General features: G+C 41.7%; 16 protein-coding genes and 1 non-coding gene across 31 annotated transcripts in view; 9 read left to right on the forward strand and 8 right to left on the reverse strand.

The window, feature by feature from the left end:
• Positions 1-3,747: 3,747 nt before the first annotated feature.
• Positions 3,748-17,392, forward strand: LOC122760167 (inactive phospholipase C-like protein 2; the record flags this gene model as incomplete). Its single annotated transcript, XM_044015247.1, has 11 exons — positions 3,748-3,855; positions 3,942-4,091; positions 4,353-4,513; positions 4,890-5,343; positions 5,428-6,645; positions 7,455-7,704; positions 8,175-8,461; positions 9,136-9,339; positions 11,566-11,641; positions 16,620-16,729; positions 16,873-17,392. Coding segments are annotated over 11 exons (3,195 nt in total), but the record flags the coding sequence as incomplete, so codon positions are not given.
• A 1,250-nt stretch (positions 17,393-18,642) lies between these two features.
• On the reverse strand, positions 18,643-37,251 carry tbc1d5 (TBC1 domain family, member 5). Of its 5 annotated transcripts, XM_044015237.1 has the most exons (24): positions 37,172-37,251; positions 31,110-31,161; positions 30,718-30,836; positions 29,985-30,039; positions 29,705-29,813; positions 29,382-29,471; positions 28,958-29,032; positions 28,517-28,584; positions 28,335-28,437; positions 27,827-27,915; positions 27,629-27,679; positions 27,454-27,523; positions 26,721-26,893; positions 26,483-26,625; positions 25,687-25,793; positions 24,151-24,236; positions 23,404-23,711; positions 22,894-22,956; positions 21,827-22,035; positions 21,538-21,637; positions 21,290-21,369; positions 20,880-21,164; positions 19,629-19,952; positions 18,643-19,559 (listed from the first exon to the last, which is right to left on the reverse strand). In XM_044015237.1, the coding sequence occupies exons 3-23, from the start codon at positions 30,815-30,817 to the stop codon at positions 19,638-19,640; spliced, it is 2,679 nt and encodes an 892-aa protein (XP_043871172.1). In that variant the 5' UTR covers positions 30,818-30,836; positions 31,110-31,161; positions 37,172-37,251; the 3' UTR covers positions 18,643-19,559; positions 19,629-19,637. The 5 variants fall into 5 exon arrangements, with proteins under 5 accessions (XP_043871172.1, XP_043871173.1, XP_043871174.1 ...); XM_044015238.1 differs by having other exon boundaries at positions 18,643-19,952; positions 30,718-30,831; XM_044015239.1 differs by having other exon boundaries at positions 18,643-19,952; positions 22,894-22,950.
• A 2,084-nt stretch (positions 37,252-39,335) lies between these two features.
• Positions 39,336-52,342, reverse strand: satb1a (SATB homeobox 1a). Of its 3 annotated transcripts, none has more exons than XM_044015230.1 (11): positions 52,175-52,342; positions 50,903-51,117; positions 50,404-50,580; positions 50,177-50,303; positions 49,184-49,307; positions 47,898-48,009; positions 46,909-47,447; positions 45,264-45,461; positions 44,503-44,658; positions 42,824-43,009; positions 39,336-41,676 (listed from the first exon to the last, which is right to left on the reverse strand). In XM_044015230.1, the coding sequence occupies exons 1-11, from the start codon at positions 52,222-52,224 to the stop codon at positions 40,858-40,860; spliced, it is 2,703 nt and encodes a 900-aa protein (XP_043871165.1). In that variant the 5' UTR covers positions 52,225-52,342; the 3' UTR covers positions 39,336-40,857. The 3 variants fall into 3 exon arrangements, with proteins under 3 accessions (XP_043871165.1, XP_043871167.1, XP_043871166.1); XM_044015232.1 differs by lacking the exon at positions 52,175-52,342 and adding an exon at positions 51,678-52,164; XM_044015231.1 differs by lacking the exon at positions 52,175-52,342 and adding an exon at positions 51,638-52,164.
• An 8,180-nt stretch (positions 52,343-60,522) lies between these two features.
• On the forward strand, positions 60,523-111,424 carry kcnh8 (potassium voltage-gated channel, subfamily H (eag-related), member 8). The gene is made up of 16 exons (XM_044015229.1): positions 60,523-60,710; positions 74,728-74,961; positions 78,574-78,705; positions 81,716-81,843; positions 82,523-82,760; positions 83,957-84,114; positions 87,801-88,005; positions 90,993-91,202; positions 93,784-93,983; positions 97,193-97,442; positions 100,336-100,550; positions 101,861-101,899; positions 103,394-103,665; positions 104,519-104,634; positions 104,900-104,979; positions 109,281-111,424. Exons 1-16 carry the CDS (start codon positions 60,635-60,637, stop codon positions 109,848-109,850), a joined length of 3,123 nt encoding a protein of 1,040 aa, XP_043871164.1. The 5' UTR covers positions 60,523-60,634; the 3' UTR covers positions 109,851-111,424.
• Positions 111,425-117,076: 5,652 nt separating this feature from the next.
• Positions 117,077-123,403, reverse strand: LOC122760161 (polypeptide N-acetylgalactosaminyltransferase 15-like). The gene is made up of 10 exons (XM_044015233.1): positions 122,274-123,403; positions 122,030-122,196; positions 120,979-121,183; positions 120,268-120,435; positions 119,896-120,013; positions 118,928-119,122; positions 118,697-118,828; positions 117,753-117,854; positions 117,527-117,658; positions 117,077-117,429 (listed from the first exon to the last, which is right to left on the reverse strand). Exons 1-10 carry the CDS (start codon positions 122,759-122,761, stop codon positions 117,253-117,255), a joined length of 1,884 nt encoding a protein of 627 aa, XP_043871168.1. The 5' UTR covers positions 122,762-123,403; the 3' UTR covers positions 117,077-117,252.
• Positions 123,404-126,779: 3,376 nt separating this feature from the next.
• On the forward strand, positions 126,780-133,619 carry gpnmb (glycoprotein (transmembrane) nmb). 2 transcript variants are annotated; one of them, XM_044015227.1, is made up of 12 exons: positions 126,780-127,032; positions 128,242-128,397; positions 128,481-128,642; positions 129,151-129,324; positions 129,414-129,575; positions 129,695-130,018; positions 130,185-130,244; positions 130,343-130,543; positions 131,416-131,521; positions 132,317-132,537; positions 132,887-132,977; positions 133,075-133,619. In XM_044015227.1, the coding sequence occupies exons 1-12, from the start codon at positions 126,963-126,965 to the stop codon at positions 133,220-133,222; spliced, it is 1,875 nt and encodes a 624-aa protein (XP_043871162.1). In that variant the 5' UTR covers positions 126,780-126,962; the 3' UTR covers positions 133,223-133,619. The 2 variants fall into 2 exon arrangements, with proteins under 2 accessions (XP_043871162.1, XP_043871163.1); XM_044015228.1 differs by having other exon boundaries at positions 128,481-128,621.
• A 4,028-nt stretch (positions 133,620-137,647) lies between these two features.
• igf2bp3 (insulin-like growth factor 2 mRNA binding protein 3) lies at positions 137,648-155,198 on the reverse strand. Of its 2 annotated transcripts, XM_044015248.1 has the most exons (16): positions 154,446-155,198; positions 153,468-153,528; positions 148,066-148,114; positions 145,194-145,245; positions 144,905-144,968; positions 144,057-144,335; positions 143,802-143,936; positions 142,960-143,082; positions 142,710-142,845; positions 141,454-141,582; positions 141,214-141,282; positions 139,678-139,797; positions 139,515-139,589; positions 139,244-139,375; positions 138,824-138,937; positions 137,648-138,104 (listed from the first exon to the last, which is right to left on the reverse strand). In XM_044015248.1, exons 1-16 carry the CDS (start codon positions 154,618-154,620, stop codon positions 137,985-137,987), a joined length of 1,833 nt encoding a protein of 610 aa, XP_043871183.1. In that variant the 5' UTR covers positions 154,621-155,198; the 3' UTR covers positions 137,648-137,984. The 2 variants fall into 2 exon arrangements, with proteins under 2 accessions (XP_043871183.1, XP_043871184.1); XM_044015249.1 differs by lacking the exon at positions 141,214-141,282 and having other exon boundaries at positions 154,446-155,197.
• A 7,500-nt stretch (positions 155,199-162,698) lies between these two features.
• Positions 162,699-169,558, reverse strand: tra2a (transformer 2 alpha homolog). 2 transcript variants are annotated; one of them, XM_044015241.1, is made up of 9 exons: positions 169,386-169,558; positions 167,105-167,238; positions 166,789-166,954; positions 165,728-165,781; positions 164,335-164,523; positions 163,788-163,903; positions 163,438-163,587; positions 163,277-163,347; positions 162,699-163,122 (listed from the first exon to the last, which is right to left on the reverse strand). In XM_044015241.1, exons 1-9 carry the CDS (start codon positions 169,419-169,421, stop codon positions 163,112-163,114), a joined length of 927 nt encoding a protein of 308 aa, XP_043871176.1. In that variant the 5' UTR covers positions 169,422-169,558; the 3' UTR covers positions 162,699-163,111. The 2 variants fall into 2 exon arrangements, with proteins under 2 accessions (XP_043871176.1, XP_043871177.1); XM_044015242.1 differs by having other exon boundaries at positions 167,105-167,921; positions 169,386-169,449.
• Positions 169,559-170,666: 1,108 nt separating this feature from the next.
• Positions 170,667-176,690, reverse strand: ccdc126 (coiled-coil domain containing 126). Its single transcript, XM_044015259.1, has 3 exons — positions 176,351-176,690; positions 173,157-173,788; positions 170,667-172,720 (listed from the first exon to the last, which is right to left on the reverse strand). Exons 2-3 carry the CDS (start codon positions 173,386-173,388, stop codon positions 172,512-172,514), a joined length of 441 nt encoding a protein of 146 aa, XP_043871194.1. The 5' UTR covers positions 173,389-173,788; positions 176,351-176,690; the 3' UTR covers positions 170,667-172,511.
• A 1,335-nt stretch (positions 176,691-178,025) lies between these two features.
• Positions 178,026-180,672, forward strand: fam221a (family with sequence similarity 221 member A). Its single transcript, XM_044015257.1, has 6 exons — positions 178,026-178,144; positions 178,362-178,535; positions 178,849-179,039; positions 179,140-179,213; positions 179,297-179,429; positions 180,440-180,672. The coding sequence occupies exons 1-6, from the start codon at positions 178,080-178,082 to the stop codon at positions 180,469-180,471; spliced, it is 669 nt and encodes a 222-aa protein (XP_043871192.1). The 5' UTR covers positions 178,026-178,079; the 3' UTR covers positions 180,472-180,672.
• Positions 180,673-189,098: 8,426 nt separating this feature from the next.
• On the forward strand, positions 189,099-191,162 carry npy (neuropeptide Y). The gene is made up of 4 exons (XM_044015235.1): positions 189,099-189,149; positions 189,422-189,609; positions 190,634-190,723; positions 190,813-191,162. Exons 2-4 carry the CDS (start codon positions 189,422-189,424, stop codon positions 190,832-190,834), a joined length of 300 nt encoding a protein of 99 aa, XP_043871170.1. The 5' UTR covers positions 189,099-189,149; the 3' UTR covers positions 190,835-191,162.
• A 1,934-nt stretch (positions 191,163-193,096) lies between these two features.
• pals2b (protein associated with LIN7 2, MAGUK p55 family member b) lies at positions 193,097-220,361 on the forward strand. 5 transcript variants are annotated; one of them, XM_044015250.1, is made up of 14 exons: positions 193,138-193,202; positions 200,356-200,408; positions 203,057-203,308; positions 209,458-209,579; positions 210,227-210,379; positions 212,525-212,677; positions 212,899-213,126; positions 214,762-214,893; positions 214,981-215,077; positions 216,251-216,319; positions 216,414-216,575; positions 216,802-217,004; positions 217,165-217,293; positions 219,057-220,361. In XM_044015250.1, the coding sequence occupies exons 3-14, from the start codon at positions 203,176-203,178 to the stop codon at positions 219,231-219,233; spliced, it is 1,758 nt and encodes a 585-aa protein (XP_043871185.1). In that variant the 5' UTR covers positions 193,138-193,202; positions 200,356-200,408; positions 203,057-203,175; the 3' UTR covers positions 219,234-220,361. The 5 variants fall into 5 exon arrangements, with proteins under 5 accessions (XP_043871188.1, XP_043871185.1, XP_043871186.1 ...); XM_044015251.1 differs by having other exon boundaries at positions 209,458-209,561; XM_044015254.1 differs by lacking the exon at positions 203,057-203,308.
• A 2,591-nt stretch (positions 220,362-222,952) lies between these two features.
• Positions 222,953-223,024, forward strand: trnae-cuc. Its single transcript has one exon. It is a non-coding gene; the product is annotated as a tRNA-Glu (tRNA).
• A 7,169-nt stretch (positions 223,025-230,193) lies between these two features.
• On the reverse strand, positions 230,194-244,440 carry ago2 (argonaute RISC catalytic component 2). 2 transcript variants are annotated; one of them, XM_044015244.1, is made up of 20 exons: positions 244,171-244,440; positions 242,003-242,050; positions 240,580-240,760; positions 240,363-240,483; positions 240,045-240,226; positions 239,610-239,746; positions 239,387-239,521; positions 238,748-238,835; positions 238,240-238,387; positions 238,013-238,132; positions 237,425-237,547; positions 237,199-237,332; positions 236,436-236,620; positions 235,629-235,788; positions 235,422-235,512; positions 234,584-234,778; positions 234,324-234,461; positions 233,914-234,015; positions 233,581-233,780; positions 230,194-233,462 (listed from the first exon to the last, which is right to left on the reverse strand). In XM_044015244.1, the coding sequence occupies exons 1-20, from the start codon at positions 244,187-244,189 to the stop codon at positions 233,354-233,356; spliced, it is 2,616 nt and encodes an 871-aa protein (XP_043871179.1). In that variant the 5' UTR covers positions 244,190-244,440; the 3' UTR covers positions 230,194-233,353. The 2 variants fall into 2 exon arrangements, with proteins under 2 accessions (XP_043871179.1, XP_043871180.1); XM_044015245.1 differs by having other exon boundaries at positions 234,324-234,458; positions 244,171-244,439.
• Positions 244,441-245,605: 1,165 nt separating this feature from the next.
• On the forward strand, positions 245,606-248,383 carry dlx5a (distal-less homeobox 5a). The gene is made up of 3 exons (XM_044015246.1): positions 245,606-247,137; positions 247,512-247,696; positions 247,866-248,383. Exons 1-3 carry the CDS (start codon positions 246,777-246,779, stop codon positions 248,178-248,180), a joined length of 861 nt encoding a protein of 286 aa, XP_043871181.1. The 5' UTR covers positions 245,606-246,776; the 3' UTR covers positions 248,181-248,383.
• Positions 248,384-252,540: 4,157 nt separating this feature from the next.
• dlx6a (distal-less homeobox 6a) lies at positions 252,541-255,379 on the reverse strand. Its single transcript, XM_044015256.1, has 3 exons — positions 254,425-255,379; positions 253,558-253,751; positions 252,541-253,403 (listed from the first exon to the last, which is right to left on the reverse strand). The coding sequence occupies exons 1-3, from the start codon at positions 254,729-254,731 to the stop codon at positions 253,164-253,166; spliced, it is 741 nt and encodes a 246-aa protein (XP_043871191.1). The 5' UTR covers positions 254,732-255,379; the 3' UTR covers positions 252,541-253,163.
• A 30,934-nt stretch (positions 255,380-286,313) lies between these two features.
• Positions 286,314-288,358, forward strand: part of sem1 (SEM1 26S proteasome subunit) — a 2,659-nt gene continuing 614 nt past the window's right edge. The window contains exons 1-2 of the mRNA XM_044015226.1: positions 286,314-286,467; positions 286,932-287,025. Of these exons, the coding sequence (XP_043871161.1) occupies positions 286,392-286,467; positions 286,932-287,025 (170 nt within the window). The 5' untranslated portion in view covers positions 286,314-286,391. The remainder of the gene's footprint in view (positions 286,468-286,931; positions 287,026-288,358) is intronic.

Here is a 288,358-nt window from a genome sequence, read left to right on the forward strand (position 1 = left end):
ATCTCATCCATGAGGACATCCTGATTAGAGCTTGTACGTGGTGGGATCATAATCACGTATATATATATAAATATATATATAGATATATATATATATCTATATATATAGATATATATATATCAAAACGATGTGATATCAGACATAAAAAGCAGAGAAGCAGTGGACTGTGACGAGGTTTTCTACCAGCTGTGCACTTTTTTTTTCTTTTTTCTCCTCTGCTCAACCCTGATGGTGCATTGCCTTGCTTGTTCTTCCAGTATACATCAACCCACACTTTCCAGTAAATCACCTCCTCCACTTTCTGCACCCCAATTCCACCAGTCAAGTGGTTTTGAGCTCCTGGGTGAAAAACTGTTGGAAATAAACCATCTTTGTCATTAATCGTCCAGCATCTGCTGTCAAACACACACACACACACACACACACACACACACACACACACACACACACACACACACAGGGCCATTGGCGACATAGCTCAGCCTTCCTCCCTCAAATGTAACTCCTTCTATTCTTTCTTCTCTCTCGCCTAACAACTGCATTCTCACCTCCCTCTGTCTGTTGTACTTAGAGTGGCAAAGGTGAAGCATACAAATGTGCTACCGGTTTGTTGCATTTGTATAAACAGATGTTCATCTAACAAACTATTAATGCATGCAGACTGGCTCATAGAGGCTGGTGCCTGCAGGCAAATACCAAGGAAAGATATTGCAGAGGCAAAACATGAGGGAAGATAGGACTGTATGGTCTGTATTTATTTTTCTTCCTCTCTCCTACTTAAAAAAACAAACAAAAAACTATCTTGCTTATCTATTTCCTCCTCTCGAATTTCAAATTTCTTTAATGTTCTCTGTCATCGTGCCTGTCACACAGTTCACTCGAAGTTCTTTTGTTTAGATATATTATGTAATAATAGGTCGGGACCCACAGATGACACACTGTTGTAGATTAGGTTTTCTTTCTTTCTTTCTTTCTTTCTTTCTTTCTTTCTTTCTTTCTCGTCAGTACTGTCACTTCACTCAACACAGGAAGCTCACTGTGACGGGCCGACAGGCTGCTTCCTGTTTTGTAGAACAGTGGCGGTTTTGGAGACTCATCTCACTCTGCGTGAGAAAAACAAAAGTAAACCTCTGTGATGGAGACTTTTACAGTACAGCACAGTCGAAGTGGAATGATTCTGAGTCAGAGTCTGAAGTGATGAAGACTGCGTCTGAAGACTGCGTCTCAGTTATCAGTTATTTACGTTGAAGGTTAGCAGAGGTTGAACGCGCGGGACGGCCACCACACTTTAGATAATTGCACTTGAACTTTTCCATTAATCAGGGATGTTTGTTTGTGGTCATGCTCACATGTAATCGTATAAACTCCTTATGTCACACACACTCCTGGTGACAATGTGCCTAATATATAGCACTATTTAACATATAACAGATCAAAGATTATTGACTAAAACTTATTTTAAACATCTGTTATTTTTATTATTAGAATTGTTTTGGCCACTGTATGTATTTAAAATCTAATATGTTTATCGTGGACCCTAGAAAGACTAGCTGCGCCTCAGGGCAAAACTAATGCAGATCCTTATAAACAAACAAACATAAAAATGCTGTGAATGCTAATGTGTCGCTGCGTTCTTTTGAACAAATGCATCTATATATGAGTTATGTCAATGAGTTCTGGTGTGACGCCTCACTGGACAACCAGCTGTGCAACATTTAACATTTACCTTTAGGAGGAGGTAAAAGAATGAGACCCACATTTTTGCTTGTAAGATTTTCACCCCCCTGCTGCTGTGGAGTGTTAAATTTAGACGTGTTACTGCCACTCTTCAGTGACAAGTTTTTTTTAATTACAGCACAACATCAGTTAGCGCAATAATAAGTCAGTTTCTATTTCTATTTCCAGTTCGATAACCTGCAACCCGAAATAAAAGGGTCTAACACTGACTCTCGCGGGCTCTAGATTTCTCATGCATGCATATTTAATGGTAGGATATGAAGGAGGTTGTAGCTTAATATGTCTTCTTCCTCCTATGCTGACAACCCCCCACCATTCACTATCATGCCTGAGGGCGTTGGGTGGGGGGGGGAGTATTTTTGGAGCTCCACCTCCCTCAGTCACCATGCCAGCTCAAAAAACAACAACTTGTCGGCACAAGAAACACTTGTCTCTCGTAATGAGGCAATGGAGGACTTGAAGATGCCGCTCTGTCCCTCTGAGAGGAACCTTTTCATCCTCTGTAAATTATGCCTCCTCTTTCACATGTTCATTCATATTCTTTGGATGAAACGCAGACACAGCTCAGGTCATTTTCCTCAGAGTTTCTGCCTTTCATATCCCCTGGATTTCTGTCATCTCTGTAGTCCCCCCTTGTCTCCGCTTGCATAAAAGATCCAAGTGCGTTTGAGTTCATTATACGAACACTTTGAAATAAATCAGAGTTATGCTGATGAGTGGGGAGTATAGAAGGACTCGTCCGCCGCTGATGAATATTTGCAGATGTCCAGTTTAAATCAGTCCAACCTCATTCATTCTCTCTTTTCTTAAATAAATCTACTGTATTTGATCCACTGAACGACAGATATGTGCTTGTTTTTCTAAGTTCCAGCAGGAATCCACTTATATATGTGATTCTCGTCTCGTAGAACTGCGCAGGGAAGATGATTTAACATACTGTATGTACAACCATGTGTGACATCAATAGCTCCTCTGTGGGAGTCGACCACATGCAGCCTTCGCTCCCTACACATATCTATAAGCCTTGGGCACCAATAATCCATTTGCACTTTTACTTGTTGTCCTTCTTCAGACATCAATAGGTCAGCTCACTGACCGCTGCTTACAGGGAGCTCCACGAAAGACGCTAAGCGGGCCAAATTTTCCTGCCACTAACACATTTTCATCAAGGGCAGACTTAGATATAATTAAATATCTTCACATAAACAAGACAAAACAAGCAATTTGAAAATGATCCCTGGGCTCTGAAGATGAACTGCATGTTGCACGAGAATAAACAGGGTAAAGAGATAAAAAAAAGGAGCCCTTGTTCTTTCTGTATTGTTCTTCCTGTATACGTATATATTACTGTATATTATACAGACTGTGAGTGAGGCATTAGTATGTTGAGTATGTGGGTGTTTGCATCTTCAGTCTCTCGACTTGAGATTGAATCGGCTGCACTGATGTTACTCTGCTATAGATAAAGATTCAATGAAGTCCTTGATTTGATTTCACCGGGACTCTTATATATCCATAATTGAATAACACTGCCCACGTGTATATATGCTCTTATCTATTAGTATGCGTTTCTCCGTGGGGGTGACATCTGACTGGTCAATAAATCAGATGGGCGAGCTCAGATAAGTCGGCCGTGTGTGTCCGTCCGCGTTGCTGTGAAAGGGGCAGAGTCAGGCAGGTATGATTGATGGTATAACGTTGAAGGGCAAGGGCATGCAGAGGCTTTTAGTCTGTCATCATGAAAACAATAACTGATTGGGGGGTGGGGGGGAGCTCTACGTGGTAGACCAAATAATCTGTGTTTATATATGGTTATATAAGCGGCTACGCCTTTTAATCCTTTGAGATCCATTCAGAAAAAATGTTTGCCATGCTTAAGCAAAGACTCTTCTTTTCCGAGGGATCACTGTCTCCCTGTCTCTTTCATCTCATTTAGTTACTTTTCCTTACACACACACACACACACACACGGCGCTCTTCTTCTTTTTATACATTTCTCATTCTCCTCCTCATCAGGACGGGTCACGCGTGGGTCGGGAGAGGAAGAAGACCGTGTCCTTCAGCAGCAGTCTGTCAGAGAAGAAGATCAGCAGTGCCGCTGACTGCATTCACTCCATGGTGGGTCAGCTCCACAGTGTGACCCTTTTAATGTGAAATATAAGAAGTGAAGTTGACTGACGCGATGATCCCAAACTTGCTTCCAGGTTGAGGGAAGTGAGCTGAAGAAAATCCGTCCAAACTCGCGTGTTTACCAGCGCTATTACATGCTGGACGCAGGTCTCCAGGCTCTGTGCTGGGAGCCGTCCAAGAAGGAGTCAGACAAAGCCCGGATCTCTCTTTCCTCCATAAGAGAGGTCAGTGGATAATTCACTTTACTCCTACATATTGCACTTTTAAACGCTGTCATCTTTATGAATTTTATTCTGGCGATTGTGTATCCCAAGGGGAAATGAATAAAAATGAATTCATAAATGGTGTTTGGTGTTGGTTTGACCTCATTGATTCATTTAGAATTAGGCCACGGAAACGTCATCTTCAACCTCAAACCATATGGAAGACAACCTGATGGAGATTCATTCAGTAATTCCTTAATTTTTGTCATCCAAAAATTGTAGGTACGGACGGGCCGTAACACAGAAACCTTTCGTACCAGCGGGGTTTATGAGCAGATATCAGAGGACTGTGCATTCTCCATCATCTATGGAGATCTGTACGAAAACCTGGACCTGGTGGCCAACTCTGCTGAAGTGGCGAACATTTGGGTGACCGGACTAAGGTGCGACAAAGTAAAGGAGCTCTACACTCCTATCCTACAATTAACTGTGGTTCAACAAAGGTGCAACTATGCACTGGAGGCTCATCGAGCTTATCTGGTTTGTCATCTTGTGTCAGTACAGTAATATATCGTGGGTCTTTACTTTTTTATCTAGTATAGATTGTATTATGGTGAACTGTAAGTTCTTGGTGGACTAAATTCTCTTTATAGTCCCATAAGACCATTTTTTTATTATGAAAGGCCATGCACTTAAAGTTAAGTTGTCTTGAAACAGATTTGGCTTATGTGCTTTACTGACTGTGAATGTCATATAAAGACTTGTGGTGAAAATGGAAATGTTTTTGCATTACCAGTGTTTTTATTATTCTGCCTCCAGGTATCTGATGCAGTATGGGAAACATGCCCTGGACATGCTCTCCAGCAGTCAGGACAGTCTAAGACTCGGCTGGTTAGAGCAGCTGTTCTCCTCTGCCGCTGATTCGGACGGACAGGGTGGTGTCGAGGAGGGAATTCGCTTGCAGTCGGCCATCAAGTTGATACAGCGCGTGAACCCCGGGGTGAGCGGCAGCAAAGTGGAGCACAGGTTTAAAGAGCTACAAAGGGTTCGGCTTATGCTGGATAATGGGGCTGGACTCAAAGACCACGCGGAAACCAAAAGATCTCCGGGAAGAAAAGAGCGGGTCACCAAGCAGGAGTTCATCGAGGTCTTTCACGACTTTGGCACACGTCCGGAGATCTACTTTCTGTTGGTGCAGTTCTCAAGCAACAAGGAGTTCCTGGACGCCAAAGACCTGATGCGGTTCCTTGAAGCTGAGCAGGGCATGACTCAAGTGAGTACCACAGATTGGCCACTCGTATGAAATGAGACAGATTAAACAAGTCTTCATTACTCAGTCTCTCACTGTGTCTTCCAGGTGAGCGAGGAGACAAGTCTGAAGCTCATCCAGTCCCATGAGCCATCAGAGGAGGGTCGGCAGCAGGGATACCTGTCTTTGGACGGCTTCACCAGCTACCTTACTTCAGCAGAGTGCCGCCTCTTTGACAGGGAGCACGACATCGTGTGTCAGGACATGTCCCAGCCTTTGTCCCACTACTTCATCAACTCCTCCCACAACACCTACCTCATCGAGGATCAGTTCAAAGGTCCCTCGGACATCTCCGGCTACATCCGGGCCCTTAAGATGGGCTGTCGATGTGTGGAAGTGGACGTTTGGGACGGTCCTGATGAGGAGCCAGTGGTGTGCACAGGTCACACCCTTTCCCCACCACTGACCCTGCGCTGCGTGTTGGAGGCAATTGGAAAGTTTGCATTTGTGGCTTCAGGCTATCCTTTAATCATATGTATTGAGAACCACTGTTCATCTGGACAGCAGAAGAAAATGTGGGAGTATCTCACGGGCGTACTCGGGGAGAAGTTATACACAACTCCCCCAAATGAAGGGGACGCCTACCTACCATCGCCACATGCCTTAAGGCATAAAATTCTACTGAAGGGTAAAAAGTTGGGTCCAGGTTCTGATGGTGAGGATGGGGAGGTAAGTGAGGAGGATGAAGGTGCAGAGATGTGTCAAAGGTTGAAGACAGCTAACAGTGGATTGGCAGCTCTTGCAGGAAGTGAGAAGGACACGTTGCAGAAAAGCGTCCCTTCCACAGCTCACTGTAATCCTCCTCATCCGCCCTCCAAGCGGTTCCAACTATTGAAGGAGATGTCTGACCTAGTAACTCTTTGTCACTCTGTGAGCTTTGTTGATTTTCCAACATCAACAAAAACCCAAAAACCTTGGGAACTGTGTTCCTTTCACGAGTCCCTGGCCGTGCGTCTCGCTGGCGACAGCCCCGGTCACTTTGTCAATCACAACAAGCATTTCCTGTCGCGGGTTTACCCCAACCCCATGCGAATTGACTCGAGCAACATGAACCCTCAAGACCTGTGGAAGTGCGGCTGCCAAATTGTGTCTATGAATTTTCAGACAGCAGGTCTGATGATGGACCTGAACACTGCTTGGTTCCGGCAGAACGGGAACTGTGGTTACGTTCTGCGGCCAGCCATCATGCGGCAGGAGGTGTCTTATTTCAGCGCCGACACGAGAGACACGGTGCCTGGTGTGTCTCCACAGCTGCTTCACGTGAAGGTGGCGTTGGGGGGACGGGGTGAAGTGATGTTTAGATTGATGAGTGTGTCAGTCCAGGCAAAAATAACTGGGGTAATTTCTAGAAACCTCAAATGGTTCATGAAGGTATTAAAGGTCCAGTGTGTAAGAATTAGACTGTAGATAGACGGAGGACTCCTCCAATCACCACTTCATAAGTGTGTCAAGGAACTATGGTGGCCTTCACACACCATAAAGGATTTCATTCTACTTTTGTGTAAGCTGCTGTACAAACATGCAAGATGCAAGATGGCAGCCTGTGTAAAGTTCATGTAAAGGGCTAATTCAAAGGCCTCAAAATTCTAACTATTTTTACTTTAAACAGCAGTTAAACACCTATCAAAAAATATAGCAATGGGACAATCGCTTAGAGTGTTTTTAAGGAATTAAAATAGCTTTTAGATTTTTCAGCTGCTTAAATGTGAATATGTTCTGGTTTCTTTGCTCCAATATAACAAAGAAATCATTAAAACAGGATAGTTTTTGGTTATTGGACAAGACAAGACATTTGAGAACATCATCCTTTCTATGTTTGAGAAAGACTGATCAACATTTTCTAACATTTTATGGACCAAATGACTACTCGATTAATCGATTACACCATGACTTCACCATGGCAACATCATCTAGAGCCTCACCAATATCACTCTGTTATAGCTGGAGCAGTCGTCTAAACGCACAATTATGTTCTAATAGCCAACAATTCATCATCATCATTATTATTATTATTATTATTATTATTGTTATTATTATTATTAATAACGAGCCAACATGATGTTCTAATCTCTCAGGTGATAAGTGGCCAGAACCTGCCAAGGCCAAGGGGCTCTGGGGCCAAAGGGGACGTGGTAGACCCATATGTGTATGTGGAGATCCATGGCATCCCAGCAGACTGCACAGAGCGCCGCACCAGGACAGTGATGCACAACGGAGACAACCCTATCTTTGACGAGAGCTTCGAGTTCCAGATCAATCTGCCGGAGCTCGCTATGGTTCGCTTTGTTGTGCTGGATGACGACTTCATAGGGGATGATTTTATAGGTGAGGGTCTGACATCAAAGAGGTTTATGTTAATGTAACAGAGTGCACAGGATTGGATTAGAAAAGAGGTTCCCAACCCCCGCTGGGGTCCCGAAAGCTCCCCAGGGGTTTGCAAAGCTGTTTTGATGTTACAGGTGTAGTTTATTTGTGTTTCATATATATATCTATATATATATATATATATGAATCTGAATTTATTTTAAGTTAATTTATTAAAATATATGTTGTTTTTACCTACAAGGGGTGAACACCCGCAGTAAACTAGCAGAGAAACCTGAATTACCAGGTCTTGAATCACAGTTTTTCAAAGTTAAATAGCTCTCAATATATACGATCCAAAAAATATCTGTACCTCAGTAAAAAGGTTGGAAATGACTAGATTTGACTTTTATATTCTGTTACAGCACAGTTTTTCCATACTCCTTTGAAACCGTTTTTGAACTTTAGTGTGATGTTTTCCTACCTCACAGGTCAGTACACCATCTCTTTGGAGTCTCTTCAGCCAGGCTACCGACACGTACCACTGCAGTCCCTGACGGGAGAGGAGCTTCCACACTCCAGGCTGTTCGTCCACGTGGCCCTCACCAATCGTAGAGGAGGAGGAAAGCCTCACAAACGTGGCCTGTCCGTGCGGAAAGCCCGCAAGGGCAGGAGCTACACGGCCCTGAGGGACCTGGGCGTTCGGGCGGTGGACGAGGTTTTCAAGACGGTTGCTCCACTGGTGAAGGAAGCCACCGATCTGAGGGAAAACATGCAGGTGAGGATGCGATCAGAAAGAGAATAAAGAGGACAGAGAAAATTGTCTGCAATAATATAATACTGAATAACTTTGGCCTTGGGGGTTGTTACAGTGGATTCTTTTGGCATTTACAATTTCAATTACAGTTGAATAAAACAGATACAATGTAATTTTGCTTGACAGTAATTTACAAATGATGGGATTAGAGATGAACAGGGTAGAATATCTCCACTGTCGTGACATGACTATTGTAACCTCACCTGTCACAAGGAAAGTGGTAATTTGGTGTGTGGGTGCTTCTGTCACCCGGAGGAAATAAAGTAGTAATTATAATGAATGTTCACTCACAGTGTGGTGAGACTGTTGGCATCCACATCTCTGGACTTCTCTCATTTCAGTCCAAACTACTGCAACAGCACAGCTGCAGGAGAACAAATCAGTGGCTGAAACAAAAGACAAATAGCTCCACCACACTAGCTTTTGATTAGGTGTGTGTTTATGTGTGTGTGTGTGTGTGTGAGAGAGGGGAGAGAATTCCAGGCTAAAACAGAGGAGAAGAGAAAATGGTTTTGCTATTATTCAGCATCTCTCTGAACTGTTTTCCATCAGGCCGCGGAATCAGAGAGTGGAAGAAAGGACAAGTTGTGTTCATGTTTGAATTTAAATCTGTTTTTTTTCCCCTTCTTAACCAGAGCTCTGTGGCAGTGTTTAGGGAGCTGTGTGGAGTGTCAGCAGTGGCTAACCTCATGCAGTGCGTTCTGGCTCTGAGCTCCAGGGTGTCAGGACCAGACGGGACGCCTTTGCTGTTGTTTGACCTACGTGAGCAGTACCCCACCCTGGAGCCCCAGGGGCCCCTGCCTGATGTCCTCCGCCGCGTCGTCTCCACCTACGAAATGGTGAGGAGGGAACACACTCAACACATATATGCTTCATTGTTGCGTTTGTAAAGTGAGGGTACGTAGTTCCTTAACGAGGAAATCAAAAGGAAGGAAGGACCTAACAAAGGCAAAAGAGTGATAAATCAGTTGGCCACCTCCCATCTCCTGTGTACTTGACCCAACAATGAAAATCCACCTTCGAGACAAAAGCTTCCTTTTTTTTTAATAATATGTTCTCAAACACAATAGAGGCTCTCATTGTTATGTGGCAGACAACATGCCCGTTTGTTTTGGCTGTAACGCGGCTCATAAACACAGGGGCAGCATCCTCACCTTGGCCTAAATCCACTGCCCGTTTCCAGCCAAATGAAGTGCAGACATCCACTGACCTAGGTAGGAGGAAGCAAATGTTAATTTATGTAATGCTAGCTAAAAATGCATCTCCCTCGAGGAAAAACTCCCCGCCATGTAAACAAACAAAGCAAACAAACAAAGTGAGAACAAGGGCGATGGGAGTCAATAGGTGTGTTAAAGTAAAGTCAATAAAGCTGTGAGAGGATGTAAGTTTGCTGGGTTTTGCCGGCGAGGATGCGATGTCACTTTTTCATGTCTCACAATCCTCTCCTCATTCATCTCTCTCTCCCTTTTGTTGACCATTGTTAGTATTTTCCGCTCAGCTGCGTTCAAGAGTGTTTCTGTGGTAAACAACATTACACCTCTGTTGTTTTGTCACTTGTCCGGCTCCTGCAGTGCCTTTTCAAATAATGTATTGTTCAAAGTGCACGTCTACATATTTCATTTTAGATTATATTCTCCAGTAGTCTCCTGGGCAGGATGATAGCGCGCCGGCATGAAGTGCAAAGTAAGTCATACAAAGAGCATATACAATGAGTTAGGGAGGGTGCTGGTGAACACACGGTGGCGCTTCAACTCAAAGGAATACTTCACCGATTTGCATTTAGCTTTGTATTACTAGAATAGGGGTAGTATTTTTGAAAAATTGTGCTTCCTAACCTGAGTTGAGAAATATCTTCCTTCTTTTCTTTGTCATGTGCCCACCAGTGACACTTGTCCTGTTAGCCTAACTGTTAGCAAAGTTGGCGGACACTGTTTACATTGTGGGAATGAGGTCCCGCCCCCTTACGAGTGGGTACTAAAAAGTGCGGAATTAGCGTTGCAGTTTCAGTCCTCGGGCCAAATGTGACCAAGTGTGTGCCCTTGTTCACATGTGCAGCCACTTCCGTCTTTAAGCCTCACCCTGGTGCTGAATACTATTAGCATTGATTTGAATGTCGTTCAGCTTAACGGACTCCACACCTTAATCCTGATGCCTGGAGGCAGAGGCTAACAACAGGCATGGGAAATGGGAAGCAGAGTGTGTGTGTGTGTGTTGTTGTGAGGACCAACAATCGTATAAATCATACAGAGTGAGGACATTCTGGCTGGTCCTCATATCTTTAACGGGCTTTAAGACCTGGTTTTAGGTTAGGGTTAGAGTAAAGGTTAGGATTAGGCACTTAGTTTGGGATGGTTAGGTTAAGGAAATAGGGAATGCATTATGTCTGTGAAGCTCACACGTGTGTGTGTGTGTGTGTGAGGTATTCCTTATGTTGTTGGGAACCTAAATCTGTTTACACAGTCCTCATAATATAAACTACTACATTTTAAAGTGAAGACGTGTTTTAAAGTTAGTCTGAGTTAAGGATTAGGTTAAGGTTAGGAGTTAGGCCAGTAGTAATTAGGATTAAGGTTAGATTTAGAGTAAGTCTCCAGGAAATCAATGTAAATCAATGTAATGTCCTCTGAAGTCATGGAAACCTGTGTGTGTGTGTGTGTGTGTGTGTGTGTGCGCGCGCTCCTACATTTGAAAGAAGCGCTGCCACATAAGTCTCTGTAAGTGTCCTCACATACGTGTGTATTTGCATAAGTGTGTGTATCGACTGTGCAATTTATGGCTGATTCTGCCTTCAGCGCACACTCCATTGGCTATTTCCATCATTTTAACAACCGCCAGTGTGTGTGGGACAATGTTTAATTTACCGGTGAGATTTACACGGGTCCGCTTTATCTGTGGAGAACAGCGCTCATTTACAGCAGACAATAAAATCAGACTACATCCTGAGTGTGCTCACCACTGGGGTTTTATGCACAAAAACAAGACGCTTAAATGAGCAAAAAAGTGTTGTTGTGAGCCACAACTGTGTTGTGTGTATTTCATGCTAATGGGTGTTTCCCTGTCTGCAGATGGTCCAGGCCAGCAGAGCTGTGGTGGAGCTTTCTGATGGAATCTACAACAGAATCCTGCAAATTCAGACAACAGGTGTGTGTATAGGATCTAAAGGATATTTCCTGGCAGAGACTCCGACCTTGCCATGGAGACCAAAACCTGGTCCTTTATGAGGCAAAACTCATTTTCTGAGCTACGGATTAAGTGTAGCTTGAGATTCAAATGAAGGTTAAATGGTTATGGTTGGGGATAACGCTTTGTTCAATCTGTCCAAATGAAAGGAAGCCAATGAAGCAAAGCTGCGCATGTGTGATTTGCAGAAGCTGCGATGTCGAGCATGTGTTCTGACGTGTGAGTGCCTGCGACAACTCCTACACAGCCTCTCAACAACACTGTTTTCCAAAGTGCAGTGGCCGCTTTTGTTCATAACACTTCTACTTTCCTTCCCTTAGAATGATTTCACTCTCCTCTCCTCCCCCGCCACATATTCTCCTGCCTTATTGGCCTTAATCACTGCTCCGTCTCTTTAGCACGGGACGCCGCGTCTGACCTGCTGATATGACCTCTGTGATCTTTGGCAGGGGTTTGTTTACTTCAGCGTGGCCCCGTAGGCCGTGACAGACAGTAGTGATAACCCCACAAACATGCGTCACATTGAGTCTCCGTCTGTCACGCAGAGACGGCACGATTGACAGCAGTGTCTCGGTGCAAATGTAAATTACCTTCATGTTATTTATGTTGTCTAGGTACTGGCCATCCAAGGTGTTATGTGTAAGAAGTGTATACTGCGGTTAGGAAAGTGTGTTCAACTGGTGCAGCTCATATGTTCACAAAGTGCATTTTCATTTGTGGGTGGCAAACTCACTCACTCTGTTTATGTTTTGGTTTGGTGGTTTGGTTTGTTACACACACCCACCACCGAAAACACAGCTCGTAGCACTTCATCACACAGGATGCCAGCACGGAGCAGCTCACTGCGAGTGTCAGAAATGCCGAATTTAAAACCAAACCGAAGCGTCTCAGCCAGAGGAGCAGCTGATCGAGGCTCCGCAGCATCTCGCCTTAAAATAGAGACCGCTGAGAGCGGAGACTAAGTTGATGCCAGTGTGGATACGGACACACTTTTCAAATCAGATCCAATTGAACTTGTGTACGTCTGCTTTAAGTCTCTGCCTGGTGTTAACACTTCAAATAAACCAAATAGGTTTTCAAGACATCACATCTTGTCCTCACTGAACTACTCCAGGGGCCACAGCTGACCAAATAATCTACGACCCCGGAACATCTGTTGGAGCAGCCGAGGCTGCAGAAGAGGCCGACGGCTGCTGAGACCGCGCGTTATATCGCGGATCTTTCATCTTACATGTGGTCACGTGTTTGCTGTATTAGTAAACACGGTGAGTTTTCAGAGTCACCCTGCTCTCAGTACATTCGTCTGATGATAGAACGCCGCTGCAGAGCCCGAGGCCCCGTCTCATGATCATAACTCTTCCTGTGTGCAGTGTAAAGATGGCGATCAGGTGATCCCATGGCCACCTCTGTCTGGGTGGAGGTGGAGGGGGGTGGGGAGGGCAGCGAGGGGAAGCAAGCATAAACAGGTTGGAGGGAGTCATGGGGAGGCTGAGATGGCAAGAGATGGATGTCTGCAAGCGACGATACAGAGAGCCGTGGGAAGACGAATGGCAGAGATGGATGGCTTGAGGCGACGCTGAGAGGAAGAGAAGAACACGAGGGGAGAAGAAAGAGGGGAAAACACTTCACGACCAGTTCAGTGTGTGTCAAAGGACGACCATGTGCGGAGAGGCGGCGTCGGTGTTTTCTGTGAAAAGCACAAGCTACACTCGTGGTTATCCACATTTGTCTTTTCTAAATTGTTTTTTTTTTTTGGCAGAACAGTGCACTTGTGAAACTTCTCTTGGACCATGTATGGGTATTTTGTTCAGCTATATTCAGAAGTACTGCAGTCATCTCGCTTTACTTACCCAGAATGGCTCGTCTTCATCAGTTGTGACTGAAGACTGTTTACAAAAAAGAAAAGACCCACTGTGAAGAATCTGACCGGCACCATGTCAGTTTCTGCACCCGCAGACTCACAGTCGTTACTTACCAATCACACTGCTGTCCACTTTACAGAGAGAACGTTGAATGACGTTATGTAAATCAAGTGAGAAGTGCGCTCATGTTCCTTGGCTTTCACTTTCACACAAAGAGTAAGAAGAGCTGCGTCTGCTATAGGCTGGGATATGGGATTCTTTGTGTTAGAGCTGCCAGAGTCTGCAGGGGTGGAGTATAAACGCCTGTCTATAACACTTATCCTCGCGGGGAGAACTTAAGTCGACGTCAGCTGACATCGTGCATGAGGCAGGCAGAGGCCTTGAACTGAACCGTGTGGAGTTTAGACCTCATGAGATGCTGCTTCTCACTGAGAGTCAGATCTCCCCCCCCTCACAGTTGCTTAGAGTCCAGAAAGAGGAGTGGTGATGCACTTCCTGTTACGTCCTGATGTGGAGGGTAAATTGTCCTCCTGGTGGTCAGAGTTCTAATTCTGTGTGTGTGTGTGTGTGTGTGTGTGTGTGTGTGTGTGTACACAGTCTCAGTGTTGGCCTGGAAATAATGTGGTCTCCATTGGCTTCACTTGGTTTCACAGGAAAACACACACACACACACACACACACACACACACATACTCTACATTGGCACGTAGGCTTTGAGTTGCTTAGCAACCCGCATGGTAAAGGTTATTATGCAGGCAACTTCTGTAGGTGTGTGTAGATGAGGAATGGTAACCACACACGTGTGTGTGTGTGAGTGTGTGTGTGTGTCCATGTCTCGCAAATGGTGTCACATGATGAACTGGTGAGTGATGACATCACGTCCAGTCTTCCAGTGTTGACTTTCTCCTCCGTGTGCGTCTGTGACGTCCGCGCGTAACTCGCCATGCTTTTAATCCCCAGGTTCTCGTCGATGGCTGAAAGTCATGTGTGCCCTGTGTTAGCCCACTTCCGGGTTACCATGGTAACAGCGGGACGGCAGCCCTGGAGCGGCCAGAGGAAGCGAGACACACAACTCAATTCATGGCGCACACTCCACATAGCCGGCGGCCTGACTTTGATGATGGATCTTTTGTCGTCTGTCACTCGGATTTTTCATCCTTTCGGGGTTTTTTGTTTCTTGTGTGTTCCGTCGTCTCTCTGTGATCACTGGTACTAGTTACTAACTTGTTGTATAATACAGAGCAGAAACACTACATTCATGCATTTTCAGAGTGCTATCATGCATGAATACAGAATTCACTCGTATAAGGACTAACTATAAAGTCCTAAAAATAATTTGCAAACACAAAAAGTTGACCCGCTTTTCTCTGATAGTTGTTTTCTTAACTTTTTTTCACCAATTTTGACTAATATTTGTTGAATTAGGTTATATTTGTAACATAGACCTTATATTGAAAGGAAGGACATGGTCTACCACAGTAAGAATAAATCGAATTGGCACAATAGGTTGCAAAAACAACACTGTTTGAATGGAAGTCTGTGGAAAAATGTGTCATTAACTCAGCAAACAAAAGTAATTCTGAGGAGTTAATGTTGTCAATCACGAGTTTGAGGTCTTCTCTACTAGAACACGATGTCAGCGTTGTAAGTTATGTTCCCATTAAGAGTGAAAGAGATTCATATATAGTTTATGAGTGGACGCCAGTGTGACTAGGAGCCTGGTTGAAGTTGACATCTGTGAACTTTGTTTTGCCAAAGTTAACAAAACACCGGCAACATTGCTCATCTTGAAGACTTCAACCGGGAGTTCAGACTCTTATGGTTGCCGCCTGATTTGCACTCGCTCTCCGGGGAACGCAGTTTTGTCGTTTGTTTACCCTCTCCTTCTCTTGGCCTTTTCCAGAACATGTTTCCTCTAGTGTGCGCATTTGATGTCTCACAAGATATAAATAGTTTGTGGACTTTGAAAAACTGGAGACATCAGGGAAAGGCCCATGTGTTTGTTGGTCAGGGGTGAGAATCACACGGTGCCTCGCGACACGACAGTTCTGGGATCATCACATTATTGCACGACCACCACACAGCGATACATCGCGGTATCTGTCTCACTGGAGAAAAGAAAACGTGAACGTGAAAGGTTAAAAGTGCACGATTTCTCACGAGGAAGGACGGCGATATATCACTCAATCGATGGTGGCTGTTCAGGGATCTGCAACCCATGGCTCTGGAGCCACATGTGGTTCTCTCGCCCCTCTACAATGGCTCCTTGTAGCTTAGACAAATACATAAGGGCTACTTTTTTTCAAATGGAAAAACCTCTTATTTAGAAGATGAAGGCAATAAAAAAAAGAAGGTATTTTTTAATGTTACATAAACTAAAAATTGCATCACACATCTGCAGTGCGCTGCCTCCTCGTGCCGACAGGCGGGAGGAGGCGAACCTAGTCTTGGATTTGAACTGAACACGGCTGATGAACTCTTATCAGTGTCCACGTTCAAAAGCCCGGACATTGAACTGGAAGATGGCGCCCATCAGAAGGCTGCATGAGATTTTTCTTTTTTTTTTTACTCAAACCTAACAAACCCGTTTGAAACACAGAATGTCATTCCTGACACGAATAAGTGTGTGTTTGGAGCAGGTTTACTCACGCATGAATGTCATAAACTCTAAATATCACTTGCCTTTTAAAGCTATCAGGCTGCAGCTATGTTTTATTTATTTCCAAAATGGGCAACTTTTTGTTTTATTTATTTCCATAAATAAGGAAAGGACATATAACTATAACTAAATAAAACATTATACACTCCTGTAATATCCTAATTTGAAGCTCCAGATTAATTTGATTTGGTGGGAGATTGGGCAAAAATGGCTGTTTTGATGGTAAAGGTTACAGAACCCTGTGTCGAATGTGAGAGTTGACCATTTTTAAGTGACGACATTATCTATACAATCAAATTGAACATCCAGGATTTACAGCAGCTCAGAGTAACGCCAGCATGTTCCTCCACTGTATGTTAGCAGGATTAAGCGCTGATCTGCTGTGGTTGTGTGTGTGTGTGTGTGTGCTTGACTCTAGCGATGGAGTTTCATGAGAATCTGCAGAGCCTGGCGGTGAAGGAAGGGCTGAAAGGTCGCAAAGTCAGTCGAGCGCTGGAAAGCTTCAGCTGGAACATCACCATCCTTAAGGTCAGCAAAACAAAACAGAAAAACCCCGCCTCATAAAACCCAAGTAGCCATAAGTGTACGCCATTTCATCGACCTCCTTCGTCTCTTACCCTCTGTCCCCGTGTCTCTCCCTGCGACCTCATTTCCGCCACTTTCACATCCAGGGCCAGGCCGACCTCCTAAAGCACGCACAGTCCGAGGTCCGGGAGAACATGGAGCAGGTCCATGACGCGGCTCTGACTGGAAACCTCAGCAAGGACAACTCTGGAGTGACACGAGTCCGCTCCCAAACGCGACGAGGCCAGGACGACAAAACCGCCACAAGTGCTAGAGGAAACTAGAGGAGAGTGGAGATGGAACTTCACGTCTCGCCGCCTTCACTGTAGCTGCTGTGACAACCCTCTCCTCGTGTCACCGCTTTGTTCCCCACAGATGAGCGTGCCAGAGTGGGAGATGATTGCTGTGTTTCTGGATGTGGAAAAGCAGAGTTGAATGCAAGTCTTCAAATGTTGACCACCGTCTGTCACTGAGCCCAGGAGAGCAGCTGACATCACAGCAACGACAATGACAATGTGTCGTTCGATTTAAAGCCAAGGTTCTGCTGTACTGTATTAAACTGTAGGTACAACAAACAAGAAAACCCGCACAAAGGAAGTGCAATGTTGTTGAGGTGTGTAAAAAAAAGCTCCAGTGCCAAGCAATATCAAGTATGGAGACATTAGTGGTAGGCCTTGTAAGTCTCTCATCAAGTCACCTTAAGGTTCTTTTTTCTGTCACTACAAAAGCTCCTCCCCCTCCACACTCTCTCGATATATTGTCGTACATGCAGTAATCTATATTTTTCTATTTCCCAGAAGCCTTTGTTGTAAATATAAACTGCCATAACGATCAACTCCATGACTCTAAATGTGTACTGGACCGTTTTTTTGTTGCAAGCGATTCATCAATGTACAGTATTTTTTATTATGTAACGTTTGATTTTTTTTTCTTTTTTTTTTGCTGTGAAGCGTATTTTACTTAAGTTATTGATCCCAATTGAAAACATTCCAAAAAAAACGACGAGCTGGGGCCGATCAGACTCGACATGTCAGTGGCAGCAGTACATGATTATCTTAGGCAACAGTCGGGATGGAAATATGTGAGAAATAAAGTAGTTTTTAAACGACCGATGCTTGTGTGTGTGTGTGTGTGTGTGCTACTGTTTTGCAAGAGCTTAACTCGTAAGGGCTTTCATGCAGACTGACACATGACATGAGCTGTGCGTATGGCACCGAGGTAACAGCTGGGGACATTTATCTACCCTAGATGGAGAAGCAAGTCCTATATGTGAAGTGGATAAAAGCCTCCAGTAAGCTTTCACTTAAAGCCTCACTAGAATAGACGGATGATTAAAGACAGAGCGCCAAGACTTCACACAGAATACATCTTGGAATGAAGAGCATGTGATATTCCCTGAGCTCCTGAGCAGCTTTAGACAATGTCTTGATATTATTTAATCAACCGTTACTCGGGTCAACACCTTTAACAACTCCTTTGACGTCAGTACAAGTAAAAATAGTACATTTGGTGTTGTATTGTGATAAACCAGTTATTTTAACCAGGTTTGAGTGGAAATTAAAGGTCAAGTGACTTAAACAGGTTACAAAAAACAAACCAAACTTAACCCTTTAACACCGAGCGCATCGCAGGCGACACGTTTGTACAAGCGCACTTTAAATTACCATAATTATGCGACAGTTTGTGCCATCGGAAAAATAGATTCTAGCCCTTTTACGGTTAAAATAAGGAAAAGAAAGGTCCAGACTTAGGTGTTAAAGGGTTAACATAGGACTAAAAGTTTCTTTTTCTTACTTCGGCATAATCAGTTCCCTAGTCTGAATAAATTGTAAAGTGTTTTTTTTATCACGTCTTAAAAGCAAACAAACACATTAACCTTGTGTAGCAAGAGCGATGTCATTTTATTGGTCTAGGGTTATGGCAGCTATGGAGGGACATTCTTTGTGTGTGTGTGTGCTGCTGTATACTGGTTTCCACAGGACACAAGAACAATCTCAGTTGTAATGTGAGAAACGAGAAGAGTCAGTTATCACACTAAAAATCTACAACGTCCTCCAAATCATTTTTAAAAACAAAAAGGGAAAAAACAACAACAAAAAAAACAGACTTACTTGATCATTTTTACTATTTTATCCAGGAAACTAAATTTCTATGGGTTAAAATAGTTTTAAAAGAAATCCGAATAATAATAATAATAAAAAAGCTAACAACATTAAGGTCACAGAGTCAGGTTTTGTTTGGCTGAGAGATGATTAATGGTCAGAGGCACTGGTTTAGGAGGAGAAGGCTGCACTCGATGACTGACAAGACAGACAGGAGAAGCCATTCTGGTTTTTTTTTTGTTTGAGTGTCAGAGAAGACTGCTTCCTCTGTGAGGACACGGACGGACAAAATAACACAGACACAGGCGTGGCCTGGTCTCCGCATCCACAACAAACCAAGTATCACTCTCTCAGTCAGTACAGCAGGCTCAGGGACAGGGAGTCTGGTCCCCGACTGTAAAATGCAGTTTGAGTTCCAGCTTCTCAGTTATCGTAGTACGGTGGCACCCTCTATTGGCGGAGCGGTGCACTACAAGTAAATATGAGACAGGACTAATGGGGAGACAAGCATTAGGCAGATGAGATGGCGTAGAAGCATCAGCACAGGGGACAGTTAAAGAGACAGAGTGAAAGGGATTTGTGACTCGAAGCGTCACGGTTCACATGTGCAATTTTCTTGCCGACAGCAGCTCCAGTGGGTGTTCCACCAAATACTGCAGCCTCCCCCCACTGATCCCAAGTCAGTTTTCTTTCATCTCACCCTCAGAGAGGGACATGATAAAGGGTTAAGAGGAGGAAGGGGAGGAGGAGGAGAGTGGTGATTCGTTTATTCACAGGTCATTAGGGTTGACGATGGTGAAGTCGGAGTCTTTGCTGTGGGTGGAGCCCTCGTCTGGGCTCGATGAGCCCGAGGTGACGCCAGCCATCAGTGGGTCGTGAAAGGTAACGGCTGCACCCTCGGGTTCAATTCTCACGAGGCCACGTGCTCGCCGAATTGGAGGGGTTTGCTCAGCTGCAGCCCTTCCTCCTGCTTCTCCTCCTCCCATTCCTCTTCCTCCTCCCTCAGGAGCCTGCAGGTCTCCATCCTGGGATACAAGGATGTAATCGTCCCAGTTTTTACCCTCTGAGCCGAGAGAGGATGCCACCTACAAAAGAGGTGAACATAAGTGAAAGCTGTCTGCATAAATCAAGGCTGTGTCATCGTTGTCTGCCGCTCGTTGGAGTCAAACGCAAAGAAAAAGGTCAGTAAGCAGCAGCTCTCTGTTGAATAAGACACCACATTTACCTACATGCATGTCTGTGGTGTTAACCCAAAGAGGAAGCCGAGAGTTACTTTTGTGAGGAAGAGGATGCGTGACGCTGGGGAGCTGCTGTGGAAGAAGAGACTGGAGATATAAAAGCTCATTGCTATAATGGAGATGAGGTCATCTCAGGTGACTCAGGTTCGGCATATCGAAGGATGCATTCACACCAGCTCTTCTTAATCCAACCCTGGCACGTTTGCTCAGAAAGTCTGTTTCGTTTGGGGAGGCGTGAATGGACCGTGATGCGCACCAAAGAAGCAAACTCTGGTCCGACCTACAAACGCAGGTCTCGCAGGGCGTTGTGTCCTTGAGTGTCGAAAAGGCGGCTTAAACATAACATGTATTATTAATGTTTTTATTGTAGGTAAACACAATCAAAACATACGCACATGTAGATTGCCCATCTGTAAATATGGATGCAGTGCCGCCTCAGGCGACGACGGGAATATTATTCAAAAGGTTTGGTTCGTTTCACTAAAGTGTAGTGGGAAAGCAAACTAGGACCGGCTGAATGTTGCAACCCCCAATCGTACATGTCTCGCTGTCTATTAGGCGTGAAAAGGAGCTAAGCATCATTCAGTACTTGACTGGATGACAATTAGTATAACTCCCACGCTGAGTCTTTCAAAAACCTCAAAGGAGATGAGAGGGTTTAGCGACCACTAAAATCCAATAGCAGTATTGGAAAAAACAGCTCTTTTGAGGTGACATTTCAAGGACAAAATATACATATATGCAAGTATCATGTTGACTTTAAAGCATATTAACCTGCTGCTCAGGTGGGGTCATGATCTGCTCCTCCTCTTCTTTCTCGTCTGTGCTAATGCTGCCGTCCAGATCAGAGTCCCTTGTCTGCCGGCTGTTTCCTCTCTGTTGATGGTCACCGTGGTGATTATTGATGGTCAGAGCGGCCTCAGCTGCTGCTGCTGCTGCTGCCGCCGCCGCCGCCGCCGCGGAGGTGTAGTGATCGTCAGCAATGGTGATCTCCTCGTTCTCCTCAGACTCCAGCTGACTTTGGTTGAAGCGCAGCTCGCCCTTCAGAATGTCTTTAATCTGAGCCGCAACAGAGAACCAGAGAAGGCGCACGTGTAACAAAAGAATGATGATGAAATAATAATAATTAAAAAAAAACAATCAAAATCAGCGACTGCGTGCATGTGCACACAGATGCCGCTCACCTGTTTGAGTCCAGCTAACGACACCAGGACCTCGTCCTCTTTCTCCAAGTGTTCCTCAAGAATTACTTCCTGGATTTTACCTGCGGATACATTATTAATGAGATGTGTAATCAAGCACACAATTGTCCTCTGATCCAACATTAAAACATCTCTGAACTGTTTGAATACAAAATGTGATGTAACAACAAAATAGTCGATATACAATCAATTAGTTCCTAAGTGACTGTAGAAGACTATGGGTTACTCACAAATGTGTGTGTTCATCATCTTAGCACAGTATTTGCTCATGGCCTCCAGGTCGTTGATCTGTCCCTGCAGGAAAGACACCTGGGCCTCCAGCTCCTCGTCCTGATGACAACACATACATCAGATTAGAGGGGTTCACACGGGAGGAATAAAGGGCAAAGAGAGGAATAAAAAATACCCACGGAGCAGAGATTAGTGTTCAAACTTTAAGAGACGGCGAGAGGACGCCTGGCCGACAGAGTAAGAGAGACATAAAAGTATGGAGACAGTCTGACAAAGAGAAGCGCTCACCGTCTCCTTCTTGCCCATGGTCTTGCTGTGGGAGCGAGAGCGAGTGATGTGAAAGAAGGACTCTTTCTTGGTGGCAGAGAGGGGCGGAGAGGAAGTGCTGACATCACTGCCTCTGGAGGGAGGAAGGGGCGGGGAGGCAGTGGACTGACCCCTCCCACCGGAGAGACTTTCTATGCTGGGAGATGAGCTGACCGTCCGGGAGCTTTGTCCTGAGAGAGGGACGAAAAGTAAGGGTGTAATAACTATGATCTGAACCCTTTCAGCATGAGTATGCACATTCATTCGGAATTTAAAAAGTTGTCACATAAGAATGAAAACAATGTCTTTAAATAACGCATGAATATTCTAATAAACAGAGAAGCAATCCATTTTTTTTTTTAAAGAGTTTCCATTTCACAAATGTAAAATGTGTAGGCAGTACACAATGTAATCATTAAATAAAGTCCAACCCACAGAGCAGCAGTGGGAGCACTCATTGGCTGCTGCTGCTGCTTTGTGAATGCTGTTGATTAATCCGTCATTTAAATGCAAATTCAAGCAACTCATTTATACAATCATTTTTGCAATTAACATTTTAAGTGATAATTATTCATTTAAAAAAATATACAACTCTATACATATTTTTGAGTCCATAGAGAAACAAGGTAACAATTTCTGTATAAAAGTAAATTCTAACGTGTAAAAACACACACATGGCAAACTTAACCACTGTGACATCAAGACCATGCAAGCACAAAGCAACACACTGCTGACCACAGACATCACATCACATCCACGAGGTCTTATTGGTTGCATTTGCACTGAGGTAAGCTGTTGTCGCCCTCTGCTGGTCACCCTACAGCATTGCAACACAAGCTGTGTTCATGTGCTGTAGATTTTATTAGTATATTTTTATTTTTAAAGCATGCCTCACTAACAGTGAATCACAGAGCAACAAGAAATGACCAAACAGTGGACGACAAAGTTTGCGTGCAGGCGTGAGACGGCAGTGAAACAAACATCGACGAATGGGGGGGTTGGGGTGGGGGGGGTGTCATCACACAGGCAGTTGTCATGGCAGCGGTTACCTTGTGTGTCAGTGTGAGTCTGGGCTGAGAGAGAGACCTGAGACACTCCACCTGAAACTGTTTCTAACACAAAGGAGAGTCAAAGCTGAAGCTGAACTGGAGGCGCACAATTATTAAGACGTCAAAAACATAATGAGATGGCGACTTTGAAGCATTTTCACATTTTCTTTAGGACTATATAGGAGAAATATGCTGCGTCTCAATTAGTAGAGTCACTGCAAACCAGGGATGTTATAAATCTTGATCTTGAAAGAGGGAGAAAAGAGAGCGCTTGTTTGGGTGACACTTATCTCCCTGCTGATGCAAACATGGCAGAATTCTTGTAAAAAAAACAGACTTCGATTACATTTTTTTAACGGATTGTCTGTACTTGTGTCAACGTGAACACGCAGCTAATTTACCAGCTACACAACTGCCAATCCTAATGAGGGGATAAGTAGCTGGTCATCTGGACGTTACGCTACAAAAAGCTGAAAACCATTTCCTTCCTGTGAGCGTCCTTTCACTCACCTTTGCTGAGGTGGACAGGCATGCTCTCAGACTTGAGGAGGCGATAGTGCTGATTCTGTGTGTGGCTCTGGACCGGAGCATGTCCTGATGGCGGCTCTGCCAGCGGGTGAGACAGGGTGGGCACAGGGGCCGAGGCAGGGGACGTAGATGGGGAGGAGGAGGAGGAGGAGTGCACCTCGCTGTTGATTGGTGAGACGCCGCCAGACCCACCTAATATGGCTGGAGCGATGAGCTTCCTGCCGAAGCTCAGCAGGCTGCTGGAAACCTTGTTGATGTTGAGGGGAGCTGCTTTTGTTCCTGAAGTGGAGCTGGAGGAAAAACAAAAAACATTTAATTTCAGATGAAGGCAATGAAATAGTTCCAAGTTAAGTTATGTAGTAAACACACAAATCAATTTTAGGGTTTAAGAATATGAACACAATGCTTATTAATTGTATTTGCACTCTGAATGCAGTGTTCTGCTGTACTTACAACTGCTGCCATATACAGTAAATAGTTATGTATTGACTCACTAAACCATTAAACCCAACAGAGCATGAGAATAAAAAGGAAGTGTTGGCTTTCGTGTTCCATTTAAAAACACATGGTCAGACAGTGGAGAAAACACAGGCCCTAATATTTTCGCATATTTTAAAGCTATATTTCTAATTATTCCACTCTGATCTGAATGGTAGACAATATTCTTGAGTTTTCAACACTTTGGTACTTTTTTTTTTAAATGTTTTAGTTATATTATTATTTTTTTACCGTGTCTTGTTCATCAGGTCAGCTCCCCTTGTTTTATAGTAATCCAGGTTCTGCTGAAACTGGTAGTTCACAGGTCGTGGGTTGTTCTACAAGACAAACAGATGAATTACTTTTTTGTGTCACATACACCTGCTGCTGTCCACGACAACACAGTGAACAGTCAACCTAAACACCTGTGCTGTGTCATTGTCATTCACAGCCAGACAATGACACGCTAATTGAGACACAGCATACTGCTCGTCCATCTCAGCACCTTCCTAGAGTGTCAGCTAAGGAAAGTAGTGGACATGAATGAGGTGTTTCATGGTTTATGGGTCAGTGAATTTGGAGGAGGAACAGAGGATAGTTTGCAGTGAGTCTTTTGCTCAGGTCAAAGAACCAATAACATTGAATATGACATGAATATCTGATGAAATTAGACTTGTGTGAGAGCACAAAAGAAAGTCAAGATGAAACAGGAGCGAGACAGAACATGTGATCCTTAGCAACAATCAATATTTTGGCTCCTATATCCTATTGGTTTTTTGTTCAGAAATAAAACTGAAAACTTAGTATTTGTTTCACACTAACAAAGCTGGAAGCTAATGCCATATCAGCATCTAGTTGTGTTTCTCATTCATCCATGTCATAGACTAGGTGGTCCGAGTGCAGTCAGACCTGAGGAAAGCTCTTAGATGTGCACAAAAACCTTAAACAAGCTTCCTACTTCTACTGTATGAGCCACCATGTTTTCATTGACAACAATGTAACATAAATGGTGGTGAGACAGCACATCACAAACTGTGACAGTCCCTTTTATCAGATTCACTCTTCACAATTGTAAGGGTTCTTCTCTGGGTCAGGCCACGCCCATCCACAAGATTTAATGGAAATCTGTCTTGTAGTTTTTTGAGTAATCCATCTATAAATGCAAGGAACATCAGTCTGTCTATTATTTGCATAACTGTCCCATGGGTTGCTTGACAGGCTTAAACTCTGCAGGTGACTTACTGAGAGCACCAGTGTGTGCAGCGCCGACTTTGACGTTTTTTGGATAAGAAATGCAAGAGATTTTGGTAAAAAAGAAATGCAACAGGTATATTGCTTCACTAGCCACTTTCACTGCCTCTCCCACATTGTGCGGCCTGCTCAGTTCAGAGTCAGGACAAAGATTTTCTTGTTCATTAATTTACTGTGAAAACCACTGAAATGTTAGAAACTCAACCATCTGCTGCAGATTTTAACTTGTTGGTGTAAGCTACGTGGGTTCCAGCCCACTCCTTTCTTTAAGTGTTTGTTAAGCATAATGAGTCCAAAGTCATGCACCAGTTCAATGTTTATATTCATTTCCCTTTTTTCTTGCAACATTTCTTCCTCCCACTTCTTCATTTTATCATCTGGCTGCTTAGGCCTAGTGAAAGTACTTACAGTATGAATGCTGCGACATTCAGAGAAAAGAGAAGTACCAAACAATGTCACTAAACAAAAGGACTTGTCAGCTGTGGACATTAAGTCAATGCCACTTTTTGAATTGATTATGTGAGTGCGGCTACTTACTTTAGGATCTCGGAGGAAGAGAGCCTTTTGAAGCAGAGCGTTGATGTCTCCTAATGGAGGGTAGTGCATTAGCAGGCCAAGGCAGGTCTGGAAGTTACTTGCAATGACTGAAACGGGAAAGTACACAAATGCAGCATTAGTATGCTGACATCTAGGGCTGAACGATTTTTGAATAAATATCTAATTGCGATATGAAAAAAAAACACATATAAAATGATTACTGTGTACCAAATGAAGTGTGGTGCAATTGAACTGTGTCGGATGGTGACAGATTCTTGAATTAATATTGTAAACTACGCTGATCCAGGTCTGACACCACTGTCTCTTGAAAAAATAGGCAGGACACATTATAGCAGTTTGGAGACAAACTTTCCACTGAAATACTATTTTATCACCTGGATCATAAAATGAATTGTTCCATCATTGTAGCACTACAGCCTTCAGAGGAACCTTCCGAGGGGCATCTTTCTGACAAATGGCTTCCTCTTTTGTTTCAAGGACACAGAGCAGCTCTAAAATCCTGCAGATTTTGTTTTGTGTTCAATCCCGGCAACCTGGTACATGTATTGAGGTTTTTCTCTCAAAAGTATTCTTAGGTAGTAGAAAGTGCAGACGTGGGATCCACTTTCTTACAAAAAAGATGACTGTATGTACATTATGTATGAAAGAATATTAAGTAACATTACTCCATCTGATATAATTTATCTTCTAGTAATCTGTTTCTTATGAGGTTGTATGCCAGTACAAAGAAAACAAAATGCTTCATGGAATTATTTCAGTAAGAAATGGATCATACGAGCATCTCGGATGTAGAGCAGCATGGCCACAAAAACGTAGTCCACCAGGTCCAGAGTGATGCTGTCGGCAAACAGGGCATCCCACACCACCAGCAAGTCCTGGAGCGGAAACTCTCGACCAAACAGCAGACGTACCCACCGGCTAATGGACATGAAGACAGAAGAGGAGTGTGTTTGTGTACAGTTGAGGGACAAGAAAAGAAACCGGAGTAGAGAAGAAGATCTGTGGATACTGACATGCCGTAGATCTGTGGCGCAATCTCCAGCCGGTTGAGGTGCATGTGCAGTTCCACGTCGTGTTTCTTCACCAGCTGGTCCTGGATGCGGTTGACTTTGGCCACTATGGCGACAGATGGCCCCGAATCCTGGGGCCGAGCAAATGGGATGCTGGTCAGCATCTCTTCCTTTCCCTTTGGGGAGAACATCAATATGCAATTAGCATAGAGTCTCGTTTATAGAGTTAAATTTGGAGCAGCTGCAGCATTTGATTACAACTTCCTGAAAAAAAAAAAAGAAGACGCAATAGGGACAGTTTCTTTTACAGAAAGTTAACTCCACATTATCATTAAGATATTTATGAAATCAAATCCTTTATGATACTTTTTATGGTCAGCATTTCGTTGCAATAACACCATTAGTTCTAATTAAACTTAAAAAAAACACATGCTTTTGAAACCAAATGTATCCATCATAGAAACTATTGCATATGTCAGAATTATTGCAGGCAAGAGCAGAGGAAGAAGTTGAAGCTGCTACTTGACACATTTTATAATGGTTGCTGTACTATGGTAACCACAGTTGTCTTCGAAGCAACCAGGGGGTTGCATCTTTAAGGAATAAGCACTAACAACCTTTTTAATGCATAATGTCACATCTTCCATGATTCAGCAATCAACTGTTATTGTGTTGTGATGCAAAAATGACCACAATTTCAATGTGAAACAGCGGCTGCTGTTCAGACTGAACTGACCTTCCTCACTTCTCTCTCAAAGCTGGAGAACCACGGCTCAGCCGTCTCCATTAGCAGTGAGAACATGGCACTAAAGACAAAGGAGAGAGAGCATGCGTGTCAATGATGAGACCAAATAATAAGAATACAAAGAAGTAAGGAAAAATCAGCTATCTGAACTTAGCACAATACTCACTAGGCATCATGCTCAAGGTAAACTGGATCTAACAGACACTTCATCTCCTCACTGCAGAGAAAAGGAAACATTAGATTGATGTTTCTCCAAATGAACTCGGAGACATTTTGACTGAAGCGCAAACTATTGAAGCACGGACGGTCTGACTGTGTTTACAGACAGACGAGGCTTCCAGTTTGGTGGCCGTGAGAAACTGACCTGGGGCTGGCCGTCTCACTAGCATGCTGGAAGGCTTGATGGTCACAGTGCAGCACGAACACTATGGGAGCGAGCAACTCGTGCATCCCCTGCAGATGTACAGGAGGAAACAGAGGCAGGGGCAGCGTGAGGCGCGAGAGGCCAGCGGGAGATGAAAAAATATGGTTCATTTTCAGTCAGTCTTTCTTTAATGCTGATGCACGAGGTATCTAATCCACGTTGGCAGGTTTAATTTAGATATTGTTTGCCACTGCCCGGCCATATGTCATTTCCAGTTTGTTAAACGATGCTGTACTTGCCGACAATTCATTCACTGGCACCTGTTACAGACACTGATAATGATTAGGTGACAAAGGCATTTTGTCCTTCTGACTGAAGTCACAAACCTCTCACACACACACACACACACATATCTATAAACTATCACCACCCATGTGGATTAAAGGATCATTCAAACTTTTACATTCAAGGTTTGTGGAAGTGTTTTTGGGGGGGATTGTGTTCATACCTGTTTATACAGTAACTGTTCATTTTCACGGGCATAACAGAAGAGAATGTCCGTCAGCTTAGTCCTCACGTCCTCATCCTGGAAGTAACGTATCTCAGGAAACCTTAAGGAGATGGTGAAATGGTTAAAATCACGCCGACAGCTGAAAACAACTAAATGATAAGAAATACAATAATACTCACGTTCTTAACACATCCTGTTTAACCATTCCCTTCAGCTCTTTATCCTGGAAGAACTTGTTCCACAGGCTCTGGACGGAAGAGGAAAAGATAAGAGAGTTAAAATCAGAAACCAAACAAACTTTATCCTTTACTCTACTTTTAAAGTTAACTTAAATTAGCAATTGAGAAGAATCAGAATGAGAATATAATTCTCTTTCTCTCTGTTTTGTAAGTTTAGCTGTCCAAATCCAAGCCATCAAAAATAAATAAAAGAATGTATGATTTATTCATTATTAACACCAACATCAATTCTATTGGCTTTATCGTCACTGAAAAAGTTAGTTTGTATAATTACTGTAATGGTTCAGAATCTGAAGTGAAAAATCAAGACGAAACTTTACCGACAATAAAACAACTGACGGACAAATACAAAGATGAAGACACACAAACACAAACACGTACCCCCTCATCCTGGGACAGTGGGTTGTTGACCATCAGGTCCTGCTGGCCTGCAGCATTGCGAGGGTTGGTGATGTGCTGAGACACACGCACACAAAGAAAAAGCAGAGTATGCTGATTTTAATTAAAGCACAGGGCAGTGATCACATTTCATTTGTCAAGGGCAGGACCACACTGTGACCTTCTTTTCCTGAAGTGTGGCAGAGTAGAAGGACATCAATGTTTTGTTTTGCTGTATGTAGTGACTTACTAATGCTAAAAACATTCTAAATTCAATAAAAATCCAAATTCACACTTGAACATCACATCTACAAAGACAATTCAGGTAATTACATACACAACAGTGACTCACAAAATAACAACAAAGCAAAGGAAAATGAATTTTCTCATGACGCCAACAGCGCTGGCCACAGAGTGGCGCTCTCACCATCTCTTTGATCTTTTCATACTGGGCTCGGAGCTGATTGGTCTTGTTGATCCACTGCCCTTTATCTTCAGGAAGAGCCTCCAGGTACAACTGCAGGCAAACGGCACACGCACAAGTCATTTCACAGGATTTCTGTATTTAATGTCGCTGAGAAGTGACAAATATGCAGAAAATTGACACTTTCTAAACTAAACTCTCAGTTGCTGTTTCTTCCAAAAAAATGTCTTCAAGCTGCCAGGAATGCCGTCTTTTCTGAGGCAGGGAAATTGGCAAAGCCCTTTTAATCAAACTCAATGGGAGTGCTTGATCCAATTGGCAGTTACCTTCCAGCATACGCTCCGAAAGCGGCTGCTCCTCAGTCGACCGCTGATGCCTGCCTGCCGGATCCTGGCCAGGTAATTACTGTTGAGGAACAAGTCGTCCCATTCTTTCCTGCGCAGGAGAGGAGAGGCAGAGGACCAGGAGATTTATGAGCTTCTCAACTCAAATTGGCCACAGTATCGCATCTAATGCATCATCCAGCAGTAAACCGTCAGGCTGAGATTTGAGTTGGGCCATGAGTTTGTGGTGCACTCACACAGGAAAATACAACAAAGCACTCACCTGTACGACAGAAAGGTTGACTGCGATTGTGAGTAACTGCTGTCAAGTGATCCTCCTGTTAAAACAGACACAGGATCATGGAAAAAAACAAAAAACGTTGACAACTGCCATAGTAAGAATCGACCTGTGTACTGCCTTCTAATGACCCATTGTTTATTTTGGAGTGTAGTTGTCATGTCATGCAGAACATGCAAAAGAGCCACAAGCAGGAAGAGTGACTGAAGAGAGTGGTTCTCTTTTGTCATTATTGGTGGTAATCTAAGTCTAATTTGGCCTGCAGGTGAACACACGTTTAAGTCAGCGAGCTGTCTATCAACATTAGTTCGAGGAGGAGACCGTTCCACAGGGACACTCCGTATGAATATTCATCAGTTACACAACATGTCAGCCCACAAAATTATCTCTCTCACGGGTTAACATAAATACACCTCAACCCCGGGGCATTGCAAGCCAACACTCTGACTCACATCTCACCATTCAGTTCACAAAATGTCATGACATATCGCATACTTCAAACCTATTGTGAAAGTCTTTTTATACTGTGTTAAAGAGCCTGTCTTGCTCAAGTGTTCACAAATAGAAAATACTCAAAAGGTGTTTGAGTATTTTCTTCTGTGAGCTTTAACCTCCACCTGCAGAGAATTTCATCCGTCCTTTACTTTGTGAATGAAGCTCTTGACAGAAAATAACCTTGTTAAATCCTGTGAAATGTCAATAATGAAAGGTGACATACTGCTGCGGTTCTTGTTGAAATTTTGTAGTGGGTCAAACCCCGTCTCCTGCTGCTCATCTGTCTGGAGCGGGTGGCGAGTCTCGAAATTAGGATGCTGCATGGCCACCAGCCAGCCTGACCTTGGCAGTGAGATGTACAAAAAGAGAGAAATAAACAATTATTGAAACGCAGGTTAATTAAAAAAATAGGGAAAAAAATAAACAGCTATCCAAATAACTTGATTTGTGTCACTTCTGAAATCTCATCCCAGATTAGTCAAAATAATCTTCAGTCAAATCAGAGACTCCATGTTTAAGTCCTCTTGTGTAACAGTGCTGTTCTTTAGCTGATCTCTGACCTTTCCATTGAGTGGTGCTGTTATCTGTGGTTTAACTGTTATCCCAGGCACTTACTCTCACAGCCTTGTGATTCTCCAAAGCCAAGACTCAAAAGAAAACGATGACACTGCAAGAAGAAGAAACAATGAAAGTAAGTTCTGGTGGGGAAAAAAAACCCAATTGTCTAACAGGGTAAAATACTTCCTGTTATGAGTCAGGAGGAGAAAAATGGTTGTAGTTAATAGTAGATAGTAGGTGGTAAATCCACCATTTTGACATCAAATTCTACACATGATAACAAACATCAGAGTGACTGACTGAGTGACTAGTAAATTAATGATTTACGACGGACTTCGGTTAAACTTTTGGTGACTTTTTACTATGTGCCGACAGTTTACTCGAATGCCGTTAACAGAACTTAACGGCATCAAATAAAACAGACTCTGAATATAGTCCTCGAATAATGGCTTCAATTAACAAGAAGCAGTCTAGCTGCCTGATGCTCCACAATCCTTGCTGTGATGTGTTAAACGCAAGTAGTCATGCTAATTAGGTCATTAAGCAGGCAAATGAGCGCATTAGTTAAATATTCTGATGCCGATAGACGTGTCTTCACATAACACAAACAGTACAGTGTAACTGGAAATGCATGAGCTAAGGAACTATTGACATTTTCTCCTCATATAATCTAGCAAATGTTCAATTTCTTCATTTCTCAGTTTTAAAAACCAATGGCATCCAACAGAATGTTAAACCAACCAATGAGTCCAAACTCCACAGCAGTGAACCCTGTCAACAAACAGGACTTCTAATAATATGACAAATTGCTTGTTTACAATTGTTTTGACAGTTAGACGTCACTGTCGTCTGTGAGAAATCCAAATATAGACCCCGAAAGAGTCAGTTGATGAAATCAGTTTGTTGATTGACAGGTTTTATCGACTGCTCTGTCTTTTTCCACACACAATCATGTGGTTTGAGATGCTCCAAATTAATTATTTGCTTTTTTTTTAACTGTCAAAGTAAAAAGTATCTTACGAGACATATATGAAGACGACACATTTACTTCTCTGAGAAAACATCATGATGAAAATGTATTGGACACATTATTGCAGGCCTTTAAATTTACATTACACCAAAGGTGTATACGTGACAAATTATAATGATTCCCAATGAATTATCCATGATAATGAATATCCAATTGAACAACAAAACAGAGCACGGTTCCTGTAATAAATCCACCGTTATCTGCAGGTCTCTGTTATTCATCACGATCACAACATCACCGGGGAAATTCTGAGCCGGGTCCTTCCTGCAAACAATTGCTGAGGACTCTCTCTGCAAAACAATTCCAGTTAACTAGTTCTGCCTCCATCCTTTATCTGGCTTGGGATTATTCCACTGTTCATGACAATGGCTAGCCTAACACACAAGCCAAGGGAACGGCGATTACAAGTTGTGAAAATAACACAACAAAGGCGTCTCTTAAACCTATTAACCATGTGAATGGATCAACGCTCCATAAATCAGCTGCACATGCCATCAAAATAGAAATTATTTCATATGAATAATGTATGTGCCTGTTTTCTTTGGAAACATCTGTTCCCCTCAAAGACTAATGCTCTCCCTTAAGTCAGTGTGGTTTTCCTCGTTTCCCCACACACAAAACGCCACACCATTAAACAATCAGAAATAATCCACAACTGTAAGGAAAAACAAAGGAATCTGTGTTAATTTGAACATCCAAAAATAGCTTGAATAGTCATAATAAAGTCAAATCTGAAAGTAGTGTGTTTACCTTACACATTTAACGACAAATTATATGATTTGACAAAAATGGGAAGACTCTTTTCCCTAACATCAAAGTCCCCCCCCCCTTTTCAAAAATGAAATGGCATTGTAAACATTCTGATCATTCAGTTTGCTTAGAGGAGCTCTGTCCTTTGAATTTTTATGAAAGCTGAAAGACAATGTGAGTAAAAGACTTGAGGCCTCGCCATGTTTTTAGCACAGTCTTGCCTCAAGCAAGTCTTCTCTTGGCCTTCTGTTGCCTTTATTACTTCCTCCCGGAGTCAAACGTGGAATGACATCCTAACTTTTCCATAGCACACAATAATCAAGGCAAATTAGCTTCTGCATAATTTACTGCACAGCACCTGGAGACACCTCAATAATTCAAATCACGAATCTTTCATGAAATAATCAAATCAATACATAATGAAATGCATAAATAAATCAGCAGACAAATAACACTGTGTCCATCTGTTCTGTATGTGTTCCTGGGATTTACAACCATCAATTCATGCTGCTAAATCTAAAAACATGAACGCAACTCAACCATTTTTCGTTTTAAAATGAATGCCTCGAATGTGCTTTCAAAGGGAAAAATGTCAATAATTCTGGATTGTGTACAGCACTTTGAAAGTGTATCAGTGTCAAGTCATGGCCTCACTCTTAGGAATCGACCTAAGAGTTGCAATCAATTTATAATAGTTAAGTTAAAATTAAGGATGTGCATGAATATTCTATAAATTGATCACTTAAGGTGACTATATGTACTTAACAATGTTCAATTAATGACTGCATTGATTGTCTTTTTCTTTCTTATCCAATGACCACCTAATTTAGTGTTCATAAATTACCAGAGCACACAAAAAGGAAACAAAAATAAATAAATAAATAAGAATTCTGAGATTAAAGTCAAATTTCAAGCCAGAAATCTGACTTTAAACTCAGAATTCTGACTGCATTATGGCTTTTTCTTTTTATATATGTTCACACATAGCCCTAGTCTTCTTCTGTAGTCAACTGCATGTGTTTGCAGAAGTGATGAAATGTACAAGGTTTCTTAAATGCATCTTGAATCTGCTTTTCCTATCTCAACAATAGAAATACAAATATTTGACAGATAATCCCCAGTGAAAATATGTAATATGCATGGTTTAATTTTCAACAGCCATAACAACTGATCTAATGAGTCTCAGGCATCTTCAACTGAATCTAGAAGAAACTTCTCTGTGTCACCCTCAACATTTAATCCAATCAGGAGCCGGGCACCCATATAAGTGCTGCCTGCTGCTCCTGCACCCTACTTGTGTGTTCACTACTGGTGTGTAAGTACGATGGGTTAAATGTAGAGGTCAAACTCACAATCACTAGTGGGTGTGTGCGCACAAATAACTAATTCCTATTCGAACAATTGTGAAACTAAACTCAGACTAGTCAGTTCTACTTACTGTTTTGCTTTCCATCACTGTTCAAAACAAGTCAAGACTTCTAAGAATTCACTATTAATAACAGCCATCATGTGAACCTTTATTTCCACTTCACCATAACCAGAGTGATCTAACGCAAAATGGAACTACCAAAAAGGAAATGGCACAAAGGCTCTTTAGAGGATGAGGATTCAAACAGGATCCAACAACCCACAGATGAGAGGAGCCTTCACTTGCAGCTACAGCCGCAAGCGGCAGATTGCCATTTAGTCAAAGTAAAAACACCCCAGATAAACAAACTCACATGCCTCTACTTCAGCACACAGTGAGAACCCAGGAGCCTCCAGAGTCACATGCTTCACAAGAGGCTGAGAACACGGTTAGTATGACCTTAACTTTGGCAAAACACCGTGAAGTTGCAGGGTCTTGACTGATTCACTTAGCAAACACTTGACTAGAACCGTAAATGACAGACATCCATCCGTGTACAAGAGCCTGAGCAGTGCTTCACAACTTTGGTGGTGAGGACATGCGAGTCACAAGATAAATCTCAAGAGTGAAATATTTGTCCTCTAATATTAGCTTGTGAATTAATGATATCAACCCCTGGGGGCTCACAATGCAATGTGGAGCTGCTGAGGACTCACTTATTATTTTGCCTTGTACTGATGGGTGGAGGTAGTTCTACTTTTAACAGGTCACAAGCTACAATGGTTGGGAATGCCTGCAGTGAAAGAAGAACAAGGAAGAGACATTTTAACTTCCAGTACTTCATTCAGAATAACCACAGCTCTGACCTCTGACGTATTTCCTCTTACTGCGATTGCGGCTGTAAATGCAAATGTATCCCTTTTTAAGTTGGGATGGGACAAGATTTGCTTTTATCACGCAAGTCGACTGTGGTGAATTTCAATGATGCAGATAATCATGAAAGGGGAAAATCATTCATATTTCATGCGAGTACCTTGAAAAAGGTGATGAACATTCAGTCTTCAAGACTTATTTTTAAATACCAAAAAAGGGGAGCCACGTCTTTTCAGTTATTCCAGGATTTTTACAATTTATAATAATCCTATTTAATTAAGATTCTTACTTTTACTTTAAAATGCTCATATGGATCCTTGAAACCTGTTTTAGTAACACACGTATTTTTTTTTTTAAGAAAAATAGTAACATCAGCACATCTTAAGCTTTCAGAAAATGTGCACAAATATTCATCTGTATTTGTGGACATTTAATGAAAGCTTGAAGTTATAAAAGCGACACAATGTAGGAATTCAACCTACAAATAATGTCTCCAAATCTATTTTGATTAGAGCTGAAACGATGAATTGATTATTAATCAATTACTAAATGAATCGACAACTATTTTGATAATCGATTAATCAGTTTGAAGCTTTTTCATGTTTAAAACAAGATTTATGATTGTTTAAGCTTCTTAAATGTGAATATTTTCTTAATTTCTTTGCTCTGGATAACAAAGAAATCATTAAAATTCAATAATTTGGGGTTGTGGACAAAACAAGACATTTGAGAACCTCATCATTTCCAGGTCTGACAAACACCAATCAACATTTTTTAAGGTTTTCTGATACTTTATGGACCAAATCGAGAAAATAATTGACAGATTAGTCAATTATGAAAATAATCGTTATTTGCAGCTCTTATATTTCGATGCAGCAGTACATCAATTTACAACAGGGTGAAGGTCACCTCCTGAGCAGGTCTGCATCACCTGCATTGTTACTTCTGGTTTTCGGGTCCTTGTCACAAAAAGAGCTACAACATTCTACTTTAAGGCATGTGCTGTTTTTTGGGGGTTAACTTTCATTTCAATCATATTTGTATAAAATGCTATAAAATAGGCTATTGTACCACGTCCTGATTCAAAGTTCACTGGCTTGTCAACACATGCACACGTAACCTTGACATATATTTTTTTGTGATAGTTGTAAAACACGGTCTCGTGACAGACTTAAGGCTCTGCCCATACAAACATATACATATACATTCTAATTTTTTTGTACAGTTAATCTTCATGTTATTGCACTTTGGCAAGAAGCTGGAGTGGTCAGGAAACTGTGACAGTAAGTGTACAAATGATATAAGCATAAACACAAATCATGACGTTATCTACATGCTACCAGGACATATGCTGAGGTTAGCGTGAATATATCTGTTGCTGAAAGCATACAAATACAGAGGAAGACAAATTAATGTTATGAAATATATTGGGGTTGGAGTTTTGAGGCCTGGAAAGTCCCCCCCCTATTGGAACTTCAAAATACATCACTAGGACTGTGTTTTAATGAACTCCACAGATAAATGCCACAATTATCCTGATAGTGGAAAAAAGAAATCGTCCATATTACCAACCCTCTGCACTCCTTTACCCACATTATTGCATCTGTCGGACAGGAAGGTGTCACAACGGGTAGAGGACACAATGTACTAGCAAAACCACTGCTAAAGTCTATGGTTGCCCATTATAAGTCATAACCAGCACTGGCAATAACAAGTGTGGTGCATCACGAATGACAGGAAGGCGAGGATTATCGACGCAGTCAGGGCAAAACGCCAGACAAACAGCTCAGTTTACCCTATTGTGTCCCATGTCAGTTAGTAAATACCGTCCACGAAGTCCAAACTACCTAAATAAAACTCACAGTTACGAGTCGCACGCGTCGGTATGAAGACTGGATACGACTAACGAATCAGGTAAGCTAAAGTTAGCCTGACTGTTAGCTACGGACGGGCCTGTCGTTACTTCCGATTCACGCGCGCAACTGCTGTAAAAACAAAAAACAAAAAAACAAAACACGCACGAGACAGAGTGTGACACGCAGCTGGACCGAGCCGTGACAGGTGGTGCAGACTGTCCCGTCAACAGTACCGGGGTGTCAAAGTGTTCTTTTTAGGTACCTGTTCAGTTCACGCAGGACTCCTCATTCTGCAGTGTAGTTCTCTCTGCTGATTTGTAAACAGTAGTGGGTCAGGCGGATGTGCTGAAGACCAGCTGACTGGTCACGTGACTGTGACTCTGTCTCACTCTGTCTGTCTGCAGGTAGCTGATCTGCAGTTTACTTAGAGTCAAACTCCACAGAAACAAAGGCGTGTCCATAGCAAAAAACTTAGAAGAAACAAAGATTATAATAAAATAAACTAAAGGAATTTAGGTCAGTGACCATATGATGCATGTACAGTGTACAATTCACATCATTTTAACACAATGTAAGCAAACCGTATACAGTGTTACGTCATTGCTTTTGTCAAAATTATTGTTTGTAACCTGTCTCCTAAATGTCTAATATTTACTATGACATGTGATCTTCATGGGTTCTATCTGGTTAAATAAAGGTTAATTAAAATAAAAATAAAAATAAATACAAACAGACATGCAAATCTCTCCACAGTCAGCAAAACCTTTGGTGGATTAATGGTCTAGTGTTATAGAGTTCATTGGAAATTGGATATGGTAACCATAAGAATGTATAAAAAAAAAAAATCCTCCTTCTTGGAATGCAAAAGCCACCATAGTTCCTAGAAAGGGAACAGTGAATAGAGAAGTTGTCCATTTCTTTAAAATCTGTTGCCTCACCATTGGATCTTATGAATATGAATAAGACTACTCAATGAATAAGACTATTTCCTATACTACTTTGAGATGTTTTATTATGGCATAACAGATAGGCACACCAGTAAGAAGCAGTCTTATGTCAAGAAAATAGTTATATGTGCACATGGTAGTGCAACAATGATATCACTAACGTAACATGGGTCAGATAGTGTGATCATTCATTAATCCTCCCATGTTTTGCTCTCTTTTACCATCTCATGGTGGCAGATCAGTGACATGGACGTCCCTTGCAGCTGATATCTGGGCTTGGTGTTCTTTCCCAAGTTCATGTCCTTCCTCCTCATCCACAGCCTGACGCTGCCCTTCTTTCTTCTTTGCCTCCTCAGCAAGTTCTTTGGTTGTTTTCTTTGTGAATAATGGACACTTGCTATCAGTATTTAAACGGTTCTCATATTACTTCTGTGCTTTACTTTTTGTTTTAAATACAGGGCTGTGATATAGTACTTGTACCCGGGACTGTTTCTTACCGTCATATTGCTTTGTAAAGAATCCTAATACTTCTCCCACCCCTGCTTTAAGAGTCTCCTTATGTTGCAAAACAAAATCGTTTTTTCCTGTACAGAAAGGGTAACATGAAAGTGTACCTTGTTGTCAGATGTACACTACACTACACTCTTGACCCCTAGCTCTGCTCAGGTACTGATCCCATCAGACACAGGGTTGACACAAGTCCAGATTTCTATCTGAGACAAACTAGCACAAATGATAGCTGCACACAAATGTGTGGATTTCTGTCTCTTAAATTACAAAGGATGAATAATAAAACATGTGAAGGAGGGTCAGATTGTGAAGAAAATTGATGCAGAAAAAAGAACACAAAGAGAAAGACTGGCGATGCAGTGGGGATTGTGCACAAATGGGCCCGAAAACAATTCTAACTGCATCGTTAGAGTACACTATTGTGGCAGACCGTACCACTGAGGAGAAATAAAACACATCATGTATAAACAAGAAGACTGAAGGAGCTCTTCAACGTGAGAGTTAATTAAGACTTTTTTATGGAGCCTTAATTGCAGCAATTTCTGAGGTCAGACAAGTCAAATTTATCTGCAGAGTGCTTTTAACTCACATCTTCACAAGCAAGTGCTTCCCACAGACAAAACAAAAGACGCACACAAAATAAACAACAATCTAAAGCTGAGAAGCAGGACAGTCATAAGGGGAGAGGGCATGAGTCCATATGAAAATAGAATATGCAGTGGTGACATTAAATAGCATTAATGAGTCAAATGTGTGCATTGGTAGTGTTGTGTGCTTTGTGGTTGTGTGGTGATGAGGGTTAACACAAAGCAGTCGTAATGATAATCATCACCATTACCATTGCCATCATCATCCCAGGCATGGCATTTCAAGAGCACCATTATCATCATTATTATAGCTAATATTACTGATGATGAGGCGTTCGTGGCCTCTTGTTGGCCCTAACTAAGGTATTGTCATGGAAACAGATGACAGAAAAGAGTACAGCTTTATTGCGTTATTCCATAAAGCTATTCTGACCAAATGGGGCTTGAATGCTGAGAGAGTCGGGGGCAGAAAGAGCAGTCAAGAGCAGAAACAAAGGAAGAAAGAAAAGTGACATAAGGTGGAAAACGCAGTGGAGACGCAGATCCACTGGTACGGAGAGTCCAAGTGATCAGCACAGAGGAATACTCTCTGATCGCTGGAGACAATGACGACAATTCACCCACACAGATGCACTTATTCAAGAGGAAATCACCAGCGCTTGGTGTATAACAGTAATGGACAGTAAACACGAGAACTGCTGTTTAAGAATAATCCACAACAGGACAATGTTGTTCATAAAATACCAGCTTCATGCTTCAAAAATGTACTTTCCAGTCTTTGTAGCACTCTGAAATTCAGTTTAAAACAAAACAATTTGCGGCTACTGCTGCTGCTGCTTGGTAAGAACACAACATTCCTATCTGCCATGCAGGATACAGGAAATGGCATGATGCCCTCTCAGCCAGCTCAACCGGATTCCATCACATGAGGTTTACACCTTGAGCTTCCTGGTGAGAGACATCACGTGTGTCACAGTTTGCGCTGGTGAGAAAATGTGTCACTTTCTAGATCCGAGTAATGTCTGCCAAACAAAAGGAAGACGGGAAAAGTCAGTAAGCTGCATTATTTTTGAAGGCTTGGCCTCAAAACACACACATCTTTATTCATCGCACTCACACTGTGAACACATTTAAGTGACACAAAGAAAGTTTTTTTTTTTTGCTAATAATAGAGTGGACATTTTGTTTTTAAATGTTTTTTAAAACTGCACAACCTCAGTCTTAAAGCACAGTGTGTGATGCAAAGAAATTCACTATCTTTGCGTTGTCTGCTTTTTGCTTAGCATTATCATATTTTGAGAGACTTACAAATACATGCATCCTTAGAAATAAACTGTGAAGTGTTCAAATTTTTTTTTTAATAACTCCAACATAAACATAACTTGCAATGTTGACCATATAGTAACAAACTGGCAGTACCACATTCTGCAAGGCATTTCTGGTAAGAAGTTATCTAACTTTACATCAGCCAACCATACACAATTATTCTTTTTTTTTTTAATTTTCATCTTTTTTAAACAGTGAGGATCATTCTATTGTTTCCTATGAATCCATGATGTTTTTTTTCCACAATAGCTGTATTTACAGGAAAGTCCCAGTTGCTTTCTTTCTCAAGTGTTTCAGGGTAGGATAACAGTGTAAAGGCGGGGTAAGGAAATACAAAGTCTCTGGTATAAAAAACATATAATGAGTTAACTTTACACCCTTTCTCAGCCTGTTTAGTGCTTCAAACACACCAAAACCTCTGAACACTGCGAGGCAGTTATTATTAGCCAGTTTGACCAAACAATGTGGAGTATGCATAACGATGCTCGCGGGGGAGATGTGGCTCACCCACACTTTTGGATGTATTTGGGTTACATGCTCTCCCATCTGTCCTTTATACGTGCCATCGTCCAACTGTGTCAAATCACATTCCTCACTTGAGACTTCTCGTCACTGTCCCCACTGTGTTCCTGCTCCTGTTCCTCTATAGACTTGTCTGCCTGGAGGTGGTTCGAGTCTGTACTGCCGTGCTGATTGTCCCGGCTGTGTTCAGAGGGAGAACACGGTCGACACTCGGAACACAAATAACTCTTACTCTGTCCTTGGTCCTGGCTGTTGAAGTAGTTGCGGATGATGTGTTTAGGCAGGCCCAGCTGAGCCGACAGAGTATGGATGGCCTCGTCATCTGGGTTTAGGCCTACGTCCTGGATGAAGCTCTGCAGGATTCCCAGGGCTTCACAGGACACTCCTAACCCCTCACCTTGCACCTCGTCCCAACCTTCAGCCTCATTGTTTTCCGCCTCTGAACACACCCTTGCGCTATCTTGGCTCACGTTCTTCTCACTGGGCCACTTGACAGACTGCGTCTCCTTAACCCTGCTCTCTTCGCTGTCTCCGGTGTTCTCACTTATGCTTTCCTGACCCACAATTCCATCCCTCACCTGCTCCTTGCTTTCCATGCACTCATTCTTCACTCCTCCAGGACAACCCCAGTCCCCTCCTCTCAAACTCCCCCCCTCTTCACGCCCTCCCTCAGCCCCGTCCTGACTGTCCCCTCTCTCACCACTACCACTGCTCCTGCTCTGTAAACATACTCTCCAGTTGAGCCCAACCTCGTCTGACTCGGCTGGCGATTCAATACATGGTTGCCGTGGAGATAGGTGCGACCCTGTCTCAGGCTGCAGGGGCTGATGGGGTTGAAGGTGGTGTTGCTGTGGCAGAGGGGATTTGTGTTGGTACTGAAGACAGGAAAAGAAATTAAGACAATTACAGTAAAAAGGTACACTTGCTCTTTTGGATTTTTATGTTTTCAACTAATTAAATACAGCTACTACTGTCCCGTGAAGTCATTTCAAAAGGCTTTAAAAATAGGGAACATCTTTGGTACTTCTATTTGTATGAACTAAAAGAATACACCATTGCTTAAAGAAATGTCCTGCTTTCATCTTTTGTGGTTTTCTAATAGAATCCCATCTAAAAGATTTTAGATGCCGCAAAAAAAGTTCGTTTTTTCTAGTGTTCTACTAAGTTTCATTGTTTTCAATGCCAGTACTTCTTAATTTGACTTTTATTTACAAGATCTCACAAGATGCTGGTACTCTGTTTAGGTCCGATTCCTTATTATGGCTCAGGATAATCATTTCCCAGGATGCACTACTGTACATGACATTCATGCGAGATTCTAGTGTTTGTTGACTTCTTGCCACATTTGTGTCCTGTGTCCTGGACACAGCATAATAACAGGACACTAAATAAAAGGTTTTGAAGTTTAAATCATTGTTGGAATTGTTTGTAACACAAATAACATGGACTAAATAATAAAATAAATAGATGTGAACAAGCACTAACATCTTCTTGTATCTTTTATGTACTGAAATGTTTTAGTAATACCTGCACACATACACGCCTCATATGGATTACTGGAGTACTGGCACTTATTTTTTCCCAAACGCTGTCTGCTTATTTTCACACACAGCATGCAGCTATTGTTACATGTTAACTGTGCATCACACGCTATAATCAAGCCATCAATCAATGCCATAGCTATGGAAACGAAAGAAAAGCAACTATTCATCATGCGTCATTGCTTAAATGCGGTAATTGTCATTTGTCTGGCATCTTTGGCATTTGTTAGGTATCGTAACTGTACTGTGTTTCCATTGCATATGTAAGATTTTCACCAAATAAGGTCACCATAAGCACTCATGACATGGCCAGCCTGCCATCAAAGTTATTTATCTTGTTTTCTTTTCTGATTGTTTATAGCTTTTGTTATAGCTTTAACATACAAGAGCCTCTTTTTTTTTTTTTTCCCTGGAAACATCTCTCAGCAAAAACACTGCTACGAACAGTCACCGTGTTACGATTATCTTGTGCTTGTCTCACCAGTGTACTGTCATTGCCAAGCAGCATGAGCTGTGCTGCTGGGCTGCCGCTCTCCTGTTCATAGATGAAGTCTCGCTCAGTCTGGGACAGGCTGAGAAATCGGCGGATCATGCACAGGTTCTCCCACAGGGTCCGGTTGTCTGGAGCGGGGTCTTCCTTCCAGCGCAGCAGCTCACACAGCCAGCCCTGCAGGAGACGAGACACTCATGAGCCGACCACATAACCCACTGTGTAGGACAAGGACGGAACATTCTGTCCTTAAACCAGAGGTCAAGATGCTTTGTCACATTTGTATTCCTGAGGAAAGCTGAGCAAAGAGCCTGCTGATATTTGGATAGCTCCTGTGTCATCAGCTAAAATCCATTAGCCATGCTAGTCAAGTAAATCCTTTCACTGTATCTATTCTATCGCGACTAATTTATGTTATGTAACTCATAACAATATCTTGATCAATATCTGTCAGTTGATCCCACAATAAGTTAAGAGAATCTAAACTCACCATGAGGCACAATTATATTGGGTAGTTTGTTTGGTATTATAGCAAAAATAGCACTTTTTTCCCCATTTGTTCACAATAGGCAGACATTACTAAACTAAACCTCTTGTCTGTTCCTTGTTTGCTACAGTGAAAGATGATCTGATGGAAAAGCTGTAAGATAATGTTAAAATGGGTGGGTTTTTTTTCCACTGGAACTGGAAGTCTTTATGCGTCAGGAAGGAGGAAACAAACACACACATTCACATGCGCACGCACGCACACACACGAGCAGATGCGTGCACATCTGGCTGTGGCCCAACTCTAGCACACAATGCCATCCAGATGCACAGTGCAGATAGAAGAGAGAGATTCACCGTGGCTCTGCCTGCCAAACAACCGGGTCGTACAGAGAGATACATGTAGAGAGAGAGAGAGGGAGAGAGCGAGAGAGAGAGAGAGAATTAGAACCCAGAGAAACACAAAGGTTAAAAAAATGGAGGCCAATGAAGGGATGGAAAAAGAACCTCAGGGCTTTTGGACCACCTGTCTGTGCTGGCATGACCGCTGAGTGACCTCTACACATCATGAGGATTAGAAACAAGAGAGTGATGACGATACACGGAGAGAGAGAGAGAGAGAGAGAGAGAGAAAGAAAGAAAGAAAGAAAGAAAGAAATGTAAATTGGAGACATGTACGAGGGGAAGAGAAAATGAGACATCTAAAATCCGCCCATTCCATGAAGGAAAATTATCTCCAAAACAAAGGCAATAACAAGCTTATGAAGCAGCCATAAAAATGAGAACAATAAACAGTCAAATCATACTTGTGTGTATGTGCATGAATGCATTTGTGTGCCGGTGTTTTTGTGCGATTGCATGTACAGTATGTCTATGTGCACAAACAAGTGGTGTGCATGTGTGTAGGTGTGTGTGTGCGTGTGTGTGTGTGTGTGTGTGGTGGCTATTAAAGCAATAATTTAGGACACAATAGCAGTGTGATGCACTGATAGTGCTCTGCAGAGTACAGCTGCTGGTTGATTGTCTGGGCTTGCCTCCACACACTATAGCCATCCTTGCTTTAAGTGCAGAGACGGACTCATCATGGGCGCTAATTTTGAGCAATCAAGCAGCGTAATGATCGGGAACAAAACGTGTGTGTTTAATACCGGACATTCACACATTCAGATTCACACCAGCAGTACCTGACTCTTGGAGACGGCCACCTTTGCAAACAGGGCCTGAGACACCTTGGCTCTCTTCATCTCGTGCTGGATCTCCCCGTAGATCGAGGAGCTGACATTGAGATCACAAGTGTCTGTCCTCAAGCCCCTGTCTGCTGTGACCGGGGACAGTCTCGCCTAAAAAAAATAAAAAATAAAGACAGACATGAAAACACAAAGAAGAAGAAGATAGGCAGAGCGAAAGATTGGGGTTTAAATGCAAGACACATTAAACTTACATTAGACTGTTTATAAAAATGGATGTAGTCTTCCACTTTGAAAAGTGAAGCCTCAAAAGTAGAACAGAGGAAGCATATGAATCCAAGTCCATGGGGAAATTAGCCCATTTCTCACTTGATTTATGTCAGTTGACATTTTTTTCTGAGGGGTAAATGGTCTCAAGTGCTACTTTAAGGTCTTCTCCTCTAGAACATAATGTCAATTTTGTAAAATATATTCCCACTCAGAGGGAAATAGACGATAAAGCACAGCACGTGTGATTGACAGCTAGTATAGTGTCAATCAAACTGCAAATGTCAAGGCTTGACAACAGGAGTTTGCTTTGCAGCTGGAAGACTCTCTATTTTATGTAAGTCGTTTATGTAACACTAAAGATGCCAGTATTTGGCCACAATAGTGGCTGTTAAAATAAATAAATATATTATTTAGCAACAGTTCTTCCACGTTACTTCTTCCCTCCTGCTCATTAAGGACAAACACATTCTTAAAGTCTGTTGCCTGACCTGTGTGGATCTTGGCGGTGTATTGCTGCAGCTGGGAGTAAATCCAGTCAGGCTCCTCTCTTTCTCCTCCTGGTAAACGCGCTCCCTCTCTGCCTCGGGGAGTTGCAAGAAGTTGTACATGGCCCTCAGGTTAACCAACAGAGACTGGGAGGCGTGTTTTGGGTCCTCCTCCTTACGTAAGATCTCTGACAGCAGGCCCTACCAAAGCCAAACACAAGCATAAAAATCAACACCTACACAGTACGCACAAAAGAAACATTATCATATACACATGTATATGAATAAAGAATGATACATGCACATATTCTCTAATTCATTCCGGCTGTAAATTGGTTTCAGGCAAATCATGACATGATTCAGTATTTTACATTACAAAACAGTGTTAAAAGCACTATATTTTAGGTGCATCTTGACATTTTTAACATACAACTCCTGAACACAATGTTTCCCCATCATCTTTATATAAAGATCAATGATTCAAAGTTCTTATATAGCTGAGTGAATTTCTCTCTGCTCATCCTAAGAGCTAGCATTACTCTGTGTGTTTCCGTCCATGCAGGAAAGGCTTTAAACTTATATAGCTTCCTTCCTGTGAGGAAATCAAGATTACATGGAGCTTCATCTTTGAATATAATATGCAAACCCTGCCTTCCAAGTGGATGCAGGGAAGCTTTATGTGAATTGTCAAATGACAAATGGTCCTCTTACATCTAAATGGCATCTTGGCATCATGCCCGACTTGTACGCTTGGCACCTTGGATTTGGCAACAAGGAAACATGGGGGTGGATAATAACTGATGACCATAATAATAATAACAATGGGCTTAGCCCATCCTTTGAGCTCCATTTCTGTGGGTGTGGTGGTGAATGGTCGATGATGGACACAGATAATGAAGCATTTTAGTGTTCTGATGGTGGAGAGAGATAAAGGATTTCGGAACAAGAGAACCAAAAGGCAGAGGGAGGGAGAGATTAGGAGAAAAAGAAGAAGATGTACTGGCAATAAAAAGATAGATTTTAAATGAACAGAACGGCTGCCAGAGTGAAAGGTGGTGAAGATGGAGAGATAGTGAGATGGAGGAAGAGGTGGAGAAGGAGACAGAATTTCTCCAGGGGGTTGTGATTATTTGGCCCAGCAGCTGCTTCATCGCTGGCACCAGCTTTGGTGCTGCAGAGAGCTGGCAGACACACACACACACACACACACACAAGCATGGCAGTAGGGGAACACTGCGGCAAAGGCCATGCCACTGTGCCAACCCCCACACACATATAATCATAGAGCACATTCATGAACTGCTGCAACACAAGAAAACACTTTCAGTAGATCATAATCAGAAGACGATTTCTGTGAAGGTTCTCAGTCGTCCAGGTGTATCGTCTGAGTGTAGATCACACGCAGACGACAGCAGGTACCTGGACTTTTCCACCAGTCAGTCAGAACGGAAGACGCCTCAATGAGATGTAAACATCAACTCAAGCAAGTCCAGTATATCTACATATCTATAGATCTATATCTACTCAGGCTGTGTACGGGGGGCGACAGTAACTCAGTGGTAGATGTGAATGGCAACACTGTAGTGTACAGCAGCTTTGAGTGGTCATACCATTTACTCTTGAAAATCAGAAATCAATAACCACATACCTGGGTCCTATTAAAAGCAACCCGGGCAAAAACGGCTTGGGAGATGCCTGCTCTCTTCAGTTCCTCCCTCACACACTGGTAGATGTCGTTCGGTATGTCACACTGACCCACAGAGGAGGCTGCCGGTGTCTGGCTTTGAGGCTCAGCTGCAGAACCTCCAGAAACTGGGCAGCTCTGTGCCTGCTGAGGAGCGTGGGAATCGGAGGCCTTGAAGACGACCTTAGCAGGAGCTCTCATCACGGGAAGGTGGTTGAGATACTGTTGCGGTGACGACGAGAGACCTTGGCCTGCTAGCATGCGGCTAACGGCATACTGCTGGTGGAGAAACTGGGCCATGACCAGCTGCTGGTTGACCATTTCGGAGCTGAGAGGCTGAGTTAACAGCCCCGGGGGCCGCAGAACACAGGGTGAGCCAGCACACAGGTTGGCTACTTCTCCTTGAGGAAAAAGATGGCCTGAGCTCTGCGCAGGTGGGCTACCTGTGATTGGCTGTTGGGTGAGGGTAATATTTGCAGACGGCTCAAGACAGCTGTCGGGCTCTGATGAGAGAAAAAGGAACGCAAAGGGAGATATAGAAGGATCATTTTCACAGCAGCCATTTTGAAATGTTTTGATAGGAAAAGCACGGACATTACTGCTCACATGCCATTTACTCTCCCTGACACTAAAGAAGCTAAATGCAACTCAGCTATCATTAATATGATTATTTGCACCTGCGATTTCCCTACTGTGACTTGTCAAAATGGCTGCCTTGCAAAGAGCCAGTTATTAACCCAATAAATAATAACAGAACATTTATACTATACTATACTATATCAGTCCAGAAAAAAATATTCCTATTTATGTTATATCTGCTGTAAATTAAGTTAGCAGCAAAACACAACCAGAAGCATCTTTTATGCATTTCCCCAACAATGTCATTTTTGTATAATTTGTGGAATTAATATGGACATGGCTGTATCACAGACCCTTGACGTTTGCAGGCTCACCTTCGAAGCATTTGTTCTTCTTGAAGTGCCTGTACCACTGACCAAATTCTTGACACTTGGCAGCCGAGGCGTTTGCATAGGAGGCACAATTTATAATGGACGATATCATGCTCTGTAAAAGAGGGAGAAAGGCAGGAGGAATTCATTACCGTTTTTCGGAGCTGCTGCCTCAGTGTCTCAGCTGTTCACACATCTGATATTAATGATCTCAGATCTGTGTTATTAAAAAAGACCCCCAGGTAAATAGGATAATAAAGACGGATGAGTGTGTCGGTGTGTGAGCTGTTTGTGTGTCTGTGCGCAAATGCATAGAGTGTGTATGCGTTTGTATGTGTTCCTTTTTTGCATCATCAAAACACTAGAGGTCATCAGAGACTATGCCTTACTGCCACCAACTCTCTCTCTCTCTCTCACACACACACAAACCTTAACCATCACAACTAAATATCCTTAACGCTAACCTAAACCCAGTTCTAACCCTAAAACCAGGTCTTAACCCCCCCCAAAAGGCCTTTAAAGAAATGAGGACTAGCCAAAATGTCCTCACTTCCTATGATTTATAAATGGTTTGGTCCTCACAAAGCTACACATCCAAGAACACACACACACACTTTTCCCCCAAAGACCGTCCTGTGCAATCTTTACATCTGATTACACCTATCATCTTCTCATATTTATTTTAATTTGCTTCTAGCAAACAAGAGGGAATAAAGAGGGAGACGGTGGAGGAGAGAAGGGGGGAGGAAGTGCCTGACTCCAGATCTTAACCCTGCACAGAAGGGAAGAATCTAAAGAAGTGATCGGGAGCACTTCCCCCTTATCATGCTGTAGATGTCCTCATCACCCTCAGGCTAAATAACAGAGAGAGACAACGCTGATTATTCATATTATTCACAAAGAGAGGCCTTCCCCAAATTCTGCAAGACTCATGTCTGAATTTGTTTAAATCAACGCACAAATACTGAAGAAGATCAAGTTTGGATGTTACCGCTGAAAGGCTGCAGAAAAAGCTAAACACCAGTGTAAGCAACGGAGAGACAGACAGACAGATTGAGAGGCAGATAGATTGGCTGTATGCAGAATCAAGACAAGACAGAGTGGGTTTTTAAGAGATAGCCATCTCTCATTATCTGTCCCTCACTCCCTCAACCTGCCCCCACACCTTATCTATCTCCACATCTGGACTTGTTGTCCATTTAGTGGACCACACACTTATACTGTGTGTGAGTTCTATTGTGTGCAGTGTATGCTCCTGTGCTGTGTGTGAGTGTGTGTGTGTCTCATACCTGGGACAGAGGACACTTTTGAGCCAGTGTGCTCTGGTTCATTTCCTTAAGGAGCTCCTTCAGGGCGTTTCTCACTGTGGTGTGAGTCCACTGCTCGGGTGGCAGGTCTTCTAGTTTGCGGCAGCTACACAAAGAGTAAAGTCAAAATAATTGTTGCGGGTATTCCAGAAATTTTGCCCTGCACTTCTATTCTTTTATGACTTTTAAAAACTCAAAATCCTCTATGAATCTTGGAACGCTGGATCCCTTAAGTCCCATGATGAGATTTCTGAAAGCTCCCTACAGAAGACAGTATATTAGTGTGGACTGTTGTGTGAACAATGTGTAGAAAATAACCTGAACAAGTTTCCAACGCCATGTTTGAATGTCTTGAAAGGAAGACATGTGTGCACAGTTTTTTTGTTTTGTTTTAAAGATTCATGTATTCATTATAAATGAAAGAAGGCTTATTTCCATTCATGGCCCCACTGTTGTGCCTCATGATTCACTGTCACACCATCATTAATTCACCTATGGGACTTGTTCTCCTCTACTAATAATCTAATAATGAATCTCTATCATACTAACGCCAAACCACAGATATGGCACAGCTACTGTATAAGAAAACTCTTTTTACACGCTGAAGAGGAAATCATTTTTATCATCTTGCAACATTATAACGCTCATCAATATTCATTCCAACAAACATAAAAAGTCTATCATAAAATGTAATTCAATAACATTAATATGCTGTATTAAAAAAGACGAAGATGACGGCGATAGTGAACAGTCGTATCGCTCTTTGCTGGAGTGATAAAATCAATTTTGCTTGGGTTTGATTTGGTCCATGCCCTTTGGTTATTTAATTAATTCACTGATTCATTGATTTGTTCAAACTAGGAATGATGGCTTGCTGTTGAATCCTTTCAGCAGCAGCGTTCTGAGAAACGCTAAACTGTCCAAGACAGTCAGTCACACTCAAGACTTCCATTCAGGAGAAATATTCGCTCCTACCAGTGCAGCTGAATTTTAAGGGTGATGACATGGTGAATGTCCTGCAGCATGTCAGCCACTGTGGCATCAGGAGCATCTGTCACAAAAGACAGAGGCACAGGATTCCACCTGCCAACCTGGATCAGACCTGGACACACAAACACACACACAGAGTGGAAACCTTAACTTTAAGATGAACTTTAATCATGTCCCTGCCTTTCTTTTTGCATGTGTGTTCGCACATGTACCTTCAGCCTGTGCCGCAGAGCTGTGAGAGTAGCCCAGAGCGACCAGGGCCATCTCGATGAGCTGGTTAAACAGCAGATCTTTCCTGATCAACACGAACTCTGCATGTCCATCTTTCTTGTCTCCCTCCAACTGGTTTTCACCGTTCTCCACCACACAGAACACTGGCAGCAGGCTCCCTGACGTAACGGAGACAAATGATTTCATACAGCACAGCATACATTCAAGAATCCACCTCATGACATTATTTTTTTTAAACTTCAGAAATTGCCTAACTTAAAGCTGCAGTGCGTTGTTGTTGTTGTTAATCTTATCACAGTTTTGTGTGGAGCTGATTTTCGTCATTATGTGAACTAAATTGACAACAGTTTGAATCAAACTGACATGCTTATATTTGCAAAAGTTACGCACTACAGTTTAAATCAAAAACTGAATAAAAAAGTATTGGGCTCCACTTTTGTATTTGACCCCTGAACCTTTCACCACATCCGTCCATTTTACCTTTGCTGTGCCAGCTCCTGCCCTGTTTCTGGGCTAGGCAAGGGTTGACGGCCACAGGACTGCCCCCCTCCTGCCTTCTCTCCTGGGCCGAAGGTCCTGCTTCATTTTGTTCCGGTCGAGCCAGCTTGGCAGGAGTTGGCCTGGGGACTACAACTGGATCACTGCCCTTACGTTTCTTGGCTCCATTACACAGGGAGTCCATCTGTGGCCTCGCACTGATACAGAGACACAGTTGCTTCAAAATCAAATATGCCAGGTATCCGCTAAAAAAAGCAGCTTCACGGTGGTCAACAGTTACTCTACGGTGACCTTTTATTTAATCCAAAGATGTGAAGCGAAACTTGGGGTTTGTATTAACTTGCATAGAGATAAAGATGTTTATATTTGATAGAAAAAACTGGAATGGACACAGTCAGATCAACAAATTGTTGCCTTTCTGGTGCATGGTTCAAGCCTTTCAGGAGGGGAATCTGTATGATATATCTGTGTGATAAGGCAAGCCTGTATTACACCACCTATTACTTTTGCACTGATTTGAGAAGCGTTCTTATTAAAATAAATGTTTTCCTTAAACAAGAATTCAATGGGTTAAATGGGTTCATCATTTCTGGACAGTAGCCTGAATGTACAGCCTTACAGATGTGTAACATCTGTCTACAGTCATTCACATGTCTGTGTCTAACAAGAAAAATGATATAGAACACAGATTCGACCTGCAAGTAAACACACACACACTCTGATCTGACGGATATCCGGAGCAGAATTAGTTGGTGACCTTCAGACAGATGCAGCGATAAGCATATTAACCCTCCGAGTCCAGTAAAAGTCCACAGTCAGTGCCACAGCACAGTTTCTCATAATAAAGCTGCTGTCATCTCCAGGCGCGCGCGCTGCTTCTAAAAGTGACAGTGATTCAGTTCATCCTCAGCCGCGCTGATGGTCCCACGTCCGATTCTGACGCCGAAGTTTGATCGAAGCGAAACCAACCTGTTTCAGCCGACGCCAAAGAGCATCCTCGCGCTGCCATCACACATCAGCAACCTCTTTCCCACAGACACAAACCATATCCACATGTTACACGCGCTCCCATTGAGATCAGAATGAGGAACAGACCTGTTTGTCTCGACGGTTGAATCCTGACAGTGCGTCCTTTTTTTATTTTATATTTTTTTTTTACTACAGTGATCTGTACAGTCTGTTTAACATCAACATAATGTCGTGTTTACTGTCCCGGCAGTAAGTCCCCTGTCGTTCACGAGCGCGCGTGCGTACCTGTCGGTGTAACGGTGCCAGGTCAGTGTAAGTTCAGAGGGACCGAACATCCAGAGAGCAGCGGTACATGCTGCTGCTGCTCCTGCCGTGGTTCATCATCAAAGCCCGCAGAGAACAATGCTGGAGGAACATTCCCCATCAGATACAAGGCTTCTGCACTGACACCCGTATTACAGCGGTTGTTACACTTCAAAGCCCTGTGCGCACGCGGAGGGAGAGAGAGAGAGAGAGAGAGAGAGAGGGAGGGAGGGAGAGACCCTCCCCACTCTCACTGACTCATAAATAGGCTACAGACCCAGCTGCATTAGCATATGGTGTAATAATGAATTCACCAGCGCGCTCCGTAAATGTATTAAATGTGACAATTGCGCATAAATCTATTTATTATTTTCTGCCGCATGCTGTGCACGCACTCATTATTGTCTTTAGGGTATTGGAGTTCTCCATGGTAACAAAGTGGAGCAGGACAAGGTGGAAGGGGCTGACTGACGTTAACTTTTCAACAGTAACGTTTCATACTATACGGTACTATACTATAGTGTCTTAGTATAGTGTCTTTATTATTTTGCACAACACTTTTTGAAGTTGGATTGTATATAATATACTATACAATACATACAATACACTACTGGACTGTACAATACAATACTATACTATACACTACTGTGCTGTACTATACTATACATTACACTACTGGGCTGTACTATACTATACTATACTGCACTGTACTGTATTATACTGTACTACACTATACTGTGCACTACCGTGCTGTATTATACTATTCTATACTGCACTGCACTATACTATTCTATTGTCTTATTTACTATTCTGTAAGCACTTTGGTCCAATGTGGTTCTTTAACAAATAAAGCTGGATTGAATATACTATACTATACTATAGTACATTACTGTGCTGTACTACTGTTCTGTACTGTGTGTACAATACTATACTATTCTATACTGTAGTATACTATAGGGCTGTACTGTGCTGTACTATTCTATACTGTACTGTAGTACTATACTATACAATACACTACTGTGCTGTACTATACTATACTAGGGATTGAGCCCACAATCTTCTGTTTGGAAAATTATCTGAAAACAGTGATTATGTGGCCTTTTGAAGCAAAAAGTAAAAAAATGAAACAAAACAAAACAAGATTTAGCATTTTGTCGTATCCAGTCACCTGTATGATGAGCACTGTGACAGTGTCTCTCTGCATTTCTGAGACTCGGTCACACTGTCCACGGTTTCCTGTGAATCCTTCCAGTCTGCTATGGTGGAGATCTAGAACAAACAAATAAACCAGAAACACTACATCAAACAAACCTTCTACCTTCATGTCAGGCCATATATCAAACTCTTAAAACTAAGTGTCTGTCCTCTGTATGAGGATGGGTGAACACGTGTGTGTTTCAGCTGTACAGCCTGGACCTGTGGGGACTGGATGACACTGTGGGCATGAACCATCTGTCCATTGAGATACTGGACTAGTGGGACTGTGGGACCTGTTGCTGAGGAGTGGCCTGTTGTCATTGCTACCTGAAATTGAAAAGTGATACGACCATATTACTGTCTGTCATGTGCTTAACGTTAACATGAAACTATTATTAAACATTTGATACAGTCACTGGGACGGTAATCAAGCTGCACTCCATTAACAGCACATTAAAACTAGAACATTTATGAAGAAATTATGAATGTGTCTGCTTCTTGTCGCAGACACATTATTGCATATTAACAATTTTATTTTTATACAGTAGTAAATTTAAAAAAAAAGAACCCACATGATTACAAAGTACTTTGGCACCGACAATGACACCAAATTTCAAAAGCCATTTTTGGGATTTATATGGCATTTTGGATCATAATGTATGCTTGAACATTATTTATTTTCATTACATTGCAGTGAACTGTGACAGACAACACAAAAATTGATCTATAAAAGATACCTGCTGTTTTGGAGACGACGTGCTGACCTGTGGATCCACCAGGTCCAGCTTTGTCCATTGCTTTTTCTGGACCTGGGACCAGTTCTCCCATTGTGGCATCCTGGCAAAGAACAAAGAGAATAATCCTGTTCTCCTTTCTTTCAGTGTCCTCTCAACTTTCTGTCTCTGGTTTGAAACTTCAAACAATATCAGCATGTCGTCCGTTTATCCTTTGAAAAGTGACTTTAATGTACTTGTTGGTACTTGGACCCCATAGAGGTAAAAAAGACATTTTCATAAAATAATTTGATTTGATTTAATGCATTTCATTTAAGTTTTTTCTACATTCATTTTCAATGGGAAAATAAAGAAAATAATTCAAAAACCAGGAACTGACAAACTACCACACAGCTGTGGCATTGTGGTTGTACTTTTGACATCTCCTATATTTATTTCATCAGTTTTGTCTTATTAAAATCAGATTGTGTCCGTGACATGGCATAATTTTTCTGGTATTTCGCCAGGAAAAAGGAAATTATTATATTATTTCAAAGGTTAATTGAAAAATATGTTTCACTCCTAGTCATAGCAACCCCTACTGGTGATAGGAAATTACATATTTTCTTTTGTACAAAGAACTTACATGCTGTAAGTTACTATTATTATTATTATTATTATTATTATTATTATTATTATTATTATTATTATTGTTACTGGTATAACAACAATTATTATTCTGACTAGTATGTAAAAACTGACATTGACATCACATAAAGATCAAAGGGTTGTTCTAATCGTATTCTTCTTATTATTGTTGTTATTGTATTATTGTATATTATTGTTTTTCTTCCAGCCCCCACATTGGGTACATGGACCACATCATAACTGCTAATGATCATTTAACTGCTTAAGTTGCAGTGAAAATATCTCAGTTTTGCAGCGCTAAAAGTACCCAACGCCCATGAAAGAATAAAAATGATTTGACACAGCTGAATCAATTAGCATCAAAAACAGCATGTCCTCTGTCCTGTTTGTAGAAGCATCACGTTGTCAGCGCACCTTCACCAATTAGTCCTGAATTGCAACATACAATGTGTGTTGCAGGACTGTGAGAGAAAGGAAGAGGGAGAGGTCTGTGTTTTCCACAGCAAAGTTGTGGGTGGATGTTGAGCAGCAGCAGCAGCAGCAACAGGAGTGTGTGTGTGTGTTCAGGGAGCAAGAGCATGCTCTACTACCCTTGACTAATTAAACAAAGTGAATTAACTATCTCCCCAGCCACAGCGAGTTATGGCTGGTTACACATTATTCATGGTGACTAATTCACAGAGAGAGATGTCACTCAGTTGGATGGAAATGTACAAATATATGTATATATATATATGCATATATGTGTGTGTGTGTGTGTGTGTATTTGTTTTTTAGGACCTTTTCTGGCATAAATACTCGCCATGTCAGGACCACATGGAAACCAAAACCTGGTCCTGGCAGTGTGTTTAAGTGCAGAGGTGGAAAGTAATGAATTACATTTACCTGCATTACTGTAACTGAGTAGGTCTTTTGTGTACTTGTAATTTTAACTATGTTTAAAATCACATCCATTAAAATGCATTTAAATTAAAAAATTAAAAAGGTGAACAATGAGGACAGGGGAACGATGAGGACAGATGAGGACATGGGAACGATGAGGACAGGTGAACGATGAGGACGGATGAGGACATGGGAACGATGAGGACAGGTGAACGATGATGACAGATGAGGACATGGGAACGATGAGGACAGGTGAATGATGAGGACAGGTGAATTGGCGTTAATTAAGGTCCCTGAGTGAGTGACATTTGTGACCTTTGACCCATGTTGGATTTACATATTCTATTTTGAACGACAACCTTGTTAAAAAAGTAACTAAGTAACTTTTACTCTGAGTACATTTTAAATTTTAAATAAGTTACTTGTTTACTTTAACTTGAGCACATATTTAGTACTTTTACTTGAGTAGAATATTTCTGTGTTCTTTCCACCTCTGTTTAAGTGCTATCTTTGTGTAAGTACCTTTAAGTGTTTATATTCTCACCCTAGTCTCACCCTGTCACACTCTGCTGTGCTATTTTATCAGTGGCTTGATACATCGTCGATGAGGCTGTTCTGCTGAATGATAATTAAGGCCATTACACACTCACAGAGCACGGTGCTCGTGCTGCACACGGCTCCCTCAATCAGAGCCTTATCTCGGGGGACACCCCACTACTCACACAGTCGTGTATCTCACCAAATTAGGTTAGATTTTCCTTCTAACTCATTGGCCATGGATGCGATGTGGTTATTATGAACTCATGATGTAGTTAGTGACGACTGTGTGCACCGTGTATCTCTCTTTGCCTCATGCATGATGTTTGATGTTTGCTCAAACACACACAAACACTACAGTCGTACGCAAATGATCACAAAATTCACACTTTCATCTCCCGCAGAAAAACACGAGAACTACTTCTAACATTTAATCAAGTAGGATTATGAATGCAGTTCTTACAGTGTTGTTGAAACTCTCCCTGCAAATATATCCAATCCAATTTTATTTATAAAGCACAGGGTGGACCAAAGTGCAGTACACAATACAAATAAGACAATAAATAAGAGGGCTAATGAGGGCTAAAAGACACACATAAAAGCCAATAAAAGAAAATAAGCTAAAGCATACATAAGAAACAACTCACTCTGGGTTAAAAGGTGACAAAAATAAATGCGTGATGCCTGATGCCTGCCTGATGTAAAACTTCAGGCTTGATTTTGGGACAACTAAGAGGAGCTGATGTGCAGATCTTAGTGACCTTGAGGGGGAACATAAGGCTGGAGCAGATCACAAAGATAGGGAGAGGCAAGATTATGAGGGCATTTATAGGCAAATAAAATAATCCGGTAATGCACAGAGAAGACAGTATCGTTGTGATGTGCCTCCGACAGTAGACAGTAGGCGAGCAGCAGCGTTTCTATTATATTTATCCATCCATTTTCTATCCCTTTATCCTCCACATGAGGCCAATCTTAACCCTGGAGTTAAGGTAGTTTTGAGTTGTGACACATGGATAAGAAGTCACAAAGTTTTGCCTCTGACAAAAGCGATTTTGAGTTTGATGGCCACCAGATTTCACTCCAGGTGGTGGGTTTTTGTTTCGTCGGTTGGTTTGAAATAAAAGGAGTAGAATTTGGAGGAGCTGTGTTCAAAGAGCATCTCTAATGGAACTGCTTGTGCAGTGTGTTTTGTGAGTGATAGTGTGTGTATATAAGAGACTATGTGGCTGTGTTTATAGTCCACATGCAATATGAGTCATTAGCTTTGTCAAACTGTGTGTGTGTGTGTGTAAAATTAACTTATACCCTATCTTTTTACAGCCATGCCCATTTCCTGTACAGCACCAGAGGGCATCGTAAAAATCATTACGTTCAAATGTTAGCACAGTGTAGCCTTTGCAAGCCAGCGAGGGAGTTTTAAAGCACAAATGCACCGCAGTACGTTACACATATACACTCACATGAGAGCAGATCTGATTAGAGTCCAACTATGTGACTGTTTATCATGAGAGCAAATAACACAGTGGAGAGACAGTGGAGTTAAAATGACATTAGAGAAGCAGTTTTCAGGCAGATTCCATCACATGTACATCACGTGTATTTTTATTCTGTGTTTAATCCCAGTGGGATTAAAACCTGGCAAAATAAAGGTTAATACATAAATATTATAATGCACATTACCTGTAGGTAAAAATGCAGACGTATTGCAGTTATGCATGACTATTCAAATCCATTGAATACATTCAAAATAGGTATGGAATTGTGCATTTCTTTTAGCTTTGCATGTCCATTTAAGATTGAATCATTCAAACTCTGATGTCCCCTAGTGGTGCCATTAAAAAAAGACATCAGATACAGAGAATGCATTGTAAATGGCCGGGGAAAACACATTCAGTCCACTGCACTGAATTTTATTACAAAAATATCAAACTAAAGCTGACATCCATAATGCTGCATTACTGGCTTTTTTCCCCTCACTCCTGTCTTTATTTTCTCCTTCTGTTCTTGTGAAGTGAAGATATTATTGATTTACAGTTTCTTAACTGGTAACGTAACTATAATGACACTGTAAGAATTACACATTGTGTAGTTGACTATGACTGTGAATTATTTCTTGCTTTTGCAACAAGAAAGTCTTTGTTTAATTTAATTCCAATTTAAATTCAATGTTATGCTTAATTTCTTGTGAAAACAAATCTTCTGAAAAAAAATTGTTCTTTTTATTTCTGATTCATTGCTAGCATAATTAAAAAGTAGTAGGAAGAGTTATTTTTCGGAGCTTATAAGTAATTATCACAAGTCATTTCAGAGCCAGCTGCGCGAGGTTACATTTGTACAGCAAAGAAATATTATTAAATATTAAATATAATAATATAAATATCATTTTGCATTAGGAAAGCCATTAACAGAGCTAGTGGTGGCCAGTGAGACTGCCTCAATATGTCTAGAAACTGAAAGTACAACTGCAACGGCTGTGTGTGAGCGTCTACATAGGATGTATAGTGTCCTTATGCATCCGAGCTGGTACGAAACCTGACGTGCCACATCATCCTTGTATGAGTTGACAATGTTTAAAAGAGCGTCCTGTGATGTCTCCGATTGCACTTGAAACCCCCATAAATGTTTAATATCATCAGGTGACTGTGCAGAACAGAGTGGACGCTCAGCCACCGAGCAAGTCCAGAGATTAAATCATGAAAAGACCATCAATGAATAGCTATTTCAATAGCAGAGAAGCAGATCGTTGACCCACTCATTCCAAACCAGTGCAAAAGTGTATAACTGCCCTAAATGAACAGGAAATGCCTCTTTTTATTTGAGAGTAACGCATCCTATTTTTTTTAAAAAAGGAATGCCTTTCATTTTAGTAATATAGAAAATGTCTACTATTTCCAATAACTCATGTCATGTGACCTACTAAATCCAAAACCTATGCCAAATAGGACTCAAGAGGTAATAACTGACTTAAAACACTGTATTAAGACAACAAAACAGGACAAACCTTTTTTTTTATCAGATTCTTAACACTTAAATTGATATATGAATATTAAATAAACAATACTTAACATGCATCCTGTACATCCTGTCAATGATGGACAAATCATTCATGTCGTTTCAGAGACAGACAGTCAAAGTTATTTGTATTATGCTGATTGTCATGCTGGCAGTTGGAAGAGACGTGTCACTGTAACAGAGAACAGTGAACTTTGACACTAAAACTAGTTGTTTTTTCCCGGAAATAACAGAGAACCGGGAGGTTTGACGCCTAATGTAATGACATAGAGACTACGATGGACAACAAGAGATACAACAAAAGGTCAACGTTGGGGTCTTTAAAAGTTTCTGGATCATCAGACTGAGGACATTGTTGTTGCAGTGTCCACATGAGGGCGTTATTGTGCCATTTTACAGTTTTGAGGACACTGTCATGACACCTATGCACGTCATGCCTCATTTTCGCCATTGGGTGACGCTAAAAATCTAGTCAGCTGCCTAAATACGCAGATTAATGTATGGCAACGAGAGAGGGGGTGGGGGGGAGAGAGGGGGGCGAGAGGGAGAAAGAGGAAGGAAGCAATATGTCTTGCAATGATTTCATTTTCTTTCATTTTTGTTTATTTACCCAGAAAATCCTCTCCCCTTCTTTCTCTGCCCCTCACCTCATTCTTTCTTTCACTTTCTTTTGCATAATGCCTGAACAAACCTTTTCTCTATGTTTCACTTATTACTTTTTCCTCCCACAAAGCACTTGCACAGCTGCACTTCATTGTAAACTATATTGCTGAACTTTTTTTTGTCTAAGTGTTTACATTATGCAGAGAGTGATGGAACAGGGGCGATGTCAGTGTGTTAAGAATCTGTTTCCCGTCTTCACTGGTTTTAATGGGATTTCCATCTGTGGCTGTGTTGGCGGCTTTTGTTCTGCTGTGTAATTGCACCTCCGTGAATCCTGAGATAAGGACGCAGTTCGCTGCCCAGACAAAGACAGATGTTGCAGCTGTAGAAAGACGCATGTTAACGTTCTGTTTCTGACTTTTTCTTTACTGTGTCTTCCTCCACACTGACAAACTCTCCCATTCGACCACAGTTGTTGTTGAGAGTGACTGATGCCTCCCACCATTGCGCGCTGAGGAGAGACGATCATTGAATCCAGCGGCACAATAATGGCCCCGCTGACAGAGTCTCAGGCTCTCACGGTCGTCCCCGGCTATCACCTGAACTGCACCTGTGGGCTTCATCTCCCTCTTGTCATTGACACACGCAACACAAGCGCCTGGCGCGCGGGTGCGCGCAGCGCGCGGGCGCACTCGCCGTCGACTTGGGATCGCGTTGTGCTGAGTTGACCGAATAGCTGCTCGTTCATAAAGGTTCCGCGGATTCAGTGGGAGCACCTCACACATTTGGACGACTTTCACCCTCTCTTCAGTAACTTTGATGGGGACTTCGACATTAAGCAGGGAAAATGCCTGTGATGAAGGGATTATTAGCGCCACAGAACACGTTTCTGGACACTATAGCCACACGCTTTGATGGCACTCGTAAGTTTGATTTAAATTTTTTTTCCAATTCTCTTTTTTGTTTTGTTTTGTATTCTGTTCTGTTGACACAACCCCTATGTCCTAGAGATCATTTATTGAATTAGTCTAACACCTGTAAAGCATCCAATCAAGCACAAAGACGTTCATGCTTTTTCATGTTTGTTGTCCTTGATGCACGTGCGTAGTCTTTCAAATAAAAGGGGTTTGAAACACCAGTCTGAAGGACAGGTTTCATGTGTTTCAGGACCAGACAGTTGTGGAAAGTCGGAGCACTCACACAGCAAATATATGTGCTGAGACTGTCGCTGTCCACGGTGCTGAAAACCAGCTCAGAACCACAGACCGCTCTCTCTCGCTCTCTCACGCACACACACACACACACGCTGTTATGTATTGAAAATCTGTGTGCTCATCTCCAACTTCTCTGACTTGACCACACGTTATTTCTTACTGAAGTTCACAGAAGACTCGTTCTCCCGTTGCTCTGAAACTAGCAGGTGCATTTATCAAAATTAATTGGTCAGTGGCTGCGTTACAGCATGTGCCCCAGGAACACTGAGGGAGCCTGGGGTTTCTAAAAGACAACTTTTGTCTGATTTCTCTTCTTTTATATAGTGTTTATCTTGTATAATAGGTGACATTTGCTCCATGTGAGCCATCCTGCTAAGATGTTCACGCCATCCTTTCTGCTATCCTGTTGGTTTATGTCTAATTTGGGGGTTGATATCACATATTTCATGTATGATACCAACATCAGCCCAATACAGTCTTTCTTTGTTCAGTGTTTTTCTTACTTTATCTTACAAATAAGACCATATATCTCAAGATCATTGCACCCCTCACTGCACTTCTTTTGCAGTTATCAGATTCAGTGATTTTGACCAGTATTGTACTAAATCTGAAACTGAATATTGTATCGATTCATTACACAGATTTGTGTTATTTATTATATCTTGGATTCAGAAAGTAACCATGAAAAAAACTGCATTAAATAAGAGGTCTTAGTCATTGCTTAATGTTTTCCAATTCCACCTAATATTTCTTTTAGAATCTTTGAAATTGTGGCACTAAAGTCTTTTTTATCCTCTGTTGTTGTTCACTTGGTGAACATACATCATCTGTTGTAATTCCTTATTATAGAGCCAGTGGTTGATGTACAGAATCTGTACCCCACTCATACTCCCAATACATCTCCTGCTCTATGTTTATACCATTCGGGGGAAACACAATAACAACCACAAACATCCATCTTCGGGTCAAGTGCCAGTGATATATGAGGAGGAGCAGCCTATATGTCGAGGAGCAACACACATTAGTTGTCTGGACGGAGTCCCTGTTCTAATGCAAAGGGATTACAGTGGCACTTTAACCAGCCCCAGAGAATGAACCGCTGTCCTTGAGTTGGTGAGGTAGAAGAAATTAATGTTGGATTTGGACTGCAAGATGGGGAAGACTGGGGGCAGTGGAGCCTGACGGGACGAATTGCATCTGATGGCTTGGCCAGCAGCAGATGTAAGGGAAGTGCCTTGGTGGCAGGTCGGGCCTCAAACAACATGCGATAAATGGATAAAAGTGAAAGAAAGAAAGAAAGAAAGACAGACAGAAAGTTACTGGATTTAAACTGGGAGAAAAGCACACACATTTGAACTCTGATGTTCTGACCGAGGCCTATTCAAATAAACTGAGGTGTCACACAGCGAGTGCAGTGCAGTGTAGTATCAGTTTCATTAACAGCTGTGGACAGGAAATGGAAACTCTGCTTGCACATTTACGTAGTTCAGATAAGGATATAAAATGTTTAGGGCCACATGGTTGGTGTAGTGGTTAGCACTCAAATTTGCACTGCATATTTGGGGATTAAACAAATTGGACGCTCTAAATTGACCGTAAGTGCGAGAATTACCTGTCCAGGTTGTACCCCACCTTTCACCCTATGTCAGCTGAGATTGGCACCAGCACCCGTCATGTGGAGGATATAGCGGTAGAAGATCGATGGATAAAATGTTTATGGCTTTAAAAGATAATTTTTTGTGTGTTTGGAGGAACTAGCAGCTTTTGAGTTACTCATAATTCCTTGGAGAGGGAGCCAGAAAATATCCATAATATTATTATTTAAAATGTTAAAATATTCCTAGAGCATCCCACATCTGACTTGGGTCAAGATGCTGAAAAAAGTATCATCGTTCAGCTCAGTTCCTGCTGATCCAAAAGTGTATTATGTGTCTCACTCTGCTTTGTCAACTTCGCTGAGACAAAATAAAACCTCCGATGACTGTGTTGGTTTGGCGCGTCCCTGTTTGCTGCATCTAAACTAACACCGTCACCTCATCACCCATCCATCTCTGGAGCTGCACTTGTGGCGTGAATCACATGTTGTCATGTAGTCATGTAGTCTATACTAATACGAATATTTAACTAAAGCGTGACGAAAAAAAATGTAATGTATCCCAAATCAAATCAAAATCACACTAGCTTTTAGAAAAATCATGATTGGTCTCCTCAGTGTCAGAATATATGAATTTCCAGCAATGGTAAACTGGTGTAATGATGGAATGAAGCTACAGGACTGTTTTGAATGAGTTGTGTTGTGTTGGCGGCAATCGCCTCTGGAAGACCGGTCAGAACTAGTGGGTGTTTGTCACGGGAATTGTTTAATGGTCACACACACACACACACACACACACACACACACACACACACACGCCACTCAGTTAGTGGACTGAACACTTTGAAAGTTGGAGTAATTTCTTTGAAAATAAATGTACAGGGACAGAAGAGTGACATTACAGTTACTGTAAGTTTACTGTAACTTTGGGGTAGTAATCAAAAAAGAATTTTTGTTAAAAACAAACAATGTTGCGTGTGATTGTATGAAACAAGATTAGCTTTCTCTAGCTCTGCTATTTGGTTGAATGGTTGAAGACCCTGCCACAGGGTCCATTCTCCTTTACCATAACTAGTTGAAAACTGGGTACAATTAGAGCTGCAACTAACGATTACTTATTTTCTCGATTAATTGTTTGGTCCAAACAAAACTGAAAACCTTGAAAAAATGTTGATCGGTGTTCGTCAAACCTGGAAATAATGATGTTCTCAAATGTCTTGTTTTGTCCACAAACCAAAATGATTCACTTTTAATGATTTCTTTATTATCCAGAGCAAAGAAATGAAGAAAATATTCACATTTAAGAAGCTTAAACAATGGGAAATCTTGTTTTAATCATGAAAAAAGCTTTGAACCGATTAATCGATTATTTTGATAATGGATTAAAAGTTGTTGATTAATTTAGTAATCGAGTAATAATCGATTACTCGATTATTTGTTGATGTGAAGCTCTAGGTACAATCATTTAAAATAAACAGACATTGTATTATTTCTGCTAAAGCAAAATGTTATAGTTGTGTAGTTATGTTCTCTTTGTCTTAAAGCCCACATAGACCGGAAGCTCCAATTAACGCTGCGTTTGTGTGTTTATCTGCGTCATTACCTCGTTTATGAAACCCTAAAGTTTCAGAACAAACAGTTCAGCCACTGCTGAGAAAATAGTGTTGTATTGTTTTCCTGGGCTCTGCGAAGCGGATCGGCACTTCCTTAATTTGATGTCGTCATCAAAAATCCTCACCACACTTGCGTACATTCAACCGCAGAAGAAGAAGAACTACTCTCGTTGTAGCTGCTGAGATGCAGAGCATCCACCGTGCCAGAGAGGGAGCTGTGTATCTGAGAGCTGGCCTATCTATTACGTCACTTCCAGGTACCTGGCCAATCACAGGACAGTGGGAAAGCTCTCATTAGCTGGCCAATCACAACACAGTCCACATTCTGGGCGTGTGGTTTTGGTCTGAAACAGCGCGGCTGACGAGAGCGTCAGTGAGGAGATACTTTGATCAGCTCGTTTGCAGCGATTAGGAGGTTTTTAATCATGAAAACAAGTTCATATATGTAAGTAGACCTCCATAACTAACATATATGTGTGATTCAAGCATTCTATGTCACCTTTAAAGGACAGTGTCCTTGACGTCTGCAGTATTGGCGTCAAAAGAACATGGACTAAAGTAGTCCCATATACTTAATACTCATTATTGCAGTATCATCACCACTTCAAAAAAAACCCTGATGCCTTTTATTGAGGACATAGCAACCATAATGGGTCGTCCTTCTTGCCAAATGAAGCAGCAGACGCCATGTAAAGTCTCTCAGTGTGCGCTCCCCACCCTGAACCGCTCTTTTAGAGCGCTATTTTCTCGCTCTCAGCGCACGCTACTTTCAGGCAGGTAATTACTGTCACAATCACTGACACAAAGACTTGGAACAGCTGTGTGTTGAGTTAGTACAGGGCGTCGGTGGTAGTGTTTAAGTGTGTATGTGAATAAAGGAGAGAGTGTGTGTAAAGAGAGATAGTGAGCGAGGTGGAAAAAGGGAAATGTGTCTGGTTGATGTCACAGAACTTAATCTGTGTGTGTGTGTGTGTGTGTGTGAGTGCTCAGCTGTCTGTCTTTGAACATAAGGGAAGTAAAGCAGAAGTTTCCTCTCCTCTGATTAACTTTCTTTAATTGCGGCGTGTCTAATTAAGCTGTTAAGTAGATGTCAGGTGAATGTTTAAGAACTCATCAGAGTATCGCACATAATGAAGAAAAAAAGCTGCTACTATCAGATTCTGCCGCCTCAGGGAAGACGGTGGATATAATGCAGTTGTCCCTAAGGCTCAGTCGCACCAACAACCTATGACCTGCAGAGAGACCCAGGGAACTAATTACCGATTTCAAAAGACCACACAGCACATGCTGACGCGCGTATGTTTGAACACGATTTATTTAAGTAGAGATTTCATTTATCTATCAGGAGGACATCAACAACTTTAATTCCCTTGCATATATCTTAGTATGTTGCCCTCTTGTAATGTAATGTGTAGATATAATTATGGTAACTTTTGACAGAGCAGGTCTGACGGTGTCCCTGGCCAGAGAATGAAAGAAGTAATGAGTGCAGTTATGAGACTGTGAAGGAGTAATCAATCATCATTGACTGTAGTGCTGCAGGGTGCAGAGGGGCTCTCACTTACTGGCAGCACATTGCCACTGCTGTTCCCATTTTTCTCCAAAGCCCTCTTAATAATGAGACTGTTTTATTTTAGGGTGAAAATAAACAGAAAGGATGGTGCTGTGCTGGATCCTGGTGAGAACAAATAATGGTATACTATCTTAAGAACATAGGGTATCTGTGAGGTTCAGTACTATACATCACAATGGGATGGGACCAAAATGACCAAACTCTAAGTAGTGCAATCATAAGTGCCATGTCTTTGCTCAGTCAGGTCTGATAGTGTTGCTCGACAGAGCCCGACGCATTAAAAATATCATCAAACAGAGGCAGAATAATAACCTCATCAACAACAACATTAAAAAAGTGATGTATTATGTCGCTTTAGAGCAAACTTGTAAGCAAACAGTTGCATGTGAAACAGACTTTGTTTGTCCTGCAATTACGTGGATGTAAATCCAACACTCACTGTTTTCTTGGACTAAAAATAGCTGCTTGCTGATCCACTTCAGGACAAATGTGTGCCTCAAGAAAGCAGCTTTAACTCATTCAAACCATTCGTTACCAACCACGTTACAATATCATCTCTTGCATGTCAAAGGTAGACTTACTTCTTCTGACACCGTTTTGGGACAGACCATTAAAAGAATAAATAACAGTAATAGGAGAGAGAAGCCATGATTGTTTCCGATTAGAATAATATGTAAGGGTTTTTGTCATTTATTGTTTTTCTTTTACAAAGTGTGCAGTTCAGAGGACGCAGGCAGCATCATCAGCACAGACTCAGCAGGCAAATCCTCTGATTGAGGGAACGAGGCCGCGATCGCCGCTGTGTATTTAAAGACGGCAAACGCCTCGTCTGTTCCACCAAACTTTTGGGTCGCTGTGTGCGTGAGGGCTTTCCGCCGTCACCCGTGGATGTTCTGCCTTGTTACCGCATCTAATGAGCGACATTCCTCCCCTAATCACTGTCTCTAATGGACTGTCCAAAACAATCGACAAATGGGGTTCCTACAACAGAAGTCTGGGCCAAGTCAGCCATTTTTAGACTCAATTAATTTTTCAAAATGAAGGATTGGTGAAGGAGTGAGGCAGAGGCTTGGGCAGAAATTTTGAGCCAGCAGAGAGGGAAGCAGACAATGTAGAGTGAATTTTTCTTTTTTTCTTTTTTTTCCATGAGGCTGAGAGAGAGAGAGAAACGGGGAGGGAGAGAGGCTGGGCAATTACAGGAATGTAATGCCTGGTGTAACGTTTCAGTTGGTGTGAGCCTGAGGGACTGTATGATAAAGAGCCACGGAGGTGCTAATGGCCGTAGATTTATCTAATGATTTCCCGTCTTCAGTTGTAGAGTGCGTGAGAGGATAACCGCCATTGACACTGACCGTGTGAGTGTGCGTTCTGACTTAACGTCAAAAACATAATTGATTCACAGCCTGACCTGGAGATTCATTTACACACAAATCTCAATTTAATGTGTTCACTTACAACATATTACGAAGGCATACTCTTCAGTTTGTAACCTTGGTTGCCATGGTGTGCATCAGTGGTAACTATGGAAACTCTATCTGGAGTGACTTTGCTGAGGTTTTGTGCCTGCTCTGCACTTTCCTAGAGGCCTGCATGTATTTTTTTTTTTGGCAAAAACGAAAGATGGTGAGCGCTCTCTCCATCCTCTCTACTTATACCAATTCTATTAACCCCATCTCTCCATCTTTCATCTGCCCACTTCTCACAGCTCTGTCTCGCTTACCTTCAACTTCTCACGTCACCGTTTTTGCCTTTAGTCCCTTCCGCACCCTCATCACTCTGCCTCTGTGCATTTCTCAGCCTCCTCTTCCCCTCACCTGTCCATACCTGTCCTCATCGTTCACTTTCTTACCTGCATTGTCATTCATCTTTTTCTTTGCCTGCCACGTCTGCTGCTCTCTCTCTCTCTCTCTTTCTGTGTGTGTGTGTGTGTGTGTGTGTGTGTGTCTCCATTGCTTCCTCATGCTTTTTCACCTATCATGAGAGCCAGAAATAGCTCTGGGGTTGCTCTGAGTGGTGGCATGGGGCTGTCGAGCAGTTTTGAATACTTGCGTGGAACTCTTGTGAGGCTGTTTAAAACTGGGACAAAGCACTGTGCGTGTGTGTGTGTGTGTGTGTGTGTGTGTGTGTTTTCCTTCTTGTATTCATTCCCTATTTAGGACCTTTTCTGGCCATAAACACTGACCTTGTCAGGACCAGTAGTAGAGGCCCAAACCTGGTCTTAATATGGCACAACTGCTTTATATTTTAAGGGAAATAACTGAGTTTAGGGCCAACATTTAGGGATAAGGCCTTGTGGAGACTGTCCAAATGAATGGAAGTCAATGCAAGTCTTAAAATGAATAGAAATATGAGAATGTGTGCAAAAGATACTCCTTTAATTTCTATGCACAGTCCTTTTTTTGAAGAGTGTACAGAAGGAAACCACCTGATGATGTAGTTTGTGCTGCTTTTGAGTTCTCTCTGACCTATCTGTTATCATTGCATTACACTCCAGCGTCATCTTTTCATTGAAATGCAGAACTACCACGGTTTTCCTGATGTAGTCTTCCAAGCAATCCTTGGAAAATGATTTATAATCCTGGATGGGCCATGGTTAAGATTTGCTAATGTTCTACTTTATTTATTGTGCAAACATTTGCTTCAGCCAAAACGAGACCAGTGATGCTATGCTGTGAGGTCTGTGAGGCTGAGGTGATATATTTCACTGACAGAAGGAGTATATATATATATATATAGATATATATATATATATATAAATACATATATCTGAGATCACTCTGGTGAATAGGATTTATCCTCTGTGGAACATGAATGGATATCTGTGCCCGACTTTCATCGCAATCAATCCATGATGTTCAAAAATCAACAAACCACTGCACACATGGGAAATTACAAGCAAATACAACTAAGTAAAGTCCTTTCAGTGTGCGGTGGTTTCTCACTTTTGAAGTTTATACTCTATATTTTTGTCCCTATGACCAACAGGCTCCTGTATATTTTTTTGGGCTATGTTGATAGGCTGTAAGTTGATAGGATATTTCTGTTTGAGACACTTGGTTAACTAAGCAAAACCGATTTTATATATGACAAAACATCAGCTGGGACGCAAGTGACGACTTTGAGTTACGAACAATTCCACCTTGGTTTCTCATTTTGCATGATGACAGTTGGTTATCTGTAAGTAAAATGCTTTATGAGAGGAGGAAATAGTTTTCTCATGGTGTTGTTTTGATGGTTTGATTACATTCACAAGAATCTTTTATTAATAGCTCACAAATTCTTTACAGTGCTTTCATTCACCGCCAATTACAAGTCACGCAAGTTCACGTGTATTGCGTAAGAAGAAGGCTGTGTAACCATCTCTCTCTCTCTCTCTCTCTCTCTCACATTCACTTGCTCTCTTTCTTCTCTCCCTGCCCTCTTTCCTCTTTTGTCCTTCCCCTCTCTTTCTCTGTCTCTGTCTTTCCTCATATCTCTCTCTCCCTCTCTCTCTTCTCCGTGTCCCTGTGGGGTTTCTCCAGTAGCTGTCATGCAGCAGTGTGAGCACGAAGGGGGATGATCTATGGGCTTCTACACCGGAGCAATTAGCCAAAAAGAAATTCAGAATGGAGAATAAGATACTGTGGAGATACAGGAGGTGCTGGTGAGGTTGAGACAGAGGGAGCACATTCAGAGCAGATCTGAAGTTAGAGGCGAGAGAAGGAGACAAAGGGAATACGTGTGGTGTGGAGATGAAACTGAGGGACAGTTTCAGCACTGGAACCATTCAGAGATTTTCTTAAGCAGATGTTCAGGCTGAGATGATGAGAGACGGACAGCGTGATGGTCTCGGTAATTATAGACAAAGAGTGGAGGAAATACAAGATGGATTGTCTGGTAGAATTCCAAGGGCAGAGAGAAGATGAAGAATAATTAGTTGGAAAGATCCAAAACTGTGGGAGGGACACAAAGAACAGCTGGGAGGGAATGATGGAGGGAGCGAAAGGTTGGTGGGGAGGCAGGGAATCTGGGAAAGAGGGGTAGAGCAAAGGGCATTGGGAGTGAGTGAGAGAAAAGGAGGGAAACAAAGCTAGGAGACAAAGGTAGGAAAAGTGTGGAGGGGTGGGCAGAGGCAAGGGTATAATGTTGACGCATTAGCAAAAGAGGGAGGGAAGGAACTGTAGAAAGTAGGACAGGAGGAGGGTGGTACTTCCAGAAAAGGTGGAGGAACAGAAACATTTGTGAGAGAACAAAGCAAAACACACAGAACAAAAGGTCAGGCAAATGGTAATTAAGTTTTGTGTCAGCCTAAAACACGTGTCAACCACTTACATTCATAGTAACCGAGATGGTGTGTGAAAAATGACCTACATCTATAATAAAAACAGCATTTATCAGTCCTAAAAACAACAAACAGCTGCAGTAAACAAGTATTTCTCACTCACTCACTCACTCACTCACTCACAAACTCATCTATTAATGCAATTAACAATAATTGCCTGTCTGCTCCAAACCAACGAGAAAAGCATCCACATATGGTAGGACCCCGTCACTGAGAAGCTGACTGAGGAAAAAAAGGTTTTTAGGGCTTTTCAAATGTGTGTTTACTACGTTGTTATTTGCACATCAGGCGCACACCACATGCAGTAATAACAGTCATCCAGCCATTCATTGTTGGCCATGCTGACAAGACATTGATTCGCTTTGGTCTGAGTCTGTAATTTTAAAGCCAGTGTCCATGGACGTGGACTAAAAGAGGCATCATATGTCCCACAGAGTATCGAGCTACTTAACAAACTCTAAAAGTCACCGACACTCCTATGTTATGTTTTTTATGCCCTCAATGCGAGACAGTTTCCCCTTGCATTTAATTAATTCCAATCCAGACTCCTGAAAAGTCAGCCTTCTCTCTTTGGCCAGGTCACCCCTGATAAAGAGATGTCTATCTTAAGGGACTTCCTTGTTAGATAAAAAATAAATCTCAGAGTTACCATAAGTGATGTTGGCTTTTGGCCATTCATCATTCATGGTTCCCAAACGTCTCACAGTCCCGTAACTGTCAAAAAATAAATAAAATCTCTCAAAGTCAATTATTTCTCACCAAATAGATCTATTTAAAAAATGACCAGCATGTTCAACGAGCAACACCAGTTCACTTATTTTCTGACTGTATGCCAGTTTCAAAATGTAATCAGGCTGTTTGCAAATCTTCTCTTTTTTTTTTTTGGTTTGGTTTGGGTTTTTTTGTCTTCGCAATTATTTACACACAAAAACCCAAAGCTCATGACCTGAGAGGACCTCCTCTCCACGGAGCTCTCACTCCTGATTGGATGAAGCGCTGCGGGATCCTCAAACTGTTTCTCCCACATTTACAGTCGGAGCTGTGAGACTTCGAGACACGTGTCAATGAGCAAACGCTAGCTGTCAGAATATATAAATATATGATGATAATAATAATAATACTAGTCTGATACAGTCTTTAACATCTTTTAAACAACTTAGATGTTACTGTAATATGACATGTGTGCAAATACACTCATCTATGCAGCCTACTGATAACCAGCCAGTGCTCTTACTGCATTCTCAGGTCCTGGTCACATGACAGTGGCAGCAGACAATGCTCTTCACAGCATGTCGCCTTTGTTTAGTGAAGCATTCATGCCTTATTAAGGGTTTACTGGTTGTATCAGATTTGCCCTCCTTTTAAAGTCATAGTTTTAGAACATTGGACCCTCTGTCTGGAAGAGTAATATTTGCACTTTCATATGTTTAAATATATAAGTTCTCTGGTGCTTATTTTATGCTCGTGTGTCCTGTAATGAAGCGACAACCTCACAGACGAGGACAGATGATGCCTTTAGCTTGACCACTGGTGAACCTCTGACATCTGTCACTCAGTCTGGATCATGTGCAAACATCAGAGAGCATCTAGCATGTGTGCAAATGAACCACCGCGTCCACCACGAAACAGCATTTGTGTGTGTGTGTGTGTGTGTTCCTTTCGTAAACAGTAGATTTCTGTCCGCAGCAGCCTCTCTCGTGCTGCTGTGAGAGCAGCCACCATGTGAGCTGCAGGTTTTAGCTCCAGGTTCCTCAGCAGTCCTGTCACTCTCTCTCTTGCTTACCCCCGAGCCTGAGGGGCCTCACATCTGACAGCCGGTCCCAGCGCCGACACCCGCTCCGACCATCTGTTTGGGCCACACAGTCAGAGAACTACTGCTGACGAGAGCTTCTCGCGGGTGTTTTTTTTTCTGCTTTGTGAGCGAATATTGCCGTCACTGCACGAGTTCATACTTATGTCCATCATTCATGCTGCTAAGAGCAAGAGTGGAGCCACCAGGTTAACTCAAATCTGTGTATGTGGGATTGTTGTTCATTTCAGTTGCACTCATTGTTTTTGAGTATGTATTTAAATCCATAAATAAATAATAAAAACAACTGTTTCTTATCTGGCTTACACAATTTAAGGGTTTTCTTTACGGATTGTCTGACTGCTATTTAGTGATGTAACTGTACTTCATTTAAGGACATTATATCTTAGCTAGTAGAATTAAAGTTGTATTTTTTTAATAAACTGACATTATATGATTGTGTGTGACTTGTACTGGGATTAGACAGTGGTTTTTACTTTACTGATGATGATGTGTTGCAATAATATTTTGTATATTATTGCAACAATATTATTGCGGTTTATTGCGGTATCTTACCCTATTATACATGTGGAAACATTGCTATGATTGTCTCTTATAAAATAGTTTTGCATGTGTGTCTGTGCTTAAGTGTTTAAGTCTGGCAATAAACCAAACTGAATTAATAAATCACAATTTTTTTAACTATTACATGAAACTAGAATGCCCTATCTGCTGTTCAGAGCAACATATTCAGATTTTATGGAGCACCAGCAGGCATGCAGGAGAAATTGTTGATTGCTGCATGAGATTACAAAAAAGGAACATGTCGCTTCTGTCTTCTGAGGGACACATGCAAAGGTGTCGCTGTGTCGCATTGTATTCCCGTGTTTTCATCAGCGATGTTGTCCCTCAGCAAAGCCTGGTGTACAACATAAAACAATTAAACACTGCGGCTGTTGGGGAAAGGAATTGTTGATGCAGAAAATTGAGTTTTGAAAATGAAATGTAAGTGAAGCGCCTCTCTGAAATGCACGACGCCTCAAACAGTGATTATAAGACGCTCATGTCACTTTGTCGTTATTCATTTATTGTGATTTTTCACATCGTCTCAGAATGTATTGGGTAGGATTTGTAAATGCTACATGTACCTTTTAAATGTGTGTGTGTGTGTTTGGACTCGTTTGAACAGGCTTGATGGCTTATCAAATTACAGCAGACACACACACACACACACACACACATAGATAATCTGCCTAACCACAACAGTCCACTGTCTCACGTAATGGACATCACACTGTAAACCGTCTCTGAGTCATTCTGTGCTCTGTGTTTGTGTGACATAATAGATGGACTCAGGTATAAACAGCTGGTCTGCTTCAACCTGTGTATCTACAACTAGACACAAATAGGCTAATTAGCTGTGATAGATTTCTGTTTTCACCGACATCACTGGAGCGCGAACCCCCATTGATTCCCCCCCACTCTTGCTTTTTAAATTTGCTCTTTGTTAAAATTACCTCTCAACACAAAACCCCCCTCTCTTTGCTGTGGCTCTCACTAAATGTGTTTGTGAATTCAGGGTCAGTTGATGACACAGGGAATGAGTTTCAAGAGTCAAATTTCATTAATTCACTAACAAACAGTGGTTTATTTAGGTAAATGATCGTCATGTTGCAGCTCACACTGGCCTTTATCTACCAGAGCTGCAGATTCAGTCTGCGTTTTGTATCTATGTGTTAAAAGTCACTTCACAGCAGCAATTCAGTCCCTTTGGTTCCATTTTTCAAAAGTGGGCAACAGGAGAAGTTGAAGAAAGTACAGGACATACAGTCTTGTATAAATGACCTAAAATCAGTAAATGACTTTTATAATGTTACTTAAGTAAAAGTCTTAAAGTATATGGCATTTGCTGTACTTAATATTTTCTGATATAAAAATGTACTTAAGTTTTAGAAGTAAAAGCATTAAAAAGGTGAGGGGTAAATATTGAGTCATGGTGGTGGTAGGGTGAGTTGTCTTTCAACTGGAAGGCTGGGGTTCAATTCCTGGCCCTGGTAGTCTATATGTGTCCTTGAGCGTGTGAATAGTGTAAAGCAGCACATTAAGATTAGATAAGCTCTATATAAATACAGACCATTACCAACTCTTCTTCTTCTGATTTTATCAGAAGAATTATAAATAACAAATTAAAGTACAGGTACATGAAATTTGTACTTAAGTAACAAAGTATTTGTACTGTGTTACATTACAACGCTGAGTAAATATTGAAAAACATGTCTTCCCATCAGCTGTATAGACACTTTGGCCTCTTTCAGCTCACTGTTTTTGGTTTCCTGCAAACCATGCAAACAGATGGTGTCAGCAGAAAGCTCTGGTAAACCCACTGTATGCTGCTCAGCAGTCACAGACAAAGACAAGCAACTTTAGTGACTCCATAATGAATATGGTGGAGCAGTGAACAGTGACAGAGCCAGATGTGTGTGTATGTTTCTCTGGAGGCTTCGAGATGTTTTTTTTCCTCAGACCTGACTGTTGTGAAACTTGAGTGTTTGGATTTGAATGTTACAGCTTGTACCTGAATGTATGTAATGCTAATATTGAAGGAGTATTATAGGAGTTTTATTTATTTATTTATTCCTTGCTTTACATTTGCAATTCTATAGGTCTGATTGAGGCCTCATGGCGGAGTAGTGGTTAGCGCTGTTTCCTTGCAGGGCCTTAAAACAAGGGTTTTAAATCTTATCGCAGTCAGTGTGAAGTTTAGCCGTGTATTACTTCTAATATTTAATCTATTCCACAATAACCTCACAAGGTCTTCCCCCTCTTTCTCCTGCAGACAGCAACTTCATCCTGGCCAATGCTCAGGTGTCGAAGGGCTTTCCCATAGTCTACTGTTCCGATGGCTTCTGTGAGCTCACTGGATTTTCTCGAGCTGAAGTCATGCAGAAGAGCTGCGCTTGCAAATTCCTTTATGGGCCCGAGACAAGTGAAAGCATCATCCTTAGCATCGACGAGGCCTTGGAGGAGCGCAAGGAATTTAAGGACGAGATCATGTTCTACAAAAAGACAGGTGAGACTATTAGTGGAATATTAGTGGCACAGAAGGAAATCTTTTTTTGTTGGTGCTGGTATTTCTCCTAAGTTTGAAATGTAATTATCTGGTTCTTTTGTTGTTATGCCTGTTAATGTTACCAAACTGTTTTCCAGACCTTGAAAAGTCTGGAATTGTGTGTGAAAAGAACGTTTGGCTCATAGTAGAATTTTAGACATTTTAAAATACGTGAAAACTATTGTGAAAATATTGTGAAAACTAATAAACAAAAAACTTGATGTGATTTCAAAGGTTTAGTGAGTTAAAATTTTAAGATAAAAGGAGTTGAAAAGATTGTTAATTCTATATACATTAATTCGTGCTTTTATAGTTCTGACTGCTGTGTGTGAAATGTATGCACTTTTGTGATGTTTTTAAAACATTTTTGACAGTAAAATATAAGTTAATGTAAATTCTGCATTCATTCATGCTTTTATTAAAATGAAAAATGTGCTTTTCTGCTAAACACAACAGGAAAAATCTTAACAACAAAGTAGGCACACGAGTATAAAGTCAATGTCTTAAAAAAAAAAAGTTTTTTGTTAAGCCCAAACGTCCCCCAATTGGGGTCCTAGAGAGGCTCTGGGTAAAAATATTTTGAAATACTACACTAAACACCAAAGAATACAGTGATGTGGCACATCAAATTAAACAGCACAATATACAGCTCAAATAACAACTAAATGAATCACTACATCAAACACCTTACAGCACTGCTGTGTCAACCCACTTATGCCATTATTCAGCAGCCTGTCCCAGTCACATTTAGCTGATTCTGATTGGCTGACAGTGCTGTCAATCTCATTTTGGCAACGACAGCTATTGTACTGTGACACAACTCAGTCCTGCCACCTTGTGTTTGATTTTGGAATGGGAAATATATAGAAGTCTATTTGAAACAGTGAAACAAATCCATAAACTGTTATTATTGAACATTAATAGTGATATAAAAGTGAAATAAGTCGTTTTATACATGAGAAAATACAAATGAGGTGCCTAAATAAGTTTTCCACTTAATTACACAATGATTTCATTGTTCGACGGAAACAACAGTGTCATCATGTCAAAAGACAACGCTTAGTTTTAAACTCATCCGATCCCAATATGCCCAAATAGCAATGTGAAAATAAAAATGCATTACAAACGAGAGCTGGGGTCTAAGGAGGCTAAAGATCTAGTCATTCAGTGTTTTTACACAGTTAGTTCCAGCACACAACATCGCTTAGCCCAGACCTGTACAACTGAAGCAACCCCAGATCATAACACTGCCCACACAGGCTTGTACAGAAGGTGGTAAGCAAAATATTAGAGCATGTGACTCTTTCATTGTCAGGCGGTGCACAGTATATTGTCTAATTAATGACAAGACATTATGATGACTCTCTTCCCTCTGAATTTGAATCAAATACCCTGCTGTATGTATTCCCACATAAAGATGGTTGCATGTTTGTAGAAAAGTGAAAGAAATGATCAACTTTTTTTTTGTTTTTCTAGGAATTGGTGCATTCTCATTAAAAGGTGATTAAACAGAGCCTTCGGTCACAAAAGTCCCTCCCTTGTTATTAATCTCCGAGACACTTTCAACATTTCATAGCTAACTCCTTAACCCTGTCTCCATTAAATCCCATGTGCCTAACAGCTAGCCGTGGTGTGGTGTGTGCCTCATTGATTAGCCAGCTGGCCAGTGAGCAAAATGGAGTCCAAAATAATGAGCACATCACACACCACTTTTGGAAGGGGCCATGTGTCCTTGATATGCTGTTTATGGCAGTTCTCAACTTCTGTGCTTTCTTGTCTTGTTGTTTTTGGTCAGATTCAGTAGTTTGAATCAACACAAAAGGAGACAAACATCATTTCATGAAGTCTGTCGTTTGTGTTCGGTGCTGAACGAAAACGTATTTGGCTGTGTGTCATACTATTTGTGCAGACTGAGTGGTAAAAGCCTCAACATGAACTGTTCACTGACAAAAACACTCTCGCTGTAAGGTCCATTCTGCTGTTGTGGTGCTTTTATTTTGTTACATAATCTTCCTGAGCAGATGTTGCCCCTGTTGTCATGGAAATGATAAAGCCAAAGGTTCATTTTTCTGTGCTTTTAGAGGAATTCTCTACCAGTGCAAGGCAAGAAAATTGAACGTTTTGATATGCGAGCTTGGAAATGGGATTATCGGTTGCTGATAAATGACTGCATCCGGTTTAAGCGCAGTGTCTCATTTTTCATCATTAGATGGTAGCGCCCTATACAGTAGCTTCATGAACAGGTTAATGGTTAGGAAGGCTCCCGTTGTAAATCCCGCCTTCCATTGGCCATTCAGTCGTTTCTGTAGTCAAGGAAACAGCTAACACTACCTCTACTTGAATCACACAAAAAGTTGATTGGGTCGTGTGCAGGGATTAAGAGTTAAGAGTGCTCACAGTGTTCAAAACCATGTGTGTCAAGGGTGTGATAGCATGACATAATGATTATGTTGTCCAGAACAGATTAAATACAAATGGGTGGTATTGTGTTGCAATAGGGATTTTTATTATTATTAATTATGCGTCATACTCTTCTGAAGTGATAAATTCATCGAGGAGTGATGTTGAGCCGATTTAGTAGATTCCGCAGACAGGTCAGAGATGCGTGGATCTAACTTTCTCATTACATCACAGCTGTGACATGTCGTCTCCACTCTGTGTCTTTCTGTATTGTCTTTTCTTTTCTCACACTTCTCTTCTTCCCTTCTGTTCTCGACCACTTTCCCCCTTGTTCCCTTTCACCTCCCCCTGTCTCTCGATGGCAGGATAATTTTCTTTTCTCCCTGTTTTTTTTTTTTTTCTTCATTTCAAACCCACTCCTGCTCAGTATTGCCTGTGCCAGTTGGCCTTTCTGTCTTCCATGCTTAGCTGATTGACTCTGTCCTCCACTTGTCTGCCTGAGGAAAAAAATAAATAAAACCCAGCAGAAAGCTGCGTGTTCGCAATCAGGAATGCTCCTTCCTCTCAGTGTGTGCCTGATGGCGCTGCCTTGTCTTGCACACACGTACACACAAATACACACACGCACGCACGGAGACAAACACTGTAATTGACTCATCACCAGGCGAGGAATATTTAGTGAGTGGTAGTGATGGGAGGGAACTCCATGGGAAATCCCTCTTAATCAGCAATTCATCTCTCATCACTGAATAGATTAGAATGAAAGGTAGTATGATACTACCTCTGCTTTTATAATACAAACGTATGAGGTAGACCAATTCACAGACTTTCCTATTGGATGTGGATAAACCAAGCACGAGCGCAGGACTGCTGGTGCAGACAATCACATGCTCACAGACACTGCCCTCTAGTTCCTCTCTGGAAATCTATCTATTTAGCAGCAGATTGAACCTCAAAGATAGGTTCATCTCTTGCTGCGCTTGGGGAACAAGGACTTTGACTATTTAAAGGATCCGCTTCTCCCACAGGGACTTTCAGCTGGGGATAGGCATACTAATAGTGTGGGAGTCTGTCTATTTCTCGACACACTGGTGTACGCACAAACACATTGTAAATCCATTCTCAGTACAATCAAAGTTGGTGTTTAATAGGAGTGTTTTTTTCTTCCTGCAGCTGTGCTGTTCTGGTGTCTGCTGGACATCGTGCCAATTAAGAACGAGAAAGGAGACGTGGTGCTCTTTCTGGCTTCATTTAAAGACATCACAGACACTAAAGCTAAGGCTATCCAAGAGGACAAGAAGGAAGGTCAGTATATATGTGTGTGTGTGTGTGTGAAACGCAACGATTTAGACCATATTCCGACACACACACACACATTCGTAATGTCATTGTGGAAGCAGTCGAGTGGTGTTAGAATATCCATTGAAAGAGTGAGTGTTGTATTTCCATGACAATGTTGCGCGATAGTGTTGACCTGTTGTAAATGCTGTGTGGATAGATGATAATTGTGCCATGTTAGGATTCACACTTACACATAAGTGTGACATCTGTCATAAACTCAGTCACATATTTACATACGGGAAATTAGTGAGCTTTTTCAGGATGTTCTAAAATGTTTGTTGCCACATACACAGTCTCCAAACATTACAACTGTTGGTTTGCGACTGACGTGATGCTGCACCCACACCTGCTGCCACCATTCCATGTGTTTTTGGTAATTGTCACTGTCTTCCTCCTCGTCTCCCTCCTCCTTTGCTTTTAGACTATATAACAGTTATTGTGCTGCTCTCATATGTCCCAAAATCCAGAGAAATACCCAGTACCTGTGACTTGTATGACACCCTTTTAGAACCTACAAGACTGGTATTAAAGACACCAATTAAAGAATTGTAGCATCACTTCAAGTATCTGTTCTTGTGAATGTCGGTAAGGCCGTGGCTCACTCATTCATCCATCAACCAATTTGGAATGATTGTTAAAATGTGTAGACAAAACAGATCAACTGTTTACAGCCCACTTTAGAACACAGCTAATATCTCACAGATTAGTGGATCCTTTTGAAGCAAAAGGCACCGGAGCGACAACATCTCTGATGCCCGTGTCGGAACTTCACCTCCTGTTTGCCCTTCGCCTTTTAATCGTATATTCATGATTGTAAATTCAAACTAAAGGAAATGAAGTTGCAGTATTAGCGTTCAAAATCAATTTCCTCAAAGGATGAGCTTAAGGGCAACATCTAAGCTGGAGCCAAAAGCAACTTACAAAGCAAGAGAGAAGGTCACTCACTGTGTGTGTGTGTGTGTGTGTTTGTTTGTGTGTGTGTCAGCAAAGTGACTTTACTCATCTAAGACCTGCTGCCTCTTCATTTACTTACTTACTCGTCACAGTGAAAAGAAGTAACCTTTTTCTTTTGCAAAAGACTGTTCCCCAGAGTATACAATACGTAAATGGCTTATTCTAAGGCTACAGACACCATACAGTTATTATTTCATGTATAGATATTTGTACTAATTGGAAGTACTTTCATTTTTCCGCCAGTTAACCCTCCTAAATGTTACATACTGGGTCTTTAAGCGAGTTAGTACGATGGAGTATTAAGGCCAAACTGAAGTGAATAAAGTAATAATATTAGAGATATAGAGAATTTTTATCATTATTTAATTAAATGTATTATTATTATTATTATTATTATTATCATTATTACTGTTAATAAATAAATAAATAGATCGACCACTACCAAGCATTTCCTTCTCCACAAAAGAGATGATTTCCTCCAAGCCTGTGTGACTGTTTCCTCGAAACAGACTCAGCTTCTTGCACAATCTTTTCAAAGTCCTGATGAAGTATTTCCTTATTTGTGAAACCCAAACCAAAGTATAACTTCACAAAATGCTCCGCGTTCCTCATCTTGACACAGATCGCAGCTGATCATCTGAGATTTTGCTTGAATAATACATAACGACTTTATTCTCATAATATTTTGACTTCATTCTCGGAAAAATGGTTTTATTCAGTTTAGCAGTTTAACACTTACTCTGTAAATAAGTGAGCTAATAAGTGCTTAAGTGAACTTAATTTCTTAAAAACACCAAAGTACAAGAGTTACAATGGTGATGCAAATGTGAACACCAGGAAATAGGCACTGTATGACATCAATGGGGTCCTCCATCCATGCTGAGGACGTCTTTGAAAGACGGACAGACGCGGACGTGACCCGGATAACGCTCTGTCCTGCGCACCGATGAGACAATGAAGAGGGAAACCCTGTCTCTTGCATCAACAGCCTCTTCACTGACTCAATCCTGTCTCATCTTTTTTTACCGTCTTTATCTTTCTTTCCTTTTCTTTTACTTGTTTCCTGGTGTCCTTTCCTTTCCTTCCTCTCTTCATCTCCTATGTCTCCTCCTCCTGCGTTGACACTATTCCCATCTCCCCCTATATAACCTACATGTTTTTGTCCTTCCCCCTTTAAATACAACAACACCCACTCCCCTATGGCCCATAACCCCCACACACACACACACACACACACACCCATGAATGGCTATAAATGCAGAGGGAAATTCATTAGATCTAAAAATAAGTGTGTCTCTGTCTCTGTGCTTTTGCCGGATCACATCCCCCCCAAGGCTCCAGCACATTATGGATGGGCCCTGTCTGTTCACCTCATCTGGGGTCCGTACACTCGCATGCTGGCAACACTCGGCGCCGAATGCACATACTTTCCGATGGAAGTTCAGCGGCATTTATCACACCTATTCTTCAGCTCTGTTACTGGCTGTGTAACCGTTTGCCCTCAGGCCAGTATGGCCTTAGTCTTTTTTTTTTTTACTGTGGCTTCACAGCAGTGAGAGTAGGGCTCAAAAACCCACGAGCAATAAAGCGCCTTCTGCAATTACTCCTCAATCTGAACACATCGCCCCTGCACTAACTGTCTGCCTGTATCTATGATGACGACACTTAAAGTGCACAAAACCCAAACAGAAATAATCAGTCATAAATGCTTCGCTCCCTCTGCATGGACTAATTAAAGTTGAAAACTGTGGTGTGGTGCAATAGTCCATACACACACACACACAACCATGCCAGTAAATACGGAGTTTTTTTAAAACCTTGAAATTGTGCCTTTTGTTTAGAACAGACACTTTCCTCCTGTTGCATATTCACGAGTCGGGATTCAGGACATGAATATTATGTATTTCATCAAGCATAATGACTGATTCAGTCATCAGGAGTTGACCTTGGGGGGTAAAGTGTTGAAGGGGGTATGTACCTACTTGTGTGTGTGTGTTTGTGTGTGTGTGTGTGTTTACAGAGAGACGGCGCGGCAGGGGGAAAACAGGCTCTCACTTCAGCTCGTCTCGTCTCCGGAGCAGCACGGTGCTCTACCACATCTCTGGTCACCTCCACAGCAGAGAGAAGAGCAAGATTAAACTCAACAAGGTACCATCAAATACACCGAGCGACAAGGGAGGATATAAAGTGATGTAAGGCGGGTGAGGGTGGACTGTAAAACACAGGGAGAGAGGTAATAACTGTTGTTAAACTAGCCATAAAATCAAATGACAGGTGAGGAGAAATAATCTGTTTTGGTGAGAACAGACTCTCGGGGGTAAGGGCTATAACATGTATCTCCAATAAGCACTCAGTGAGGAGTGTCACTTATTATGAAGCCCCTGTTTTAGACTTATTTATTCTCAAGCCACACAACAACAATAACAACAACAACTGTGCAGTGACTGAAGAAAGACGCCAAACAAAATTCATTTACATCCACAAAATCCAGATTCTCACCATATGTTACCTGTTCTTAAATTCCCTAATAGCATTCTACATATTCTTCAAAAACCTCGAAAGAAGCCAAGAAGAGGTCACCGAGCTTAAATCAAAGCAGTGAGGTTGTGTGTTGTATGAGATTAATTTGTACATATAGTGAAAATTAGCATTTAGTCAATATACTTGTCACTGGGAACAGGATGTGTTGTTACTGAACGAGACAGCTAATTAGGTCCAGTGATGTATGAAGTTGCATACCCTATGGAATAAATACATCACAGTGTCTCACAGCTGCATTACGTAAGTACTGTATATGTGACCGTTACCTCTGTCTGTCTCGGTTCAGAATGTGTTCGGGGATCCACCTGCTCTGCCCGAGTACAAGGTAGCAGACGCCAAGAAGTCCAAATTCATCTTACTGCACTACAGCACGTTCAAGGCCGGCTGGGATTGGCTGATTCTGCTGGCCACGTTCTACGTCGCTGTGACGGTGCCGTACAACGTGTGCTTCATCGGCGACGACGACGACCTCACCCGCAGCACGACTGTCAGCGACATCGCTGTGGAGATTCTATTCATCATAGGTGCATTGCTCATGCATTTTGGGTTTCAATGACATTTATGGTTAGAGTTAGCTAAAATTTTGATCAATTTGGATTGATCTAAATTTAACGGCATATGTTATATAGATATGTATATATATATATATATACACATATGTACACATATGTATATATATATATATATATATATATATATATATATATATATATATATATATATATATATATATATATATATATATATATATATATGTACACACAGAGTCACACTTATTCCTGAATTTACTACGTGTTTGTGTAGTCTGCTTTGTTTTAATTAACACTGAATCTAACAGGGGAAGCTCATTTCCATATCCTAGTTATTTATACATACATTCTTACATAAATTCTGTAAACGAACAACTAGAACCATCAAACGCGATGTACATGTAAAACTGAAAAGCTAAAATTTCATTTGTACATGTACAAATGAAAATGGGTCCGCACACATCCACCGCTCTATTGACTCCCACAGAAGCTGAGCTTCCCTGGAAGTGACGATTTTGCTGCATTAGTCCATAGACAACAGTTGAAGCTGAGCTTCAAGTGGTTTTAATGCAGAGACTGCTACAGGAATACGAAAATCACGTAAGACGATCCGTCGTCCGTGATATACTAGTGACACGTTCGAATCGCGTTCTGCCGCATGTTTAAGATTGACATGAAAATATAACACAGTACATATTTGACGACATTTTCTAGGAAGCTGAGGTTCCCTTGCTGTCTTAGACCAATCACTACTGGAATCTTTGTATCTATAAATACGAGGAGTGTCTGTCTCTGCTAATTGTATAACTGTCTAAATGAGTCGCTCGACAGGCTCAAACTTGGCAGCTGACTTAGTCAGGGCACCAGTGTGTGCAGTGCCGACTTTGTCGTTGTTTGGATAAGAAATGCATGAGATATCAGTAAAAACTTGAGTTTGGGATACTGCCCTAGTTTAGATTCATTTCAGTGTGTCAGCAACAGGTGGAGAATTACCACATGATGACAAGAGACGACAAGGGAACTATGACGGGCACCAAAATCATTATATACACTTAATCTCTGATGATATATCATTGTCATTTTATAAATGACTTTAAATGATATAGTGTGTGTGTGTTGAGACTTAAATGCAACAACCAGACTCTGACCTCTTTTTTTTTTTCTTGTCTGTTTTTCCATTTTCCCGTCAGACATTGTTTTCAATTTCCGCACCTCTTACGTCAGCAAGTCGGGCCAAGTGATCTTTGATGCCCGGCAGATCTGCATCCACTACCTGACCACGTGGTTCATCATTGACCTGGTGGCCGCCTTGCCCTTTGACCTGCTCTATGGCTTCAAAGTCAGCGTCGTGAGTAACTATTGGCTCATTTCAACACCACCACCACCGCCGCTCCCCCGCAGAGACTGAATCTCATAATCAATCAATCTAATTGTAACCCAACATGGAAGGACAAGGGGAATATTAAAAAGAAAGGAAAAGCATAAGTATGACCTAATTGAACATGACCTTGAGTATTATTGTAAAGAAATGTATGATTGATGCCGTGTACAGTAGCAGAACTCCTCTGTGTAATCCTGTCATCACGGCGGTATGTTGTGCATGTGCAGCACATTTAACTTTTTCATAAGAGCAGATCTCATAGATTCCTTCCAGCGCTGCATTGCCTGCTTTGATTCTTTGTATCGATTCCACATACCGTACCGTATACGAGTGCTGTGAAAACAATCAAACCTGTGTCATTAAAACCATTTCCTGCTCTGCCTGTGTCAAATATATGACCCCCTTAAGAATAGTAGAGTGGAGGAGGAAGCAGAGATGTGGAGCAGTTAGGTGGACCATGTTGTCTTGCACTACACTATAGGGAGGCTTTGATTGCTTGCTTATGGAAGTTTTTTCTTCTAATTTGGAGAAAGTGTCACAATGATTGTCCCTCACGCTGTTGTTACACAGAAAGGTCCTCATTTTAAAGTGTTCAGTGTGGAGCTTCTTTTCACCTCCATGAGGAATTCTGAGTAATTACTAAAACACTGCCGTGTTAACGTGTGTCAAGGTGATCCCACAACACCCCCACTCCCCACTATCCAGTTACAATAAGCATTTATCCATGAGTCAAACTGCTAAACATCCAGGTTTCTGAAACTTTTCAGGATACTTTCTGGTTCATTCTGAGCCACGCAGCGATCGTTCGCAGCCCTTTTCTCGCTGTACTAGCACGATAGCTGTTGTTGTTGGACCAATTGCCTGCGTCATTTGTGACGTACAATCACTTCCTGTGCGCAGTGTGACAGGTTGCCTGAGAGACACAGAGCGAGTCACAGGGAGCTGAGTGAACCTAGTGTGACGACAGACACCGGTACACGTTTAGATGGACATGTGAGACATGAAAGAGTGGACAAAACAAAGAAAGGATACTGATAAATCATTCTAATAAACACCTTATTTTTTTCCACATAAGGAATTGGACAGAAATGTAGAAAAAAGAAAAAAAAAATATGACCTAATTTTTTATTTTATTTTTTTACCTTTTATATGCTATAAGGAATGGTGATGGGCTGAGTGCAGCTCCAGGCAGCTTCAGGTGAAGGTGCCTTTTTAGTTTCAGACTCTATTAATGGAAATGCAACACAATCCCAGTAGGGTTTGGTTTGGACATGGTCGTAGGACTACTGGGTCACAAGTTCGCCTGCTGCTGCCGGGAGAGCAGGAATGACCGGTTACTGCCGAGGATTGCGTGAAAACATTCGCACTGATGTCACCTTTCAGGCCTGCAGCCATTTATCACCAAAATGGCCACAGCATAGTAGTTTCCCTCCTCTTTTTTATTTATTATGTCTACTTTATCTTGAATCTTTTTTCTTTATTTCTTTTTTTTTTCAGTGTTATGTTAAATTAATATATATATATTTTTTTTAATCTTTCATGATTGTCAAATGTACTTTTGCCTGAAGTGTTTTCTTGTTGTTGATTCATTTAGTTGAGAACTAAATTCAAATTAAATTAAATAAACTTTGGACAAAATACATTAATCTCAGCAACAGAAAAGATACTTTGCTCTACCTTAAGCTACTATCTCATTTCCATCTGTAGTCTCTGGGCAGATGAACCTGAAATATAAAACACACACCCACACACTAACAGGTTTGCGCAGCTGCTCTTCTTAGGACGCTGCATTTGGACACCCTAACCAAATCGCTATCCCTCCCAAAATCAGTGTTTATGCCAGAAAAGGTCCTAAATTTGTGCAGATTTTCAGATTAAGAAGGAGTTTATTCCATTCTTGTTTTGACTGAAAAAACAACAACCCATGATTGTGCTTAAGTAGCTCTTCAAACCACTACTATCAAACTTCCTTGGCTACCGTTTTCCCCAGGCCTGGACGCCTACTTTGCAAATAATAATGAAAAAGGCCAGTCGAGTTGTTGTGATTGGCTTGACGGGTTAAAAGTGGGGCTGCGGGGAGAGAAATACTGTAATTGTGTAAAGGAAAGTAAGCAATCACACAGCGCCATGTAAATTTCACACCCGATGATCAAGGGGAAATGAAAATCTGAATGGTTGTGGAAGCAGGGGCAGTTAAGGGAGAGAGAGGCAGGTGGTGCATATGCCTTTCTGCGTAGCTGCTGGAGAAGAATGTGGTGTTGCTCAGGACTCTTTCTCTCTCTCCCTCCATAGGTAGGATGTGTGGTGGTGATAGATGATAGAGAAAAGATGGAGCTTCTCCCCAGGGCTCAGCAGGAGACTTCATTACTGCTCATGCTGCAGCGGCTCTCCATTTCTCACAGCGAGGGTGTGGAAAAACCCACCATAAAACATACTGTAGACATTGCAGGAGCAGCTCTGATAAAGACTGTCCACATATCACATGCTTTTACTCTCGCTAGTAAAAAAAACCACAGCGTGATGTCTTTCACTGACAAACGCACTCGTTTTCTCCCTCCTCTTCGTTGCTTATGTCCCACATCCCCTCTTATATACTGCACCTTTTCTGTGGGATTGGTGCCCCATCCTGTCACGGTGTACTTAAATACATTCTCAAGGAAAGGTAACATACCCACTTTGTCTTACATCCAACTAATGTGTAGTGCATATACAGTGTGTGTGTGTGTGTGTTCAGGGGCATATGTATATGTGAGCATATTGCTAGTGGGGATACATGGCAGCAAGTCCCACATGGTTGTTGGTGGAGAACATTGCCTGAGGAGCAAGTGCACAATGGATGACATTCACATCTACAGCACATGTTTGTGAGGAACGTGTGAAAGTAACTGCGCGTGTGTGTGTGTGTGTGTACTCTAAGTGAGTAGAGTTGAGGAGGCACAGGGCTCGTGGCTAAGGTAGTTAAATATGTGACGGAGAGAGTGTGCGACGAGTTGAGAAATACTGTCGTATGAGTTTAAGACAAGACAAACACACCTGCCAGCATTTGGCGGATTACTCTAATTGGCAGTTCTGTATTCAAGGCTCCTTCATTAGGAGATATTTCAATGGACCGTATCGTTGGCACGTTTACAAGCATGTGTAATAATAGAATACGGAAGCATCCTCTAATGTCTGAAGCACGATCAAGAGCTTTTTTTTTGCCACTTCACAGTGGTTTGTATAAGAATACTTGTGGGGATGAAGGTGATTTATCAGCGTTCCACTGAGATTAGGGAGATGAATTCAGTCTGCTCCTCATGGTTTCTGTTCCTGTCTGCTCTCCCTCCCTCTCTTTCTCTCACTCTCTCTCTCTCTCTCTCTCTGTGTATGCCTCTAGCGCAACACCAGCAAATCACAAGAAATGAAAAGGGGGTTTATATCATCGTGGTAACTGCTTAGCAAGGAAAGAAACACACGTTGCCTTCAGGAGATGCAGTTGTGCGGAGAGATGAAGTGGTGATAGTGATGACTAATGTCAGTTTCAGTGTAGGTTCAACACATGAAAAACTGTGACACCCACCACGAATGCCCTTTATGAAAAGCAAAAACATAGATGTTTGACTCCTGAAAATGAAATCAGTTTTGAGTGACGTCCTGGTGCTTTCTTCCCGCAGGTGTCTGTGGTCCACTTGCTAAAAACGGTGCGTCTGCTCCGTTTGCTGCGGCTTCTCCAGAAGATGGATCGTTACTCTCAGCACGGCACGGTGGTCCTCACCCTGCTGATGTCCATGTTTGCCCTGCTGGCTCACTGGATGGCCTGCATCTGGTACATCATTGGCAAGATGGAGATGGAGGCCAATACCTACAACTGGGATATCGGTGAGTATTTGGGAGGGAAAATGACGGAGTAGAGTGAAGACCTTTCCAACTCTCTTGCTGCTGATGATGGCATTCTTCCTTTCAGCTCAGTGCGGTGATACTGAGCACATACTGCTGCATTCAGGAGGCATGTAAAGTCAGGTGCTGTCAGAGTTTAGATGTGCTCTACACGGGATGATGTGAAGGTTTTGTTAGACTCCTCTGAAAGCAGACTGTGATTTGCTTCATTTTGCTGCTTATTGCCTTGATGTGAAAATATAGACCGGTAGTGTGTCATTGTTAGCATGACATTGAATTTGATGAATCGTGACAAAACACAATGCGACTGCAGATATTCAGACTAAATAAAGAATTCCCTACAAGAGTACAAGTACAGGTCTCTCTCTGTAACATTAACAGCCCGTTATCCATAAATAACTAGGAGTAAATGGTTGCTGTAAATAAATGAGGAAAAAAAATATGAAGAATTTATCCTAAAAAATTCTTAGTCTATTTCTGGGTCTCGATGAAGAACACATGAAGTGAAGTGTTGCAACAGGTCGACTTTGTTACAGGGTGCTAACAAAAAGTGGAAAACCACAGCTTCAATCACAGATTGGTATTTTAAATCAGTTGAAATTAAAGAATAATGGGACAGAGTCACATAAATCTCACCACAGCAGCAGGTAGTGGTCGTCCTTATTTCATTCTGACTCTGTATGGTGGTTAAATTTGCTTAATTGAACATGTTGACTTTTTTGTATTGGCTGAGCAGAGATGAGGGATTGTGTATGTTTTCATTCAATCTACATTTCTCTTTCTCGCCGAGGGAGCCAAACTCTTTGTCACGCTCAGTGCACAATCAATATGAAGGAAACAGTGGACTGAGAAATCTGTGGAATAAATGGCTCAACGATTGTGGCTCACACTAAAAGCTGTACGGCTAAAGTATTAGGCATTAATAGTTTAAAAAAATAAAGTCACTTTTCCCATTTCTTGATCATATAAATCTAACATGTTTTGCGCAGAAGCGAAGGAAAATTGAAGCTGCTGCTTCTTTTCAGCAAGCAAGTGTCGTGTGTTTTTGTTGCGGCTCTTGTTTCCACCCATAGTTACATTGAAACAGGGTTTCAAAACCATCGCACGCACAATAAATCACTTCGCACAAGTATCGACGTGTCGTTCGGGCGTTAAAGCACCGACCGCGGTCACATGACAGTCCTCTCTGAAAAGACACCACATGCAGCGGAGTTTGAAGGACCAAATACTGATTCAAGAGGTCCTTGCCTGTAGCTATGTAACAGACTCATCGTGCTGTCATATCACAGAGTGGGTGTCAGAGGCAGTGCTGCATTTTTGCTTGGTTCTCTCACTGTTTCAGTGTATTTTTTGCAGCAAAATTAACTTTATTATTTCCTCATCGATTCATTTATTCTTATGTTGATTGTTAAAATTACACTTCATCAGTTGTGTGTGTGTGTGTGTGTGCGTGCAAATGTGGGCATGACTGTTGTGATTCTTCTTGTAATTAATGATGCCGCCCTCAGGCTTCCCCCTCAGCCTCCAGGTCCCTCATATAATGAGGCCCCCTGGGCTGATCTCTGGTCAGTATCGATGAGCACGCGTTGCTTGCAGTTACCTCGCCCTGTTGTCTTCATAACTGGTTCTGGGTCAGCATTGACTGGGTCACAAGAACGATGCAGATTTTCCTCCTTTTACCAATTACCGCATTTCAGTGTCATAAAACAACGGGTCAGTGCGCGAGGCAGGATTAATGTGTTGTATCCTAATTATGCGATTCTGATGCTGAAGCCGCGCAGCTATGAGGGACTTCCATCCAATTACCATTCATCAGTGTCTGCGGGCGATTCTCCTGGGATCTGCTACACATCTCCACACTGTACTGACCAGAGATTAGTTCTGGTTCCCATGCGAAGGATCAGTCTGTTGCAGCCATTGTTCTGGCTATAGCATGGAGGGGAGACGGGCCTTTTCCCTGTGCTGTCTGTGTTTGTCTGGATTGTTTCAGATATTTCAGATGCTCAATTTTAAATAATGTACAAATAAATGTCTATTATCGTTGTCAATTAAGTAACACAGACACACACAGTGCTGATTAAAACTATCAGCTCCACATGAGCCTCTCTGTGTTTCTCACTGTAGTGTTGATTAGCCTGTGTCGCCCAGCAATATTGGGATTAGCTTTATATCAAGACAGAAGCAGGCAACAGAAACATTGCACTAGTAAAGCAAGGCTGCTACCAGCTGGTTTGAGTATGAATGGTGTTGTAATGTAACAAAGTACAAATACTTTTTTACATTACATTACGTAACTGTACTATACTTTATATTTCGAGCAACTTTTGCTTTTACTCAACTACATTTTCTCTAACTATCTTTGTTACTTGGTACGACCAAATATTGTCGGAAGAAGAGTTGGTAATGGTCTGTATTTATATAGAGCTTTTCTAGTCTTGATGAGCTAGAAAACTACAGTTTTGCCATTCACACATCTTTCACATTCATTCAAGTGTCTTGCTCAACGACACATATAGACTGGCAGAGACAGAAATTTAACCCACAACATTCCCTACCACTGATCTAAATCCTCGCTTTTTTAATACTTCTAAAAATTAAGTACATTTGATATCAGAAGATGACTTTTGATACTTAAGTACAGTAAATGTCCTATACTTTAAGACTTTTACTTAAGTAATATTATAAAACGTGACTTCAACTTCTACCAAAGTCATTTTCTGGGAAGAAACTTCTCACAAACACTCACAAAAAATAGCAGAAGTGGATTCTGCTGCTCAAATTCACCGTCATTCAACAGCTTGACACATTCTGCCCCTGTGCTGCTGGTGTATACACACAAATGCTTCCCCAGTCAGGTCTAATAGTATCACTTAACAGCCATTTTCCATGATTTGCCCCTTGGTGACTGTGCTGCTGTGACAGCCACCTTCATCCTTCACTATATCTCCACTCTCATCTCTCAAATCCAGGGTGGCTCCACGAGCTGGGGAAGCGTCTGGACGCTCCGTACTTTACCATAGGAGCCAACAACGGGAGCAGCAGTGGACCCTCTGTCCGGAGTGTTTACGTCGCTTCACTTTACTTCACCCTCAGCAGTCTGACCAGCGTGGGGTTCGGCAACGTGTCGGCCAACACCGATGCTGAAAAGATCTTCTCTATTTGTGTGATGCTCATAGGAGGTATACGAAACACGCGCATGTTTGATCTGATTTCTTTTGCACCAAAGTGAATCTCTCCTCGCCTCTCTCACCCTGTTTTCTGTCCCTCTTCACTGTCAGGAATTGGACTGAATTAGTCATTGTTAAAAAAAAACAAAACATCAGTTTAGAAAACATGCCACCATCTTGAAAACCATCCAAATAAAGGCAAAAATCCTTAAAGAATCATAAAAATATGCCAATTCAAACACATTTTCCCATCAATTTGATTCACCCAGGAGGAAAGCATGAGCAGAAGTGGCTTAAGGAGAAGTGGACAACAGTCTCATTATATAATGTTCTTGCAGTACATTGATTTTTGCAGAATCACTGCATTGTTATTGTTATTATGGACAATGTGTTGTATAGTCTCGTGAGCTATCCTGTGATTTCCACCCTGTTAATAATGTACTTTAAAGTGTAAAGTGTTCTTTGCAGTATACGGTTTGATCCGGCTTAAACTGGATCTTCTACACAATAGGTGTGTTTTTACGGATGAAGAGCAGTCTCTGTTTTAGGATTTTCCCTGTGGACAGTTCTCTCTCGGCTTCAGCAATAAACGTTAAATGTCCTTGACTGCCTTGGGGCAGCAACAGTCCCAGAGACACACACACGCGGAGCGGTTGGTGCAGCTATTCTTAAACCACTGTGTTGACTTCATTTAGACAACCTAAACAAAGCCTTAGCCCTGACCTTAACTATAACCAGTTAATGCTTCACCCTTACTTTAACCTAACAACAATTAAAATCTTAGGCCTTGAGTTCCTCAGATGAGGTTCTGGGACTACTGGTGCTCACAAGGTCAGTGTTTATGCCAGAGAAGGTCCCCACACACACACACACACACACAGCACACACATCCATATTGTCCCTTGTGGGTCAGTGTGAAATGAAAACTTACACACAGCACCTGTTCATATTTATAGCCGTTCAAAGGTCAAATGCAGTGAGTTTGTGGAGGAAATTGGATTATTACCTTATTAGAGTAAATTCAACAGCAAAACACCCTTTACCCTGCTGTATTTGCTACATTTGATTGAAATAAACAAGTGCTGTGATTGAAAGGTGGGACTGTCTGAAAACTGGAGTCGGTAAACAGTCGCTCCAGACGTGCCTTCAGTGTCTCGGTGCCTTCATGTCTCGAGTTGTGCAACACTGGCAGGAGAAAACTGAATGAGATCAGGAGAATATATTATCTGTGTGGGCATGCAAAGGGCAGGGATATGTCACTCCAATCAGATCAGCTCCTCTCAGTTCAGACATCAGTGTTCTCCCCTGGGAGGTGCAAGACATGAATGTAAACATACCATTTGCTTTTTGTTTCTGTTTAATCGCTCACATAAATTGACAGCTCCCTGTGAGACGCGCGCGTCATCATATTTACAGGAGTGCGATTATCTGTGGCGGCTGCGACCGAGCTTCTCCGTCATTGTTGCGGAGATTTAATCAGACAAAAGTGGATTCCTTCATGCCGACTATACAGCTTGGAACCAGTGATGGAAATGTTGTTTCCCATCAGCAGTTACAACGTTACCGCAATTACAAAGTCCTTTGACATTGCGTTAAATCATGACCACCTGACAAAAGCAAAGAGTATTTGTAAGTTACCAACATAAAATAATAATAATAAAAAAACCATGTGATTCTTTTTGCATTAGTTTTTTTAGTCGAGACCTTCTTTAAATCTAATGCTTTTTCAAGTTTCCTGGCTCACAGCATTTTCATTTTCTATTGAAATGCAAGGAATTCTCCTGATTATTATTTTTCTCTCCAATGAATCACGTTTTTGAGGCCTTTCCCATACCACAAAACTCACAGATTATTGCGATCGCATAAATACTGGTGGAAATTTACGTGTGAAAGTTGTTTGGTGAAAAAGCGTGGGAAAATTGGATGTGGGAGGGGCTTACGAAAATGAAAATCAGCTTTCATCAGGTGACTTTTTGTCGTGTTTCACGTACATGAACGAAGGTTGGTACACATGTTAATCATGTCGGGACGGTCTAAAAAGTCAATGAGGACTTTGCCGTAAGTCCGACAGGAAGGCCGCATTCTTGGCCTGATTTCCGATTTTGATATTTAAATTTAAAACGATATTTAAATTCAGCTTCCCTCTCCGATTATATCCCCTTTGTCTCTCTGAAAACATTGTCTTTTGCTGAATGTTATTTGCACCGAATCAGACCAAAAGTGTAAAGTTACTCATTAGAAAAGTAATCTAAGTAGGCTAAAGTGTTATTAATAACAAGATACTCCAACACTGCCCATTAGTGTATGCTACTACTGTTTTGGTGACGTCTATTTGGGTGTGACAGCACAAAAACAAAGCATGCAAATCCCAATCATCCATTACTGTTGACCTGCTGTCCGCCAAAGCCTCTGCTGTCCCTTTGCATTCACAATGAGACATTTTTTGCAGATAGTCTTCCGCCATTAGAACATCATCCAAATGGTCTTTTCCTTGTCTAGGCAAAACCATTATCAGTCTGAACACTTTCATTCTACTTCATCTCTCTGTCTCTAATTCATCTCTTCCTCTTCCTCTTCCTCCTCTCACCTGCAGCACTGATGCATGCCTTGGTCTTTGGTAACGTGACCGCCATTATCCAGAGGATGTACTCACGCTGGTCCCAGTACCACACCAGAACCAAAGACCTCAAGGACTTCATACGTGTCCATCATCTGCCGCAGAGCCTCAAGCAGCGGATGTTGGAGTACTTCCAGACGACTTGGTCAGTCAACAACGGCATCGACAGTAATGAGGTATAGAAAACGAGGGCAATCGATTTCAGTTTGAAGTGTTTTACACACACACACACACACACACACACACACACACAGTGAATGTGACCACTTTCCCATGTGGTGCCACTGTGCACATTTAAGCTGGAATAAATCCTCCTGCTCTGTTTTCATTTAACATATTTTGAAACCCAACAGCTCAGCCATATAGAGATCAATATTACATTTAAAAAGGTCACCTATCGGTCCCTCATCACGCATCAACCACAGTTAGACTGGTCATAAGAGCGATAATGTGATCAATACTACATGTTCCCCCGACAGGGTAAGAGCATGTTGTTTTCCTCAGCACTGACTGACAAGGACAGAACACAAAGGACAAATATATATATGAAAAAAGAATTGACAAGCAGCAGACAGAGACTTCACTTCTCTGTCTCGCATTGTCGTGTTGTGGACAACAGGTTTTTGGGGACTCAGCGGTTTTAAATCCACAGACCTTTTTCTAGTGAATTCATGTCAAATTCATGTTACGTGACATGTACAATGTGGGGTTACAACATTAAGGATAATGAGAGGAGGCCACAAGGCTGTCTCTTTTTTTTCCAAAAAATCAAGTTTCAATGAATACTATGTAAGATGCCATTCTTTCAAAGACACTTCAATATTGCCTTCCCCCCACCTACACACACACACACACACAAGTGATGACATTATTCATTATTACACTTACTATTAGTCATGCGAGGTTGACCAGGTGCAGCCACACATTTTGTTCCTTACTTCTTCATCTATGGCGCAGAACCCAAAGTACTTCCACACACCGCTGTTCAGATTGCTGTGGTTGTCAGGGGGACGCTTTAGTTTGCCCGTGTGCTCAGTTTTCACAGCAAATCCTTCAGTGAAGAAGTTAACCCTGCTTTTGAGAAACAGCATGACATCACTGTCTTGCTTTTCTGATGGATTCAAAGTGGATTTAAGGCCAAGCTTCACTGAGTGCGCCTTCTGCTGGCCCAAGTGCTAATTACCTCAGATTCACTCAAATGGGTTTTTTAAGGTTCAAGATTGGAACCAACCAATGGGTCATTTGGGCGTTTGGTCTGGAAATTATAGCAGTGTCTACTGCTTTATCCTCCACATGAGGGTCGCAGGGTCACTGGTGCCAATCCCAGCTGACATGGGGCGAAAGATGGAGTAGGACTCCCTGGACACAGGTCGCCAGTCCATCACAGGGCAAACACATAGAGACAAACAATCATCCACTCACATATTACGGTCAATTTAGTGTCCAATTAACCTCTGTATGTTTTTGGACTGCGGGGGGAAACCGGAGAACCCGGAGGAAACCCACACACACAGAGGGAGAACATACAGAAAGCATTATCACATTAAAGTGTGACCACATAGTCCTTGTTCTTGAAAAAAAAAAGACTGATTTCTATGAATTTAAAGTGTATTGGAAACATTTGGCATTTTAATGCAGAAATGTTACAACCTTTAACTTCTTTTTGCGAGATTTAGGTACAAGCTGAAAAGACTCAAAAGACAAACTTTGTATAAAATACATGAAAGGATAGAGATATTATGTCCCTAAAAATTATTATAATTATTAAACACATTATGTATAATATAATAAAGGTATTAGCTTATACGCATGCATAATATTAATTGTAAGGCATGCTCATTTTTGACAAGCTTGGAATTTAACTCCATGCACATCACATATATTTATGTCACATGGAAAGTAGGTACATCTATAAACGTTAATATAAACAGAAAAAGTGGAGACGGAGCTAAATTTGAGGACAGATTTGAGAGAAAACACATACACGGAGGCAAAAGAGGACCTTTCCTTAACAAGCACAGGGGAGCCGGGCACTAGTCTAATAGCAGCTCGTCCCTCCAGGCTGCGAGTCCCTGCGAGACAGCTGTCAGAGCCCAGACCAGCGCTCAGATGAGATGATGATGATGATGATGATGATGAATTTCAGACAGATGAATTATAGATGGGCCTGTTGATTAAAGCCAGCCTGGCTCTGATGGCTCATTGATCGACTCTTGTGTGCTGGTGAGCCCCAGATCTTTGTCCTGAAGGAGACGGGCAGATAAATGACAACTGTGCTTGGTTGCTTATGTTTTGTACCTGTATATATATCCAGGTTATGCATGTTTAGTCTGGACGGCTGGACATCACTTATTCATGTCCGTGACAGATGCTATGGGCTGAAATACAGTATGTGCCATCAGAAACTGAATGGGAATCATTTATATTTGAATTTGTATTGTTTAATTTGAATCCTTGCGTTGGAAAAATTCTATATATTTTCACATTCAGTTCTCAATCAGACATTTTTGAGCACATAACTGACCGTGCTGTGCCGAGGGGAAGTGAGCCGGGCCCATAGTGGAAAGAGGCCAATAGTAGTCAGGTGTTGGCACCATGGATGTATTATAATATATCCAAGGTGCTGATTGGCTGAAGAGGAGACCTGTGTATCTGCACTCAATTGCTCTTCCTTTACTAGTACCCGGATGTCTGTCACACCTCTGAACACATTTACACCTATGGTCAGTTGTGTAAAGAGTGACCAATTGACCTAATCCCCCATATTGCATGTTTTTGGACTGTGGGAGGAAACCGGAGAAACCCCCCCCACACACACACACACACTCAGGGAGAACATGCTAACTCCATTGTTCCAACCGGGCCTTGAACCCGGGTCTTCACGCTGCGAGGACAAGAGTATGTAGACAGATGTTATGGGTTATATCAGTGACTCATGGTGTTTGTTTGTTTTTGAGTATGTTTCTGACAATCTATCCTATTGTTTGTGAGTGTTCTATATTTGTTTTTAGGTGTGTTATTCACCATATTCAGCATGGCACACACAAAACCAAACATGGTATTTTTGTTCATTGGCTGAAGGGAAAGTAAATACTATAATATTAAAGAACGTTCAGTTCTTTCTGGAGGTGGCTTTCCAACTGTTATTGATTCTGGGCTGTAAAGACAAACCTGACTTGACGTGACATTAGTGTTTCCCGTAGCGCAGTAGCTTAGAATCTAATCAAAAAGCCGCCAAGGCTGGAAATTTAATCACCCAGTTGCAGCATGGGATATTTTCACAGTTGTCATGCTTGCCTCACTCTCGTCTGCCTCCTCTCTTTCTCTCCGTCTCGTTCTCTGCCTCACACTCCCTCTCTCATCACCATCATCACCGTCCCCACAGCTGCTGAAGGACTTCCCAGACGAGCTGCGATCTGACATCACCATGCACCTTAACAAGGAGATCCTGGAGCTGTCCATGTTTGCCTCCGCCAGTCGTGGCTGCCTGCGCTCCCTGTCTCTGCACACAAAAACCTCCTTCTGCACTCCGGGAGAATACCTCCTCCGACAGGGCGACGCACTCCAGGCCATCTTCTTTGTCTGCTCGGGTTCCATGGAGGTGCTGAAAGGTGGCATGGTGCTGGCCATCCTGGGTACGATAAAGGGGATGGGGAAATGAGTTTAATTATTTTTTCATGATTACATCTACAAAGAAAACCAGGCCTGTGTCGCTCATTGTTATAAATCCTGCAAATGAGCTCATTGTTTATGAAAAAGGAGCTTGACAGTGTCCTCAAGGCTACAGCTCATCTTTATAGCCTCATGTTATTAAACTGCCATAACATATGGTCAACCAGCAAGAAACTAACACACTTATCTATGGCTGTGCAGATATCATTTTTAAAGGAATGCTCGATAATGAGTGACTCAACCATTTTTAAGTCCAGTGGAGTTGATTGGTGTTTATTACAGTATATAATGAACCACAAATTAATTCAGCAGTCCAGGATCATCCAATGCCCCTATATGGGTTAAACCACTTTATTTTCCAGCTCACTGTGGTCGGGTCTGTTCCATAGCATTGTAATTCAGTCCTGCCCACTTTAATTTGTGTTGTCCAGTCCAGTCCATTTCATCAGTTCAATTCACTAGAGTCAGGTCATTTCAGCTCCATCTCGTCAAGGGCATTTGAACGCCGCACGTGCAAACTCTAGTCTTCTTTCTGGGTATAGTTAACATCAGTGAGTACGTGGTGCGAGTCCAAATTTGTAGGCGTTAAATCGCTGTTTGCAAATCATTACGACTAATAATGCAGTATCGGCTGTATCAGTGTTCTTCATCACGCGCACGATGATAACACGGAGTAAAGGAGAAGAGAAAAAATAAAGAACTGTTAATTCATTGATAAAGGAATTAGGTTGCAAAAATGTTTTTGTAAATTTGGTGTCTTTATTCATGAATAATGTTAATCATTTTTGTAGTCGCCGGTGCTGTAGGAAAGGGAAAATAAATTCAATTATAAAAGATGCATAAAAGAAATGTCTGCAGTATAAGCCTTTTGGCAAATATTAAGATGAAGTTAAAGAAACTCTCAGAAACTAACTTAACACATGTATCCAAACATTGTGTGTGTGTGTGTGTGTGTGTGTCTCAGCAGCTGCAGTCAAATGCTCCTGCAGAGGTGTGTTTTTGGACATGTGTGTATAAAGTCGCTGGAGTTGTTTACTGATGCACAAAATTGTGTGTGTGTGTGTGTGTGTGGGTGGGTGCATATGTGTGTGTAGGCTTGACAGGCACAGAGCATTGTCTCTGTACTTGTTTGCTGACTGTGCAGAAGGTCAGGCTGACACTGAGTGTCTGACTGAAGAAGGAAAAATGCTTCTCTCTCTCCCGGTGTCTGTGTCTCTGTGTGTGTGTGTGTGTTTCTCTCTCTCTTTCTCTCTGTCGCCTTCTTTTCTTGTCACAACACAAGTCTGCAGTGACAGCCCAGTGCCACATAATGGGGAGTGATAAAAAGTAGAAAGTGTTCACAAACCAGTTGTTGCCCCCACCCCAAAAAAAACCTCGTTGACACCAACCAAATAACGTTTCAGGCCCAAACCTTCTTCAGATATATGAAGAATTGTCCATTTCAATCCTGCCCACTGCCCAGTGTTTATTTAATTTGGACGCAGAAGCCAAAGGAGAATGGCCACGAGAGAGTGAGAGGTTGAGGTGAAACACCGTTTGGTGGAAGCTTTGAGTGTTGAATCTGAGAAAAAAAATGAGAGGTGTTGAAGGGAGGACTGGAGTAAAAAAAAGAAAAGGAAGCAAGTACAGTTATATGTGGATGAGAGAAAAGAGGGGAAGATGAGCTTGAACTAAGGAACAGGAAAACAAAACAACTGAGCTGAGTTAAGGTGAAGTGGAGAAGGAAATTACTTAATGAGAAGATGGAAAGGGGGGGAGGAGGAGGATGACAATTAAGTACAGAAAAACCGAATGAAAAAGGCACAGAGAAACTTAAAAAGGGAAGGAAGGAACAGTTAAAGTAGTAGAAGGAAAGGTAGAGGAAACAAACAAGGGAAGGGATGAAGAATGGAAGAGAGGTAAACATGGGGAGACGAGGGAGGAAAAAAAAGGAAGGAAGCAGGGAATAGGAGTGTGAGCTAAAAGATCAATAAAAGATGCAGGGAATAAGAATGGGAGGGGGGCGAGTGGACTGAGAGAAATAAGTACAGTCACGACTGCTGCTCCATCAGCTGTGCGTTAATTGCGCAGCGTTCACCGGTCACAGTGACCATAATGAATATTTTATCACAGCTTAAGCATCATTAACACTATAACGGGATCTTAGCCTCGTCCTCATCTTTATCAAGAGGCCAGGAAACAGCTGTCACCACTGCTCCACACAAACCATCAAATGTATTAAAAGCACAGAGAGTATTAACAAGGTTTCATAAATAACCATCATAACCATAAACGGTACTACTAAAACCCCCCTCAGTCTTTACTCACAGAATCATTAGTGATTTGTTTTCTGTTCAAAACATTGCTTATTTTGTGGTCTAAGCAGTCAATACATTCAGAGTAGACTAACAAATTGCTTTGCTCTTCTTTGTTCTTATATAAGGCGAAAGAAACATTAGTCTTAAGCAGTCTAGGGGGATAAGCCTGAATTGTTATGAATTTAAATGGCGGTGAAATTACAGTTCCACTTTAAAATCACCTTCAGTGGCAGTGGTTAGAAGATAACTGTTGAGCACATCAATATTTCATAAATCAACAATCCATAATTTATTAACAATATTAATTATGTTCAACTATTTATGAGAACTTTGGGTTTAAGAGGTTGTAAATATATTTATATACATATATATGTATATATTTATTTATACATATATATGTATAGATATATAGATATACAGTATGTATAACGTTTTGTCTGTGTTTCCTTTTTCATGAAATTTCATAATCGGCACATCCCTCAGTAAATGGAGAATCTAATGTTGTACGGAATGTCTCACCTCCCCGTGTCCATATCTCTCGCTCTCTCTCTCTGGACAGGTAAAGGAGACCTGATTGGGGCCAATGTGTCCTTAGATGACCGGGTGATCAAAACCAATGCGGACGTGAAAGCTCTGACCTACTGTGACCTGCAGTGCATCAGTCTGAAGGGCTTGTACGAGGTGCTGGACCTTTACCCCGAATACTCCCACCAGTTTGTCCAGGACATCCAGCAGGACCTCACGTACAACCTGAGGGAGGGACAAGAGACACACGTGAGTCTGAGGGTTTCACGTCCGAGTGTTGATCAGAAAATCTGAATATCATGAAAAGTTCTCCTCAATTATATAACGTTACAGTACAGTGTGTAACTCTTGGTGAATTTAGTTGTTGTCGATGTTATTATTCTGCCTCTGTTCAGTGTCTTGTAAACAGAAACAATGTACAGATGTCTCAGTGTTGTTACTGTACTTAAGTACAAAATTCATGTATCTGTACTTGACTAATTTATATTTCTAGCAAATTTTACATTTACTCTAACTATATTTGTTACTGCTTTCTACCAACTAAATTAGAAGAAGAATTGACTTGAATTGAATTGAATTGAATTGGTAACGGTCTGTATTTATATAGAGCTTGTCTAGTCTTGATGAACTGCTTTACACTATAATTCAAGTGTCTTGCTCAAGGACACATATAGACGTGCAGAGCCAGAAATTTAACCCATATCCTTCCAGTTGAAAGACAATTCGCCCTACCACTGAGCTACCATGGCTCGATCCTAATTCCTCTCTTTTTAAATACGTTTACGTCTAAAACGTAAGTGCATTTTATATCAGAAAATGACTTTTGATACTTAAAGGAATACTTCACCGATTTGCATTTAGCTTTGAATTACTAGAATAGGGGTAGTATTTTTGAAAAATTCAGCTTTGTCGAAAATCTGTAAATCAAAGTCGATTTTTTTTTTTTTTACGTGCCCACCAGTGACACTTGGTCTGAGCCTTGAAACTGCAACACTAATTCCGCACTTTTAGAGCCACTCGTAGGGGGACGGGACCCCATTCCCAGAATGTAAACAGTGTCCGCCATCTTTGCTAACAGTTACGCTAATAGGACCAAGTGTCACTGGTGGGCACGTAACAAAGAAAAGAATGAATATGTTTCTCTAACTCAGGGGAAACTGAGGTTACAGTAAAAGTACAGTAAACTTTGTACTGTATAGAAGACTGCACACACGAGCTGCTGATGCTCATGTGCAGAAGGAGAACCCAAATTACGGCAGGAGCTCAGAGTGTGTTTGTTGTTGCTGAGGAGTCGGAGATTACTGTGGTGTATTTTCAACACAGCACAGGAGTATCAGTGTATTAAGGTGAATTATATGTCAGTATTGCATTACCACACGCTACACAATCATGTGTTATTGTTTTCTGCCCACTCTAGAAAATAAAAAAACAAAACAAAACTGCAGAGTCTTGTGAAAAAAGCTCTACTGTAAATTCAAACTTGGAAAAGAAAGGCCACATCTTGACTGCTCTTTGCTGCTCTTCAATTGCTGTGAGTTTCTTCTCTGGCTTCCTTTCAGGTGAAAGCCAGACTGTCCACAACTGCACTGGATACACAGGTAATAAAGCACGAGCACACACACAAACACTGCCTGAGGGTTTCTACTTCAATTTACTCAAAAGACTTGGCTGATGGGCCACATCCTAACCTTTTAATCGGCACATAATAAATAAAGGACGAAACTCAAATTAGCATTAAGCTACAGATCAATTTTTCCGTTCTGTGAAAAGTGTGCAGGATGAGCCCCAGCAGCGGCCCTCCATCACTGATAATGGACTCAATCACTCTCCAAGACATAATGATTCTGATAAGAAGGATGGTTTTATTTCTTTGGTCGGAAGGTTGAAGTGGGAGAGAGATCAATTCTGCATAAAAGGAGGGCTGTGACATTCTCCGCATGCTGTTCTGTCACTGCTGACAATCTGCACAAATAACACAAATATAATAATCTGTACTCAGATGTTTTACAGCAAAATCAATTCACCCGCTGGACTGCATTGACCCTCACCTGTTGGATCATAGGCCACTGATCAATAGGTTATTGTCGGCCTTATTTCCTCTTATAATTATATCCTCATCGCTCAGTTGATCAGCATCCGTGTAATTTAACCGTACAGCAGAGTTTTGATAAATGAGGACACATGACTCCGTGTTTATTTGAGCACATGCCAGAGTTCACTGCTTTTGCCTTTATTACACCGCAGGTCATATTTGCAGCATTTTCCTGGGGCCTTTTATTTCACGCTTTAGCACAGAACGTAACACAGACGACACGTTTGCACAAGTGCATTACTGCATTACTGCAAATATGCGATGGTTCGTGCTGTCGGAAAAATTCCAGCAGTCTCTGGGTCAAAGCCACCAAGTGGTTATTACGGTAATTTCACTCCTACTGTTTCGGAAAGCTGGCAAATCAGCATCTTTGTTACCAGAGAGGAGAGAGTTGGAAAAACACCTGTACATAAGTTTCAATTTTTTGGCCTGTTTTTGCACATTGAGACAACTACAGTGTTTTTTCTTAATACAACTTTTTGTTTTTCTTCATTTTAAATTCTCAGTACACTATTTTAACATGCTCTAAATTGTAAATACCTGCCAGATACTGAAAGTTATTCTGGCACTCACTCACAGGATAAAGGATTTTGGCCTTTATAAGGTTAAAAAAGCAAAAAGACTTCCAGACAGACATTTTGAGGCTTAAAGGGTTAAGTCCTCCTTGGACTTAGTGTTTACTAAGGCATTAGTGTTTATTCCAGGGTCTTGTAGGTCTATTAATGAGCAAATACAGCTTCAGCATCTCAAAAGACAGCAGAAAAAGGGGGAGGATAGAAATATAGGCTAGAAATGTTGGCTGTGGCACAAAATGCAGAATTCTTTCAAAGTAAATTGCCACTGTCATCGTCAAGGCCGATGCTTCAGATGATTCAGCTCAACATGAATAGGTTTTTATCTCATCTTTGCTCTCAGCTTTTTCAAAGTTATGTAATCTCAGTTTTGGAAAATGTCCTGAAAAGACGGGTGAATGTTGCTGCTGCTGCTGCTGTGTCTCCAGTCAGGATTGAGGAGGAATGGGCAAGTGTTGCAGGGTTATCCATCCATCATCGAGGCTCGGGAGGAATATGAAGAGGACGAGGAAGAGGAGGAAGACAAAGCCACGTTTATGTCTCTGTCGTCGGAGCAGAACCGAGCTGCGAACCTCAGGGACGCCGGTGGGAAGTCTCTGCTGAGCTGCCAGAGGACCACGGGACCGGACTGCAGGACTTCACGGAGGAACATCCAGGAAATGACTCCCGTCAAATTAGACCCTTCCAACCTCAGCCCCAGGTGAGTTCGATCAACATTGATTCGTCCGTCTGCCTGTGTAGGCTTGTATCTCTGCGACTGTGTGTACCATGTCTATTTTTGTCATCGTTGAGGACATTACCTGTGACACAGACTTGGGCTGAGTGAGGAACCATATTTGTTTACTAAAACAAGTTTGACTTTCTCTATCCTCTACGATGTGCCATGGGTTTGATCTGATGGCAACTTGAGTTTACTTAAAGAAAATACTTCACCGATTTACATTTAGCTTTGTATTACTAGAATAGGGATAGTATTTTTGAAAAATTGTGCTTCCCAATCTCAGTTTCCCCATAGTTGAGAAATATCTTCATTCTTTTCTTTGTTACGTGCCCACCAGTGACACTTAGTCCTGTTAGCGTAACTGTTAGCAAAGATGGCGGACACTGTTTACATTCTGGGAATGGGGTCCCGCCCTCCTACTAGTGGCTCTAAAAAGTGTGGAATTAGCATTGCAGTTTCAAGCCTCGGCCCAAGTGTCACTGGTGGGCATGTAACAAAGACAAGAATGAAGATATTTCTCAACTCAGGGGAAACTGAGATTGGGAAGCACAATTTTTCAAAAATGCTAGCCCTGTTGTAGTAATACAAAGCTAAATGCAAATCGGTGACATGTGGCCTCCTCCCACAGATCCCACACTCGGGTTACTCGATCAGAAGAGGGAAATCGCATGCGCTGCCATACACAAAAACAAAGTCACAGAGTGACTCGTGTGGAGCTGACAGGCTTAATCAGCGTTGTGTGAACTCATGTGGCGACGGTTTGAACGTAGCGGACATGAAAAGAAAAGATTTAGAAAAGAAAATATCTCATTAATATTTCCTCCCCTTGCAGGATCGTGGATGGCAATGAAGACAGTGAGCGCACAGAGAGTTCACTAGCCTTCTCCTTCCCCACCACCCGCGGCTGTCCTGTCAGTGAACCGACCAGTGCCTCAGCATCTGCCACAGGTCCTCCCACCCCACATCACACATCACACTTTGCCTCTCAAATTATGACCCAATAAATCCAACTACCAAAACCCTGAGTCATGAGAAGTGTTCACATCCAGAGCCCTGCAGACCTGTTGTGTAATGAGGGTGATTAATGTGAATTTGCACTCTCTGTCGATGCCGAGCCGTATTTATCAGCTCCTTCGATGCAGTAACAGCTGGGTGCAAATTTGTTCTTGTTCAACGTTTGAGGTGATTTGTAACTCCCTAATTTGTGTCACAGATATGCTGCAGATCAGCACGGCTGAGTTGGCAGCGAAAGCAGAAGAGACCAGGGGACAACTGCGGCATCTTGACCAGCAGGTAGGATTAATAATATGGTTTCCTTACAGTGACAGACACACAGACAGACGAGCTCTGTCAGCATGTCTGGTGAAGGACAGGTAATGAAGGAGCAGGATTGCTGTGCCTTGTCACTACTGGCATTCTCAAGCACACTGTATGGATGTGTAATACTCCTCAGGGGTCTGTGACCCAGCTTGAAATGGTCAACTCATACACGGTGTATCCTGTGGTTTTGATTGGCGCGTCGTTCAATTGACATTAGACTTGTTGGACGGAGCTTTTGCGTCCTCCCACTGAGCCACAGTTTGCAGGACGCTCAGATAAAGGACAGAGGGAAGTGTGAAAGACGGTGGTGCAGCACCTTAAGGGTTGCACACGCTCGACTCTGGTGTCCTTTCTCTGGCTCTGTGGGTTACAGGAGACTCTCGCCGCATGATCTTGAAGGTTGATAATCCTGACTTGCATCCATGCGCCCAGATCGCCATAGGAGATCTGCTCTTCACAAACACGTACACACATGATAAATGACGTCCTTCTATAGTATGTGGCACATGCAGGGTTGAACCAAAAATAGGTTTGTTGGCAGAAAGGGATTTATCGTCGCAGAAAACTCATAAATTCATTTAAATCTGTGCTCAGTCATTCTCTAATGCACAGACAGCCAGGCGGTTATTTATAGTGGTCAGTACTGTACTTTATGCTGTTTATAGCACCATGGGGGAACGAGCTAAAACATTTCCTATTTTTGCTGGATCACCTGAATGAAGATAATGTTAGTTATCCATTCAGTAATTCTTTAACAAAAACAGTTACCACCTTGTTTGTGTCAGATACTGAAACCTGAGTATACCTACCGATATTAGTCATTTTTAAAAACATCCTTCATCATCATTGTGTAACAAATATTGTTCTCCCAAAAAGAAGTAATGCAAAGCCCAACCATGACTCAGCTAAAATGCTTTTGCTGATTTTGATTTACATTTTTACAGCCTGTGCATAGTGAAGCATGCAACATAGATAGGATTTCTTTGACTGTATATTTACATGTTTATCTGTCCAATATCCGAGTTTTTAAAATCAAAGCTTATCGAAGAAAAAGCAAACACTTTTCCTGCTGAGTCATGACTGCACATCTAAACAGAAAACTATCAGTTACAGGTTGAACCGCGAGATATGACCATTTGAACCAAAAGTGCTGATTCCCTCCCTTTTTTTTAATGAAGTACAAATTGTGTGAAAGCAGCAGTGAACCAGCTCTGCCTTGACCTGTGACCTCTTACTCTTGCCCCTTGACTTTAAGGTTGTGTCGAGGCAGCAGAAAGTGTTTATTCTAGTGGGATATGAACGTATGAATTGCAACAAAGGGACTGACGAGAGGATGAACACAGTGATCTTTGCACCGTGTACATGGACACTGTAAAGTACAGCTGTACAGGGGGAGCTGCCTGGAACAATGGACGCATTTCCTGTATGTGCTCAGTAGTTACTGTTTAATACTCACTCATTAATTACTAACTAATCAGTAATTAAACTTACGAGAAGAGGCATCTAAAGAGACACTACGTGATACAAATTACTCACGTTAGTATGGCACCAGCATACAAACAACATTCCTAGATGCTATACTAAATCCTACAAACTGGCCTTAATTTTAAACTGAAGTTATTTTTTTTGTATTCCCAATTGTGCAAACTCATTCTACAACTGAAAGCGATGAAATTCAATGTAAATTATTTCCATTTTGGCAGTTAGAAATGTCAAAAGGGACTTTATTCTTTATTATGTTGTCTATGTCTAAGACGGTTGTCTGTTCTGGTTTAATTTGTCTTCTTATAAAGTTTTTGCTATATTATTTTCTCCATCAAATGCATTTTTCTTGATTCTTTCATACCACTGTTGTATTGTAGGTGTACAAAATATAAGTATGGTCATCATTTTCATAGCAACAAACAGAGAAATGGGAGTATATGCTTCCTTCTATTGAGGATGTTGGGGAACACTATTCAAAATGTCCTTTACTGAAGTGATTTTAGAACTGTTCTACTTTTGTTTAAGTTAATATGAGAATAAAGCATCATTCACCGCGTTAGCTGCTGGGTTGTGGTCATGTGTTGTCTGATGCTTCTCTGCGAGGTGTTGGTGGCGGAATCATGTTGACAGCGTGTCAGATTGGACTGTACTGTCACTCTTGGCTTTTCTATTTTTATCAGAGCCAGAGTTTAGACCCAGACATTTACTAGCCACAGAGAAGACAGAGATTGTAAAATATTTTTGCCAAGGTGTCACATGAAATACGAGTAAATGTCCATTTGCACTATGAAGTGAACTTTCACATTATGTACATATTGTTTTACGTGAAGCTTGGTCACCCCTTGACGTATTCACACAGTGGTCAAAGTAGCTCCCACCTGGAGCCATGTGTCCTGCTGAGGGCGGATGCACGTCCAGCAGCAGTGATGTGTGATGAATGGTCATGAGCGATTTGACTGGCAGAAGCAGATGGCATGTTGGCAGCGATTCATGATCGTGGCCTCTGTGGACATGCCATGTGCAGAGAGCCACTAATCAAGCCCCCATCCCCCCCACCTCATCTGTGTAGTGACCAATTATAGCAGCATGATGTCGTATGAAAAACAGCACAAGTATTTTGACCTAAAAATGACTGACCTGAAAATGCAAAATTATTTTTATATCCTGGGGCGTTTTGTTCTTGGTTAATAGTGAATGAGTTCCTTCCTTTAAAGTTTGTCTTAATTGCGTAACCAAAACGTTCACGTACAAGGCGGAGACTCCACAAAACAGGACAGAGAAGAGTTTTATAGACATTAAATGTACCTGAGACTCTAAGGTAGTGGCACCTCTGAAACATTTCCATAAAATCTCAATTTGTTTGCATCTTCATGACCAAAGAAATGAAATATTGGGGGTGTTTTTTATGAAAAAAGCAGGACCCATTAACTGAACTAAAGCTAAGATAATCAGATTTAGTATCAGTGTGTAAAAGTCCTAAAATGTTACGAAGCATGCCCCAAACTTTAAATTGTCTTTTTTTTTTTTTTCATCAGTCAAACCTTCATTTATTTCCATTTGGAAGAAGCCAAACAACTTGAATAAATGCCTCCATTTTCCATTAATTTATATTTAAAAGTGCAGCCTCATCTACAAGATTATAGATAATGGAGCGGTCGGGTTTAAATGTGCCTTATTATTCTGAGTGGTACATGAAAAGAACAGTATCTGACACATCTCTCATATTCTTTGCAGTGCAATTACTGCAGGTCGGCCACCACTGACACTTCCCCTGAGATCGAACCACTGTCAGGGATATGATGGAAGGGTGCAATCTTTCCCAAAAATGTATAACTCACTGTATCAGCACCGACTCGTTCAATGCATATTATTGTATTATATTTAGTTTAGTTTTCTATGACAGACTGCACTGAGGGGACCCCACAATGGGTAACTCCTACCGGGGGATACAGAGGACATTGATTTCAATGCAAGAGGTGGTGACTGAGTCAAACTCTGCCTCAAGCAACAGCAGTGATATTGCATCTTCAGTCTTAAAGCTGGAAGAGCCTCAGACCTAAAGAGTGTTCAGAGTGTGGATCATTGCCTCACTTGCTCTTGGACAGAGCATATTTTGCAATTGGCCTGAAGGCTCGGCTGAGTTTTTCCTCATGGACGCAAACATGTGCACTCTGACAGGAGATTCTCCTGTGCATATAATAATTATATCCACCCCAAATTACCTTTGTAATAGTTTATTCCACATATTGTTCTTCCTTAGGCCCCTTTTCCACCAGAAACGTTTATTAGCAGCAGCTTATTTACCTTGGATGCCTTATGTTAGTAAGTACAAATGAAGCTTTAAGCTGTTTGCCTCAAGCATATTAGAGAGCTCAACTCTTTTATAACTGCACCTCCAATTTGTTTCTTTCTCCAATTAATTAGACTTGACATCAACACAGCTCTTTATTCTGACCTATGACCACAAACCATTGATTATTTTCACATTTTGATGGGGCATTTGTATTTTAACTGGTGCAGCTTTCCAGACAGAGGTCCAGGAAATATACACTAGTCCAATTTCAATGTGCTGTGACATGCAGCCGATCATATCACACTGGATGCATGAGCAGAGAGCGTCTGCATCGATACATGCCTGCTGCCCGTGTGATACATGCTTTTCAGGTGTGTCTCAACCTTTAACCACAGTTTAAGTGTCCTCTTTTTTATTTCAAAGTAAAGAAGAGAAGTGCAATCTGGGCACAAGTGCTTTAAACTTACTAATACTTGTTTGTGTGTTTGGTCTGCAGGTCAGCACTCTGGGGAGGGAAGTGGCTGACCTTGGACGAGTAATGAAGAGAATGGCTGAACTCATGGAGACCCTCATGTCATCAGTGCCACCGTCCTCCACAGGCTGCCCCGCGCACTTCTTGCAGGCCCACGGCGGCGCCTGCCTGCCCCACCTGAACCCTCCTCAGACTTACCCTCCTCCTCAGACTGCCTCCACCTGGACAGACACGCCCGTGTCGTTACCCACTTCCCCGCTCACAGTCCCACACCAACATGGTGCGATATGCAACATGGACTCCCTCACGCACAGACCGCAGGAACTCCAGCTGAGGTACACCACTAACCGCAGCTCAACTCCACCCCCAACGCCCAACTCATCAACTGTGCACCTGCAGCCCTACATGCCTTCCTCTTCTCCCAGCTCACTGGAGACTTCCCAGCACAAAGGCAGGGCTTGTGGCTCAATCAGGTCAAGGGTACAAAGTCCACCTCCGCAGGACGGGGGAGATGAGGGACCTCATCCGAGCTCTGGCTGTTCTCCTCAAACTGAACTAGGGGGAAGCTGTCACGCGCCGGCTAAGGGTTTGTAGCAGCCCTCCATTTGAACTCTGCAGAGCTTTTACAAGGACAGTTTTTGGAATAGGTTCCTGAACTGATCATCTGATCAACCCCTTCATATCACTGCAGGACATTTGCAGGGATGCAACTCAGATTCCTTTTTATTTTAAAGGCACGCAATTAAAAATCCAGTTGCATGACAAAGACGTATAGAAGGTTTAGGTGTGATAGCTTTACCTTTATATAGAAACATAGTGTTTTTAGACGACATACAGAGGTTTGGGTCAAACGCGGAGCTGCATGATAGCAGTTCAGCTCACCTCCAACCTACAACCCACCCACCTCGAGGCTCATTCAGAGAGCAACGTGCCATAATGGAGGACAAGAGGGATACAGTGGAGAGAGTCCTTTTTCTGTCCTCTCTTTTCTTGCCTCTGGCTGTAGATGGTTCAAGGAGGGCTGCGATGGTGGAGAGGAAGAGGCAGCATCGAAAAACATAGAGGGGAGGGTTTGGGGTCGTTAACAACTGCCCCATCTGTGCCATTTCGTCTCCTTTTTACCACTCGCCCCTTGCTCAGTCAACCCATGCCTGATGCACTGGATTGCTTGTGACCAGTGCGTGGCTGGTCAGGGCAGCACAGCATGGTGTGAGGAGAGAGATGGGCCGGCGTATTGTATGCTCTTCACCACTGGCCCGCAGGAAAGAGGCGTGGGGGAGGAAGAAGTTGGATATGGAAGTGGCGGTGGTGGTGACAGGTGGGGTGTATGTTACGCCTGGGGCAGCACAGCCTCTGCTCTTGTCTGTCACACTGAGCCCAGGGAGAGTTTCTCCCCTCTGTGTTTCTCCGTTCCACTCTTTCTCTCCATAGACCTGCCACTCCTCTCTTCCTCCCTCTCTCTGCATGCCTTTCCAAGCCTTTTGAGTAGTGCCTGTAGACTCACATTAACATGCTGCATGTCACCCTGTGGAAATCCAGCTTGCCATTTATGTTATCTATTTAGTGGAAACACACTTCAGCCTTTTAATAGCTGATGCTCACATTTACTGATGCATATTTATTGGACACGGGCTTAGTATAAACTAGGAACAAGTTAATTTTAGGAACAAGGTAGTCGCCCCTGTTGTGAAGTGGCCTGGAGCAAACCACCTATAATATTCATAATCCATGATGCAGGCCACCCAGGGTAACTAGCTCTTGAGATGTGTTTTCTCAGCAGAGCAAAAGGCAATATTCCCACATAAAAGCACAATAAGGAAATGGAGATGCTTTTATATTTCTATGAATGTATCAATACTAAAGATGTATTTTTTTACCTCAAAGAATGCAAGGGTATGGGGCGGCGATAAATGAGGCTGCCGTATCTGAGGTTATGGCAGCAGTGTTTGCTGGTACTAGCCAATGCAATCCTCAACCAGGACAAAGGTCAGAACTCTTGGCCCAAACAGATCTACTGTTCTCTTTTGAATTCACGTAGGTTTGACTCCTCCTTCTCTGCAAATGGAATGTACTGTAATCAAACTTCTTTTTTTTTTCCCTTAACGTTTTGATATTTATTAGATATGAAAGCGACATGTTATGCTAATAAACAACAACTATGACTGTTATGTGCCGACATCTTGTCTTTGTTCGTAGAGACATTAACATTGTTATCACAGATTGTCTCATCCAGACAGTTAAACGAGTGTATTAACAATTTGAAATGAAGAAAGAGTTTTATTGAGGAAAAACACTGCAGTGGTACATGGACACCAGATTTTGTACGTTAAATTTTAAATTTAAGTATAAAACTTGAATAAAAGTTTGTTTGAGTTTTTGTCTCAATGTCCAAAAACAGGCCAAAAAATGCAAACTATGTATAGGCGTTTTTCCAATTCTAATTTTCACTTCAAACAGGCACGGTTGATTATGAGAGGGACATGAATCTTTGAAAAATATAGACAGATAATAGTTAGAGTTTGCTGCTGCCACGGCCGTGTTTCAAGGTCACAAACAATCAGAGTCGTAATGAATTTGCAGACACAAAATCCTTGAAGGATCTGGAACTAGCACAGCTATATTGTTTGGTTAATAACAAAAAAAAAAGAATTATTCATATCCAGCTTCTCCACTGGCACACATAGATGCCAGCAGCTGCCACAGTTGTCAAAATCTCATGTGATTTATGTGACTGATGTGCAGAGTATACTGTGCACTCAAAAAAACCAACACATTTAAAATCTGCAGATCTCTGTCATGCAAGACTCCAGCTTGTCCACACTCTGTTTATAATAGTATTGTGTGTTTGTTTTGTGTGTGTGTGTGTGGGTGTGTGGGTGTGTTTCCTTTGTTATCCGCTGCTACGGTTCATCTGTGGTGAAAGTGAGCCAGTCGTCATGTCCCACTGGTGTCGTAGCCGGGGGATGAAAACTGAGTAAGTATGCGTGCAGAGGATCACATTGACACACCTGTCATGGGTCCAGCTGCTCTCACCTGCGGAGCTACAGGCTACTTTGTGTGTTAGGAAGCAAAGGGAGGTGCTTTTCCTTTATGTATGATGGAAATAAAGTGTTGTTTTTTGCGTGTGTCTCTTAATACTTTAAGAGAGACAGGCTGTACATGAATATACAAACGCATACACTCACAATATTCCCCACAGACTCGTGCTTGTGTGTTTTACTGAGTGGCTCCTTTCAGGTGGGTGAGGGCGTGTTTGAGAATGATGTTTGTTTTTTTTGTTTTTTTGTTTTTTTGGTGTGTATTCAGCAGCGCCTCCATCACATCTGTGGAAATGCTGTTATTTAGCTGCAGGTCTTCAGGATCCATCCATATTTAATGGTGTACAGACAATCCCAGTCTGGGCTGTTTATGCATCTTTTTTATCCACTTGCTAGCAAACTCATCTTTTATTCACTCCCCCACTTTATCAGTCATTAGCAAACTCAGGCCCACCTGCCTGCATCCTTTTTAACACACACACACACACACACACACACACACACACTCGTCTTTCCACTCAGGATTTTCGATTAAAGTTGTACTCGTGAGGAAAAGAGAGAACAGGGGAACACAGAAATGCTAAGAGGAGCAGGTGAGCGTCAAAAGAACCAGAATGTGGACAGATTTTTATACCTGAACGTGCATTTTTATGATTAATACACACTTAACTCAAGAGTTTCACAGTTGCTCTCTTGATGTGGGTCACATTTGTTTAAATCGCTCCGTTCACGCCGTGTGATGACGATGGGCCTGACACAAATAAAGCAACTATTGAACCCTGCCCACTCTTTTCACCTCAACACACACACACACACACACACACACACTCTTTTCCGCTCGCTTCCATTCAAATGAGCACTTTGTCCCCGTGTGAAAGGAGCCTCTTCTCTCGTCCTCCACCACAGAACTTCTCTCTACGGTGATAAAAAAATCTGTCCATTTCTGCAGACATTATTAATGAGATATGGCAAAAGCTGCCAGCTGTGTTGTGCTTTTTCCATTCAGCCTTTTCCTCTTTAGCACTGGCTGCCCGGTGCCCCAAGAAAAGTAGTCAAGCTATGTCCTGAACCAAAGACATATCATTTTTGGGGGTTTCTTTTTAAATATGTGTGTGGTCTGACTTGTGCGCTTGTGTGTGTGTGTGCCACTGGTTGTGTGAACCTCTATGGGTACCAGGAGGTGCAATGCATATGTAAGAGTTGGCGTCCGAATGTAAAAATGTCTCCAAATAAGGGCTTTACATTTATCTATCACACTCTGTGGGAGGCTGCTGAATTATTTCTGCCTTCAACTGTTGCAGAGTGCTCCGGCATGTTCTAAGCAGCAGACCGGAGGATCCCCATCATGTCCACTAAAGCTCTGAGTCAGTAGCTGTCAAACGTCGTGTTGATACAACGGTGATGTTGAAAACAGTCTGCACTGAAGCGCTTCTTCTGACACTTACAGAAGACGATAAAAGGAATGTTATCCTTTAAAGCGCTGCTAGGCAGTTAGACATGATGTACCTTTCCCTTCGACAACCTTTTTTTGTTCTTTTTAACCATCGTATCAAAGACTATTTCATAACAGGAGATGTCGAATAAAATATTAAACCACCTGGTGATATTAGGCAGTATCAGCATGAGCTCCTTTCTGACACAAGCTGAGATGTAAACGTAAATCAAATCAACATTTTATTTGTAAAGCACCGAATCACAACATAGATTACCTTAAGAGCGACAGCAACAGCAACTTTGACTGAAAGTCAACACAAACCCCCAGTCAGGTCTGATAGTTTTGCTGCTAGGGTTTGTACATTATTTCCTTTCAGGCCTGACACATTTATGTAAATCGATTATTTTGGGATTAACATTTTTACAACCACTTTATTTTAAGATTAGCTGAGTTTGACTCTCTCGGGCTACATATTTTATGTTTATTTTCTGACCTGCGTTGTGTTTTTCCCCCTTGATTTAAGCAATTTTGTCAGACAAAAGCCAAAAAGACTGGACGCTTCTTTGAGGTCATGGCAATTGATTGAACAAAGCTTCTGGAAATAAAGGCCATTCTGTTCATAAACGCTCATGAAAGGTTCACTTTAAATGTGGTTATTTAAAACACGTAGAAGCAAAAGTGGGGCCACACTGGGGTGGAGTAGTAGAAGACTCGGATTCGTGAAGCCACTCCCAGGTTGAGGGCCTTTCAGTAAAGCATTTGCATGTTGCAGATTTTGGGATTATGCAAATTGGACACCCTAATTTGACCCTGTGTCAACTGGGATTGGCACCAGCGCCCTCTTGTGGAGGATAAAAGTACGTATATTAATATTATTATATTATTTACATTGAGTTTCACCGTTTCAAGCGTCTGTGGATAACTCTAGGCTGACAGGACATGCACTGGACTGTGCAGGAGAAGACAATTGTATGTCACATGACGCCTAATCAGCATCATTGTCACGGTGCTGAACACATCCAGTTACCCACTGTCACTATTGTGAATTCACTGTAAAATGACGCAACATCCAAGCCTCTACAACTTCAGTGAAGGGTCATAGGTCGTATGTAATTCATTCATGTAAGCAAAAAAACATGAATGAATGAAAACATATGCATGTACAAAGAGATATACTACAGTGAAAACTGTGCTTGATCTTGATTTTAAACCTCATACGATATCATTTTTCATTTTACACAAGAGCGATGTGTTTTTAACCCAAACGAGTACTTTTAACTGACAGTATTTAATGTAACAATAACGTTATCCAGAATTTAAAAGGTGCTAAAGTGCCTGTGCCACTAGAAACTGCCTGACACGTTTCTTCTCTTTTTTTTCGTCATCCTAATTGCTGCTGCAAGCCAAGTCTTTGTCACATTTCAATGTACTTAATCTTTGCTCAGTGTCAGCGCTGGTTCCCAAGGCTTATCCACACAGACCTAATTGCACAACAAGCACACATTACAAATCACTGGAAACAACAGTGTCTGAGTAAAATAGACTCCGGGCTCTTTCAGGGAATGCACACAGTAAGTACAGCCACCACTGTCGCGGCTGAAATAGCCCCATGGATCTTCATGAAGAGGCTACAGCCTACTTCCTGCACCACAGCGGCTGACATCCGTCTGAGTCACTGTGGAAGATGTGCGTCTTTATGTGTGTATTGAATGGGGGCTGGCAGGAAAGAAGAAAAAGCAGAGATATAGTTGTTCACACTATACATATATATATATATATATATATATATATATATATATATACACATATGTATATATATACATACATATATTTACTAATTGAGTTAAAGTAATGGCACATCTTTCACCTTTCTAACGTTTATTGTCCGGTTTGCATTGGTGATTATCGTCACGTTAGAAAATCCCTCTCCTGCCGTGCATCTCCACTTTATCCCTTCTCTCCACTTAGTGTTTGAGTGTGCAAACTGTGACCTCTCGTCACTGACCCACCATGTTGCCTTTCTTCAACAACAGCTACCTAGATAGAGGTTATGTAACTTCCGAGAAGAAGAAGAAAACATGCTAATCAACAAATGTCGCCCCTTGACCTATGCCTCGCAGCTGCAGACTTATGACTGGTTTTCATTGAAAAGGTTCTGTGTACTTGACTGGACTAAGTGCATCATGGGTTAAAAGGGACACTACTGTACTGTGTGATGGAATATAGGCAGTTATTAGCACTCAGTGCCTCGAGGCCGAGAGAGAGTTACATGAGGAAAGGATCAGGGTTTTCCCTGCCTGACACTCACCATCCTAACCTATGTATAAATGTAAATATTTATTACCCTATGAATTAGAATGATGGACTTGCTGGATGGAGGTTAATGTCGGCTTCAGACGGCATCATACTTATTACAGCCACAGTGTTTAAAGCATCACGGTATTGACTTTAACCACAGGAGATGTGTAGCAACACATCTTTATGGATGTTTATCATAAGGTTAGTGTGTGCAAAAAAAAAAAGGTTAACAGATCTATGAGTCTGTTGGGGCCTGATCTGTGGATTTTGAAAGCAAACAGCTCCCTCTGCTGTTAGCAGCTGATAAAGGTATTTTATTTATAATATGTCATGTATAGTATTTCTATTTTTTGGAGGTATTCGTTATAGTTTTAGTCTTAGTTTTCATCAGAAGCCGGTGAGAAAACATAGTTTTATTTGTGAAATGACTAATAAAGGATCTTGAATCTCGAATAAACAAAAGTAGTTGGAGTTGTTGGCAACTAATCAGTGTTTAATCAGAGTTAATTAATCAAATCTACATGTGTTTCACACTAGGAGGAGACAGATTTGCTTTCATGGGACTATGTGTGTGTGTTCTTGTATTTATATCTTTGTGAGGACCAAAAAAAAATGTAGAAATCATATGTAGTGAGAACATTTGGCTGATCCTCATTTCTTTAAAGGGCTTTTGGGGGGTTAAGACCTGGTTAGAACTGGGTTTGTGTTAAGGTGAGGGTAAAGGTTAGGATTATCCACTTAGTTGTGATGGATAAGGGTTAGGGTATAGGGAATGCATTATATCTAAGGGGGTCCTCACTATGAATGAAGTGTGTGTGTGGGTGTGTGTCTTAGATATGTCCGAAAGTCTCCATAATGCCCAGAAAATGCACCATGATCTAATACTTGACTCATAGAATTGGTGGTTTGCAATTCTGTCTCCTGTCACTCAAACTTTTTTTTTTGAAATGGGCAAAAACATGAATTGGAACAAATGAATGAATTAAAGATAATGGATTTTTCATAATATATATAATATATACATGTGATAAAATACACAACAAAGTCACTGAAGCTAATATCATTTAAATTGTATTTACAATCCTTAAAACAGGAACAAAGATTTTTCTGAAAAAAAGGGATCACATTTTGTACATACTTTCAGTGAGGGCAGAGGGAATCATGGTAAATATAAGATAATACCCCATCTGCCTATAGGATTCACAGTCTTTGTCTAGTTTCTATATCAGGCACCTTGAGGTGCCACCAGCTGCTCAAAGTGCCACTGTTGTCTGGGGTGATGGGTGCACGGGCGGAGGAAGAGATCCCCCGTGCTGCTGTGGGCATCCACCTCCTGTGGGACTCCTTCATTCACTGCTTCCACACATAACTGAGACCGCTGGTGAATGAGTTGGCCCCTCAGCTAAAGCAGGAGAAACAGTGTGTGTTAGTGACAGATCTCTTTACATGCAGTATATGCTGTATATTAAAAAAATAAAATAAATAAATAAATGCCTTACCTTAATGAATTTCCACTTAAGTGTGCCGGTGGTGGGACAGGGAGAGAGGACAACCCTCTCTCCTCTGGTGTCCAAACACAAAGACCCCATCGGACCCCAGCGCACTTCACCCTCAGAGTTGAGATCGTAATGCTGCAACGAACGGCAGGAGAGAACGTCTGTATCGCTGCAAGTCGCCTCACTCTGCACTACACTTTCACCACTGACACTCTGTCGTCATGGTTACCTGACTGCCCGTCCCACTGCACGGTGCCGTGTTCATGGGTCCGCCGCGTGGTTCCTGTCCTTGATGGTAGTCTGCGCAGCTGCCGGTGCCGACGTTATACAGCTTCAGACAGGCACAAGCACGACACATCAGTGAGTGTGTTCTTGTATTATTTAGCACACTTGTCAGGACCAGTAGTCCTTATGGAGACCAAAACCTGGTCCTAATATGGCAGGACCTCATTTATGAGGAAGTGATTGAGTTTAGGGCTAACATTTGAATTCTGGTTAGGGATAAGATCTTGAGTAGGCTGTCCAAATGAGAAATAGGAACAGATCACTTTTTGCAGACTTTTTGAGTATTTTCCTCGTCTTCGCTACCATTTTCCAAGATTAGATTGTGTTAAAAAAACACATCTATTCTGCACTTGTGGACAAAATCTCACTACGCCCAGAGTGAACCACTGCCGAATTAAAACGCTGATCATAAAAACTGAAGGAGTTACAGGAGGAGAACTTTTATCCTCTTATTCAACATGACCAGGTCTCTTAATAAAGTAAGAATTAAGTAGTCCCTGTACAATAACATTCAAAGGACATAAAACACAGGGGGAAAAAAACAAACTTAAAAATACATTTAAAAAACACAACATCTCACATTCACGGGGCAATAAAAACCGAGAGAACAGCCGTTGTGCCAACAGCTCACACTGGAGAGGAAGTGCGTCGTAAGAGGAGCTTTTAAAAAAACAGGAAGTGCAAGAGGTCTAATATTAAACAGGCAAGTCATTCCTCTGAGCTTCAGCCTAGTTTTTTTGGTACATTCACAAGCAGCTGATCAGCAGATCGGAGAGACCGCAATGGAGCATAAAGCACTGAAGCAGGTCAGAGATGTAGCGTGGAGTAAGGCCATGCACACATGCAAGTCTCCAGTGTGTGTGTGTGTGTGTGTGTGTGTGTGTGTGTCTCTCCTGACAGTGCAGGTCTGTCCTGTGGGATGTAGAGTTGTGGGTAAACCGTGGTCAGGTACCAGTGGAAGTTCCTGCAGCCAAGATTGCTCTTCAGTCGCAGGCGCTCTGTGATGTTCGGGCTCTCAGACTGCACATAGAACATTTTCATCAGGCTCATGTATGAACAAAACTCACAAACACAAACACACACAAACACACACACACACACACACACACACACACACACCTGTCGGATGAAATGAGCCAGGGTGTTTCTCCTGTAGAAGATCTTCCTGTACGCGTCCATCCACGTGTCTGCAACGCGGATCTTGTTCCTCTGAAGTAGCTCCTGGTCTGGGAAGCGGTACGGCACGTGGTGGTGACTGAGGTGAGCCACGCGAGAGCAGGGAACCACCTCCATGGAGCCACTGCAGGACCACACCTACAATAACAGGATAGCAGTAAAAACAGCTCAACAAATGTGTTGTTTTTATTTACACTGGCCCTTTAAATTTAATAACTGGTGAGACACTCAAGGAAAAAAAACACTCCCACAGTGTGTAGGATTTAGGGGCATCTAGGGGTGAAACTGCATATTGCAACCAACTTGAATACTGTCAAAACAACAGTTTGATGATAAGTTCATTCAAACACAGTCACAAATGTCAGCGCTTGTAAAGTTCCAACTGCATAACAAATATCCTGCTCCTATGACGACGAACATCCCACATCTTTACAGTCATAGCAGTTTTTTCTTTTTCCAATATCCGACTCGTACTAGACTGACACAGATACTGTATGTCGTATCAGCTCATCCCAAATAGATAAAATATTTGTTAGTATTAAGTATTTGTAGGGAAGAACTCCTGAGAACCAGAGAGAGTGACATGTTGCTTTGCAGACCATAGTATCTCCTTTTTGCATGTTTTTCTGACCAAAGTCAGTGGTTTCACAACATTTTGCTCTCACACTAGTGCATTCACCGACTGGCCAGGACATTTCCAGACCTGCAACGTCAGATTTCCATTTGCAAAAAGCATCATGTCCCGGCACAACATTCCTGAAGCCCTGACAGAAGGCAACTGAATCATCCAGTGTTAGTCACCCCGAACATGCTGTATGTTACTTAGCATGAATCTCTCATCTCTGTCATCCCAGGAGTGTGTGAGAAGTGGAGGACTTAAAAGTTCATGATAAATAGTTTTTCTACATTACCCTGATTGACAGCTCGATTTGTTCAGCCCCCCACAAAAGCATCCCGGGGTCATAGGCTCCCGTCCTTTGGAAGAAATGTCTGTCAACGGCCAAAACCTCACCTCCTAAAACAGGAGACCTGTCACGGGGAGAGAACGGTGCACTTGGCCCATAAATTTGAAGTTTATGTTCAAGCCTGTTTATACATTCTATAACAATTCTTTTTGTTAATAGTTTTCTATATTGTACTTTTTACATATTATGTGGAAATGCATGTTTATTATTTATAATCTTTATCTTTACTGTCTTTGCTGCTGTGGCTAACAAAGGACTATTTTATTCACGTTTTTGTCTCTTTATTATTATTAATAATTATTAGAATTGTAAACTTACTTTAGAGGTTGCACAGCTGAGTCTGGGTCCTGGTCTTGAAGCGGGGACTTGGATTCCCAGTAGAAGTCAAGTTTCCAATCAAACACTCCTCTCACCGGCCACCGGGTGGCATTGTACTGAAAAGTCTTCCAGTCTATGACATCTATGATGGGGGAGACCACTCTGGTCCTGCACAGAGAACATCCATTTCATTCATTTTAATACACCTTTTGTTATTATAGCACACCAATATGCTCTGGTTCACATACCAAGAAGCCATGTGTGTGTGTGTGACATGACGCTCAGAGGAAATGAATTGAAAAGATTAGAGGAGACAGACAGATAGATAGAGAGAAGAAAGGAATAGCAGAGTGGTCAGATATGTGGATGCAGAATCAGGGTGAAGAGTTCAGCCTGATTACTGGCGGTAATTAAATCCACGCTGCAGGCAGGCTGTGGCACAAGATTAGAGCGCAATCATGAGAGCTGAGCAGTGGATACACATACACAGCATATTTACACCCCTGCTTTACTGCTGAATGAAGACGTGGTCAGGAGTGATATCTCTCACACTTCTCACAAGTGTCAAGCAGTGGTTTGGATTGTGCCATGTTTTTCATTACAAAACTCAGGCTCATCTCATATTGTTTTGTTTATCATTTCAAATCAGAGAAATGTCAGTGCTATTTTTTGTTCTTCTTGTTATAGGTCATTGGTTGGAGAAAAGAGTACCGGTCCTGGGCCACTCTCTCCAGCAGTGGTTCCAGCCAGCCTTTCTGGCATTCACAGTGGGAGTCCATGAAGACCAGCACCGCCCCTGCAGCCCTGGTAGCGCCCAAAGCGCGGCACCCACTGACACCCAGGCGCTTGGTGCTGCGAATCAAACGCACCCCGTCCAGATGGGACACATACTCACTCAGCACACTCTTCAGGTGACCTGAGAAGTGACAAGATAAGAACAATGGGTCAGCAGGGATGGATGGATGTCAGGGCATTTTTTAAGAATAATATTAAGATGCAGAGAAACATAACCATGTTTTTATAATTATTAGGTCAGACAGGTTTTTACTCATACTAATATAGCACCCACTAAACATCTCAGATGTTTTATCATCCAGCAAGAATACTCAGGTCTGATGATGCTGGGTTTTTTTAACAGTACCCAATGTTGCCCAAAAACCTATGCACCAAATGTGTGCACCACCGTGCCCAGCAGCATCAGAGATGCATGTTCTGTTAATATTGAAACAATGTCAGCGACACAGGAGGAAGTTGCCTTTCTGAATCTGCCTTTTACATATTTCAAAATAATATGTGCAGGAGGATTTGTTACTGTACTTAAGAACAACATTCATGTATCTGTACTTTAATTTGTTATTTACATTTCTATTGCAACTTATACTACATTTCCTCTATCTTTGTTACTCATTACTACTAAATAAAATCAGAAGAAGAAGAGTTATAGTATTGCCATTCACACACTTCAACATGGGGTTAAGTGTGTTGTTCAAGGACACATAGACTAGCAGAGCCAGGAATTGAACCCACAACCTTTCAATTGAAAGACAACTCGCCCTGCCACTGAGCTACCATGGCTCAATCCTAACTCCTCACTTTATTAATACTTTTACTTCTAAAACCCAAGTACATTGTATATCAGAAAATGACTATTTGATACTTAAGTACAGTAAATGTCATCAACTTTAAGACTTATATACTAATATTACAAAAAGTGAATTCAACTTCTACCAAAGTCATTTTCTCAAGCGTCCATTTGAGGTACCTTGCTGGCTCAGGTCGTCCACCAGCAGAACCTCGTGCAGATACTGTTTGGGTGCAGTGTGGAGGACACTGTGCACGGTGCGCAGGAGCGTGGACCAAGCCTCGTCATGGAAACAGATAACGACACTTGCCGATGGAAGCGACTCGCTGTACTGTTCCCCCAAACACCTGTTGGATTGAAGACAAACACACAGTCTCAGCAGGGCTTTGATGAATTGGGTTGGTACATATTTCACCATTTTTACCCGGGGTGGCGCGCCTCGGGGAGCCTCCGGTGCAGTGAAATCTTCTCGCTGACCACCTCGTTGAACCCGTGCTTCATCACTGCCGCCTGCTCCGTTTCTTTCTCCAAACCCTCGAGGAGAAATCGCTCCTCTTTGTCCATGTCTCCGTCAGTTGCGCTGTTATCCTTGTTCGCTCCTCGCGCGAGAAGCACCTTGTAAGTTCCCTTCTTCAGCGGCGGGCTCCTGTTGTCCTGCGTGGATGCCACGAGTAAAAGCTGGTCTTCTTGTAGTGATTTCAGTGGCGGGAGATCCCGGGAGTCCACCATGACCTCCAGGTCCAGTGGACTGGAGAACCGCAGCAGCAGCGGCCCATCAGGATTGTGACGACTGTGCGTCTTGTCGCGGTTTAAAAGGACCGACAGCGTCAGTGTGACGAGGGCGAAGCCAAGAAGCAGCAGCCAGAGACAGAGCATCCTCCTCCGGACAACAGCTCTGCCCCACGACCTCATACTGGAGAGTACAGAGAAGAAGAGTGCTTCCTCTGCTTCCTTGGACCTAAATGTTGACTACATGTCACCATGGATTATCCAGGAAACATAAAAGAAAGAGGGCGCATCTGGTCAGACGCGCAGTGGAGCGACTGACAACGACAAAACCCTCAACTTCCAAAGGTGCGCAGACTTTTATCCAGCAGCTCATCCCGAGGTCCTAAAGCCAGCTGCGCAAATCTGAGCTCACAAACAGCTGGAAAAACAAAACACCTGACGCATCCACCTGCGTCTCCACCTGCTCCAAGATCTAAGCGAGCTCACAGTCCTGTGATGACATTTCTGCGACAATTTAGACGAATTTGGGGAAAATAACCCAGATTCCAACTCCCCTGTGACGCACAGATCATTACAGCAAACAAACAGGTTTAAAGCTGCATTTCTATCAAAGTGAGTTATATAAATAGTTCTTACAAGAGCTTTTATGTAGAAATGGCAGGAAAACTATATTTTTTCCCAACAGCTGCAAGAGTGTGTTATAAATAACAGCACATTGCTGTGGAATGAGACAGTGTTTTATATTTCCTCCAATTTCTCTGTCATGCGTCACACATCAAATACGCGCGCGCTCTCTCGCTCTCTCTCTCTGTCTCTGTCTCTGTCTCTCTCGGTCTCTTTGTCTCTGTGTCCAGCTGGCGGTGAACCTCCTTGTCTTATGACCGTCTGTCGATGTCTGGAAGCCTGGCGGTCCCAGCTTCGAACTCCGAGGATCTCCGGAGCAGATCTTGGCAACGTCGAGCGCTCAGAGCTGACACGGAGTGTCTCAGGTTTTTCTGGGAAAGTATAATTTGGAGCAGTGGCGCTGCACAGACTTCAGGGGAACAGCGGCTCATGTGGAAAAAAGGGCACCCAAACTACTAAATTTTGTATTAATAATAATAATAATAATAATAATAATAATAATAATAATAATAATAATAATAATAACACTCATTAGCGAGTGTATCTTAAAGCACTATAAAGCAAGATAAAAGTATGACCATGAAAACATTAGAACAGCAACAAAAAACAGTTCACTGTCTCACAGAAATTCATATTTAAATGCCATTTTGGGACATTATACATGTTTTAATTGAGCATTGATGTTGTATATGGGCTGCATATACAATCCAGTGATTTTGACCCGTATCGGACCAATCCTGATTCCCATCCCTATAGTCCAGATCTGTTTTATTTTCATAGTTTCACTGTCTTTTATTGCATTTTCCTTGATTTGGCCTCCAGACAACACACAGTAGCTGATATTCCAGATTCACTACATTTTTGTCTTATAACGCAGAGGTCCCTTTTCTCTTCAGAGTCAAGGTTGAATTTGGAGACAAATTAGATCCAGCAGCTGCAGGAAAGTCCAAATTCTTTTCGTGAGCTTGACCAAATAAAAGGTTAACACTAATATTTCTTGGCCAAATCACCCCTGAATACTTTCTTCCAGGACAGAGTGGAGCTTTGAGTCATTCTGGCTGCATTTTAGATGACTGCACCATGTCCTGGTGTGGTAGTGTGACGGTCCTTGTGTTTGACTGAGTGGGTTGTGTTTGTAGCTCACTGATTTCCTCCCATCACACACAAAAAGACACTCTCCTCCCCTCAGATCAGAATGACAGAGCAGAGTGTCTTCTAAAGACGATGATTACAGCGTGCGGTGCAGAGGACAGGGGTGGGGGAGGGTCACCTGGAGGATGAAAGAACTAAAGGGGACAAGAAAGACAACAAGGGGGAGAGGGTGGAAAAGAAAGAGAGGATTCAAAGTTCAAAGACATGAGTTGACCGGCTTTTGACTTTGTGCTTTTGTGTGAAAATCATTGTAAGATGGTTAAAAAGGAAAGGTTTTCATGTTTTTCCAGAGCTGCACCCTGAACACTCCCATATGTTCCATCCTACAGCCAAAACACACACACACACACTGGACTGAGGTCTCCTCCGCCAGCACATTTTCAGACACCAAAAGAACATGGACACACATATGCACACAAACACACACAGAGAGAGAGAAGGTCCAGGACACTTTCCCGGGAATGTGCCTGCATTCCACCATCTGACCAGAAGCCAGGGAGTAATGAGAAGGCACGACAAGCACTCGCATGCACTCAGTCCCTCTCTCTCTCTTCTTTTTCCTCGTACAGCACCATGTTGACTTTGATTCATTTGGACAGTCTTATCCCTATAACTTTAACCACAACCAGTTAATGCCTAACCCCTAACCTTAACCTAACCACAATTCAAATCTCAGCTCTAAACTTAACCATTGTGTCTCATTAGGGCCAGGTTCTGGTCCCCAGGAGAACTACTGGTCCTGACATGGTCAATGTTTATGTCAGGGGAGGTTCTAAAGAGGGCACAGATGCTCTTGCACACACATTCTTGTACAGCAGTCTTAGTGCAGACAATTCCTTATGCCTTTACATAAACCCTAACAATCAGACATGTCTCCCCTTAAAACCAAAGTTTAACCCTCAAAAAGCCCCTTAAAGTTGTGTGAAGCAGACAAAATGTCTAGATAGATAGATAGATAGATAGATAGATAGATAGATGGATAGATGGATAGATAGATAGATAGATAGATGTTGGAATTTGAATTTGGCAAATAACACAACATGCCTTCCGCTCATAAACCATCAGAACGAGTCATGAACCTTCTCTCAGCATGACACAGACTGTGTGAGGAGCAGGCAGCAGCGCAGAGGTGCTGCCCTCTACAGGACAATGACCAGCACTGCGCTTCACTCATATTTCTTTTCCTTTTTTTCATAATTTCATGATAATGTACCATATAATATCTTTAGCCGTGGTTTGTGTGCTGTACTTTTGCTCAGTTGCCATGGAGACGGAGTGATTGGGCTTTAAACTGACACGTTCAACAATTCCACTCGTGTTTCCACTCACGTGACGTGAAAACAATTTAGTGACAGTAGAAAAAAGAACATCAGATCTTTATTTGATCTCTGCTCTTTTACTACATATACATACAAATCGGGATGTGATATAATACACTGTGTGGCTTTGTAAACACTGTATTATCATAGTGAATGAGTCATTCAGATTTTATTGATTATCCTGTAACTGCATGTGCGTAAAGACCATGCTCACCTCCTGTATTTGCCACATCTTGGCTGCAGTCTTTTATCAGTTTATAGCATGAATTTAATCTGAATGTGTGCCTAAAAAAAACAAAAAAGTCATTGATATTCAAACTTGATATCAATTTGTGAATTAGACACTCGTGATTTGACGCTCATCACGACACGTTTTCTTTTAAAAGAAATTTTAAAACTTAATTTTTGAACAAATATTTTTTTATTATTATTATGGGAGCCATTTGATACAGATGTCAAACTTCCCTCGTGACAGCAGAAGATCCGCGCAAGTGATGCCTTTCGTCACATGATTAATTGTGGGTCGAACTGAACAGTCGAGCAGGAGCGGCACCATGGGCATCATGCGCTCTCCTTCTGCTTTTGTGCGGCACTTGGCACAACTGCGCAGAGCTGCGTCTCACTGTGACGCAGCAGAAACTGGCACAACATCCTTATTATTATTATAATAATAATAAGAAGACAAAAAAACATGATTTATGACATCAATATTGTCATCATTATTTTAACATCTATAGTTGCATATTTCAGTAGAGGCAATTGACAATTTTATTTAACCCAACAAAGCATTTAATATAAAAGATAATCTGTTTTCAAAAGTCACATTATTTGATCATGAAACTGGCGCACGTGATTTAAAACAGTCAGTGTTTATGAAAGCAGGTGATCCACAGGTAAATAACTTTAGATTATGACATGAATAAACGCCTTTTCATATTAAAAGATGCACATTTCTTTATGTATCAAAGTGCAGTTGGGGTAAAAAGGGGAAGGTTATGTGTGTGCGTGCGTGTCATTTCATCTCTCATGAGATTCAGGAAACTAATGAGGGATGAGATGCGTCTCGTTATAGGAAACATCACATGTTTGTGCGCTCAGCGCAGCCAGATTAAATTACTGGACATCAGGACAGGACAGAGGACAGTCGTCCACGAGCTGGACGAACAGACAGAGGGGAACACGCTCCGTGGGTGCAGGATTTGGAAGTGTGGAAAGACAACGCTGTTTTTTTGTTGTTGTTTTTTTTTTATTTTGAGATTTGCATTTTTACCTCTGCTGAACAGTGGAAAATGGAAGCCCTGTCGTGTATTTTTCTTTTGGCCTTTGTCTTCTTTGTTAACCAGGTCGATGGACGCAGACGTAAGTTGTGCAAACATGTTTTAAACTTCAGCTAAATGACATGATAGAGATGATGTAGATATATTAAATGCAGACTCATTTGCTAAATGCTTGAATTTCATCATTCACCCAAAACATCACAAGACTGTTTCAGTCAAATTATTTGTTTGACTGAAATATCTGAGTGCAGCCGTTTCTAAATATAAGAATACAAAACTGATGATTCTTTTTGGCATTTAACTTTTTTCCTTCACTGTTCTGTTATCTGTCCTGTCAACAGCTCCACTGCACTCACAGTCCCATGAGTTTAATTAAGGCGTGTGCTCTGACTGTGTGTCATTCTCCAGTCTGACTGAATATCACTGAATATCACACATTCTCCCATAAAACAGGGACAAAATAATAAGACAGAGTATAAAAAGTCTGGCACTTATAAACACAGAAAACAAGAATGTTCGTTCAGTACAACACCTCAGGAAAATCTCTCTTTTTAATCACACTATTGGTGAAAAGAATTTAACATTTTGGTGGCGCTAAAGGTGTAGGATAACACGTCTTTAGAGGTGTACACATACACCTACAATATGACCAAGGAATCTACATTGATGTCCAACAGAACAAAATAAAACATTTCCATTTTCACTTCATGAACATGTGAAGGTCAAACTACATATTTGATATTTAAGGTGTCTCCGCTTGTGGCATAATCTGATTATCTGTGCAGAGTTCTGCTCACACGAGAATGTACTTTTTCCTTTTTTCCCTTAATCCAATTAAATATGGAATTTGTTGTTAACATCTACTGTTCATATGTGAACAGAAGACATTTTTGTTTTCAGTCCGTCTAAATCAAGAGGGAAAGACATGTACAGGTATGTCCATGATGGATGGATGGATAAAATTCACTGGATTAGCTATAACTACATAACAATACATCCAACCATAAAAACTTATGGCAATTATCATCACCTTGACTGCACATGAGGAAAGCTTGAGCAATCATAGGTTTTAATTTTCCACAGGGATTTTCACGGCAGGGGTGTTGAAACAGTGAAGGCAAAGAAGGCATTTGCCCGGAGGGTCGGCTCAGGCTGGAGTTACACATTTGTCAAAAATCCCCTTACGAGTCCCAACACACTACCCTGCTGCCAATAAAGGCCTTGAAAGTCTTTTAAAATGTTTCATGGCCCGGGAGTCTTGTAATGTGGTCCGGTCTCACTCTCTCTCCAGCATACAGTGAAATGTTCCCTCACAAACACGACGTGGCAGGGAAGTTTCCTTTTCCAATTCCACCAATCCCTGGCTGGGATCCAGACACCAACCCATGGGACGATTACCTCTACCCACCACTGAACCCCAAACCAAACCAGCTCATGCACCGGAAAGGTGAGCAGGGTGATTTTCATTCTTCCTCAGACATATACAGTGTGACATCATGTTAATCAGAAACATTATATACCTCTTGGCAGGTAAACCCAAGGTTCGTCTGACCAGCGACAGTCCGGCTCTGAACGGCTCGTCTATCTCCTTCACTGCCAAACTGGAGTATCCTCCGTGCCAGAAGGAGGATGCAAATGGGGACCTTGTCTGGGATGATCACTGTGAAGATGGTATGGAGCTGGAGGCCTCAGGTGCTGCCAAGAAAGCCAGGCCAGGCCACACCCCCAAACACCGCCCAAAACACATGACATCAGGCTGCATCAGTGTCTGCAACATGCACACAATAAAAAAAACAACAACACACAAACCAATCACATGAGTATAGGAAAATAGCAAACTTACTTAAACTTAATTTGCAGGAGATTTGATTTTGCACATTGACAGATATCACCCTATATAACTGTATTAATACATTAGGGACTACACACTTTACATCAAACCAATATCTGGCAAGTAATTCAATCACATCAACATATGACATTGTCTGTTAAACGTATTGAATCAAGGCATAAATTGTCCTAAGAACTTAGTAAACATGGTAAATATTGTGTTTGACACATTTGACCGAAAACTTCCTGCTACGGCTGCAAACACGGCTGGAGAATGTTCACATTTGACTCATTCTTCATATAAGATGTGATTTAAGTGCATATTCTCAAAGAATAAACTCTTAACTTTGCTGTCTTATGTCGGCTACAGCTAACGGACAGGTCCGTTCTGGTTATGTGTACAACTGGACCTCCTGGTTGGACGACTATGGCTTCGGAAAGTGCACGGACGCAACAAAATGCAACGTCTTCCCCGACGGGAAGCCCTTCCCTCAGAGCAACGACTGGAGACGCAAGAGCTACGTCTACGTGTGGCACACGATGGGTGAGATGTGCACACGAGGCAGAAACAAGACAAGGATGTGTGGTTTGTCTTTCCTCTTCACTAAATGTCACCCATGTGTTTCATCTCAGGCCAGTACTACGAGACATGCGACGGCTCGTCCTCTACTTTGACCATCAACACCACCAACATCCCACTGGGGGCAGAAGTCATGGAGGTGTTGGTCTACAGGAAACGTGAGCGCAGGAAGTACAGCCCCCTCAGCACAGACAACACTGTCTTCTTCGTCACAGGTGGGCGACCAAAACAACACGCTCATATTTTAAATCCGACACTACAACTAATCATAATTATGTTACAATTGTGGGAATCGCTAACCCTAGGAAAAACTCATCATCTATCACTGCCTCAGATAAGATCCCCGTGGCGGTCACCATCTCCCAGAAGGCCGCGGTCAACCAGTCAGAGAACGTCTTCTTCCGAGGCGAGGACGTGGTCTTCAAGGTTCAGCTCCACGACCCCAGTGGCTACCTGAAGACCGCCGAGGCCATCGACTACATCTGGGACTTCAGAGACGGCAATCAGCTGGTGACCCACCGCGACGTGACCACGCACACCTACAGCGCTCTGGGGACCATGACCGTGAAGCTGGTGGTGGAGGCAGCGTTTCCCGCGGAATGTCCACCAGCTGCTGCCACCACGACTCCAAAGAGCTCCAAGTCATCACTTCCTACAGGTGCTGGGCGGGGACAGTTACTTTATGGAGGGCATATGGTCAAAAACACCCATTTTCATTCATTATTTTGCCCCTTTAAACGGCAGTTTTTAAACGTACTTCCAGGTGTCAGTAGGTGTCTTTGATACTTGTATCCTGTGTATATTCCTGTCTTGTCTTACTCCAGAAGCTCCCACTCCTCCACCCAGGACTCATGCAGCCACGGTCAAGCTGCAGACCACACCAGGTGAGGTTCCACCGTGTGATTTTGATAGTTGTACGTATGGATAATCCACGTCTCGACGCACACACTTTATCGCCGCTCCCATTCGTTTCCTGTTTCAGCTCGACCCAGCACGAGGCAGCCCCTCCCCTCCTCCACTGCCTCACCAGGTTTGCCTACTACGGAGCCCCTCCCCCCTGCCAGCACGCCCTCAGAGTTTGACCCCACCACCCTGCCCTGGCTCCAGGGCACCAGGCGCCTCAACAATAACCAGTGTTTCCGCTTCGCCTATGGAGTCTTCATGGGTAACATCACTATTATCGGTAGGTTGGAGGCTGTCGTGTCCCTTTCACAGTCAGACTTTGACCAGTTTAGGACAGCGGACGCACAGTTCCAGAGATGGTCACTGTGTGTCCATTAGCAGCGGAAAATCTGACCAATTTTCTGAAGAGGAACCTGTTGTTGGAATCTGTGAAATATTAGCATGTTTGCACTCAGAACTAAGATGGCGAACACAGCAAACATGAAACTTAATTTAATTAAACCACTGCAGTACATATACATACGCATAAATATGGCTTAAAACTGTATTGTGGAACATTTAAATATAATCAAACATCCGTTTTATTTAAACCATTGCATTGCTTTGCGTTTCTTAGTATAGCGACAGAGTAAGATGGAGTACGGGGCGTAAGAAGCGCCAACGAAACCTGGTCATTCACCAGCTGCTTGCCTCCACCCACCTCTGCACTGCTGGTGTATACACACAAATGCTCCCTCAGTCAGGTCTGATAGTATTGTTTAACAGAAATAATGTTACAGAATAATAAAGTCAAAATGAACAATCACCAAAAGCGACGCACTGCAGCTTTAAAGGTGGGGTTAGAGACATGATGACAAAAAAAGAAGACAAGCGACTTTGTTGTCTTGCCGTTACAACAAACTGCTCCTCAACCAGTTTCACTCACTCACCCTGAACTGACCAATAAACTTCAGTGTTAGTGGTACCTTTGGCCACTAGAGGGACCTCAAGACTTAATGAGATGTTCCACAAGAGACAGCTTGATACAGTTTTTTTTGTGTGTGACATGTTTCAAAGGTTATCGTACAAACACAACATTAAACTACTACTAATAATAATAATCTTCTCTCTATCACTACACTGACACTAAAAGCATTCATCTGTTCTCCTCAGAGCCAAAGCACAAACTCAACAGCCAACCAAACAGTCGCATTGTGGACGTGTTGGCTGCCAGAGTGACCAAAACGGACATCAGCTTCTTGGTGAAATGTCTGGGCGCGTGAGTGTATAATCATTTGATTATGTATACTATTTCACTATCACTTAAACGTGTATAGGCTACAACGTGTTTGGCAGTTCGATCCCCGTGGTTCGTCAAACCCACCCACCGGGAATGGAGGGAAGCCTAAAAAAAGGACAGGAAATCAGAGATTAATAACCTAGCCGTGTCGTAATACACATCGCCACATACTGTAATAAATACAGTGTATGGTGTCCAGTGTCAACCATCCAAAGCAATGTACTGTACACAAGAGAGGTGAAGAAGAGAGTGCAGACAGGGTGTCAGGGGTGATGTGTGACAGAAGGACAGCAGCAAAAGTGCCATGATGTACAACTTGGAGACGGTGGCACTGTCTAAAAGACATGAGGCAGAGATGGAGACGCTGAGATTGTCAATGAGGGTGACAAGGATGGACAGACGCAGAAATGAACATATTTGAGGGACAGCTCAGGTTGAACGGTTAGGAAATAAGGTAAGAGAGGTGAGGCTGAAAGAATAATCTTTTTACTCCACCTCCCTCTTTAACAATTCTTCTTAAGGTTTTACTTGACTACTTCATAATGATTTCTTACAATTCTGTCTCTGTGTTATTTGAATTCATTTAATTCTAAATAAGTTGTTGAATGTTGCCGTACAGCAGCAGAGTCTGCATTTATGTGTCGTATTGTTTGCATTTTGCTTCAGCTGTGGTCCATTTTGGAAGCTGTGAAAATGAAGGCATATTTCACAGATGTAACATAGTCACTTGTTGCGATGGCCCATTGATATTATGTGATGTCTGGTCATCCTCAGCATCCCAACTTCAGCCTGCACCATCGTGTCAGACCCCACCTGCACTCACGTGCGTAACATCATGTGTGACGACGTGCCGCCATCCCCAGAATGCCAAGTGCGCCTGAGGCGAACCTTTCTGGAACCTGGGACTTACTGCGTCAACATCACCCTGGAGGACTCCAGCAGCCTGGCCCTCGCCAGCACCACCGTCACCATCAACAAGTCCCAGGATGCACCTGGTTAGTTCCACATTACACATTACATTGCAAAAAATGTTCCTTTAACTATTGTTCTTCCATCGTCCGAGGAAATTTATGTTTTTGGGCAATCTTTGTTTGTTAGCAGTACAACTCTTAAAGTATAGGGCGGATTTGGATGAAATTTTTTGGGGACGCACAGTCGATTTTTCACCGATGTTGGTGTAGCTCTGGACAGGAATCCAATTTGAGGATTGAGCGACTACTAACTTTGCAAAATAGTAAAGTGTAAATACACTGTGGGAAGTTTTGTGCCTTCTCTCGCCTCATTTTTTTATTTTCAAATGTAGTTTCATAAATTCATTCAGATCAATGTTGTCTGTACATGCAGTCTCCAAGACTTCTCACACCACAGAGGTGGTGCTCTCCTCCAGTGCTGTGCTCGTGGCTGTCTTTGCTTTCCTCGCCTATCTGATCTACAAGTGAGTGGTCGTCCAACTAAACAGTCCATCACCCTGCAGCATAAGCACAAGAAGTCCTAATGATGACAGTGTGTTTTTGTGTTTCTGTCTCTCCCAGGCGTAACAAGGTTTACCGACCCGTTCGTAGATCACTAGTGGAGGACGCCTGCAGCCACGCTGGAGACCGCATGGTCCGCCTGAGGGAGGCACTATTCCCCCCCTGTGAGGAGAGCCGTCACCTCCTGATGGAGAGGCGCCCTGTGTAGGCTTCATGGAGCTACACCAAAGTTCTTCTGCCACAAAGGCCAACATTACAGATGAAAATTAAAAAAATTATGACTGATGAAGTTATGATGGCAGGAACAGATTTGCATCTATTGAGAATTATTAGCAATATAGTACTTATTTCATGTCTTTGTTTGTGTTGTCTGCATGAAATGGCTAATGCTACAGCAGATCATGATTGGGAGGCTATTGGAGGATATCAACCGTGAAGTCAGGAAATTAATCAAAAGTGCAAATATTGTGCCAAGCATCCCGTAACAAAACCGTACTTTATGATCAAATAATACTGTGGTCTACAGTTGAGTATGAAGTCATTAAAATAAAAAGCTTTAAAACTTGACACAGTGACCTAAATAAAGATTGTGACATACTAACGGACATACTGTATTTGTGTATTATTGTACCAAACAGTCAGTCATCATCTAACCACTTTATCCTCCACCAGAGGGTCGCGGGGGGTGCTGTGCCAATCTCAGCTACATCGGGCGATAGGCAGGGTACACCCTGGACAGTTCGCCAGTCCATCACAGGGCCACACACAACTAGAGACAAACAACCATTCACTCTCACACTCACTCCCATGGTCAATTTAGAGTGTCCAATTTACCTACTCCCCACATTGCATGTTTTTGGACTGTGGGAGGAAGCCAGAGTACCCGGAGAGAACCCACGCACACACGGGAAGAACATGCAAACTCCATGCAGAAAGGCCCTTGTTTCAACTGGGGCTCGAACCCGGGTCTTCTCGCTGCAAGGCGAGAGTGCTAACCACTACACCACCGTGTGGCCTATACAAATAGTACTCTTCTTTTTTTAAAAAGTGAAGTTGGACAGAAGCAACAGCAGCAAAAGGGAACTCAATTTGAATGGAATGGTCTACAGGAAAATTTGCTTAAGCCATTAGATTCACATATCTACACATTTACTTGAAGACTTGGTCTCAATCTCTAGTTTAAGAACTAGAACATGTCAATTTTGTAAGTTATATTCCCATTTAGAGTCAAATAGAACCGTGTCTCCCAACTCTGGCCTGCATGTTTTAGATGCTGCTGCTGCTCCAACACACTTGATTGAGATGAACAGCTCGTTATCAGGCTTCTGCAGAGCTCAGTGACGAGCTGACCATTTGAATCAGGTGTGTCTGAGCAGGGCAGCATCTAAAACATGCAGGGCAGGGGCAGTGCTCCCTGAGGACCAGTGCTGGGGAAACAGTGAAATAGACGATATTGAAGAGCTGGCAATTTCCACAAGGTGCCTGGTTAAACCTTTGGTTTCCAAAACTAACGTCCATCCATCATCTACCGCTTAATCCTCCACATGAGGGTCACTGTGCCAATCTCAGCTGACATAGGGCGACAGGCAGGGTACAGACACCCTGGACAGTACGCCAGTCCATCACAGAGACACAGAGACGGACAACCATCCACTCTCACGCCTTCAGTCAATTTAGAGCGTCCAATTTGCCTAATCCCCACACTGCATGTTTTTGGACTGTGGAAGGAAACCGGAGAAGCTGGAGAACCCCAACTGGAAGACAACATCCATGTTTACATTCAAGTCTATACTTGGGTGACCTGTTGCATGAAAAACAAGCGTCTGCGTCGTCCAAGGAGCTCAAGAGCGACAGTCATGATCTCAGACTGTTGAAGTTGTGCGACCTGGGGATCACCGTCAAGACATCCTGCCTACTCCGGCTTTAATGCACCTTCCTGGCACACACAGTCAAAAACCCACATTTAAAGACATCGTTTCACCTCTTTGCAAAAATAACACAATGCAGTTTAATTTTTTTTTGTTTTTTTTATTCAGAGGCATTTGACAAGTGGAGCTGTGTGTGAGGGGAGGTGAAGGGGCACAAGCATGGTTGCAGAGGTGGGGGAGGAGCAAAATATCATGCTGAAGTTAGATCACGTTTCTCAAAAAAAAAAACAAAAAAAACTCCAAGACCCGGTCCCTCAAATTTGTCCCAATCCAGGAGGATGTTCCACATTACACAGCCAAGAAATGCTAACAGAAGAAAACAGCTACCAAGTCAGCGAGTGAGTGTAGCAACTATGAAAGTCAAAAGGGGAAAGAAAAGACAGGACTTGTAACTAATTTGGAAGTCTTACAAACCAAAAACAAAAAGGCAGGCCCTATTTTTAAAAGGAAAAAAAAGATTGTATTTTTTTTTTATCATTTTAACTATTGAATGCAAAATCAAACACGTGATTTGACCCTTTTCACAAAAAACCCAAGCAAAAGTTCAAATACATGTAAGCCACACCACCAAAAATAGAAAGCAGAAAGAAATACCATTTGCGGATTTCAATTAAGCCAAAAAGAAAGGAGTATATATATATATAAAACACTGGCAAAAAGAATTTTGATCACTTTCAATTATTCTCAAATCTACAGAGTACATGATTTCAGTTTTAAGTTTCCATTCATATGTGGGGACCCATAAAGGAGAGAGAGGGGGGGCTAAACTCTAACAAATAGAAGAATGCCTCTACTTCAAATATGTGTCTAAAGAGGTAGATCAAAACAAACTGGGGCAGGGGAGGAAGAGGAGGAGGAAAGGGGAGCGGTAAGGGAGCAGGGAGGGTGGTTTGGCAGAAGAAAGCAGGTGGTGTCGGGGATCAATTTAAGTATCACTTGTGCCCCTCAGTTAAGCGTGGTGTTAGGATGGCGCGCCCATGTCTAAAGAAGTGTTCGAGGGGGACTGAGGTATCAGTGCGCGCTGGCGCTCAGTGGGGGCAGAGCGGGGGGGCGCCTAGTGCCACAACAACCCTCCCCCACCCCCTCAGCTGAGGTAGACGGCGTTCTACTGTGGAAGCATCGATACGCTCAAGTACTTTTACCACAATCAGTATATTTACATTCGGCGTAGAAAGACAAATGCAATTAATTGTGTTAAGTGTTGGATTTCCGTCCTCTAGTCTTACCCATTGGTCTGGGTTCATTTAGGATTTGGTGCCTTTTCTGGCTTATTTTTCCCCTGTATTAACAAATTGAAATATCACATTGCATTTTGTGGGCTACAGAGGAAGGTCATTTTTGTTTACATCATTCATTTCCCTAAAGCGCAAAAGAAAAAGCAAACAAACGAGAAAAAAAACAAAAGCATCTATCAGTGCGACTCCCCCTACCTTCACTACGCAGTGAACGATGTTAACACCGACTCGGCTACAAGAGCCACTTCGAACTGACAAAGCTTGTTCTATGAAAATAAACCTAGTCAGGCCTGGACTTGTTTGCTTGAGACATTAATTTCAAGAAGATGGCAGAAGGTCTGCACGGAGCAGACAACAGACGGACAACTCTGCTGACTCTGGGGCAACTACGGCCCGGACCATCCCAGGTCCACGCTGCAGAGTCCACACAGCCCTCATAGGAAGGCGAAAATTAAAGTACCATTACCAATAACAATGTCAATCCCAAAACTAAATGGCATTGCTGCGTTTTTGAACGGTTGGCATTATTTGCATGTCTTAGTTGTTTTGTTTTTTTCTCCAGAAGATGGTGGACCCTCAGGGGGGAAAAAAAAACTGAGGCAATTTTTCTCTTGATACTCCTGTCAGCCACCAGCTGAGGGGGCGCCAACTCTTGCTCCAGCGCTGCTATGTACAAATAGACTTTATGTACAGGGTCATCTTTAAGTCACACATACACATGTACAATGCCACCTAAAGCACCAGAGTTGAAAGCAAGGTCAGTTGGCAGCTGACCACATTTTAAATTTTCTTAAAAAAATAAAAATGTTCAAAGACTATCAGCTTTATAAAGTATACAAAATACCACAAAAGCAAAATAAAAAAAGAAAGGAACATTTTTTTTTCATATATATATAATCATTTTTCTCTTCTGAGGTACTAGATCCTGAGGTAGTTAAGTAAAATGCATATTAAATTGGTTTTCCTGGGCAGCAGCAGTTCGACACCATTTCTTTTCGTGTCCGTCGTGACGCTGCCCTCACCTCTAAATATATATTCATCTATGTATATAGGTCTATCTATAAAATGCATCCGAATTTATAAAATGCCACTATCATTACAAAGGCAGGATGCCCAGTATAATCCACCCTTTTAAGGGTCCTATCCTGAAACGTCAATCTTTCCCCTAAACATGGCCCACCCCATTGGAGCCAGCCCTCCCCCCAATAAACCTCTGTTAGTCCAACCTGGACCTTGATCGCAATGCCTTTTCCTTTCCACAGAAAACTCATTAGAAAGCTTCTTCAACCAATTAAACGCCATCGAAAAAAATAATAATTAAACGTCAACTAAATTTCAAGTCAACCAAAAACATCTCGTCAGGTTTGAAGTACCACACCAAGGGGGTGATAGGAGGGGGGGGCGGGGGGATCCTTATTTCTTCTTTGTGTTTCTAGTGAGGAAAAAAAATAAACATTTGTTTTCTTTTAAACAAAAGGGGGGGGGAGGAGGAGAGCAGTCGAGGGGGTTGTGTGCATGTGAGGGCAGGTGACGACGTTGGGAGCCCTCAGAAGTACTTTTTTTTTTTTACAGAGACGCAGAGATGAGGTGGGTGGAGGTTAAGAGGCGTGGCGTCTCTCAGCAGCCACACTTGAAAGTTCATCAAGTAAGACAAGGAGGGGTTGGATGTTTGGTTGGCGAGAACCTTTTTGACCCCTGAGATGAGCATTGCGACCCCTTGTCTTTTCCTCCTGGACTCTGCTGCATCTGTCCATCTGTTGAGTCTTCTGGCATATTCGGTCACCGTTCCTCTGGGTCCGCTGGAACTTTACTTCCTGCGAGGCACTGGAGTTTGGGCTCCAGATGAGGGCTTGTGTGGCTGCTGCTGCTGCTGCTGCTGTTGCCTCCTCACCTGGGCGAGAATCTCCTGAATCTTCCTCTGGGCCAGCTGCACGGAATAGAGAAGATGTTTAGACCACAGCACAGTGTAATCAAATAAAGAGGTCGTCATCGATCACGTAACATACCATCACTTCTCTGTATATGAAATGAACACCTACTAACACTATTGCAAGATCTTTTGACCTTCTCATAAAATGTAGTCCTGAGAAAATGTTTAGTATTGTATGATTTTGGCCTGTGGAAAATTAAAGACACACAGTGTGAAACAACCATGGCAGTTTATTTGGATCATGGCTCCTAAACAGTGGTCCCACCTATTGTAGGCACTTCAAAGACAGCAGTTTCCCAATCTTGAGACAAAAGATAGACTTAGAAATCAGAAATATAATATGACCTCAAAGTGTGTGTCCTGCTATGATCTACTGACTAGCCAATGAAAAATAAAACATGAAACACAATGTTGATATGTGGGATAAGCTGGCAACAGTTTGCAAAAAGTGTTTTTTCTTTGCACACAAACAGAACGAATGCCAGAACGTGATTCATCTTCTGACTTTTACCACTGGTGCATACTAACGACATTGTAGGCATCACACAGACTGTATTAATCATACTTGATGTCTGAGCCAACTTTCATTACAAACATGTCACACAATGTAAGATTTCAGCAAGATTATAAGACCATTATAAACTGCAATTTGTAGAACTAGACCTGGTCTAAAATCAGATTCCAGACAATCAAGGTTTTAATCTGTCAAGGCCCACCTGGCACGCAAAGAAGTGTCCGCTAATCTTGACTATGACCTGGTCGTTCTCGTCAGGCGTCTGGTCCCTGGGCACCACCACATCTGCACACGACATGTTCTGCAGATCATTCACCTGTAACAGATGAAGAGGGTGTGGAGTTATTGAAAGAAGCGTCTGGTTAATGCCAAGTTGGCTTTAACAATAAGACATTGTCTGCAGAGATCGTTGTATGCTATATTCTTCATTGGAAAACAAGCATGTCAACACAGCCAGCACAAGGGCACGCGGGGGCAAGAAGTGCTTAACGGGTCAGACTGCTCAACAAAGCGGGCTTTCTGACTTTTTTTTTTTTTTTTAAATCTTTAAGTGGTGCACTACAAGTTTCAAATCTCCTTGTGCAACAAAGACAATGACGAACGAATCAGCGCAGGTGCTTACAGTTTTTCCGCCCTTCCCGATGACGCGTCCAGCAGCAAATGATGGGACCTTGATGTGAGCCTCCAGCTTCACTTCTTCCTTAGGTCCAAAGAAATTCTCTTCCTTCAGCTTGCTAAATATGCGACACTGAGCCTGCGGATAATGGAGTAAAGATTACTCATAGTGCAATTTTTTAAAAGAATACAAACCCCAGTAAAAAAGGGACCCCTTCAAATATAGCTTCAATATTTTAATAATATTTAAAATGGTAAACTGCATTGAAAGTAAGCACCTTAAACTGAGCCTCTGGTGGTCCGACAATGATTACCATCCTTAGTTTGGAGTCCATTCCTTCTGCAGGGGCAATCTGAGGGAAGACACACAGCTAGCTTTAAAAAAAAAAAAACTTCACACTTTTCCAAGATTCACAACTCCGCCGCCTGTCCGTCACTGACCTTAATTGAGGCTCCGGCAAAGTGCGACAGCTGTTTGATGTGTTGACCCTGTTTTCCGATGATGGCTCCGACTGCAAGTGCAGGGATGAACAGGTGAACCGTCTCAGACTCAGGGTGTCCCTGCAGGGTACAAAGACTTTAGTGCGTCTGTGACCAGAAGACAAGACACCTGCTGGCTCAACCACAGCCACCGCCGCACAGACTGTGAGCTACATTAACGCTCCAGTTTTATCATCATGTCAAATGGTGATGAAAACACACCATGTTACCCGAGTGCTTTTAATGCCGTTCACATTTAAACGGAGTTAGGTTTGTCATTGCAAGCCATTCAAAACGGCTCAACTCTCTCTTTTTTGTAACATGCATCACTTAAGTAGATCCATCGAGTCGTGTGTGGCGTCTTCATTTCAACTTTGTGTTCTTGCCTTGTTGCAAACTGCTACAGCACATTACAAGAGGGAGCAGGGTGTGCAATTGATTTTGGACGGAGCCCAATATTGTTTGCACCGTGTCAAGAGTACAGCGTGCCAACAACTTGTTTGGATGCTTCCAAATTTTATTGAGAGGCTACGTGCCAAGGAAGTTTTGATTTGAAAAACATGCATCTACTAAAAAACACGTAATGCTTCATAGTTTATGAAAAATAAATGGTGAAGCTACTGCTGCCCACTAGTTTCTCTCGATTCTTAGACCCTGCAAAACATTTCTTTTTCATACCCACAGTAAATGAACCAGTGGGTGTGTTGTTCATAAAATGAGGTCTGGTCAGGTGGATCGTTGGCACATTGCTATCTTGAGGCAGCAGAAAGCCACTGCTGCTCCATTGACCAACAAACACCTGGTCTAAAACCAATGGCGCAGTATGTTCATGCTTATTAAACGGTGCATTAGATGCTCTCTGCTCGTTACACGCACAGGAACCTGCTTCATTGCTCCTCCTCCCTTCCCTCATCAGAGGGGCAGACTGAATGTCGTTCATTATCCTGTGCAGTCTAATAGAGTTGTTGATGGGACAGAGGATCAGTAGATGGCGGAGGCAGACGGTCCACGGGCCAAGGACCACATACCTCAATGAAAGGTTCTTCCTGCAGCCAGTAGATGATCCACCTGTGCACCTTCGCCTCGTGCACAAGCAGATCATTTCCTCAGCAGATGTTTCTTTACTTCACCAGGTTCCTGCATTCGCAGTTCAATAGCAATGTGCCAGATACAGACCGTACTTGGTTTTTGCAGGGAATGACAAGCAAATCGCTGGCTTAATAAGTGTTGAGCCCAAAACACACCTACAAGTAATTCAGATACCGCCCTGTTGTGCCTTGTGCCGAGACTACATGGACACGTACTAATGCATTTGTGCCATGCACTATAGGTCATTTAGATAGATTGCACCATGTTAACTGCTCAATCAAGGGTCTGCCTTACAAGTTAAAGATCAATGGGCAACAGTAGAAGACCTTTGCTGTAGCAAAACCTGAACCCTTATCCCGCAGCGAGCAGCCACAAGCCGTGCAAAGCACTTTGAGACGGGCGACTTACAGCAGGGGGCCGGCTGCTCGCCGGCGGCATAGAAGCCCAAAATGGCCCCTCACCCCCATAAGGACTGCACTAAAAAACAAACAAAAGAAATAAAAAAAGAAAACATTGAACTCAGCCACTTAAGACAGGTTTCAATCAGCTGCAGTCGTCACCATCCTGTAGCAAGAATTCTGACGTAGTGAGATAAAGACTGTAAATACGGCCACTGCTGGGTTTGTATTGTGAGGATACAACACTTACTCCAAATGAGCCTCCACCGTGTGCTCCAGGGGGTGGCATGCTGGACATGGAGGGACCCATGCCTGGTGCTCCACTGGGGAACAAACCCAAGGCATTCAGATTCAAGCCTGGAATCAGATTGGACTGGAGCTAGAAAGGGAAATGAGAATAAACTAACGTCTTTATGCTTATTCATCAAAACCAGTTTACCATTTTTTGAAATGAAAATGAGATGGAAGACATTTTTGTAGTTATTATTTTGCATCAACAATTTTAAGGGTCTAATAAAATAAAATATTGAACACTGTCCCACGTTTTATGGATAAACATTTGCTAAAAACATTCATTGCTAATGCTTCTTCTAACAGCCAGAAGATGAATGTACATCCTGTTCCACTTTCCCTCTAATGCTGAGCAGTGCCAACACTGATAAAAACCTGTCATTTAAACCAGGAATGATTGCTGATAAAATACATTCCCACTGGGTCACTAAAATTCTTTTAAACCCAAGATTAAACAGGTTTTTAAACCAGTGGGAACAGGCTACTTATAATCCATTTCTTGTAGCCTCCTCCTAATATAAGCAACAGCACCTAGTGATATGATAACAAACTCAAAAAAAGTGGGCATTCTGAAGAGCCAGGGCATGGAATCCCTTTGAGAACAATCTTATCCAAGTCCTGACTAAACACAGCAGACAAAACTGAAGATTATTCAGAGATCTCAGAACATCAGTGCGATTTTATTTGTAATGGGTGGAAGGCCCAGATGGGGAACATATTTGACCGATTGAATTTCCACTCAAATTCTTGACTTTTCCGTATAATGTAACCATGTAAACACGCACTCTGTGTAACAGACTTTAATTTTCTAGGAACGCTTCCAACACCCTCTAGTTCAAAGCAGCCACTATTGTTTGCAACATGGTTATTCCCCTGTCTTAATTTTATTAAAAGCTTTAACTAGAGTGAATGAAAAGGAGCGGAGATTATCACACAGTGTACAACGGGGAAAGCGTCGTGTTTTTTAAAATCCATTCTTTTCACTTGTGTCTTTCTGACAGTGATTCAGGATATGAAAGTGTTGCAATGGCAGCAGTTTTTCCAGATCACAGCTGAGGACGTTAGTCTGCAGATCCGTTTCCTTCCTAAAAACTGCTTTTGGCCATCATGTTGTATCATGTTTTTGTTTTCTGTGACTAATGATACAGATTTTTAAAAAAAGTCAACAGAACATTTCTACATGCAAAACGTGCTAAAAAGACATAAAAGGCTTACGTTCATAGCAGCCATGTCGCTCTCGTACGATTCTGCGATCTTCTTCATCACCTCCTCCTGAGCTCTTGAACACGCTTCGACTGAGCCCTTCAGTGTGATGGTCCGCTCGGGGTTGTACAGGGTCAGGTCCTGCAGACTTCACATAGCAACAGTCAGGTGGGTCATGGGAACAACTGTGATGGGGTCCGAAATGTCAACCCACTGCAAATATAACGTTAAAAATACACGTGGCGGCGGCCACAACACTTACGGTGAGATTGTAATCTTGGTCCCCGTGTCCTGCTCAATCTTCTTGAGGTTGCGTCCTTCCTTCCCAATTAATCTTCCTACAAAGTTGTTGTGTGCAAGGACCTTCAGTGGTATCTCTTCAGTACTACACAAGACAGACCATGTCAAGACAAATGCCCCACATTCAGAAAACACTTTGCCTATTAAAACGTCTGTTTATCTTCCCATTTTGAGCTATTTTCAATCTTTCAATACGTGTATTATTTATAAACACACCTTACTAATAATGTGACTAACCACACACTTCTGATGCATTATATTACCCTTTATGTTATGGCTGGGCGATAATTCAACAACATATCCTCATACAATTTTGTTCAGACCTTTTCACGGCAGATATTTATCAACATGAAACAGTTTTTAACCACAGGGTCAGGCTATTGTATAAGTGTAACTTAGAAATACAATACAATAAAAAATGTTTTATTTTAAAACCCTGGACGTGTTCCCATTACATGCTTAGGATATAGTTATATTGTATTGTATCCTATAGTTCCACTGTATTGCTACAGTGACAATGTAAGAATTTTGAAAAGTACTGTATAACAATATAACATGTATGCACACAGTACCAACACTCTGAAACCATACATAATTGCAGTGTTTGCTTTGACACAGTATGTTTTTCTATTTAACACAACTGGTTTCTTCCACTTTCACTCAGAAGCACAACAGTCGTGTCTCAACGGTTTATTGCAATAATTTCAAATGTATGCCGATTTACATTTACATTTTTAAGCCACATCGTTGTGCCCTATTTTAGTTTGCAGTGAAAAAATAACCAGCCCAGAAAAAACAACTTACAACTTAGTGTCAATGGCTTCCTTCTGCATGATTTCCATGATGGTTCTGCAAGCGTTCGCACAACCTTCTGGGGTGGAGTGAATCGTGATGGGCTTCTCTGCTGCACCTGCATTTTCTTTCCTGTGGATATCAATTCTGGAACAAAGAAATAGATAAAGAAAAGAATTATTAATACAAGAGATAAATGCCACACTCAAAAAGGGAAACCGCTCACTTGCAGTGCCTCAGTGTAATTCCTGACCTCCAAGTACGTACTTTGAATGCGTCTGTTTGGTGATGTTGCGGATGGTGGCGCCCTCCTTGCCGATTATTGCGCCCACAAACTGCGTTGGGACCAGAATGCGCAGAGGGATGTCCGACTGCACTTTGGGCCGGGCACCCATACCTGGAGAGCTGGAACGAGGAGGTCCGCGTGCGTTAAAGCCTCTCCTGTTCATTCCTGAAGGACCCTCTGGTGAAGCGGTTTCATCTGGGATATAGGACACTTTCAAGGCGTAGTTCTCCATCATAGATCCATTCAGCTTCTCCATAGACCTGGGGAGCAGAAAACTCTTCATTCTCAGAGAGTTCAGAGACAGTTTCGAGGCAAGCATCCAGTTTGACGCCTGTATTATCTCTTCATCAGTGGATGCATCCAAGAAATGACGACACTTGAATGAATCAAAACTGTTTCTCAAGTACAGAGACAATAACGTTCCTCTCCAACCACAAGATCGCTCGCACACTCTGCATCGTTAGTTTCCAAGGTTTTTTGATTCCTTGTGAATCCAGTGTGTCTGAAAACTTATTCGACCACTTGTGCAAAGGTGCAATACGATTCATGTACACCAGGGGGCACCAAATGGCTAATTTAACCCTCTCACAACACACGCACACACTCCCCCCCTCCCATCTCGTTGCATGTCAAATTCAACTGGACTGGTTTTTGGGGAGGAGGAAATCAGGTGCATTGTGTGCGCACTGCACGCAGGAAGTTAGAGAATTAATTTTCCACCAGAGAATTCTGGGTAATGTGAAACACTTGAGCAAATCCAAGACATGAGTGGAACGTCAACACTGTGAAAACATAGTATATGTGGACGTGTGTGTGTGTATAAACTCACAGCCTGGCCTGGTCCTTGGTTCCATATCGAACATTAACGACTGCAGTCTCTGTGTCAGTGTTGACTGTGGGAGCAAACACGAGAGTCAATTCACCACTGTGTGTTTCTTTTGTACAAGAACAGAAACAAATTAACTACTTCATTCTTTCAGTTTGTATATAAACCAAATAAAACCAGATTGTACGGGTGTAATAAAATTTTGCAAAGAAATTTCTGAATCCTCTAAAACGGTGTGTACTGGGATGCTGTGGTGCAATTAGACTTTAAGCTGTTTTGGAAGAGTCTGTACCTTGTTCACAGCTCTCTACTGCACCATACTGAGCAAGCATTCCGTCCAAAACCTAAGGAGAAAGGGACAAAAAATAAAACTAGAATTATTGGGAGAAGTTTGAAAGCTTTTTGTCCAAAACGTGGTGGTGAGCAGAAGCTCATCTCATCTGTGGGAACCAGCCCAGCTCACTGCCAGGACACACTCCATTAACTCTCAATCCCACAGTTCAATGTTGAGTTGCATGGATACATTTTCTGCCTTCTTGTGAAAACCCATCTACCTCAAATTATGAGCTCCAGCTGCTTTTACAACAACTTTTAGAAAATTTGCTTAAATTTAATTTAAGCAGCCAGCTATAATTAGTTTGATTCAACACCACACCAGTGCATCCTAAACTAAAATTGAGACTACAAAGCTATGATGCTTTTGTTTGACTTTATACAACATGACAAAAACAATTAAAAATCCCTGCATGTTGAAATCCTATATACAAACGGGGTGAACTGCCAGAAATGATTAAAACACATCCCAAAAGGAAAGCCCCTCTAAAGCTGGTCGCCAGCCCAAATCTGGAAACCACAGATCTCGTTTCATAGCCGTGATCGAATGTAGGCGAGAGAGGGAGCGAGCAGTCTAAGCTAAGCTAAGCTAAAACCTCTGACCCTGCTCACTTGAAACCAAGGCCACACCCCCAAGAGCTCAACCCCACTTTCTAGCCAACAAGACAGAGTCCCTGCCCCCCCTACTCCACCAACCACCCGTCCTCCCGCCTCCCTGCCAGCTCCACTCTCCATTATTGGCTGGTGCAGCACCAATATGAGTTGCCTGAGACCAAGAACAGTAGGCTGCTCGGCCTGTCCATCTGCTGGGCCCGGCCAATGGAAATCCAGGCCATTCAGGAAAGGGTGGGGTACATTCCAGCAGGAAGCAGTGACTGGGGGAGGGGTACGAGTTCATGCTACACATTCTGTGAATCGGAGCACATGGAAGGGAAAGGGAAACAGCTCAGGCCCACCCACCCACAGCTTGTGAATATGCCACTATTCCTCCGCCACTATTCTTTCACTCTCTGAAAAGGCAAACACAGCGTGACCCATTGTCTTATCTACCTGATAAGATACATGCAAGGCCTTTGCATCAAAAGATCCCATTCTGCTCTGTTCCACCATCCTCCACACCCCTCCCCCCTCCACGTGGGGGGGAAGAGAGAAACCGCTATGTCACCTTTAGAGAACATACTAGGAACATGGGTGGATCTGGAGCTGCAGTTGTGCGTAGGCTACCGTTACAAAAACACGGAGCCTCGTCTGTAGCAATTTCATCACAGTGTAGTGAATCAGGCTGAAATCTAAAGCCATGTATGAAAGTAAAAAAAATAAAAAAATTAGAACAATGAACAACAGTGCAGTTCACCAAGAAAATCCTCATTATGCCTCTATAGTCTTTATGGAGCAGAAAATTAGACTCTACACTACAAGCACACACCATCACAGCAGAGAAAAAAAAAAAGAAATCACATAAAGATGTATTACCGACATGATTCCACATGCAAGGATCAAGTCTAACACATTTAAAAAAAAAAGGCAGTGTGTACGAGAGGGGTTTTAAATTAATCGCTTATCACATGCTGAGAAAGAAAAAGGCATGTACCGCACGCACACACACACACACACAACTGTTGCTCAACACATGTTTTTTGGCCTTGAAATCTGACCATGTTACAGCTCACCATTTCTCCTCATATTTATCTTTACAAGACGGCATTTCACCTCTTTAACCCTTTAAAAGACGGCGAGGCAGGTGGACAGCGTTTGAGCCCTCACACTGACACAGAGCTGAAGCAGTAAAAGTGACGCTCGGTGTCAGAGGCCACAGCCGCAGCCTTGTGAAAATGTGGACAGATTTTAACACTTTCTGGAGATTTTAGCCACAGAAAATTCTAATAATTAATGCAGTTAAACTGCAACTAAAAAGGTTATGATTTTTTTTTGGAACACGTTTTTGAGGCACTTAAGAGCCATTTTACTTTAGAATTTTGCAATACTTACAAGGGACTTGTCAAGTTGAATGCGATAAAGATAAATGGCATAACAAAGAACTGTTATAACGTTAAGTTATGTTGGTAGTTTTAATATTTGCATTCAGGATATTTTAGGAGGGAATTTATAACTGGCATTTTTGGCCACTAGATTACAAATTAGACATTAAAAATGAATTTCTAACACATTTACAATTGTGTGTGTCAAAATACACAAGTGTTGATTTTGTTTTGCCCACACTACACATCATGATAACTGAAGATCCAAAATACATTAAATGCTTTACCATTTCCAGACAGTGCATATTGCTTAGAAACAAGTTAAAATATAATTAATTTAATAGACATCCAGCACAAAACAAAAAAAATAAATCCTATCTAATATGACTGGTTTGGTATTTAGGATCGTCAAAGTGACTTTAGTGCTGAAAGTCACCATGATAAGACAATTAAATCAAAAGAGTCCAAGGAATAAAGACAGCAAACCGCTTTTTTTAAATACTTGACAGCACCTGGAGATGAGCAACAGTGAGCTGACAAAATCTTCACACAAACACTCAAGCGTCTTGTTTATTAAAGAACTCTCCTGCGCAAGAAACTGCAAAAAAAAAAAACAAACTCAGCCTTGCAATATTCATTGTTCAATTCCCACTGACAGGAACAATCGTTTCTACCAATTGTGTTTCTACCCACTGGTCTGAGCTGCAACGGTTTTCAAACAAAGCACAAAGATGCTCTTGCTGCACAAACTCGAAGGGCAGCCAGGTGACTCCAGAAGCCTCAACGAGAGCCCAGTTGGTCTGACCCACGGTGCCCCACCCTGGAAGCAGTTAGCAGCTTGTTAGCACTCACCTCCCACTGCATGTGAGGCGGGATGTTCCTGATCTGCAGTTTACAGCTCCTAGAGAGGGAATAACGGAAGAAGAGGGGCGGGGAGAGAATAGGAGGAGGAAGAGAAAGGAAGAAATTGATGAAGGTAGATGGGAAGAGAGGTGGGGGGAGAGGAGGAGAGACCATTAGCAGCAGAAAACACCAGGCACAATGACACACATGAGGAAAAAGGCATTTCATATATAAAAAGCAAGCAAGCTCTTGTTCCCTCTGCTATATAAAGAGACTGACTCGGGTAGAAAAGCTGCACTTATGACTTCTGCGTTAATCCCATTCCCTAACTCAGCAGGCAGCAGGTGCACAGAAAGAACCTGGGAGGATGTGAAGGAGAAACATTTGGGCAAAGGGACGACGATGGAGAATCACCACTGAGCTCAATCGATTCAAGGGTAATCAAAACATTTAAAAAAACTAAGCCATAACAAAAAAAGAAAAGCACACCACGCCCTTTGTCCCAGTTCACCAATTGTGTCACACAGAATATGAAAAATGAGATGGGTTAGAGAAACACGAAAGAGGAGCTGTTTGAGGCATTAAGAAGGGTGTGAATAGGAGGGGGAAATAGGATGAGAAAAGGCAAAACTACACTAATCATTATCGACATGTGTCCATGAGGTTTCTGCCACTGCAAGACTGAAAGCCACTCAAAATACACTTATCCAGGAGCATCCAGCTGTTATCAAAAACACAGGTGTGTGTGTGTGTGTGTGTGTGTGTGTGTGTGGTGGTGCCACAGAAAGGGAATCTCCACTAGCTGCATCACACCAAAATAGTCAGATTTAAAATTAAAATGGTGTGCACCTTCAAAAGACAACGAGTGTGCGACAGAAGTCATTGGACCATTTCATCCTTTTGGAGGAAGTCACATTTTAGTGAAATTTAGTGCGAGTGTAATGGTTGTGTGTGTGTGGAGGGCAGGCAGATAATGGAAGTTGAGGATCATTGAGTCAGAGTTTGACAAGTGTCCGTCTACATGTGTCTGCCTATTGACACGCACAAGATTGAAACACCAAAAATGTACTCATGGTTTGGAGTTGCAGCCTGTAGATTCACACACACAGTGAAATCAAAAGTTGACCCCTACCTATCCCACCCCCCACCACCACCACCAGCTGTACACTCGATCTGCACATACGTGATACATATGCAGCATGTGGGGCTAAGTACAGTGAGATTGTGCAGACACCATTTTGTGAGTAAAAACCTCAATGTATAGTCAAGTTACACACACTCTTCAGGCTTCACAGAGCTGTTAAATGACATTAAAAAAAAAATGCAGCTCATCTACATGAACAAACTGCTCCACTCACAAGGCTTTTTGTCACACAACAACATGCAGCATTAATAAACTCATTCTTCTCTCAATGAGAGAAAATCCAAGACAGGATGTGATTTATTTATTTTTTTTAAATTACACACAAGCTTGTCATGGCTGTAAGATGCACTGCACGCATATGCAATAAGGGCCACACATTCCACAGCTTAGCCACTACGACCATAGCCTAACTAACGGCAGGTCAACATATTTATTTTGAGACATTCGGAAAGTAGTCCATTCTAAAAATTGTGAAGACAATTCCCAAATAATTCCCAGTCCCCTTTCCCCGTGCACTGCATTGTGGTGGGAACGCCGTATGAAATGTGCAACTGCACCAAGTACTTCCACTCGGATTAACCTATAGCACCACACAGCACACAGAAGAAGTCAGCCAGGATATGGGATGGGGGTTGGGAAGGTATACATTCTCTGGTCCCAGCCTTTGAATTGGCGGTCGGTGGGGGGAGAGTAGCACGAGAGGGTGTGGTATTGGGGCTAGCCCTGTTTCAGGCAAGGGTAACAAGGGCCCTCTCTGGCTCGTGCATGGGGGTGGGGCCCTGTTGCCATGGACACGGACAAGTCCACTGACAGGAACATGTAGAGTGGGGTTAAAAGCGGGAGGGGGGGTGGGTGACTAGGGTTGGCTCATCATGTGATGGCCAAGAGGAGGCTCCTTATTTACTTAAAAAGAAGAAAAAAAAATGGACCAACAATCTGCACTTTTGTGCCTCTTCTCTTCCTCCACCACCCCGCTGAGACCCACCGGCCTACACCGTCCACACTCAGTGGGTGTAACGACACGTATGCACATCCAGGAAAACAAGAGTCCCAAGTTAAGGACCACAACCCTGCACCACATCTGTATTCATCTCAGTTTCCTAATCTGCTCATACTGAAGCAATCTACGTCAAAACCACCATGGACAGTGTGTTTCAAATAGGGGCAATACGGAAAATTTAGTTTTGGTCCCGAGTGAAAGTTGAAGAAGTTAATTGTGGTTAATAGATCATTTTTAGGTGTTGCACTTTAAATGTACAGAGTTTAAATGTATTGATATATACTGAAATTTTGTCATATTGATACTGAGGAAAACACCACTATATATATATATATATATATGGCCATTTTCCTATGGGCCAGCCCTGGTTACACACATGATCAATACTCAACGCCCATTCACAGCCATTACTATTCAGCATGCAGAGGACCTGAATGAATGAACTCCAATCTGGTTTCCGGCACTGTCTTATATGCACACTGTGTGTCCAATAAGCTACATCAAAATACTTTTGGATAAACTGGTTCAGGATTATCTCAGAAATCCAGTGAATTTAATTTCAAGTTACAAAAAAAAAAAAAAAAGAAAAAGATTCTTCTACAAGGACTGTTAGTAATCTTGTGTGTATGCATACTTTCCTCACCACACACAAACTACATTTTAAGTGCATTTAAATTAAAGCAAAAGCACAACACCAAGCCAAGCGGGAGAGGAGAGTTACAGAACCCTTGTCTGTAGTTTGGGTAAAACAAGCAGCCACATTCTTAATTCCCTGGCCCCCAAATCCACATTTTTGCAGGTGGGGCCCCAGAGTGACCCCCTGACCCAGACTGGTTGTATTAAGAAGCAAGGGCGATTTCTACAAACAATACTGATATGAGCCAAACTTGTCTCAATTTTTACGTTTTTTTTCTACAGTTGATAAAAGACACACACACACACTCACTCCCACACATGATGCCACCCCTCCTTTCACTCCACAATCTTTCCTTGTGTACATATTACTAACAGGTGTGAGCATGTAAGGATGGGCAATACACATTTTTATAACGTATATAAAAAAGCTGAATTATCAAACCGTATGATTTCAGCTCACACAATATTACTGCTGCATCTCAGTGTGATGTATGTAGTTTTATCACTTAAATTAAATATTGAGGGTTTTTTTCCACTGGCTCAAATAAAATGTTTTTCGTAGCCGAGAAGAAGCAACAAACAATTCCAAGACATTTGTAAAAAAGCTAGATTAAAAGTTAAGGTGCATGAAATGTGTGTACATACACATTTTAACAGTAAAAAAGGCATACAAGACTAATGTATATACTAAAAACACCTACAAGCATAACACATTGCCATGAACACAGACATTTAAATTTGAGATTAAAACAAAATCAGACAAAGAAATTGTAGACAATCCACAAAATGACTTGTTTTCCTTTAAATCGACAATCAAAAATGCATCCATGGTAAAGATGTTTTTAATTACTTGTTATTAATGCACACAGTTAAGACCCACTAGTGAACGCAGCAGATGTTGGATTTTTCTTTTTTTAAACCACAGAGGGAAGTTATGGGAGGTAAAGTGCTTCAAAATATTTAACTGCAAGGATGTGATTTGGCCAATATGAAAATCTACACTTCAGAGCATGTCACCCTACTCTGTCCTTTCTTCACGAGCCCCACACAGCCACCACAACCCTAATCCTAGTCTGTGCTGCAACACTTCCTCTTCCTGAGGGGTTCAAAGGTTAAACCGTGGTGATTGGCCAAGCCCCCAGCTGATATTTGCAGGCTGGAATGCAAAGTAGTACCACAGTATGTGTATGTGTCCATACTACAGAGAATAATGTTCCCATTGACTGCTGCCATGTTCCATGTTGCAAAGGGAAGGGCACGTTTTACTTTTTTGTAAGTGAAGTGAGGCTGAAACTCGACTCTGTTGCAGCCATGGCCAACACAGCACACTGCACTTACACACAGCAACGTCACCAAAAACGTCGTGTGACCAGGAAAATGTGGAGAAAAAGTGTCAAGATTTGACGCAAAAATTGCCCACGTAGCTCACCTGGTATGTTTATTCACGCTACTATTTATACATCAGAACGACCAGCTTGCCAGGTGGAAAATACAATTCACGTGAATGCGTCAAAAACACACTCTGCCACATTTAACCACTTTCTACGTGAATTTAAATCACGTAGGTTTGTTTTTGTTTAAAAAGAAAAAAAAAAACACGTATCATATTGTCTTCATAATTCCAAACGTGGATTCTTACATTGCGTACAAATGCAATTATTCAATCACAATGTAATTTAGAAACGATTACATCAATTACCAAGCGTGAGCTTTTTTAAAAAAAAAATTTTTTAATTTAATCCGAAAACGGAATTAATTATGGGGAAGAAATTGCGTCACCGCCTAAAATCCGCACATAGCGCCTAAAATAAAGCATTTTACGTGCTCGCAGATGACGCACATCCCACGAAAAACACATTTGCAGTACACTATGATGGAAAGAATTGAGTGGAGTGTGTGGCTGCGGGGGTCTAACTCTGAAACTAAGGTTTTCCGTGACTTGGGCCCCAAAACCTCCCCATTCCACTCGCGTTTTGGGAGTCCATCTCATGCAACAGCAGCACAATGTGCAGAGACGAGAGGAGGGCGGAAGCGCAGGGCAGGCAGGGAGAATACGGGCAGATCTTTCTCAAATGGACGACTCTCCAGCACCAGCAGGCCTGCACGCCTCACACACACAGCCTGCTCCCAGGCTCCAGCACACCCTGCTCCAACCCAACCGCCCTGATATTGAAGCTTAATAATACCAACTACTGTACGAATGTGGGTTAGACTAAAAAAAATAATAAATAAGTATAAATAAAAACCACACAAGTGGGTGGACGAGCTACAAGATACAGGCATGTGCTAGTTCAGGCTTATTGGACGACGGTATAAAAAGAACCACACACACACACACACACACACACACACAAGTCATGGCGAGAGGAGGAGGAGACCACCACCATACGCCCCCTTCATTGACCTCAGTGCATTCACACACATACACAAAACGACCTTAATTCTTAATTTAAACAAAAATGACTTCCACTACTGCATTAACGCAACATAATAACACATGACGTGGTTTAGCAGCTCTGAAAACAAAAGGATTTCTCGCAGAAACTGTCCAAAGTACAGAGAGGAGGAGGAAGACGAAGACAAACTGCAGTTGAAACCAAGCAATGCTATATAAAATAAAGCTCGACCTACCTTTGACGTTTAGGGACCGAGTGTTCAACTTCGAGAAGTTGCCCGTGGAGTTCAACTCTCCCTAGAAACACAGAAACGCAGCCATTTTACTTATTTTTATTTTTTTGCATGAATCCCACCCCTGACCTCACAGACTGGCCTCCACTTCCTCCATGTTTGATTTAAAGCTCAAGAGTTCACCATACGAGGCGAATTCAGTGTGTTTTAGCAAGAGTGTTACGTTAGCATTAACCTCGCGAGCTCCATGTGTAAAACAAAAAGACCCGTGCCAGTTTAGCTACAGTGTAACACGTCTTGCGTGGACAGGATGGAGAGGAGTAACGGACCATGAGACGAGGTGAATGTACAAAAGCAAACGGTGGTGGGGCCCAGATAGTTGGCCTACATTAGGGCAGCATAATTAAACCACCTGGGGTGTCAGCATGGGTGGAAATGGCTCCACAATGTAGCGAGTTGGTGGCTTCAAGGGAAGGCCTTCACTCCACTAAAGAAACCGGGGGAAAGAGGGTAAGTCCAATTGAGAACTGGACTACCCGAGCTTGTTCCCGTGCCAAAAGTGAACTGTGTGATGGAGCCCACACTGAGGCTCACTCCGCGACACACACACACACTGTACTGCTGCCCTGAAGTGGACACAAACCTGCACCAGTGTTCACATCCTCATGCTCGTTGTTTACTCGTCCATTTTCTCGGGCTGGACACAGTGGAATCACAATAGCATTTATTCACTCAGCCATGTCTCTGAGCCCCACTGTGTCAAAAGGCCAAGAAACGGTTGTGTGAGAGGGAGAATTGCTCTGGATACACCCCCACCCAACAAGACTGCATACATTTCTCATAACGGGCCATTTTTTTAAGTATGAGAAATTACACACAGCGTAGCAGAAAGTACGTCTGTTCAAATGCCACTTTGTGTTTCTTTTGTAATTTATTTATTATTTAAAAAATTAAAAAAAAACACCCCAAAAAATCTCTCACCTGAAAGTAGATCGATGGCCTTCATTGCAGCCTTCTCGTCCGGGCAATCCACAAACGCATAGCCACTTTTGAGAAGAAATGGACCACTGTGCGGAATCTTCCGCTGCTCAAAGATACTTTCGAAGTCCTCTTCAGTCGCTTCTGCGCTCACGTTGCCAATGTATAGCTTATTCATGTTGTGTGCCGTGAAGAGACAATCTTTACGCCGAGGGAGAGGCGGTTAGTTGCGCTCACGGATGTGCACTGTTTTGGAGTAGCCCAAATCGCCTCTACTACTACGGAGTGACCGTGGCGTGCTTCCCGGTCGTTCAAGCCACAGATAGATTTAAACTGGCAGCCTCACAGTGCGTTTGCGCTGCGCTCCCTCGCCCCTCCGTCTCTATCGCGCAATGAATAAATGCTCAATTATTAATCTCCGAACGATGGCGGGCTGGGTGAAAAAGGAGGAGAAACTACTTTGTGTCTTCCTCCCAAACCCCTTGGCAAAGAGACAGAGAGTGTCACACACGGTAAGGCTGGCGCCCGCCTCTTAGTCCGGAGCCTAGAATAAGAAGAAGAAGAAGAAGAAGAAAAAAGGGGGGAGAGGGAGAAAAAAAAATCCTCTGCTACTCCGGTTTTTTGAATGAGCCACGTGTTCAAACTACAAATCAGCCCACACGTGAGGAATCCCAATTGCTCAATTAAGTGTTTGGGATTGGGGAAAATTGCACGGGAATCTGGGGTGGGGACAGCGGAGGGGAGTGGAGAGAAAAGGGAGGGAAGAGTGGATTGGTATTGGGGGCTAGCGAGCTGTGTGCGTAAAGGGATTCCGTGAGAACCCAGTGTGCCTTTACTAGAATCACATTCGTGTGCCTTTCTCTGCAAACACTCGCCTCTGATTGGTCAGTTGGGGAATAGTAAAAATGGCAGCGCGCTCACGCACGCCCATAGGAGGAAGACGCTGATATTGCGGGGGTTTGTGCGCCGTTCTGATGACACAGGAGGCAAAAAAAAGAAGGGGTAGTGCTATCCATACATAATATTGCACTGTGTTGTTTAATTGCTCATTTAATGAGTCAAATATTGAGCAGGGAGGGCCCTTACACAACCCACCCTCCCCGTGTGTCCCTCTTTGGGCCCTCGCGCAATGTGGGAATGACACGTAGCCTACACCGCCATCCATCCACATGGCGGCATCCATCTTCCCTGAGTGGAGCCATGATACACCCCCTTCTCTGATCCACGACTCAAAGTCCAACAGCAAGGCTCAACTTAAGCATTATCACATAAAAATACTATTGAGGAGGGGGAGGTCATTGTCTGTGAGTGACGAGTGTTTCCATTTTGTTTCATTACAACTTCCAGAGCCCTGTGGTGTGAAGGAGGAAGTGCTGGCCATGTGGAGCGAGGGCACATGGCAAAAAGCCTTGCTGCTCTACCTCCGGTATGGATTTCCATTTTCTAAACAGAGAGAGGGGTCTCCTGCTCCATAGTGCCTCTAGTGTCCAATAAGGAGGGATTGTCCTGTTGTGTCACGTGTGGAATATTCCTCAAAATGGCCATAAGGGCCTGTGTAAATCATAGTTGAAGGCCTGTGGTTCATGCGTAGGTCACAGCAGCAAACACTAATGGGTGGATCCGTCTGTACCTGATAGGGTTCATGGGGTAAAGGTCGATCACAGAGCCGTGTTTTTTAAAAACACACAGATTTAAGGCCAACTCACATGACATAACTCATATGACATCATTAAAGTATCCCATTATATTATGACCCAGAAAATACAACAAGAAAAATGACTTCACGTTAAATCCACTTTATTTGTATAGAGGCAAATCAAATAAATCAAATATGTATATATACATATATATATATATATATATATATATATGTATATATGTATGTATATATATATACATATATATATATACATATACATACATACATACATACATATGTATGTACAACAGAGGGGGAAAACATTTTTTTAAGAGGAAATATCAATAACATTTATTCATTTTATCAAATTTCTACCCAAGTGTATGTACATTATGTCAGTAAACTTCAAAATCCAGCTTTAACCCAGCACGTTCACACTGAGGTTTAAGGCTACACACGTGTGCACATGTGACTGTATAATCTGACTTACTGTACGTACACTACAGTATTCCACTGTCTTCTGCATCATACTGTACGTGGCTCTAAAGGGGGCATTTAACTAATGTGGATTACGACAGCTGAGTCGTCCATGATGACATACAAGTGTCAAAATCTGTAGCAATGCGAATGAATAAAAGTTACAGAACATACATGATTTATGGTAACTAGCTTCTATCCCTGTGTTAGGTTTTTCTAGTGTCATTTTTTTAGGTTAGCTTTCTGTATTTCATAAACAAAATTGTATGTATTTATAGAAAATGCGTATGTTTTACTTCACTGCTTCACACACTAATGTAAATACAATGTGTGTGTATATGTATTGCTACTGTCCACTGCTCTTATTAAACATCTGTGTTTAATTTCTTTGTTCACTTTCTTTCACTTTATTTTATCAGTTTTGTATAAAGTACAAGTACAAGTTTACTTGAGTAAAAGTACAAGTATCTTACCTAGAAAATAACTTTGGTGGAAGTTATTTTTAAATATTATTTAAGTAAAAGTCTTAAAGTATATGACATTTACTGTAGTTAAGTATCAAAAGTAAAAATATTAAAAACGTGAGGAGTTAGGATTGAGCCATGGGTTCAATTCCAGGCCCTGCTAGTCTACATGTGTCCTTGAGCAAGACACTTAACCCCATGTGGGAATGGGTGAATGACAAAACTATAGTGTATAGCAGTTCATCAAGACTAGAAAAGCTCTATATAAATACAGACCATTACCGACTCTTCTTCTTATTATTTTATTTGGTAGTAACAAGTAACAAAGATAGTTAGAGGAAATGTAGTGGAGTGAAAGTAAAAGTTGCCAGAAATATAAATAATAAAGTAAAGTACTACAGATATGTGAATGTTTGTACTTCAGTACGGTAACAAAGTAATTGTACTTCACATTACAACACTGATATATAAATATTTAGTTGTGTCTTTTGTCCTTACATGTCTTCGTCTGTCTGTCTGTCTGTCTTCTATGTGTAAGTACAATTACAGCAGTCTTGCACTTGCAGTGCAGAGTGAAATTATAGCAGTGTGTCCCTGCAATATCTACACACATACACACACACACTGGCTTATACATGTGTGTGTGTGTGCATGCTCCTGTAAAGAGGTTACAGAGGGAGTGTTGGTTTAGTGGGCCCTTCAGCCACTGGCTCACTCTGGGCCATGAGTGTGTGTGTGTGTGTAAGTGGGTTCACCTCTCTTGCTGCTGAGCAAACACACCGCCGCCTCTGATTGGTCGGGTACTCTCAGCCAATCAGAAGGCTGCAGCCCGGACCCGTACCGCTGCAGCTGGCTCGGCCTCAGCGCGCTCGTTCATTGGCTCCTCGGTTCCGTTATTCTATATGAATCAGCGCGCCAACTGTGCGTCTCCACACACGTTCTCTGTGCTGCGCTTTTGTTCCAGGACGTAAAGATGGAACGAAACACGAGCTGGGGAACAAATCCGCGCCTCCTCTCGCAACCACTGCCAGTTTGATCCTGCGTTTACATCCATGCACTACAAATGTACATACACAAGATTAATAAATAATACAAAAAAAGCACATTTGTGTCTTTAAATCCGCTTTATGTGAACTTGTAATGGTTTTATAATTTCCTTGAAGGCAGTGTGTCAAAAATAACTTCGATTCATAAATGTTTATGTATATAAATGATTAATTCAATCCTTTCTGGCACATTTGGGCTCCTACAATTTTTCAAAACCATATTTAGTTGACTTTTAATGATTTCCTGCTGCAAATGGAATAACAAAAGGCGCTCACACATGTGTGAATACAGAGTCTTATAGGACGTATATAGAGGCAGCAGTCATGTCAGGAGTGCACGGCTGGCTCTGTCGGTTTCAATGAGCTGATGCATGGCTGCAGCCTCTGGCCGTGTGTGTGTGTGTGTGCAGGAAGGAGCAGTAGTGAATGTATTGCTGAGGAATGTACAGAAAGTCTCCGCGCGCCCCGCCCCCTACCAGTCTTTGGACGCGCGCGCTATGGACAAATTCCATAGGGGGCGAAGTGACATAAAGTTTCTGAGCAGACTGTGTGCAATATGTTGGGGAAGATTTATGCAGTTAAACACCAGAGCAGAGGAAGAGCCGACAACTGTTAAAACACAGCCAGGGACAGAGCGGGGGGGAGGGGGGGTTAGAGAGAAAAGCAGGGGGAGGCAGATTGTTTAAGTAAAACGCAGCTTATAGCCCAAACTTTGCACTGTTGGCCTCTCTCCATGATAGAATCCACGCCGCAAAGCGCAAGGCTCTTTTTTTCCCCTCTTTTGTTTTTTTTGTTTTTTAACAAAAAACCCATACAACCATTCAAGGGGATTCTAACCTCCGGTGAGACTGCTTTTCATTTATTTTATTTATTATTAGGGGATAACAAGTAAGTTGTCGTGTAAGTTGTTTTCTTTCCACTTGAGTTGTTGTCCATGAAACCCACCGACTGACCGCCTCGGACACAGCAGGCAGGGGAGGACTGTGGTGTGTGTGTGTGTGTGTGTGTGCGCGCGCCATGTTGAGGAGAATCTGGAGCCTTTAACAGTAAACATTAACTGATGCAAACTTGTTTCCACGACGCTCTTATAATGCAAGTTTCTGTTCATACACACATTTGTTTAGCGTGCACTCAAAGTGCTTTCATGCAGGCATTTTGTCCTCTCCTCCACATATTACCTCCTGTGACATGACACCCTTCATCTCATCAGAAAATGGCGGTTTGTGCCTCTTCAAAACATTTCCCATTTTAACTGTAAATAACGACTTTAATCTTGCTGGCTAAATTATCATACATTCCAGTGGATTTCTGTGTTATTTTTAATAGAACAATACCAATTTATAAACTAGCTTTTCTTATTTCCTTGTCCTTTTTCCACAAAAAGTCAAATCCTGGAAATGAGTATGGTGAGTTAAGGTCACCCGTGAAAGAAAAGATGATTTAAATGCAAATACTGTTGTTGTTGTTTTTTAAAGAGAAGAAGTAATTTACTACCTGTTTTGCTGTTTACGTCAGCCAAACTCGTGTAGTACGTCCGTAGCTTAACAAAGTAAACTGGTCATTTAATACAAACTCATCTATACATAAAGCAGGGTATGAAAGGAAAGTGGACAAAAAATAATGACTCTTTTGCTTTTTGATAAATGCAGATTTTTGTAACAAACATGATTTCAGTTTATATGGTTAAAAGCACATGTACGCAGCATATAGTGATGGAAGTGGCTCTTTTTCACCAGGATCACATGATCGTTTGCAGACTTGTGTTCCACTGCATTGCAATGTTTCTGCATATATAACCTTGTCTCTGCTGTAGGACAATATCTCCTCTGGCTCATGTTACTCGCTGGTCTCAGGACCTTAATTGATAAGTTTCACTGTAGGCCTTGTGTTGAGAAAATGCTCGTCTCAACACCTCAAAAGCAACCAGCTCGGTCTCTGTTTGTTTCTTTTTAAAGTTGAAAAACGATTTCAGTGTGTCCACACTTGTAATTTTACATTAATATAATATGTTTACATTTGGTAATTATTTAATTCATGTTAATACCTGCTTGAGGTAAAAGTGCTGTATCTTATTATCTGTCAATTTGACTGTGGACTAATTTCGAAACCCCTGAGTTAAAAAAATAAAAATAAATAGCAACCTCTCAGTGTTGTGACCAAGTAATCAACTTTTCTGTTGCTGCTTGTGTCTAATTCATAGCTTTACATACAGTTTTAAGGTTGATCAATTTTTTTTATGAAGTGGAGACAAATGTGCTCACAGTTTTAAAGAAATAAACACATTTAGGGCACAGAATATACATATTTATTATCAAATTTGGGCACATATAAATTCATAAAATAATTCCACCTCCAAAAGGTGTCTTCAGTAAAATCAGTAAATCACAGGTAAGCCCAAACTAAAACAATTAAAAACATGTGTCCAAGGAAATTCCGACTTGTTAATATGATAATCAACGCGTGGAGATCGACTAACGAACAGTCGGTCATTTATTTTACTCCACACGATTATTATTATTATTGCTTAGATGGAAAGAACAGGAGTTGTAGAATTCAGCCCCCCACCGGCCATCTTGTGTGCACACCATATACAAAACAAGAACATGCTTTTTGCCTGATAACCTTCAGACCTTGTCCTGTACGACCTCTTGAATTGTGTTCACACAATTAAAGCCACAGGTTACAGGTGTTCAGCTCCCTAAAATAAATCATTGACCAGTAATGCAGTAAAAAACTATGATACAAGTTGTTAACAGAGACAAGATGGTGGCGGTATATCTTATGTAGATTTGACTTGACTAGATTGTATTGGGTTGTGTTGTAGGACACAAAAGACGGCTTCCTCTAAGGAAACAGCTCAAAGTACTCCTGATATTGTTCTCCCTCTGAGGCAGAAAATAATTTACATGTATCGGTCTGTCTGAATATCTGAGTCCCAAGTTCTTCAGTTGAGTTATCGCTGCAGGGGATCAGCCCTAAGAATACCCATTCTGTCCCCTACTGGTCAGATAGCCCCTGCCGTGACACCCGTGTCATTGTGCCATTTCAATGAAGAGCAGGAAAATTCATCCGCTAACAACAAAGTCTCACATCCACCTAAAGATCAGGAGAATTATCAGTGTTTTCTTCACTCCGTACACCTGCTCTGTACAAAGAGAACTGCTGATATCAGGCAACAGAAACACAAATTTACTTTTTTACAACAAACCAATATAGCCAAGCCTTTATGAGGCCCTAAGCTGAATTTGATTTGATCCCACCACCTTGACGTAGTCGGTGCTTGACTGTTACTGACACAAAAGTAACACTCTGAATTGCATTAATTGTAGTTGTGGTATTTCCACCAAACCAGTGTCACTCTTGTTTTGTTTTTTTTAACCTTAGAAGGAAGTGAAATCACAAAAGTGGCCTAGTATTGTATTTGCACTTTCATATTCAAAGTGAAGCACTGGATGTGATTTTACTGAACTTAAATTAAACAAGTAAGCCAGTTTAATGACTTTGGCTTTTAAAACTTAGAACAGATGTGCACTAAATGACCAATCGCCAACTCCAAAATTCAACCAAATAACTGGAACTCAACACTATCTGAATAAACCGTTTGCTTATGCCTTGGTCTGGCTCGGCAATACAGGCTGAATGTGTTCCAATTTGAAAAACTCAAGGTGAACTAGAGCACAACTTCAATTCCTATTTCTAGAAAAAGACTCGCACTTGAAAACTTTGCTTTACAAAAATAGTGGCTACAAAGGAACCTTCTAAGGAATTATCTTGGAATTCAGAGGGAATGATGGCAAAACTTCGAAGGGCCCAACATGTCAATAGTGATTATGAACCCCATCCAAATGAGTGCCGCCTTATTGAGGTCAAGGTTTACTGAAATAGACCCCCACATCTTTTTTTTTTTTTTCAATTAGCAACTCAGCTTGAAGATTCTCTTCCCTCCATTAATTTACCTTTTTTTGGGGACAACCCCAGATTTTGGTTCCCTCTTCATGCACAGGGTTAGGTTGATGCAGGGAAACAGGGAGAGTGGAAACATTGTCTCACAAAGAACAACCTTTGCCTTGTTTTGTTGTATAGTAATAAAGTATAAATTATCGCTTTAAAATCAGGAAATGTTCTAGTAATTTCTATGTTGAAGTGAGCGACATTGCAGTCACATAAGAGTTTCTGTATTTTCTGTATTCTGTAAATGTGGACCGAGAGTCAAAATGGTCTGCTGTGTAAACTGTGTATGTTATACAATTGAAGCATCGCAATAAAATAAGAAATCCCTCTTTTCTTGTCTTCATTGGTGACGCCTGACTCGGAGAAACTTAACATTTACAGTCAGTTTTGGTTTCACAAGGTGGTTCCCATTAACTTATCACGAAACATCTCAGTGCTGGTCTTGTTTTGTGAAACTCTCACTTCTTATCTTCACTCGACTTTGATTCCCACCTTTTCCAGACAAACTTCAATTTCATGCACATTAAGTCAGACAAAAGCCTTAAATACTTTGTTTTCATTCGTCTGTATTTCCATATAAAGAAACAATAAAAAAGAAGCAAACATTATACTATAGAAAAACTTAAATGAAGACTCCATTAATAAAAACAGAAATAAGTGAATGTGAGCAGAGAACCAGTACATAATGAAAGAACCCTTTATTTTTACAGCCCCATTTTACCTGCTACTTACCAATTAACTCCACTTAAACCAAGCAATCTTCACTGTATATACACACACACATTGTTAAATTTATGTAATTAATGCAAATTATAACATTAACTGTCCACACCAGAATAGGAAAATGTTAACGGTGGTCAATGCAAACGTCTCAAAAAGAAGAAAATGTATCATTGCCACAGAAAACTCAGATTGAATCCAACAGTTCTTTGCTCACATTCAAAGTGGATGTATCAAACACGTCTAAAAACTTAAGACATCATCTAGTGCATGTAAACAAGAACTATCTCAAACTTAAAAGAGTTTCTGCTGATACAGACGCCTTGATGTGTCACACACCAAGTACTGAAGGGAAGCTCAAGACTTAGAATCTTAGTATCGTCCTGTGAAAAGAAGATATAAAGTTCATATTAGCACAGGAATGAGCCAGTGAAACACGAAGATACTGTGTGTATCATACAGTGATACTGAAAATAGTCTTATTAGCAACAGTCTGAGGAAGACGCAGTAGATTGCGGTTGTTCTCTTCACACTTACGTGGGCTATAGGAACGAGACCGTGAGCGAGACCTGTATCGACTGTAGTAGGGCGATGGCGAGCGTCTGCGACTGCAAAGAAAGAAAAAAATAATAATAATACCTTTTAACTCTCAAGTAAGAATAAAACATGAATTCTGTACTCAGAAAATGATCACTCACCTGTACCTATAATCATACTCATCATATCTGTCATAACGGTCATAGCCACGATCATAGTAGGAGTCTCTTCCCCTCCTGCTTGAGCTGCTGCTCCCACCGCCGCTGCCACCACCACCGCCGCCGCTGCCGCTGCCACCACCGCCTCCATTACTGTTGAAATGAGAGGCCATACTTTTCAGGATCAAATCACAAATGTGTGCTAAGGAAAACACACTATAGACACACAAATGAAATTCTGATGTCTGGGCATTGCATTGCATTATAAATCATTACTCCTCAATGTAATCAAATGTACATTTATGTGAAGCCAACGAAATGCCACACAGGAAACGGACGTGTGTTGAACTTACTGAGTTGGTCGGCCCATGTAGATCCCTGGTGTGGGGGTGTGAGCACGTTTGGTGATGGAATAATCCACTCTGATGCGCCTGCCGTCCAGCTCCATACCGTTGGCTCGCTCCATTGCCTGGGGAACAAGATGAAGAAGCTTTAAGACTATTCCAAAAAAAATACTCAACTTCCAAAAGCCCACCAACATTACACTCAGTAACTAACCCTTGCTATGAGCTGCGCGGCTGCAAGCTGGGGGAATTTGTGGCAAGGCAGACACCTAGTGGCCTTGGCATGTAATCACACCTCTTTTTTTTAATATGGGGAGAGACCTGTAAGACCTTTGAACTTGCATGTAAAACTATGAAAATCCAAACAATATCTATATGTAATAACCAAACATGAAAGTAGCTATTGCATTGTAACTGCAATAGTCAGAAAAAGTTCCAAAGGGCAAAAAGAAATCAGTAAATATTTCAGACACCAATGAAAATAATAAATTATTACTATGAGATCAGGAGTTGAGCTCATTAATCATAATAAGAAGATAGCAAACACTTCCCATACCTCTTTGGAATCTTCCAGTCTCTCGAAATATACAAATGCAAAGCCACGGGAGCGACCCGTACGCTGGTCGTACACCACGTTGACCCCAGCCAGAGGACCGTAACGCGAAAACACCTCCCTCAGGTCACGCTCTGTGGTGTACAGGCTCAAGCCAAAAACCCCCAAACATGTGCTGGGGTCAGGATTTGCCTGGAAAGGTCAACAAATAAGGGTCAGAGCTGGCTTACCACATCTACCCATCTAATGTTAAGCATTAAAATGTATTTGTTTTAGGAAGCAAAACATAAAATAGACTTTATCAGTAGGTCTTGAAGAAGAAAACAGAAAAGGAGCACAGCGCAGTAAACCACTAAGGAAATACTATATCTAACAATTCATTAAGAACATTTAAAAATGTCCATATTTATACATTTGCAAGAAGCTGGGAGTTAAAACTTCCCTCTTAGCATTTACAGTTGTACCAGTACAAGAGTCAGTAGATTAAATATGACAGCTTTAATAACCCCTTAACCCACTTAAAAAACAAAAGATACCACAGGGGGCATGTGTACACAGTGCAAACTCTTTATCTCTCTTATCTGCTTGCTTTGGAAATCTCACGCAATTGCTGTTTGCATCATCATGTGGACCTCTTAGTAGTGTGCCATGAACATTACTGTACAAAACTATGGTCAAACATGGTGTGGCAAGAAAACATTCATGAAACATATGACTGAAAATGAAATGCATGAACTTAACTAGTACTATAGCCATACACACCCCAACAAAGAAAGAGATCGAAAGATGAGCAAACATACGGAGACAAACAAATGGTTTCATCTCACACTAGTAAAACCAAGTATCTCATAAATGCGTATGAACGGATTCTCTATTTAAGCATTCTCTATGTCCTATTTGATACCATGTGTTGGTAAAATAAATAAGTGAAACGCATCAGCTTTTATTTACTAGACAAAGTATAGATTCATGGTTTCCAAATTAAGTTATTCAAAAATGAGGTTTCATCAAAACATTAAAGATGTATTTGTCTCTGAAAACTTTAGGAAAAATGAAACTACTTATATTATCATATGACCCTATATGCTAGTGCTAGTGATTTTAACAACACAGACACAACAAACACACACATGCACTAAGTATAAATGCCAAAAATATCAATGTTCATAACAATGATAACATGTATTTTAAAACACACACACACACATGTTGACACTCTGCCCAAATGTCAATGTTGCATAATTGATCAAATGTAGATTTTATATCAATCCAAATGACTACATTTTGTAATTTCAGAATATACAAAGTATAGTAACAACCATCACCTTTGTAAAATGGGGGCCTCACCTTAGACTCACTCACAAATATTACTCAATACTTCAGAAGGTCCACATACCCTAACATCAGCATCACCGCCATGGCTGCTTACTTCTTTTGTGAAGCCATGGCTCTGTTGATATAATGAAAGGAGGGAGGGGGGGTTGTTAATGAAAGGGGTTATTAAATGTCATGTCAAAGTGGTTTCCCACAGCATTAACCACAAACATCTGAAAAGAGTCCTACTCACAAATATTACAATGAGAAATGCATTTGAATGTGACATAAAAGAAAAGACTGACTTAATTCATTATTGCCGTCATCTCTTTAACAGTGCATTACAAAAACATTGATGCATGCATTGCACAAGTTCTTTGGTTTTAGATAAAAAAAATTACAACTATTTTTCAAGCACAGACAAGGTAAATCAACTCATTTTCTCCTCTCAGTTCATCTCCGACTGTGTACTGTGTTTTGGCTACAAGACACTTCAGGGTATTCAGCGCCTAGAACTTGACCTCTGCCTGTAAGCTGCTGCAGGCCTAGTCATGCCTGTCTTTAGCACAAAATCTTATCTGCTGCCTCTTTTTGCTTTTTGCACATCATTCTAATAAATATTCAAACCCTAGTGTTTTGGTCACATCTGAACCAACAAAATGAATGGAGCAAATGGCTCCATGTCGGCATATCTCACTAAATTAGATCAGCACCAGAGGTGTTCCCACATACACAGGTGCCGGACTTCTGCAACACCTGTGTATGTGGCCACCCATACTTGTTGGTCACATGTACAAGACCCATGTTTGTGCAGATGGTTGATGTTGCATCTCCCCAGCAGCTACCACAAGTTTGTTTCAGTCCTTGCCAAAACCATAAATATGTTTCCCCACTTAAAAGACATGTCTTTCTTAAAAGAAAATATAGAATAATTCCCCAACATTTTCTGAAGTAATGTTGGTATGTAATGCAGTAAATGCCTGTGTTCCCACTAGTTACAGGCTAGGATGATTTACAACCCAATCTCTGAATGTGACCATATTCAGAGTGTCAGAATCATCATCTTAAACATCTTATTATAAATATTTGTGAGCATGCATACATAAAGGGGCCTTCGGTGTGTAAAGAACTTGTCTAACTCACCCTGCTGCCAGTTTGGCGGCGGCGGTTTGACATAGGGGAATTGCTCTGGCTCCTCCTGCGGCGGGACTCAGGGCTGTAGGAACGAGAACGGGATTTCCTCCGGTGGGAGTAGGACCGAGAGCGTGAGCGGCTGTAACGGCGATATGAGTGCCGCCGAGAACGAGACCTGAAGAGAATGGAGCAGAGGAGGACATGCACAGACAGATGAAAGTTGAAAGTAAAGAATTTCAAAGCAGACAACCACCACGTGAAAACCAATTATTGGTTATTTGTTTGTATGTGTGACAAGGTAATATCAAAATAATAGACAACATACCTAGACTTTGACCAAGAGCGGGATCTAGACTCAGAGCGTTTGGATGCCCGGGATGGGCTTGGGGAGCCGGACCTGCTCTCCGACTTGACCCGAGCTGGACTCCCATGATCTGATTTAGATGGGGACCGTGACCCCTATCGCCACAGCAGCATGTTAACAACGTTCTTATGAACAAATGTATTTATTTGCTTTTACACAAACACAATCAAGCACAAAGTGAGATGTGGTAGAGTATGCTGTACACATATAGTTCACCTGTCTAAAATATATGTACTGTGAAGAAAGGGGTTAGTAAGCTTACAACCTCAAAAATGTAGTGTCTAGCATACAGTGCAACAATATATTAACTACATATAACAAATGCACATGAAAGGCCTATTTCAATGTCAACCTGAGAAATCCAAGGAAAAACTAAAACATGCATGTTTATGTTACAGAAAGGGAGAATAGTAAAGAAAAAACATGAGTAACACAAACAGTGTATTTACTTAACCTAGAGACACATTCATTCTTCCAGATTCTTTACACGCTACTCCTTTCTCTCAGGATTTCTATCCTTCTTCATTCTTCTTTTTTCAGTTTTCTCATTTTCTGATTCCAGGTCAGTTTTTCCTCTCGTCACCCAAATTGAAACCGGTTTTCATTTTAGCCATTACACTGCAAGCGCTTCTATCTGACACCATTCTTCCGTCACATTTTCCTCCCTTTTGCACTTCTATGTTCTGCTCTGTACATGTTTTCATTAGCCTTCTTTTATCTTGAAATTTTTCTTCATCATTCTTGGATAAAACTCTTCAAATCCTTCACGATCAATAACCTTAATGAAAAAAGAACATTCAATAAAATTAAGGTTATAGATTTGAGAAAAGAGAAGAAAATCGTATATGAAATGCAGTACAGTAGTAATTTTTTATGTGTGTAAATTAGCAAGTTACAACAATGTAAGTTATCTATAAATAATTCACAAGTAGAAAATTTAAGATTGTGTGTTTTAGCTGTGTTTCAGATTGTTAATTCAGACCATGAAAGCGGGGAAGAAAGAGTGGCTTATGGCTACATGTATATAATAGGGCTGAACAATTTGATGAGAATATCAATTTTTTTTTTTCTGACAGATATTGCACAGTGAAATATCACAAGGATGAGGACTTAAATACATCATTAGCAACATGTATTAAATACATTCTTACATGACCAATTAACTATAGAGGAAATTATTGTAGCCTGTGCAATTGTCAACTGCATGCTTTTCAAATTGTGATTTTGATTTGAAAATAATTAACTGTTCAACCCTACTACATAATTAAATGCTGCGGAATACAAAAACCCAGGTGTCCACTAATCAATGAATAAGAGGCCGTCTTAAAATGCAACAGATTTAACTGAAAATACATAGAGTTGGGCTACACAATATGTTGAAAATGTATAGTTAGTGCGATATCAATAACATATCTCAAAATATAAACACATGCATCAAGACATCTTGAAGTGCGATAAATGTAGATTGTGGGGTTTTTTTGGCCAATATAATTTGAACATCATTTTCGATATGGCAGCAGTACAAGTGTTGTTCTCAATAATTAAAAAAAAGCTTTCTGATTTTACAGCTTCTTAAACGTGAATTATTATTTGCTTTTTGGTCCATATAATAAAGAAATCATTTCCAAGTTTGGCAAACAACAACCAAGATTTTTCAACATTTTATGACATTTTACATACCAAACAAGCACTTGATTAATTGAGAAAATGATGAAAATAATCGTAAATTGCAGCCCTACGTTTTTAAGTAGAAATAATGCATTTCTGTTGAATATCGTTGTGTGGTGTCTTGATGAACAGACAACCCACGGCAGAGTGACATTAACTTTTTGATTATTTATCGCAATCCATGGGAGTTTTCAACTGCGTTATCGCATATCGCATGTTTTCCTAATACCGTGCAGCCCACATATTGACATTTTATCACGATCATACCGAGCTAAAAGTCTCAAGCTTGCTTGCTAATGCTGAATGGGTTTGATGGAAAAAGTCGTGCTAGCAGAAGGATAAACTATTACATGAATCATTTCAGTGTCTTTATCTGCTAGAGGTTAATACAGAACACCTCTCTGCCTCTTAAACATAAACAGCTGCCATGTAACGTGGGGTATTACGCTAGCAATGTAGCATTAGCTCAAATTAACATCAGCTAGCAGGGATTTCTGCTGTACTGTTAACAGAAGCCACACGGAAGACAAGAAAAGAGTCGTGAGAACGGGACATATTTGGTGTTCTAACTTACCCGTGCCCTGCCATTTCCGTTCTCAGTGTCACTCATTGTTCGGTATAACAACGTTCAAGACAGAAATAAACTGCCTTGACGGGTTTTAAAGTGTATTTCACTTCAGCTGGTTGTTTGCTAAAAGATGGCGCGTGAGCTGGTTTGTATATGCTGCAGAATATGACATCATTTCCCCTCTCCTTACCACGCCCCTTTCCCGCATAACCCGGAATTACCATTACAGATATCTGTGACGTCATTTCGAAAGGCCTAAACTGTTTCAAATATCCGTAATTCGGTTTTACCCGGCAAAATGACGTCACTTTTGCCATTCATGTGTATGGGGTTTGTCGTTATACACAATTCAGTTGCGGATATTTGTAGATATCTCTAATTCCAGTTTCAGATAACTACAACTTCCCTCTGACAATCTGAAAAACGACAATGCAGATAACTTCAAATGAGGATAATTAAAGATGATCTAAAACTAGAATTGGGACTAGTCATAATGAGGGTGTAGATCAAATGTATCACTCCATGATACATTTAAAACTATATTTATCCTACGGCAAATGACAGTGATAAACTCATACACATCAACGGATATCTAAAATGTTCAATTAAGAACGGAAATGTGCCCTACTGTAATACATACTGTATATTCAGATTAAGTGGGGAAACAGCTACAAGTTAAGCTTTTCCACATGGAAGAAGCTATTGTTATTCAAATGAAACATTTAGATGTTGACCCTTGTTGACAATTAATCAACTTTAACCTCTCTCTAAAACAATAGTGTTGCAGACAAAACTGATGAGCTGCCTTTTCTGTGACAACAAATCAAATTGTATATACTCACCACTTAAAGAAATCTCATCTGCAACTTTGGTTGACAACTGTCAAGAAGCAGAACATAACTAGAAGCCTTGAGGAAAAGTATAATGATGTTGAAGTAAGTGAATAATTAATTACAAGAGAAACCAGTCAGGGCATAGTGTCAATACAAATGCACAAAAGTTAATATATATTTTTTATGGACCATAATGTACGCCCAAGAAAAAAAATATCAAAATTAATGATTTACTTGTTGAACTGTGTTAAGTATGTATATCAAAAGCTTATCCCTTCATTATCTCTCTCTCACTCACACACACACACACCGAAACGTGACATGAATAGATGAATAGAAGCACAACATTGCAAAATTCTCCCGAACCTCTCCAACAAATACTCTTCCTTTCACAATTCATTTGTAGACACCAAGTTAGAGAGTGATATAAACAGTGATTTGGGGGGAAGGACAATTTTCCTTTAGCTCAATTTATTAGTAAAGCTATTTCACAGCAGCCGACTGGTCCACCATCAAGTACAAGTATGGCATCACTCAGTGTAAACACAGTCAAACCAGTTTTAAAAACAACAGTAAAATAAAGTTCTGCTTCATGGACTCCACATACCATTCACGTTGTAATATGTCAGCAAAAGTATGGAGCAAAGTACATGGTAACCTATTACTATTAGTTTATATTCTAATCACATTCTCTTCATGTTTTAGTTTCAATTACTTATATATCTGTAATTAATACAATTCTCAAATAATTCATGAAAGTATTGCTCTCGTTTGTGGCAAGAGAAAGTCCTTATGATGAAGAGCATCGGGATAGGGTGCTGTTTCTTACTCTAGAAACTCAGCAGAGCCAAGAGAATCAATATGTCAGAGCCTAAAGTATCCATATACTCAAGAGTGATGAGCTTGGCATTTTATAGAAAATCTCTGTTGAGTCACAGTGCATCATGAACCCTGAACATGTGTAAGCCGTAAGTCATCATTAAGTCATTTTAAGAGCACTACAGGGCTAAAAACAAACCACACAGTCAACATACAATCAATCTGTTTCACGTGTGCATTTAAGGCTACGTTCAGATCACCAGGCTGAAATGTCTCATAAAGTGACTCACGTCTGATATTTGTCCGGGCTGTGTGGACACAAAATCTGATCAAAAATTTAAAATCAAATTTGTGTCACGTCTGATATGTGGCCATGTGACATGAGTGACAGTGGTCAAGGGTGCTTTTAAGCCTTTAGCATCAGCAGCTTGGTATTTCCAAACAATCATCAATCATCTGGAGCAAAATCCCATCCACAAATTCAGCGCGACATGTTCTGTTTCTGACCAATGCATAAATATGATGTGTTTTTTTCCTGTTGATGGTGAAAAACAGTGGGAAAAAAGGGCAGTTACGTGCTCATGAAAGTCAGTACTTGTGAATGTGAACCGTCAAATCTGACATGTAATGAACTTGATGTAAATCAAATGGGATGTGAAAAATATGGCTAGTAATGTGAACATAGCCCAACAAGTCTCACCTCTGTGTAACAGCTGAGACAAAACACACACACACACACGATCATGTTAACATTGGCAGATAGGCATCGTTCCATCAAGTTCTGCAATTATCCCGAATATTCTCACGGCAACTGTAAATACACATACTAGACTCCAATGGAAGTGCAAACAGCATTCTTTGGATTATCTCTTGCAGGTGAAGACAGTTTTGTTTTTGCTTAAAATCACTACAAGCTGAAGCTTTAAGTAAAGTAGACTCTTCTTCATAGAGTATTTTAGCAACTGCACCAGCAAATAAGTGAAATGTTCCTCACAATCGTGACTGTACTATCAAGTATGTCAGCATACTTCAGCAAATGTCAGCATTTTGATATGTTGAAGCAGTGTTGTAAAAGGTTTTACAATGTAGGTAGAGTGTGTGAAGCCATTTTATGTGATAAAAGCAAATGAGACTCAGTCTCAGTTCCGCGAGTGTTATACCTCTTTGCGCTCACTTAACCATCTCCGCGACTCAGAGTAAAACAACGCTAATAAAATATGCGATAAAAATATAAAAATGAATAGTCTTAGTAAAAATAATAATAATATTAATAAATATCAGCATATGATAGGATAGAGCATGGAAAAGTCCTCTCGCTTCCCTCTGAGCTGGCTGAACATTTTTGTTAAGCTTACCAAATCTAAAGAGGATGTTCACACGTCTCTCTATTGCTTTCCATTTGTCCGATGTCGTTGCATCAGTGACAAATGCCTGAAAAGTGTGACAAGCTAAAAACAAAAACACTATACATCTATAAAAACTATGCTCCTTGATGCTGTCGAGGCCTGTGCGGGGCATGAGGGTGAAGGCGGGATGTCCCTGGGTGGCTGGCGGCGAGGTCGCCCCCCCCCGCTGTTTGGGAAGTGTTAGTGGAGGAGGCGTTGACCACCAGTTCAATTTTCCCCTCCAGTTTGACCAGTCGTGTTAGGATGTCATCCAGCAACACAGCAATAGTCCTCTTCAGATCAGCTGGGTGTGTGTGTGTGTGTGTGTGTGTGTGTGTGTGTGTGTGAACAAGGACAAGAAAGAAAAATAAACACACAATGTTAATACAGGAGTAAAAGACATCTTGTAATGAACTAAATTGTATTTATTTATTAATTTGCACTGGTTGTATAACACTGCACACACTGCAACCATCTACAATTTCCAAAAACACAACATAGGTTTTAAGTTTGCAACTCTTGCAATATATAATCAGTACTTATTTTATCTTTTGGCATTTTTTATACATTTCTCTACATTTTAATAGTTACAGTCATTTACAGTGCTTTTACCCTTCTATCTCCTACTTCGTTGCTGGACACTTCTATCTGTCTATCTATGTTATATGAGCTGGACAGTGGTAAGTAACCTCCATATACATGTATTACATTTCTAACCTGACTTATTTTCAAATACATACCATAACCAGCCATGGAGGTTCCCTGCGGTCCACCATTCTGGTTCTCCTCAGTCAGAACCTTGACATATCGCCGACTGAGCTCCAGGATCTGCTCGCGAAGCTCAGCACTGCTCTGATGTCGTGGCTGCTGCACGGTGTATCGCAACAGCATGAAACCCCATACCAGTCCAAATATCAGCAGCAGCACGCCCAGCTTCTGGGACATGTTCCTCCGCAGGAGTGCCCCCAGCATGGTACAGGGGAGGGGAGATGGAGAGGCCTGGTCTAAAGCTCCTGTCTCTTGATGAAGACTGTGACTGTTTGTCTTTTGCAGCAGTCTGATTTTCTTCAGGTCAGAGATTAAAGTCCACTGGAACACGTTCCATGAGCAAGTAAGGATTCAACTTGCAACTGTGCCGGATCCACATACAGTCAAAGACGTCTCTCGAACCACAAGAACATCCTGCAAGTGCCAAGAGGCGGGGTAATGCTGAACAGCAGCAGATGCCAGGAAGTGGAAACAGAAAGAAGTTGACGCCCTCAGACACCAAGAGTCAGGGGTTTTTGGAAAGGTGCTTTGGTTTCAAGACGTCTAACTCCAAGTCACAAATGTAGACTGGGTGTCCAGGCAGGGCCTTTGCAGACATGGTTGACTGTGTTGAAAATTAAACAAAGAGAGAAGAGAAAAGAGAAAATTAGCTACAAGATAGAAGCACTCATATTATTGTCCATTTGTTATACCATTATAAGAACCAGACATTACAAGAAATGACAAAAATAATAATTTTATACAGCACTTTTAAAACAAAGTAAAAATCCAACATCAAGACATCAGTCCATTAAAAATCAATCAGGTCTCTTTATTCACTTTATAAGGCTCGGTGATAAATCAATAATAAGTGTCACACTATATAAAAAATATAGATATGTACATCTTTGAGTCCTGCTGTGGAATGAAATACTGAACTACTGGCAATCACCATTATTGGCAGGAGCGGGTGAATACATTAAAACTAATTCCTGCAGTTTTGTAGCTATCAAAAAACCTTCACAATGGTCTGTGGTTGTACAAATAACCCAGAGAGTGCACTGTGACCATGCAGGCAAAATTAGAAGATCATTTCTCAGTTTTCTCAACTTGTCAACAAGTTCATACTCTGTTGCACTCTCTCTTGGGCGTGGAGTATCACCTCCTATTGAGGTCTGAGAGGCAACAATGACCGAGGGAATAAATTATGAAAAGACCTAGGTAACAGAATATGTTTCGCAATGCCTTCCAGTGTGTGTCTTGTCAACACACACAAAAAAAGCACACAACCCTAAATTGACCTGGGAATTTGCTACAAGGCGCCTCAAACAGGTCAGGTAGCAAAATTGAACATTTGAAAACACTGTCGGCTAGGTACACAGCTCAATCACTGGTGGTGCATCTTTAAGCTTTTAGTCTAAATAGGCAGCTGACTAATGGTTGTGTCCAGGAAAAATAAAACAAAATGACACGAGAGAAGTGGGATCACAGACATAACTCTGCAGACAATATATAATACACAGCCTCATCCACAATCCTGCACAGATAACACTTTAGGCTGGAGATCTAGTCTCACTGTGTAAGATGCCATAATATAAGATAAAGCAATAACGCTGTCAGCCAATGAATGATTTGTTGAATGATTTGCTGTGCATCGCAAATGCCAGTCAACAGTTAACTTGTGGTATTCCTCTCTGTGGAAAGACACACAGTTTAGGCAACAACATATTAAGTCAGTGAATGAGAAGAAGACTGCTTTGATGTGTGCTTAAGGGGTTAGTGACAGCGATAAGGCACTCAGTCAATAAATAAGGTTTGGAGGTTAAATATTTACTGCAACAAGAGTAGACACATGATGGGAGCCGATAAGATCATCTGCAGAGCAGAGTCTTTTGATATAATCACAAATTAAACTGTTAGGTTTTATCATATCTCATGACTCTGCACCAGTCAGCCCTAGTTGGTCGGCATGGCGAGTTGGCATAGAAATCTGTTAACGTGCGAGGGTAACAAACCCAATCAGACCTAAGTTGCAGTCAATAAAACACAACTTTTTTGAGCCAATTCGGGACCCAATCGCGTCGTGTGTACCGATTACCGACCCAACTGCAAACACATGTTGCCAACAGCCAACGAAAAAGAGTGGGTGGGACACAGGAAATGGCGTCATAAGTTAGATGGAGACAACAGGGAGTGGGAATATCAAAACAATGATGGCGATGTTTGTTTCCCCTTTAAACTGTCACTCTCGCAATAGTTTAATACGTTTCGTTGGCTTTAGGGAGACATGATATTGGACTTTTTGCTGATATTTGATATTCTGATATATCAGGCGTGCTTGGGCTGATTACAGATATGTTTTTCCCTGTTAGGTCATTTAGTCTCTTCTGTAGTGAAATTAATATCAAAATTGTGCCTACTCATGTCACAGCAGATGTAGACATACATTTTATTCATCAAGAAAAATAAATAAACGTTACAAAAATAGTTGTAGAGGGTGCCAGCATAGAATTCAAGGAGGGATATAACCTACTGTTGTAGTCATTAGTTAAATCTGCAGATCTTGGTGTGTTTGCCAGTATCGTATAATACATTTGAAAGCCAATATTTGCTGATATTGTTACCCCAGCTGTAGGAGACACATAAAGACACACGAATATGAAACCAACCAACACTACTAGATAAGGACGATGCATCTTCTAGCCCTCATCAAAACGATAAAATGTCACTGTTTAATACCAAAATCATACACAAAATCTCCTAAAAACTTGAACACAATTGTATAACAATACACTGGGTTGGACTGTTTGCATTTTGTGTTTGCACTGTATTGCACTTCTACATTTTAATTAAAACTAATGCACAATTTAACATGGCAACTAGGTAATGGAAGACTTGTCAAATAAACTTTTTGGAAGAGATTTGACAGCATGTGTCGGGTCTCTGAGATAACATGAACCCACTGTACACGTGTTTTCACTTTACAGGTGATGTAAGGGAAAACATGACAGTGCCGGCACCTGCTCGAGCTCAACTCTAACTGTTTTTTAACTCCACTGACATGTTAGCTACACATGCTAGCTCGGCCACACTCAAAACCGGGAAGCCAAAAGGCAGCAACTCCTCCACACATGCAACAATTCCCATCGAACGGGACAAAAATAGACAAAAAGAGCAGGCCATTTACCAGGGAGGGTGTTGGTAACTGAAGCTCTCCTGTGGCGGTAGCACGGTATGTTGTGTGAGACTGAGCTCCGGCTGCTTCCTCTGGCTGACACTGAATGACGCCTGTTGTTGGGCTGTTGTAGCGGTCGCTGGGAGTAACAGCGCGGCTGCCTCCACTGAAGCACAAAAGATGAAGTCAGTTGCCGTGCTCCATGTTCACGCGGCTGCTCCACCTCTCCCCGCACCGGCCCTCCACGTACATAATCCACGGGACCACAGCAGCAGGAGAAAGTCAGCAGCTAGAATGCCATGCATACATCTGTTCAGACTGTCATGGTTTCCACGAACGTCTACTGCGTGCGTTGTCACTGTGGCATTGTGGGATATGTAGTCCTACCACTCATGAGTTCACCCCAGTTTTGATGCTTTTTGTTAGCGGCCTGTTTGTTTTTTTATTTGGCTGTTTTCGAATATATTACTACTCTGGCTGATGTTTGTTATATGGTTTCCTTTGTTGGATCTTCTCTGTATATTCTGTCAGGGATTTTGTTTTTGCACTTAGTGCATGTGTGCATCTGGGTATGGGGAATTGGATGCCTTGCTCAGGGGGCATCCCTGCCTTTTGGTCACAAGCCCGACTCCTTTCATCTTGCGCCAATGCTGGGGATAGTCTGTTAAATTAAGAGGAGAAAGGAAAGAAGGGAGAAGAAGAAAAATAAAGTGGGAAAGAGAAACAAACACCACAATATTTGAGTATGTAGACTTACAGTACATGTGAATTTACTTCAAAACTAACTAGTACACAAACTGATGCAGTATTTTTTTTTATCACACTGAAGGGTCATTCTTTTGTCTTTGGACTGAGAGGACTGGACTTTTTTTTTATTTTATTTTCCTACAATGTTGTACTTTTTACAGTGGTACCAGGCCAAGTAGCCAAAGAAAACCAAAACATAACGGACAAGAGGAACACATTTTGAGGTCAATGGTCAAGTAATTCTATTCCTTTACACAAACATTTGTATGTTCTGTACATACCCATGTGGCATCCTGGTAGGAGGCAGTAGGCAGGGAGAGGACACAGCCGACATGGGTGGAGGCTAATCACTACAGTACACATCAGAAGACATTTGTGGTAACTTGGTTGCACAAAGTAAGGAATAACAAGTCTCTGGTATCACTTTACTGTTTATTCAGGAACGTAGCACACACCCGTTGCGAGTACATGATCGCTTCATACTTTTCTTCTTCTTCTTCTTTGGGTTAAAATTACTGCCACTTTTTCAAAAATATATCTATCTATCTATATATCTATATATCTATCATAGCTATCAAATAAAATCAAAGGTTAAAGTCAATAAACCTTAAAAGCATATAAGCACATAAGACAAATACTATAATACGATAAAATACTGTAAATAAATGGTAAATGATAAATGAAAGATTAAAAAAAGAATACAAATAAATATTAAATAAAAGTGAGTCAATGAGACGCAGGCAAAAAGATAAAAGGACAATTTAACATGAAGGCAAGCCTAAAACAATGTCATTTTCTATACACATAATGAGTAATAATAATCCTACACTACTAAGCTATAAAGGTTTAGTATATGCTGCTTTGTTTCTTTTCTTGCAGTTCACTTTGTGACCATTAGAGTGTGGTCTACATCTATTGCCATAGCAACCTTTACTGGAGGTGTAAACAGGAACTTGACAAAAAGCTCACCGCTGTCAGTTGTGGATAACTGACAATGGAAAGACAAAGCGTTGATGATTCAGCTCTAAAAGCCATAGACGAATACTGCGAGTACAAAAGGTTGGTCTCAGTGTCAGACAGTAGATACTTGCTTTTAAAACTTTTACACTATAGAGTTTTTATCCATATTCAGTTTGGAGCAAGCCAAGCTGATGCCACCTGAGACTATGAAAACAATAATATGCTGTAATAACATTATGCAATTTTTGCCGGAGGCTGTTCGGCCCATTGTGTCAGTAAATTGTCTTTTCAACACAAATGTTCTCGTCTCTCCAAGGATTGTGGGTGATGATGATGGAGGTGTCTTGTTCACTCAAGCACAATATGAGGAGTACAAGAGAACGGTGGTCCCTCGACGCATGAAAAACAGGCTGTATGTGAGCTTTGGGGTGCCAGGAGGCATCGACTGCAAACTCGTTGGTCCCGAGACTCCGTGCTTCTGCACACATAGGTAGTTCATTATATCGCAATACACCGAAGGTCCAGTGTGTAACATTAAGGAGAGTTTCTTGGCAGACATCGAATTTACCTCCCATAAATATGCTGGTATTAGCGTATAATCACAGAGTTTGGTTTTTGTAATCATATAATAAACTTTTTATCTCTACATGCCACCATGTTTCGGAGCATAAACATGCTAAATGATATGTAATGTAATGTAAAAAGCTTGTGCCTTATTTCTCACACACTGGTCCTTTAACTCAGACTTCCTTCTCTATCATTAGGAACATAATTACATTTGTAAGTGATATAATCTCATCCAGGTATAAACAACACAAGACAGATTTTGAGGTGATTCCCTCTGAGAGGCCCCTGACTCTACAGTGCCAGGTGAGGGGATGCCGCTGTCCTACCTATGAGTATGTTCCTCGAAATGGACCAAAACATGTCCGCTGCAGGTGTAAACACTTACCGGAGGACCACAGTGTAACCGCTGGACATCTGTGCAGGAAGTGTGAGTCTGAAACATTTGCATTTGGATACACACCAAACACAAAATGAACTGTTTAGTTGAAAAGTCCCATTTCTTAATAACATGTTTATTCATTTTTCAGGCCATTCCTGTTCTGGGTTCCAGAGCCCCTTCACCTGTGGGTGTAGTCAACCATCCTATGCTCACCGAACCCTGGTGAGTCCACTATCAAAAACTTTACAATAGTTTTTGCAATTTACCCATCATTTTAAATCCATATCACATGATGCCTTTTGTAGGTTGAGACAAAGTCTGAGAGAGAGGCTCGGGGACAGCCAGTAGGCAGGGACGTCCCGTATGCTGCCATGGGGGGGCTGACGGGATTCACTTCCCTAATGGATGGCTACCTCGCACGAGAGGCCGGTTGCTCAGGTACGACAGCACAATATACAGTACATGTGGAAAAAGAAGCTATAGATTAATAGATTCGTAAACCGCTCACTCCACTGGACCATTGAGAAAATCAGCATTTCCAGCTGCTGCTGGTCTGCTGCCGCCTCGTGTGATATACTTGTGTCACAAAGGATTTCCAACACCGAAGACACAAAATAACACATTTAAACTGACTTTCGCCCTCCTGGCAGCCATGTTATCAGTAAGAGCAAGTGTCTTGGTCTCAGGCTGGTTCTGCAAAGTCTGCAAAGTCAGTCAGTATCTCAGTAAACCTGAACTATCCCTTTACTATGAGAGCGGAGCATGTCCGGGATTTTCCATGCACATAAAATCACATGGAACAATGTGATTTGTTGACAATTCAAGGTGTCCATTTCATTTTAAAATTCATAGCTGAAGGCAGTTCCATCAACAGTCATATGAGGGCAGCAGAGAGCAGTGCAGCTGCAGCACTGACATCTGTCATGTTGTTTAGAAGTGTATTAAGATTATTTTCAAAACACAGTATGAAAAAATGTCCACAATCCAATAGAAATGGTCTCACGCCAATAGTGGCCTCCTTCATTTTTGAAAAGTACTTTCCGTCTCTCCTGAAAATCACGGAAATTGACTTAATGACTGAATATGCGACACGAATTATTGTGTTTTAGCCAATTTTGTGCACTTAATTATGTATAGGTTAATGAGCTCTTCACTGATCATTTAGCAATTTAGCAAAAGCATTTGCTGTTTCACACACACACACACACACACAAACAAACATGCAAACTATCCTAAACAAAACACAGATACAGAGGCCTGTATGCAACCAGTTTTTGTTTTTTTTGTTTTGAAATTAGGAGTGTATATGATCAGAAAAATTAATTTACATTCCATATAATAAACTACCAGTCTCAACTGTCCTTTAGGAGAGCAAGAGCATGTCAACGGCTGTACATATTATGATAGATGTTAAAAACCTATTGTGTGCTCTGCTCTATGTTTTTCAGATCAAGGCACAGAAGGTGGCAGCCAACAGTGACGCAACTGAGATTAACCAACCATAATCTACGTGACACATAGGTTCGGTAGTAAGCCACATTTCAAATGTTTGATTTCTACATATGAGCTGTAAAAAACATTGAGATTAAACCTAAACATCTCCCGTACGTACAAATACTGTATTAAAAATGCTATTAATCTCTCAATGCACGTTCCATAAAATGGTCATTTTACACATCTGTTTGTGTGATTGATGTTTTCTCATCCACCCACGCCACATGTCACCGAAATAACATCAAAACCAACAGAGCTATGGGCTCAGAGATGAGCACCATTTTTTTTTTTTTTTTTTTGGCATTGAGATCCTCTGAAACCCACCACAGCCCTCCATGCGGTGAATGGAGGCTTGGGTTTCTCCATTGGTGGCCCACTTTCCTGAGTCCTGTGGTGAGGAACACGTTGAACAGGGATCCGAAGGAGGACACACACCCACTCAAATGTTCCCACTGTGTGGATGTCAAGTCAGACTGGATCAGTGTGTGTGTGTGTGTGTGTGTGTGTGTGTTACTGTGAGCTGAACAGGTGGTCATCAGGGAAAGAAAATAGGGCTAGGGTTTGTGGCACAGCATGGACGCACCTGTGTCCCCTCTGAAAGCTGACACTTCAGATTTGCCGTGCATCGACGATGACCACAGTATACCAGGTTGCCCCCCCCAGAGATAAATAAAGTATGTGCACACAAATTCACAGTCGTGTACACGCTTTAGACCAATCACCATTCGCAAATCAGATTAGCGTTGCTGACTACTAGAGTCAAGCATCCTTTAAAAAAACCCTCTTGATTCGATTGCTTACTCATGGACATTTTTCTCACGGAGGGTTAGAGTGGGTGAGTGAATGAAAGAGCAAAAACCTAATTAATTTAATAGGTTATTCTGGCACAATTACAATTTTGGGTAATTGCTTTGCCATAGCAACCCTCTCTGTTTAGGGGACTACAGGTAATTTGCTTTGGCCATTGGTTAAAGAAAATGATTACTGCACTTCCTTTATCCCCATGGAAACCATCCACACCCTGCATGACTGACAGACCCAATACCATAAATCAGGAATTGGGCCCAGTTTAAATTGCCAATTACTGTGCAAGGAAACAGTTAATTACCCCAGTGACAGTTATGGTATGAACACGCTGACTGAATAAGAAGAACACGCTGATTTCCCCACAGGTAGTGAAAGAGGTGGTAATAACTCACAGAGACACAACAGACTGACAGGCTCTGATAAATCACTTAAAATTGTAATTCGGATTCTAGTGAGAGGGACAACATCGTTTGACATAGTATATCAAAACAGTAATGAAGCACAGAGAGACTGAAAGCAACTGTGTGGCCGTCGTGGACTTCAGTTCCTTCCTAATGATCTGAATTTATATATTGATTTTCTAGTTTTGATGACCACCACACTACTCTTGTCTGGTCAGATATAGAATAACAGAGATGTGGTTAAAATACAATGAATCCATGTTTTTAGAAATACATAGTGTATATTGTCATTTATGCATTGTAATGTTGCTGTGCATGGACATCAAAACTCAAATTAAACAAGGCTCGTTCTGTTTTTAATACGTAAGCATGAACAATGTGCTCATGTGTGGGATATTTCAATAGTGGCGAGAGCCATAAACACATACCATAAACACACATTAAGCCATGTTGGTTTGACAGTAAGTCAGGAAGTTAGTGTTAATTTGTGTTTGTAAAGTGCAGAATAATCAGAGTTACCCATAAGCCTGTGAGTTACCTAGCAGTGCAGAGAAGTTTGCCCTCAAAGCGCTCAGTGTGAACACTTTTCTGACAGTTCTGTCAGAAAGAAACAGTTTTCATGGAACGATTTACTGCCAGAGAACCAGCAGGAAGTCAGATGAGGTAGTAACACTAGAATGACACAGTCTGAACACACAGCGGGTCAGACACATTGTTATGTTTTACATTATTATTCATCATAAACCACCTCATACTGGTCAAAAATGACCTGGTCCTCACTAAAGGTTCTTGTTTTGACAATATAAAATCTTTTTTTCCTCATTATTTTCGTCTTAAACCTCTTCTGATAACAGGTTTGTGTTCTGACAAAAGAAGTCACCCCTTGTGCTCAGAATTATGCACACCTCCCACAGCTTTCTGAATAATGACATTTTAATCTGGAAATGACTTTAATTTGGACACCCTCGATCACTGAGTGACGGCAAGTTGGGAAGGAGGTCGTGTTAAAAATGCAGCGCTCGCTTGTGAGTGGACGTGTCTAACTGCATTAACGCATTAGGTGGAAATCATAATGTTTCCCTTCATTACCAAGCCTCTCCCTTGTGACACTGGTGCATACAGTAAAGAAGCATGGGGTGTCTAATGTGTTGGTAATATATTCACCTGGCTTTTTAAAGTGTATTCAGCAGAAAACATTACATGTCTGTGAAAAGACTAAGGATTTGTATTTGTATAATAATTAAAGGGGAATTCCAGTGTTTTTCTACCTGGGCTCTATGTTTATAAATGTGGGTGTGTTAGTACTGACAAAAAAGTTTCAGTATATGCATGGCAGCATGGCTGCAGTATAATCTTATGGGGCAATAGCATCATTTTTATAGTTATATCCATAAAAAGTTGGTTCGGATTGTTATTGTAAGAGTCTGGCAACATTAACAAGGGCATAGGTTTGGTTGCAAGTGTGCTTTTAGATTAGATTGTCCCTATACCAACATTAGAGACAGGGCAACATGTACGTGTGCCATGAGAGGAGAGCAAGAGTGAGTGAGTAGATCAATGTATGCATCACAGCTGAGCAGGAATATCGCTTTTTCTAAGTACTGTTCACGTACTCACACACATTTAGAAACCATGGTCGAAAAATACCATCATTCCCCTTTAATAAAGGTGCATTGTGTAACTTTTGGTGTTTTTTTTTTCTTGTCACAGCTGCCTTTATGTAAATTAAATGTATGCTGTGTCCGTCAAGCAAAACTACCAGACCTGACTAAGGCAGCAAAGGAACAGGTCGGGGCAAGAAGCTTTTATCGCGTCAAACTGCTGAACAAGCAGGTTTTTCGTGGTCATTTCTTTTCAGTTCTACTCCAACCTGCTTGCAGCTGCCTCAATTTACTGGCGCTGTTGCCTCCACATTAAACGAATCACATCCTATGTGCAGCATGGGTATGTTGCCGGGCGACATGAGATATAAGCACTGCTACACTGATTAATACAGAGAGAGTCGCGTGGAGCTGATAGGCTTACTCAGCGTTGTGTGATCTTATTTGACTCTAATGGGCCAGTGCGTGTAGTTCCAATGTCTTAACACATAGCAGTAATATCTTATATCTGATACTATTAAACATCTCTGAGGTTCAACAATCACACCCCGACAGAAACAGTGACACGTCCACACTCCTGTGGTCCAACAAAGTTTAGTGCCCTTTGATGTAGCGGCAACTTTCGTCATGTTTCCTAACGTTAGGTCTCAAGACCGTGACCTGCACAGCTGAGCCGACCCACCTGCCAACCTCAATCCTCCGTTTGTCTGTCAATCAAAGGACTTTCTATGAAGCTTCTTTCGACGTGATGTGTTTGTGCTGCTTTCACCCCGGGAGCAGATGTGGCGGCGACACGTTTGCACACCCACACACACACACACACACAGAGAGATACAAACACACCCTCACTGGGTTCACAGCTAGGAAGAGAGACGAGTAGATGTGGTGACCGAGCTTGGTTTTATAATGTGATAGAAGAATAAATGGGGAAAACAACAAAGGAATCATTCCCTTTTATATATTAATTGAGCCGTAGGCAGGATTGTACTTCCTGTGAAGCAAAGTGGTGAGAATTATGGGTTCTGTGTGATTTCTTATGGTTCAGTAATTGCTCATAGAGGCTGTCAATTAAAGTCACAGCCAGAATAAACTATTTGGGGCCATTTTTCTTTTAACCATTAATAGTTAAGAGAGGTGGACGTTAGAAATGATGCATCTTTAGTGGCAAAAACAAACCAAGATATACATTTAAATTACACTGAACAAGAATAATGATATACAAAGCTTTGCCAGTGCTGCACAGCTCCACGGTAATGTTTGCCATTACAGGATGATATTAAAAGCCCTTAATTCATTTAGAAACCGCACACAGCCCCAAAAGAGTGAACCGGGGGCTGCCGATGCTCTATCTAGGTAATAGTAGTGCTCGCCTACCAGCAGTAGCAGATTGTCACCGTAGCACAAAAGAGCAGTCAGAGGCAGCAATTTAGATGTCAGAGTTGTGTGTGGAAACGGTGTAACAACCAAGAAAGAACCCAGGGCCGTACAAGATTCAGCCTCGTCTCGTTCCTCTCCTCTGTCCATCTGCATGCAACTGCCTGATAGAGAAGCGTCAGGCAGTCTAGTCTGCTTGACAGCACTTCCTTTGACGGTCGTGTGTGCACACCGTGGATTTGAAAAGTCTGATTCACAGCGGCGTAAAATTACAGGGCTTTTCATCTTAACAAATCTTGGGAGATAACTAATTGTCCAAACTTGGAGGCTGATGAGAGGAGAGAGAGAAAAAACACACACATTAGCATTTAAACAGCTCGCTCTCAAAGGGGACTCATTCTCCACAGACATGATTCATGCCAACGGCAACCCGGCTCCAGGAAATTCTTCTGTACGACGTTTACAAAGGTGCTGCCTTTGGAGCAGCAGTACACCATTGTCACGTTAAGTGTCGCTACATTGATCGCTTTAATTAACGTAAACAACCGGGGCTGCATTGAAGAAGATTGGCAGCTTTCTTTCTAGCAGCATTAATATTATTAGTGCTGATGTTGATGATCTAAATGAACGACCCCCGCGGACCAAATTCACTTCCGTGTCACGTTGAGATCACTTTGGTGAAACCTGGTTTTGGACAGAGACTGCGCAGAGATGACCGTGGTCTGTCAGATGACACTCGACTTTACCAAATATTATGTCCACAGCACAGCAGATGTATTGATCAGTGTTATTGCAAATATCCACTGCTAAGCTGGATAGCAATATTTCCCAAACTTTATGGAGACTCACTGTTTAAAAATGAATCATGACCCGTTCACACTATAAATAATGACAAGCGCAAATGCTGACTTCTTACTGCCATTTCTGAAACACTTCACAGAATCTTGAGCAGATAAAGCAGACATACCACAGATTTATACTTTCATAAATGAATCATAACTTCATTTTTTTTACATGTCTTTTAAAGGTTACTCATAAATCTTTGGCAAAAGGCTGTAAGAAATATTCTACAAATGTATATGGAAACCCAAAACAAATATGTGGGTCTTGACCCAGTCTCTGGGAATGACTGGCATATGAAATTGAAGTTAGGGGCTTTGTCACGCAACCACTTTGGTCCAAAGTTTTCAATGATTAGCAGGACATTTGTTTATGTATGCATAAAAATAGCTCTATTGGTTGGAAAGATTGGACTTGAGCATTAAAGGAATACGTCACTGATTTGCATTTAGCTTTGTGTTACTAGAATAAGGGTAGTATTTTTGAAAAATGCTGCTTCCCAACCTCAGTTTCCCCTGACTCGAGAAACATCTTATTTTTGTTACGTGCCCACCAGTGACACTAGGTCCGAGGCTCGAAACTGCAACGCTAATTCCGCACTTTTTAGAGGGGGAGATTGTAAACAGTGTCCGCCGTCTTTGCAAACTGGTGGGCACTGGTGGGCACGTCATAAAGAAACGAATGAAGATATTTCTCAACTCAGGGGAAACTGAGTTTGGGAAGCACAAGTTTTCAAAATTACTACCCCTATTCTAGTAATACAAAGCTAAATGCAAATTGGTGAAGTATTCCTTTAACTATTTTAATCAGGTCAATAGTTTCTTTGCCCAAGTTCCAGTTTGTCAATGTAAATGTAAAATGTAAAAAAAAAAGAGGGACAATGTGGGACGCCTGTTACCAGTGCTGAGAGGTCCTGTAGTACAAAAAGTTGATTTCTGTAACTATGACTGCAGCTTTTTTTTTTTATTTCTTCCATAGTCTGTTTGGAAAAGACAAAAAACTCTGACAATGGCCTTTAGCTGCTTCACTCAGTTCTGAGTAGTTTCCCTGTTCTTTGTTGTAGCTGCAGCTTCCTTTATTCACTGAATTTTCCATCATTATTTCCTCAAAATCTTGTCAAAAATCTGTATAATTTGCGACTGACAGATTGATTGACATCAGTCGAGCAGCTCCGCGGTGACAGACGCCCTCCTGTTTCACAGCCATTAGATCTTTTAGAAAAGCATCAGTCTAGAGCCGATTAAATGCGGGACATCATCTCAATATGCGGGACAAGGGATGCAAATGCCGTGTGATACACCTGGTTAAAGTATTTAGCTTTAAACATTATGTACATCATATAAATTGTTTATTGTTTATTAATGTTTGGGGTGACCCTGTTCGGCTAAAGAATCTTAAGGGCCATTTATATTTTTGTTTGTACTTTGCTTTAATTTCGTCTGTCATTGTGCACCAAGCAGGGGAGCTTACGATGGGAGACGAAACAGAGCAATACCACCGGAAATTGTGGGGGCAGTATAGATAATAATATAAAACGTGCTGCCAGAGCTCACTGGTTTATCCTGCAGCCAGAAAACAGAAATATTGGAAATGCCGCTTATCATCGACGTCTCTCATCACCAACACCAACGAGTAATATCCCAACTCATAGGGTCGACTTGTATTTACTGGTCTTACATTCCACTGCCACAAAATACGCTTGGTTTCAATTTATTATGGATCAAACACAATAAAAAGAACGACTTTTAATGGTTGCTACGTTTGTTGATGTCTCCAACTTGGTACTCAGCACTGCTCTCTAGAGAGGAAGTAGTGTGCAAACGTCCATAGCAACACAAAAGACACACAGAGGTATGTAGAGTAGTGATGGAGATAACGTTTGGGATGGGTAAAAAAATAAATGGGCCTTTATGCTGGACTCACAAATTGGGTCTAATGCTTGGTGCTGAAGTTAGTCATCGGCGGTAAGAGTTGTTGAAGGTGTAAAAGTGATGGTAATGTAATTGCCATTGTTAGTTGCACTTTGGCGAACAACAACTCATAGCTTTGACTGGTTAGCATCTGTGATTCTTTTTTTTCTGCATAATTTACTTTACCTGCTCCTTGAAAAGTTGAACATTTCTCGACTTGAGCCGCAAGCAGAGTGAGGCAACAGCCCCACAATGCAGTTCAGCGACCCTGAACACCTTGAGCTCCATTCAAAATGTATGAGAGGCATCTCAGTCGATGCCTCCACTGCAGACATGCATCTGCCCAAGTGGTCAATGAGGTGTGCGTCTGGTCAGTTCTTCACTTTACCTCTGACACAAACTCTTCTCTCAACATTTTCCACATGCTCCATGCATCTGTTTTTTTATTTAGGTGCAAGCTGTTTGCTTAAAAAAGAGTTATACCTACTGAAGTGAGTCACTGAGTGTATAAGTGTCTCCTGAAGAGGACCAGGATTAATCACTGCCTGTGATCAACATCATTCGGTCATGCTTTGTGCTCCTCATGCTCTCGCGTCTTTTCCATTCCTCATCTGCCTCTTTGCATCCTGTTATACAAAAAAGCCCTTAACACATCCTCTGCAAGTTATGAAGCAGCTCTGCTGAAGAATCCTGATTTTAATAGATTATGTGGCTGCGAGCTGACACACAAAAAGGATTATGAATGCGAGGTAAATGAAGCACTTGATGATACAGATTCGGTTGAAGTGCTATTTGGGTTCTCTTATTAAGAGGGTGTCTTGGAGATTGGTCTCGTCTTTGGGTGACGCAACTCTATATTCACATTTAGGCCTTTTGTTCAGGTTAAGTGTGCCAGTTTCTTCTTCCATCTGATGGAGTGAGCAGTGGAATGAAATCAGCGGACTGATTCAAAGAGTGAGAAAAAGCAGACATGAACACGAAGCTTCTTTTGGGGCCGCCTGTAGGGAGTTTCATTTGAATTTGAATTTCACCCTGCAGTGTTTCATTTCTCTTATTCTTTCATAACTACATATGTAGAAAAACTGATTGTTAAATAAATACAGACAATTTTAGGACCAGTAATCATAACAGGGACCAAATCCTGCATCCAGGATGAGGTCCTGGTTAAAGTTAGTATAATCTGATTTTGTTTAGGCCGAACAAATGAATGGAGGTCAATTCAGTGTCAAAAGGGAAATAGCTGCACAACCATCTGTGTGTGTGTGTTCTATGTTTGTTACATTAATGTTATAAAGGCAAAGAGAATAACTCATCAACTGAGTGCATGGTGAACTAATTATGCTACTTTATCCATGCAATTGCTGAATTATCCATGTCATTTTGTCAAATGGACATGGGTTGTCTTAGTAAAGAGTTCATCTCTAAATGATCTTTGTGTCCTTGGAAACATGGCTTAATTATGGATTCTATATTTAGTCATTTCAAGTATTTTACAGGCAAATTGTTTTTTTTGGGAAAACAAATGACAGCACGAGCTGTGACGTCCACTTGAGGAATGACGCTATAGACTTAGAGACTTGCGCCAAATGTGGACGCGGTCTCTGACGCGTTTTTGTGCGGCGCGCGCGTGGCGCACAACGACTATAAAGCCATGCGCACGCCAAGCGCACAGAAGAGCAGAAGAGACGCCAAAGGACAGCGCGCAAATCTCCCTCTGAACTACTGGGAAATGTAAGTATCTTGGCTTTTTTTTTTGGATTAAATAAGATCATGACATTAGATTACAAACTCATTTAAAGTGTCTCTACACATAAATATCCTGGCAATTGTTATCATTTGTGGAGATCTATCGCTGACAATGATGTTACCACGTTGTTTTTTGTTTTATTTCTGTTTCATCTTTCTCAGTATGACAGTATAATAGTTCATTTAACAACTGAGACACAACATTTAAAGTCCAGTAGAAACAAGTGACCCGTTTGTTTCCACGCACGCTCTGAAAGATGCATCCTAACTTGGTGAGCTGGTTGGGGACTGTGGGGTTCCTGCTGTGGGCGCTGCTCTCCCTGAGCGCACTGACCGAGGGATACCCGATGAAACCCGAGAACCCCGGGGAGGACGCGCCGGCGGAGGAACTGGCCAAATACTACTCTGCTCTGAGACACTACATCAACCTCATCACAAGACAGAGGTAGGCGGACAGAATACAGAGAGGGAACAATATTGCACTTCATTTCCTATAGTCATTCTATATCTACATCATATATTCTGCAGATATTGTGATGGTTTGCTGTCGGTGGTGCTTGAGTACATCTATCTATCTATCTATCTATCTTATACATTTAGAAGTTGTTTGTGGCTGGAAAGCTCACAGTTCACCAGAAATATATACATGTGCAAATAATAATATAATAAAGGGCTAATATTTGTTCTTTAATGAGACACTCCCCCTGACAGCTTTGGTCGCACCATAGCAACCGGACAATACTGTGTACTGAATACTGAATAATGTTCTTTGTATTTATTTAGTCCAGTCTGACTCTGGAGCCTTTTCCCAAATGATTTCCTCTAACTTGTTAGACAGCAGGATACACCTGCTGCCCAGTCACCTGTTAGTACTAAACATAAAAAAATGAAAATAAATCTTCAGCTTTTGACAAATCGCCTGCAGTTTTCAGGTGTTTTATCCTGAATGTCAGGGGTTTGGATGTTGCTGCAGGCGTTTGGCCACCCAGTGCTGCCACAGTTTATCATCTGAGGGACAGAGAAGGGAATAAGACCACCTTCAATGCAACCCCTGTCTGTGTATCCTGGTTCTTCATGTGACTGAGTTTCATTTTCACTGAAAAAATCAAAATCTGTGCATATAAAAAAGTAATGCCATCTCTCTTTTTTAAAAATGTGTCTGGAACACATGCTTTTGTTATATTTCGGTTGCATTCTAATCCTTAGGTGTAGATTTTATTTGTATTATAGGTCTGATGTATTGGGAATTGCAATTCAATCCTATTGATAGTTGTGATTTTCTTTTCTTCCTTAAACCAGAATTAATGCATTTCTCGAGACACTAACCCATCAGTCATCTTTCCAAAAAACAAATTTAATATATTATATGTATTTTAGAGTTAACTGCTCAGATTAAGTATAAAATAAACTGTTTCACAAATATCTTTTACTCACCCCTAATACTATGTATATGTGCATGTGTGTGTCAGGTATGGGAAGAGGTCCAGCCCTGAGATTCTGGACACTCTTGTGTCAGAGCTGCTGTTGAAGGAAAGTTCAGACACACTTCCCCAGTCAAGGTTAGTGCCTCTAATTTGTGAGTGGACGAGCACACACATAAACACATAAACATGAAGCTGCCGCTTTACCTTTGCTCCTGTCTCACCAGATATGACCCATCATTGTGGTGATGCCGTCCACCAGTGATGCCACCCGCCTCCTCACTGCCGCCCCACCGCTGCTGACATTTTGACCTCTTAGCATTTGTCACTTCATACCGTCCCACACCTAAAGCCCTCCCTGCAGCCTCTGCACCCTTTTACCTCTGCTGTATACGAGCCAACATGTGTCGTCAAGCCTCTCCCCCTTTAACCAAGCAGCTATGGTCAAAACTGCTCGTAGTTTGTGTCACGAAACTGTAAATAGGTTATTTATCATCTGTAAAACTTAAAGGCAAAATGGGAGAGGGGCATGTTGTCTGTATTGTATAATGGTGCCATTAAAGAATCATTGTTTGAAGGAATGTTTGGCATAAATTCATTGAACGCATGTTTTTTTTCTATACTTCAAACAGATGAAAGCATCTATACTACATTATAAAATACTGTATATTTATTACATTTTATTATACTTTTGCAAAAAAAAAACATGTACTTTTAACTTGATATTTCAACTGGTATTGCAGTCTGAATACAATTCAGAAGAGATTCTTATGTGTGGATATCACAAGTATCTCATTATTTTCCCCCTTATATTTTTGGAGCACATTTCCCTGTATATTATTATTTTAATTTCAGTTGTGCACACATCTAAAGCAGTTCAAGCATCCTGGCTTTTAATGAGAGCACTGCATGAGACTTTCTTTCGCATGAGAGCCATCTTTTTGGGGAAATTGACAATTCTCTTCACCCTAATGCCTCTCCATGAGCTTTTTCTTATGAAACATGCACCTCTGTGATACAAAAACCTGTATTTAAGCCAGAAATCCTTCACTTTATTTGTTTTCTCTCACAAAAATGAATCAAATTAAATCAAAAAAGGGGCTTCACGACCCTGTGCTTGACCATGTGGTCGTAATCAAAATGACAGCAGCACCCATGTGTATTCAACAGATTTGAATGCAAAAGTGGAATCACATATCCTGTTATATTATACTCCACATAGAGAAAAATGATTCAGATGAGTCAGCCAACTGTTCTGGATGCCACATGACGCATTCAAACCCTTGTTTACTTGATGTCTACCCCCACAATGAGCTCAAGTTTGGACTTGCAGTGCCACACCTGCGTAAACTCACTCCTCACACCAGCGAACATAGTCCTGTGAGACGTTACTATGGAGCAAACATCTGTGTTAGGGAGATTTAAACTGGGTCTAAGTTGCAGGGATAGATCCAGTAAAAGCAATGATCAAAACCATCAGCCAGTTTAAGGCTGCTTTTGGAAAAGCTAATGGCGCTCTCTTGTGGCCACATAGACCCCAGGAACTAAATAAAAGGCATCTCTCATGAGCATTATTGCAATTACATGGATGGTTACTGACTCCACTGCAACTTGACATGGGGTCAGCTCACAGAACACAAATCAGGCAGTTACAGAAGACGCTGCAGACACACAGTCTGCCACGGAAATGTGATACTCCAAAGAAAGATAACTCACTTAGAGGGCGGCTTTCTAAGAAACGCATGAATATTGGCTGCACGTATAAGTGAAGATCCACTTAACAGAAACAAATTGTAAGACATGGTCATAAATTCTTTCAGTGGGACACTTGAACCTCTTCATCCCTGACCCTCTTTTTGGGGTCCCTGCTCAAAAATGACATTCAAACTAAACCGTCTGCAATTACAAGGTCTATGGTATCAAAATAATGGTAACACTTGTGAGATTCAACCAAAAGTGTAAGCATCACTGTAGATGCCACTGTCTAAAAGATTTTGCATTTTTAAAGTTAATATCACCTTTGCAAATATACAGTAGGAGCTTAAACACACAAGGAAATCCTGTAACAATATGTGGACATGAGTCGTGCAAAGACTGATGCTGCTGAAGGGAAGCAGAGCAAAATTGTACTTAGTAAATTTAGAAAAGAGATGCCCAATAAGACTCATAAATAAGCTGAATTAAAAAGATAAGGTTAATGAGCAAAATCCAAATGAAATAGAAAGAAAAATAGTAAATGAATGACATTGCAGTATCTTGTGTATAAAAGTGCTGCGTCACGGTTAAGGCTGTTTCTGTAATAGCCTTAGTTTACACTTTAAACCATCTTCACTGTATAATTACGCTAAAATGGAGTCCATTTATGTGAATGGGTGAGTGCTATTAAAAAATGCACAATGCAATAATAAGTAGTCGACTCACTCGGAGGGGGTGGAACCTCCGCCGCCATTGGTCTGTGCGCTGGGACGTCAGGAGCGAGGGCGGGGCCTGCGGGTTTGATTGGCACCGTGTTCTCTGGTAGTCTGCTGCGGGACCAGGGACAGACAGCTGAGGGGGGTCTGAATGTCCAACCGGGACGGTCCGTGGACCAGCGAGAACTCCCACGCACGACTCACAGGTAAGTCACGGCTCGCGGCCACAGTTGTAACGTGGGGGATGTTGATTTGATTCACCCCACGAGCGTTAACACGCGAGACAAAGAGACTTAGTTGTGTTGGAGGTGCAGTAGAGTTTGACAGAGGAGGAGGAGGCTCTGCCCCCTACAGAGCCCGCTCCACTCTGCCTTCATTTATTCACGCAGAAACCACTTCGCTTTGAGCGAACATCGTGGATCCTGGCGTGTCCTTTCCCACCCCGTGTCCCCCACACCTCCACAAATCACGAGGAAGCATTCGGCGGGTGGGTTTTACTCGCACGCCACAATAGATTGGATGGGCAAACGGGGGGGGGAAAAAATGGCCGCACGTGTGGCGAAATCGGTGTGAAGGTACAGTTGTCTGGTCAGTGTGAACGGCGCGAGCGTTTGGCACGGGTATGACGCACGGTTCGAGCGCACGGATTTGGCCGTGGTGTGGACCCACGGCTGCGGGGAGACACGCGGGGAGAGCTGCGGGATGTGGTAGTGACAGGATGTCTAGAGACCCGAAATGATGTGAACATCCACCAGCAAAGGATGGTGGGTTTGAGGAAAGACACACACATTTACAGCTGTTGTTAGTTTGAAACTGTTTTGTCTCTGTTTGTGCTGCTATCTGGACCAGGACTCCCTGGAAGAAGAGATCTTGTATCTCAATGGGACACTCACACGCTAAATAAAGGATACATAAAATAAAGAGAATAGAGGATTATTACAACTCTTGTACCAGACACATTACTTCCTCTGATTTTGTTGTTACTTTAAAAATCAAATAAAAACAATGCTGTACAATGAAACAATCAGTACAACAGCAGAAGAGTCACCAGTGGCTTGCCTTGCACAGCCTGGCAGATATTGATTTAAATGTTTTGTCCTCCACTGAGGTACAGAATCTATGTGCACCATCTAATAACAATGCACTAACACGGACGTCGGGTCCACTTTGTGCGAGCACTTAGTGGAAACTCAAAACCAAAACCACTGCCATAACAGACTACATACAGACTTCTTGCCTCTGCCTGTGTCACTTGGTATTTGGTTTCTAAGCTGTTTAGCCTCCTGCACGTGACGGGGGAAGCCCGTGCACTCACAGTCCATACGCGACATCCTTAGGGATCCTCCTGTTGCACCTTGAGTTTATGGGTCTGTCCATCTTCCTCTCATTTTTATAACAAGCCTTAATCGGATTTGTCGAAATCGAATGAGAGGAACAAAAGGAGGAAGGGAAGGAGACGGAGACAGTTTAGTGCAGCGGAGTAAATGTACAGTTCCAGGGCAGGGGCAGCCAGTTACATGTCCCGAGTCCCGGATCCAGGATGACCTTTATTGTTCTGCTTGGTGATATGGCACTGAGTTAGACTTCTTAACCCTCTCATGCATGATTCTCCTTCCTGTAAGTCGGGGTGAGAGGGAAACTTGGATTTCCAAACATGTGCTCCTGATATTGGAACACATGAGAGTTTGGAGTGAGTCACTCAGAGACTGAATCCAACACTCTGAAGCTTCCACTTTTCCATTATTAATACACAGCTATAAGAGAGGGATGATACAGAGAGGAGAAGAGAGCGAGAGAAGCACACACACACTGGGTTTCATGACTTCAGAGGACATTGCATTGACATACATTCATTTCCTGGAGACTTACTCTAACCTTAACCCTAATTACTACTGACCTTATCCTAACCCTGACTCTTAACCTCAGCCTAACTTTAGAACACACCTTCACCTTAAAATGTATTTTTTGTCCGTATAAGGAAGACAAGTCCCCATAATGTGACTATATAAACAGATTCAGGGCCCAATAACATAAGGAATACCAGGTACATATAAACACACACACACACACACAGCTATTCTTCACACTGCACTGACTTCCATTCATTCATTTGGACATAGAATTATCCCTAACCTTGACCATAAACAGTTAATGCCTCACTCTATCCTTAACCTAACCACAATTAAAATCTTAGCTCTAAACTAGTTCCTCTGAAATGAGATTCTGCCTTATTAGGACCAGGTTGCTCTCAATGAGGACTACTGGTCCTGACAAGGTTAGTGTTTATACCAAATAAAAAAAAAGTCCTACAGAGATAACACACACACACACACACACACACACTATGACTCAAACCTCCCATGAACAACACAACACCTACTATTAACCCTCCCTGCCCTACTGCTAACACACTAACTGGCCCCATAACAGTCATCATACGTTAATTACGTCTCTGTCAACAAAATACACAACTAAATTACAGAGAGGAACAGCGTTTTTGTTTGTGTGTGTGTGAGCAACGTAATGGCTGCCAGGCAAGTGAAGGCAAACCATTGGCCAATTTCTTTTTTTTTTCCTGCAGTCTCTATAGTGCTGATTCATCAGATTTCATCTATTGCGCTGCAGAGAGACAATAAAATAATCCAAGTAGCACGAGACGCTGTGCCTTTTGTTGGAAGACCTCACTCATTTTGTATTAATTCCACATAAAATATGAGGCGTAACACGTGGGGAAAAGATCATACAAGGTCATCGTGTTCGCAAGCAGTATTAACTGGAGCAGCTACAGCCGGTCTGACATCACACTGTTGCCCTGCTTCTACGAAAGGAGATGCATGCATTTATAACTCGCCAATATTTCAAACAACCCTCAGTGAGCCTCGTTTCTTTGCCTGCTCCCTTTCTTCACGTCCATCACTCCTTTGCTCTAACTTTCCCGTCGCGTTACGTGTCCCCTCTTCCCTCACACTGACGAGAGAGTGGCTGAGGAGTTAGATTATGTCACGCGGTGCTCATCATTAACATCACTGCATGGGCAGTGCCAAAGGGTTTCTCACGGCCTGCGACTGCATCATCCAGAGATGAGCGGCCAAGCACAGACAAGCTCACCAGCTGAAATATCACACCACCAAGGAGGGAATGAGGTCACGTTTGGTGGAGTGCACTGATGTAACACACGGCGTCTGTGGTTAAATGGTGGTAATTAAGATTGCAGGTGGAGAATAGAGGCACGCGTGAGTCAGCAGAAGGCGGCATGAAGCCACGTTTTCATCATTTGCGGTACAGAGACTGAGCTGATTTCATCAGTTGTCTTTTGGCAGGTGCAGCGCTAGTGGCTGTGACGGTAGCAGACTGGTTTGAAATGCAGTTCTGATGAATATGATGCTGATAGAGCTCCAAACCAATATCATGATAAAAAAGATATTTACACAAAATACTATACAAGTTCCACATCTCCCTTAGGTAAATGCATTAAATTGCAGTGGCACAGGATTGTCGCACAGATCTATGGAGACAGATGGGATCATTATATTGATATTGGAACGTCGAGATTGCATTGTGTTGTGATACCTGGTGCCAATTTGATATGTGACTCTGATACTTAAATGGTCAACTGTCGTCTAAAAGAGTCACCATATATTGATTATTTCCCACCCCTAATTGATAGGCATTGAACTGTTGTTGGGCCACACGGTTGGTGTAGTGGTTAGCACTGTTGCCCTCCCCTTCCTGTGGTTTCCTCCCACAGTCCAAAAACATGCAGATTTGAGGGTTGGGTCCCTCTAAATTGTGGTGTGAGTGTGAGTGCGAGAGTGGATGGTTGTTTGTCTCTATGTGATGGACTGGTAAACCTAAGTCAGATGGGATTGGCACCAGTGCTCCCTACGACCCTCATGTAGAGGATAAAGTAGTAAAGGAATTTATTTATTTGTTATTGAATTATTACCCAGCCTTAGATGCTTATATTGATCTGCTAAGATGACCATCTTGGGGGTCGCAGTGTAATCCTCTTACTGAAAGCACATGGAGTTGACCTACATAGGCTTTTTTTCTGGAGGCTGTTGGCTGACAGGCAGGACAGAGTGGAGTCGGTGAAAGGGGGACGGTTTAATGACGAGTCATTACACGTACATCTACTGTATGTACGGGCACAGTATGTTTACTCTGTTTCCATGAATATCGTGTTCCTGTGCGGTGTTCTTGACCGCACTCGTCTCACGAGGAGATGCTGCAGCTCTGCGCTCGGGGGAAGTTTACTAATTGCTCCCCGCTCCCCCTGGAGTCAGCCGATGATGTGACGCAAGGGCTGAACTGCTTTTGTGATTCTCAAGTCATTGAGAGGAACTGAGAGTGACGGCTGCTCTCACGAGGCGAAGAGCAATAACGTGTTTTAGTGCGGGGGAGAGTAGAGGACATGATTTGAATGGTTCCTCCGAGATGAATGCTCTGTGTAAGGGCTTGGCTGTGTGTTTCATGACCCCGAGGGATGAAATGTTTCACTCCATTGAAGTCTATAAACTAACAAATGTGCTCAATGAGGCACCGACTCGCAGCTTGCACGACTAGGAGTGGAGGAATTAGAGCCACGCAGCCTGCCGAGGTCTGCCTGAGCTTTCGGTAGCATTCATATGCACGCCACTCGCACAGACGTGCTCACAAAAGTGAGACATGCACCCATCCCATAATCCTTAGCTTGAGCTGTCCACCATCAGCTGTGCTTTGCATTCGGTGGCAGCTGGGAGTCCAGACGAAATGACAATTTCCTGAGATGTTAACTCCAGCCCAGAAGGAGGAAACAGGAGTGGACAGTGATGAAGACAGTAGGACATCGGGAAAGTCTGATGTTCAGTGTGTGCTCAGTGTGAGACACATCCACCTACAGTATATTACCTGGCATCCTTGAGACATCCTTGCTTTTGAATGAAAATAAACGCATGTGTAAACTCCTGTTTTCTTTCTCATGCAACTATAGGTACCTGAGAGTTTCTGGACAGAGTGTGGTAGATAAAAGTTCAGCCGACCTCTCCGTAGTGCTGAAGGACTCGTGCTTTTTCCGACAGACGTTGCAGTTGCCGTTCTATTTGCGATATAATTTGTTTTAAGTCAAGCATTAGTTCACTTTTGACTTTATTTATGATTAAAATGTGACGGAGCGTTACCACGCGACACCATCAGTGTGCTAATTCCTCGTTATTCAGTTGTGTGACGAGATCTTTTAAGATGTGAACTGTGATCAACACGTGTGAGGCACATTATTTTTTAGTTTGCAGCCTGTCTGACTTGTTAATTGCATTTTTTCAAAATGGGATTTTAAATTAGAAAACAAATCTATTGTTCAGTTCCTCCACTCACATCACTTTCCTTTCTCAAGACTCTTTCTTTTCCCACTGCTCGTTCTTCACTTCTCCACTGCTCGTTCTCTTTTGTCTTCTCCTTTGTGAGCTTTAATGCGCCTTTTGTCAATCCCACATTCTAAATCTTACCTCCTGAAAATCTCCCTTTTGTTTTAAGCCTTTTTTTATATATTCCCCTAAAATCAAGATTTGGCTATTTTTTGGCTCCTCCCTCTGCTTTGGACCTTTTAATTGGCTCAGTTCCTGCTCCGTGGTGCGGATGACTTGGTAAGGAATTGCCCTGGTGGCTTTGGCTCCATTAACATTCTTCCAGAGGATATCCTTCACTTCTAATGAGGCTGCCGAGCCTGACTCTAATCTGCGTTGCATATTGAATCCACCCATCACTCGTTCTCTTCCTCTCCCTTCTGTTCATACATTAAAGGACCAATTAGGTGTGGCATCACGGGTGCAAACAGCCCTGTGTGGCACTTTGCCAAACCTAATCCGGTAAATGCTCGGATCGTATGGTACATGTTGGTATGACCTCGGATGTTAAGGTCAGAGCGAAAGTGGACAGTGTGTGTTCCTCCTGACGTGAAGTCGAAGGAATATTCTCACATTGAACAGCTGGTTTTGCACTCTTGACTGAGCAGGTGGAGCTTGTGCCACTGGTTGGACAATGGTTGCTTTTCTTCTCCCGCCTGGGGCAAGAAAATCTAAATGAAGCGTAGGAGTGATAATCTTTTGCTGCGTGCTGTGTAAGAGCAGCTCTCACTTGTTTGTAGTCACACATCATTTCGTTATTTATTTATTTATTTGGTTATTTCTGGCTTGCGTTTTTCTCATGATGCATGTATGGGTTAAGTGCTGCCAGACCTCGTACTGTAGTTCCCATACAGGGGCAGGAGATTTAGCAGGGAGTCCTTACTGTCTGGATCTGGAGTTACTAATGTCAATCACATTATCCAGGTACATTAGTCTGACTATGACAGGCTTGATTGTAGTCAGACTAATGTGTTTACATGACAGATTGAACTAGAGTTTTTGGCCTGTGATCTGAGTTTCCATGGTTAGTCTTCTTTGTTGTGTCACCTAAAAAAGAGTGAGTGACTCACTGAACTGGAAAACCATAGGTGTGCTCATGTCTGTCTGCATAGAGTCCTTGCTTACCACTTTGCAAATGGGCAGAATTTACATCACATGAACCCCAGCAGATGCCTGCAGATATAAGGACATGGAAAGTATAACCTGGCCGTAAATGATCAAGTATCCCACACAACACTTTGTCTAATAAGGAGCCATTTCTCTCTGCTTGTGATGTTAGGCTATTTGTCTGCACAAGGTTAGACGAAAGATGACATTACTTAGCTTTAAAGGTATTGAGTGTTCACAGTGAGAAGGGTTTATTGGCAGCATTTTAATACACTTCCAATCTTTGTTTAAGTGTATTAAGTAAGTGTAAAAGCTTACTATGCAAACTACTTACTTCATTCTTTCTGGTATGCAGAGGCCACCGTAGTTCCATGACATGCTTGGAAAAGGCAGGTGTGAGCACATCATTTCTTACAGACTGGACCTTTACGCTGACAATTAGCCATCACAGCTGGTAACACCTAACAAGAAAAGCAGATTGATACAAGAATGAAAATGAGAACTCTTTTTGTGAACGAGCGTGTACCGCCTCCAGAGCCTAGCATTTACTATGTCGATGGCACAGGGCCAGCTGATGATGCATCCTTTAATGGCTGAGGAGAATGAATCACCCTGATGACTGTATTCATCACTGAACCAACAGCAGCCTCAGTCCTCTAAAACTCCTCGACTCCCCTGCAAGACTCCGGGGTGGCGCAGACAGATGAAGCAGATAAACCTCAGGGGGGGGGAGAAAAAAAAGAAATAAAGCAAATGTGTGAGGAATGGTTAGAACTAGTGTGCAGGAATGTAGAACTGAATGTTCATGCCTCATGTGTGTGAGCCTTGCAATGTTTCACACGTCCTTCTCTCCCTCTTCCCCTTTTCACAGTTGACTGATGAGTAGCCAGTAGGGCTGGTGTTGGACTACACCGACCGGCGCAGGTAAACACAGTCTCTTTCTTGCCTCTTCCTCTGTGCAAACACACCGCAGACGTGTCGGAAAATGTTTCCTGCATGCTGACATAGTTCTGTCCGTTCAGTGGCTGTGTTTTGTTTTTGCTGCTCAACACTGCTCATAAGAAATCAAATATTTTAAGAACACAGGATAGAAGCTGGGTTTCCAGCTGTTCTTGGGAATTAAAGGTGAATAAAACATTCGCTGTGCTCGAAGGCCGGCGCTCATATTAATCTCGCCCAGTGAAACAGAAGTTTCAAGGTTTCTATATAAGAAAGAATCTAGCATGACTGTGACTGGCAGTAGACACTATATTACTTTTTTGTCAGTGCAGGGAGAGACTTGTGTATTTGTCAGACGTCGTTGAATCAGGCAGGGCATTGCGTCTTCTGCCTTTTAATGCATGCAATTTGCATACTGAAATGGGCTTGTTGCTGATGAATAATAACCCAATTATTTCAGTTGAAATGTACTGATTATTGACCAAATTGGACTGACTTCCCATGATGCCTTGTTTTCTTCTCGCACTGCTGCTCTTCCTAAGTCAAACCCTGTGTGAAATCAACTCTTATTTTCTTAATATAAACGGGGAACTCCCTTTAGTAGCTTTGTACTGATGCCCAAAAAAGTACAATAGTGGTTTGTTTGTGCTGCTGTAGGACATTTCATCATCATCATCATCATCATCTAACCAGTGATGTTAGACATGCAGAAATACTCAAGCACCAGATATGATGAGAGAGAGAGAGAGATTGTATAATCCCATGCCATCATGGTCAGATTAAAACCCCTCACGTCCCATTGTGGGGGAGGGGTGAACTGGTCATGTCGAGGATGGAGGTGTGGGGGGGATGTAGTGGATTAAAAAGCCTCCAGATCTACTCCTCACACACACTGGGTGCTTTGGGGCGGAGCCTGTTTCGTGTTGGATGGGAGGAGACATTTTTAGATTGTTGTCAGCACTGGGACGTGTTTTTACAGTAGATGCATTCTGCTTAAATTTTGTGGCAATTGTGTTATATTGTAGTATTCTTGTTATATTTTTAGTGGTGTAAGTGGTTCACTGGCTGTTTAAGTGTGACAATGTTCGCCTCTAAGTCACTTTTTTTATCTTTAAGTTAAGATAGAAATGTTCTAACAACATTTGGCTGGACTGCCATTGTACAACTGTTCATTTCCCCCATGAGGATCAATCCTGGCACAACCCACAGTCCAAAAATACGCAGATTTGGAGATTAGGCAAATTGGACACTCTAAATTGATCATAGGTGAGAGTGTGAGAGTGGATGGAGTGTGTGTCCCTGTGATGGACACAGGGTGCACCCCGCCTTGTGCCCTATGTCAGCTGGGATAGGCTCCAGTGAACTACGACCCTCATGTGGAGGATAAAGCGGTACAAGATGGATGGATGGATAAATCCTGGCTTTTCTTTTAGTGTTATCCGCTGGTCACAATTCACATTTATCAAGCAACTGTCACTGTCACACAGTTTGATTGAGTCTTTTGTTTTGTACATTGTTATACCTGGTGATCCTGCAAAATAACCTTTCATATTCTAGCACCAACAATGTGGACAGAATGTCATTTTCAGGTTCATGGGCCAATATTTGCAGAGCAAATATAATATTTGCAGCAGCGTCAGGTGTGCTGGAAAAAAATGTATTTAGATCTAGATGAACTAGATAAATGTTCCACCGAAACACTTGATGTAAAATCACCATCCTTACTCTATATATAGAGGGCAGCTGTCGTATCAAATGAGGCATTGGGGAGATTTTATTTACAAACGAAAACACAGTACTGTAGTACACGCAGTACTGCATCAAGTAGTTTGCCCAAAAAGTGCTCAGGTTCTGGATAGTGTAGTCCCACAGAAATAATCCCGTCAGCACCTTAACTCCACTGAATCAACAAGAAACGGGATGAGGAGCTCCCACTAGGCCGACACATGGTGCTTTTAAGGAGGTGGACGACTGCTGAGAGAATACGTACGAGCGCGATCGGCTCACGCTGAGTTTGTGCACGCCGCTGCAGCAAACAGTGGGACGTCCAAACCCTGAACAGTGTGAAGGAGAGGAAAAAAATAGAAGAAGCAGGGCACGAATGAGAATGCGGGGTCAGTAACACTTGAATAAGATCAGTTACATAATGACACTTGGTCATTTTGGTGTGTATGTTAATGTGTGCGTGAGGGGCAATTCAACTTTGAGTGGGTTCGCGGGAAACACAGGAAGGGGCTACTGAGGCAACAGCAGGGGGAGAACCGTGGGATTATGTGTGTACGTTATCAAAAGGGGAGGGAGAGTGAGGGAGGGAAGGTATTAAAGCCAGCGAGGAGGGTGGGGACTGACAAGCACCGAACACATGTCCGCATCTGTGTTTGCAGTCCAGCTCTGTACCTCTTTTCTCTGAGCTCGTCATCGCATCAGCTCCTTCATCTTAAAACTCCTCACCTCTCTCCACTTCACCAACTTAATCTCATTGTTTTGTTGTGTTTCATTCTCTGTAACATTCTCACAAACTCTCTTTCTCCTTTCTATTTTCTCTGTCTCTGTGTGTGTGTGTGTGTGTGTGTGTGTGTGTGTGTGTGTGTATGTGTGTGTGTGTTGTCTTTTTTGAGGGTATTTTTTTTTAGAGAGGAGGCCATAAGAAGATTGAAGGACAGAAGACATAGTTGCAGAACTGCTGGTGGTTAACTCGTGGTTAGTCTTAGCATACTTGTGGCAGTAAGCAGAGGAAAAGGAGGGCTTGGTGATGGTCACAGCTATGGAGGATGCCTGTCCCAATGGGGTACGGGAGGAGAAGGAGGAGGTGACAGCGCCGAGACAGCCCGGCGCGGAGTGGCCCCCGGCTGAGCAGTCCACCCAGGGAGCAGATGCGTCTGGAGGTGAGGAAAGAAGGAGCAGGCAAAGTTATTTTGATATTCAGAGAGATGCTGTAGTGCCGGTGCTCTGAAATGTTGAAGGTTGATGGAGGGTTTTTATAAAAAATGTACAAAGGCAAGGTAGCTTCTCTCAAGTGACGCAAGATTGTCAGATGATTCTTTGGGGCAGTTCCACTTTGTTGGCGCCGTCTATCATGATCCAGGTGTTAAACTGAATTTATTTTGAACATTACTGCATATTTAAACTGTCCGCAGACTTTTCATGTTTGTGTTAAATATTACCACATGCGGCAAATCTTTCATCCCCGTCAGACTTTTAGTTCAAACTGACACGTGTAGTATCTGATATGATATTTTATGCTAAGATTATGACATGGCATTGATTTAATAATGGAGTTATTGCTTCAATGTCCATCCATCTTCTACCACTTTATCCTCCACATGAGGGGCACTGGTGCCAATCACAGCTGACACGTACACCCTGGACAGGTCACTCGTCCATAACAGGGCCACATAGAGAGAAACAACTTAAAGTCAATTTACAGTGTCCAATTTGCCTAATCCACAATCTGCATGTGTTTGGACTGTGGGAGGAAACTGGAGAACCCCCCACACACACACACACACACACACACACACACAGGGAGAACATGCAAACTGCATGCAGAAAAGGTCCTTGATTGTCTTGTAATTTTTAACAAATTACAATTTGAAATTGTAATTTTTAAAACAATTTCAACGTTACTTTATGTAGCTAATAGAATTATTTATTAACAAGCTGTTTAACATGTTGTTCTAGAAATGTACTATTAACTATTTACATTGTTGATTCATCATATTTAGCCGTCTTGCTTGTTCGTTTTTAACCAAACTATTCGAAAGATTTTTTCTTTATATTTAAACTGTGTTTCATGACCTTTTTTCGAACTGGCCTAATCTCATCACATACAATAGGTTACATTATTTATTGTGTGCAGGTTTTACAGTTAACTCAGTTTGAGGGGTGGGAATCACAGGGTACCTCACGATGCGTTAAGATACGTGATGCATGTCCACAATACCAATAATATCACGATACAACAATTCTGTGACAATCATATCGCGATACATCAGGTGAGGAAAACAAAACATCCGAAGAAAAGTTAAATGTGCAGGATTTCTCTATTTATTCACAACATAGAGAACAAAGTGCATAAAGTCCATTGTATTGAACATGGATGGAGCATCTCTTAAAGTAGCTTGCTCCACCATTGTCCATTATCCAGCCACGTAACTTCTGCATTTGAGCAGCGCCACTGTGAGGAGACGTGAGGTAGTGACGCCCGGCGAGTGATACTGGCAGGGACTGTTTACTTTAAAGCGTCTTAATTTATCAATTAAAATATCTATATTTGCCCTGGTGTATCAATGATTGTATTGCACGAGGAAGAACAAAATCAATATTTTTACCCACTCCTACTCAGTGCATGGTAATTTTTTTCTTTCTATATGTAAAAAAACTTCTACACTGCAGTCGCAGACACATCCAGGATGAGAATCCCACTCTTGTTTTGAGCTTTTGCTGTGAGAGTATTTTCCCTGTAGTTCTTAAAAACACACACACACACACCACAGCATACAACCCTATGTTTGTTATGAGTGATGTACTTCAGTGTCAGTCAAGATGTTCCTGTGTGATCTCACTCTCAGGAGTGGAAAAATAAGAATGCAAGACTGTTCCACAATGCTTGACAAACAGAGTTAGGAATTCTTACGGAGTCTCTACATTGGCATTCACACCGCACAGTGCTGGTAGGTGTGCACACACACACACATACACACAGAGGCAGTGGAGACACACTATCCAGTATGCAGGAGGATGATTCATCATGAAGATGAATGAACCAGCCGGAGCAAAAAAAAAAGAAAGATACCATCTAATGCAGAATGCTCAGTTCTCTAATCTCTTAGCTTTTACAACTTCTTCAGGTCAGGCTTAGCTCAAGGCTGTAGGTGGTTGTATCGCCTCACCATATTTCAGAGGATTATAGAGACTGGAGGTAGGAGGCTTGTGGGGATGAGTCATGTACATACAAGTACACGTGGCAGGGTAGTGGTGGACGGGTGAGCAAAAATTCCTGTGGGTGAGGACACAGTGACACGATGAGGTGAAGTTTGTCAGCAGAGAGATGAAGAAGAGCAAGAACATCAGATATGCGATGGCATTGTAAAACAGTAGTGCACAACTTTTAAATGTAAACAAATGTCCGTGATATTCAAAACAATGATCGGCGGAGTTCACGCAATCTTGATTAAGCCTCTACACGACTGCTGTGTTTACACCTCATGTCAGCTGGGGACACAGGAAGTGGTATGATTTATGTAGACCGATGGAGGCGACAGCAACATTGCGCAACTAAAGTTAGACGACTACAAAATTGTTGGACTACAGCCCAAATCTGATTTGTAAGCATATCCAATCAGAATCTGATCTTCCTGACTAACTGTCCACATTGACCCTGGAAACAAAGGTAGATGTTGAAGTCACTTTTTATAATATTACTTAAGTTGAAGTATATGACATTTACTGTACTTCAGTATCAAAAGTAATTTTCTGATATAAAATGTACTTTTAGAAGTAAAAGTTAGGATTGAGACATGGTAGTTCAGTGGTAGGGCGAGTTGCCTTTCAACTGGAAGGCTGTGGGTTCAACTCCTGGCTCTGCTAGTCTATATGTGTCCTTGAACCCCATGTTGAAGCCTGTGAATGTGTGAATGGCAAAACTTTAGTGTAAAGCAGCTCAAGACTAGAAAAGCAACTCTTCTTCTTCTGATTTTACTTGGTAGTAAAAAGTAACAAAGACAGTTAGGGGAAATGTAGTGGAGTAAAAGTAAAAATTGCTAGAAATATAAATAATAAAGTACAGATTTTGTACTTAAGTACAGAAACAAAGTATCTGTACTTATCTGTTACTTTATAACACCGAAACGGATCTACAAATATCCGATCAGAATCGCATTCAAAACCACCTTTGTATGTTGTTTATACTTTGGACAAATAGCTGTAAAAACATTAGCTGTAAAGATTGCCAAAAAAAAAACCCAACAAGCTACATACAGTTTGTATAACAATCCAATTTGGGCTGCAGTTTAAACAAGACCAAAGACGCACCCATGAAAACTTTCAGAAGTGAATTCTACTGCTCAAAAACAGGATAAATGCTTCTCACCTCCATCCCACCAGTGTGCTCTGCTGCTGCATATTCACAAATCCTCCCTCAGTCAGGTCTGATAGTATTGCTTGACATCCCCATTTTCAGATGGAGGGAAGCAGCTTACACATATTCTTCCTGTTCACAAAGATCAAACAGAGACACAAAACAAATCAACAAACTGCAGCTTTAAGTATCATAAAGAGGTCACATTTGATGTTGGATGACTTTTTAGACAGTGAGTGACTGAGTGTGTGACTGAGCGAGCGAGCGAGCACTGCAACCATGCTGCTGCTGTTTTAATGCTGAAGGCCTTCACGGTCACCGCTCGTCTCTCAAAGATTGTGTGTAGTCGTTCCAGAAACGGAATATCCTGAGTCATACATACAGTAAGTATTCTGCTTCTTGAATAAACGGGTCCAAGACTCTGCAGTGCAGTTTGTAAATCCCAGCCCCCCCCCTCCCTCCACACCCGTCATCCTCCCGTTTTTGTCCTTTTTTTGAAAAGCAGATCATAAATATTTAAGGTTTGCTCTTGCATGGAGTCGGCTGTTTATAGAGTCTGTCTGTACACTGTGCTGATCAGGCTGCAGTGAAAGCTCTGTATTCTTTTTCCTTTCTCATTGTACAGCTGCCTTCTGTCTGCATGTAGGATGAATGGATGAGCGATGGTTCTTAAATGAAACCGTCAAACTCAATTTGTTTGTGCTGCAAACCAGAAAAAGTAGAACTGAAGATTTAAGCTTCCATAATGAAACAGTTTGTTAATGTTCACTTTGGTAAATGAACGACGGACATGTCAACAGTGCACATATAAAACACCATAAAAAAAAAGTTTAATATTACATAATTTGCATTTCCTAGACTGTCAGCAATTTGGCATTCACCGTCCACGACTTATGACTTTACATTATGACATAAAGAGCATGAGTCAGGGTCACAGAGTGGAAATCATGGGAGTGAACGCTGACTGGACATAAACACCCACATTAGTGTATAATGACAGAGAGAGGGAGAAAGAGAGCGACACACACACACACACATATATAAAAAGACACACATTCCCAGGGCTTAAAGTGTCTTAAACAGGCTTACATGGGCTTTGAGACCCTGGCATTAAGGCGTTACCTGGTTGATACCTTCAGTCTTCACCTCTCTCTCTCTCCATCTGTGAGTACAAAACTCTGCAGAGCTCTAATCTTAGATAATGCAGATAATGAGTCGGTAATGTTGTAACGTGTTCATTTCACATATTGTTACGTAGCTTATTTGAGATTGTTTGATAAATGGTTTATAAACTGAGCTCATAAGAGCAGATGGATGCGAATGGGGATTGGCGAGGACCTAGAGAGCTTTTAGATCAAATAAATATCCAGTTTTAAGTCTGACCTTTGGGTTTAATGTGTTCATTCCACCTCATGCATATCAATTTTTCTTCCGTTGACTGACTTTTGTGATGAAACGACAACTTTGGGAGTAAAAGAAAGTCATTAAAAATATCAAAAATTTGCAGTTTTGTAATTAAGCTGAAAATTATCTTAAGATTAACAAATACATATTATTAATTTATCACAAATACTCAAACATGTATTATTTCCTTAATTCACACTGAGACATGTCTCATAATCTGGTGGGTATGTGGAGCAGTGGCTTTCAGGAGGACCAGAGAAACTGTGTGTGTCGAGTTGACTAGAATTGAGTTGCAGATTTTTGGTGGACTGCGGAAGACTTTTAAAATAATGTTGTTATTCATTCATCAGCACTCGGAGTGTAGCTCTGATTTCATTTACTTCCTCGCGACTGCCTTTTTTTTACTTGCTGCCCCCGAAGCGTTTCATATGAGATGTCGCCCCCACATAGAATCACATCTGAAGGGCGCGTCGGCTCCGCATGCATTATTAATATGTTTATGAATCTCTTGTCAATAAATAACAATCACCTGACAGAAGATATGGAATTGACTGGCGACATTGATCCCACATAGTCTCTGCTGCCACTTCCCTGATGTTGTTTATGAACGGTCTCGCAGACTTTTCACTCTGCACATAAACTAGTCGCAATTGTGCCTGACATATTTCTTCTTCTCTGAAATATGAAAAATGTCCTCCCACTTCTTTTATATACCATGGTTTAATAAACCTGTAGTGGAGAAGAACATTATAGATAGTGGACATAATATTATTACATTTTATTTGTATATTTGTATACATGTGTGTATATATATATATATATATATATATATATATATATATATATATATATATACATATATATATATATATATATATATATATATATATATATATATATATATATATATATATATATATATATATATATACAGTATATATATATATTTTCATATATATATATAAATATATATATACAGTATATATATATATATATATATTTATATATATATCGATGTAGTCATCTGCATTAGTCATCATAGTTTTATAGTGTGCTGCCACCTTTTCAGTAATATATGACCTCATTTTGGTTTGTAATTTAGTATCTGATGTCCTTGTCACTGCTGGTTCATTTTCTAAAAAAGCATATTCAGCCAACACAGGGCACAGAGACGAACAACCCTTCACTCTCACGTTCACACGTTAATGTCAATTTAGAGTTTTCAATTCACCTCTGCGTGTTTTTGGACTGTGTGAGGAAACCAGAGAACCCGGAGATCATGCGGGATCCAAACTGGTGACCTTCTGGCTGTGATGCAACAAAGCCAGCCATGTGCTATTTTGTTAATTATGCAGTTTTATACATGATCCTGTGTCAGATTTGCTCAATCTCACTGACTCCTCCTCTCTCTATCTGCTGCAGCATCTCAGTTCACTGTTTTGTGTTTATGCTTTGTATGACTTTCAGGCACGACTAACTCCTCTTATCTCCTGTTTCTTTTCTTTTTTCCGTCTGTGTCCGTGTCTTTATCTGTCGAACCCGTCCGTGCAGCAATGCAGCAGGTTTTGGATAATGTGGGTGAGCTGCCCAACGCCACCACGGGGGCCAAAGACATCGACCTGCTCTTCCTGCGCGGCATCATGGAAAGTCCCATTGTACGAACCCTGCCAAAGGTAGCACACACACATATAGATAGATATATATATATGCGCGGCAAGCAGCAGTGAGCGGACTAACGCGCTAGCCAGCACCAAAGCCCTCCACCCCCTGCACCCTGCAGTGCTTGGCTTGCTGTGACACAGGTGCCGAGGTACAGTAAGGCTTTCACTCACGGAGAACACTTACTACACAAATGCACACATGGTGTGAGTAACACAGCGATGTAGTATCCTAGTGTGTCGTAGTTTTTCTGTCGGCGCATGTATTCCCTCTCCCTCTCACACAACACACCTCCACTGCCGTTTGAAATCCACTGTGCTCCTGCATGACAGGCTGTTGTCATTTTTTTTTCTCCAGCATCAGCTGCGCCCTGCGGAGACGGAACATGTAGGGATGGCAGATGACTGAATGTAAACAAATAGACATTTTAACAGACAGACGGAGACCTGCTCATACAGCAGAAAACAAATCAGGACTTTTGTCACGTGCACAGAGATGCAGAGTAAAACATGCAGTGAAATGAAGAGGGTGAATGGAATAACTCCAAGCTACGCGTAGAATCCTACATGCTGTCGGCAATCATAGCTTTAGTTCACAACAACACTCCTTACATCCGTAAGTTGAAAACTCGACTCTCTGAGCTCTCCCGTCTCTCCGACAGGCTCAGGAGCAGCAGGAGGAGGTGAAGCTGGAGGCGGTGCAGGACAACAACGTGGAGCTGGTGACAGAGATCCTGGGCGACATCAGCAATCTCAAGGTCAAAGATGACAGCGCCACTGAACTGTCCAAGATCCTGCAGGAGCCACACTTCCAGGTGAGAAAACAATATCAAAAGCTTGTACATTAAATCTTTGTTCTGGTGATAAAACGTGGCTGCTAGTGGATTAAATATTAACTCAAATGGGGAAGTGGTGCACATTTGAAAACTCATTTTATTACACATTCTTTGTGTTAAATATCACTAAACATCATTATAAATGAATATTAATTGAATCTACCTATAATTATCAGCCTGTAACACTTTTCTTGCAAAATGAGCACTGGAGATTCTGTCGTGAGCCAATGCTGCGAATGTTAGTACAAGAGGGACTCGGTAGTTAATGTTTAGCTTGTGACACAGGTGTCATGTTTTTACTGTAGATACAGAGCTGATGTTTTAGATCCCACCAGCAGGACACTAACCTCTATACACAAGGCTTTTCACAGGCTGCACCAATAGGAGTTAGCGACGCCTCTGAACCAATCACAGCCGTTCGTCGGTGTAAGCTGGAGGATAAGACCCTTGTGACCTACTGAGAGAGAGAGAGAGGGAGAGAGAGAGAGAGAGAGAGAGATGACATGGAGAGACTTTCAGTTTATTATACCACATACTCATTGAGTTGATAAAAATGTTTCTTTTCCATGATTAGTGGTCAACAAGATACAGTATTTTAAATGTAGAGAGGCAGTTTTGGATGAAGGCCACTTCAAGGACACTCAAGTCAACCAAGAAATAATGTAATAAATGTATTTTGTTACTTTTTGTTATGTAACTAATTCATTCATTATTTTTTTTAATTTAAAGTTATAATTTGCTGCTGTGATTTATCCTCCACATGAGGGCAATCTCAGATAACATAGGTCAACAGGCGGGGTCACATCCTGGACAGTTCTGGCCACATAGAGACAAATGACCATCCACTCACACTCACATCTGCGGTCAATTTAGAAATCTGTAAATCTGTCATCCGGAGAACCCGGAGAATACCATGGAGGAAGTTCATAGTACAAAATGTTTTTGTGTTCACATTATTTATTTATGGGGAAAAATATCCCAGAAGACACTTCTCCATTCAACCATCTGCAGTCTGCAGACTGTACCTCAGTGTATCTTGACCCTGGTCCCAGGGGACTCAGTGCCCTGCATGTTTCCCTGCTCCAACACATCTGATTCAAATAAGTGGCTCGTTATCAGGCTTCTTGATGACGAGCTGCCCATTTGAGTCAGGTGTGTTGGAGCAGGGAAACATCTAAAACTTGCAGGGCAGTGGGCTTCACAGGACCAGGATTACCTCACACAGCTAGTCAGGGTTTATATTTGTGTGTATCACGTCCACTGTGACCTCAGGTGACAATGGCAGCACCCATTTATAAGCGGAAAACACGGTGCATCGCTCGTACATAGTTCACACTCGTCATTGTCACACTGTAGGAACCTGAAGCGACTGCTCAAACAGTCGAGGTATCATATTTGCAGATTCTGTGCGTCTGCGATCAAAAGCAAAATCAATGTTTCAGTGAATGTGAAACAAGTGTTTTTTTTGCCGTTTGAATCCTGAAAGGGAAAGTTACAGGACGGGAAGAACAACTATTCTATTTATGAGCAGTGTGTGTGTACTGAGAGGAGTGCACAGAATACTGACTGACCCATGAGCTTTTATGTACCGTTGTGTGCTCTGGCAGTCAATACAGAGCACACAATGTATGTGTATTACTATTATTTTCTTGTTATTTATTTAAATGTCTTATTTAAAATTGTAGGCTGCTTAAAATCATCCTCTGTCGGCATCCTAAATAAAACACAGACATAGTTTGGGTGTGAGTTGTGTCTTAAGCGTTTAGCTGTGCAATTTTATCATATTTTATATAATAATGCCAAATATTTCTCTCTCTCTTTGTATCCGACCGTGTTATTCTACTCAACTCTGTATTAATTGTGATACATGAAGCACCACTGAGTCCAAAGTGAGATATATAACACAGGTTCACTACATATATCGATAGAATGCTTATACACACACACACTGCAGCACATGATTAATATTCAGTGTTTTGCCTCAGATTAGTGAAGTGTTTCTCAGATTAACAAGTGTTTGAAGAAACCAGATTGTTTTTTTTAATTATTTGACTATAAAACAACAATGTCATATTTAATTATCCAACATTTTAGTTCTAAACTCGCATCATGTCCCTCTCTCAGTCTCTTTTGGAGGCGCATGACACAGTGGCCTCAAAATGCTACGACGTCCCGCCCCCAGCTGAGATGACCAATGACGCGGCCGTGAACAGTGCTCTGATGCAGGCGGATGCTGTGCGCATGATTGGCATCCGAAAGAAGGCTGGAGAGCCGCTGGTGAGCAGAGAGCTGAAATGATCTGCGTGTGTGTGTGTGTGTGTGTGTGTGCGCAGAGTTGGAAGGGAGTGGTTGAGTACATGAATTACCAAGTGAGTGAATAAGTGGGACAGTGGATGAAGGGGGAAGGAAACATTGCATGTACTGTCTGTAACTCCACATTGCTGAGTCCAAACCTACTACTCCTCCTTCTTCTTCTTCTTCGCTCGTCCTCCTCTCAGGGTGTGACCTTTCGCGTGGAGAAAGACGACCTAGTCATTGCCAGAATTCTGCACGGCGGCATGATTGACAGGCAGGGCCTGCTGCACGTGGGCGACATCATAAAGGAAGTGAACGGCAAGGACGTTGGCAACAACCCCACCGAGCTGCAGGAGATGCTCAAAGACTGCAGCGGAGGCATCACACTGAAGATTCTCCCGAGCTACCGGGATGCTCCGGCACCTCCTCAGGTACACAAGCACCCAAAGGACGTGATCCCAAAGTACACACACACACACACACACACTTATGTAATGACTGGCAGATGTTGGGGCACCATCACAGAGCTGGTGATCTGTCCGACAGCCTTCCCACAAACCCCCGTGCAGGAATGTGAACCTTTGGAGCCCTATTAATAACACTACACATGCTATCTAGGTCACACTAGCAATTTCTGTCTCTTGGACGCACACACACACACAGATTTGTACAGCTGTTCTCCTTAGGACACTGCATTGACTTCAATTCATTTGGACAGCCAAACCAAAGTGTTATCCTGAACCATAACCATAACTTCAGTTCTGCCACATTAGGACCAGGTTTGGGTCTCCATGAGAACTACAGTGTTTTTGTCAAGATGTAACAAATTCAAGTACACACACACATTTTTGCGCTTCATTCATAGTGAGGACTCCTAACCTTTACCCTAACCAGGCCTTAACCCGCAAAAGGCCCTTTAAAGATGTGAGGACCAGCCAAAATGTCCTCACTCTGTCAAATGTACGGCCCACGGGCCAGAACCGGCCCACCTGTTGGTCCAATCCGGCCCACAGGATGAATATGTGACAAGAATCTAATCACAATGTGAAATACTATATTTTTCAGTTCAAGATAAGTAAGTAAGACAGTAAATTTGGAGTTCTTAAGTTACTTTGCTATTATTTTACTGATCCGGCCCTCTCGAGATCAAATTGTGCTGGATGTGGCCCCTGAACTAAAATTAGTTTGACACCCCTGGTTTATATGATTATTGATCCTCACAAAGCCACAAATACAAGAACACAGCTCTTCTTCTAAGGACACTGCATTGACTTCCATTCATTTGGACAGTCAAATCAGAGTTATCCTTAACCATAACCAGTTACAGCCTAACACTAACCTTAACCTGACCACAATTCCAGCCTTAGCACTAAAGTTAAACTAGTCCCTCAGAAATGAGGTTCTTCCTCATTAGGACCAGTTTATGGTCCTCACAAGGTCAGTGTTTATGTCAGGAAAAGGTCCTAAAGAGGTAACAAATATAAGTATACACACACACACAGGCTTCCTGTAAACACATGTCCCCTCACATGGAAAGTACAGTTATTTGTGATACTTGCAGTTATTTTCTCGTACGCGTGAGCGCCACAACATTTTTGAGCAGTTATGGCTCCAGAGACTCTCGGTCAACAAACAGGAATAAACTCAGAGATGTTTGTTTGGCGCTCACTGAATGAGCAGCAGTTCAATGCTGCAGCATCACATCCTGCTCTGTGTGCGCTGCACAGTATACTTAACTGGCTTGTTTTATTGCTTCCTCTGGTTGCTTGTTTAATCAAATGCATCAGCCAGAGCACTTACCCTTCCTGGCAAAAGTCCCCCGTGTTGGTGCAGCGTGAGCAGCTGCGCCGGGTACAGTGTGGGACACGAGGACATAATGAGTGTGAATGAGCTGCTGTGACTGTGTCGGTGTGTGAGGCAGCCTGCTGAGCTGCAGCTACATTGTTTTTCTAGTTTGTGTTGTGTCTGTGTGTGTTTGTGTGTGTTAGTCCACAAACCACTTTAACCACATTTTTGTTTATTTGAAGACTGCCAGATTTGGCCCCTCACAACTGTGTTCTTCACAGGTGTACGTGAGGCCTTACTTTGACTACAACCCAGACAGTGACAACCTGATCCCGTGTCGGGAGGCGGGGATGGGCTTCAAGAAAGGCGACATCCTTCAGATCGTCAACAGGGAGGATCTCAACTGGTGGCAGGTGGGATTTCATCCACTCATTTGTTTTCTTTATGTGTATTTTGTTTTTTTAAGACTGAAGTCCAAACTGATCTGTAATCTGCTGTAGGCTTGTCATGTGGTGGGCGGGGCCACAGGACTGATACCCAGTCAGTTCTTGGAGGAGAAGAGGAAAGCGTTTGTCCCTCGAGACTTTGATGGGTCAGGTAAGAAGCTGCAAGCATTTCTGTGGATTTTACACGCGCACATGTACGTGTCACTTATATAGCATTTATAGTGAGGCCATTCATAGACATAATACATTCCCTAGCCCCTTAAACTTAACCATCATTACTAAGTGCCTAACCTTTACCCGAACCCTAACTTAAACCTAATTCTAACGCTAAAACCAGGTCTTAACCCTGAAAAAGCCATTTTAGGGCTGTCAGAATGTGAGCACCAGCCAAAATGTCCTCCTTATGGTATATACTGTAAGTTTTTTGGTCCTCACAAAGATACTCATACAACACACACAGAGTTGACACAGCTATCTTTTTACGGTCTCACATTACCCTACAGTACATTCATTTGGACAGCCTAACCAAAGCCTCATTCTTAACCTCAACTATAACTTAACCACTTCCTCAGAAATGAGGTTCTGCCTCATTAGGACCAGGTTTTGTTCTTCATGAGGACCTACTGGTCCTGACAAGGTCAGTGTTTGTTTGTGCCAGGAAATGTCATAAACAGTGACCTGACCCACACAACATAATTTGTGCTGTGGTTGAGGCTGAACTCTAAGAATCCTCCATTTTCTCTCGTAAACGTTGCCGATGTTGAAAAGATGGATTGGCTTTAGGTTTGTCTGCTGCCAGACCTCTTTCACTTCTCTATTGCTTTTACCACTGAGACGTGATTGATGGTGAAAACGCCTGGGAAGTGGATAAGCGGTCCACACCTGCCCTCTTTTGGCCAAATGTGTAACTGCACAAAAACACCAGCCATAGTAATATAGAATGTTATGTTTTTATAACAACACTTTACTGTATGGTAATAGGGACAGTCATTTTAGGAGAATACTGCCTTGTTGCTACCAAGTAATAGCTCAGTAATAAAAATGCAAAAACATTTACATGTGGAGGTCTGACTCTGTAACTTGCCTATAGTCATAGATTAATCTATATATAATCTGTGGATTACCACAATAATACCACTGTATTTGGCAATAGAATTAATGCCAATTCTATTACAAAAGTATTTTCATGCTGTTAAAATAGGAGAGTGTCAAAGTTCAGGTTTTTTTTTTTAAGGTAATTGTCCTTTATATGCTCATGGAGGTTATGTTGCACTTGTTTTTATATGAGGAAATAAATAAATAAATGCTGAGTCATGTTTTGTAGGCATCCTTTGTGGCACAATAGCTGGTAAAAAGAAGAAGAAGATGATGTACCTGACGGCAAAGAACGCAGGTCAGAAAACCCAACGCGCCGACTCTTGAGCTCACGTCCTCGACGACGTCTTTTTTTGCGTTTGGCTCATTGTTGCGTGTCTGTGTTTAAACAGAGTTTGACCGACACGAGCTGCAGATCTATGAGGAAGTGGCAAAAGTGCCACCGTTCCAGAGGAAGACGCTGGTTCTGATCGGCGCTCAGGGCGTGGGCCGACGCAGCCTCAAGAACCGACTCATGGTGCTTCAGCCAACACGTTTTGGCACCACTATACCATGTACGTTTCTGTTAAGTTTGATTTTTTATATATTATTTTATGTATATATATACATATATATATATATATACATATATATATATATATATACATATATATATATATATATACATATATATATATATATATATAAATATATATATATATATATATATATACATATATATATATATATATATATGTGTTCAGTTTAACAAACGTCCAATCAAACGTTTCCTTCTGTCAGACACTTCACGACGAGCCCGCGATGAAGAACTGGACGGTAACTCTTACCACTTCACAAGCCGGACAGAGATGGAGGTGGACGTGAAGGCCGGGCGCTTCCTGGAGCACGGCGAGTACGACGGCAACCTGTACGGCACCAAGATCGATTCCATCCATGAAGTGGTGGCCACCGGACGTACCTGCATCCTGGACGTCAACCCACAGGTAAGAGACACTGTTAGGGGACAGCAAATGTTAGTATAGGGCTAGTTTTACCGAAGTACTCGTTTATTTTGACTGTGACGTCTCCTCCTCCTGTGTGTGTGTGTGTGTGTGTGTGTGTGTGTGTGTGTGTGTGTGTGTGTGTGTGTGTGTATATATCCAGGCTCTGAAGGTACTGAAAACAGCTGAGTTCATGCCTTACGTGGTTTTCGTAGCAGCACCAGATTTCGACACCCTCAAGGCCATGCACAAAGCTGTGGTGGACGCAGGCATCACAACAAAGCAGCTAACAGTAAGTTCACGCTCATTTCTTCACGCACCGCAAACAACACTGTATCTGTACATAACACACACTAAAGCCCTGTTTGGACGGGATTAGCTTTACATGGAGAGGTGGTGAAAAGCAATTATTACCAGAGTTACCTTGAGTTTCTAAGTAAAGATTACGTCGACTTTCACCTCAGGTAAAAAAGGTCCAGGTAATACTAAACCAGCATAGATAGACCAGCAGTAAATGTTAAAGCATTGAGGCACATACAGTTTTGCACTAGGCAGTCAGACAAGTCTGTGGCAAACCTTGGGTGTTTTTGGCATACAATGAGCATCATTCTCAACCAAAACAAGGTTGAAAACACTTGTCACTTGAGGCAGCACCTCGCTATGTAGTAGGCTTAAGCTTTGTGGTTAATAAATTGCCAATAAAATCAACCAGTTGTCTAATCTGTTAATGTTAATGTTAATTTGACCGTATCCAACTGTTGTATGGTTAATTCCCGTGTTATGGATGTGACAGAGCATGACGTGTGTGTGTCTGCGTCTGTGATATCAGGAAACAGCATCACACACGCATGGCGACAGGAGGTGACGGCAGTGCGTAAAACCGATGTAATCCTCCCACTTAGTTGGTGGTAGTTTTGAGATTTCTTACCCTGTGCGAATTTAGCAATTAATATTACACACATTACTCCACCTCCCCATGTAACTAATCCCCCGTCTGAATAGTGTTTAAGTCTCACAATCTATTTTGAATGCTTAAGGATTGGGTCCAGGTGTTTGCTGTTCGCACATGTACAACGCAGCAGGATGAGAGATGTCTAGAACATTCAGGCAAGCGATGGCACCTGCTGGGTGGAGCAGGCAGGAGGCACGACACGACACTCAGTCACTTTCTCGCTGGGAATTTTCCACAGATTTCCCTGCTGTTTGAATGATGGAAATGTATGGAACATCTCCAAACAATTTCAGGAAAACGTGTTGTTTTCTGTTTTATTAATAGTTACTTATCAGGCACTTAATGATAAAAGTATTCTTCACTACAGTTGGATGGGATGAGAGCGTTTCTGAAATACTCTTCTTCTTGTGTTTTATGGCAGCTGGTGTCCATAATGTTACGTAACACTGCCTCCTTCTGGATTTAATCTATCATCCTTTTTGTTGGTTGTGTGTGTTGAAGGTTGCAGCATATAACTTTTTAAACACTACAGCTGGTGATTTTTGTTGTTGATGTTGTTGTTGTTGATGTTGATGTTTTTATTCTGCCGTTGTTTGGCCGACATGAAGAGAAACAATATAACTCATGTCAACATGACATTTTATCTAAGAATGCCAGATTCTTTCATAACAGAAAACAGGTTTTTCAAGACCTTTTTTATACATGTGTGCCTACTTTCTCACATTTTAATAAAAGCATAAATAAATGAATGGATGAATGAATGAATTAATTAATGTATAATTCACAGTAAGTTGAAGTTTAACTGACAAAACATTTTAGAGTATGTGCTTATTTTTCCTTGCAATTTCCCTCGGTGTAGTATTTTATTATGATTCTTTATTATGAAAAGAACTACATAAATAAAGTTCACTCACTTATTACTTTTTAAAAACATATGGAAATCCCAAAAGTGCATTTATTTCACAAACGTGTGCAAAATGTAGTCTTTTTTTGTCCAGATATTTCCAAGACTTTCACACAAAATTCCAGACTTTTAAGACTTTCAAGACCCTGAATATATACAATACGTTTCCAGAACTCACCCGTCCTTTATGTGTTCGCAGGACGTAGATCTGCGGAAGACGGTGGACGAGAGCGCCCGCATCCAGCGGGCGTACAGCCACTACTTTGACCTGACCATCGTCAACGACAACCTGGACAAGGCCTTTGAGATGTTACAGGCTGCTGTGGTCAAACTGTGCAGTGAACCCCAGTGGGTCCCCGTGAACTGGGTGTACTGAGGAGCGACTGAGCCTCCAGCATGTCTGTGTGCTTCTGACCACAAAGGCCAAAGAAGAGGAGAAGAGTGGCGAAGATCCTTCTGCAAAAAAAGATAACACAAATAACAAAACAAACAAAAAAAAAAGTCTCCTTCTAATTGCTCTCTCTCTTCTTAGGCCTACACGGCTTGCAACTTTTTTTCTACTCAAAACTGAAAAGGGAAAGAGTGATTATTTATTTTATAACTTTTTATGAAAGATCTTTCTATTCAATGTGGAATTCCAGTGAGAATGGAAACTGAAAAAGAAAAAAAAAAATCTGGTCCCATACGTGGGCCCTATTTTTGCATTAATTTATTGTTGTAGTAGTTTCCGTCTTATTTTGTAGCGCGTGTTCGTGTCAGTCTTCCTTTTTTTCCCGCGCGCAGACCCGGGATTTACGATCACCACCCCGAGCTCCACTGTGAAGACAATGAAGGCCAATGATTTCTCAGCAGTCTGTGTCCAAGAAAACCTGTCAGTGTCAAACATCATTGCCATGTTTGAGCAACCGTGTAGCTCTGATTTATGTCTGCACTCAAACTCCTCAACACCCGATCGTGTACTTTTTCAAACGTGAAACCGTTTTGTTACAGTAGTTTTTCCATCCGTGTGGTGAATTATAGTGTTGTGTTGTGTCACACACCATGATTTTTTTTTTATTTTTACTTTTATTCCCCTCGATGTGAGGCTGTCGTCTGGAGTGTGATCAACGTTGTTAACGTCTGCATCCACAAACGTTTGTTCATGTCGTCTAAATGTGAGTGTGTTCCTCATCTCCAGTGCTGCAGTACTGTTCGCCAAAGCCCGGGTCATACTCCAAAATAAACCATGACATTTACCACTATTACATCTGGTTGGTAGGTTAACTGCGGGCTGCAATATAAATTTATACTTAAACATAATGGATGGATTTTGGATAAAATTCTACAACCACTAAATGTTTGAGCAGGACATTTCACGAGTTTCTGAAAAAGATCTTGCGTCTCGTCTTTGTGACATTTTACATTCCTGACATCATGAACAGCCCGACATCAACGTCATGTTCCACAGATTTGCTTCTACATTTATATCAACAAGGTAATGATGAATAAAGTTTATTAAACCTCACAAGGCTTGGTTATAATTTGTGGATTATTATTATTATTGTTGTTGTTGTTGTAGGAGCCAATCTGATCATTTATCCTGATTATCTTGTGTGTTTCTTTACACATTAATTGCTTGTTATGGTGTTGGTGAGTCTTGATAAGGGCAAAGTGCATTGGGTTTACTGATCATGTATGCCCATTTTTTTTTGCCATTTAAGTTTTTAAATAATTACATCACCAGTTCATCCACCTTGAAACAAAACAGGTCTTCGCCCGCACCCAGCAGTGTGGCTAAAATCAGGACTGATTTGTCACTACATCCATTATTATTTGTTTATTGGTTTAGTTGACAGGGACCATGTACAGAACCAGGTCTATACCAGAGTTAGCTGAATAGCTAATTTGCATCTGTGGTCCAGTTTGTTGTTAAACTGAACTCATGGGTGTTTATCAGACCTCAGTACTTTTTTTTTTTCAGTCCAAAGCACAACATCAAAATCAGCCAGTGCTATCAGGGTTTGGTCATTCAGTCATCCATTCTCTACTCCACATGGGAGTTGCAGGTGCCAATCCCAGCTGACATAGGGTGATAGGCAGTGTACAAACTTGATATATTATACCACATAAAAATGTTTCTTTTCTGTGACGAGTGGTCAGTAAGACACAGTATTTTAAATGTAGAGCGGCAGTTTTGGGTGAAGGCCACTTCAAGGACACTCAAGTCAACCAAGAACAACCATTTAGTAAATGTATTTTGTTGCCAACCCATTCAGACATTTAACTACTTAATTAATTAATACTTTTTTTATTATTATGTAAAGCTATAATTTGCTGCTGTGATAGAACATGGAGGAAGTTCCATCCATCCATTTTCTACCACTTTATCCTTCACATGAGGGTCGCTCACACACACACACACACACAAACGAGCATAACATAAACACTCCATGCAGAAAAGGCCTTTGTTTCAACCGGGTTTGCGAACCCGGGTGTTCTACACCGACCACGTTTATGTCATTAAGTCATATTCATAACACAGTTGTTGTTTTTTTTTTAAATACCTTTAGGTGGTGTTTCCCAATCCTGTGCCCTGCATGTTGTAGAGACTGCCCTGCTCCAACACACCTGATTCTCCTGATCTAATCAAGCTCTGCAGCAGCCTGTTAACGACCCATTCATTAGAATCAGGTGTGTTGGAGCAGGGCCAATCACAGCCCTCGGCCCACAGCTTTCAGTTTTATGTAATTATAATATTTATGGGCCAAACAGAAAATCTGGTGTTCGTGACCCGGCTGTGACAAACCGATACAAGCATCTTATTATGTTATTATGTTATCTGACTCCAGATGGGATAGAAATGGCTTAGATTTGGTTGCATTGCCGTTTAAATATGATAATTGTGACAATGAAAATTTAATTTTTTATAAAACAGTGCAGTTGTATGTAACTTTTAGTGTTAAAAAAAAACATCTGATGTGACCCTTGGCCCCCGAAAATCTTCACATTATCAAATCTAGCCCTCGTTTGAGCACCCCTGATCTAACACATGCAGGGCACTGGGTCTCTGCGATCCAGGGTTGGGAAACACTGCCTTAATGTTTGTGTTTAGACACAAATTAACAAGAAAAAAAAACAGGTTTTCAGGAATAAAATGTGTATGTCCTACTAAGAATCAAAAGCCCCCTGACACAAAGACTCACCTGTCTGTAGTAAAATGATCTAAAGCAAAAGGTTGATTTCACAATACAAGACAGCTGCAAAAGGTTAAAGCTGTAGCAATGTCGTGGAAAAAAAGCCATTTGCTTTGGACATAATCTGACACACAGTTTTCTATATTGTATAACTGCTCAGGACAGAACATAATAACCTGCAGGGCCACGAGGGGAAATGTCACGGTGATCCCAGCACTCACACTTATCCAGCTAAAGCAGCTCCGCGGTTCTGCCGAGCCACTTTATCCAGCTGCAGCACTTCAGTTTGACCGAGGCATCTTTCGCGGAGACTGTCATGTCACAAAAGCACAAGTGTTTCATTTAAGGCTGAATTCCATTCACCTGCTCATGGCTTTTTAGACTCATACAACGTTTATTCACCTTTTCCAAAAGTCACATTTAAGAAGCACTCTCCACAGTTGTGAAAAAAGATATTCACTTACTCAACAGAAAAAAGAAGATTCTTCCATGCTAATAAAAGCCACAGTTGTGTGTCATAATAGGCCACTTTATTAGGTACACCTGTGTAACTGCTTGTTAATGCAAATAACTAATCAGCCAATCACATGGCAGCTATAGTCTGTGGTTTTAGGTATGAAGACACTGAAGAGAAGGTCAAACCAGGCACCAGGAGGAGGAAGAAAAGGTATAAGAGTGACCTTGAATGAGTCATGGTTGTTGGTTAACATAAATAAATAACTAAATCTTTTAAAGCCAATATCTGCTAATATAACCTGTCCTGTCCAGTACCTACGACATGTAGCATGGTTGACAGGGGACAGATTTGCTGTGCACAGGATGAGTCTGTGACAGATAGATGGAGTCAGGGGAAAGTGAGAGTGAGAGAGAGGCGTGAACAACAGTATCAATGAAACTATATGTGTAATCGAACACGTACACTTCCCTGGTGGTCTAGTGGTTAGGATTCGGCGCTCTCACCGCCGCGGCCCGGGTTCGATTCCCGGTCAGGGAACTACTCTTTTCAGCCTAGCATGGGGTGGATGACACTGGCCGTTGGATATATCCATACTTGTGCGTACTTGCGTACTCCCGTACTTGTGAAAACGTCATTCCAATTCTCAAGACAGCGAGGACGATTCTCGCTCCGCCCATTTCTACCAAGTATGCATCGGAGGTGACTTTAGATGGTACTTGGGATGGCCATGTATCCCAGAATACATTTCGGCGGAAGCATAGCAGCAGATAATAGAAATATAAATCTGAAATAAATATGTTTCTTTGTCCGGGAACAAAGTTTTAACATCATTTGAGGCGAGAAATGAGTCATTTAGAATTCAAATATGTGGTTTGTGTATGAAGATATGACGTATTTATAGTTTTGCAGCGACGTTTGTCGCCGTCTGCTCGGCGCTCACTGTGCCCGGCACAGAGCAGCGTTACCTCGGCCTGTCCTGATGAAATGATCCGCTGGCTCAGACGTCGCTGTCATTAGATGCTTGGTGTGATCCATAGATTTGTTGTTGACGTGTGATTTTGTTTTTAATGGAAACGTTTTGACCTGACAGTTTGAAAGTTTGTATATTATTAATGTTTTTTTTTATTTTAACTTTGCATTTGCATCTGTATTTAAAAACAATATGTAAATATTAGATATGTAGAGTAGTATATATTTGTACACAACGTATATATATATATATATATATATATATATACACACACACTACTCTACAGTGCTGTAATACATCTATTTTCCACATCGTATTATTTGTATTGTATATTTTAATAGAAATAAATTAATAAACTAAGTTAACTATTTAAAATGTAAAAATAATAACAACATATATATATATATGCATGTATTAAAAGTATTTCAAATATTCATTTATCAATACCGTAGGTGGCGGTAATGAGGCTGCAGCACTTGGCGCCAGCCACCATTCAAACAGCAGAACAATACATACTTGAGTATTGAGAAACAACCACATACTTGCCCATACTTGGCAAGTATATACTCCCAGCGTACTTCTCAAGTATATACTTCCCAAGTAAGCAACATACTTGCTTACTTGAGTATTGAGAAACGGCCACTGTCTCTTGTCTCACAGAGCTCTTTCTCACCTGGAGAAGTTCTCTGATGACTCTGCAAAGACAAAGAGTACAGAGAACTTTCGGAACTGTCCGGAACTTTGTGGATTGGTCCCTGCGGAACCGCCTCCAGATCAACGTGGGGAATACTGAGGAACTGGTGGTGGATTTCCGCAGGAGACGACACTCTCCTACTACACCGGTAAACATCCAGGAAATGGACATTGAGACATTGTCATCTTACAATTACCTGGTGTTCACATTACCAATAAACTGGACTGGTCTGATCAGGCTGCTGCACTTTACAGGAAGGGTCAGAGCAGACTCTACCTGCACAGAGACCTGCACACCTTAACACTGCTGATCTATTGTGACTTAATATATTTTCTAATATTCCACCAGAACTATTAGTTATATAAGAAATACATTTGCAATTTCAAGCACTCAAGCATTTTATAAACCGTGAAAACTAGGGATGCAGAATATTGGACTTTTTTGATAAGGATTCTTATCAGCAGTGGGCCGATAAGGATCTACAGGTCTAGGGTGTCGCACAGGGCAGGAGAGACCTGTCAAGAAACCTGTTTCTAGTCAAGTGCTGCTGTGGAAAAAGAGGCCATTTGTTTAAACACTTCAATATAATCAACAATTATCCCTTTATAAATAAACAACCATGAGACAAAAACAACCATGAGTCAAAAAACTTTTTTTTAAAACAATTTATTAATTAATGCAACTTACAGTCAAGCCAAAGAGTGAACTACATTAAGTGATACGTATTCACATTATGTCATCTAACAGGGTTTTACAGCGTATCTTGTGTTCCGTAAGCGTAATTGTTAACAAAAAAAAAAAGTAAATGTAAAATAGAAATCAAAAGCTTACAATTTTACAACAACAAGAACAAGGAGCTTAGCAGTGGATGTAAAACAAATACAAAAAAAAAAAAAGACCCTCACCAGAACAGGAATGACAGCATATTCAGTTTTGGCATGTTGTGGTTTAAATATGGGGAGAGAAAAGAGAAACAACTCAAAAAAAAAAAAAAAGAAAAGAAGAGCTGAAAATGACACAAATGAAGGGAGGTTTGAATTCACACGGCTGTGCAGGTCTGCCTTTGCCAAAAGACTTTGGTCACTTTGCTTCTCCATTCCGGTTTAGAATGGGGGATAAAAATAAAGCTCAAAGTATATAATGAAATTGACTGAGGATAAATAACAATGACGAGAAATTGAGCGTCCCGGAATCAGCTCTGTGACAGAACCAATGGATGAATGAATGAATGAATGAAGGGATGATGTTTTTATACTCTTAGAGAAGAAGCTACAGATGATTGTCTGTTTTGTTCCTTAAACGAGCAAGAAAAATCAAAAAAGTGTTGCAGTCAACTGCAACTCCAGGACTGCCCCTACATTCATGGGAGGTAGATAACATGGCAACGACACAACACGGGATTAAAAACCAAAAAAATAAAACGTGTCTGAGGAGGAGGAGTTGAGCTCTACGTCGTCAAGTGTGTGTGTGTGTGTGTGAGATTGTAGTGCATACCGGAATTTGTTCAACGTTTAAGGCCAAATAGGAGCCTCGCTAGATCTGAGGCTTGTTTTAAGACAAAGGTGCAGAGGGGGGAGTGTGGGACGGGGACAGAGGGGGGGGAGGACACAGTAAACAGATAAAGACCATGTCACAGCAATACCTGAGTCAACAGTCGTTTCAAAAACCACAGAGCCTCGCAGGACGATCTCTCTGTCAACTAAATCCAAGGTTGTTGTGTTTTTTGGCTACACGGGGAGTAAGAAAAAAAAAAAAGGCGTGGCTACAGCTGAGAAATGGTCGTGTTCTGATGCGATACAGATTGTAAAAAAATGGCATAAGTGACTGATTATCATTTGGCCACAAGGAATAACACGCTCCTCTGTTACAACAGACTAAAGAAAGAAAAAGAAAGAACTGCGTGCGGCACGTGCACAGCCTGAAGTGACGTTCAACCCTCCCACAGGGGGACAATTAAAATCTTATTTGAAAAATATGAAGTACACCAAAAGAAAAAAACAAAGTCAATGCAGCATATATCAGGCTTATGAGGTACTTCATGAATATATATATGTATAGATATATCAACCTTTTAGAAAAGCTCTTCAAAGTCATATTATTCCTTATAATTCTTAGTGATAGCATAAAATACCTCGTCTGTTATTTCTTTTTTTTTTCTTTTTTTTACTTTCTGCCCAACCACTCGTGGACATTTTTTTTGAGACTGCTTTGAAAGTGCAAAACACAAATACTGATCGTTCTATGCAGCATCTACACGCAAGTTTGCAAGATAATTAATGTTGTTGTTTTGTTTTTCCATTAAATTTTCCGTTTTTGTCAGACCTTTGCGTAGAAAGGACTCCGAAACCCAGATGAAGATAGAGATCCCACAAAAAAGGCACACAAACTATCAACTATCAACTATCGACACGCTGGATGTTCCCCTCGTTTTTTTTTTTTGTTTTTGTTTTTTTAAATGACAATAATCTGACACACAAGCTCATATGTACCTTTCACTGACGTTTACAATTCATTGTGAAGTAAAATGTGTATATTCCCTTTGTAAAATTGTTGCATGAAAAAAAAGACATCTCGAAAACCCCCAAACAAAACAAAAAAGAAGAAGAGAGAACTAGGCTGAGTGTGGATAATCGTAGGAGAAGTGGAGAGGAAGTGAACAAGAAATCGGAGACATTCACCCCGGATTTATTGCAGTACTGGGTTAAACAGCGGCGGAGAAAGAAATGGAGGCGTTTGATCACATTGGAGTGGCTCGATCCAATACTAAGCTGTAAAACCAAACAAAAAAAAAAGAAAAAAGTTGGTTCCTTTTGTTTTCCTACCCATATGCTAAGCGTTGTTCTGCTAATCATAAGTCTACAATGTTTGTCGGCGTCGAGAGGACAGACAATTTCACTCGGACATTATTGTTGTACACAAACACTTCTCCACATCACATCGAGGTGTATCTGGAAAAACTAACACGTCAAAACGCATTTATCAGCTTTTTTCAACGATCTAGTCAAGACTACGGCTGATTTCGCAACACGACGAGTCCCATATTGTGCGCGGTCACCTTTGTTGCTGCGTTGAAAAATGAAGGACTTGCATGAAACGATGAGACAAATACCCAATTACAAAAATTTGGTCTGATAAAAATGCGTCTAAATGACCATGATTACGTTTTCCTTAAAAAATAAAATAATAAAAGAACAGTGTTCTCACATGATATTTGTTGGCTTAAATTAGTTTGGTCACTAAAATTTTTGACGTTTTTTTTTGTGTATCATTATAAATTAGGGATAATATTAAACAAGCACCTGACACTGCTCTGAGGTAGTTCATCCCAAGTTGTTAAATGAAATTAAAAAAAGTCTTTCAGAAGACTGGCAAATGTTTTGAAAACATACAAAAATAGCCTTGCACAATTGGCTGCATGTAAAATCAACTGGATGGCATTGGTTTGGTTTGGTTTTGGTTTGGTTTGGTGAGGCTCGACCTCAAATGTCCACCAGATGCAGCTTTGTCACATTTCGGCACATGTCATGTTTCCTAAAGTCTCAGCTCTGATAAAATTGTGGCTTGTATGCGACATTTTCTCTGCTGCTGCTGCTGCTGCTGCTCCAACACACCTGATTCAAATGAATGGGTCGTTATCAGGCTTCTGCAGAGCTCGTTGACGAGCTGATCATTTGAATCAGGTGTGTTGACCGGATTATTTGACATGACACTGATCACAAATGAGCTGCATATGACCTCAAAGACCGTATATAAAAAATGGAAGCGTGTAAACACCGAATTAAAAAAAATGTTTATAATCTTAACTCTGTGTGATAGCGTGCAACCATTTGCAATTTAGCACCCAAGAGTGGCACAAAAGCTGCATGTGGTGAACATGAGAGGTAAACCTTCTCTCCTAAGGACCACCAGAGGAGAAAAACAACAACAAAAACATTTGAATTTGTGCTCACAACAACATAAGCAAACTTTGTATGGAGAGCAGTGGTGTGACATGGCTGCGGGTGAGTCGGATAAAGAAGTGAGAACAAGGTGTCGCTTCAAATAGGTTCAACTCAGTTTAGAACAGAGCAGAATGAAGTCAACAGAGTGTCATGTTAAGCTGTCACACAAACGCCAAACGGATGCAACACAAGCAACACTCAAAACGAAGACCTTAACGTCTTAATTTTGTGGCACTGCACTAATGAATTAATGACTCAAACGGGGAGGAATTTTACAAAGGACAGGGATTTAACAGCAAACAGGGTCACACACCAAACCACCCATCATATGTGTATATATATGTATATATATGTATATATATATATATATATATATATATATATATATGTATATATATAAATACATACATATATACACACACACACACACACACACACATATATATATACACACATATACATATATGAGCTGTATGCACACAGCTCATATATTACATCACCTCTCAGGCATGACACCAGAACAGAGAAGATGAGTTTTCTTTCTACCTCCTAAAAACTACAGCAGCCAACAACCCAGATGAAGACAACTGGAGGCTTGTTTATCTCAAATGGACGAGACTAATATTAGCTGTGACGCGGAGGATATCTAAATCAATGAGCTATTTAAGATGATAATGTCTTCTTAAAGTCTATAAATAAGAGGACACAAAAAAAAGAAGAAGAAGACTGTACACAAACATGAGTATAAATTTACTGGATGACTAGCCTATACAATATAATAAATCAAGCAGGCTCTAAGTACATTCAATGTTATTATATGGAGGTTTCTTTATGTCAGTATTAGTTGGAAAGTAAAGATATACAGTGAGTAATGGTTTGAAAAAACAATGAATTAAAAACAGGCTTTTTATTTTGTTCCAAAACCACTCTGAGGCCAGTTTGTATACAGGACGATCATTACACTTGGATACATTTAAATCCAGCCACACCTTAATTTAAAACTGCTTGAAAATCTGCTTCCAATAAAAATACAATTAAATTATCTTATGATATGTCTTGTAACTTACAAATCAGCCATTAGGAATAACAAGAACCGGCTTTGTCCACTTCAAAAGACAACGGAAAAAAAGAGCCAAACTGAAGTCAATGTGTGTATTAACTGCAGCGGTTTTGAATGTCTTACTTTTAAGCACCTCAGGCAATGTTAACCACTGTCACCAGGCTGGTGTCTGTTTCACTCTCTCTCTCTCACACACACACACACACACACACACACACACACACACACACCTTCTCTGTTTAACTCATTATGAGACAGGTTTATGTACAAACGGAAGGGACTTCTGAACTGATGTGTTGTAGATATGTATAGTCTCGTTTCAGTACGATTCACCACGTCAAACGTTCCTGCACTTCTCTTCACACACTTCAAACACTTTGGCATCGCGTCTCCATCAAATAGAGCAGTAGAAGAAATGCTATCGTCCACAACCGGCCATTTTAAACTCTTATGATTGTTTCTTTTTCTCTTAAGTACCTTTCGGTCATATCTCTTTACAAAGGCAAACCATCCATCCACACAACTACAATTTCCACACTTTCATTAACATCTAAAGGCATTGGGTTATTTTCTTTTTATACATCACATGCTGAATGCTGCTGGTTGGCTAAGCGAGAGCACATATTGAGGCTGCTACGCCTGTGCTTTTATTTTGAAAAGCCACAACTGCTCCTTTTGGGGGTTAATAATAATTGCTGCAACAGCTTCCGAGTCCATTTTAGTTTAGTGCAAAAATTACATTGTCAAATGTTTTGAGTTTTATCTGGAGGAAAAGCAATGCCATTCTCTTCTGGTATTTTAAGGTGCTGGTATAGGTTTATGTACAACAACAAAAAAGTGACTAGAGGTAAACAACATCCCCTATTTGAATTTTACACCTGCTAGAATATGGTCGAAATGTTTCAAAATGTCTGTTACTCATTTCCAAGTGAAATGACAGGCATCTTGTGGAGGACAAATGCCAACGAAGGTACTGACACCCAGGCGTCCCTTTGAGAGACTGAACATTCGAATACGTGAATGATGTGGACGCTTGTGTCATCATCACGAAGGCCTGTATTCACACCGAGAAGAGGACATTTACATTTCAGACAGAATTGGTTTTGATCCAGCTATAATTGTACTTCAATATACTGAAGTGGTGAGAACTGACCTGACCAGATTTATTTTGCTCTGTCATTTGCCTTAAGACAGATTGTTTTTAATTTCCTTAAGTTCCTTAAGTTTAAAAGCAACTTTGAATAGTAGTCGGACTGACGGCAAAGTTTCGGTTACATTTTCCCGATCAAAAATATGCAATGATCACACCTGACAGCGTTTATTTAACACTGCTCAGATGGAAAAATCAAAGGTGTCGAGGGCAAGCCAAAGTCTGTCATTTCATTGGTGCATAGAATTTCAAGGAGCAAAAGCAAGGAAAGCTGTGTATGAAATACACACTTCAAGAATTTGGTCGTACAGCTTGATGCTCAAAAACTCTACAAAAAGGAAAAAAAAAACACACTCTCTCCTATCAGTTTGAGTAAACTAAGACAAACCACAACAACATAAAAACCCAAGAAAAGAGCGTCCGCCACCACACATGCACACACCAAGCGTTTAAAAGCTGTACTGTCAACACAAGGTTCAAGAAAATACCAATTAGATAAGAGAGCGGGGTAATTATACAGAAATGGCCAGTGGTGTGATGTTACCATAACACTTAAAACAGGTAACAAGAGGTAGGACACATGGCCATTTCCATACAATTACGCCAGTGTCACACAATATGGCCGAGTCTCCTGCTTTCGATTGAGGAACACACGTCTATAGAAGTCATACCAACGTTCTGCGATCAAAAGTGCATCCAAATTTACATGTTGTGAGACCAGCACCGATAAGAACAATATTGACATCATAACAGTAAATATCAAGTACATGATTTTTCAGAATGCCCCACAAACACAGTCAGTCGGCTTTCTAGTTGCTTTACAGGTAATAAGTTGAAAGCGTAACACAGAGAGGTCATCGAAGGGAGAGAGAAGATCCTCATCACAAAGCATATTGTTATCATACAATTAACAAAAAAAAAAAAAAAAGCTCTGTGGACCAATCCAGTGAGGATTTAAGGTGGTTTACAGTGAAAACATCTAGCACCTAGAATCAAGATGTCCCGTTGTGCTTTTATGCGTTTTTTGATAATTAATTATGTAAAAGTTTGTAATCTTGTTTGGCTAAGAAAGATTGTGGGTTACAAAGGATACACCCCCATTTTAAGGTTATAAAATCTACAACGTTACAAATAACCACATAAATACTTCATACCCATACGAAAGGCATGAAGATGCTGTTAAGCACTAAGAAATGCTACTAAATGCGACATGCTTAAAAAAAACCCATAACAATAACAACAAAAAAAGGCCCTGATAATCTATCTCTACAAATGACCTAAATTCATGTGAGATACCCCACTGTTAAATCTCTTGGTTAAAAATGATGCATAGTTAGAAAATATAGACAACTTGCCTCCAATCAAGACCATACAAACATTCACCAGCTTGACGTAGTAGTAAAACGCGTTGGGATGGGATGTTAGCAAATGTCTAGAATTATTAGTAAGACTGTTAACAGTCTCAGAAGGCAAGAGAATATTTGCATTTGAAATCTGTATACAAATAGACAGTGTTAATTTAGACTACATGTGGGCCGGTCAGTTAAAAAAAGTCTTATTAATATTTTCAGCAGCCTCCACTTGAAAGCTTATTCAAAATATACCTCATTACCAACATTACTGTATATATAGTAAAAAGACTCACAAAAAGTCATTTGCATAAATCCCAAGCTCTAGTGCGACGACGGCATCCATTTCCTGGAGCAAACACTATAATTTGAAAATATGTTTTTTTCTTTTTTGATTTTAGGAAATTTCAGTTCGTTGAACTTTAAAAGGTTGCAGCTTTCACTCCACTGTACCATTGCCAGGAGGCCAATGTGCGACACAAACATTTCTCTGACGAAGATGCTGCAGAACACTCTAATATCACAATAAGCAAATATCACAAAAGCCTAAATGTCTAAAACGTGAGTCAGCTACATGCATATTATTTTTTTTAAAAAAGAAGAAAGATTGAAATTAAAATAGACTATAAAAAGAGAAGGGAAGAAAACTGATTTCATCGAGTTCTCTTCAATGTTGATTTCTACATCATGTGTCTTTTATCAACACGGCTCAGAGTACATTAGAAAGGAGTCCTTGGAGGGAACCAGTCCCAATACACTATTTCTCGCATGGGAATTAGATTACTCGTGCAACTTGGTCAGTTCAGACTAACAAGTGAGGCAGAGGAGGATGAAATATAGCTGTTCTTTGTCAATTTGCACACTAAAACATATGTAGTAGAACTGTAGGTTTGAGGGTTGCATCTGTGACTGACAGAATCTGTTGGTAAAGTCATCACCAGACTTGGCATATATATTGGTCACCAATGTCAATCAAGGACAAATACTGAAAAAACCCAGCAGACATGGGCCAAATAAAATCATAATTTTACATAAAAATGACATGATAGACAGGTGGTTTTCAAATGGCACTTTTCATCACATAGTGCCCTATGTGAAAAATCACACACAACCCTCAAATTATTAAGTACTTTTGTCCTGGTTAAGTACCCCTTCTTGTCAGTGCACTTTGCTTTGATTGGCTGATAAATAATGTTTGTCAGAGGCATTATAAACAGTGAACGGGCCTCCTCATCTTTTGACATCTCCTTCTCCTTTTGAGCACCAAAACTGTAACAAATGATAAAAACAGGAGAAGGAGGGCGAACAGCTTATTCTAAATAATAAACCACCCCGATGTCAAATGTTACTGCCCACTAGTTTAGAAATTGTAGATTTCAGCTATCAGTGTACAAACTTTTCCTATTAATCTCAGATTTTGTAATATATATTCCCCCCTGACGCATACAAACGCACACGAATGCACAACATGTCACAACATGTAAGTAGAACCTCTAAATCCATTCTTTTGCATCTTAGTCTAATAGCCGGCTTGGTTTAGCTGGGTTAGGGGCTGAAGTACAATTATTGACATATGGGTAACTGATAGTCGGGAAATCATGATGTAAAACCACTATGATGCTTTCTACAGTTGACAGCGGCACAGCCGGTGGTGTAGTGTGTTCCATCAGTCTCACCCACACCAACCTGGGGTTGTGTGCACTCAGGCAAAGTACATGGTACGTAGCGTGTCCTGGTGGATCTGAACGGCCTTGGCCAAGGCCTGGTGGTCACGGCCGTTGCTCTGGCCTGAAGTATGACTCCCTTCAGCACTGAAATTGCCAGAAAAAAAAAATGACATTAAAGAACAGTCACCACTATCTGGTGTTTTCATATCAAATGCAGGGTTCATTTGCTTTTTACAGTACACGGACGACTTTGAATATTTACCTGTCATGCTCTTTGTCCACCAAGTGATAGCGAGCTCTGAAAGCCACCAAATGGGCATAATAGGCTGGTGCTGGGATGGAAACGGACCGCGTGCAGCGCACATAAGTGTGGCAAAGCTGGTAGGTGAGAATCTGGAGCTCATCTGAAGTGAAGTGGTTGTCATCCCAGAGCACATGGTAGTGAGATGGCCTGCTGGTGCCCTGCAAGGAGAAACATTCAATAACAGATGCTTTGTGCGTCTACTCTGTGGACCCTTCTCAGCTCTCAAATACTTATTTCAATTATGTGACTTTTTCCCCCTCGTTGGTACACTTTATGATAATCCAGTTTTACCTGAATGCCGGCGTGACTGCAAAGGTAGAAGTCAAACTCTGATGGGTGAGTGATTTTCGTGTCCACTGTGGTCCCTGCAGGGATGTTTCCACTCTTCCCAACCTGAAGAAAAACCAACAAAATGTGTTACTGCCATTTCCAAGTACGAATTTAATTAAAGAAATTACTCCGGATTACATAATGTCCCTAATGTGGGACACAGCTTGAAGGAGGCACACATTTGTAGCAGCTGGCTTGCTGCCATCACTACAAGGCTGTTGCTTCAATGCATGTTGTATGATGTTCTACTTCCGTTAGCTTTAGAAAATTTGCATATCCAAGTACCTAAGGATGTTATTTCACCGTGGCATGGGTTCTCTCCTATTTTCTAAAATGAAATGCAATATTCACATGAATGACGCAATACTGACCCTCTCATTTCTGTCCATACAGAAGAGTCTTGTATGGTGTCTCTTCTGCACGACAACAAAGGTGATCCCAGGCTGGTAGTCCTTCTCTAGTTTGATGCAAGCCTCACGAATTGCCAGCAGTTCATGCTGAAGGACCTGCTTGAATTCAAGCCCCCCGCCCAAAAAGATATGTAAGATTAACATCTGAATCTAAATCTAAAATGAGTCGTCATTATTTCCCGAAGTTTATTATTCTGTGCCATCCACAGTAGTCACATCACCTGGTTGAACTGGCCTTCGGAGATGCCATCACGGTAGTAGATGATCCTCGTGGGTTTGAAACGGGTGGACTTGTAGAACTGAATGAGAAGCTCCCTCACCATGGCGGCCAGATCCTGGATGATGTCCTGACGGTGCTGCTGCACCCGCACGGTGGCACAGTATCTGCTAGGATGTGCATCCATACTTCCAACAACCTGAACAAAGAAGGTACAAGCATGGAACTGACTGGAAAGTCATGTACTACTTAAACGTTGTTTTGCGGCTAATGTGTTCGCAAAAGTTGCCTCAGGGGCTTAGGTTCTGTGTATCTTTGTGCTCAGAAAGTAGTACAGTGTGGATTTTTATTGGAAAATGTTGCAAACAGGGACTTATGTGAGCAGCTGAGACCCACCAATTAGTAAATGATCAGAATACAGTGGGCTAAAAAAAAGCTAAACAGAAGCAAAAGACATGGTTGATGACTTTCTGTGCTATGATGAGCTGCTTAAATTACACAACATTTTGTTCAGAGCACATTTCAGCTACATATTCATATATAATTATTTCACAAATTTTTATCTCAGTCAATAAGATGGTATTATGCTATAAACAACCAAAATCATGTTTTATAATATTTACAGACAAGCAAGGTCCAGGCAGAGTAGTTTTCATTTAGACTTGCCAACTTATTTTATTCCTTCGAAGAAACAAACTTATTCAGTCAATTTGTTATTTTTGTGAAAGCAGTGCAACGCATTAATATTCAAGCATTTCCAAAGATTTCAAGCACCTGCACAAACTCTGTTTGTTTATTTCAGAAGTCCCAGTCTTTGTGTTGTGTGCCGTGATATTACTTACAGCAGCAATGGAAGGTTTTTTTCCATCTCCTGCAGGAGGGTGAGTCACATCTGCACCAAGGAAGATCACTGGCTGCTGGAACACCAGTGGCCTGGAACAGACACACAGTAAAGAATGCAATGCAAAAAAAGTTTAGCTAATAAGAGATGATGTTGGCTTCATCTTCATACTTTCAGGATTTCATGGGAGTGATGTCGTTCCACTAACCTGCCCTGTGGAAGGAGGATGTTATTGACTCCGCCCAGCTTAACGTTGATCTTCAGACAGAGGTTGGACAGAGTCTGAGGTGTTGTCTTTTGAACATTCTTCACCTGTACACACTGTGTGGCCATGCCAAGTACAGTGTCCCCGACACGTTTCACTTCAGCTGCACACAAACCAGGGGGAAAAAAAACACACCAATAAATCATGCATGACCATGTGCACACAGCAACGCTGACCAATCTCAGCCACTGTGGAGAGAAAACTGGGTTTGTTCCACCACACTGGCAACCTGCAAGTGGTTTCACTTGACCATCATATTTGTATTAAATAGGATTAATGATTCTTAAATGAGTGAGTTGGGAAGGAATACAGGAGAACAGATGGGAAGGAATACGGGGAACAGATGGGAAGGATTACAGAGAGAATGTAGCTTTATTTGGTCCTTATTTTCTTGTGGTTATCTCCAAAAGCAAAAATGGAAGCAGTAAAACTTGCTCAGAAGGCGCTGAAGTAGGAGCCAAGTTCAAATTCACCAGACCAACTGTCAGAGCTTTAAATATAACTCACTCTAATCACAAATCCTCACTGTTTGTTCTTAGTTATGCCTTGCACTGAAAAAAATTTCAGTTTTACATTGAACAAAATGGTTTTCTAAAACAAGTCATCTACATAACTACAGTTTTTTTTGTTGTTGTTTTTTTTTTTTAAATCAACACTCATTTCATGATCACACACACAAAAACCAATGACTCCAGCATTATGTCTATCAATGGGAGAAGAACACCAACAGTTGTTGAATGGATCCCTCACCATAGACGGGCGTCTTCCCAGGCAGGATCACCACCACCAACTGGAGGCCCTGGTAGGTGTACTTGAGGTGCCTGAACATGGGCTCCACACTGTCTGCTCCCTGGGCGTACTTACAGAAGCAAGGCTGACCCTGGATGGGCATCCCTGCATCCCTTGAGATCTTCCTCAGCTGCTCTGTGAATGCTCTGAGATAGATAAGCACAGGTTAATTCATTAGGAGCAAATGTTTAAATTGATAACTGAGTTCTGAATAAAAAGCAAATAAAAAAGATGGAGTCACGTAACATCTGCATCACAAGCAGGTCAAGGACTCCCAGAAAGTTATGTTTAGCCTGCGCCACAGTAAATCTGATAATGAGATAAAATTGAGCTTGCCGGTCTTTGTTTGTGCTATATTTGTCGTGCAGCATGACAGAGCTAGTACATGAAGTTGAATGGATAAAAGCAGATGACAAACTCTGGCTTATGCATCGTAAATTGTGGGGCACAGCTGTACATACATAACACGGGCTCTTAAAACCTGTATTTGGTAAACTAGACTGTGGGGACATTTGAAAGGGAAAAAAACAAAAAGGCACAACATCAAGTAAGAGAGTTCTGTGCTACAGATGCACTCCTGGCAGCTACTTAACTGAACTGTCAAGCAAATATGAGCAACAAGTGTTTGTGTTCTTCTAATAAGATAAGTTTCACGCGGCATGCTATGCTCACAACTGTAAACCACAAGCCCAATGACAAAGTGTTCTCTACGTATCTCACTTACTTGAGCAGGAGTTCAGTGCACTGCCTCTGTGGTGCAAAGCAGGCGATGGCCCACACTTTGATCTCAATACCAGTGTGGAATTGTTTGTTTCTCATGTCCCATACTCCCTGGATAGGTGTGGCTATTGCTTTGTTCTGCAAAGTGTGGGGAGCCGTCATATTAGCAAAAACTAAATCAACAAATCAACTGTGTAGCAGCTACATGCATGAAAAGCACATCAACATACCCTGCCTCCATACAGGATGGAAGGTGCCTGTAGGACGCGGCCGTTCACTTCTGTCATCTCGTCTCTCACCATCACTCCAAACTCCCGAACGTAAGGGTCAGTGTTGAAGTTGGCACTTCTCATCTAAAAAGGAAAAATGCACAGCATTATAATTCAATGTGAAACTCTCAATCTGTCACTTTAGCGGAATGCCTGCAAACTGTTTTAATTAAACATTTCTTCAAATGTTTTCATCACAAATCAGGCAATGATAACAATAGAACAAAAATTTAACAAGGAAACATTGAAACTTTGTCTTATTTTTTTCAGTTTCATTTGACGTGGAGTTCATTTTCATCTGACTTGCTCGCACACAACCAGATTTTTAATAAAGCCTAAAACACTGCTCGTACAAAACCAGAGAGACCAGCAGAGACAGTAAAATCGTCAGACGTTGACAAAACATTAACTTATGTAAGAAACCCACTCAACACTTTAACGATATAAAGATATACATTATATCTTCATGGTTTGAGGTTCTGATGGCAAACTTTACTTCTTTTTTTTTTTTTACTTTTTACTCTCATTACTTCTCTCATAGTAACTTACCAATTTACTAATCTCATCCTGACGGTCTGGTGCTGATCGGGCCGTGGCACGGATCATAGTGGATGTCTGATTGTCAGTCAGTTTTTTAATGCAACGCTGTCCTGCCACTATGTTACACACCTAAAGGGGAAATACAAAGCAAAATGTAATAAAAAACAATTTATCAGTTCACTTTTTTTAAAAAAATCAAACACTATAAGAACAAGTCAATGGTTAGGATGGATTACCTCTAGAGGTAGGTAGGTGTGCTTCTGCTCCTGTCCCACCTGGAGACATGGGAGGTGGGGGTATCTCAAAATGAGCTTGTACTTGTCTTTGAAGTATTGTGCTACTGTGCATTCAATAGTTTGGCCATTCTCCTGCTGCAGTGGGAACCTATGGGAATAAATAACAGAAACCAGTGGTCAGTCCAGGGTTGAGCTGATGTCATTGTCAACCGTGATTGGCTGACCGACATCATTGTGATGCCACGCCCCCACCCTGTCAGACACAAACGTATCCTAAAATATTGTTGGAGATTAACCCACGTTTTTAGGATTGTTAATTCATTTAAACTGATCTACAGTTCGGCAATGTTCGGCTTGATTCTTGTGTCGGACGTCTGTCATCATCGACTGCCAATTTAGGGAACATTGCCCAACCCTAGGTCAGTCTTTTAACAAATACACTGCAGTTTTCACAGTTAGAGAACAAACACCATTACATTGCAATACACAATCAGAGGAGCTCTCTTACGTTTGGTGGCTGGCTGGTCTTCTGGTCACATTGCAGACTCTGTACTTTCTCTTCATCTGCCCACAGTGAGTGATCTCTACCTTCAGACCTGGACAGAGAAATCACAATGATTACAAAAAACATTAAACTGTAATTTGCAGCTTACATGGACGATCACAAGAGAGAGGACTGGCTTGGAAGTATAAAAGTCTGTAAATGGCTGACTGATTTGAATAATAAAATTATGACATTAGTCCGCCAGAGTTGGGAGTTTTCCCACTGGGAAAATTGAAAAATTAACAACTTGGCCCAGTTTTTATTATGTCTTCAAGGGGTTTTGTACGAGCAGTGTTTTAGGCTTTATTAAAAATCTGGTTGTGTGCGAGCAAGTCAGATGAAAATGAAAATAATGCAAAGTAATGATGATAATAGTATAATAAAACAAACACAATGATGTCTACTTTTCATTCAAATTCATTCTTTACACTGGTGCCACAACAGTATAATTCATTTTGCATGTTGACCATATATGGTCCAGGAGCCATATGCTTGATTTAGACCCAGTCCTTTTGAAAATATATTACCACCGTGTCACCCGAATTAAAAAATACCTCGTCAATTAAGGCCTTATCATCAAATGAGCTCCTGAACTCTACTTGCCTTTGATTTCCTTTGTAAATTTCACTCGCTGAGAGTCTGTTAAGGGCTTCTGTTGTTCTTCGATGCTTTTGAAATCCAAGACCTCACACATAAACTCAATGACAGGCTGGGCCTTGTAGAATGCAGTGGCCGACACTAGGGAGGCAAAAGAAAGCAAAGAGGTGAGATTCAGAAAAACAATATTCCAAACATTCTTTAAAGAAAAAAGTACAGTGAAAATTACCATCAATGTTGAGCATCATTTTCCAAAGGGAAGGCCTGACTGACTGGTGGAAACCAAACCACACCTCTCTACCACCACCAAGAGGGTTTGAACATCCCTCTGATGGAGTGAAGAAAGAACGGCCAACGGGGGTATACCTTTGACAGGAAACATAGTAACATAGTAACATTTGGTTATCATAGTGTGCTCGGACACAACACTTTTATATTATGTTATTCTTTCCTCTCAGCCAGACAGCCTTAAGCTTTTGACTCTGCGGGTCTGCACTACACAGTATGTTAAACGTTTTAGAAGAACTGTCAGCAATAATGTAAAATATAAGACAACAATAACCATAAAGCATCAAATGTTCAACAATCTTATTATGACAAATGAGAGAAATAATAACTTACAAAAGGTAAACAATGACCCATATATTTGTCAATGTTAACCCACCTCATAGAGGGCAAATGCCTCATGACCACATCCAAAGCTTGGATAGTCTCAAAGGGGACGCTGGGTAGCCGCCCTGACAGTGCCTCGTGGAGAGCTTGCAGACTAACGCAGGACACCCACTTGATGGATACTTTAAAGCTGCGGTCTTTGCCTTCACCAGGAATGGTCACCTCAAGCTCCACCTGTTTGGAAGATGGGCAAGACAGAAGACGGAGAGACAACACTGTGAAATAAGATGATAAACATTTTTACAGTTTTTTATAAAACATTTTCAAAGAATAAAGATTTTATTCCATTTCTCAAGTGCAAAACACATACTTTGTCTCTGCCTATGGGCAAGGGCATGGCAGTGTATAGATTCTTCCTCCCATCATACACCGGCTTTCGATCACCGAAGATCTGTGTTTTAAAGTGCTGGACCATGTGCTCCACAATTTCACTAGGAACAAAATGAAACAAATAAATTACCACAATGAACACCCCAACAATGATCCACTACATGTCAGGGGTGCTGATTAACTTAATGTCTATATACCGATTGACCCTCCTGGGGCATTTGTCAGGCTTGATGTCAATGTCATAATGGTAGACCTCAAGTTTGGGTATTTCCATCTCAAAGAAATTGGCCTGGAGCTTGATTGTCCTGCCCATGGTGCCAAAATCTGGCCTCGATGGTGGTTTGAACACATATTCTGGCACTGGAGAAGATGGGGGGTCTAAGGGGTAGATGAGAATAAACAGACAATGACTAAATGCACAATTATGAGTTGACAGGCACAAACATGTCCCTGTCATCTTATAGTAACAATCCAATACTGACCTCATGAATAGGAGGTCAGTAGAGGAGGTATGTTGACAAATGTAACTGAAATTGCTATTAACAAAACATATTAAAACATACTGTCTGTTCTTAATTATTAGCAAAAGTACAAGCTGTATAACCTATAAACATAAAACTGGTTCTCATGCGTAAAACAAGTAGTTAGAGAGAGAATATATTTTATTTCTTCAATTTGATAGTTACCTTTAGCACAAATTATACATGTTTATGAAACCATGTGACAATTCTAAGGCATTGTAACGTCTGAAGGTGCTGTGCTAGACAAAAGTCTTAGGGCAAAACCTTTGATGCTTTGATATAGTTATGTCTGTCAAATTCTGTCATCATTGACATTTATGTTGGATTTTTCTAAAACAGCTTGTTTTAAGGAGGCATACATGTTTCCCACATGTTTGTGTTCTAATAAAGTGATTGAAACTTACACTGTATGGTCATTAAAATCAAATGGTGACTAATGAGTTACTGATGGTGGCCTCAGACTTTTGCACAAGGTGTATAAAATAACCACCCAGCTGAGTATATATTCCAGATTAAACTCTAATAAATATATAGATAGAAAAATAATCTCTGTGGGTATTTTAACTTCCTTAGAACACAATCAGGCCTGTTCCTTTCATACCCTGAAATACTTCTTGAGGTATCATCCATCTTTGTATTATTACCGACAAGATGTGATAAGCTTTCATAATTAGTCAACATTTCTAAACCACAGAGCCCTGTGTCAGCAACTTCAGATACTACATTGTGTGCAAAAGAGCACTCTCCCCATTCAACTCAGTACCTTATCTTTGTTCTCCAGCTCTGTTCATTCAAGCAGAATAACACCCATAAAACCTTAGTATATATGGTAGGCATTATTGAATGGCCTTTGGTGTGTAAAAGTGCTCTTCTATTCAAGGCACAAAATGAGGTGGTTAAATAGGAAACTGACTATTTAAAATAATGTCGTCTTCGTCAGAATCTCATCTACAGCAACAAATAACCCGTGTCCCATTTCCTGCACAATTTTATTATTCAGCCAGGGGTTTAAAAGGTTTAAATGTGCTTTGAATGAATACACTAGCACATTGCAGAGACAAGATAAAATATCCTATAGCCCAAAAAAGGAAATGCTTACCAGAGCTTACTGATCCAGAGGAACGGGCTCCCTCGGACATCTCACCGGCTACAGCAGACAATACATACATGTTACAAATGCATGAACTACAACATTAACACCCGTTAGTATGATGAAATGTAATAATGTTTCTCCACATCTTGTGCACATAAAAAAAAAATACCACTACCAGGGATTTATGGTTTTCCTAAGTTTTGGTTTGTTCTGTCGCTGGGGATTTTTTCCCTTTGATTTGTGTGCGTGTGTGGCTCGGTAAGTGAAGTGATCTTTAAGCATGGGGTTCATGTGACTGAGGCCCAACGAACAGATGGACACTAAACTCCACAAATAGTTTATTTTTTCCAGCTTTATTTAAAAACACTACACATCATTCATTCATCTCCCTGCCTGTGACATTTTCTCCCTCTTGCTCTCACACATGCACACGTCTGCACACACAGACTGACATCTGATATGCCAGCCCCCTACTCTTTACGCACACTATGTGCAACCTATATTACCTATATTAAACGATAACACAAAGTGAGATATTTGACAGTATACTCACCACAGCGGACCACACTACACCACTGTTGTACACCTGTGCTCAATCACACCTGTACAAATGATCATTCTTCATTTCCTAATTCCTGTTTCATCTTCAATATTTCACTATAAACAAACTGCAATTTTTTGAACATGGGCACGTAGTACATAATGAATTGTTGTCATTAAAATAACACAGGGGTCACCAAATTTGGGCTTTTATGACCTAACTTTTTCAGTCACTCCCCAGCTGCTAATAAACTCCTAGATGAAACATCATTGTCGTCAAAAGGGATTCAAAAGCTACAATTTCAATATATATATATATATATATATAAATAATGGGGACCTATACTAATCACCACCTGTGGGTCCTGTGACTCACTACATTAAAAATCTATCAACATCACTGTTTGCAGGCATAACTAGCGGCAAGAAGAGGCGAAAAGCAGTATGCCACACAGTCATCTGTACTTTAATTTTCACCAAAGACACAAGCATCATTTCAAGACTACCTTATCACTTTCACAACACTACCGTCCACAATCAAGGGCAAGTTTTTCAAACCCCTTATCAATATGCACACAGAAGTGATCGAGCAAACTGGCAATCTTGCTCTGGTGAAACCACCCAGTAGACTTGTTCTAGATGCCAATTCATATTTTATTTAGTCAACACAAAGATCATAGATAAGTCCTGCAACATAGAAAATAAACTGCACACTTCAAAAATTACATTTGAAAAAGAAACCACACACACACTTTAATGTATTTTTTTGTTGTTGTTTATACTCTTTGTAACTACTGATATAATTTCATAAGATAACGTTACTATTACTATTAGTACACCAACTACTACTACGACTCATAATGATATTAATAATAATAATAATAATAATAATAATAATAATAATAATGGTTATATATAATAATAACAACAACAACAATAATAAAAAGAAAAGGTAGTCTAATATAGTTTAATTCTCCACTGGCGTAAAACCGCTCCAAAACATCTGCCTAACTTATCTTTAGTAATTATTCATTTTCCGCGGCAATGTCAATCTAATGAAGAATGTTAAACTGAGAGAACTACTTGGTAAGGCGAAAACAAACATGGTATGAGCAGAAACTATGTAAAATAACAGAATAAGACTCCTTTAAGTAGGCTCTGTTAGCCAACCATAGCTAATATTGAAGATGAGATTAGATGGCATTGCCAGTAGCTACATAATGCTTTACCATTGTGCTTTGCGTTAAACAGCGTTAGGTTCGAAAAACTACCTGCGTTTGTCAACGTGTAGTTTGTGTATACGGAATATCATAAACGATCACACATCGTGAAATTTACACCGTGAAGCTAACAACAACTTCATGAAACGAGGTAGCGCTGCTAACAGCGGCTCGTTGTTGTAACACGCTAGCTAAGATTACCTCTCCTACTAATGCCTCCACTTAAGACTGAGACGAGGTATTCGTCTATTAAAATGCTCTGTCTGCTTTGATATTGAAGGGTCGAGTGGAAAAAAAGAAGCGGGGTCTGTCTTTTGGCAACGATTCGCTGTAATGTGGCAGCAAAACACTCACAACTAGTGACTTAATTTCTACTAGCCGCATCAATTAGCTGATGCTAACGTTAGCACTTACCTCCAGCAGAGGAATACATTTTGTCGACTTTTCAAGCGTGAGTCGTGGACGTACAGATACTCCACTTTATTTTGGCCAAATTCCGCCCAAACTCATGCGTGGTCGAAAGGCGTCAATATGTACCAGATTGAGGGAAGAATTCCAATTCGGAAATAAAGGATATTTAGTTAAAGAAGTGGTAAATATTTGGAGTCTCTCATCCTCGATACGGCCCCATCCCCCCAACACACAAAACAGGAGCAAAAGACCCACGCATGTCAAGCGGATTACCTCCCATCTACTTCCGCTGTTGATCACTTCCCGCTAGGCAAGTATCCAAAGACGTGTTTTGTTTGGAAACAGCGTGTCTATCCCGCAAATACCAAATTAAGTCTATTGAAATGCTAAACCGGTTAACAAATGTTTGTTTTTTTACTACATTTAACGCGATATAAGAGCAGTTGTTTCGCTGTAAATGACACAGATTAATGTTTGACGTGAGTGGAGGATAACTGTCTTGTTGAATGTCTGCAATGACGTAGAATTGCCGCGAAATGGGCGCGCGCTCTCAGTCCCGACAAAAGATTCAAATCGAAGAATACACAGCGAACGTTTTTTTTTTTCTTGAATTACATTTTCAATGTGTTTTTATTGGGGTTAATGTCACTATACTGCTTTGAGAAAACACGAACAAAGACAGAGTTGGGAAAAATAAATAAAATAAAAATGTGTCAACGAGTCGGACAACACAGGAAGAAGTAAGTGGACTCGCGAGGAAGTACTTCCGGGTGACAAAGAACGGAGGATCACAGTAAAGTTGCCCAGTTAGTAGTTTAGTTGTTGATATTCGAAGAATATTGTGTGCACAAATAAGACGGTTCAACAAGACAAAGTAGTTTGGTGAAGTTGTATGGCGCTCGGATGGTTGTATTTGTCGTAGTAGTTATTTTTGCACACACACCAATTAGTGATAGTAAATTTGACCTCTGCATTTAACACAGTCTTTTTACACACTTGCAGCATTACGCTGCCTTGCTCAGGGCAACCCTTAAGTTACAAGCTCAAATCATTTCCTCTTTTCCTGGGGCTGTAGTACTAGTAGTTGATGAGAGATGTCTTTGAATTTTACCTCCAAATGTGAACTTTATCTGCCAGTTTTAACTCCACCTGACTGTGGCCTGTACAGATGTTGCTTTGCAGGCAAACACTATTGTGGTTTGCTCATAATGGTACATTTTCCTTTTGAGGACCTGGCTTGTCATCTTTGCACAGTCCAAGTGCAGTTTTGCCAATTAATCAGCTCTAAAAATATAATGAAATGATACTTTCTGTCATGACAAATTATCTGCTTTCTTGATGAGTTTATTATGGCCCCATTGTGGTGTTTTACAAGTGGATTTAAAGATTTACAAATAAGATAAGATATATCTTTATTAGTAGTAAAAAAAAAACCAAGCAAACTTGTAAACATGCATTACGACAATTTGCAACATATTATGATGTATATGACAGAGTAAATAGTCTAAAAGATTGTACATGTTAATTGCACCGGTATAATTGCAGTACTGTGGTTTAAAAGAAATGGGTTTTGTGTGAGCACTTCGTTTTTGCGGGTTTGCCCCTCGAGTGCAGCACCTCGGGTTTGTCCACTGGTCGGCGCTGTTCACCGCTGAATGTGTCAGACAGTGGCGCTGAGCATTGATTTAGCATGTTCTGCTACGTGTTCTTTCACATGAGATAATATAAATCGTTATTGATCATGGTCCATATTATCGTTGTTATATGATGCCAACCAGGAAAACCCAAAATTGTTCTTGAATACGAAAAATCGCATTGTGGGCAGGCATTTGTTGTGATTTATGGTATATAACATATTTTACAATAATCTAAATGTTTAATATGCTGATTATTATATTAGCTACACATTTTGGTGGACAGTATATACTAGTATATCTTAGATGCAATAGTCGAATATTTCATTGGTGTAGTTTAAAATGTTGTTTTAAAAAGGCTAAACATCGGCAGAAAATATGTTTCATGCTTTATTTCTCTTTAAAGTGAGGTGTTTGTATCATTCACTTGTATGCTGTGATTTAGAGGCTATTATTTTTATCACTTACACAATAAAATAACGTGTATTGCGCGTTAATAGAATGTATAAGTAAAGAATAATGAAGACAAGATTGTCCTCATAATCAGTCAGCTGCTGCCATTTTAGTAATAAGGGATTTGTCTCAGTAATTCATCCATCTGAAAAAACATCCACTGGCCAACACTTTAATTACTCCTATTGATTGATCGTGTAAAATCACAACAATGCAGCAACATAGCCCTGGTGGTTCCCCCCTTATAAGAAAGCTGGCGGAGTGAATTGGGTGTAGCTGTGTCTGTGTGCGCCCTGGCCAATGGAACCAGATCCTCCCTGCAGTGCGTAAGAGCGCGGTTTAGGATTTAACCAAGTCTTTGCTGCGGGGCTGGCTGCAGTCTTCACCAGAGCCCGACGGCCTGAGAGCCTTTCAACAATGCCAGTCTAGTCTCCACGCTGCTTTGGATCACACTGCGTCGTCTCTTTTTTGGTGCTAATACAATAAAAGCGACAAAAACACCCACGCGTTTTCTTTCGAATTATGACTGGAGTATTCGATCGGAGGATCCCGAGTGTGAAACCTGCAGACTTCCAGAGCTCCTTTCAACTCTCAACCGCCATGCACCACCCGTCTCAGGAATCTCCTACTTTACCGGAGTCCACAGCCACAGATTCCGGCTACTACAGTCCCGCCGGTGGAGTCTCTCACGGCTACTGCTCACCGAGCTCCACCTCGTACGGGAAGCCTCTCAATGCCTACCAGTACCAGTACCCGGGTGTCAACGCGTCCGCTGGAAATTACTCGACAAAATCCTACACCGATTACAGCTCGTACACGACCCCCGCCTACCATCAGTACACTGGGGCTTACAGCAGAGTGCAAGCCCAGCCAAGTCCACAAGGTAAGGCCCCGCAGATAATTTTTTTTTTTACATTATAATTGTTATTATATGAACATGAGCAGATTAATAGTTTGTGGTCGATGTATTATTTAGTCTATTTGATTGTTCCACTCTTTCTGCATAAAAATAAAACAATGAATCCAACAAACGAGGCTTCAATTGTGATTAAAAATGACTTTGAAGCTTTTTAATAATACGCACAGTTTTCCTTATTTTCTCCTCTGGAATACATTTGGTTTATGGCACTAGATTTTCTATGGGCTTTAAAATGATAAAGGTGGCATCCCACTAAAAAGAAGGAATACTGTTTAATAGATGCTCCATTTTTACACTGGGAGCAAAGTACTCATTGTTGCTTGCGATTGCTTTGACAGAAAAAGAGATAAGCGAGCCTGAGGTGAGGATGGTGAACGGCAAGCCGAAAAAAGTGAGGAAGCCTCGCACAATCTACTCCAGCTTCCAGCTGGCCGCTCTGCAGAGGCGCTTCCAGAACACACAGTACCTGGCGCTGCCGGAGAGAGCCGAGCTGGCTGCATCACTGGGACTCACGCAAACACAGGTGGGCTCACATTTTCCTAGTCTTTTCATTTGAATTTCATCATCAAATATGTCAATAATAACCTCTATTTATCTTGTGCGTTTTTACGCACCGTGTCTCCTTTTCCCCCTTCCATTGTTTCTGTGGTTGTATCAGACATTAATCTTTTGTTGTCTTTGTTTTTTTCCAGGTCAAGATCTGGTTCCAGAACAGGAGATCAAAAATGAAGAAGCTCATTAAAAACGGGGAGCATCTACCGGAGCACAGCCCCAGCTCCAGCGACCCCATGGCGTGCAACTCTCCACAGTCCCCGGCCGTGTGGGACACACAGGGCCCGTCCAGGCCGCATAGCCTACAGCCACAGAACATCAACACGACCGCGTCTAACTTTTTGGAAAACTCGGGGTCGTGGTACACCCCAGCCGGAAGCTCCATGACCTCCCACCTGCAGAGTCCTAACTCGATACAGCACTCACTGGCTCTTGGAGCGGGGACGTTATATTGAAAAAACCCTGTTGTTCATTTCAAACCTCCTTCATTTTTTTCTCTCTCCTTCTATGGACTCGTGTTCACATTTCAGAGGAATATGCAAATGTATTTGATGACAGTCATAGAAGAAACGTGTAAAATGTGTAAATGTGTGCATGTAATTTATTGCATTTTTTGGAAGACTATTAAACGTTTAAATGGACAATGGAACTTTAAAAACCTCCGGCTTCTCTGCTGCAGTCTCTTGTTATTTACACCGAAAATCACGGACACGGACTCACAGACATGAGCTATGTCTGTGAGTCTTAGGTGACGTTCGATGAGTTAAAGATGATTTAGAAAATGTACATTTATTTACCATACTTATCATTTGTCATATTTATTCTATTAATATTATCATTATTATTGTTATTATCATTATTATTACAATTATTATTGTTAATGGTTAATGTTAGTATTGTCTTTATTTCTGAAAAAGTCACCTAACCTAGTGTTTTGGAGAAGGAAATTAAGGAAAATGCCATCATCAAATCAAAAAGCATAAATAATGTGTAAATATTTTATTATTTTAGTGCTTTGAAACAACACAGCAAAAAATGGTATTGTACATTTCTGAGAAATCGTGTCTATGTACCATAATAACAAGGCAGTCCTTTTATATATAATTATAATTACACTTGTTTCACATTATTATTATTATTATTATTATTATTATGTATAATATTTATATTGTGTTTGTGGGAGTCGGTGCAGATGAAGATTTTGTAAGGCTGTATTTTGTAAAACAATCGGATTCAGTGTGACATCGTCAACTGTAATATATTATTGTAAAATCCATATTTTAAATAATGATATAAAAAAATCCAGTATTTTGCAACCAGTAGTTCTATATTTACCAATCTGAAACCACACAACAACATGAATTATTGTTATTCATAGTAATATGAATAACAATACAAAATATTAATTATTAGTAATAATAATGCTAATAATAGTATAATTCAGACGGTGTTTTCGTGCAGCAGCAGCTGGCTGAGGCTCTCAGCTCTGTAAAGCAGACGTGCAGGGCTTGTTGCAGCAGACAGTCTGCAGTCGATCTCGCTTTGTCTTCCCTGCAATTAGACGCTTTGAATGGCAGAGAGGAGGCGAGGGGGGCGGCACGGAGATCTGAGACAATCCGCATTCCTGTGGGGGCAGACCGGCTCCAGAGCTCTGCCAGTCCCGGCCGCAGCCCACCTTCCGGGTAAAAAAAAATGAGAAAAGGAAGAAAGGCAAAGAAAGCGAGAGAGGGAGGGAGAGAGAGGGAGAGAGAGAGAGAGAGAGAGAGAGAGATCCTCACCGTGTTATTATCAGCAGGCTGCATTAGCTGCGCTGCCGCTGCAAGAAACCGCTAAACAAACCGTGTCACTGCGTGACATATTAGCAGATTTGAAAATTGACCTAATTGAATTTGCCTGCATGGCGAACAATCACACACACACACAAATGTAGTACTGTCATAGTGTTCATCTTCAATTTAAAATCATCATCAACTGCTTTGTGTTGTTCGCCTCATTTTTTATTTTTTTGCGTCTCAGTAGGTCACTCGAGACATTTTCACACCACGCGCACACGCACATGCACAATCGCACACGTAGGCCTCTTGTGCGTCCGTGTCCGTCCCTCTCTCTCTCTCTCTCTCTCGCTCGCTCTCTCTCTCTCTCACACACACACACACAAACACCTGTATGTCCCTATCATCATCCATTTCTCTCTCTCTTTCTCTCTCTCTCTCTCACACACACACACACACACAGACACGCACTCACTTACTCACTCACACAAGATTCTGAGGACACTGCGCTGACTTTGATTGAATTCCATATCAATGAAAGTATTATTCCTAACCATAACTAATGATGGCTAACTCTATCCTGAACCCAACCACAATTAAGGTTCTGCCTCATAAGGCCCAGGTTATGGTCTCTATGATGACTACTGGTCCTGACAAGGTCAGTGTGTTTATGCCAGAAAAGGTTTTAAAGAGACAAAACAAACACACACACGCACACACACACACACACCTGTATGTCTCTGTCATCTATCCATTCTCTCTCTCTCTCTCACACACACACACACACACACACTCGTGGTGCCATTATATCGAGAGCCCGTTTATTTCCAACCGAACATTTTCCACTCAGCGAGTTTCCCCCCGTTTTGCAAATCGAGTCTAAATAATGACAGTTAGCTTTACTGGACAGCTTCAACTGTAACACTCCACAATAATTATTCTCCAGGATTAGGGCCTCCATTATCATAATCTGGACATTGACAATTACCTATAATTTGCAAAGATGCGCTTGGTTCTTGATTGCAGAGGGCTTTTTTTTTCCCCCGAAGCTCGCCATCACTAAACAGTGACAGTAATAACAGCTAATTTTGCAGGCAATATATAAGAGCTTACCAGGGTGTGCAAACACTTTCCCACCTGGATTTGCTTATTCAACCAGCAGCAGTAAAAACCGTGCAGCGCCTTTTTTTGGTTAGTTTGTGTTAGAGCAAAGGAAAGGAAAGGTAAGCGAGCAGAGTCTTATATTTTCTCTCCTGTGACTGTTCCTGATTTAATTTACAAGAGACTGATAAGGAGTCTTTACTCATTGGATCAACTGAAACCACAACAATCTGCATTTTTCTGAGACACTCTGATGTTTTATTTGTGGGAGTAAACATTTCATTTATGTGTGTATTTATTTTTATGAGCTTTTTTATTCATGTTGTGCCGGTGCAGTTAATGTGGTGATGAGTGGAATCTTAGTCTGCTTCTGCTTCTGCTTTTGCTGTGAGTCTGTTTGAGGCTAAAGATCATAGAGCAAGAAGTGACACAACCCTCCCTCCTTTCAGCCCCCCACCCTCATATCTGCCTCTGTCACTCTGCTGCACTCCTTCACATCTATCTATCTATCTATCTATCTATCTATCTATCTATCTATCTATCTATCTATCTATCTATCTATCTATCTATCTATCTATCTATCTATCTATCTATACCACTTAAAGACTTATTTTATTAAATGTTATATTTATTTTATTTTTCATGTGACCCATATCATTGATTCACAGTTAAAAATGTATAATTTTACCCCCAATATTCCATTTGATTTGTAATTTCCTGCAAAACAACAATGTTTTTTTTATCCAGTAATTTTGTGGAAACATGTAAAGAAATGCATTAGTGTATGAGCTAAGTGCAACATTTGCCACTCTAACATTGTTATTGTTATTTTTATTCATATTAATTATGAGGTGTGTATGTGTGTGTGTGTGTGTGTGTGTGTGTGTGTGTGTGTGTGGGGTCTGCCCTTTTCACTTGAGCCCCCACTCCCCCTGCCATGTCTGTGCACGCCACTGATTATTATCACGCTCCCATGTATAAATCATGATGAAAACCTGCAGGTGATGCGCCTTCACTACTCTCTGCTGCTGTTTCCCCCTCTCCTGTGAGGAGGATCATGGGTGTTGACGGGGGCCACAGAGCAGATACGGGGCCCCCCCAGCAGCCTGGGGCCCCCGCAGGTACAAGGCGTCCTCAGTGTGCGCCAGTGGGACATCCGCGATTTGACAGCTGCGTGGAGCTTTTCAGCCTTGTAATTTCAGATAATATCCCGAGCGCTCACTCTTCTCGGCAATTTGTATATGAATAACCGAATAATTTCCCCCTTTTGTTCCATCTGTGCTACCTCAAATCCAAATAAAGATGCCTTTTAGTATTAAAAGTGGTTGAAAATTACAGGTAATTATCTTTGACGGTAAAAACGCTGTAATCAGCGGGCTACATCAAAAATTACCCTAATTATGCCTGCATTTATGAGAATGGAAAAAAAGCCTCACTTGGATAAAAACCCACAAATTGTCCCAAATATCTCCTTCATATTGAACGCCACTGCAGCTGGCTGCTTTGTTCAACATCGATCCCGTGGAGCTTGGCATTTAACGCCCTGCATTAGGACGGAGAGAAGGGAGAAAACATTTTGTCAATACTTCTAATAATTGAGGGTGAAATGACAAGATAAGCTGGACGTGGAGCAAATGGCTTTGGAGGTGAATGTAGGCAGCAGCGGTGAGGGGTAAGTTAATTTCCTCTGGTTGCGTTTGATAAATCTATACAGTGTCGTGTTCTTCATCATGCAGCCACTGAGCGCGTCGGGTTTATGTGAGATGTTTACTCTGGAGAAAAGAGGCTTTTCACTCAGAACCTTATGTTCACATAGTCTCTTCAGAGCCTGCACTCACCAGGGGCACGGGAACTGATGTGATGTTGGCCCAATACGGGAGCACATGGAGAGGCCTAGATTTTCTTTTTTTAAATGATCTGGAAATTAATGCAACAGCAGGCATCTGTTTTGAGTCACGGTTTACTCTTGACAAAACATAAAAAGTGTATGTACAACTAAAACCGCAGATTATATTTACAGACAGACAAGTTGCTTGGGTTTTGCATTTTGGAGGAAAAAAAGAAAGGAGGAAAAAAAAAAGAAGAAGGAAAAGCAGTCAGGAGTCCTTCATACATGGCAAATGTTCTGCGTGTGCGCCACAGCGCATGGTCAGTGTGTGGGCAGCCTTTTGTCCAAAGTGGCTAAAAAAATGTCACTGGTAATATTTGGTATATTGACGTTCAGATGTTGACATGAATGAAAGCATAACAAATATGCGAGCCCACTGAACAGCCATGTTACGCTAGAGAAAAAAAAAAAAAGTTAGTTCCCCTTGTTTGTTTGTGTCACCACACCGAGGCTTGGCTGTACTTCTATCCCGCAGCAGCAGAGATGCTGAGAAGCTTTTTCTTCTTCTTCTCCTCCTCCTCCTCCTCCTCCTCTTCCTCCTCCGGCCTCCTCTCCAGCGTCCAGCCTCTCGCTGACAACTCATTTCAGGCGACATTGGAAACTGCACGGCGGAGATTTGCGGAGGCCTCCGGACAGCTCACCGACCCCTCTCTCTCTCTCTCCTGCCTCTCATCAGTCTATCTCTGCATGGAGTCTTGGTGCGGGGAAGAATACCAGTGAGAGTAGCCGGGCATGTAGCTGTTGCTCGGCATGTTTACTCCTTTGGAAGAGGCCGAGACGTCCCAGATTGGAGGGATGGTAGGGGAGCGCGGGGACAGGGACATGGAGCCCGGGATTGGTTCACTCTCGTGCGGGTTGCCGCCTTGCTTGAGCAGCTTCTTGAACTTCGACCTCTTATTCTGGAACCAAATCTTTACCTGAGGGCGAGGAGGAGGAGGAGAAGAAGAGAGGGTTTCATTCACTAAAAATAACATATGACATAACAAATACCAAAGGCACATACAATATTTAAAATAATGTATTTATAACATTCAAATCGGTGCATACTCCCCTCACACACACACATCATACCTGTGTTTGTGTTAGTCCCAGAGAGGCAGCCAGCTCGGCGCGCTCCGGTAAAGCGAGGTACTGTGTTTGCTGGAAACGGTGGTTCAGTGCTTGAAGCTGCAAACTGGAGTAAATTGTCCGAGGTTTGCGGATCTTCTTGCCTTTGCCGTTAAAACGAATCTCCCCATTCTCGATCACTGTCGTCTTCTGCTGCTCTGCAACAAAAACAAGCAACGTTATTATTCACAGCCGCCGTGGCGAGATATCCGTGTGTGGCGTGAAGATGTGAGGCGTCGAGTAAAAAGTGTGTGGGGAAAAAAATAAAATAAAATAAAATAAAATGAAATTTAAAAAAAAATGAAGAGAATTCGGTGTGATAAACGTTGACATGTCACAGCGCCCTAACGCGGCCGTGGCAGCCATAATCCTCATACGCTGTCATATTTAGGATATTGCTGGTAATGACACGTCAATTAAATGCTAATTACAACATTCAGGGCGTGCGGGCTGCCTAATTTCCACGAGTAGTTGGTGAGGATTGCGCGGTGGTGATGATCACACCCCGGGCATTAAAACACATTCAGTGAGAGAAGTGTGCTAAACGGATCAGCAGCACAGGCTGGAGAGACATGGATCTCGAATTATCCGGTGCCATTTGCGCACAATCTTCTTCCGTGTAGCTCACTGGAGTGGCCGTGCAGTGGTTTCGGGGATGACACCAACAATGGCAGGGAGTGAGGTTCGAGTCCGTCACTGAGGCTCACCGGTGTTTAAAAAAGAAAAAAGGAAAAAAAGAATAGGATATCTTTGCGGTAATGCTGCGTGTCAGGCGTGTCGGGGATTGCGCATTTTTTCCACTCGGCTGGTGAAAAATGGGATTTTCCTTACCTGTGCCGTCTAACCTTGTCTGTCCTCCCGTGTTGTTGTGATACGATGGCAGGTACGGGCTGTGGTGCGCGTGGCTCACATATGGGTACGGTAACGACCTGTTGTAGGTGTTGGTCCCGGGGTACGACGTGTTGTCGTGCTGGTGGTGAGCGTGTGAGCCGGAGTGGAGACAGTGCAGCGGGTAGTGGCCGCTGGCCATCGACGGGGAGCTCTGCTGTGACTGCGACTGCTGCCCAAACTCCATGAAAGCAGACTTGGTCGAGTCCTGAGCGTCCAGACCGTCAGCCATCGTAGTCATGGTCATCATCGAATTTTCTGCCTTGAGAGCACTCACCCCCCTCTCTCCCAAGACCAAATCGGTTTTTCTCTCTCTCTCCCTCGCGCTGTGTTGTTGTCTCTCTCTCTCTCTCCCCTCTCCACCGCGAAAAAGATATTGTCCTATTAACACCCGGGTTTTTCCACGCGCGTCTTTATTTCCCCCCCTTGTTCCCGTGATATTCTCACTCAAAGTGGCGGAAGGTAGGCATAAGTTAAGGGAGAGATTTTAAGGTGGATTCTGTTAAAATTGAGCCCTTGCTTCCAGACTTGATGCAGACACTACAAGTAGAATGGTTTGTCTCCAAAGGGCAGCGCCTTCCGATTGGTCATCCAACCCAAACGTCATCAGTGCTCTGCGCTTCACGGAGCCTTGAGCTGAAGTTAAACCACCTTACCAGCTCCCACCGCCACTATGAGGGGAAATAATGTGGTGGGGAAAAGACGCCTAATTCCTACAGACAAGCTTCACGCGTAAAACCAGCTCTTTTTTGGAGTCGATTTTGTTTTTTAACCCAAACCCCTAAATTACGCACGACGCGCAACATATAGTAACCCCGCGCGCACTTTGATTGACTCTATATGTTCCTTCTTCCTCTGCTTCCCCTTCTCAGCCTTTAACTCCTCCTTTCCTCTGGAATTAATTACATATAGGGAAGCATCACACAAACATCCTGTTTGGGAAAGTAGTTAGTGGATCCCTACTTAATAATAAACAGACCTTTTTTTAAAAAAACAAAAAAACAAACCAAAATGTCAGTAAATTATTTACACGTTAATCCTCCACTGCAAACATATTAATCTCCAATCATCGTTTTAAAGGGGATTACATGTTAATTCTGTCAAATGGTAAACATTTACAAACGACTTTGCTGCAATCCCAGCACTATTAAATGAACATTGAACAATTTATTTCCCTAATTTGTGGCTTTATACATTTGCTCAAGTGAAGTGATCTGTTTTATTTCAAGGAAACCTCTTAAAACAGGTGGGATTTGTTTTTTGTTTTTTTTAGTTCTGCAGATTTCTGTGGATTTTTATGAGGAAAGTATAACTTTTGTGGTTATTTTTTAAATTTTTATTTCATTTTCTTTTCGCAGTGTACATAATTTACATTAATAGTAATTCATATTTAACCCCCCTTCTGCTCTGAGAGTAACATATATTATAACTGCTGTATTTTCCCCTGGGGCTACTGACCATATGATTAAAGATCCTCAGACAATTCAAAATGCAGTGCGTGTGACACATCAAATAACAATATGCCTGAGGTACAATAGATTATTTTGCACATAGAAGGGTGGATACCGAGATAAACTGACAGAGTCTTTTATCCCTGTTGGTAATATGAGGCCTGATAGGGTCCTCAATATATGTAAATTATACAGTTTGCCCATGAGGGGGTGACATGTTCGATTCGAATATATACGAACAAAACGATATTTCCACATTATTGCAGCTCCAACGTGGATTTGAAATCCTCATTTTCAGTACGTTTGATGCAGCGATTTTCACAAATAGGTCGACGAAGAAGAAAAAAATACAACCGTGGGCAATCAAGTTGCTGTGAAAACCTATTTGATTAGCGGCCACACTTTGCTCAAATTGCAGCTATAAAATTAAGAACAATTCGCCTGTAATGATTATGGACTGTTGGATTTATTTTGGGAGGGTGGAAATAAAAGTGGATATAGCATAAATTATCCCCCTAATTATACGCCAGTGTCGCCTCAATTATCCTCTTATCAAAATGGTTGTCTAAATGCAGCGTTTAGTTTCAATTTTCTCCTCTTCTCCAACAAGAACTTGGTACCTTACTATTATCGTCAGCTACGGTTGTTATTTACTTTGTGGGATTTAAAAGTGCACATGCAACCCAGCCGGATAATCATTTTACAGCAGCGGAGAGACCAAGAGAGGAGCACAGAGGCTGCTGCATGAGGATGGGACTCAGTCACCACACACATCCATGCGGATTTATTTCACTCATGCAGATAAATGATCATTATTATTATTTTTTTTTTAAAAAAAACTTCAAGTTCTATCAAACACGTCTTGTTTCTACAGGTGTGGCTGCAGGTAAGAGTGTTTCTACAAAGCTCGTTTATTTGCTATACTATTATTCCATTTTTGTGCCTCTGATAATTCTTATATTGTAGGCACAGTGTGGCCTTGCAGACCTTTCAGCGCACCGTGCTCCGTGGTCACCCCTCAGTGATTTTACACAGAGGCCAATTCCTCCTGTCCGTGTTCCACTCGGACACGCAGAGGGGAAACCAGATCCTACACATTTTCTAATCGGCTGAATGCGAGTGCTGCTACAAAGACACGCGCGCTTTACCTGCGGGCTTAAAACCCCTGGGTTCGATTAAATGACACTTTTCAATCTCCTCCTTTATTTATTTCTTTTTTTTTGGAGCGTCGTGCATATATGTGTGATTATTAAATGGCGGGAGAGCAGTGCGGGTATAATGTCACAGTGTTGGTGTCCCGCAGGCTTTTTCTGCGCACGCTGATATTAAGAGAAGTGGTGAAAGGACGGATTTGCTTGAACAGAGAGAACATGACATACTCGACCTCGGTGCTTTGGTGAAATGTTTTAAGACGAAGCGCAGCGCGCGCGTGCTGACAGCCGTGTCTAATTGCGAGGCACATTGATGTCAGCACAGGACATCATTTAAACATTTAAAAGAATTATAAAGACAACAAAAAGAAGGTGACCCGGTATATTCCTGGATTATACGAGTTACACATATTTATTCTGCACATTAGATTATGCTTCATGTTTCGGATGAAATATCAGTCATAAATTGAACAGCATTCAGCTGCAAATCTAGAAATCACTTTGTCCGCATAAGTAGATGATTGACCTTCAGCACAGTCTATGACCGTGGTGGTTTAACAGAAGTGGTCTTTATTTCCAGCTGTCTTATAAACGCTGATGAATGACTCTCCACAATCACTCCAATATCCAGCCGCTGCTCTGGATGGATCAGACCTGGGACTTCCCTCACGCCTTTTGTCTGGGAGTAGGGTCATGGTGTACCCTGGTGCTGTTGTTGTTGTTTCTCACTAAATCACATTTGAGTTAACTGGAAATATCAGTTGAACACAGACATAGATTAAAGAAATTAGCCAGTTTGAGAAGTACAACTTTAGTTTCCTCTCTCCTCCTCTCTGTGGATGTGTGTCAGTGGTTATTTTAACACGTTTTTTGTTTTTTTTCTCTCCACTTGTCTATCTGGCCACACGCGTTAATCATCCCCGTGCGTTAACACCGAGGTCCAGAGGAGACGAAGGTCATAATTGTTGCGAAAGGCCGTCGGGCGTTTGCGGTCTGTCCTGACAGCGCCAGCAGCTGCAGGCTCGCATGGAGAGCCACCCGAAAGCCTGGGCGGCTGAGGACGCGGCGGCTTGTCACTGCACACAGTGAGACCGGGAGCCACTTAAACAGCATGTCTCCCTTCTCCACAGCGCAAAGCCACTGGTGCGTCACAGACAGGCAGGCGTCAAAGACTCTCCATCTCTGCCTTGTGGAGGGCGGGAAGTGGCGAAGGGAAGCGCAGAGGCGCACCACACAGCTGTCAGTGTATAACACAGGTCATTGTAGTCACACACACACACACACACACACGCGCGCGCGCGCACGCACACCCACACACACACACACACACACGCACGACAAACCTCTAATGCTCCAGCAGAATTTATGTTCCCAATTGGTGGCGCGGCGCTTTTACGCACACAAATTGCGCAAGGCGCACATACGCAAACCCACTTATGTGCCGCTTTGATGTGTTTTGTAAAAAGCTCACAACTACACCAAGAAAGATGAATGTGGTTTTGTCATAAAGAAGGCCGGAATGCATGTATGCATGTATGCACCCCCCAGGCAGGCCGACTGTTCACACAAGTCCCTGCATCACAAATTATGATTTCATTATCTCCCTGCTTTTTTAAATATTTAAATCGAAACATTGGCATATGCATGACTGCAGGTGCAGGGCTTTCAGGTGGATCTGTCGGTTGTGGAACTATAAATGGCCACAAATAAGCGACACGCTGCACCACTGGAGTCTTCACTGCCTCTCGAGGGCTAATGGTTTTAATTTGGCACGACTGAAGCTGCACTGGTCCCACTCAGGGCCCGCGTGTCCTAATTAAGACTGCTCATTTCTCTTGTCGCCCTCTCTCTCTCTCTCTCCCTTCATGTTTAGGGTCACATGAGTGATTGCACTGCTCCTGCACAGCCATAGCATGTTTTCGTTTTTATTCCTCACTTGTTTCTAAAACGAAGGCAAGCAAACGTGAAATTCACTGATTTGGCAAAGTCAAACAGAAGATTACGCATCTTACCATCTACCCGTGTACATTATCAGACAAAGAGGGGTGGCGGGTATCTAAGGGGTGAGATATTCTAGTAGTTCTCTTTTAGGACATATGATCTATAACGAAAAGGGCCACATATATCCAGAAAGTTGATGTGAATTCTGTGTGTGTGACTGAGTCCCTGGGATTGCACTGGTCCCCCTTCTTTCCTGTCTCGACTTAATACGCGACATTATTAGGTCTGACAGCACAGTGGTCGGTCTTAAAGGAGAGGATTTGGTCTGTAGATGACAGACAGGAAGGCCAGCAATCATGGGCTCTTTTTTTATCAGAATGTACTGTTCGATGCCGTTTATCCCTGATGATAGAAAATTGCTCTGTTGCCAGGACGCTGCCGCCGAAATAGAGGGCAGGAGCAACATTTCCATTTTCCAGTTTGAAAGCCATTGAAATGAATTAGTAAAAATGGAAAAAGGGGGGAGAATGGAGAAAGAATCCCCCGGTAAACAAAGGGGCGCAAACAAAGATACCATTTTCTTTTGCCGAGAATCCACCCTCCTCGTTTTTCCGTGTTTTTTTTCCCTCTGCAGCAGAGTGAGGGTTTTTACTTCAACAGTTGCAAATCACATGCTTGGCTTCTAATGTAGACCAAGGCCCGGGCCTACTTCAAAGACAATCATTTAGTTCCCAACCTCCTGGAATAATTACAGCGCCTTTTCATCTGTGGTGATACAGCGAGAGAGAGAGAGAGAGAGAGAGAGAGAGGGAGAGAGAGAAAGAGAGAGAGAGTGTGTGTGTGTACAGTACATCTTGCGTGGAAACGAGCAGCAGCAGGAAACTCGTGAAACGTTGAACCATTAGGCACAAATGAACAAATGAACATGTCACAGTGAGAAACAAAGATGCAGAGTAGACTTATTATTGTTATTAGTATTATTATTATTATTACTCTTATTATTATTATTTTTCTTATACTGGTCCACGTCTCATGTAACCTGTCAGTAAATCTTGTATTATGTCAAACTGACCTTCATTTTTGAAACAATCCCACGTAAAATCTGAAGAATACGAATATGATTTTAAATAACTCACAGAAATATTACTGCAAGATAATGTCTTGTGGAGATTAGGCCTCTTCTTTTTTTTTCTTCCTCCCCCCCATTAATTACCAGTGATTGGAGGATTATTTATCAGTGACACAAAACAGATGCTGAGGCCTTCATCACTGTCACAGTCTGTGTCCGAGCGCAGGCAGGTGCTTTGGAGACATCCACGGGCTCCGGAGCGCGCCTCCAGTGAGCGCCACGCGAGATGGAGAGATGACACGCGGGCCACTGGATTATCGGCGAAGCCTTTAAAGAGAGAAAGGATATAATAAATTGTCGAGGGTTTATTAAATGTCCCAACTGAAGGAGCCTAATAATAGGTTGTTCGAGTGGCGCCGCCAGTAAAGGAATATTAAAGGAATTGTTTGGAAATTAATTAAATGGTTTTACTGTGAGGTGTGGGGATCTACCCAAAAATTGGAATTATAATCTCAAACAATTACAGGCTATTAGAATATCTTAAATCATTTTAAATGAGCTGTGTTTCAAGGCCCCCTGTGGAACGAGAGGAAGGGCCACAGTCTTAAAGACAAAATTAATTTATGAAATAAAGTATTTAGTGTAAACAAAATCTATAACATATCCACCCCAAACAGTGGTTTAAAGTACAGAATAAGAAAATCAATATTGCTAAAAATAACTTTAAACCGAATTGAAGTTTAAAATTCCCATGGAAATCAATGGAAATACTTTTTTAAAGGCTAACATGCACAGAAAGTATGTGTGTGTGTGTGTGTGTGTGTGTGCTCCGACAGGAAAGTCTCACGTAGGAATTGAATGCACCAGTGGAGGAAGTGCTGAACACAATAGCCAACACTGACTGCAAAATAAAAGAGGCTGAAATTTAAGAGCACCGTGTGCGCTCAAGTGGAAAAAAAGAAGAAGAAGGAGGAGGAGAAGAAGGAGTGAGTGAGAGAGAGAGAGCGAGAGAGAGTCACACCTGGTGAAATGTTGGTGGACGAGCATGTTCGGGTTCTCATGAGCTGTGGGTTGCAGGAGGTTGTCAGGTGATAGCTGAGGACCTTTGTCTGCCACACCTTAAGACACGCCCACCTGAAACTGCATGTTCACATCACACTGAGGTCTTTTTTTTCTCTTTTTTTTTGCGGTGTTTAAGTTCTCGTCCTGTTCACAGAAACTCTGAGACTCTTGTAGTTTCATACAGACTGCAGCGCTTCTGTCAAATAAGGTCCTCATTTAATATCCAGCATCTTCTTATCACCCTGGTTATTATTTATTTATTTTAATTGAGAGAAGAGAATAGTAGAGATTGTCCTCTAATGACAAATATCTTTTTTGACAACATTTTAATATCTTCTGTTACATTTTCCTTCGTTTATCTTATTGTAAGGCTTATTTGTTTCCATTTTGTATTTATATTCTTATAGTTTTATCTTTTTAAATTGCTTACTTGTCCCTTTTACTTGTCTACTTTAACACGTGAATTTCCCTGGTATAGGATCAATAAAGTCTAATCTAATGTAATCAAGCCTAAGCTTAAAAACAAACCAGCGTTCATTGTTAATTTCTTCATCTTATTATTATTATTATTATGACTCTGTATTTATCATCATCTACACCATCACCAAATATTATGTCATTTTATGTAATTTTACCTCATTTAAATCCTGTTATTATGCTGCAGCTCACCTTTAAAATAATATGCCAAAAAAGTCATAATTAAATATTAGAGGGGCACAAAACTATTAAGAGAAAATGAAATACTATTATGAGAATAAAGTAGTAGAGGATGAATTGATGAATGAATGGAAGGATAAATATTAATGGTGGTTAAAAAATACATATATACTGTATATAGTGCAAGCTGCATTTTTAGCACCTGTAATAATAATAATAATACTAATGCTTTTATAGAGAAAGTAAAAATGCAAATTCAATAATTGAATATATATTTCACAATATAATCATATTCACATGTAAATTGTGCAAATACACATCATTGCTTGAGGGTTTTGCATCAAATTTGCTGTTTGTTGTTTCTTCAAAATTCATTTAGAAGCAAAACTCAGATTTCATTATCTGAAATTGTATCTTAATATTTATCCAAACTGACTGGTAACATGATAACATTTTTGGCCATGCATTAATACAGTATTTAAAAAAACAACAAAAAAACTTTCATTAATGCAATGCCTTTCATATTTTGTGATTTAGTGACAAATGTTGGATATATGAAATTAGATATATGAAACCCTTAAGCATCTTAACATCCCCACTGGTAGTTAATCTAACATAATCACACCAGCTGCCGTGTAACACTTACTGTATGAGCAGCACAGTCCAGAGGTAAATTAATTTTTGAATGTTTTGGCCGGAAATTTTCATTTGCACTAAACTGTCAGACTGAAGTGGAGTGATTTTTTAGGACTTTGTCCATTTTGGTGAAGTGAAGGTAGCCAATTATTGTCATTATTACCCTTGAAAATTCATTACGCCTCACCTGAGGGCTCACTCAATCAAAGAGATTGAAGGGGGCCGATTAACACACAACTTCTGACCTTAATCCTTTGCAAAGTCACCCGACAGGACCAGACAGCAATCAGCATTTCTCACACGGCTTCATGTTGCAAACTTTCTTATTGCTGACAGCTGACCTTGTGCATCGTCATGGCAATTCCAAAGTCTTTCGGCACCTTTGAGATGAGATTGTTCAACCTGAACTGAACATCTCTCCCCCCGCCCAAAAAAATAGCAAATTCAATCAAATAATGAATTAAATACAACCAATTTATCAGCAGCATATTTGACATGTGTTACAATGACCTCAGATCATGGCTATAATCAGACACTGGTACATTTTAAGTGTCTTTTTTTTTTACACTGGAATAAGAAAAAAACTTATTATATTGCACGTTTTGATTATTTTGGGATTAATTGTGCTCTCCTGGGTAACTTGGAGGATAAATCTGAGTCAACCATGTTGTGTACTGGTCATACCCGTGATTTAACATGAAACGCTTTAAATTTCAACCTTCATTCAACAACAGCTTTATTTTATTTATTTTTTCATTTTGAGAAATGAAATGAATAACTTTTTCTCTCTTTGTCTCCCTGTTCCCCCCCTCTCCAATATCTCCCCCTGGCTTTTCCATCACGCCCACCTTCCTCTCATGTTCTCCATCTCCCCCCCCTCCTCCTCCTCCTGCATCATGTCCAGCCACTGGTCTCCGGCTCTCCTTCACTGCACTGCATCCCCTTCTCTCCTCTTCATCTCCCTCTTCATATCCACTCCACCCTTCTCTCCTATTCCTCTAAACCCCACACCTCTCTCCCCCCATTTTCCTTTGCCCACCCCCCCCAAATAGGTACACCTCCACCCGCTCTTGGCAGCTCCATCTCCTCCTCACATCCCTCTCCTGGGTTGGTTTCCACAGCTGTGGTGAGTGAGGGGCAGATGACCGGAGAATTGGCCCCTGGGAGAGCGCTGAGCCATCCTGGTGCTATTAGGCTCGTGGCTAATAATAGGTGTTTCAGACCGGGGGAAGATCAATCAGGGGGAATCATGGGGAATGTTCAGAGCAGCGCTTTTTACACATCGGCCCAGATGGATGAAATTACACTTGTCAGTTTTTAGTTGCATTACTCCCAAATTGGTTGTCTACTCTTTTTTTTCCCCCCTCTCTTCCTTTCTCTCTCTTTCCCCTCATTCATGTGTCAGTGGCCTGCTAAAAGGATTCAGCGGTGAAATCCGTCTGTGACATTTTTGTCTCTTCCTTGTTCAGCCGCTCAGAGACAGCAGCTCTGCAGTCTGCCTGCAGTACACGTGCACCGAGGAGAAATCAGTGCAGGATCCTGTCACACACACCTGAGCTGATTTCCATGTTGTGTTCCTGCATGCATAACAAAACAATGTCATCTTCTTCTTAAAATTAGAATTCCACAGTTTATCAATCTCCTGGTATGAAGAAGGTGTCTTTAATCAATAGAAATTGACATCTTTAAACTGTTGGTCAAATAAAACAACATATTTATAGATGGTACTTCACCTAGTGATTCACTGAGAAGGTAATGTATATACTCATTTTGGAGTGTGAAGTAAAGGCTTAGAATTATTACGTTTTTGCTAATAAGTTGACATACAAAGATATCTACTGTGACCAAACTCATAAATGAGCAGTGCAATAAGTGCAATAATTATATTGTAAATGCAGGGAGCTCTTGTTTAATTGTAATGTAATTAAGTCTGTCAGGTGGAAATGAAACCTTCATGCTGTATCTTGCTGTTTCAAAGCTGAATTAAAACCCACCACAAAACACAGAGTCTGTGCTGTTCATTTTTTTCTCTGGTGCATTAAAAAACAAAACATTAGGAAGACAAGAGAACAATGAAAAATGATGCATAGAAGGGTTTGCATCAGGTATAAATAAAGAGAAAGCCGCCGCCACACTATTCCCACCCAAATTCGAGAAACACTTCTTGCGATTGATTGATTTTGACCAAAAAAAACAAAGAAAAAGAAATTTGAAAATGTTTTACGAACATGGCAGCTGAGAATATGATTGCGGAGCCGGGGGATATGGTAATTGAATGACCCGAGCTGTAGCGCCTCTGTTCAATTGCAGGGAGAGGAGAACAAGCTCAGTTAAGTGAATGGGGTTTATGTCTGGCAGTGCATGCAAGCCATGCAGCATATCATCTAAACCCCCTTAAGCTCCTGATGTGTTACATGATAACCAGCACAGCACGTCAGTCAGAAAGGTGACTATGGAGGCTGAGCGGGATCTTTTGAGGCAGCCACACAACAGCTATTTGTGTCAGTGATTTCCACTTCTGACTAGGTGCTGACAGACTAAAATGTTTAGTGTTTGCAATCCTTTCCTTGTCCTCACATTAGCAATTTGCCTTTGATATGACCAGCAGCCAAGTCCCTGACTCAAAGGGGGGTATAGTATTGATATATTAAAGTGCTTGGTTGTGTTACTCCTGTCTAAGACAAGCGGTTGCTACACCCTGCCATCAAAACACTGGCATGACAATCACAGCAGAAGATTGGCTGTGTGCTAAAGTAGCTGCTCTGAATAGCTCACTATAGGCAGACATCATTTCCCTCCACTGGAAATCAATAAAGCCCCCAGATGCTGGGCTCTCCCGGTCCATGGAGCAGCCTGATGTGGATGATGTTCCTCACTGTCTGATTGCACAGTGTAGACTGGAAACAGAAAGGCTTCTTTGACTGAAAAGCGCAGTGACCATGGGGGAGGGAACCAGAGCCTCTTTGAGGGAGAGTCTCCTTAGCAACGGGAGAGAAAATTAACATTGACATCCTGACTTCCCAGCAAAACTCGTCTCAGGGCTTCTGCCTGGATATTTCCATGGATGAGCAAAAAAAAAAAAAAGTTCAAAAGCTGAAATAAAGACACACACTCCCTGCTTGTCTTCCATTTATATTGAAATGAGTTTTTTTTTTCTCCTCCAGCTTGGCTTGTGTGTAGTGAATACAGAGTCCTAATGTATGTATTTTGCTCATTTTACTGTGTCTGGCGTTCCTGCGCCTCTTCTCTGTGACTCTGTGTTTGCCTCCCGCTGTGGTAAACACAACACTGCTATGATAGCACATGCATTTCAGAAAGCTCAAAACACCGCCGAGGAGTCGAAACATTCATTTTCTCTCTCTTCCTCAGCCCCCCCCTCCACCATCTCTCTCTGTCAGTCCTCTCCCCCTAACTTCCAGCCAAGGTATTCAGCTCCCATGATTGCAAACACGCATAATGACAGCATCTCCCGGGGGCCAGCGGAGGTACCCCACTGATGCTGAGAGACTCTATCCTGTCGTCACATTGGAGGAAATTTGTCGGCACTACATACTGGAGCCTGGTGAGCTTTGGCAAGGCACAGCCAGAAGCTGGGCTGACTGGTTTTTGTTAATAAAATGAAGTGCAAATTGTGCCAGGCTCGTATGCATTGGAACAGCTCACTGCTTCCTCCCATTACGAGGCCAGGGCGAGCGCCATGGAAGCATAAGCGTGAATACATTATAAAGTAATGAGGAAACATCCAGGAGAGGGTCACGGGGGGCGTCAAGCGGCTCCAGAGGCCTCACCAAGAGCTTTCAGTGTGCTCCGTGATGGATTAGTCATTCGCATTTGAAGAGCAAGCGAGAGGTGGAGTTCAACAATGTTACACATAGCAACAGTTGCTAAGAGTTGCAGCGAATGAGGTCTATTCAGTTTGTGAATGTGTACACTTGCCGCCGAGCAGGAATATAGGTGAATAGAGATTGAGCTGTTTGTGCGTGAGTGATGATGATGGAGACATTTCCAACAATGCCACATGATATTCACGAACATGGAAACTCGGCGAGGAACCATGGGAAGTGGAGAGGATGATAATGTAAACCATTCATGCCATAGCCGCTTGAGAGTGGTTAAGACAGAATGTCACAGATATTTGGATTTTGAAGCAAATTGTGGATGCCAATATGACATCCCATTTCCTGCTCTGGCTGCAGCTGGAGCGTATCGTTCTGACGACTCCCACAAAAAAAATCAAACACTTATTCCCTGTCACGCTGAAGGCCTAGGGTTGTATCCTACAAAAAAAGACATGCCCATCACTCGGCTCAACAGGAAATGGTCCACTAAACACGAATGATCAAGCCCTATTTTAAATTATCGTCAATGTGTCACAGACAAAACTATGAATTGGTCGTGACACACTTAACCCAGAGAAGTCAGCCTTGAGTGCATTACATACACTGTCCCTGTCAATCACGCATCCCATAAACAGGTCACATCCATACATTCCCGTACGAGGGGTGGGTGACAGCGAGGAGAAAAAAATGCGGGGGGGTGGGGGCAGGTTAGAGCCCACCACTTTGAGTTTCTCCGCGGCGTGAACACCCTCCCATTGGCATTCAAGCTGCTGATGAGCCTGCCGAGCCGCAATGGAGTCCTGATGGAACGCCATGGCAACGGCCGACACCTGGCAAGAGTTCATCCCACCTCCTCTCTTCCTCTCACTCACTTTCTCTCCCTCTCTCTCCTCCATCATCCCCCCCCCAACACACTGGAACATATTTCCCTCAGACTGACTGAAAGCCCCTGTGAACAAATAATGGGTGCACGCCAGTCTAAATAAAGTGCGGTTTATGAGTTGTGGTCAGAAATGCCCCCCACCCCCCCTCCCAATTCTCTCTCTCTCTCTCACTCACTCTCTTTAATGCCCTGCACAAAAAAAACGTTGCCAACTTTCTTTGCAGGCCTTATAGCCGGTTGGTGATTACACAAAGCCATTTTTTCCTCTCTCGCAGTGAGGCACATTGTCAAATAAAGGAAAACGGCTCCACACCAGTAGTCTGCAGACCCATTTCTTAGAATAGAATAAGGCTCTCAGGCCAAAACTAACCAACGTGACTCTTTGGCATTTTCAGCCTGGGCTTTGCAATAATAGCCCCCATTAGACCTCTGTGTGTTGAATAAACCTTCCGCAACCTTCCTGTTCTATCAATTCATCAGGCAGTATGAATCAAGAGTGGGAGGATTGCAGTTGACGGAGAGGTATGCTGTCCTAAACCAAGAAGCAGGCTAATTGTTTCCCCTGCTTCCACGCTAGTCACGATACAAGTCCGACGCGTCGTCTCACCCTGAAGCGCCTTGCACACGAGAACTGCAGATATGCCCCAACATCTTTGAACCTGCCAAGTCAAGGCCATAATCCTCGCATCACCTGTGCGTGGAAAAGACTGTTACCTTGTCACAGCGGTCGCGTGTGAACGTGTGTTACAGCATCGCACCGGAAAATTATGCAGGAATGTGCATCGCTGCCAAACGTGAAGCAGACAAATAAGAAATAATCACGTTCACTTGTGTCTTGTGTTCCTCCTTATGCTAAATGGGCCTGTGGGAATGCAGTATAGGAAGGTCAAAGAAATGCCTCATTTCTTAATGTTTACCCTTTCCTTTCAGATAGAAATCTTCATCATCACACAGGGTCATCACTGACAGATGAAAATCTGAATCCCCGTGTCAGAAGTAGATAGCCACTGACTACTTTCCCTGAGTCCCCTGGTGATTTTGCACGTTCATAAATACTCTAGCTATCAAGAAATGGTTAAGCAACCTGTGATTAGTGGCGGGGTCAGTGCTATGGTTTGGTGAAACTCTTAGTCTCAGTTTCTTCGGGTCTGGCAGCATTTACATGCCTCATTTTGTCTCCCGAAAACCAATCTTGCGGAGGCCAAGTCATGCCAGTGGAGAAAATCAAGATGGCGGCCGCTATAAAAATTTTGGGAAAAAGCTTTGCGGTTTTCACAAGGAGACTGGAAAGAGATATATTTTTAAAATGCAACACGTCTACCAGAAATGACGACTTCAGTGTCAAGGACTCCCTCTCAGAGTCGGGCAGAAGGACACAGAGCTTTCTTTTCATCTTGTTTTGTAAGGTTTCTGCAGTGCTGTGTGTGGTCATCGGCCTAATTATTGAACACTGAAGTGCCACACCTGTAGGAGGTAAGAAGTAAGAAACAAACTGTCGCGGAAAATTGAACGGTTTGCACATTAAAATAAAACAGAACATTGATTTTAAGTAGTGCAAAAGAGCTGGTTTTAATTCTCTCCCTAACTAGAGTATATTTGTCGATTACGTCACTCTGCAAGAAATACCAACAACCACACACCTTTAGAAGCAAGTCGCAATAACTGATAAACTTATTTATTTATTAATTTAATTCCCTTTAAAAAACACCGAGTAAATGCTCTGCTGTCAGTCTCTGCGGCAAATTGTGCTTCATGTATAACAAACGTGTGTGAAAAGGTTTTACGGAGGCGTAAGGCAAATAAATAAATAAAGATTTGGACACTTATTCAACCACATTTGAGAAATGTTCAGGTCTGCAGAGCCCAAAACCAAAGCCCACGAAAGCTATTGTACAGTGCACTCATTCGACTAGAGAATACTGAATACATTCCCACTGTTCAAAGACGCATTCAATCGTGGGATTAAACTGTTGGAATGAGTGATACTGTTCCATCTTATAAATTGTAAATGTATGATTTTAACTGAAATGCATCATTTAAAAAAAAAAAAAAAAGTGCTTTGGAATAAAAAAGGACAATAACGTGGCCGTATTTAGTATCGTACTCGAGTACCGTTCAATAAACCCAGTTGTGAGATTTTACTGCAAGAACAAGTCTGTGGCTGTTCATGAATCCTCACCTTTGAGGGGAAAAAAAACCCTGTTGAGTCTTTTGTGTAAACTGGACGCTCTCACATTTACTGGGAAAATGAGTTGAGTTCACAGAAAAGAACAGGTTGGGAAAGGAGTAAAACAGCATGTGTGAAGTGGCCAAGATACTCGACAGGCAACCAAAAACAACAGCCTTTCTGTTCACTGGGGGAAGACAAACAGGTGTGAAACGGTATTTTGTGGGACGTGCTGTATCCATGTCACAACAAAGGGTCTGGGGAAAAAAAGTGGAAGATGTTTGTTTTGCCCCGGATGGGTTTCTTCTTCCCGTAAAGCTATCGCTTCATGTGGCAGTTACACCGAGTGTTTACCTCTGTGTGGAAGAAGAATTAATGAGGAACTATTAGTTGAATCCCCTGTAGACTATTAACAGGCGATGCAGAGCATTACTCTGAAAAGACTGATGATGATGCACTGGACTGAGTGTTAACAGGGAGATCAATATGAGAATTAGTATTATGACATAAAACACACAAGTGGCAAAAGTTTAGGGGCGGAAAAATGTTCTGTGTCCCACTGAAATCAGCTTGCTGTTCACAATTATAGAAGCATTTGATTAACTCGTCGTCGTTCTGGATTTAAAGGAGGGGGTGGATAATCTTATACAGAAACTGCATGCTGAGAAACAACAGCACAGTTTAACAGTGACCGTGGTTTCATGGCTGCTGGGTACATTGACTGTTTTCTAAATGCAGAATAATGATTATGGGTGGAAAAATGTATAAATCCTGCATACATGTAAGCTCTGTCTGATCACACTGCAGTCATCTAATATGAGTCAACTTTTAGAACACAGAGCATTTCGGCTGCTTTTTCCACAATTAAGTATAAATGTACAGTATATAGAGAGGATGTAAGAATAGAGTGTCTAATATCCTTTTTTTTTAGCACAACCTATAAACAATCTGATGAAAAATACATTTCATTTTCACAAACTATACAAACACACCTGAGCAAAAAGTACTCAAAATTTGTGAAAGTTTCGAACAGCTTTCACTACTAAAAATGCGATATAAAATTAATCATAACTTTGACTCAACAACACATAAGAAGGCAATTTTTTTAAAAGCCTGAATATTTGACCCCCAAGATGTCCATATAAGGAGTTGTGTTTTATTCCATGCCGCGTGAGCACTAAGTGTTAATATGGTTTTGCTCTAACATTTAGCAGAATTTAAACCTACCGTACCTACCAACCAACCAACCACCCTGCCTACCTGTCTGTCTGTCTAACCAACCAGCCAACTTGCCTACCTACCTTTGGACTAAAGTGAATTCAACCAACGAGTTATCTGAAGAATGCCTCTAGGGCATAATTAATGTTGACTACATCGTCTTTTGGTCCGAGAGGATGGTCAATTTGTCATTTTAGGCGATCGCAGACCAATAAACTCATGCGGTGACCGTCATACATGACAGTCTGCACACTAGTACCCAACCCGACCAATCATCACGACTGATGGAATGATATTAAGAGGAAGACGGGCGGAAAAATGGGGTGGAGCAATATGAAATCCGGAAAAAGAATGTAACCAAACAAACAAACAATGGTGTTTGAATCAGTCTGCATGATAGTTGAAGAGAACATGAGGAAAGTTCATCACTCCACTTTCAGCACATTGATACAAATTTTCGTCGCCAAAATGCTGCACTAACTCATGCTACCGCTGAGATTTAACAGCTTTCACTTCGAAATTAAACCTTAAAATGGCCATCGTAAACTTTTACACATTAGCAGACACTTCTGGTGCGTAACGGCGTTGTACCTCTGCCGTACGAGGGAATCATGACCGGCATGTGGCGGAGCACAGCCATCTCTCTGTTCACTTGATTACAACAAATAAATACTACAGGGAGAGGGATACATCTTCCATGAGTGTGTGCAGTATATGGGGCAAAAATGTCAGTCTCTCCATGAGCAGCAGGGTTACAGCTCCTTCTTCTGACTCACTCATTCAAACGTTGTTTTACAGCGCTGACACATGCTCCTGACAAGCACCTAAAACGCTGCCTAATAAATATCATTTTTATGCGTGCTTTGAGGTAGCTCTAATTAACCAGGCACTACACGCACTCCCCAGTGACATATGTCCCACCCGGGCCAAAAATAACACTGCCCAGAGGGAGGACACAGTATGAAGGAGGAGAAGGTGAGGTCTTTGTTGTGTGCTTATGTTGCATAGGTATCCGTGTTTGTGCCCGTGTGGAAAAAAAAAAAAAACACTGTAAATGTCACAGTCTCTCTGATTTTCAATTCAAGTGAGGCTGCACATTTGCATTAAGAGTGCAGGTCTGGGTCTCCAGTGTGAGGTCCCTGAGGAGTGCTTTAGAGGCCGAGGCCCTCGGCGATGAGAAGAGCCTGCGTCTGTGAGAGCGAGGCTGGGGCACAGCTACATCTGAGGAGCTGAGGATGAGCAGTAAGTAAGATGTGTTGTACATAAAAACAGACAGAGCATAAAGAATGTGTTTCCCTTTCGGCTGAGTGCTGCAGTGTCTTCACATCCACAACCATTTCTCAGTTTTTATCTTTTCTTTGTCATTCTTATTAGCATATTTAAAAAGAAAAACTGTGAAATGCGGTTTTCAATACTAAGCATTCACATTCTGTTGCCACTTGTCTGTGTGATTTTCTTTTGAAAAGGAGACAAAATGTAGCCGAGCATACTGTACTGTAGGTAACGAGCTCTCCACGTAAAAAGCTGGGCCCCAGGTAGCCGTTACAACTGTGAAACCTTTGCGGTTGAAACATTCGCCACATGTTAATGTTAAGTACCCTGCTGAAGTTTTTGCTGCATGTCCTTTCAAATGATCTATAAGAGGAAGCTTTCTGGGCCAATTCTGCCTCACTCTATCTCATTCTTTTTATATGGACAAAGAATATTGTTTGAAGAGAGAAGTTAAATATATACTATGTTGGGTGCCGGCAGCTCAGTGGTGGACCAAGTCGCCTTGAAGGTTGTGGGTTTGATTCCTGGGTCCGCTATAGCCTACATGAAGATGGGTAAGACACTTAACCCCACGATGACCCTGTTGAAAGTGTGTGAATGGGTATAAAAGATGAGTGAAAGAAAATGTGCTGTGCATAGGTGAGCTGTATGAAAGTGTGAGTGGTCATCAAGACTAGAAAAACACTATAAGTATATGTAAATATATATATGTATATATATATACTATATATATAATGCTTATTATAAAGTCGCTTTGGATAAAAGTGTCTGCTAAATGACATATACATATATATACATGTATATATATGTATATATACATAATGCAAACCATTTACATAGGACAAAGGGCAGGTTACACGGGCCATCCCAGGGCCAAAAAACATTTACTCATTCATAACAGTTATGGTCAAATTGACCTAATTCCCAATCCCAATTCTCAACCTTGTGGTTACTGTAGGAGATACTTAGAGACATCCAAACTGATGACCTTCTTACTGTGAGGCATCAACACTAGCCACTGCTCCACTGCGTGCCCTAATAATGCATCGGCTTAATCAATAAGCTCTAATTAGAATAAAAAGGTCAGTATACGTTGATAAATTGATATTAAACAACTAGCTGTAATGCTGATATTTGTTGCTGAGTTTGCACAAGTCACCTGTAAACATCTGACAGGCAGAAAGCAATGTCAACATTGAAGTGGGAATTATATTGTTGGACAGGACAAGTGTATATCCAATGAATATTCTTAATTCTCAGCCTCTAAATGGAAAAATCGGGCTCTTAAGACGCTGAATGTTCCTGCTCTGAAGTTTACCAGCTGCGGCAGAAAAGTGTCGGTGAGACTGATGCAAAAGGGCAAGATCATTGACCATAACTCCAAAAGACATAAATGCTGTGGGTTAATAATTCTGTCACCATAAGAAATAACTTTAATATTGCATATTTGTGGCATTGTTGTTACAGAAATATATAACTACCATTTTAAATAGAGCTGACAGTAATGACACAAATCTTTCTTGAAATATTATGTGAAAAATGTATTCAACGGACACAATTCTTTACATTCACTGTAGCTTTACTACGTTAAATGACTCCAGCATGGTGCTGCAGAATCCCAACCCATGCATCTACCACTAGCCCAAGAGCCAAGAGTCAAGGAGCTGATCCTTTTAATCCAAGAGTGATAATTGACTGGTTCAGGCCTCAATATACAAGTGTGGTTTCCAGAAACAGCTGTTTCTTATACATTTCTAGCAAGAAAAAAAAAATCTACATTTGCACCTACTGTATATGTGCTACTTCTAGTTGACCAAGAGCCAAAGCTTCAGATCCAAAACATAAACCACTTCTCTGTAGCCAAGTGCTAATTGATATTTTTCCACAAACAGCATCCAGTAAAGTTCTCTAATGGCCTTAAATCGTAATCATTGCCGTTCAAGACTAGACATGACATCATGGCAGCAGGTAGCCCAGTTTGTTCCACGGGTCTTTAATCATCGAGATTGGCATCATAATTGCTGACTAGGCCACACTGGTTCACAAAAGAAGGCCTCTGTGTGTGTGGAAGAGTCAGATAAGGTATGTCTCTGCTACAAACGGTCTGGAAACAGAGGAGGACAGTGCTTCCTTTATTTTTGATGATCCCGCAAAAGTTGATGCTGATTAATTCATAAATACCTGCCAGATGCAATAATCAACGGAAATACGGACAAAGAGAATTTCATACGTAAAAATTGAGACACTTTCTAAATATGGTGCAATGAGATGGAATAAACAATTGCAGATGACTTTGGACTCCCCAGACAATCAACAGTTATAGATTCAAACCATCACCAATAACCAGATCCTTGCCAAAACACAATCAACTCCCTGTCAACACATTCGCTACACTCCTTCCTACTCTCGTTCCTTCCTCCTCCTCCTCCCTGTTCCTCTCCTCTGCCCCGCATCATTGGATGCCTCACTGTCAGCCACACCAGTTATTCCCCTAATCCTAAACAGATTGGCTTCCGCCACAGAAGAAAACCCTCAGTCTGGCCGTCTCCTCGGCGCTTGCTCCACAGAAACCCCATTAATTGGCAGCACATGGCGATAGGTTATGGAATGGATTATGGGCCTTTGCGACGTATGTGGTCCGCTCGCTGCTCCGATGGTTACATGGTGGCGTTCAGGGACACACTCCCTAACAAGGAGATGGAATTGATCGGCGCTGTTCTCACTTTTACAGCCTCCCCAACCAAAGGGGGAGGGGGACAGTTGTCAGTCATTCCTAATCGTCGCTCCCCTCAACAGCAGAGTCAATGGCTTTCTCTCTGATTTGAACACTGCATAGAAACTCATGCGGCAGGCTGAACGTGTAATTATCAAACTTGGAGCTGCTTATTAAGATGAGAAAGAGGACAAGGCGATTGTGTTCCTTTTATTTTTTGTTTCTCGGCACAATGGAGTAAGTGGAGGTCTGTGAAACTGTAGCGAGGAAGAAGGATCACAGAGGAGGACAAGAAAGGGAGAGGGAGGATGCAGAGGGAGAGAGAGTGACATGGGGAGAACGAGATAAAGGAGAGAGAGACAATCAAACACACACAAATACATGCTCACGTGTACACACACACACACAGACTGTAGTCATAGAACATAATTGTGAGGTATTCTTTCTTTCACTGTATGCATTAGGTGGTATCTTCGAACAAGTGTATGTGTCTGTTTGTGTGTGTGTGTGTGTGTGTGCAAGGGGGTGGGTGTGGCTTCAGAAACACAGCAGCAAAGCCTGTCTCTGTCATTTGTGCACCACTTGTGTGCAGAGGGTAAAAAGTGACCAAAATTATCCAAGAATCCCGGGTGAATGGTTGTGTGTGTGTGTGTGTGTAAAAACCTGCTTGGCCTGACCTGTCTCTGTCATTTGTACACAACTTGTCTGCCAAGGGTGAAAAGTGAGCAAAATTATCCAAGCATCCAGGGTATCCAGGGAAATTACACCTCTGCACACATGTCCAGAGAGTGGATCATACACCGGGTGGTTGCAAAGCCTCCTGTGAAAACAGTGTGTGTGTGTGTTTGGGGCGGGGGCTGCTATAGATTGGACAGTGTAAAGGTGTCCATTAACGCTGTCCAAATCAAGAGTAATCAAACTCATACCACAAGTAATCATTACTTTTGTGAGTGAGCAATTAGTAAAGTAATGGAATAACATGCAATTCTAGTAATAAGTAACAAACAAACAACTTCAATTTTCGAGTTCACTCGCCCAACACACATATAAATGAAGTAAATTAGTGAAGTGAGTCGACTTCCAGGTTCCATGGCACACGTTCGCTGTATGTGCAAGCACACGTGACAGGCCATTATGTCTGAATGTGTGTGTGTAGGCTTAAGTCTGAGTGTGAGAGTGGAAACAATAGGACTGGTTCATAGAAACCACTCTGAATGGCCCGGGGCCAAAAAGACGACGGCCCAACAACAGCTCATACAGACGACTGCCTGGCTTTATGCCCATTATCTTCCTCCAACCATTTTGGACTAAACTACTCTGTGTTCTCTGGCCTTTCGCGAGAGTCACACTCAGCAGCCAAACGTCAGGCTGCATGAAACGCCGTCCTGGGCAACATCAGGATGACCAGAACCACAAAGATATTGCTCACAAGTACAAGGCAGTACTTGCACAATCTTTGAACCCACCAGCTATATCATCTGGGGGCGTATTAGGCTCTGCAAGCCAAGGCCAATATTCTGTGAAGACAGCGGATTTTTTTAGGCCAAGACCTTCAATTTCCACTCGCCCATTTACTGTTTACAGTCCGACAAGCAACGCCTGACATCTACGACTACGACTGGAGTTTAATCCTCACAACTATTGAGTTGTTGGCTTATTTACATAAGACCTAGTTTCCAAGACAAATTAGGAAGACATCAGCTTCCAATTCCTCTCATCTACATAGAATAATGCTTTCATGCTTACTGAGGTGATAAACACTTCTTTGCAGGTGATAGTCTGTTTTATTTCAGAATGTGAAATGCACTCTTGTGGCACTCCAAATAAAAGCTCTGTGAAGCCTTTTCTGCCCTTCAGTCATGACTGAGGCTGCTGCCGTTATATTTCATTACTTCCTTATTTCAGGTGGATTTTATTCCATTAGAACCGCGGTCTAACCTCTTCATACTGCTGCTGTGTTTCACGTGCAATGGTGTTATCATCAAGTGTGTGTGTATGTGTGTGTGTGTTTTAGTGCCCATTATGCCGAGCTGTGGATGTTCACATAATAAAAGAGAAGAGGTGTTTCACTGCAGGTCAACTCAAAGTTACATTATTCAAAACTAGTTACCATCTCTTCAGCATTTAAAAAGTGTGCTCTTTAACTACATGAGAGGATTTTTTTTTTGAAAACTACTATAAAACACTTGCACGGGCAGGGGTGTGTGTGTTTTATGTGTAGTGACAAAATTGATTCTACATTAAAATACCACTGAATTTGAAACGCTTGAATTAATTTTTCAGGCAAGTCAATATGCTACGTGCTCTATTCTGTTGTATTAGAGGTCCAAAGGAGGGGAATTCATTGTTGTGTACAGCTGCAGACAAGCAGGTTGATGTTGTTTCAGTGACTCATTCTTGATCAAAGGACCATGTTCGGGCGAGTGGATCATATTAACTATGTTTAAAATCAACACTAATCTTACGTTTAACAATACAATCCTTTAAAAAGTCTAATTTTGCTTTGTGTCGATGGTGGGAATAATCCACTACAACCAAGAGCTGCCGTGTGATTCCCCTTTTGCACAAGGTCTCTCACACAATCCCAGACTGGCTTGCTCTTAATCAAAGGTACAGTGTGTTATTCAGACTATGATAAAGGGTCTGCTGTTACAATTAGTAGGTCTTTTGCACCACTATCCCCACCCTCATCTCATAGATGGGTCAGTTAGAAGATTGTGGACATGAGAGCACTGTCGCTGACCTCTTTTTGACAGTAATGATTGCGCCTTGACCTCAGGCTTTGTTGTCCACGCCCTGATGACCCTGAATGTATTTTGTTGAGACCTGATTGAGCCTGTTATGATGTAGAGGCCTTAGTGATAAAAAAAAAAAAAAAAAAAAAAAACTTTTACTAACTGAAGCTGCTCATACACATACTTAGTCTTTAAAACAGCAGCTGCACTTCCAGAACCTCACAACCCCGTACATGCATGGGAACGTGTCCTTTTTCCCTTTTACAGTTCCCCCCTCTTTGCATCACCCCCCCCAGTCCACTTCCTGCTATCTCTAGGGCCAATCTAAAGCTGCACTATTACGAGTCCTGTACTCAGTGTGTTGGCGGCCAATTTAGAACATCAACACCATCAATCAACCCGCCGATGGGGCCAACCAGCTGGCTGAACCGTCCCGTCCCGCTGCTGGACAATTTGTCATCCAACGAGGCCAAGTTGCGTTCATGTAACTACAAACCTTTCTTCTCTTTGTCTCTACCCTTGCTAGAAACCTCTTTTGATGACTTTTTCTGACTCAGCCTATAAAGTACTTCCTTGAAGCCTTTGACGTGTCCACTCACAACGGCCTCCTCGAAAGATTTGCAATAGTTTTCTTTTTGAGGATAATTGAACGCGTGTAGACAACCATGGGACATACTGTAGCTCACCTACGGTTCTCTTGAGTGACGGTCTCTTGTTTTTAGTTTGTTTGAGTAGCAGCTTGTTTTATTTACTGTTTTGGCCTTCGCATAAGGAGTAAAAATGACCTGTACATTGACCATTATTCAAGTGTTTTGTCTTTTGCTTTCATGCGTGGATCATTTATTTGCCATTATCTTCAAATATATGGGCAACAACAAAAAAATACAAGCAAACACGCATTGAATGTTCGCTCAGATTCAGATTAAATGCACTGAAATGCACAGCGTGTCATTTCTGCTGCTAGGGGGTCTCTCAATCAAAACAATAATAACAGACGTAGTTTGGCGACATTGTGAAATCATGGGAGTTGTTGTCAGGGGAGCGCTTTGGCAGCAGAGCAACCAGCAACGAGTAGTCATGATCCATTAGTGACAAATACACACAATAAAAAAAAAACAAAAAAACAAAAGACAACAACAGGGCCTAGTAGTAGTAAATTAATAAAAATACACATTTCTATGAATTTAAAGACTCAAGCTCAGTACTCAGCATAATACATAACATTTGTCACGTTGTTTTGTTATTTTTGTGCAGACATGTTACAAACTATATATGAATCTGCACGTATAAGTGATAAATTGTTAGGACATCAGCAATTATGCAAGACACTGCATCTTTTCCTGATTAAATTACTGTTTTGTAAATTATAACAAGAAATCTGAATGACTGCAGCAACTATGGATATGACAAATGGCTTTCACAAATTCCCTGCAACAGTGATGTCATGGATTCCTCTTCACTTCATAGCTCAGAACACACAGAAACTTGCAGACAAACACACACACACACACACACACACACACACATTTCCCGTCTTAATTGCTCAGTGTTCACAGCCTTTTTTCTTCATGGCTCTCACTCTGCAGGCCAGCTGAGAGGCCCCCGGGGGCACTGCGGAGGCCTTAGAGTTGTCCAAACACCCAGATTGAAGGTCTGGGGAAGTTCCTCGCTCTTTTGTCTCTGTCGTCTCTGCCAGGGAACAAGTGCAGCACAGTGCACAGACTCGGGAGTGTGTCTACTGGGGTCATGATATGGCTGCTCCGCAGTGCCTCGCAGTCACGCTACCATTTCTTTCCTCAGCGCCCCAACTGCCCCGTACGGCCAGACAGGCAGCCCCAGCTGCACAACTGGCTGCCCTTTACCAGTTCAATCAGCCAAGGTCACCGACAATCAGCCAGTGATGATGATGCACATCTGTGTGTATGCGTGGGCAGGAGGGAAGGTATTGAGCGGCATTCTTTTTCTACATTCCTTCAGTAAAATGCTAATGTAACTCATTACACTTCCGCAAACATACCAGCAACTGTTTGCACACACACACACACACAAGAAATCACGATGGTGCAGTCAACATTAGACGAGAGCTGTGTTAAATTTAGATGATTAACTTTCAAGTGTGTACAAAGGATTAACAAGCGTCTGCAGCAAATCACAGTTGATGCTTCCAAATTTGGGAGCGACAAATGATTTCTGCTAAACAGAACCATGCACCGAAAGACTGGGCGGCTTTTGACATGGTCGCACGCAACTTTATTTGCCTGTAAATAATTTTCCAACATCCCATTCAAGAACTGGAGCGTTTGATTTTGTTTTTATGAGAGCATGTTTTACAAATGCCGCGTGGGCCAAGAGAAACTGTACCTGGCACTCGCACTGAAAAAGGCTTTCCTCACCTCTTTCTCCGTATTAATGAGCCTAGAAACAGCTCGCATTCAAAGCCAAAGCAGATTACACAGCGTGTGAGGCAGCTGCAAAACATATTGCATGTCAAACATTAAGGCAAACACCGCTGAAAAGATACCAGAATTAATTATATCTCAATAAACAGAGACTGGTCAAACAATGCTTAGAAATATCTCTGTCAATATGATTAATTGGACACACAGGAATGTGATATTTTTGCGATTAATCATGTACAGGACATCGAGTTGCAACTTGTGCTTCGTTCTCTGGAAGTGCAATGTGTTTCTGAGCAAGGCCTTGTGATTGAAGTCAAATTATAACAAGCATGGATTGGACCCTTGGCTTTGGACTGTCTTTTAAAAGTCTTAATGACAAATCACCACTTTCCCTTTCCCCTCTGTTGTATGTTTCGTTTGGGCTCCACACGGGGTTCTCCGCTCCGTTACTGCAGCACCACATCATTGGTTGAGCCACTTAAGCCTCGCCCATGGCCATACTTTCAAGAGAGCAGCTATGGTTTTATGCCTGCTTGGACTTCAGTGCTTAACTGACTTGTTTTTACTGTTACCACTGGCTGTTATAGCAATTTAAAAAACGCAGACTGACAAAAGTGTGTGGGAACTGTGGTGTACTGTTGTGGTTGGACACACAATCTGGCTTTAATGATAAATCATACACGTCTTTAACAGTTCCGCTCTTGTAAAAATTCACTGGGTGTGACTAAGAACCAAACTGGGGGAAATAATACAATAGTACAGACATGTGGGATATATTATGATGTTACTCTATGCGTGATTTAAGATCTTCCTCCTCCCTTCAAACTTGTGAAATTATGATAATGAACACACACACACACACTGGGATACTGGGAGAAAAATTAATTAAAGGACGACAAACAATTAAGAAACACTAATGAGTTTATCAAAAGGAGGGAGATGAATGCCCAGTCTTGCATATCTTCCTCTCTGTTTTATCATTAACTTTCTAATTATAAAAAACAATACCTGTGAAGAGAATCTAAATTCCCACCAAGGTGGTAAAATTACACAAGGAAAGAAAAAGTTCAATGTAAACTTCACATTGTCCTATCATCTAAATTTGCATGGTTGTTTTGTGCTAATAATTGCATCCGCTTACTTGACCAGGCTGAAACAAACGCATGACCCTTGACCCCAGCAGAAGAGAGGTTGTGTCGCATTGACATCATGAAACCAAAGTCAGACGTGCAGACCCGAATGATGGCTGAGGGATCCCAAACCCAAAGGTCCAGGTGACCACCAGCAGCAGTCCCTGTCTGCAGCCTCGTCTTGAAGGGCTAACTACTTAATAAGTGGCTGTCCCAGGTTTCCTGGACATAGTCCAGACCCGGAGAGGGCCCCTTCCAACGGACGCCCAAGAGCACAAGGAGAGCTTCATTTATCAATCAGACCAATCACAGACTTTTCCGGGGCTAGGGATGGCCACATGTTGGGGATTAGGTGCACGGAATTCAGGACAACCAAATTTTGCAGAGTTAGTTAGAGATTACGGCGAATCAGCGACGTAAAAAAAACCCCGTTGGATTATGTTACAGCTGAGTCCACGTGCGGTGGGTTTCACCTATTAGCATAAAATGAGAAACACTCTGAAGGAAAACTATATAGCTTTCACTAAATATTGGCCACACATGGCAGTATATGTGTCAATGAATGCTTTCATTTAAGTTACTATTCAGCTCAAAAAAGTCATACACGCACATTTGATGAAATTATAACCATACTAATACCATGTTGTCACTGCACTGTAATATAAAGTGTTTCCAAAAAGCGTCATGAAGCCTTCAGCAAACAAGAAGAGGGACATATATAAACACCATGTATAGGTTTTATAGATAAAAACAGACCTTGTGGCAGCATTAACTCTATTTGCAGTTCAGGACGCTCAAACTTGGCCACATGGCTGTGTGGTGGTTAGCGTTGTTGCCTTTCTGCATAGAGTTTGCATGTTCTCCCCCGTATGTGCATTTTTCTCCCACAGTCCAAAAACACGCAGAGGTCAACTGGACACTGTAAATTGACCGTAGGTGTGAATTTGAGAGTGAATGGTTGTTTTTCTCTGTGTTAGCCCTGTGACGGACTGGCGACTTGTACGGCGTGTACCCCACTTTTCGCCCTGTGTCCCCTGGGATTGGCTCCAGTGACCCACGACCTCCATGTGGAGGATAAAGGGGTAGACGATGGATGGATGGTTGGATGATCAAACTTGTGCAGACAGACACACACATCATGCACGATTGCCACCAAGTCCACAGCAACACGACTCTAACGCTTCAGTACTGTGACATCACCGCATTACAAGTGAGGTTCGTCTGCTCGGAAAAGCTCAGAGTAGATAATTATTGTTACCCAGCCAGCGCACGAGCTGTGCAATTGATTTAGAAGCCAGCGGAGAGGGGTGAGCCATCACCGTCACCTCTGGCATGTTGTGTCACCGCTGCTCATTTCCATCTCTACACACAGACGACAGATGATGCTCTGACAGGTGTCAGGGAAGAGCAGAGCAGGTCTTGTCACTCATTTAGTGAATGCAACTGAATCCCAAGCACACCCCCCACTGTACACACTTTGACATACCATGACTATAACTGGAGAGAAAGAAGGAGGTGCATCTGTTTCTGTGTGTGATAGACGGAGCAAAAGAGAATGTCTAAGGAGAGGAAGAAATTGAGAAAAAAGGGAGCAACTGTATGGTTGGGGAAGAGATAGATATGGACGCAACATATAATGATCTCTTTAAAATCAGGCAGCAGACTCAAATATTGAAAGCATGTATGGGAAAGAAGTATTTGTTTGGCACGCTGGCACAGAACCAAAGACTGATCAGAGTTTGAAATCCAGGTACAGCCAGCATCTCTCAGTGGACATGTGACATGTGTCATCTCTCACAAAGCCCCTTTGTGCTGCTGATCTTGGGACATGTCACAGCACAATAGACGCACTTTAGGTCGAAATCAGTAAAGGCTCAATAAGCAGGGACGGAGTGACAACGCGTATCGTTTTACTTACATTCTAGATTTACCTAAATGGCAAGATTTGCTCTCGAGTTGGAACATTTCTAAATCAGTAATAATTGTGATAAATATCCGATTTTTAAAAGTAGATAGTTTTTTTACTCCTTATAGGTAAATGACAATAAAATTCATCAACCGGAGGAATTATATATCTCAAAGTGTGTTGCACAACGCATCATCATTATTGAACTTGTGTTCATTTATTATTGTTTTTATCGCCCAGTGAGTGAAATGACCCTGTAATCCAGGGTGAACGGTGTGTGTGTGTGTGTGTGTGTGATATCTTATGGGTTCCCCTGTTTAATTCAATTGTAATCTATTTGCAGCAGTCAATGGTAATATGTTTCATTTCACCATGTACCACTGCCAAAGAAATTAACTATGATTTTTACACTGAGGACAGCTTAAGCTAATGACTTAGTGACAGCATGAGGATAGACTTTACAGATAATGGGCACTTCCAATAAGAGTGCTTTTCACAGAGGGGGTTATCACCTATGGTAAGAGTGTGTGAGTGCTTTTCACATACAGTATAGGTCCATGGCATTGGACCATGGACACAGAGGTAGTGCACTATTAGCGCACATTACTGGGAAAAACATTAGCATGTAATTTCATAGTTTTAATAAATGATATTTTGGGGTGGCTAATAATCAGCGGCTGTAATTGTTATTTAAAGTGTTACTTAAAGAGCAGTGGGGTTACCGTGCATTTATGGAAAGAAGTGAAAAGTAGATACATGGCATTTAAGTGAAATCTATAGCACATCAAAGCCCAAATGCATAGGCAAATAAATATTATGAGCACTGTGAGTAATATGCTGTGTATTCCTGCACTACAGACTAAATCCACAAATAGAGGTGGCCATTGTTCCCCCAACCCCAGAATCCAAGTAGGGGCTCAAAATGGAGCTAGACCCCCCATATTTCATTTCTCCCTCGCTGATAGCATTTATCAGCAGTGTCCTGATAAAAACAAAATATGCAACTTAAGCCTGAGCAGGGCTGAGCCGCCGAGGTGGACAGGATTACCTAGAGGCTGGCGGGGACAGGCACAAGATTGTACTGTCATAAAGGGCTATTAGCCTCTTGGCAAACTGTACCTCAAGCCCAGGATGACAGAGCTTTTCAAGACGGACAGGGGGGAAAAAAAATATGAAACTTAAATTCGTCGTGACAGATGTCTCAATGAATGAGACCCCCAGAAAAATAGATTAGTAGAACAAAAAGGATTCTTTATTATTGCTCTTATTATTATTATTATTACTATTAGTGTTATTATTATTATTATTTAAATTTTATTTCATGTCTACCTGATTTAAACTTTGTCATGAAATAATCATGGATTTAGACTCAAATAAAAGTACAGGCTGGGTTTCCACACAACACACAATGGAGAGGGCTTAATGACTGCTGGGATTAAATTTAATACAGGATCTTGACAGACATATCCTGGAAGCATGTCACTCTCTGCAGATTTCCTTGAAGCAAAGCTTACATGTTTTTTTTCCCCTGGATTTGCCTCATTAATTGGCTGGTTAAGTCCTCCTAATCCACGATGATCACTCTCTTGTCTGCCTTGTGGGATTTCATTTAAGCTCATCTCGCTCACATTGCCTCAATATACTTATACAGCTCTGAGAACGAAATTCATCTAACACTGTAAACACACATGCTCAGATTTGAGTGGTAGCATATGAAGGCTTAGTTTTTTAGGGTAGGGAGACATTTCAATGCAAAGTGTAATTGCTTGGTGTGTGTGTGTGGGGCGGGGGGTCGGGGTCAGACATAGTGACCACAGGTATAACAAGCAAGTATACAAGATGACCAGCTGTCGCTCTGTCACTTTCTCTGACATGTGGAAGAAGAGGTCTTGTCTTTTATCTCCGGGAGGTGATCTGGATTATTTTTGGCGACACATACACACACACACAGTCTCCGCTTCTGCCTGAAGGCCCTATCATGATCCATGCAGGTGGGTGTTGGGGTGGAGGGTAACTGTCAGTCTGGCTGGGCGAGCTTCAGCTGGAGTCGTCCTCTGTGTTTCCCCGCGTCTGTCTCTTTCAGTGTACTTACACCGGCTGCCAACCTGTCCTTTTCCCAGAGGGCTTTGTGAAAGGACAGAAATGTGATGCTTCTACTTAGACACAAGTCATGGTGGAGAGTCTGTGTGTGATGGCCATGTCGTACCTCCCCGTCTGTGAGCCCTCACAGCCACCCACCCACCACCTCCTCCCATTTATCCAGAGCAGGGAGACTCCAGGCGCCAGGGTCGGTGTAACTGCAGTCTCAGGTATGCTGGGTGGACCTTGTGTTCACTTCCCAGGGCTTCACATGCACCTGACACTGAGTGATGTGGGCACCAAAAGCACCTATATACCTTTGGGGGTGGGGGGTGGGGGGACGACTATCACAAAATTCCCCACAATTGAAGACATGAATGAAATAATTGCCTCTCTTGTATTTTGCTTACAAAATGAAATAAATAATAATGTCACCAGGCATTTAAAAACAACACAGCACATTTATGATATACATGAAAGAAGAATGCAAAAATATTAACGAGCGTGTCATTTCTACCTTATTAAATAAGGTAAATTCTATTCTAATTTGCGTGTAATATGAAAGTTCCATAGTTGTACATGTGTTTCTAAATCTAACTGGAATTAAGGAATTTGACAACAGTATCATTGACTTCCTGAGCTCTGTCTCTGTCTTGTTCCTCTTCCCTGCAAATGTTGTGGCACCGTCATGTGTAAAGGCTTAGGATGATTACCAAATGATTTGAAAATAGAATAAGTATGCAGAGCCTAAGTTGAGGTTTGCTCCATCTGTCAACATATGACAGCTGCAGAGCAATTTTCTTTGTGGTACGGGTGGTTTTGTGGTAAACGTGCACTCTCATTTATCTCAAATACATCCTAAGCTGTGGCTAATGCTTCATTATTCCAGCAGGCCACATGGGTTACATTGTGCATTTGTTCCTAAATGAAAAATCTTTGCTGAAATTTGCCTGACTTTAGTGCATATGTTTTGAGGAAAGCGAGGGTTGCAAGAGGCTTTTGTGGTGGAGGTGGCAGAGAGAGCAACTCTGTCCCGGAGAGAGAGAGTAACATACAAGGGAGAAATTGAGACAGGAAGGAGAAAGAGAGCTCTGTTATAGAAAATATCTGCCACTGTTGTTAAAGCATTGCTCCACATTTTCAACGTCAAAACCAGAGTCACTGAAACACGCCTCTACAATGGTCTGAACTAGTAAAGGTTTTTAAAGTCTTCATCTATAACAAAAATGTCACAAAATACACAACCTGTCCAATTACAGGTGCTTTTTGGATGTGTTTTTAAATAGCTTAGTCATTTTAAGTAAAATGTTTCATGCATATCAAATGTGTTATGAACACTTATTCAGCTACACTGTGTTAAATAAGAGTTAAGTATCAATACTGGTTGAGGGTACATGTACAGTATGTTGGTTTTATTTCAAATAAACAGTACAACACATCAGAAATCAGCTATGCCATGCTCTAAAGCGCGCGGTGACGACTGCGCTGTACTGCGCAACTTACGCAGCTGCTACCCCCTTGAACGCCTTCGACGTGAGGCTAACCCTGTACGAAACAGAGCTATTCGCTGACTAACGGCAACGCAGAACCAGGACAGCTAACATGTCAGAGAAGAAACAGACCGTGGACTTGGGTTTACTAGAGGAGGACGATGAATTTGAAGAGTTCCCAGTCGAAGGTGGGTACTGATATTCCAAAACGTCTTGGTTTCTGTGTTGTTGTTGTTTGTTGTTACCTCCAATGTAGCAGCTTTCTGTGTCGGGGCCCTGCAGCAGTGACTCAGCTAGCGTTAGCATTAGCCACGTTAACTACCACCGTTGCTACAGTGTGATACAGTTAGCTCAGTAGTTTGTCCCCGGGAGCTTCATATAAGTGGTTGTGTCGGTAGTTGTGCTTCCAACATTTTCATTTTCAGCAACGTATGTGCTTCGTTTTTCATGCTAACGTTTGCTAGCTGGTTTCACAATGATAATGTAGCGTAATGCTAACAAGCTAAAGTGTTAGTCGTTCAGGTAAACACTGCTAAGGAATACTGTTTACGTGTGATATTTTAAAGGTCCAGACACATGCTAAAGTAAAGGATTGTTATTTGTTTTAGTATCGTGGAGGTATGTTTTATTGATTCCGTTGTATGCTCACTAGATTGGACGGGGCTGGATGAAGATGAGGACGCTCATGTTTGGGAGGACAACTGGGATGATGACAACGTAGATGACGATTTTTCCAATCAACTAAGGTAAACAAGATATACTGCATATAATCATTGTGAGGGTGGCGTGTGTCAAAAATGACCTACATTGTTGAATTTCTGAGTTCAGAATAAAATCTTTGCAGACAAGTAAATAGGATCCTGTCAAGTCAAACACACTTCTGCTGCTACTAGTGGTCAATTTGTCCTTTTAACTTGTTAATAATTAGTTATTTCATACAGAAAATTGTGCTTATGTGATGCCTAAACCTTAATATGTCTGTGTTCAAATGTTTTGTATGTCAATAAACTAAACCTCTGAAACTCTCACGGTGCTAATTGGGAAATTTTTAGTAATCGCGAGTGTCGGATCAGTGAAGTCTAATATAATCTATTAAACGGTCTAGGTTTAGCTCAGGTGTCTGTAGCAATCATTTTAGGCTTAGAATGTTTGGTGTTCTTGTTCTCTCAGCAACTCTACACAGTCTGGGTCTGAGCTCTGACTGGGCCACTTAAGAAAGTGGAGTTTCTGTCAGTCATTCTATGAAAACATAGGAACAGGAATTAATTTCCCTCTTCATGTCAAACTCAACAAAGTCAGTCAGTCAGTCAGTCATCATCTAACCGCTTTATCCTCCACCAGAGGGTCGCGGGGGGTGCTGTGCCAATCTCAGCTACATCGGGCGATAGGCGGGGTACACCCTGGACAGTTCGCCAGTCCATCGCAGGGCCACACACAACTAGAGACAAACAACCATTCACTCTCACACTCACTCCTACGGTCAATTTAGAGTGTCCAATTTACCTAATCCCCACATTGCATGTTTTTGGACTGTGGGAGGAAGCCGGAGAACCCGGAGAGAACCCACGCACACACGGGGAGAACATGCAAACTCCATGCAGAAAGGCCCTTGCTCCAACCGGGGCTCGAACCCAGGTCTTCTCGCTGCAAGGCGAGAGTGCTAACCACTATACCACCGTGTGGCCCACTCAACAAAGTATCAACAAAACATTTTAACATGATTGCCTGTCCCCCCAACTTGACTGTCATGGAAACAATAATGATGTTCTACTCCTTATAGAGCGGTCTATTCCTCCTAAACAATTAGTTAGCCCACAGAACAGTTGTGTTGTGATGTTTTCTTTGAACCACAGATTTTATGAACATAAATGTTAACCTGCTCCTGTCATTCATCAAAGATTTTAGCTGTTGACACTGCACTGACTAAACTTAAACTTAAACTTAACCTCTTAGTATTTGTCAGTTCTAATTATTCAGGGGTTTCACATGCTTTTGTTTGAATTACAAATGCATTATGTATAAGGCTGTTGAGAAATTACAGGAGTTGGTTTGTAAATTAAACTTTAAAGATCCAATGAC

The sequence above is a fragment of the Solea senegalensis genome, unplaced genomic scaffold (assembly GCF_019176455.1).
Source record: "Solea senegalensis isolate Sse05_10M unplaced genomic scaffold, IFAPA_SoseM_1 scf7180000013113, whole genome shotgun sequence".
Lineage (NCBI taxonomy): Eukaryota > Metazoa > Chordata > Actinopteri > Pleuronectiformes > Soleidae > Solea > Solea senegalensis.

Coding starts and splice junctions, on each gene's coding strand:
- ccdc126 (XM_044015259.1), bottom strand. CDS start 173,388: ATGCTGGGGGCACTCCTGCGGAGGAACATGTCCCAGAAGCTGGGCGTG. Junction 172,721..173,156: donor AACCTCCATGGCTGGTTATG/GTATGTATTTGA, acceptor ACACACACCCAG/CTGATCTGAAGAGGACTATT.
- kcnh8 (XM_044015229.1), top strand. CDS start 60,635: ATGCCTGTGATGAAGGGATTATTAGCGCCACAGAACACGTTTCTGGAC. Junction 78,706..81,715: donor CCAAGAGGACAAGAAGGAAG/GTCAGTATATAT, acceptor GTGTGTTTACAG/AGAGACGGCGCGGCAGGGGG. Junction 82,761..83,956: donor GGAGATTCTATTCATCATAG/GTGCATTGCTCA, acceptor TTTTCCCGTCAG/ACATTGTTTTCAATTTCCGC.
- dlx6a (XM_044015256.1), bottom strand. CDS start 254,731: ATGATGACCATGACTACGATGGCTGACGGTCTGGACGCTCAGGACTCG. Junction 253,752..254,424: donor GACAAGGTTAGACGGCACAG/GTAAGGAAAATC, acceptor TTTTTGTTGCAG/AGCAGCAGAAGACGACAGTG. Junction 253,404..253,557: donor TGGGACTAACACAAACACAG/GTATGATGTGTG, acceptor CCTCGCCCTCAG/GTAAAGATTTGGTTCCAGAA.
- satb1a (XM_044015230.1), bottom strand. CDS start 52,224: ATGTTCGGTCCCTCTGAACTTACACTGACCTGGCACCGTTACACCGAC. Junction 50,304..50,403: donor CTCTGCGGCACAGGCTGAAG/GTACATGTGCGA, acceptor TTGTGTGTCCAG/GTCTGATCCAGGTTGGCAGG. Junction 49,308..50,176: donor CTTAAAATTCAGCTGCACTG/GTAGGAGCGAAT, acceptor CTCTTTGTGTAG/CTGCCGCAAACTAGAAGACC.
- tbc1d5 (XM_044015238.1), bottom strand. CDS start 30,817: ATGCAGCATCCTAATTTCGAGACTCGCCACCCGCTCCAGACAGATGAG. Junction 26,626..26,720: donor GCGCCACAGATCTACGGCAT/GTCAGTATCCAC, acceptor CATGTCCATTAG/CCGGTGGGTACGTCTGCTGT. Junction 22,957..23,403: donor GCCTGTCCACCTCAGCAAAG/GTGAGTGAAAGG, acceptor CCTTTGTGTTAG/AAACAGTTTCAGGTGGAGTG.
- igf2bp3 (XM_044015248.1), bottom strand. CDS start 154,620: ATGAATAAGCTATACATTGGCAACGTGAGCGCAGAAGCGACTGAAGAG. Junction 148,115..153,467: donor TCGGTCCCTAAACGTCAAAG/GTAGGTCGAGCT, acceptor TTCCCTCTCTAG/GAGCTGTAAACTGCAGATCA. Junction 141,583..142,709: donor GCGACATGGCTGCTATGAAC/GTAAGCCTTTTA, acceptor TTCCCTTTCTAG/CTCCAGTCCAATCTGATTCC.
- npy (XM_044015235.1), top strand. CDS start 189,422: ATGCATCCTAACTTGGTGAGCTGGTTGGGGACTGTGGGGTTCCTGCTG. Junction 189,610..190,633: donor AACCTCATCACAAGACAGAG/GTAGGCGGACAG, acceptor TGTGTGTGTCAG/GTATGGGAAGAGGTCCAGCC. Junction 190,724..190,812: donor GACACACTTCCCCAGTCAAG/GTTAGTGCCTCT, acceptor CTGTCTCACCAG/ATATGACCCATCATTGTGGT.
- fam221a (XM_044015257.1), top strand. CDS start 178,080: ATGGAAAGACAAAGCGTTGATGATTCAGCTCTAAAAGCCATAGACGAA. Junction 178,536..178,848: donor CCGTGCTTCTGCACACATAG/GTAGTTCATTAT, acceptor AATCTCATCCAG/GTATAAACAACACAAGACAG. Junction 179,430..180,439: donor ACGAGAGGCCGGTTGCTCAG/GTACGACAGCAC, acceptor TATGTTTTTCAG/ATCAAGGCACAGAAGGTGGC.
- tra2a (XM_044015241.1), bottom strand. CDS start 169,421: ATGAGTGACACTGAGAACGGAAATGGCAGGGCACGG. Junction 164,524..165,727: donor GCGGTGATGCTGATGTTAGG/GTATGTGGACCT, acceptor TGACCTTTCCAG/GCAAATCCTGACCCCAGCAC. Junction 163,904..164,334: donor GACTGGAAGATTCCAAAGAG/GTATGGGAAGTG, acceptor CTTGTTCCCCAG/GCAATGGAGCGAGCCAACGG.
- dlx5a (XM_044015246.1), top strand. CDS start 246,777: ATGACTGGAGTATTCGATCGGAGGATCCCGAGTGTGAAACCTGCAGAC. Junction 247,138..247,511: donor AGCCCAGCCAAGTCCACAAG/GTAAGGCCCCGC, acceptor TTGCTTTGACAG/AAAAAGAGATAAGCGAGCCT. Junction 247,697..247,865: donor TGGGACTCACGCAAACACAG/GTGGGCTCACAT, acceptor GTTTTTTTCCAG/GTCAAGATCTGGTTCCAGAA.
- LOC122760161 (XM_044015233.1), bottom strand. CDS start 122,761: ATGAGGTCGTGGGGCAGAGCTGTTGTCCGGAGGAGGATGCTCTGTCTC. Junction 122,197..122,273: donor CCCGAGGCGCGCCACCCCGG/GTAAAAATGGTG, acceptor TCAATCCAACAG/GTGTTTGGGGGAACAGTACA. Junction 119,123..119,895: donor AAATCGAGCTGTCAATCAGG/GTAATGTAGAAA, acceptor CTGTTATTGTAG/GTGTGGTCCTGCAGTGGCTC.
- pals2b (XM_044015250.1), top strand. CDS start 203,176: ATGGTCACAGCTATGGAGGATGCCTGTCCCAATGGGGTACGGGAGGAG. Junction 213,127..214,761: donor ATGCTCCGGCACCTCCTCAG/GTACACAAGCAC, acceptor TGTTCTTCACAG/GTGTACGTGAGGCCTTACTT. Junction 216,320..216,413: donor CCTGACGGCAAAGAACGCAG/GTCAGAAAACCC, acceptor GTGTTTAAACAG/AGTTTGACCGACACGAGCTG.
- gpnmb (XM_044015227.1), top strand. CDS start 126,963: ATGGAAGCCCTGTCGTGTATTTTTCTTTTGGCCTTTGTCTTCTTTGTT. Junction 128,398..128,480: donor CCAGCTCATGCACCGGAAAG/GTGAGCAGGGTG, acceptor ACCTCTTGGCAG/GTAAACCCAAGGTTCGTCTG. Junction 130,245..130,342: donor CAAGCTGCAGACCACACCAG/GTGAGGTTCCAC, acceptor TTCCTGTTTCAG/CTCGACCCAGCACGAGGCAG.
- ago2 (XM_044015244.1), bottom strand. Junction 240,227..240,362: donor TGCCCATAGGCAGAGACAAA/GTATGTGTTTTG, acceptor TCTTCCAAACAG/GTGGAGCTTGAGGTGACCAT. Junction 238,836..239,386: donor ATTTACAAAGGAAATCAAAG/GCAAGTAGAGTT, acceptor TTCTCTGTCCAG/GTCTGAAGGTAGAGATCACT.